This window comes from Lissotriton vulgaris, unplaced genomic scaffold (assembly GCF_964263255.1).
Source record: "Lissotriton vulgaris unplaced genomic scaffold, aLisVul1.2 SCAFFOLD_2723, whole genome shotgun sequence".
NCBI classification, from domain to species: Eukaryota; Metazoa; Chordata; class Amphibia; order Caudata; family Salamandridae; genus Lissotriton; species Lissotriton vulgaris.
The window spans coordinates 69,369-325,189 of NW_028245333.1; the positions used below are offsets into that span (position 1 = coordinate 69,369).

At 46.4% G+C, this 255,821-nt stretch overlaps 1 protein-coding gene across 1 annotated transcript; it reads right to left on the reverse strand.

Moving 5' to 3' along the window:
- Positions 1 to 97,332: 97,332 nt before the first annotated feature.
- Positions 97,333 to 237,019, reverse strand: LOC147666476 (uncharacterized). Its single transcript, XM_086949061.1, has 19 exons — positions 236,891 to 237,019; positions 232,429 to 232,518; positions 217,350 to 217,497; positions 217,174 to 217,239; positions 212,247 to 212,365; positions 210,684 to 211,030; positions 206,143 to 207,549; positions 194,583 to 194,687; positions 193,885 to 193,933; positions 193,270 to 193,554; positions 164,918 to 165,001; positions 163,229 to 163,312; positions 148,252 to 148,335; positions 145,368 to 145,481; positions 131,613 to 131,726; positions 123,864 to 123,977; positions 116,178 to 116,390; positions 114,078 to 114,191; positions 97,333 to 98,177 (listed from the first exon to the last, which is right to left on the reverse strand). The coding sequence occupies exons 1-19, from the start codon at positions 236,975 to 236,977 to the stop codon at positions 97,986 to 97,988; spliced, it is 3,816 nt and encodes a 1,271-aa protein (XP_086805187.1). The 5' UTR covers positions 236,978 to 237,019; the 3' UTR covers positions 97,333 to 97,985.
- Between the last annotated feature and the right edge of the window lie 18,802 nt (positions 237,020 to 255,821).

Genomic DNA, 255,821 nt, shown 5'->3' on the forward strand with positions numbered 1-255,821 from the left:
ACACCGGTTTCTCAAAACAACTCAAATATCCAGACGCAAATGTGTCCAGAATGATGAATAACATTGGTCATTCTCCTTTCATAGGTGGAACCACAGGGTCCATCCCGGAAGGAGCCAATTTTTGCAGCCCCCCAGAGACTCCTAACCATCCAGTAACAGTATCTCTCCATAGCGGAATTTCCAGACCCATTAAGGCCTCTTTTAATGAGGTCGTACTTGTGTCTCTCATTGGTCTCTGCAGCTCTCCTCACTGTGATACTCCACATACTAACGCCCGATGGGACACATTAGGCTGAACTCCTAACATACCATCCAACAGAACCTCCTTAGCAAGAAACAGACTCTAACACATCTTCACAAGCCTCATCAGTAACCGGTCTGCGAGGAAAACTCGATGATCATTTGGAAAGTCACCAGGCCTGCCAAGAATTACTATTTTGAAAGGACAAGGGAACCCGATAATTGGCTAGGGACCACGGGTAACAATTCTATTAAGAGGAACAATGGTCCTTAGTAGACTGAAGAATGAAAAACGAAAATACAATATAGGCCTCAATAGGTTACTATATGAATCCACAGTCCAGCCGGACGAGGAGTTTTATTCAACAATACTTAAGAATATAGTCAGATAATTCTGAAACAACGGTTTCTATAATAGGGCACAAGCCTGTACCCTATATAGGAAAAGTGTGTAGAACATTACAGATTAATCAAACAAAACATATAAACATAAATACAGGCAAAAACTTTGAGCTGTAGTTACTCTTATGTATTATATTATGCAGCGAGTTTAACCACAAATAGAAACCACACAGGTTAGGCACAATGGAAAACTGTGATGCTATTTACAAGAATCTGACTATATTCTTAAGTATTGTTGAATACAACTCCTCGTTTTTCATTCTTCAGTGTGCTAAGGACCATTGTTCCTCTTAATATAATATGCCAAGAATTACTAGGCCACACCAGTGGTAGACATGGTGGCATACAGAATCCTCAAACATTACAAGTAATTTTTTGTCCAAGTTGTCACACAACTGGATATTTTTTTAAATAAATAAGACTCTAGAAACAACCTCATGATAGTGAAACCCGGTTATGGTGCAATCATAATTGCTGTATAGTTTTTTTTGTTTAATTCACTTCTCACTGAATTTAATATTGATTACTGTTTCGAGGAATTTCTCTTGGGGTAAGAGAGAATATATTCTGTAATATGATGACAAATAGGTAATTTTTCAACAATTCATTAAGCTGTTAAGGTTGCCTAGATACGTTGCCAAGTCTGAAAGAGACTATTAGGTATGGATTCCTTTCCTTAGAATTCCTTACCTTCGAATTATCCCCAGGTGTCTGACTACTTCCGAAGAATTTTTCTTCAGCAGTACCCCTGTGCATTGGCAGGTGGCGTCGGTCGACACGTTCGTCGTTGGTGTTGTGATCGCCGGAATGACGTTGCGGTATCTACTTAGACGTCGCCCGGCGTGCTGACGTCAGTTCTTTCTTTTTCCGTGCCAGCCAGTGCAGATCCGGAGAGAGCGGTACCCTTAGTCTGTTTTGACTAGAGTTTTTTCAAGTCGTTCGACTCCTGGTGCAAGGGATGTCACATTGATGGACCGGCATCAAATCTTGTGACTCCGACTGCCGGGCCATGAACCTGAAGTCTTTGCAGGAGTGGTCCAGAGAGCTTCTCGAGGCCAGGCAGTCAGCTCCGAGCCGCTCGAGGTCCTGGTCGAGAGGGAGGTCGCAGGACTAGTTGCGGAGTCACCACCACCAACACTCCTCTTCAAAGTCTTTGTCTTCGGTGAGTGAAGCACAACACGATGGCGAATGGGAAAATGGGAACTTTGTACCCCTACAAATAGATGGCTGATTTTTATGCCAAATCTATTCTGCAAGCCCCTAACAGTACTAAAGCACTTTTTAATATTGCTAGGAACCTATGTAGTCCGGCACTTGCAAGTAATAAGGTAATAGCTTTACAGAAACTATGCGATGAGATCACTGACTTCTTTGAGGACAAAATAACTAAAATTGTTGGAAATTTTCAATCTGACGGTCCAGTTGGTCTAGCCGAGAAACCTGCTTTTGAACCCCAGTTAGCTATCTCGTTGGATACCTTCCATTCTCCTACAGAGGACTCTTTTAACCAGCTGGCTCAAAGTGTGTCCTCAGGTTCCCCGTTGGATCCTTTTCCTCATAAAATCTGGAAAACCCTGGGGGAAGAAACTTTACCATGGCTATGGAAGATCTGTTGCCAGTCGCTGGAGGAAGGTGTGGTACCAGAGGCTTGGAAGCAAGCTATTGTAACTCCACTACTTAAAAAATCATCTCTGGACCCTTCCGACCCAGCGAGTTTCAGACCAATCTCCTTACTGCCCTACCCAGTCAAAATCCTTAAAAAGGTAGTTAGTAAAAGTCTATCTTGTTATCTAGAGGATAATTTATTGCTGGATAGGGATCAGTTTGGTTTCCGCCCTGGACATGGGACTGAGACCGCACTGGTAACGGTAACAGTAATGGATAACCTGCGAATGCGTGCTGACAATGGGGTTTCATCTGTCCTGGTATTATTGGATATGTCAGCCGCATTTGACATGGTTAACCGTGTTGTGCTAGTTGAGAGACTGGAAGACATAGGGGTAAAAGGACAGGCTCTAAAATGGTTAAGATCCTACCTGTCAGGAAGACAACAGACGGTATCCTTATCGCCAGTTACCTCCGACATGTCTCCAGTACTCCATGGGGTACCACAGGGTTCGGCAATAAACCCGATCCTTTTTAACATCTATCTACGTCCTCTATTCCCCATTATTAAATCTTTTGGGGTAGATCTAATCAACTATGCAGATGACACTCAACTGGTGTTCTCATTGGAGGGGGAAAAGAGCGGTATCTATCAACACCTTCCAGGAGTGCATGTGTCAAACTGCAGATTGGTTTAAGAGACATCCCCTACAATTTAATGAGGGAACAACGGAGGTAATATACTGTCCTGCCACGAGAATGTCCTGACACCTACCTATAGAGTTTAGGCTCACTCCTGCGGGTGACTCTTTGGCCTCGGCTAAAGTGGTGCGTAATTTGGGAGTCATGGTAGATGAAAACCTCCAAATGGATGCGCAGGCCAACAAAACTGCCAGTATCTGCCTTTCCTTGCTCCGAATTTTACGGAAAATCCTTCCCCTACTCCTCGAGGACACCCGTCCTCTTGTAGTGAGGAGCATAATACTGAGTAGACTGGACTATTGCAACTCCCTGTACTTGGGAGCAGCACAATATATTGTACAGGGGTTGCAGTGAGTTCAATCGATAGCAGCAAAGCTGGCCTTAAATAGACAACGTAGATCCTCTACGAGACTGGCCTTAGGAGACCTCCATTGGCTGCCCATCGGGGAGAGAATTTGTTTCAAATCCCTCTGTATTGTATATAAGGCAGTACATGGCCAGGGCCCAGTTCCTTTACAAGAAACATTCACCTGGTACAATCCAAGTAGGCAGCTCCGTTCTTCAAACTCTAATCTTATTACTACCACCAGATTTAAGAGGTCTCGGAAAGGTGGTAGAACTTTTGGACTGATGGCCTCCCGTATCTGGAATGAACTGCCCCTAATTCTTAGAAAGGCTAGCTCGTTGATTGGCTTTAGGAAGAGCCTGAAAACTTGGCTCTTCCCAAGTAATGGGGTCCTAAGTCTGTCTTCATAGATAACTGACTCTGGTTTTTTTTCAGGGCTTCTCTTTGATCCAAGCACCAGGATACCCGTAGGGTGGCAGTTTTGCGCTATATAAGTTTACAATACAATACAAGAAGCACCGTCGCTCTTAGCCTTATCCCTGTCCGTTGGCCGATGCGGAAGGTTGTCGTCCGGCTCTGTCCGCAGAGCCTGTTGGGTCGGCTCTGTGCTTTCCTCCCTTCCCGGGAGCTGGTCGACCCCTGCCCAACTTCTTAGATTTTACGAATCCCTCCACTCCATCTTTGGGCAGCCTGACTCTGCTTGTGTGCCTTCGGGCCCCATGGACTCAGCTGGGGGTTCTTGGCCTTCGATGCCTGGCGGCTTCGGCTGCAGCGCCACTGGGATCCATGCCAGGATCCGGATCGGTGCCTGTCAATCTTACGACATCTCCGGCGTGAATCCATTTGCAACACCTCAGCCCCTTTCGACGCTGGTTGTGTCCCCGGCCTTCCCCTCGACATGGAAACGGAGCCGGACCGGCATCGATCAGTACTTTTGTACCTCTTTTCTATCCTGGCATTCCTTATGGCCAAGAGGTGTGGCGCAGCGGCTAGGGTGTCTGACTCCGGACTACGCGTTCACTGTTCGATCCCTGGTGCCGGCAGCAGGTTAGCCCAGCACCATGTGACTCTGGGCAATAGCTTGCTTAATCTTCCAGAGGGCCCCAGCACCGGTACACCACTTCGGAGGTAGCTATGCGCTTTACAAATACCAGTATTTCATTATTTCATGAGTGGCAGCTAGAGGAGGGTAGGAGGACTGGAAGGGGTCTATTGACCCTCTAGTAGGCCGACTAGAGAGAGGAACTGGGTGAGGCCAGTGGTCTGGAAACATCCCCAGACCTTGGTATGCTTTCTCCCCCTACCGTGGCTAAGGAGGAGGGACCCTCCTATGCTGTGGTGTTGCATAGGATGGCTGAGGCCTTGAGCCTAGAGATACCTACAGTGGCAGTCAGAACTAACCTCCTGACTGAGGGCCTTCAACCAGCAGCAGCCTCTTTGGAGCCCCTGCTGCCGTTCATTGAGGCCCTCACAGACATCCTTCTGGGCACCTGGTCCAAGCCCAGCACAGGGGCTCCTGTGAATAGAATGATTGCCCGACGCCGCCACCACCACCGGGCCCTGGGCGACCCTATTTTCCTCACCCAACACCCTACCCCTGAGAGCTTGGGGTCCAAGCCTCAACATCCATAGGCATGTTCCCTACTACTCCTCCAAATACGGAATCCAAGAAGCTGGATCATTTTGGGAAGATGTTTTCTTCCGCCAGCTTGGGACTATGATCGGTGAATACTGCATGTCTCTTGTGCTGTTACACCCACTCTGTTTGGGACATGGTTGCGCCGGTGCTGCTCAGTGCACGGAGAAGGCCCAGGAGGAACTCTCCTGTGCGGTCGCAGATGGGAGGGATGCAGCAAAGTTCGCCATTTGCTGTAGGAAGGACTATTTCAACGTCGGTGGCCCTAAGATGCTACGCCTGGCTGAGGTCCACTGGCTTCTCGGGCGATGTCCAATCGCCTCTTTTGGACATGCCCTTTGATAGCCGTCGCTTGTTTGGCGACAAGTTGGACAATGCGCTCGAGCGCTTCAAGAACTCTAGGGCTACGGCCAGAATCTTGGGCCTCGCTCCCACCTCTCGCCCCGCACAGTCTGCTTTTCACCCCTTTCTTGGCTATGGGAGGGGTGCCCCACCATGTTCTGCCCAGAGCCACAGGCCCGCACAGGCTGTCCAGCCTCTGCGGAGCCGGGGCGTGAGACCCACCGCCTTGGGTCTTGGGTCAGCGGGTGGGCCAGTCCACCAGTGCCCCCTCTGCAGCGGCAGTTGCCAGTGGGCGGCAGGATCCGCCATCGCCGCCCCCACTGACACAACATCACGTCAGACAGGTGTGTTTTGCAAATAGTCCAAAGGGGCTACTCCCTCCGCTTTGAGACTACCCCTCCATCCGTGCCACCTGCATTCCAACGCATATCGGAGGATCACCTGGCCCTTCTCTGCCAAGAAGTTGAGGCTCTCTTGGCCAAGGAAGCACTTGAGCGAGTCCATTGGGCCAGAAGTAGGTTGTGGGTGCTACTGCCTGGTGCTCAAGAATGACAAAGGCCTGCGTCCTATCTTGGCCCTCAGGGACATCAACCGCTTCCTCCATAAGGAGCAGTTCAAAATGTTGACATTTGCTCATGTCCTGTCTGCCCTCGACCCTGAAGACTGGACGGTAGAGTTGGACTTGTAGGACACTTATTTCTACATCCCTGTCCTGCCGGCCAACTGGTATCACCTACGGTTCCTGGTAGGCCACAAGCATTTTCAGTTTACCGTGCTCCCCATTGCCTTTACCAGCGCCCCTCGGTGTTCACAAAAGTGATGGCGGTGGTCGCAGCTCATCTGCGCAGATCAGGGGATCCAGTCTTTTCCCTATCTCGATGACTGCTTATTGAAGGCGAGCTTGCCCCAGGCTGTCGTCACCCACCTCCAGACTACGGCAGAACTCCTGAATTAGATGGGGTTCACAGTCAGTGTATCAAAGTCGCCCCTGAACACTTCTCAGAAACATCTTTTCATCTTAGAGGTTCTGGACACAGCGCAGTGCCGGGCCTATCCTCCCACACAGCGAGTCCGGGATATTCAGGCTATGATACCGATGTTCCAGACTCTATCCCGGATTTTGGTGTGTGAATGGCCCTGAGGATCTGGGCCTTACGCCCTCCTACATCCTGCAGGTGAATCGTGCCAGGTGGCATATGCAGGCTCTGCAGTGGGACCTGATGTTCCAGTGAGCGCAGCATCAGGAGACTTTGTCCAATGTCGTCCAGATCTCGGCAGGGACTGCACACCAGTTGCAGTGGTGGTTCATGAACCAGGATTGGATCAACAGCAGATCCCCCTCCCTTCCCCAACCAGATTTCACAGTGGTGACAGATGCGTCACTCATGGGATTGAGCGGCTACACGGGAAAGGCGGAGAACAGAGGCCTCTGGTCTCCGGCGGAGTCTGGGCTCCACATTAACCTTCGGCGATTCGTCTAGCACTGAATGCATTCCTTCCTTCTGTCAAAGGAAGAGTAGTGCAGGTGTTCACAGACAACACTTCCACCATGCACCGTATTGCAAGAAACAGGGCGGAGTGGGGTCGTGGACCCTCTGTCAGGAGGCCCTTCGTCTCTGAAAGTGGCTGGAACATCAGGGCATGTCCTTGGTTGTTCAACGCCTGCAGGTTCCCTGAACGCCAGGGTGGACAAACTCAGCCACTGGTGCTTGATGGATCAGGAATGGCGTCTTCACTCAGAGGTGGTGCAAGGTCTCTTTCCGCAGTGGGGAGAGCCTTGGGTAGATCTGTACGCCACCGAAGAGAATGCGTAATGTCAGTACTTCTGCTTGTTGGAATTTTCAAGGCGGCACTCGCTCGAGCTGCGGTCTTCTATACACCATTCCTCCTGTACCACTTCTGCCCAGAGTGCTGAAGAAGATCAAGCGCGACCGGGCCCAAGTAAATCTTGTGGCTCCAGACTGTGCACGAAGAGTCTAGTATCCCAAGTTCTTGAACATGGCCATCGATTCTCTCATCAGACTGGCCCCTTCGGGAGGATCTTCTGTGGCAGCAGCAGGGGACGGTTCTCCACCCGAACCTGTCCAGCCTCCACCTCCTTGCGTGGAGATTGAGCGGCGACAGTTGACCGCTTTCGACCTTCCTCCTGATGTCTGTAATGTTATCTTGGCAGCCAGGCGTCTCTCTACCAAAACAGTATATGCCTGTAGATGGAATACATTTGTGGCATGGTGCGCAGCCAAGGCTGAGGATTCCCTTTCTGCCCCCCTTTCTGAGGTTCTCCTCTTCCTGCTTTATTTGGCCCAGCAGGGCTGTGCTCTGGGCACCCTCAAGGGCTATCTTTTGGCCATATTAGCCTTTCTTCGCCTTCCTGAACAACCTTTTCTTTTAAAGTCCTCTTTTGTAAATCGCTTCCTTAAGGGAATTACTCAACTGTTTCTTCCTATTCCTTTCGTAATGCCCCAGTGGGACTTGAACCTTGTTCTGACTTACCTTATGTGCGTTCCCTTCGGGCCGCTACAATATTGTCCTCTCAGACTCTTGACCTTAAAGACTGCTTTTCTGGTCGCCATCACCTCTGCTCGCTGGGTGAGTGAGCTTCAGGCTCTTTCTTCTAAGCCTCCATTCCTTGCTGTTCATCCGGACAAGGTTGTCCTTCGAACTCAACCTTCTTTTCTTCCCAAAGTGGTTACCTCTTTCCACATAGGACAGACCATTGCTTTGCCCTCCTTCTTCCTGCCCGCATCCTTCTAAAGAGGAGGAGACTGTCTGGATCCAAAACGTGCGCTTTCATTTTATCTGGATCGCACAAAACAATTCTGGGTGGATGACCAGCTCAATGTTGGCTATGTGGGCGCCAAGAAAAGTTGAGCCGTGCAAAAACAAACCATCTCTCGATGGGTCATTCTTTGCATTAAAATGTGTTATTCTTTGGCGAAAAAAGGAACCTCCAGTAGGGTAGCGTGCCCATTATACCAGGGCGACTGCACCACAACTGCTTTGGGATGTGGAGTCCCCTTCATGATATCTGCCAGGCAGCCAAGAGGGCTTCATTGCACACATTCACTAAACATTACTGCCTGGACAGCCAAGTCCGGAGAGACGGCTTCTTTGGCCGCTCCGTTCTTCAGGACTTCCTGGTTTGAACTTGTTTGCAGACCCACCTCCGGGGTTGGTATTGCTGGGGTATCTATTTGAAGGTAAGGAATCCATAACTAATAGTCTCTTTCAGATGAACAAGTTACTTACCTTTGGTAACAATATATCTGTAAGAGACATATATTAGTTATGGATTCCTTACTGCCCCACCCATCCTCCCTGTTCTGCGACCTGATTTCTAGAGTAGGGACTCCCTTTCAGGGCCCTAGTTTTATGCACTAGTGGTCAGCGTAGTGCATGGCTTTGCGCTTTTGGCGTGGAATGGCGTGTAAAGAACTGACGTCCGTGTGCAGGGGCGGCGTCTAAGTAGATACCGCAACGTTATTCCAGCGATCACAACACCAACAAGGAACATGGAGTCGACCGACGCCACCTACTGACGTGCAGGGGTACTGCTGAAGAAAAAACAGCACATATTTATTAGGATTATAATGTTGAGTCAAAAGCAGCTAGGAGGACTAGGAGGTTGAGGGTATAGAAGAGACTGATGTGGTCACTACCATTAATGAAGTTGGAGACATTTTGTGGTATCCAAATTCTAGGTGAGATGCTGAGTGGTCTTTGGAAAGATTAGTCTCTCTAGATTGTTGGAAAAGAAGGGGAGGACAGAAAGAAAAGTCAACCCATTGGTAACTGATGTTTTGAAGTAAGGGAAATAAGTGCCAGTGAGAATGGACCAACTACAAGTATGGGAAAAGCAACTGTGCATGTGTTCAAAGAAGTGTTTTGTACTTTGGTCAAGTCCTGGAGACGTATAAGGGTGCGTAATATCAGTTCTACATGGCCATAAATAAGGAAATCTAGAAAAAAACAAGTCTTTCCAGTACCTTGCATGGAGGTGCCAGGGGTATCTGAAATTCTGGAGGGTAAAGACACCCAAGAGCCCAGGCAAGCTAAAAGACAAGATTTGGATAACTCATTGTTCCCCAAGGTCGCCTTGCGTCTCACAATATATTTTATTAATAGAGGCACAACAGGAGGCATTTCCCACTATTACAAAAGCGATGTTACTCCTTCCACTTTTTCCCAAAAAGTTCCCTATCATTTTTAATTTTTTGGTAAAGTTTGTGAACCCTTTACCTCATACAAACTCTATAGATAAACTTGTCATTGGGGTTCCTGGAGCCGGTCTCTCAACATTTATTTTTTGTAAGAATAATGTTTGCAAGATGGAGAATGAAAGGCTGCCTACAGAGTTCAAACCCCGAGTGCCAATTCTTACTGTGCTATCCCTTTGTTTCCTGGGATGTCTGAACTGAATAAACAAGGTTTCTGACCTTTTTGACTTAATAGTTACAAGGAACAAAATGAGTCACATTACCGTTTATATATCAAGAGAGTAATGGAAGCACGATGTAGAATATGCCTGTTTTATAAGCCTGCACAAACCTTTAAAACAGCGGTAACTTTGCAGCTAGCACGCGTTGAGAAAGGGATGTTCCACACGGGAAGATGAGTGTTGGGGGATGGTTACAGCTAAGGGTGAGAAAGGGATTGGGACCACCTGGGAATTGCCAAAAGCGATACAAAAACGGAGAGCCATAGCGGGTGTAAGATGTAATTGAAAGATGGGCACGCTATAGATGCACTATAAGGGGCGATGTGCTAAGTAAGATGCAATGTACGACTAACAAAGGATGCAAAAAAAAGCGCAGTATTGATGAAATCTTGTTGTAAAAATACATGTACTGAAGAATATTGGTGCTAATGTTGATTTTTTTATCATTAATTGTAGTGACCCCCGAAGAAGGGCCCTAAAAGGCCCGAAATGCATTGGGTTTTATGATTAAATAAAAACTGCCTGTGATGAACATTGCATTACTCATATTCCTACAAGAGGCCAGGATCGGCACAGTTGGAATAGTAGAAAATTGGAAATTGGCATGTCAATCGGTTTTGTGGATTTGGGAAAAAAAGCAAGATGAAAAAGATTCAAAATAAATTAAAAACAGGAGGATACATTTGGAATACTACTGATAAATGGTTACATAACCTTCGAAAAAACATGCACGCCAGGGGCGGCATGATGCTGTGCAAATGGCTTCATGGGGCTGGATGAAGCTCCATCTCAAACGAATTCATTTTTCTAAAGGCAATGGGGCAGGCCAAATAACCGTTTTGCACTCAAACTAAACAAAGGCACGAATAACTTTTAGAATACATGGTAAACGTAAAATAGGGTGTGCATCCCTTCACGAATTGGACACCTGAACACACCCCAGGCATGTTTACCTGGGTTTCTGCATTGATTTGAGTAGGAGACTTCAGAATTGCATTCTTAGCAGACCTTCCCAGGCTGCTCTCTCAGGAGAAAACTCTGCCCAGTCTATATTCCTAACTTGTGCTAGTGCACTGCCTGACATTGGCAGTATGATGCTGCCAAACATGGACATATAACCTACCTGAGTTTACCTCTAATTTGTTAAACACCATCTGATAGAGACATCAAGCCGCAGATTCCTTAACTGTGAAGTTCCAGGCATCAGGCTGGATCTGGAAGATGTTTTTTTTCCAGTACCCCCTGCGCGCCAGTTGGTGGTGTATCGACTTCGCGTGACGTTGAGTTAGTCGTTGTGACGTCTGCGTCATCTATATAGGCCCCACCTCGGCATGCTGGTGTCAGTTCTTTTCTTTCTGCGCCTATCCGCACAGATCTGTCGACGAGATCTACCCCCTTGAATTTTTTGGCAGACTTTGTTCGACTTTTTATCAATTTTTTTCCGGTTTGTAGGTTGTCAAAAAGACTTCCGGGGGGTGTGGCCAAGATGGCGGAGTGAGCGGTCGCACTCTCTGCGAGCTCCCGTGAAGCCGAGCCCCTTAACCGCCTTTATTTGCAGATCTCCCCCCAAAAGGCCGGGGATCTGCTAAGGGATTGCGAGATCTTCCTGCAAGGACATCAGCGGTGCTGGTAGCCCTCAGAACCGCTGCCTGAGCACCCGAGGAGTGAGCGTGGAGGTTGAGCCAGCTCCGCGTGAAGACTGCGGGACGAGGCCCGAATCGGCCCCGGGACGTCCTGCGGTGGAACGGCTGGCTGGAGTATTGAGGCAGGACTCGCCTCGGCGGACCCCAGTACCGCACGGAGAGGTGCATATATCCATGGCTTGGTGGCGATAGGCTGTTAACCGAAGCCCCCGGGTCGGATCTTCACGCAAGACCGGGGATGAGGCCCAACAGTAAACTCTCCTGACGCGAAGTTTCACTGGTGGCGGAGACGCGTCAGGGGTCCGGAGTTGGAGTCCCTGTGGCTGGCCACGGCTCTGAAAGGCTGAGTGCGGAAGCCCGATGCTCGGAGGTGTGCGAATGGGAACCGGAGTGCTGACGCAGGAAACTACGCGAGGCCGGGCTGAGGCCTAGCGGTACACGCCCTTGAAGCGCGCTTCTCCCAGAAACAGAGGTTGTCGCGGAGCCGGAGCGGAATCCCCTGCGGCAGAGTACAGCGCCCAGTGGTGAAGCGCAGAGGCCCAGCGCCCGGAGGAGGGAGACCAGAACCCGGAGTATCGACGTAGACCACCGTGTGAGACCGGGGCTGGGGCCTAGCGGCTGGCTCCTTTGAGGCAGACTCCTCCCGACGGCGGCAGCTGGCCGATAGGCTGGAGTCGGAACTTTCGCAGCTGACTGCCGCGCCGACTAGGGAAGTGCGACTAGCCAGGACCTGGGGGTAAGAGACTTGGCCCGAGAGTGTGGCGCAGATCGCTATGCGAGGTCGGCGGTGAAGCCTGGTGGAGATCGCCATTGCAGCGGCCCCTCCGGCGTCGACGGTCCATCAGAGGAACAGAGCAAGCTCCACAGTTGGTTAGGTTGGGGGTACGTGTGACACGACGGACTTTGGTTCGGAATGCCGGAACAGCCCACACGTGACATCGGGCCTAGTCCGGAGCTCCTCCGACGCGAGTGTTCTCCACCCAGCCACCGGTTTGATCAGCGGGACCTGCAGCGGGCCGGGTTTGAGACACCCGGTGCCAGGAGTAAGGCTACCTACGGAGCTTGGAAGGTGACAGCGTGCTCCCTCACCGGCGATATGGCCGGCAACAGAGGTAACAGGAAGGGGGACCGGACGCTGCCTGAAATGTTGAACAGAGGCCCAGTGCGTCAGGACAGGGGGCAACAATCACCGGGCCACTCGAGCAGCTCCCAAGGAGCAGCGGGGGGAGAACCTCCAGTGACTAGATCCTTCTTCGAATCCCTCTTCAGCTCACTTAGGGAAGATTTCCAAACGCTAAAGCAGGAAGTCGCGGGGGAGGTCCGTGAGGTGCGAAGAGAGGTCGATGGTCTTGGCGAGCGAGTGGCCACTATGGAAGAAGCGGGTCACTCCCGGGACGAGGAGATTGCACAGCTGCAGCAGCAGGTGCTGCGCCTACGGGATCAGCAACTCGACCTCCAATCGCATAACGAAGACCTCGAGAACCGGTCCCGTCGCAACAACATATGGGTCCGGGGAATTCCATCCGGAGACGAGGGCGAGGACGTTGCTGGGTATCTCAGGGAACTCTTCAGAGAGATACCGGGAGAGCCGGATGACTTCGTCATCAGAATAGACAGGGCTCACAGGGTAGGCCCGGCTCGCAGGGCCTCTGCGTCTCCCCCTGACATCTTGGCTTTTCTACCGGACTTTCCCCTGAAGGAGCGGATCATTCGTGAAGCACGTCAGCAGCAGTCTCTGCTCTTCCGGGGGCACCAGGTTGCTCTCTATCAGGATCTCTCCATAATAACTCTCCAGAAGCGTAAGGGGTTCAAAATCGCTACGGACTTCCTGAGGGATCACAATACGCAGTACTCGTGGGGCCACCCCTTCCGCTTGATTTTCCGATGGAATGGGACTCTGCATCAGCTTCGCTCCCTCCAGGACACCTGCGGGGTACTTGGCATTACCGCGACAGAGGATGCAACTCCCACTCCCCGTCGACGGCGTGCTACCAGAGACGGTTGGCAATCGATCCCAGCACGCAGGTCTTCTACTTCTTCTGCCCGTCCAGACTCACCCACTATCCAAGCGGACATGGCCAATGCAGATCAAGAAGTGGCTAGAGACACGGCGCCTACTGAAGTCGCTCTGACGGCCTGAATATTCTCCGGGGGGAGATCGACACAGCCTTTCAGACAATGCAGGTTTGGGGGTTCGGGGTAGGGGAGGTGGCGGGGGGGCGGGCAGTGGCTGGACGTCCACTTGAGTAACTTTCCGCAGACTTGTCCGCTGAGGACCGGACTGGGACAATGGACTCTTGGGAACAGTTGAGGGAGCAGGGGGGGAGGGGAGGGGGTTGTTGGGGTGGTTCCAGTTGCGGGTCGGGGTTGGGGACAGTTGGGGAGTTGGGATGGAGGGAGGAGGGGGGAAGGGATCCGGGAGTTGGGAAGGGGGGGGGGAGGGTCGTCCAGTGCACTGTGCGGCTACCAGATACTCTGGCGACTTTCATACACCTTGGTCTGCCTGGAAGGGGAAGCTGCGCAAACATTTACACTCTCTTCTTTGCCTTGCAGCTTCTGGTACCGTTAGGGGCGCATATACATTCCGCCTTATCCGAGCGGGGTTTTCATGTCTTCTTCCACATCTTTCCCGATGCCTCCTGACACTTTTAAGGTTGTGACCCTGAACGTCAGGGGTTTGAATAATCCCGTCAAGCGGCAGGCAGTGCTCTCTCTCCTGGAGAATACACGTGCGGACATATGTCTCCTTCAGGAGACGCACCTGCTGCCACAGGACACACACAGACTGCGCTCCCATAAGTTCCCGTCACAATTCTTCTCTTCCTGTGCCACTAAGACAGCGTGGGTGGCGATACTGGTGGCCAGACACTTTAAAGGGGAGATCCTCCACAAGTTCACCGAACAGAAAGGCAGGCTGTGGGCATACCGGTTTAGGATTGGGGGTCTTACTTTTACGATCGGGTCCTTGTACAGCCCTAATGAACGGCAGGAACGTTTCCTACAATCAGCGGTTGAAGATATTACTGCCTCGAAAGATAGACATATTATTCTCGGGGGAGATCTTAACATGGTTTTTGATTCCGCTACGGACAGGTCGGCGCAGCCATCCCCGCAGGTCGGGGAGTTCTCCGCCGGCTGTAGGGCGCGGCTGGCGGAGGTAGACCTCCTTGATCTTTGGCGACACATGCACCCCACGGACAGAGATTATTCATATTATTCCCACGCACACAAGACGTATGCGAGGCTAGACCACCTTTTGGTCACGTCACCGGTGCAAGTGCTGGTCTCGGGATCGGATATGGGCGTGTTGTCTCTATCGGATCACGCCCCGGTCGATGCTACGTTGTGTCTGCCTTTGACAGCTCGCCCTCCCAGAACATGGTGCCTCCGCGACTCCCTGTTGCACAGGAAGGTGGTGGTGGACCTCATTGAGGACGCGATCCGGGAATATCTAACTCATAATGACAACTCTGACACCGCCCGGGCCACACAGTGGGCAGCCTTGAAAGCAGTCCTCCGGGGGGATTTTTTGGCGATCTCCTCTGCCGAAAATAAAGAGCGACAGGCCAAGAGGGAAGAAGTCACCGATAGGGTCCGCGAGCTCGAACAGATACATCGAAGGACAGGGGCCCCCAGAATTTGGCGGCAGCTCAAGGAAGCGAGAAAGCTCCTGGCGGCCCTGGACCGAGCGGAGTACGCTGCACTCCGGTTGCGCCATACCTTTTACACAGGGGGAGATCGTTGTGGCAAACTGCTGGCCAACAGGCTTCGAGTAGTGCGCCAGAGTCAGCTGGTGAAGGAGATCTCTGACCCTACGGAGATGGTGAAGATGGAAGACGCTGACATTGCAGCCGTATTCCGCAGGTTTTACGCGGATCTCTACACTAGTGAGCCACCGGATGAGACGCCCATTTTGGATTCGGTCTCCTTGCCCTCCCTGGATCCCTTGCAGGCGGAGCACCTAAATCGGGATATCAGGATAGAGGAGGTGATTTCTGCCATCGCCAGGCTTAAACACGGCAAAGCGCCAGGACCGGATGGATACACCTTGCTCTTTTACAAAACGTTTTGTACGTCGCTGGCCCCTATCCTTACTCGTCTTTTCAACTCGTTTGCTGAACCGGGGGCCATCCCGCTTGATCTTCTACGGGCCTCCATTACAGTTATCCCCAAAGCTGGGAAGGACCCGAAGCACTGGGGATCTTATAGACCGAAATCTCTTCTGAATGTCGATTTAAAATTATACACGGGCATCCTGGCCCCGCCCGGCTAGCCCCTCACTTACCCGGTCTCATAGATCCTGATCAGGCTGGCTTTGTCCCGGGGAGGCAGACGGTTGACAACACGAAACGGATCGTCCACCTGCTAGAGAAAGCCTTCCGGATTCCGGGGGAAAGAATGATGCTGGCGGTGGACGCGGAGAAGGCGTTCGACCAGGTGCACTGGCCTTACCTGGAATGAGTTCTGGTGAAGGCGGGCATAGGGGATAAGTTCCGCTCCATGATCCTTAATTGCTACAGACAACTGACCGCTGTCGTTCGCGTGAATGGGTATAACTCTAGGGGCTTTAACATCAAAAGAGGCACTAGGCAGGGATGCCCGCTCTCGCCCTTATTCTTCGCGCTTTATATGGAGCCGTTCGCCCAACGGGTCCGCGACAATCCGGCGGTGACGGGGGTGCGGATGGGAGGGTTCACACACGCTATAAGCCTCTACGCTGACGATGTCATCTTGTCGCTTGACGAGCCCCAAACGGTCCTGCCGGCCTGAATCGGGGAGCTGGCCTCCTTTGGCACGGTCGCGGGGTTTAAAATGAACATGGGAAAGTCGGTTGCTCTGGATATCTCCCTTGAGCCGGCCACTAGGGCCGACCTACAGAACCAATTTCCCATGCTTTGGTCATCAGAGGCGGTACCCTATCTAGGGATCCAGAGAGCCCCCACTTTACCGGCCATGGTGTCAACCAACTACACGGCCCTGGGTGCAAAGATCAGGGAGGAATTGGGCCGATGGAACCGCGGCACCCTCTCCTGGTTGGGCAGGATAGCCGCCGTTAAAATGACGGTCCTGCCTCAGGTGCTTTATTTGTTCCGGGCCCTACCGCTCCAACCACCGGTCGGGTGGATCCCGCAACTCAAGACGGATGTCTCGCGCTTTATATGGCTGGGGGGAAAGCCCAGGATGCGCAGGGCCCTCTCACTGTTGGCCCCTGAAGCTGGGAGGTTTGGGAATACCTGATTTCCGTAAATATTTCCAAGCAGCGCAGTTGCGTTATCTCGTGGAATGGAGTAAGTGGGAGTCCGATAAGCACTGGCTCTTCCAGGACCAGGCGGTGGCGGGCAGACCCCTGCAGGAAATCCCATTTCGGCGCCGGACTCACCGACCCAAAAACTTGTACGCCTCTTTTGTTACAAGAGTGCCCCTCACGGGTCTGGGATGCCACTAGCATTGCGTATGGCCTCACCTCGTTCCTGTCGCCACTCACACCGTTGGTGGACAATCCGGACTTTACCCCATGAATGGAAAAGGGAGCATTCACACACTGGAGGCAGGCGGGGTGTAGAGCCCTGTGTCACATGTTTGGCCAAAGGGGGTTGTCCCCTTTCCCGCAGTTCCGCCAAGAGTTTTCCCTCCCTGAGACCGAGAGGCACTGCTATATGCAAGCTCGCCACTGGGCTCTTTAACCACAGGTGCGAGAGACGGCCGATAGGCTTCTACCGTATGAAAAATGGCTACTGTCGCGTACATCGGATTGGAAATTGATTACGGATCTCTATAGATTACTACAACCGCCTTCAACACACCTCTATAATCCGGGGAGAGAACGCTGGGAGCGGGAGCTGGGAAGGACATTGAGCCCTAAAGAATGGGAGCACATATCCTATAGAGCGAGGCATTCGGCATACCACATGGGTCTCACTGACACACTGACTAAGGTCTCCACCTATTGGTACTATACCCCGGAGCGGGTTCACGAATTTGACCGTAGCAAGGAGGACACGTGTTGGTGAGGGTTCGGGCACCGGGGAACACTTACGCACATTCTATGGGACTGCCCACTCCTGGAAACCTATTGGAAGGAAGTGCTGGATGAAGTTGATTCCAATTTTGGCATTGAACTACCACACTTTCCAGCATACACCCTGCTGGGGCTCCCGAATGGACTGATGTCCCCACTCAGATCCCGTAGGGGTAGGCAGATAGCCATCGCACTAGGTTCAGCAGTCCAAAACATCCTTATATATTGGCGCACTACCACAACACCCTCTATCACGGGCTGGCTCCATAGATTGTGGCACGTGTTGGGCATGGAGAAATTGTCGCTTACAGCGGCGGGAGATATAGCGCAGTTTAATGAGCTTTGGCAACCATTTCATTCCTTACTGCTTTCAGAATTTAAAGAACTTACCTGTCCCAAATACCTCCGCCTACTGCGGCTCACGAGCCCAGCAACGCCAGCCCCGTGAATTGATGAGAGACTCGCTTTCCCTGTAGGAGGTGGCTTTGGTGTACTTTTTGGATAGGGTCTGTGCACTGGACGAGGGGGGGGGGGTCAGGCCGGGGGGTTGGGTAGTTGGGGTTTTGGGGGGGTGTGTGCAATGGAAATGTCATCTCATAATGCGACAATACATACTATGTACTGCTGTAATGGACTAGCACACACGAACTGCACCTGATAGTTCTTCGCCGGGGATGGGGCTTTGCCCGCCCTAACTAGTCGCTCCATGATGATGTATGTTTGTCCTTGTATGTTGTGCTGAATAAAATACTTTAAACATTAAAAAAAAGAAGTCCTCCGGGTTCAAACCGGGTGGCCCCTGTCTCTGTGCAATGTTGGTTATGGACCCCCCACCTCGTGTGCCTTTGGTGCCAGGAGCATGGCCACGACCCAAAGTATTGCACCGATTGCTGATGCCATGGGCTACTTTGCCCCATTCGTCTCCGAATGAGATGGAGGAGTCTCGGCGTTCGTGGCCCGCTCCACGGAGCGGGTGCCTGGGTCGGCGCTGCGGTTCCCTTCCCTTCCGGGGCAGGGAATCACCCTAGACCAGTTAAAAAAAGTGTAGGACCCCATGTGCGGCATATTTGGCCAGCCTGACCCTGCCGGTGTACCTTCAGCCCCGCAGGCTCAGCTGGAGGAGCTCCTCTGGGTTTCCGCACTGGCGGCTCCCGCTTTGGCACCCAAGGCTCCTCATGGATCCGGACCGGCACCAGTTACACCCATTCAAACTTCCCCAGAAGCCACGTCTGATGCGGAGATCCTAATTGCTGGTGGCGCCAGCCCCATTCTTATCCCAGACGACAAGACCGGTCAGGCGTCCACTGATGTAGAGACCGGCGCCGACGGAGCCTATGGGCTCTTCGTGGTATCCATAGCCTTATTCCGAAGGGCTAGCATTGGAGGAAGATTGGGAGGGGAAGCAGGACTCCTTAGAAGTCCCGCCTCACAGATGAGAAATGTACTGGTATAGGAACTAGGGGATACCAGTGGTTTGGATACCTCTCCAGTGCCTGGCATGCTTTCCCCTCCTAACCTGGCTACAGAGAAGGAAGCTTCCCTCGCCATGGTGTTGCGTAGGCTGCAGAGATCTTCGACCTGCAGCTTCCTACTGTGGCAGTCAAGACCAAAGTCTTCACAAAGGTCCTGCAGACTGGAGTTACCACCACCGAACCATTGCTGCCATTTAATGAGGCCTTAACTGATGTTCTTTCTGGTACATGGTCCAAACCCAGCTCAGGGGCTCCTGTGAATAGAACAATCGCACACCATCACTGCCCTGCACCGGGTGACCCAGATTTCCTCACCTTTCACCCAACCCCGAGAGCTTGGTGGTCCAAGCCTCTACTTCCCGTGGGGCGTTACCTTCCGCACCGCCGGATAGGGAATCCGAGAGGCTGGATAGCTTTGAGAAGACATTTATTTCCTCCACCAGCCTAGCTTTGCGGCCAGTAAACACTGCAAGCCTATTGGGCCGTTACTCCCATTCCCTGTGGGAGACTGTTGCCCAAGTGCTGATGCAAGTCCCAGAGGAGGCCGTGGTAGTCCTCTCCCAAGCTGAAGGGAGGGATGCAGCAAAGTTTACCATCCGCTGTGGCCTTGACACTACAGACTCGCTGGGCAGAGCGATTTCCTCGACGGTGGTAGTGGGATGCCACACCTGGCTGAGAACGTCTGGATGCTCAGTGTATGTTCAAGCAAACCTGATGGACATGCCCTTTGACGTCTCACGTCTCTTCTGAGACAGGGCGGACGCAGCACTAGAGCACTTCAAGGAGTCGCGGGCTACGGCCAAGTCCTTGGGCCTCTCAGTCTCATCCAGTCCTGCATCTGCCTTTCGCTTTTGCTCCTTTCATGGAAAAGGAAGGGGCTTCCAACCACGCCAGCCCTACCCTTGGCAAATGACTGCATGTTCCACAACCTCTGCGCGGTTTACCCCGACCCCATGGATTGGGCGGCCAGAAGTCAGGTCAGGCCTCAATCTCCTATCCCCCCTCCGCCTCCAAACCTTACTAGTCCGAACCTCCCAGATCATGGGTGTCCAGTTGGTGGCAGGATACGCCATCACCTCCACCACTGGCGGGACATCACCTCAGACAGTTGGGTTTTGCAAATAGTCCAACAGGGTTACTCCCTCCCCTTCAAGACTACTCCTCACTCCATGCCTTTAACAAACGATCAGCTGGCAGAGGATCACCTTGCATTGCTTCGAGAGAAAGTCAAGACTCTCTTGGCCGAAAGAGCTGTAGCGAGGGTCCTTGGGCCAGAAATAGGCTGTGATTGGTGTTCCCGCTAATTTCTGGTCCCCAAGAAGCCCTCAAGTACTTCCTCAAAAAAGATGCTCACTCTTGCTCAGGTGCTGTCTGCCCTGGACCCAGGAAACTAGATGGTAGCGTTGGACTTGCAGGATGGCTATTTTCATATCCCCATCTACCTGCCTCTTACCGCAACCTGCAGTTTATGTTGGGCCACAAGAACTTTCAGTTTACCGTGCTCCCCTTTGGCCTCACCAGTGCCCCTCGGGTGTTCACCAAGGTGATGGCAGTGGTGGCAGCTCATCTGCACAGATCAGATGTTCAAGTCTTCCCCTGTCTTGACAACTGGTTGTTGACGACGCGCTCGCCCTAAGCAGTCGTCTCCCACCTCTAGACTACAGCGAACCTTCTGAATTTGCTGTGGGGTGGGCTGTCCACGATATTCAGGCTATTATACCGATGTTTCAGCCTCAATCCTGGATTTCTGTGAGACTAACTGGAGGCTGCTGGGCCTCATGGCCACCTGCATCCTGCTGGGTGAATCATGCCAGATGACACATGCAGGCTCTGCAGTGGGACCTGAAGTTCCAATGGGCGCAGCATCAGGAAAATCTCACCGACCTGGTCCAGATTTCAGAGGGAACTGCAAAAGATCTGCAGAGGTGGTTGACAAACTGCGATTGGGTCAGAGGCAGACTACTCTCCCTTCACCAACCAGATCTCACAGTAGTGACAGATGCGTCACTTCTGGGATGGGGCGGTCATCAGGGAGAGGTGAAGATCCGAAGACTTTGCTCTCTGACGGAATCCGGGCTCCACATCAACTTATTGTAGCTTCGAGCGATCTAATTGGCACTGAAAGCCTACTAAGGCAAGTAGGCTTTCAGTGCCAATTAGATCGCTCAAGGTAAGGCTGGTTCAGGTGTTCACGGACAACACCACTGCCATGTGGTAGTGCAACAAACAAAGCGGGGTGGGGTTGTGGACCCTCTGTCAGGGGTCCTTGCATCTCTGGACTTGACTGGAATAATCCCCTGTGGTTCTACACCTGGCCTTATCCCTAAATGCCAGCACAGATGAACTCAGCCATCAGTGCCTAGCGGATCACAAGTGGCGTCTCCATTCGGAGGTGGCGCAAGGTCTCTGTAAACGATGGGGAGAGTCTTGGTTAAATCTGTTTGCCTCTTTTGAGAATGCACAATGTCAGCAGTTTTGTGCGTCGGAGTTTCCAAGGCGGCCCTTGCTCAGTGACACTTTTCGTCTCAAATGGAGCTCCGGCCTCCTTTATGCCTTTCACCCTATCCACTCCTGTCCAGAGTGCTCGAGAAGATCAGGAGCGACCGGGCACAAGTTATTCTTGTGACTCTGAACTGGGCACGGTGAGTTTTGTATCCCATTCTCCTGCAAATAAGCATCAATTCTCCGATCAGGTTCCCCTTGGGTAGGATCTTCTGTGGCAGCAGCAGAGGAGGGTCCTCGGCCCGACCCTGTAAACCCTCCTTGCGTGGAGATGGAGCGCCGACAGTTGATAGCATTCGACCTTCCTCCCGAAGTTTGCAATGTTATTCAGGCAGCCAGGTCTCCCTCCACTAAGTCGATATACGCCTGCTGATGGCAAACAAATTGTAAATACTGTATAAAAAGGTCTATTGACCCTTTGTCGGACTTCCTTTCTGACAGTCTCCTTTTCCTCCTGTCTCTTGGCCAGCAGGGCTCTGCTCAGGGCACTCAGAAGAGAAGAAAGGGCTGAAAGATGGCCCTTCAATGGTTGCCAGATCAACTATCACTATCCAAGTCACCTATTGTACATAGATTTCTGAAGGACTTATTCATGTGTTCCCTCCTTCACCTTTCATCATGCCCCACTGGGACCTTAACTTGGTCCTCACTTATCTAATGTGTGCACCATTCGAGCTACTGTATAACTGCCCCCTCCGGTTGCTCACCATCAAGACAGCCTTTTGTTTTGGCAAGAACTTCTGCCTAGAGGGTAGCGAGCTGCATGCGCTCTCCTATCAGCCTTCTTACCTGACCATCTTTTCGCATTAGGGCTTCTTTTTTGCCTAGAGTTGTAAGACCTTTCCAACTAGGGCAATCTGTTACCTTGCCCACCATCTATGCTGCTCCTCTGCATCCTTTTAAGGAAGAAGAAAGTCTCCATCCTCTGGACTCAAAAAGAGTGTTCTCGTTCTACCTTGACCGCACTAGAGAGTTCCGGGTGGACGACCAACTCTTTGTGGGGTATGTTGGAGCAAAAAATGATACTTGAATAGCGCACTATTCACCCGCAAGGGTCTCAAGGCGCTTGTACGAATACCGCTGTGGAACCCATCCTGGCTTTCCCAGTGAGGCGTCAACTCCTGGGCACCCCCAAGGTGGAGGCCAGGCATCCTTAGCGTTGCGGGGGCCGTTGTGGAGATTAAGCAAGCTATTGCCCAGAGTTGCAGAGTGGGACTCCATGATTGGAATAGGCACCGAGGCGAGAATTATCAGGTCCGTGGAATTTTTGAGCCTAAGACCCGCTGAGGCGGGGAATTGAACCCTGGTCCCGGGCTAGACCTCTGCATCAGGGTCTGCCGCTCTAATCATTGAGCCACACTTCTCCACAAAGAAGCAAAGAATTGAAAGCGCTGTACAGAAGAGAACCATCTCACAATGAGTTCTCCTCTGCATTAAGATTGTTTACACTCCGGCAAAGAAACAGCCTCCTGAATGCCTCAGAGCTCATTCCACCAGGGCTAAGGCAGCCACCATGGCTCTTCAGCGTGTTGTCTGGGTTCTTGACATCTGCCAGACAGGTACATGGGCATCCCTGCACACGTTTGCAAAGAATTATTGCCTGGACAATTAAGTCCGTAGGGAAGGCCTTTTTGGCTGTTCAGTCCTACAGGACCTTCTAATATAAACTTTTCTGCAGTCCTTCCTAAAGCGAAAGGTATTACTTGGGTATCTGTTCACAGGCAAGGAATCTGCAGCTAGATCTCTCTAGCAGATGGCCAAGTTACTTACCTTCTGTAACGCCTTAACTGGTATATATATAAACTTCTTTATTCAGCTTTTCGCAAAAGAAAACCATAAAAGAAACATTAAAAGATACTATTTACATGTTTACAAGATAAAAAGTGAATTCAAAGAAGTTCATAAGAACGATATACATTTAAAACAAAATGTCATAACATTTCTTATCGTCAAGGTAAAATTTCGAGATGCTTTTTACAGGTTTTTCCTATGCTTCATAATACATTTTAAAAAATTGAGAATGATGTAACAAACATATTCAGATTTCAGCATTTGAAGTCGAAGGAAAGCAGGCCGGCATTGTCTGAGACCCCAACGCCTCAATATGGGAAGTAGCCATATTTTCCTATGGGGATGATGGAATTTACAAAACATGATCACATGTAAATTAGACTGGTTGGATTTCCCGTCACAGGGACATGAGGGAAGGCTTAAATCCCACCCGTTATTCAAATGGAAAGCAACCAATCTAAAAAAAGTATCCAATCTGAATCTTGTCATCAGCATTCTCTCGTATGTTGTCACCTGCAATGTTAAATATGGGTGAATGCCGTACGTCATTTGGACCATGTTCGCATGGATGACCGAAGGTTTTGACGACTCGGATGCCAATCTCAGTGTCTCTAAATGGCAGAGGGCTTGTTGCTTTAAGACTCTCTTCGGGAGGTCACCTATGGACTCTGGTTGGAGATAATATTTCTCAAGGCCAAGATCTTTAAAAAAAATTCTAATGTAGCAGAGCCACTTTACTTTTGAAGACTGGTCAAGAGCCATTGTATCTGCTACGATGGACTGGGTTAGCGCATTTTTGACAGATGTCCAAATGCACCGCCACAGCATCAATGGTTGAATCTTGAGCAAGTCCTCTAGGTAAGGAATTCCTAGTTCTAAGTGAGAGGCGTAGGTTGAGGTGCCTCTCGGAGTAGCTAAAAGGAATCTTAGGAAGGTGTTTTCTGCTACCTGTAGGGCACTGGTGTCCGTGTGTCCCCAAACTCCCGCTCCATACAAGGCAATGGCCTGACACTTGGCACTATAGATTTTCAATAACTCCACTGGTGCCCTCCTCCCCAACCGCTGAGAGAAGCTCATCAAGGCTGCTATGGATCTTTTAAATAGGTGGCATCTTGTCTCTACGGCTGGCTTCCATGTCAATCTTTCGTCAATCATGATACCAAGATATGGGTACTGGGCAGTAACCTCGAGTTTTTGATTGTCGAGATAGATCTCTTTTACTCCTTTTTTCCCAGTACCTGATATCATGACAAACGTTTTTTTGACATTCACTTGTAGGTCCAGACCCCCCATAAAAGTCGTGTATCTATTCAGGGAATTGTGAAGTTCGCGCGGTGTACGCGCGAGAATGACAGCATCATCCGCATAAAGCAGAGCGGGAATCAGGCCCTGTTTTATACGTGGTAGTTCCTGGGCCCCCTTCAACATCCCCGTTTCCAGGCCATTGGTGTAAAGTGAAAAAAGGAAGGGGGCCAGGACACACCCTTGCCTGACTCCACGCTCCACTCCAAATGGTGCTGCCAACTCGCCGTTCAGGCCAAAACGCACTCTGGCCGAGGCTCCTGAATAGAGCTCCCTCAGAAAGTCTAAAAGAGGGGGATCCACTCCCATCTGGCTTAAGACCGTCCACAGTTTTGAGTGCGAAACGCAATCAAAAGCTGCGGAGAGGTCTACGTAAACCATGTAGACCGTGTTCTCCTTTGCCTGTACATATTTACCCATTATCAGACTGAGGTTGAGGGCCTGCTCTACCGTTCCGAACCCTTCTCGAAAACCAAACTGAAGGTCGGAAATAATGCCTCTCTCCTCACCCCACTGCTGGAGTCTTTCAAGGATTACTCTCCCGACGACCTTGCCAAGTGAGTCCAGCAGTGAGATGGGGCGATAGCATTTCACGTCCTGGCGGTCCCCTTTTTTAAATATGGGGACCTTAATAGACTTAGTCCAAGAATTTAACACTCCCTCATTAGCAGCAGCTGTACATACTCTTGTAAGAATGGGGGCCCAGAGGTCCAAGTTGTGTTTAAAAAAGTCCACTGGGACCCCATCCGGGCCTGGGGCTTTCCCAGTTTTGCTTATTTCCAAGTCCACTATTAGGTCGGGTATATCAAAAAAGCAGCGGTATTGGGTATTGTACTTTAGGAAGCGTGTTAGCAGACCCATCTATAGTTGAATTATTTTTAAAAATATTAGTGAACTGGGCCACCCATGTTACTTCATCTATGGCCACTTCAATCTTAGTACTGTTGTTACCACTAAGATAGGGAGATTTTACAGTTCGTCAAAAGGCTTCACTGTTTTTAGAGACGGCACTCATATGCAAATCTTCCCAGATCTTCTGTTTCAGTTCTTGGGTTCTTAACTTACGTTCCCCAATGTATTGGCGCCTGAGGAGTTGGATCTGTCCCGTGCCTCTGGGTTTATTGTGTAGGGCGAGTTTTTATTTGGAGAGGGCTGTGGTACAACTGTGATTAAACCACCCTTTCTTAACCGGATGCTTGGACGATGGTTTAGCCATGAGTAGTCTCTTGATTTTTTCTAAAATTTGTCTAAAATTATTCAGGACTTCTTCATGATTTACCAAAAGATCCAAGTATTTGATTATGTTGGGGTAAGCCAACTCAACCAGTTTTTTTGTAATTTTATTGGGGTTAATTTTTCCCCATTTTATTGTATAACCATTCTGTTTTCCTAACTCTAGCTTGTTCTGGGCAAGAGATTTTGCTATTTCTGCATTTAGGGGCTTATACTCGGTTAAGTAAAGATCCATCCTCAGCGCAGAATGGTCACTCAGTGAGTTGTCAATAACCCGGAAAGCTTTAGCTATATCTAACAATCCAGGAGACAGGAAAATAAAATCGACTGTCGTGTGGTGACCTCTGCCCACATAGGTCGGATTGAGGGAGTGTTGATCCAGACTTGGACGGTTAGCAATTACAAGGTCCAGGTCGGAGAGCAGATTGTTCATAGCGTTCCCCGCCTTGGTGTGAACAAAGTGCACTAGTGGGGCCTCAAATTCATCCACAATCCCACAACAGGGTAATTTCGCCAGTGGGCATGGATGAAGGTTGAAGTCCCCTCCCCATAGCAGATGAGTTGCCCCATGTCGGCCCTTCCACTGATAAAGTTGAGTTAATTTCTTGTTCACGTTACGAAGAAGGATCAAAAATTGGTCTTCCTCTAAGTTGTTATAAGAGTTGACCAAAAGGATGGACTCCTTATTCGCAAAGGAAAGAGAGAGAATTTGACAGTTGGGATCAGAGTAAACAGTGGACACCTTTAGATGGTTCAAAGTGTTAGCTATATACGTTATTAGCCCTCCTTTAGGCCTACCTAGTGAGCTACGCACGGCTGGGATAAAATAAGTTTTATAATCCAAGAGGTGGAGCTCTATTATGGACCATGTCTCTTGAAGACAAATTATTTTGCATGGTTCCAAAAAATGTTGAGCCATCCCATCCTCAATCTTAGGACGTAGACCCGCCACGTTCCAAAAGAGTATGGGTATGGGCAATGTATCAGCTTTTAGTGCCTCTGCTTCAGTGGTTACCGGGGGAGTACTCATTTTAGGGATCGAGAGGGGTGAGCTCGAGTTGATAGATTCAGTTTCCGTTGGTGGTCAATCGACCATTTCAAGTCCACTGAATCTGTTGGTCAGTGGGATGTTATACCAAGGGTCCCAGCGGGGCAGTTCTCTATGTACCGTCCTCTGCGTGTGTGGACCCCATTCTTCCCAACCTCCTCCCTGGTAACGTGATCCCACTAGGTGCCAGGAATTATCATACTCACGATATCGGAGGCCCCCGTAATTTCTGGTGTTAGAGAAATCGACCTGACATGGGGCTGATACAGCCCATGGAGGCTCAGGATCCTGAAAAAAGCCATTGGGTTGTCTTAAAGGGTAGAAAAAGGAGAGTTGTTTAATACCAATACCTCCGTTTGCATTCGTGTGGTCCCAGGAGCAGATATACTCTACTACACGGGGGTCTTCAAAAGTAATCACAATGCAATCCCCAGGGATCGTTTTTCTGGCTTTCCCACCCATGGAGTCCTACGTACTGTCAGGATCCTTCCATGCCAAGTTGGAGGCATGGGACGATTAGTCGGTAACCAATGTTGTGCCTTGTTTTCCAAGGAACAACTAGGTTCCGCATTATAGTCCGCTAACTCTGGTACACCAGTCATGACCACTATGTACGGTGAAGCCTCTGGTGGCAAATGTTCAACAGGGAATCTAGCCTCCCCGGGACCTCTAGAAACATTTCTATTGCTTGTTGGAACCTGGGGATTAGGGGCCAAGGTTTGAATCATCGGAGTTTTAGATGTTGCTTTATTTGATGTCTTGTTTGTTGCCACTGTCTTTGGTGCAGGTGTTATTGGTGGCTGAGCGTTTCCCTGTGGCAGAGTCATGGTTACATTAGTAGTTGGAGTCGGTGTGCTCTTAGTGGTCGTTAATGTAGGTGTTACAGCCTGGGGTACATTCATTTGAGTGATTGCAGGTTTCAAAAGGGCATTTGCAGGCTTTAGGGAAGATTGCTTTTTGTGGTTATTTCCCCCTATTTTTTGGGCCCCTGCCAGTTGGTTATGTTGAGGGAGGTTAACAAACTTAGATATCTGAATCTCCAACTGTACTAACTTTTGTTCTACTGGTTGCAGAAATAGTTTAACAAGCATTTACAATGCAATGGTTTTGCCTTTGTTAAAGTTAGAGCGATTGGCATTGCTCTTGACATTATTTTTATTTATGGTTTTTTTTAACATAAATAAATGGCATTGTCATTTACAATGCCACTAGCTTTATCTCTCGCAAATGACACACACCAACACCCACAGGGAGCCCCCCCAACACACACAAACCCACCCACACAGAGCCCCCCCACACACAGCCACACAAAGCCCCCCACACACACCCACACAGAGCCCCCCCCACACACACACCTTCTGGCCCATTATCTTTTCTCCTCATCAAAATAACTGCCACACCCCTTTCTTTGTTCTGAAAATGGTAGGTAGCAAGCCATTTCAAATCTAGGGGGCTGTGGCCTAAAGAGAACTTTCTGAGGGCATGGAAAGAACAGCAGTCTCCTTTTTCATGGATGAGCATCCCCTAGCGCGGTTCTTATGCTCCACCTGTCTTTCTTTGATACTTCCTCCATTCTTTCCATAGTGTCAACAGTGGGTCAATATGCTTTGTCCTTTCTTTCCATAGCATCATGGCCGCTGTTGGATTCGATACCAAGTACAATGCAACGGTTTTGCCTTTGACAAAGTTAGAGCTATTGGCACTTTAAATGACAAATTGTTTATTTATGTGTTAGTTTTGAAAACAGATAAATAAATGGCATGGTCATTTACAATGCCAATAGCTTAATCTTTTGCAAATGCGAGACCTATTGCATTTGCACCCACCCTCCCACACACACACACAGCCACACGCACACAGAGCCACACACAGAGCCCACCCCCACACACACACAGCCCTACACACACACAGCCCTACACACAAACAGCATCACACACACACACAGCATCACACACACACACACAGCATCACACACACACACACACACAGCATCACACAGCATCACACACACACAGCATCACACAGCATCACACACACACACACACAGCATCACACACACACACACACAGCATCACACAGCATCACACACACACACACACACAGCATCACACACACACACAGCATCACACACACACACACCATCACACACACAGCATCACACACACACACAGCATCACACACACAGCATCACACACACACACAGCATCCCACACACACACAGCATCACACACACACACAGCATCACACACACAGCATCACACACACAGCATCACACACACAGCATCACACACACACAGCATCACACACACACAGCATCACACACACACACACAGCATCACAGGGGAGCAAAGAATTATGTGACAGTGGAGCAACGAATTATGTGACAGGGGATCACATACAACAACGTGAACCAGGTTAAGGAAGATGTCAGGAGCTAAGGCACATAACCCCAACTAGCCCTTCGGTTCTCAAAAACAGTATTCAGAGGCTCGGCACCTCTTCTCACAGAGTAAGCACTAACTGCACTCACTGTATCAGCTTCCTGCGTTTAGGGCATGACTCAAAGGCAACGGCGAGTTGTCAAACTCATGAAGGAGAGTCACATGGGGACAAATTCTGTAAGAGGGACAGATAAAAACAAACATGTGCCTCGAATCAGAACCGCACATTCGTCAAAGCCAGGATGGCAAACCCAGGTTCCCTAAAGGGGTAATCATTATTTCATTTTCCACGGGTATCCCTCAAGTCCTGAGCGCTACTTACCAAACAGTTCACCCAAACTCGCTGGTAATAGCTGGTTTCACCGTTCCACAATCACTAGTTATCAACTGGGAAATCTCAGAACTCAGCCCGCTGAGATCCGTGTACTTGTGTCGCATTCAGGAATCAAAATCTAAAACAACAAGCTTTAACTAATACAGAGACAGACTCGCATGCATACCACAGTCCACAACAGAGTCAGTTACACTCAGACAGAAAGACAACCTCACAAACACCTGGAAGCATGGTTTGTGCACACAGCATAAGGAACAATGCAGGCCCGCATGCTCGCAAGAATATATGAAGAAATTAAATGACACATGTAGCCAGACAAGAAGCGACAAACAAGATCAGTAGACCCGAGTACACCACAACTCGTTCACATGATAGACCCAAAATTGCCGCACACAATATATACATAAATTCTTGCGCACATTATAAGATAGGTAAAATAAGTATCCTGGTAAACGGACAACAGGCCAACCCGCACATCGCCAAGCACAACCTTGGGCTCAGGGAAATACTTCATGTCAGGTACCGTCAGAAAACGGCACAGAGACACGCGATCGGACAGGCACACAAAAACACAAAGAGGCAGACACACACTGGGGAAAGGCACAAAGTCAAGGAAAGACAGGCACAGAGAAACGCCAACAAACGGACACAGAAATATAAAATCAAGCAGGCACAATCCACGAACCTTCCATCTCCTACAGCCGGCCCGCTGCACACCAACGCGCCCCACCTAGGCCTAGCCCCACCTTCCCCCCACCAAACAACAAAAACGTTAGAACGGAGATGCGCCAACGGGGCACCGGCAGTGTGCCCCGACGCCTCCCCCTTCCTTCTCAGGCACTCACCGGGTCTCGTCGGCGGCTGGAGAGCTCCCTCTCCTCGGGACTCTCCTCGGTCTCCGGCGTAGGTTGCAGGCTGCTTCTTCCTCCACTTAGGTCCCGGGCCGGTAGCCAATCAGAGCGCGGCCTGGGGAATGACGAGTGTCCCGCAGTACCGCCCCCGGCCTGCCTGACTTCCTGGTCGCGGGCCGGGCGGCGATGGGGACAATTCCTGAAAAAAACGAAAACGGGTCCGCGTTGACGGACAGATTCACCTCCCATGCCCCTTCTGCGAACACGCATAAATAAAACACACGGAGAGCGTGAGGGGAGGGGAGGGGAGGGTGGGAACAAACACACGGAGAGCGGGAGGGGAGGGTGGGAACAAACACACGGAGAGCGGGAGGGGAGGGTGGGAACGAACACACGGAGAGCGGGAGGGGGGAGGGGGGATGGGGGCGGGGGGGGCAGGGGCGGGAACAAACACGCAGAGCAGGAAGGCAGTTGCGCGGAGAGCGGGAGGGGGGGGCGGGGGGGCAGGGGCGGGAACAAACACGCAGAGCAGGAAGGCAGGTGCCGGCAATGCCGGACCAGATTCGGGGGCGTTCCCGGCGTCGCGTGACGTCGGCAAAAGCCAAAGAATCTCGGGAACGCCCCCGAGTCTCTTCCGGCATTGACGGACAGGCCCCTCGTCCAATGGCTAGGCTCCATTTATGGAGCCAGCCAATGAATGACGTGGGCCGACCCAAACCCACACTACAGTTCTCATTAGGTTTTCGCCTGTCAGATAAGGGCATGGCGGTAGAAAAGAGAAGAGTGTGCTTCAAAGAGGAGAAGAAGGACAACGGTGGAGAGACCATGGAGTGACCTTGGACCAGGAGCCGTGAAGAGGAGAGCTCGCTCGCGCTTGGTGACGGTCTTCCAAACATACCTTTCATATTTATCAAAATACTTTTTTGTTGTGTGTTTCTGAGGCATTATAAATTCGCCCCAGGGAGAGAGAGAAGCAATTATACGATTACCTAAAGACTTGTGAAAGACAATTGAAAAGTCATCCAAAGCTATTTTATATTGTTGACGAAAGATGTAAAACAGGAAATACAAGTGGAAATCACTTAGGGTGCTTCAGAGCGACCTAAACCACGCCCACATCTGTGGCTGCCAATCGTATCCAGAATTTCTGTGGTCGTTGTTGGCACTTGGGAGTGGGCGATGTGAAACTGTCACTGTGGAGGGTGCTGATGGCAGGGGGGGGGGCAGTGACACGAGGAGAGAGGGGTGATGTGTTATCACAGTTCTGTTGTACAGAAGGGCGAGACACAGAGAAAACGAGGGCAAAGCGAAAGTGCTTTGGGACGAGGGGGCTATCACCTGGATTTTGATGTCATCACGAACGGGAGCGCTTTGGGATTTTACGTATTACGACAGAGAAAGATGGGACTTGGCAAGTCGAGCATAAGTGTGTGTCTAAAGCTGTTGAAAAGGACGGAGGGGGGATACGGGGGTCGGAGATCTGAATCGAGGTTACAGACCCAATAGCAGAGCTATTTTATATATATATATATACCTACATGTGTTTTGTTTAGGATTATTTTAATTCATGTGACGGCATTAACCAAGTTGAAGTTATGGAGAAGCAGTTGGAGCTGAGACTGCGAGGCGCACCAAAGGTGAATGGATGTCCATTGATAAGAGCGGCTGGCGGAGCGCGCCTGCGGAGGGTACACCGGGGCGGGGTGTGCCTTGCAGTCAGGGAAGAAAAACAGGAACCCCGGCGCAGAAGGAGTTAAACGGGCTGGGCCGCCTGCCTGCTCCACTTCCCCGAGGCCACCTGGCACACCCCCAGCCCCATCCCCGAAGGTAAACACTTTGGCGCAGGTGAGCTCAGGGAGCACAGTTCAGGCCTGCTCCCCGCCGCCCTCCAAGAGGCTGCGCCGGATCCATGGCGCCGAGGACCCCCAAAGCATGATCGTCCGGCTCAAGAGGGCCCTGCGAGAAGTCGCGCTCATGGGGAGCTGTGTGAGCGACCATCAGCGGTGAGTTCGTGCATAGCGCCTCTGGCGCTAGATTGAGGCGCTTGAGTATGAAGTTTGGAGGGCCACGCAGCTGCCCCCGATAGAGTCCTTTGACCTCTGCCCGGCCACGCAGTGCAGGGAGACCGACTGTTCAAGGCTGTGTGGAGGTTCATTTCTTAGTATATTGGCGGCCAAACCTTCAGTTTCCAGTGCGGTGGACAAGCATGCTTGGGCGGGTCGTGAGAGCCAGCCCCTCTATCCGTGGGTCTGAGACTCCCTCGTGAGAGCCAGCCCCTCTATCCGTGAGTCTGAGACTCCCTCGTGAGAGCCAGCCCCTCTATCCGAGGGTCTGAGACACCCTCGTGAGAGCCAGCCCCTCTAGCCGAGGGTCTGAGACTCCCTCGTGAGAGCCAGCCCCTCTATCCGAGGGTCCGAAACACCTGCCACTTCTTCATGTGTACATATCACGGCTGCGGCCCCCTTAAGGGAAGGCTGGCCGGCATGTTTGAACATATTTCTGCACAAGCCCCTCCCCCTGAAACCTCTGTATGGCTGGATTAAAGTCTCTGCAAGCCAAGTGCGAGTGGCAATCGACTGATTTAACCTCAGCCCTTCTGGCCTTTCAGAAGCTCAGGCCTGTCTGGAAATCTCCGATTTCCCTTTTGGCTAATCCGGCTCAGAGCAGACATCTGTTTGAGCCCAGGAAGGCTGGGCCCCTGGCCTGTCACAGCTGAAGTGGTCCATGCACGTGACTGTGTATGGAAGCCCCGCTTATGGATAGTAAACGCCTTGTAAATGCTGCGATAGCACGCGTGTGTGTTTTTGCGTACGTGCGGTCCTGCGAGAACCGGAGAAGTGCATCTAACTCCAGTCATCCAGCTCTGTGAATGCAGCGTGTGCTGCTGTTGGCATTTCTTCTTCACTCTCCACGCTCAAACTGTCTGGACTCGCGAAAGAAAGGCTCACACTGCAGCAGGTCTTTTTATGGGCCCCGAGGCTGGCCTTTGCCTGTCTCTGCCTGGTTTTCTGCAGCACCGTCGCACTCTCGTTATATATTAACAGCTTTTATAAGGTTCAACAATAGACTCAACTTAGTTTGGATCTTGACAAACAGTTGCGAGTACCAAGCCCATTCACACTCTTATCTGCCCTGGAAGGATGAAAGGTGCGGTCAGGGTGTCGGGATTCGAATCGCACGGATTTCTTGGATGGAGGGAGTTGCTGACAGAGAGACAATTCCAGTTTTAGACCAGCGCTGGCACAAGTCTCTCTTTTTACCTTCACATGGGTTACAGAAGGGGCCCGTTCTTGCAACTGAACCCGCACCTCGCACAGGCTGCGGTGCATTTTTCATGGAGCCTTTCACACGCTGAAGCTTGCTCGCTGGTTCTTCGGGGTATGTGTGCGCGCGCTAGAGTGAACTTTTGCATGGGTTCCTCTAACAGTTTCCGACCAGGGTGTGTCTGCTGCTGCAGGGGAAAGTACAAGCCGAGCCCTGAGCCTGCTCACCGCACGTTTAAATCCACTTTAAAGTGTGCAGCGAGAGCATTGAAAACTTTACCGGTCCATTAAAACTGGGCTCAAATGTATCTATACAGTCTACTGCGGAAAACCAATCTGAAACCATGATTAGGAGGGTTGTGGGCAAATAATCCCTGCGTTGTTACTGTAAAGTCGTTTGTGACAAACACGATTTAATTTCAATAGCTAGAACAGCGAATAACATAGCAGCGTAGTGTGTGTTTGTAAAGCACACCTTTGCCCTCAATCCTAAGTGTCTTGTAATTGATATGACCCGTGTTTATTGCTAACAGGAAGGCAGGTGCCGGCAATGCCGGACCAGACACGGGGGCGTTCCCGGCGTCGCGTGACGTCGGCAAAAGCCAAAGAATGTCGGGAACGCCCCCGTGTCTGGTCCGGCATTGACGGACAGGCCCCTCATCCAATGGCTAGGCTCCATTTACGGAGCCAGCCAATGAATGACGAGGGCCGACCCAAAGCCACACTACAGTTCTCATTAGGTTTTTGCTGCGCAAAAAAGATGCGCAGAGCGCATCTTTTTGGCGAGGCAAAACCTAAAAAGGTCAGCGATCTTATTTAGCAACTGTGAGTTGTCGCTGTCTGATGGTCCCTTACTACTAGATAAACAGATAGGCGAATCCAAATTAACGGGAGTAGGAATTTCGTGATCGATATGATGAATTAACGCAGAAACAACTAAGTGTTCTGCTCTAGGGGGTGGGCTCTGTAAATCACTAGAAATATGATCCGTCATGATAGGGGTAGGATTTTTCGGATCATTCTTTCTTTTGCTTATTGTGCCCTCCCTCCTTCCCCTTGCTTGCCTTCTTTCCAGAGAGGTCGTTTGTGGGGGAGTTTGAGGTAATAACTCGGGTGTTCTTTCAAGATCAGTGCTTAACTGTGAATCTGCAAGCTGGGACACCGACAAATCCACGTTGTTAGGCAAACTACGTCTCTCGCGAATCACCCTCAGCCCTTCAGTATTATTCCCAGGAATTGGTGTTCTGCCATCTGCCAGATTGCCCATAGAGGATCTTTTTGGCGAATGCTAAATCCAAGGATACCCTTTCCTCTATCAGTGATATGCTTTGGTCTATGAATGTATTGGCCTTTGTGATGAAATCATTCATGGGGCCAGCAATTTACCCACGCTACCCGGGGCTTTAGTTTTGTTACCTCTGGTCACCACCATGATGCCTAAAAGGTGACTAAAGGGAACAGGAGGAAAATGAAAAGTAAAACTTAAAAGGGGGTGGCCCAGTCCAGTCTCGCCAGTCCTCGAACGGCCTCTAACGGCCCGCCCTTTGCCCGGGCTGAGTCCCGTACGCGTCCCGTGTGCGCGGTAAGGGTGGGGTTAATGTAGCGAGGAGGAGTCCAGGAAAAGGGCACAGGTGCGCGTGATGAGGTGAGCGCTAAGCACTGTGGGCCACGCAGTCCCGGACTCGGTGTTCCAGCGGCGGTTGTCTCAACACCCCAGGAGTCACAGGCAGAGACGAAGTAAGATGAGCAAAGAGTCCTTGTCACAGGTCACAAAGCGGCATTAAGTGCAGGGTCAAAGTAACAACTACGAGCGGCTTCCGCGGTACGGGGGCCGCGAGTCGTAGATGTAGGCGCCCAAGACAGGTGGGAGGAGTCCGGGAAGAGGGCACAGGTGCGCGTGATGAGGTGAGCGCTAAGCACTGTGGGCCTTGCAGTCCCGGACTCTGTGTTCCAGCGGCGGTTGTCTCAACACCTCAGGAGTCACAGGCAGAGACGAAGTAAGATGAGCAAAGAGTCCTTCTCACAGGTCACAAAGCGGCATTAAGCGCAGGGTCAAAGTAACGACTACGAGCGGCTCCCGCGGAGCGGGGGCCGCGAGTCGTAGATGTAGGCACCCAAGACAGGTGGGAGGAGTCCGGGAAGAGGGCACAGGTGCGCGTGAAGAGGTGAGCGCTAAGCACTGTGGGCCTCGCAGTCCCGGACTCGGTGTTCCAGCGGCAGTTGTCTCAACACCCCAGGAGTCACAGGCAGAGACGAAGTAAGATGAGCAAAGAGTCCTTCTCACAGGTCACAAAGCGGCATTAAGCGCAGGGTCAAAGTAACGACTACGAGCGGCCTTAACTGGTAGAGACATGACCTAGCCACTGATTCCTTACTGACCCACCCATCATTCCCGCACTGCGGACCAGTTGTTCATGTCAGGCTGTTCCCCTTCAGGGCCATAGTTATTTAAACACACCACTGTCAGTTAACTTCATGACTCTGCGCTTCTGGCATGGAAAGTCGTGAAACGTACTGACGTCAGCGTGCCAAGGTGGTGCCTGTATAGATGACTCTGACATCACAATGATTAACTCAACGTCACGTGAAGTTGACCAACGCCACCTACCGGCACGCAGGTCTACTGCTAAGAAAAATCATCCAGATCCAGTCTGATGCCTGGACATTCACAGGTAAGGAATCTGCCGCTAGATCACGTCTCTACCAGATAAGGTGTTAACGAAGGAAAGTAACATGTCCTTTTGGACCCAGGCCTTTGTGGTCCCTTCTGCTTGTGGTGATTCCAAAGTGTGAAGATGAGTGCCGCAACTTCTCTTGGCTCGGAACAAGCCTAAAGACCATGTGCCTACGGTGCCTGAGTAGAAGCTTGACACCTTGTCCAAGGAGTCACTGTGCCAGCGCCAGGAAGCCCCGTCTACCTCTCATAACGGACAAGAATAGGACTGTTCACAACAGGTGCTTATGAGGGAATAAAACCGGCCAGGCGGCCCTCCAATCATTATTCAATATTACACAATAGGGTCTGGCCTTCTGTTGGACCCGGCCTCGTGGCGTGGTCCCGCTCCTCCCGCATGGCGGGCCTGGGACGACATCAACCCCTGTCCCCCGGCCGAGGACGACACCCTCCAACCTTCACGAGGGCCGCCCTCCGAGCGTCCACCGGCTCTCCCCCTCTCTAGAGCTCGGCAACCCCTACTCTCCCCACTCTGCGGGTCCGACCCCTATCCCGGACCACCATCTCAGACCCCGACTCCATCTTGGATCCTCCACGACCAGGCCCCGTGGCCTCGGCCCGACCTCGCCCGCGGACCCAGCGAAGCCCCGACATCGAGGCACCAAGATCCGACCAGGTGGTAAAGCGGCCACTTTGCGGATCAATGGGGAGAAGAGTTTCGATGGTCCTCCAGCCGACCCGTGACGCCTGGTTTCAATCGCCCTCCGGCCTACCTGGGCGCTGGCTCCACCCCCCTGCTGGATGTCTGGACACTCTCCTCCCGGCCCCTCTGACCCCCAGGTGCGAGGGTCCAGACATCAAAGAACACCAGACCTATATCTGGGGCAGCTCTGGAGCAGGTCGGCAGTTGTATCCTGGAGTCGAGAGACACCGAGACAAACTCATCTACGTGAAACCCGTAACCATCCTTGGGGCCCTGCTGGCGCTGCCGCGGCCCATCGTCGTTGAAACCCTCCTTGGAGCCCTGCTGGCGCTGCCGTGGCTCATCTTCTCTGAAACCATCCTTGGGGCCCTGCTGGCGCTGAGGCGGCCTATCTTCACTGAAACCATCTTTGGGGCCCTGTTGGTGCTGCTGTGGCCTATCTTCGCTGAAACCATCCTTGGAGCCCTGCTGGCGCTGCCGCGGCCTACCTTAGCTGAAACCATCTTTGGAGCCCTGCTGGCGCTGCCGCGGCCCGACCCTGAGGGACCCCCCTGCCCGAGGATTGAGAGCTGAGCGTCGGGCATCCCCGTACCAGGCTGGTACCAAGACTGTCCCGCTACCCCTTTCCCGCAGTGACTAAACCTGAAAGGATCCCTTGATCCAATTGAACCTGTACCGTTACGATTACCTGCCTTAATTGCTGATAAAAACCGTTAAGAATCTATCCTTGTGTGGTGTCCATTTGTAGTGAGGTGTTTGCTCGGTTGTACAATCCTACGGGAGGAACCTCGCCAGGAGGCCTCTCGACTTCGCTCGGCCTATCCTAAAACCCCCTTTCTAACACCTTCTGAGAGGTTGGACAACATTTATTTCTGAGGAAAGGCTTATAAAGTGAGGCTATCTACTTTCAACTAATCTCTCACAATATGTTTAGTCTAGGCCAGTCCTAGACCCCTCAGCCATTCAAATTTCCTAAAGAAGAGCTGCAATAAGTCAATCCGCCCACACCAACCCTTAACCCCAATATGTGAGTGAAGGACACATAAAAATAGGTGAAAGAGTGAGTAGGCACCTCACGTACGAAACACCAGGGAGGTTACCGGCAGGTTCTCACCAGCATGCCCACGTTTGTCATCATTGGTTGCTTGCTCACTTGAAAAAACGTCATCATGTCTAGCAAGAGAATAGAAAGAGTAGAAAAGAGAGTTTTAACTGACTCTAAAAACGAAAACCCCTTGATGTGTAAAGGACTGTGTGCTCCTTCAATTAAAATTGCAGTAAGACTCACAGTTAGCTTTGCCCTCTTTATTCATAATTGTGAGCTTACTCAAACTAAGAGCACTGCATGTTGTAAACCTTGTCAAAGTAGGCCAACATGTTTCATTGTCGTGGCAATTTCATCAGGGCGCGAGGTTTGTTATTCGCCTTACTGGACTGCTTTATGGACTTTAAGATTCAGATTGGCTAATAAAAACACAAACAGTCAGTTACGGGTTCTCCCGTTGGGACGATATTGGCATCTCCACGGTGGGGGACATGTGGGAGCGTGGGGGAGTTATTACCTTCGCCCGTTTGAAAGAGATCTATGACCTGGGGCCACACGAAACCTACCGGTATGTCCAAATTCGTCATGCACTACTGTCAGCTATCCCGGCGGGTTCGACTCTCCCCGAGTCCTCCCCGCTAGAAGATCGCCTCCTGACGGATTATATGATAGAAAAGGCCACCTCCCTCACTTACCGAAAGCTCCTTAACAATTCCCCAGACCCACTAGTGTCTCTCAAGGAGAAATGGGAGCAGGAGGTGGGCGCGCTTGATGAACATGAATGGAACGAGGCACTGGCTTCCCCTAAGGAAGCGGGCATATCGGCCAGAATGAGGCTCATTCAACTTAAAGTTCTACACAGAACGTATTACACCAGAACTCTGCTCCACCGCATACAACGGTCCCCTGACCCCTTCTGCTTGCGGGGCTGCGGGGAGGAGGGCACACTCTTTCACACATTCTGGGAATGTCCGAGCATACACATCTATTGGCGTCAGGTCATGCGCACAGTGTCACAGGTGCTGGAGGTCTCGGTGTTGCCGGAGCCGCGGCGATGCCTCCTCAATGTGTGGGAGCCAACTGATTTGTCCCGGCATGGTCGCCTCTGGGTAACATTGGGGATGATGGTGGCTAAGCGAGACATCGGGCAGCGCTGGGGGGTGGCAGACCCCCCGACGGCCTCACAGTGGTGCGTTAACATGGACAGGGCCATGGTTACGGAAAGGGCGGTATACTTGAACAGGGCCTGTCCGGCCAAGTGGAACAAGGTGTGGTCCCCATGGAACGCCTACCGGGGCGACATCTGCGATCCACTGCCTGAAGACGACCCATTAGACTCGGATGAGGACGACGGGTTGGAATGAGGGGGGCTGATTAGTGTGGGGGGTGTTTCAGGAGGGGGTGGGGGGGAGGAGATGGTTCATTCACACCCTAACTTGACTTGTGGGCGTGCATGAGGTTGGTTTCAACTCAGGTATAATCTCATGTCTATCTGGCAATATGCATAATCAATGATCGTACTGTGACTTCCCGAAGTTTGATTGTTCTTTTCTTTAGGTTTTAAAATAGAAAATGAAAACCTCATTCACCAAGCATGGACCATTTGCATTTAACCTTCATCACTCTCTTAGCGATCTTTACCTCAATGACTTTGGCAATAACCTGCACAGTGTGTATTGTAAAGAACGTTCTCATTTGACACCTTGATTAGCGGCCGGCCCATTCGGGTTGTAGGCGACAAGCTGTGTAAAACTGTGAAGGTACAATAAAGGTTTTCGAAAAAAAAAAAAAAACCACAAACAGAATAGCAGTTCTGTTAAAAACTGACCAACCAGACACAGTATCCATCAATAAAAACATGTAACACCCATCCTTATTCTAATTCATTACGTAATTACCATGTGGGAGCCAAGGGTGTTCATACCAGCTGCCACCAAGCCTCAGGGGGTTGTATTGATCAGAATTTCCCGAAAGCACGTCTGTTGCTTTATGTTGTGTCTGTGGAGACCTATATCTTGATTACATATAGGATTCCTACAATATCCTGACATCAGGAGAAATCTAATGCCTCAAGAACAGTTTTCAAACTAGGAGATCTATCACTCCTCATTCGCACCTCTTATTGTGCCAAACCTTTCAGTCAGTCATACATCTGCTGCTATAACCCCCCGTTTTATGTATATATCCAATATGGGCAATTATAATCTTTACACTTGCATACAATATACACCGGGCTGCCACAGATCAATCCAGTATCCCTTATTGCGATATCCAACACTGTACGGGATCCTGCCTGGGTTGTAGCTTCTTTAGCCGGGTAGAAGCTTTTCGTGCGAAACCTCAATTACCCCACAAAATAGTGCCCCATCTTCAAGTTACGAGCAGAAGTACGCGACTGCACGTCGACTAATGAGCTGCTATTTCAAAGTATCGTCACCATCAAGCAACCTTGGTCAATATTCTTACAGCGTATCCTGGCTTAGTGTGGGGTGTCTCGTCACTGCTTCGCCCTGCCAACATCCCGGGGAAACATTTAAACTGTCCGGAAAAGCTCTCTGCACGTATCACGTCCCCCATGTGATCGTGCACTCTAAACCAGTCGGTTCTCCACCCCACACCGGGCGCCATCTTTCAAGGAGGCTTTGTGCGGCCATCTTGTGACTAAAGGCCTGGAGGACTGGTTTGCAATGAAACCTGTCGTTTCTCTTTTAGAATGCATGGTGGACATTGACACCATTCTAGACCACCTACGCAGATAAGAAATTCCACGAAACATTTGACTGTAATTTCAGATTTTGTACAAAATTCACACAACATGCTTTGCATGAGCATTTCCATCTTGTGTCTTAGTTGTGGTAAGGGCGTGGATAACAAACATACTCCCACCTCCTCACTGTACGGATGCTTGCCTTTACCTAGTTCTGCAGAATTCCAAAGGACACTTCGCCTGAGACATAGCTACACTCCCAACCAAAGATGCTCCACAGACACCACTGTGGTGATCTGGGATCATGCATGGATGAGTGCCACAGGAAAACTGTAGAAAAATATATATTAGTATGGAATGTCATGTTTGTTGAAATTATTTTTTTTAATGAATTGTATCTTTTAGAAGTGTGAACTTTTATGGTTCTTTGAATCGATATAAAGTTACTACTTGAGTGCCACAGACATTCCTGACGGACATGTCATTTGGCTTAAATGAAAGCATTGGAATGCTTCAAGGACAACTCTGCTACAGCACACTCAGGTCTGACCTCTCTACCTCAATAGTTCCTCCAGGGATACTGGAAGCTCAGAGGGTACTCGTGAGGCTGCTTACTGCTAGAGAAACCCCTCACAATCTTTGCAGTAGTCAGCACAGCTCTTTCGCAGCTCAAGAGGACATGGTAGCAGAGGTTGTCCACACCACCAAGTCAGCAATGTTCCTCTTTTTACTTGCCTGTCACAACTACACTAAAGTTGCTTCGATTTCTCCTCCCATGGTCATATTCTGCCAACAGCGGGAAGAATTTGTTTTTTCCTTCCTAGCTGGTGTGCCATTACAGGAGTCAGGGGAAGTTACAGATTGTTAATAGCGGTTACGCCCTATCCGTCATACTCTCTCTTCCCCCCTCACATCCCAACAGTTTTTGCTGAAACGTCAGCAGATTATGCCACCATCCATTCACATAAAGTTAATTGTTTTTGGCCAGAGGGTATATAGAGAGGTCTCAGAGAATGGAGAGGGGTGTTACTCTTGCTATCTTTTTTGTCCAAAAATGAGTGAAGGCTCTGGCTGATCGTAGATCTTCAAACACTGAACGCCTTCCTGCTGTAGGCAAGATGCTGACTTAGGCCCAGTTCTTTTCTGCTCTAGATCCATGGGATTGGATGGTGTCCTTATGATGAGCAGATGCATACTTTCATATGCTCATCCTGCATTCGCACCAGCGTTACCTTTTGCTTGTGGGGAAATTGGAACATTTCCAATTTACTGTTTTGCCCAGGTGTATATGAAGGAGGTGGTTGTGCCTCAACCACCGGCTGCCGAAGGCAGGCTTGCTGCAGTCCCTGACCATCTCCAGATGACTGTAACTTCTGTAATCCTCTGGGTTTCCCATCAACAAGCTACAGTCCCAACTGATACCAGTGCAGAGGATTCCTTTTATAGGTGCCACCCACCCTAGACATGGTGACGTTCAAGGCTGTTCTACCCCTGCAGCAAGCCTGACATTCAGGTATGATCTTGATGTTTTAGGATCTGGCGTGGAAAGTTCTTAGGCTTCCTGTGCTCAGGCATTATATTGGTCTCACTGACACATGCGAGCCTTGAAGTGACATTTCCACCTCCAATAGGATCAGTATTTCCCACCATGGGGGCCTGCGGGCTTATTTCACTAAAACCATGGCTGCCATGATGGCGTTTGTGAGGGGTGTTTCAGTACTGGAATCTGTCAGGCTGCTATATGGGCATACATTCATCAGTCACTACTACTTGACAAATAAAACCTTCACATTGACAGTTTGCCAGCGTGGTTCTGCAAGGCTTCTTGGTGCGAGTCCACTGCTTGGAACCCTCTGCTTTTTGGGTGGTCAAAATAAAATACATGTTAGAAGACCTAAAAGGCTAACATGCATTTAGTATTACATCTTTTTTATTGAAAGCCAATAAACCGACCAATGCTTTGGAAGCAGGGGCCGAACTAAGACAGTACAGTTGCTGCCTACGGCAATGCAGGTGTTTCACGATGCAATTTAACACAGCAAGCTGCCTACAACCCAACTGGGCCGGCCGCGAATGAAAGACTGATAAACTGTTGGGAGCAACAACAATGCAGTCAGTATTTGCGAAAAGGAACCCCCCCAACTTCCCCCCCCCCCCACCCCTTCCCCCTCCCCTTTTCCCCCTTGTGCACTGAGGTAAAAGAAAGGAAACGCCAAAGGAAAACAGTGACCGTGGTCAGGACCCCATGAAATGAGCTTTACTTCCGGGGAGTCTTTTTGCTCTGCCGTGTCTTAGGCTCTGTGAGAGGTGTGTCTGCCAGATGCAACAGTCGCAGGTATCTGGGGCAGCTTAATTCCCTATATTCCCCAGTGAGAAGCACCAGAAAAGGCCACCAGAGTTCTGCAAATTCATCTCCTCTACCTGCCGCAGTCAGAGAAAGTTTCTCCATTCCCAGAATGGTCCATAGCCTATGCAGCCAACCCACCTGTACAGGCGGCTTAGGGTCTCTCCAGCGGGCCACAATGTTCTGTACTCCCGCCCCCAGTGCAAGCTCTATTAACCTCCCTCTCATAGACTTTAGGGGATACATCAAGGCATTGGGGAGCCCCAGTAACACATAGGCAGGGAATCGGGGGAGTTGAGTGTCTAAATGGAGGTCTATCAGGTAGAATAGGAGTCCAATATGTTCGCAGGTGCTCGCAACTCCACAGCAGGTGCTCCAACGTGCCCAACCCTCCACAACCCCTCCAGCAACGGTCACTGACGTGGGGGTCCCAGCGATGTATGCGTTCGGGGGTGTGATACCAATAGGAGGCCACTTTTGTGAGTGTCTCGGTGAGGCCTGTGTGGTAGGCCGAGTGCCGGGCTCTATGGTAAATCCCCTCCCATTCTTTTTTTTTTTTTTTTTTTTGAAAACCTTTATTTTGCACTTTCAGAAAACAAATACGGGCCTACAACCAACCGGCCGGCCTCGACACTTCGTAAGCTTTGTAGCAGAATTTACGTCAACTCGATAGCACGTCATTACATAAAAGCATACAACATGTGGTACACAAATTCCACGAGCACCGAGTGTCAGGAGAAGTTAAGGTTAATTTTTAAATGATTTTTTATATAAGGAGATACAAAAGCTAGAGCGGATCAGTGTACAGAACATCCATCTAAGTAATAAGCGAGCAACGTCTTTCAGTGAAATCCAACGAACAATAGACATACCCAAAATGGCGGCACAGAGCTAGCACAACAGGATGACGGAACACAAAGGGTGGTGCACGCCAGCCGCTACCCTCCTAGCACCAAACCAACCCACTGACCCAGGAAAAAGCAAAAGGAAAGGAGAAACAAAAGGAGAAAAATAAGGCCCATAGAAACAAAAAAGGAACCAAAGAAGACCCCCCACCCAACACGCATGCAGAGGCTATGGCCTACCCCCCCTAGCAGTGTGTCTGTCGCCCCAAAAAGAGAACCCGAAATGAAGAAACAAGTAAAGGGAGAAAAGAGAAAGAGTTCCATAGAAAAAGGGAAGAAAAGAAGTACAAGTGTTACACCGGGAATACGTGCACCACCGAAAAGAAGGAGAATTGAAGATTCAATATTATAATACATATAACACAATAAAATAATAAACGTGGAAGAGGATCTGAGTTCAAACAATCCGCTCGAATACGTTCATGGGTGACGTCCTATAGACAAAGGCAAGCAATAATGCAGAACCAGGATGGCGGCACCAGGACATCGAAAAAGGAGCGGTAATCACAGAGGATGATAAGTGCCGGACGCCACCCACACCACCACAGTCCTCCCCTCCCATTCTTTGCGTGTGAGCTGCCGTCCCAGGTCTTTTTCCCATCTAGCCTGTCCCGCGCTGTAGGTGTATTTGTTAGTGAGAAGCAGGTGTTGGTATATGTCCGATAGCAGTTTCTTTTCTGACGTGCGCGTAAGCAGCCATTTTTTGTAGGGAGTGAGAAAACGCTGCGCCCCTGTTTTGACCGACGGCTGATGGACCCAGTGCCGGACCTGCAAATAGGGCATGCGGTCCGTTTCCGGGATGCCATAGGTCTCCTTCACCTTCTGAAACGGGAGGATGCCCTGGGGATCAAACATGTGGCCTATCTCTCGGCACTGCGTGGTCCTCCACATCGCGAATGCCTGTGCATCCAGGCCAGGGGTGAACTCCGGGTTGTCAAATATCGGTGTTAACGGAGAGGGAAAGGAAGTGAGCTCTCTCCGGACAGCTACTCTGTCCCAGACTCCCATGACCGTGCCAGTGATATACGATGCATATATCAATCAATCAATCAATGACACTTATAGAGCGCGCTACATACCCGTAGGGTCTCAAGGCGCTGGGGGAGGGCGGGTGCCGCTACTGCTCGAACAGCCAGGTCTTCAGCTTCTTCCTGAAGGAGAGGTGGTCTTGGGTCAGGCGCAGGTCGGTCGGGAGGGAGTTCCAGGTCTTGGCGGCTAGGTAGGAGAAGGACCTTCCTCCTGTAGTCGCTCTTCGGATGCGGGGGACGGCGGCGAGGGCGTGGTTGGCTGATCGGAGGTGGCGTTTGGGAGCGTAGAAGTTGATCCGGCTGATGAGGTAGCTCGGGCCTTGGTCGTGTAGGGCTTTGTGTGCCTGGGTGAGGAGGCGGAAGGTGATTCTTTTGTTGACGGGGAGCCAGTGAAGGTCTCTCAGATGTCCGGAGATGTGGCTGGTTCGTGGGATGTCGAGGATGAGTCTGGCTGAGGCGTTCTGGATCCGCTGGAGTCTCTTCTGGAGCTTGGCGGTGGTACCGGCGTAGAGGGCGTTGCCGTAGTCCAGTCCGCTAGTGACGAGGGCCTGGGTGACGGTCTTCCTGGTCTCGGTGGGGATCCACCAGAAGATCTTCCGTAGCATGCGTAGGATGTTGAAGCAAGCCGAGGAGACGTTGTTGACTTGCCTGGTCATGGAGAGGGAGGAGTCCAGGATGAAGCCCAGGTTGCGTGCATGGTCTGTCGGTTTGGGTGCGTTGCCCAGGGCGGGAGGCCACCAGGAGTCGTCCCAGGCGGAGGGTGAAGAGCCCAGGATGAGGACCTCCGTCTTGGACCTCCGTCCAATATAGATTGGGCGGTCTATGGCGTCTCGGTAGGAAGGGCACACCCTGAAGCGTCCGACCGGCCACTGCCTGATCCTGAAAAAGCCAATGCTTGCTGGATTCCAGCTGGTACCACTCTACAAGCGTGCGTAATTGTGCCGCTTGAAAGTACAGGGCTAGGTCCGGTAGCCCCACTCCCCCGTGTGCAGGAGGAAGCGTGGCGATCAGGCGTTTAAATCTGGGGCGACGGCCATTCCAAACAAAGCGTGACAGATCAGCCTGCATTTTCTGGAGCCAGCCAGGCAGGGGGTGCAGCGGCAGCGTCTGGAAGACGTATAAGGCCTGTGGAAGTAGCGTCATTTTAATAGCCGCGATGCGGCCTAGCCAGGACAGAGTGAGGTGTTTCCACCGTCTAAGAGTCTCGGCGAGGCGTGCGCCAAGTCTGGCATAATTGGCCTCCGCTGTGGCCTGTATCGTAGGTGCTAGCAGCACCCCCAGGTAGGGGACAGTAGACGTAGACCACCGGAGGTCAAACTCGGCCTTGGCCTCCGCGAACACCTCTGGAGCCAGGGATATGTTCAATGCCTCCGATTTATCCATATTAATTTTAAAGCCCGAGGCCTGGGCAAATGTATGCAGCTCAATCATGAGTGCCCTCAAGGATTGCATTGGGTCCATAAGTGACAGCAGTATATCATCTGCGTACAGACTGATTTTATGGGTGTCTCCGCCAAAAGGAATGCCTCTAATAGATTGGTGTTGCCTAATTCGCTGCGCTAGTGGCTCCATGTAGAGCGCAAATAAAAGGGGGGAGAGCGGGCAGCCCTGTCTGGTCCCTCTGCCTATCGAAAATCGTGGAGAGGTATGGCCATTCACTCTGACCGTAGCGCTGGGCTGCCTATAGCAGTTGAAGATGCGGTTTCTGAGAGTAGCCCCGAAGCCAAATCGCTGTAACGCCAGGTCGAGATAGGGCCAGTGTACTCGTTCGAACGCTTTCTCAGCGTCAACCGTGAGAAGCATGCAGCCCGGCTTTGTCCGGGAACCGGCCTCGATCAGGTGAAGTACGCGTTTGGTGTTATCGCTTGTCTGCCTTTGGGGGATGAACCCGGCTTGGTCTGGGTCCACTAACTGTTGCGTGTATGGGCCTAGCCGGCTTGCTATGATACTTGTATAGAGTTTAAGATCGATATTTAGCAAGGATATTGGCCGGTAGGAGCCGCATCTGGTCGGGTCCTTACCTGGCTTGGGTATCACCGAAATTGCGGCCTCCAGCAGTTCCGGAGGGATGGCTCCGGGCTGATCGAAGGTATTGAATAGGTCCCGCAACAAGGGGGCCACTTGATGACAGTATTTTTTATAAAAGGCTGGTCCCGTTCCCCTTCAGCCTTTTATAAAAAACTGCTGGGGCCTTCCCTAACTTGAGGCGAGAGATTGCTGAGATGACCTCCTCTAGGTCAATGGGCCTATCCAAAAACTTCGCCTGCGCTTCGTTCAAAGACGGGAGAATCGCCCCATCCAGGTAATCGCTGCCCGCCTGTATGTCCAGGGTATCTGCATCGTACAGGTTGGCATAAAAGCTACCGAACTCCGCTGCTATAGCCGCATCCTCAGTGTTCGGGTCCCCTACTTTAGGTTAAATAGTTCGAATGTGTTGTCGCTGACGTTGCTCTCTCAGCTTACTCGTCAGCAGTTTCCCACAGCGATCCCCCCCGGTGTAGTAGGCATTCTTCAGGCGCAGGGCGGCGAACTCCGCCACATCCTGATCTAAGGCTGCCTTATATACCTCATCAACTCAAACTGCATTATTTCGCTGACGTGTAGGTGCAAGCATGTTGCATTGATCTTCGTGTATGCAAATTGATGGTGCCTCTTTGTGAGGGGCAGATTAATACCATGGATAATGTGCTGCATGGCTAAATATTTATGAGGTCCCAAAGGCAAGACCTTTTGGCTATGCCAATGTTTGTTTAAATTTGTTGTGCCCTTTTCTCATATTGTGCCATGTGTGTCTTTTTCTTGCCTGTTTCCCACCGCTGCTACTCCCGTGGCCCCTCCCCCCTGCTGGTTCCTGCTCCCACCTCCAGCTGCGCCCCCTCCCCCATCCCCTACTTAATGGCAGCCACTGACGCACAAAAAGCAAGCCAGTCTACGCCGTCTGCGACAAGCGTCTGGGACTCTGGTCCTCCGACCTCCCATTGCTACGACTCAACCACCCTCTAAGCACTGAACCCCAGAAGAAACAACAACTGCCAGAAATCGAGAAGTGTGGCTCACTGGTTAGAGGAGGCAGACATGGAAGCAGAGGTCAGCCCGGGACCAGGGTTCAATTCCCGGCTTGGCGGGGTCTTGAGTCCTAAAATGTCCATGGACTCGACAATTCTCGCTCCGGTGCCTACTCGATTCACTGGTTCACACTCTGCGACTCTGGGCAATAGCTTGCTTAATCTCCACAACGGCCCCTCACGGCGGGATGCCTGGCTTTCACCTTGCGGACACCCTGCCGGGGTTATCTCACAGGGGAATACCAGGACGGGTTCCCTAAGCAAGCGCTTAGAGACCGGTTGGTGATTTGCGCTATATAAATTCCTGTACATTTACATCGACATCGAACACCATCCATGGCCAGTTCCCCTGCCGACACTGCCACTGCACCTTTGGACCCCCACGGCCACCTCCCACCCACTGTATGCCAGTGCACCTAGACCCCTGAGCTACATCTTCCTCAACGTATGCTCCCTGCACAAACACGCAGTAGAAATCTGGGACCTCCTCGACTCCCTGTCTCCAAATGTCACCTTCCTCGCGGAAACCTGGACCAATGCCACCTCCGTCCCCGACATTGCTATCGTCATCCCCAACGGATACAAGATCCGGAGGAAGGACGGCCATAGCCACCCAAGAGGAGGACTCGCCATTGCGCACAAGAACTCCCTCCTACTCACCACTTCCAGCACAAACTACTCCTCGTCCCCCACGGAACACCTCCATTTCCAGATCCAGACCAACCCCAGAACGACCCTATGCTGCACCCTCGCCTACAGACCTCCCGGACCACATTCCGCATTCGCCACAACCATCACTGACCGCATCGCACCCCACGCCATCGTCTCCATGGACTACATACTGCTCAGAGACCTGAACTCCCACCTCGACAACCTCAGCAACCCGAAATCCACCGCTCTCCAGGACAGCCTCACTAACATTGGACTGAACCAGCTCGTCACCACACCCACCCACAAGGCAGGACACACACTCAGCCCCATCTTCGTAGGAGGGAACAACATCCACTTCAGCCACACCACTCAACCCCTCAGGACGGACCACAACTGCCTACACTTCTTCGATAAATCCACCACTCACGAAACTACACCACATCCTTCGCGAACGAATTGGAACAAGGTCACAGAGGAGCACCCCAACTCCTCCTTCAACCACGATGCCCCTCCCGTCAACTCTGAAGTCAATGAACTACACAGAAGGATCACCAACTGTGCAGACAAGCTCGCCCCCCTCCGAAACTCCCAACAGACCGCACCCCAGAAAAGCCACTTGGTTCACCACAGACCTCCGAGAATCCAGACGCACCTGCAGACGTCTCGAGAAAGTATGGCAAAACAGCTAAACCCTGGACGCTCTTAACACCCACCAGAACGCCGTGACAGAATACCACCAATGCATAAGATCCACCAAAAGGACCTTCATCCTGGGCAAAATCCACGCCAACTCCAACAGCTCGAAGGAACTCCTCAGCATCATACAGGAATTCACCAAACTCCCCAGCAAAGCCTCAGACGTCAAACCTTCCCAGGACCTCTGCAACAAACTTGGCTCCTACTTCCATCCCAAGATCAAGTCCCTCTACAATAAACTTCAACAAACAGACTCCAGACACCAAAACCACACCTACTTCGAGCAATACCAACCAGACTGCTATCTCAGCCTGGACCCTGGTCACCCCTGAAGACACCGCCACGACCATGAAGAGCATTCACTCAGGAGCCCCCACGGACCCCTGCCTGCCGCACATCTTCCACAGAGCCGCCGCCGCCCTAGCGCCAGAGCTACGACGCACCGTCAACACTACCTTAGAATCCAGCACATTCCTTGACAACTGAAAATACGCAGAAGTCAAGCCCCTCCTCAAGAAGCCCTCCGCAGACCCGACAGACCTAAAAAACTACAGACCCATATCTCTCCTCCCCTTCGCGGCTAAAGTCACCGAGAACATCATCCACATCCAGCTCACGAACTTCAACATCTACATGGCCCCCCTCGCAGCCATCGTCAGACAGCATAGTATCCTACGCCGACAACACCCAGCTCATCCTCTCCCTCACAAAGGAACCAGACACCACCAGATTCAGCTTCCAGGAAGGAATGAAGGACGTTGCATCCTGGATGAGCAACAGCTGTCTGACGCTTAACTCGGAGAAGACAGAATCCTCATCCTCGGATCCGCCCCCTCTGCTTGGGATAACACCCCGCAGCAACCTTCCCACACCCAGGGACCACGCCTGCAACCTCGATCATACTCGACTCCTCCCTCACCATGACCCAACAGATCACGCTGTCTCCTCCACGTGCTTTAACACCCTCCCCATTCTCCAGATGGATCCCCCCCCCGAAGCCAGAAAGACTTTCACACCCACATATTCATAACCAGCATACTGGAATACGGAAACGCCTTCTACGCCAAAATTAACAAATCCCTGCTTCGAAAACTCCAGACCATCCAGAACACCACCGCCAGACTCGTCCTCTGCATCTTACGACATTACCACACCACCCAGCACCTAAGAGATCTCCACTGGCTCCCTGTCGAAAAGAGAGTAACCTTCAAGCTACTCACACCTACAAATCCCTCCACAACACCGGACCCCAATACCTCAACGAAAGAGTCTCCTTCAACGTACCCAAGAGAAACAGCCGAACTCGACGAAACCCTGTGCCTCGCCAGAAGAGGTGGAAGAGCCTACTCCTACATCGCGGAAAAGACGTGAAATGAACTCCTCCTCAACATCAGATGTTCCCCCACTCTGCACACCTTCAGGAAGAGCCTCAAGACCTGGCTCTTTGGCTGAATCGGAGCTGCATGTCTGCCCCCCACACTTGCCACCTTTGAAAAGGAGGCTACGCTTTTCTATGAGATACAGGAAATGTATACATGTGGTACCTTAAAAAATGCGCCTTCTAGGCTTACAAGAATAATGAATCTCAGCAAGCATGTTTAGACTGATGAACACTCAGGTTAATATATAAACAGTATCCAAATTTCAGTACGTAATAGATCAATGCATGTTGTGATGTGCATCAATTTTTAACCCATTTGCCGCGGGGCGAATTCTCCCGCGGGGGGAGGGGGCCGTGCGCGGCGCCGCGAGGCTCATAACGAGCTGAGCTCGTCATGAGGCACAGTGGAGCTGTGCTCATGACGAGCTGAGCTGGTCATGACTCCCCCACTTAATGGAACGCCCCGCACAGGAGGGAAATTAGCCCCACGTGGGCGTTCCACGGCTGTTATGACGAGCTCAGCTCCACTGTGCCTCATGACGGGCTGAGCATCGTCATGAGCTTCGAAGAGGTTAAGGCAACAGGAGTACACGGTTATGTTTTCTATGTAGTATCTATCAGTAGAACAAGGTACTTACTTCAGTAATGCCTTTTCTGTTGTATACTCTATCTGCTGATTCCTCTCCATCCTTCCTGTTCTGTGGTGTAGACTTTTGATTCTAAAAAGGTCCCAAGTTAGATTCGGAACACTGTCATCTGTGTCTGGGTGCACAGAAAGAGTTCAAGATAAACTGACGCTGCATATAGTGCTAATGTGTTATTATTTGTACTGTATTAAACCACTCCCATGCCACACAGAGGGTGTACTAGTGCTAAATTCTACATGTTTACAGCAGAATAAAAATACTATTTATGCCTGTCCTTAATCGTTATGTGAATAGTTGATAGGTGCAAATGATTCCATTTTCAGCCACAAATGTACGATTTTGTTACTGGGGGCTGATATGGTAGCATCACGACTGCAAAACTGTCCTCCACCCTTCCAGCCTCCTAGGGAAACACCCGAATCCCACTGCGGCCAGTCCGTCCTTGATGTTTAATGACGAAAATGCCTTTGTAAATTAGGCCATATGTTTAATATGTGTGATTGAGTCTGAGGTCTAAAGAAACTGCTACCTCTTGGTGTAAACCTTGACTGCTCCACCTAGCTAGCTTTGGGGAGTAAATTGTATGACGTGTTATCCAACTGGAGTGCATAAGTACCTGGGACAAAGCTGTGTCTATCATGGACAATGCCCAATAGTCACTGACTTCCTTAGTGCTGAGCAAATGGCCTCACCCAGCGATGTGGAACATGGCAATGTCAGCTTAACTGGCCAATGTGACCCTGGTGTGATTATTTTCTGTGGACAGTGTAAACACTGGCCTTCCTATCTAGAAACGGCAATAAAGCTGGTCCTAACTTGGATTCAGTGACTATTCTGAAAGTTGTATCAAGTGTGGTGGCCATTTTTGGGGGCAGTGTAGAAGCCGATATTGTGTGCTGTTCTGGCATGGTTACCTAAAATGTATAAACTTGCACGCCAGTGTGTATGTGTATGAGACAATACAACACTACCATAAGATGGCAATTTCTGGCAGCAATGACAAGCATTGACAAAGCCAATAGGTCTGGTGTTGGCTGCCAAACGTTTGGCTTTGTCATTCGTTTTTTGTCTTGGGGTCTGCAACATTTTCGTGTTGAGGAAGCTGCAGGGCACTTGATCTAAGTTTCAGTGGTGGCTTCTACATTCTAGAAGTGGTGAGACACCAAAGAAATTACAAGGAACCTTTTAAAAATGAAACTTAACTTGAATGATGAACTCCAGCACACATTCAGCTGCAAACACTCCCGAAGTTCCTCCTGCCTCGTGCTGCTTCCTAGAGAGTACCATCTGCGCCAATCTGAGCACTGCTCTCCTGCTGCCTACAGCGCAGCACTCCGTAGGACACCTACGGGGCTGTGCCTCTGCTTCTCAGCTGCCTTTTAGCTGTTGATTGCAGAAGACTGAACTGCACATGTGAGTCTGGCCGCAGTGACAACACTGGGCAATCTGACATGCAGTTCAGTAGACACAGCCTCAGGTCGTCCCACTGAACTGTTGTGATGCAGTGTGGAGATCAGATGTTCCTATGGAAGAACCAACTCTGCAAACATTAGAACATTTTTTGCGTTTAGCCAATTTCTTTTTATCTCAAAAAGCACACATTGCCATAGTTTCTGGCACTTAAAGAAAAAACTTTGTGTGTGGATGTGTTCTTTGTGAAAGGGCAGAAAGTGGTCACGCACGTTGACGTTGGCCAATGGCTGAAGTGGGCGGAACCACTGCCCCAAGCTGTATGCTGTAGTGGGTGAAATAAAAAGGATACAATGACAGACCAATGGATGACAAGGGCTGACTGAAAGACCCTGTATGATACATATAATCTTAGAAAAAAATAAAAGGTCTTGTCTAACACCAAATCAAACAAGCATTTCCAATGCAATAGGTCTCGCATTAGGAAAGTTTGAGCTATTGGTATTGTAAATGACAAATTTTGTATTTATGTGTTGGTTTTAAAAATAGCGAAATTAATAGCTTTGTCATTTACAATGCCAATACTTTTAACTTTCGCAAATGTGACACCTGTAGCATTTGTAATGCAATATGTGTTGTATTTACGTGACTTACATGTATTGATATTACAAATAAGAATTGCTTTTAATTTTTTTTAATAATTAATACTTAAATAAAAAAGTTATTGTAATTTATAATTGCAATAGCTTAAACTTTTATAAATAATTTTTGTGAAGATTATGTTCAGTGTATTTTATTGTGACGAAAATCCAAGCACAGAAGTGAAATATTAACATCTTTTTGTGACATTTGTAATAAAGCTTGAAACATTGAGAGAACATATTAGAACCAGTTGTTGTTGAATGGTTACACAGATTGATGCTGTGGTGGCACTGAGTGATATTGTGGTGGCGACGAGTGATGCAGTGGCGTTCAGTGATGCTGTGGCAGCGCATAGTGATGTTGTGGTGCCTCTGAGTGATGCTGTGGTGGTGCTGAGTGATTCTGTGGTGATGCGATACATAGATAGAGTGTAATTATGTGGCGTGTAACTATGTTGCACTGAATGGTATTTGGAGTGAATGTTGCATTGAGTGCAGTGTAATTATGTGGCGTGTAATTATGTGGCACTGAGTGGTATTTGGAGTGTATGTCGCATTGAGTGCAGTGTAATTATGTGGCGTGTAATTATGTGGCACTGAGTGGTATTTAGAGTGTATGTTGAGTTGAGCGCAGTGTAAATCTGTAGCATATAATTATGTGGAACTGAGTGGTATTGTCTGGAGTGTAAGTAGTATTCAGTAGAGTGTAATTATGTGGCATGTAATTATGTGGCACTGAATGGTATTGTTTGGAGTCTATGTTGCAATGAGTGCATTGTAATTATGTAACATATAATTATGTGGCACTGAGTGGTATTGTGTGAAGTGTGTGTTGCATTCAGTAGAGTGTAATTATGTGGCGTGTAATTATGGGGCACTGAGTGCTTTTTGAAGTGTATGTTGCATTGAGTGCAGAGTAATTATGTGGCGTGTAATTATGTGGTACTGAGTGGTATTTGGAGTGTATGTTGCGTTTAGCGCAGTGTAAATCTGTAGCATATAATTATGTGGCACTTAGTGGTATTGTGTGGAGGGTATGTTGTATTCAGTAGAGTGTAACTGTGTGGCATGTAATTATGTGGCACTGAATGGTATTGTTTGGAGTCTATGTTGCAATGAGTGCATTGTAATTATGTAACATTTAATTATGTGGCACTGAGTGGTATTGTGTGAAGTGTGTGTTGCATTCAGTAGAGTGTAATTATGTGGCGTGTAATTATGTGGCTTTGAGTGGTTTTTGGAGTGTATGTTGCATTGAGTGCAGAGTAATTATGTGGCGTGTAATTATGTGGCACTGAGTGGTATTTGGAGTGTATGTCGCATTGAGTGCAGTGTAATTATGTGGCACTGAGTGGTATTTGGAGTGTATGTCGCATTGAGTGCAGAGTAATTATGTGGCACTGAGTGGTATTTGGAGTGCATGTCGCATTGAGTGCAGTGTAATTATGTGGCGTGTAATTATGTGGCACTGAGTGGTATTTAGAGTGTATGTTGGGTTGAGCGCAGTGTAAATCTGTAGCATATAATGTTGTGGAACTGAGTGGTATTGTCTGGAGTGTATGTAGTATTCAGTAGAGTGTAATTATGTGGCATGTAAATATGTGGCACTGAATGGTATTGTTTGGAGTCTATGTTGCAATGAGTGCATTGTAATTATGTAACATAATTATGTGGCACTGAGTGGTATTGTGTGAAGTGTGTGTTGCATTCAGTAGAGTGTAATTATGTGCGTGTAATTATGTGGCACTGAGTGCTTTTTGGAGTGTATGTTACATTGAATGCAGAGTAATTATGTGGCGTGTAATTATGTGGCATTGAGTGGTATTTGGAGTGTATGTCGCATTGAGTGCAGTGTAATTATGTGGCACTGAGTGGTATTTGGAGTGTTTGTCGCATTGAGTGCATGTAATTATGTGGCGTGTAATTATGTGGCACTGAGTGGTTTTTGGAGTGTATGTTGCGTTTAGCGCAGTGTAATTATGTGGCATGTAATTATGTAGCACTGAGTGGTATTTGGAGTGTATGTTGCATTGAGTGCAGTGTAATTATGTGGCATGTAATTATGTAGCACTGAGTGGTATTTGGAGTGTATGTTGCGTTTAGCGCAGTGTAATTATGTAGCATATAATTATGTGGCACTGAGTGGTATTGTGTGGAGGGTATGTTGTATTCAGTAGAGTGTAACTGTGTGGCATGTAATTATGTGGCACTGAATGGTATTGTTTGGAGTCTATGTTGCCATGAGTGCATTGTAATTATGTAACATATAATTATGTGGCACTGAGTGGTATTGTGTGAAGTGTGTGTTGCATTCAGTAGAGTAACTGTGTGGCATGTAATTATGTGGCACTGAATGGTATTGTTTGGAACAATTAATCAACAGGGAGGGATGAGGAATTAGTGTGTCCGTTTCTTTCCCCAGGGTAGTAGATGCTTTTAATCAACAAAAAATTGACACTTGTAACACTGCTCGACCTTTGGTTCAGTGTGAATAAGGAAACCCTCAAAAAAATCAATGTTTTTTTTTTTTATAATGTTTATTAAAGAGTAGCAAGACATCACATTTCGGCATATAAACAGAAGATAAAACAGAAAATATACAATACATAGTGCATTACATCTGTGTCATTGCTACCCATTTTTGTATTATACCCCAGAACCCCACCCTAACCCACCCACCCAGGGATCGCTACAAGGGGAGAGAATAAAGAAAAGAAAAGAAAAAGAAAATATGATAAACTCATATTATGAAACAGGTGAATCCCATTATGTTTCATTATATACAATGAAGAATTTTTTTTTTTTTTTCTTTTACTGGTTTAAATTATCCAGCCAATTAATTACCGGTTCCCAAACTGATTCGCCCTCTCTTCGAGCCCGTATGCCTCTCCTCTTGAAAACCAACAGCTCCCACTTCCCAACATTCAAAAACTTATTAAACCACTCATGTTCTGAGGGGGGAGAAGGATCTAACCACACTGTTGCTAGACATAATCTAAATGTAGCCATAGCTATATAAAATAGCTTCCGTTCTGGCAACGTCATACTTATATCTGCCACCCCCAATATAATGGCTTGCGAAGACAGTTGTATCTGATAACCGAACACTTGCTCCAACCGTTGTTCTATTTTAATTATCAGTGGAGTTAAACTAGAGCAAGAAGAGAACATATGGATACTGTCAGCTGCTATCTCCCCACACCTAGGACAATTAACTCCCGTGATCCCGCCCCATTGTTGTATACGGCGTGGAGTTATATACAAATTAAACCATGTTTTAAAACATTGTACCTGGAGGTTAGCAGATATAGTGGAAGTATAACTAAAACATAATGAATTTTCACAAACCTCCTGCCCAGCTTGTAAACCAATCTGCCATCGGTTAAAGTGTTTAGGTAGATCATCACTCCGCCTTTCATTCAACATTTTATAGATTATAGAGATATTAGAGTGCCCCCCTCTGATAGCCTCAACTAGTGGGATAGGGGTCCAACTAACATATTTCCGGGAGAGAAAGTCGCGAATCTGTAAGAACTTAAAGAAATGCTGGTTACTAATACCAAATTTATGTTTTATGTATTCAAATGTCCGCACCCCCTGAGCAGAGACCAAATCCCCCAACATTATAAGTCCATGTATAGTCCATTCTCTGAAATACCCGTCTGCAAATATTTCAGGCAGGAGGGTATTACCCATTACCGGAGTATACACATGTATCCTTCCTATATTAAATAGTTTCCGCACAGGGGTCCAGACTTTAAAGGCTGCCTGTAAGACTTTAAACCTCACACGTTTGAAATACGCAAAATCGATATGCCTGAATAGTAACCCCTTGACCTCTTTCCCATAAATTAAGCAATACGTAGAAAGCTCAGAGACCTCTAAGTCCACAGAGTCCATTAATACAGCAATGTGTCTTAATGTAATTGCCCAATAATAAAGCTGAAAGTTTGGTAAAGACCAACCCCCCCTCTCCCTGGGTAACGTCATATATTTATGGGCTCGTCTAGGTCTTTTACCTGCCCATACAAACCATGAGATTAGATGCTCTAGCTTCCTAAACCATACTTGCTCAAACAAAACAGGAATCGCCCTAAAAAGATACAATATTTTTGGTAGAAAAATCATTTTAACAACATTGCAGCGACCCATCAGTGTTAATTGAAGATTGTTAAACTTTCTAGTATCTTTTTCTATCTTTCCTAACAGTGGTTTAAGGTTGATCTCGACAATTTCCTCGGGATTAGGGCTTATTACAATTCCTAGGTATTTGGCCCTGCCAATAACCCGAGGATCAGCCAACATGGTTTTATCATTGCATATAATTTGAGTCTTGGAATTATTTAAATGGTATCCAGACAACTTGCCAAACTGTGAAGTTAAGATTGAGATCTCTGACAGTGCTGCCTGAGGAGTGTCTGTCGGAATGGCTAGATCGTCTGCATACCCCAGTATTTTCGTGTTACCACCCCTGGATCTCACTGGACAAATCAAATCATTCAAAAGAATTTTTTTAATAAGTGGGTCTATATAAATTGCAAATAATAAAGGGGAGCAGGGGCAACCCTGGCGTGTACCTCTTAAAATATTAATTGAACCCGTCTGGATCCCCATAACTGAAATATGGGCCGTCGGCTGTTTATACATGCTCTGGATAGCCCTTATGATTCCTTCTCCTAGGCCTAAATATCTCAATACGGCCCATAAAAAAGGCCAGGAGACCCTATCAAAGGCCTTCTCTGCATCTAACAGAATTAGGGCCATAGGGTCTCCTGAAACCTTAGTAAAATCAAACAGCGAAATAACACGGCGTATATGGTCTATAGTTTCTTGCCCGGGCACAAAACCATGTTGTTGGACAGAAACGAGTTTCTTAATTACCCCAGAAATTCTATTGGCAAATATCTTGGCATAAATTTTAATATCACTATTGATGAGCGTGATAGGGCGGTATGATCCTAATTCTGATGGATCTTTATCCTTTTTAAAAAAAGTTATAATTCGGGCACCTCGCCAGGACTCCGGAGGAGCCTCCCCACCCTGAACTCTACGAAATAGTTCTAACATGACCGGGGTGAGCTGAGGTCGAAATATCTTATAAAATTCTCCCGGCAGAAAGTCTGGGCCAACAGCTTTGCCCCTCGGGAGAGAATCTATAGCCTGCCAAAGCTCCTCAAAACTAATTTCTGCGTCTAGTGATTCTCGTTCTTCTGAGGTTAGCGGATCCACCCCGATCCCCTTTAGATATTCCTGAATTTCCACCTGAAGGGTATCGTTATCACAAATATCATCATAATATAATTTTTGATAAAACTTCTGAAATGCAAGAGCAATGGTTTTCTCCTCAGACACATACCCCAAATCCGGATCCTGAATCGTCTTGATACGTATAGTTGCTTCTCTGTCTTTAGTTCTTGCGGCTAACAAATGCCCTGCTCTCTCACTACTCTCAAACATTTAAGATCTCCAAGCAATAAATTTGCTAGCAGCTTTCGCCTGTGAACGTTCTGTAATTGCAGATTTTGCTATAGCAATCCGTGTTAGGGCTAAATCGCTATCCCCACCTGTCTGTATCGAGCGAGACAGATTCACTTCTGCTTTTTCCAATTCTTTATACAGCCTCTGTAAATTAGCCTTCTCTTTTTTTTGAGCATCCCAGCCATATCTTGTAGTTTCACCCCTGATCGCAGCCTTAAGAGTATCCCAAATATTCTGAATACCTGTGCTACCCTTATTTTCCTCTAAAAACTGTAAAATCCAGGGGGACATAGTATCCACGAATTCCTTTTCACTAAGCAGGCCACGATTAAACGTCCAGACATCACTTTTGCTCTTACATGCCTGTATATTCATCACCAGTACGAGCGGATTATGATCCGACATCACTCGAGGATATCTAATGATACTAGAGCCTTGACTAAGAGCTGGTGATATAAAAAAATAATCAAGCCTGGAACAGATTTTATGTGGTGCTGAAAAAAAAGTGAAACCCGGATCACCACGATTAAAAAACGCCCAAGCATCAATTAGCCCATGAATCTCTATCAGATAGCGTAGAGCCTTGTATACTTTAGGCTTTCTCCCAGTGTATGCGCTCTCTGGTTGATTCAATAATCCACAGTCCATATTGATATTTAGGTCTCCACAAATTATTAGAGGGGATGGCCATCCTATCAGCTCCAGGCTGAGCCATTTATACAATTCTGGGTCGTCCAAAACTGGGCCATATAAAACACAGAGAGTGATATTTTTGCCCTGAAAATCACCATATACAATTACCCAGCGACCCAAACTATCTGCCAGAGATCGAGTTATATTCACCTTCCCTCGTCTTACTAGGATTGCAACTCCTTTAGTCTTAGCCTCAAGTTTAGTCCAAGAGACTAATTGAAATCCCTCAAATTCCAGCAATTTATGACGACTAGCTTCTATATGCGTTTCCTGCAGGCAGAGAACATCTGCCTGCAAGAATCGCAGATCTTCCCTCACTCTTCGCCGTTTGATCGGATTATTAAGCCCACATATATTTATGGATACAATTCTAATATTAGCCATCTCTTAAAAAAGATATTCCAGAAAACATGTATAACCAGCACTTCATAATAATATTCAATACGGAGAGTTTATCGAAAGATAACGTTTCAAATCCTACCATTTGTGCCCCTCGTCGGAGTCTTCCAACTTCCACATTATATCTGTCAGTCTATCGTCATTGGCCGTTGTTTGAATCTCGGTCTTCTGTAGCCCTGTCTCTAGCTCCACAATCCTTTCCTCAAGTGCAGCCGTCCTAGCAATAACTTCGGAACATGCTTTGGTGTTTTTCCGGATAGCACCCTGAATCTTCATTGTAGCCAGCTGAGCCCTCTTGTGTTCCTGGCGTGCTTCGCTTTGTATCGATTTTAACATTGCATAGATCAGAGTATTGGATGGCGGGGAGTTAGTTTCATTACGATCTTTTTCTTTCTCATGGGCCTTAGACCCCCCTAATCCTGTAAGACTAGTGGTAGCCGGGGCGTAGTCCCATTGGAGGTTGTGGCTCATTTCGGACCCTTCACTATCTACCTCCTCTGAAACCTGGATGGGTGTGAGCTTTGTCTTACTGTGACGGGGTGTGGCCCTTTTGAGTGTGTCCGCTGTATTTGGTGGACTAGCACTGTCCTCGTCTGATGACAGATCCCCACTTACGGAACCCCCAGTGGACTCCCCCTCAGACTCCTCAGCCACTGAGAAGAAGCTATCCGCGTCCAGAGCCTCCGACAGGTTGCCATCATTTGGTTCCGCTTTCTCTCCTGCGGGGGTCTGGAGAATACCTGACACCCCCTCCTCCAGCAACTGACTCTCAGGGGGACTAAATAATACTGCTGTATTATCGTACCCCTCACCGCTTCTTATTTCGTTGCAAACAGCTGGTGCGGGTTCCGCAACTAGAGTGGCTTTTTCCTGGTCTCCCAAACTCTTGTTGCCCCCATTGCCGTTTTTTTGTAACTCAGGGGTAGTGCCTTGATCATCAGTACATCCAGTTCTTGTTTCAGTTACACTTATATCAGTGGGGGAGGTTATTGTTAGAAGGGGAACCTGTGTCCCATTTTTTACAGAAGTTGATCTTCCCATAAACATATCCGGGACCGTTACAGCTTTTCCCCTTACAGCGTTGTTAACTGCCCCCGCCTGTACCCCCAGCTGTACAGTGTCTTTAGTTCTGAAGGCGGCGCTGGGCGGCCCTTTCCCCACAGTTTTATCTGTTAATTTCTCTGAATGTTTCCCTTTCACCAGCTCGGGCTTTTTACCACTCACCGCATTTGCTGTTTTAATTGCAGCCTTCTCTGTCTTGTCAGATCTCCCCGCTTTCTCTACCTTCTCTAGTTTCTCGGTAGAGAGATTCTTTCTCGTGGAAACGCCAGCCGCAGGTGATTCTCCAGGGATTTTCCCAGCCGCCGGTAAAGCGTTTCCAGCCGCCGGTAAAGCGTTTCCGTTTCTGCGGGGAGGCATTGTGGTGTACTCAGCCGCCTTGCTGCAGGTGCTCCTCGTTCTCTGCGTTCTTGCTGCTCGCCACGCCCGCCACACTCCCAGGTGTACACGGCTCCGGAAGGCAGTGATCGCCAACCGTGCTGACCAGAGCCAGGGTTTCTCCGTGAAACAATCTGTCAGCATCAAGTCCTCTAGCTGGCTCGGGTTCCGCAATGCCAGTCACATTACCAAACTTGCAATCCAGTCGTAATCGCTCACATTCCTCACTTCACGCTACCTCGGACAGGGAGTGACCCTCACACGGATCAAGCGGCCGCCATCTTGCCCCCAGCCCAAAAACTGCCCCCCCAAAAAAATCAATGTTAGTTGGAATGCGGTATATATGTTTCATCCACCCCACATTGAGATTAAGGCAGTTATCATAGGGTGTTCCTATTTGTGTTGACTGCCAGCCTCATCCAGAGGCACCTCTAGTCTCGAGTGTAGTGTCCAGAGACAAAAAGGATTTCCCCACAAAAAAAGGAAATTAAACAACAAAGTGATGCATGTACAAAATCTAATAAAAAATGCCTTATGCTTTTATTTCGGGGCATGTTTCCATTTGTTAAAAATAATTGGTATACTATCTGAGAGCCAGGTTACTGGGCCATATAGTATTGCATGAAAAAAGTTGTCGACATGTTTCAGCTCCCTGGGCCAAAAGGTCTATGGAGCTTTCGTCAGGACTTACAAACACAATATTGACACAGATTTTTACACAAAATACTACTCACACAACTTGTGCGGTAATCCTTTTCACATAATGATTTGTTATGGAAAGTACACTCTTCACAATCTAGAAGAAATGTGAGATTAAACATTTAACTGGTTTATGCAAACATTAAATTTTAAGTTTTTGAGGGGGAGGGGGGGAGGGTGTGTTCAAAGTCACAGGTAATCTTTTTTATTACACTGGATACTTATAGTGCAAGGTTATTGGGAAGCTACAAAATGACCATGATATGGCGTGGTGAAGCAATAGGAATTAATTCTCATATGTTCTCTTATCCATATGTATAAGTATTGGATTGACTGAGTAGTCAGGGTCGCATGGAGTAGGCGTATCATAGAACGCAAGGTTCTAATAGTCTTAATCTAGCAAGTGTGGTTGGCTGTGCATATGCAGTGAAAATATACTGAGTAAGCATATATTGGAATTCTGATTTTAGGTCAGCAAATGTAGCATTTTGTGCGTTCGACTAGTTTCACAAAAAACAGACTCTTCGTTATTGGAGTGAGAATACTAGCAAGTTTGGTCTATATTTGTAAATTGCGAGGCAGCATGTTATTTGGCTACTCATACGGCTGCAGATACAATAGCAGTGTGATGAGACAAACGTATTACCCAAATGCGCATAGCGGTGTAATGGAGTTAAAACTATTGCCCAATTACGCATATCCTAAGAGACTCTGAGTCGGGTCATAAGAATGAGCCGAGGGCAGCACCACCGTGGTTGTGTAGAAATAAAGCAGGCATAAGCGCGTAAGCAAGTATATTTATAACAGTTTGAGAAACGCTCGTAAACATTTGCACCCAGATCTTACCTGCTGTGTATGCGTTCAGTATATCAACGGGGACCGCAAATTCAAAGCGCAGAGCTGGATTTAAAGAAAGATGCCTGTAAATATAGAGCGGCAATTCTGCATCTTACCGGTATCTTCAGGAGGAGTATATGCGGCGCCATTACCCGCGTGGAGGCTACACTTTGGCCTTGTGCTGACTCTGCCCCCGGTTTCCGGATGTTACGTTACTGTTACCTTTTTTAAGGGGTTGTGTTTCACAGGTTTAAAGGGACAGTAGGGCATTTGTTGGAAACCAGAAAGAGAAGATGTAAAGTGGTCTTTTTTCTTTTTGTCGTTTTCTGGTCATGGAGCCTAATTTCATTGCAAGGAAATTATTTTTCAGATTTAGCAGGGAAGCACAAATCTTGTCAATATGCACGCAGTACGTTCAAGGTTGTATTTAATGGAGGCAATGTCCAATGATCGTATTTTGTCATTGCATTGATTCATTTTGCAAAGTGGTGCCATGAAATATTGTCGTTCAGACCGTGCTCTAAGGTGCGTAATCGGTCCACCAATCTTTGCTCTTTTTCAAATAGTATTTTCTCCGCATTGCTGGATTTATTGGTCAGCATCTCAATGACTGTCCATTGTATGTCTTCATGTGAATGATTCATTTCCAAAAAGTGGGAGCACAGTTTTGTAGTGTTCTTTTTTAGTCTAATATTGCTTTTATGCTCGCCTATCCTAAGTTTGATTTTGCGACACATCATCCCGATGTATTTCTTTTGACAAGGGCAGTTAATCATGTAGATGACGTGAGTGTATGTTGCATTGAGTGCAGAGTAATTATGTGGCGTGTAATTATGTGGCACTGAGTGGTATTTGGAGTGTATGTCGCATTGAGTGCAGTGTAATTATGTGGCACTGAGTGGTATTTGGAGTGTATGTCGCATTGAGTGCAGAGTAATTATGTGGTGTGTAATTATGTGGCACTGAGTGGTATTTGGAGTGTATGTCGCATTGAGTGCATTGTAATTATGTGGCACTGAGTGGTATTTGGAGTGTATGTCGCATTGAGTGCAGTGTAATTATGTGGCGTGTAACTATGTGGCACTGAGTGGTATTTAGAGTATGTTGGGTTGAGCGCAGTGTAAATCTGTAGCATATAATTATGTGGAACTGAGTGGTATTGTCTGGAGTGTATGTAGTATTCAGTAGAGTGTAATTATGTGGCATGTAAATATGTGGCACTGAATGGTATTGTTTGGAGTCTATGTTGCAATGAGTGCATTGTAATTATGTAACATAATTATGTGGCACTGAGTGGTATTGTGTGAAGTGTGTGTTGCATTCAGTAGAGTGTAATTATGTGCGTGTAATTATGTGGCACTGAGTGCTTTTTGGAGTGTATGTTGCATTGAGTGCAGAGTAATTATGTGGCGTGTAATTATGTGGCACTGAGTGGTATTTGGAGTGTATGTCGCATTGAGTGCAGTGTAATTATGTGGCACTGAGTGGTATTTGGAGTGTTTGTCGCATTGAGTGCAGTGTAATTATGTGGCATGTAATTATGTAGCACTGAGTGGTATTTGGAGTGTATGTTGCATTGAGTGCAGTGTAATTATGTGGCATGTAATTATGTAGCACTGAGTGGTATTTGGAGTGTATGTTGCGTTTAGCGCAGTGTAATTATGTAGCATATAATTATGTGGCACTGAGTGGTATTGTGTGGAGGGTATGTTGTATTCAGTAGAGTGTAACTGTGTGGCATGTAATTATGTGGCACTGAATGGTATTGTTTGGAGTCTATGTTGCCATGAGTGCATTGTAATTATGTAACATATAATTATGTGGCACTGAGTGGTATTGTGTGAAGTGTGTGTTGCATTCAGTAGAGTGTAACTGTGTGGCATGTAATTATGTGGCACTGAATGGTATTGTTTGGAGTCTATGTTGCAATGAGTACATTGTAATTATGTAACATATAATTATGTGGCACTGAGTGGTATTGTGTGAAGTGTGTGTTGCATTCAGTAGAGTGCAATTATGTGGCATGTAATTATGTGGCACTGAGTGGTTTTTGGAGTGTATGTTGCATTGAGTGCAGAGTAATTATGTGGCATGTAACTATGTGGTACTGAGTGGTATTTGGAGTGTATGTTGCATTGAGGGCAGTGTAATTATGTGGCGTGTAATTATGTGGCACTGAGTGGTATTTGGAGTGTATGTCGCATTGAGTGCAGTGTAATTATGTGGCACTGAGTGGTATTTGGAGTGTATGTCACATTGAGTGCAGTGTAATTATGTGGCACTGAGTGGTATTTAGAGTGTATGTTGAGTTGAGCGCAGTGTAAAATGTAGCATATAATTATGTGGAACTGAGTGGTATTGTCTGGAGTGTATGTAGAATTCAGTAGAGTGTAATTATGTGGCGTGTAATTATGTGGCACTGAGTGGTATTGTTTGGAGTGTATGTTGCATTGTAATTATGTAGCATATAATTATGTGGCACTGAGTGGTATTGTGTGGAGTGTGTGTTGCCTTCAGTAGAGTGTAATTATGTGGTGTGTAATTATGTGGCACTGAGTGGTATTTGGAGTGTATGTTGCATTGAGCGCAGTGTAATTATGTGGCATATAATTATGTGGCACTGAGTGGTATTGTGTGGAGTGTATGTTGTATTCAGTAGAGTAATTGTGTGGCGTGTAATTATGTGGCACGGAGTGGTATTGTTTGGAGTGTATGTTGCATTGAGTGCAGTGTAATTATGTAGCATATAATTATGTGGCACTGAGTGGTATTGTGTGGAGTGTGTGTTGCATTCAGTAGAGTGTAATTATGTTGCACTAAGTGGTATTTGGAGTGTATATTGCATTGAGTGCAGTGTAATTATGTGGCGTGTAATTAAGTGGCACTGAGTGGTATTTGGAGCGTATGTTGCATTGAGCGCAGTGTAAATATGTAGCATACAATTATGTGGCATTGAGTAGTATTTGGAGTGTATATTGCATTGAGTGCAGTGTAATTATGTGGCATGTAATTATGTGGCACTGAGTGGTAGTTGGAGTGTATGTTGCCTTGAGCGCAGTTAATTTTGTAGCATATAATTATGTGGCACTGAGTGATATTATGATGAGTGTATGTTGTATTCAGTAGAGTGTAATTGTGTGACGTGCAATTATGTGGCACTGAGTGGTATTGTTTGGAGCGTATGTTGCATTGTAATTATGTAGCGTACAATTATGTGGCACTGAGTGGTATTGTGTGGAGCGTGTGTGTGCATTCAGTAGAGTGTATTTATGTGGTGTGTAATTATGTGGCACTGAGTGGTATTTGGAGTGTATGTTGCGTTGAGTGCAGTGTAATTATGTGGCATGTAATTATGTAGCACTGAGTGGTATTTGGAGTGTATGTTGCGTTTAGCGCAGTGTAATTATGTAGCATATAATTATGTGGCACTGAGTGGTATTGTGTGGAGGGTATGTTGTATTCAGTAGAGTGTAACTGTGTGGCATGTAATTATGTGGCACTGAATGGTATTGTTTGGAGTCTATGTTGCCATGAGTGCATTGTAATTATGTAACATATAATTATGTGGCACTGAGTGGTATTGTGTGAAGTGTGTGTTGCATTCAGTAGAGTGTAACTGTGTGGCATGTAATTATGTGGCACTGAATGGTATTGTTTGGAGTCTATGTTGCAATGAGTACATTGTAATTATGTAACATATAATTATGTGGCACTGAGTGGTATTGTGTGAAGTGTGTGTTGCATTCAGTAGAGTGCAATTATGTGGCATGTAATTATGTGGCACTGAGTGGTTTTTGGAGTGTATGTTGCATTGAGTGCAGAGTAATTATGTGGCATGTAACTATGTGGTACTGAGTGGTATTTGGAGTGTATGTTGCATTGAGGGCAGTGTAATTATGTGGCGTGTAATTATGTGGCACTGAGTGGTATTTGGAGTGTATGTCTCATTGAGTGCAGTGTAATTATGTGGCACTGAGTGGTATTTGGAGTGTATGTCACATTGAGTGCAGTGTAATTATGTGGCGTGTAATTATGTGGCACTGAGTGGTATTTAGAGTGTATGTTGAGTTGAGCGCAGTGTAAAATGTAGCATATAATTATGTGGAACTGAGTGGTGTTGTCTGGAGTGTATGTAGAATTCAGTAGAGTGTAATTATGTGGCGTGTAATTATGTGGCACTGAGTGGTATTGTTTGGAGTGTATGTTGCATTGTAATTATGTAGCATATAATTATGTGGCACTGAGTGGTATTGTGTGGAGTGTGTGTTGCCTTCAGTAGAGTGTAATTATGTGGTGTGTAATTATGTGGCACTGAGTGGTATTTGGAGTGTATGTTGCATTGAGCGCAGTGTAATTATGTGGCATATAATTATGTGGCACTGAGTGGTATTGTGTGGAGTGTGTGTTGCCTTCAGTAGAGTGTAATTATGTGGTGTGTAATTATGTGGCACTGAGTGGTATTTGGAGTGTATGTTGCATTGAGCGCAGTGTAATTATGTGGCATATAATTATGTGGTATTGTGTGGAGTGTATGTTGTATTCAGTAGAGTAATTGTGTGGCGTGTAATTATGTGGCACGGAGTGGTATTGTTTGGAGTGTATGTTGCATTGAGTGCAGTGTAATTATGTAGCATATAATTATGTGGCACTGAGTGGTATTGTGTGGAGTGTGTGTTGCATTCAGTAGAGTGCAATTATGTTGCACTAAGTGGTATTTGGAGTGTATATTGCATTGAGTGCAGTGTAATTATGTGGCGTGTAATTAAGTGGCACTGAGTGGTATTTGGAGCGTATGTTGCATTGAGCGCAGTGTAAATATGTAGCATACAATTATGTGGCATTGAGTGGTATTTGGAGTGTATGTTGCATTGAGTGCAGTGTAATTATGTGGCATGTAATTATGTGGCACTGAGTGGTAGTTGGAGTGTATGTTGCCTTGAGCGCAGTTAATTTTGTAGCATATAATTATGTGGCACTGAGTGATATTATGATGAGTGTATGTTGTATTCAGTAGAGTGTAATTGTGTGACGTGCAATTATGTGGCACTGAGTGGTATTGTTTGGAGCGTATGTTGCATTGTAATTATGTAGCGTACAATTATGTGGCACTGAGTGGTATTGTGTGGAGCGTGTGTGTGCATTCAGTAGAGTGTATTTATGTGGTGTGTAATTATGTGGCACTGAGTGGTATTTGGAGTGTATGTTGCGTTGAGTGCAGTGTAATTATGTGGCGTGTAATTATGTGGCACTGAGTGGTATTTGGAGTGTATGTTGCATTGAGGGCAGTGTAATTATGTGGGCTGTAACTATGTGGCACTGAGTTGTATTTGGAGTGTATGTTGCATTGAGTGCAGTGTAATTATGTGGCGTGTAATTATGTGGCACTGAGTGGTATTTGGAGTGTATGTTGCATTGAGGGCAGTGTAATTATGTGGAGTGTAACTATGTGGCACTGAGTTGTATTTGGAGTGTATGTTGCATTGAGTGCAGTGTAATTATGTGGGGTGTAACTATGTGGCACTGGTGGTATTTGGAGTGTATGTTGCATTGAGTGCAGTGTAATTATGTGGCGTGCCTTATTTGGCAGCTTCACTTCTATTGCAGTTGATACAGCCCTTTAAAGCTGCCAGGGTGCTTACTGCTGGATATAGGTCCATATTAAATAAAAAATAAATAAGTACAGACACTCACTGAGCCCATTGGCATGAGGAGTCAATCAATTGTCAAGTGGCTGAATGCACGCAGCATCCCATTAGCCAATTATGGCTGTCTGTGTTTGCACTGGACAAGCACATAATCAAAAAGTTGAACACGAAACTACAAATCCCATAATGCAGTGTTCCTGGCAAAACAAAAAAACCCAAAAAAAACAGAACTTGGTAAGTGGAAAACCAGTTTCTTTCATTTACCACTAAGCATATTTTCCTTACAAGGAAAGTACATGATAAGATTAGCAAGAAAGAGTTTCGAGCTGCCTGCAGCTGGAGATTCCACAGTTTACCTAGATATATGTATTTTCTAGTTTACCTTCAAGCCACTTCAGCATTGTTATCAAAAAACAGGAACCTCCGAAAGCAAATATACACCGTTCGACGCTATTTGTGCTTGAGGCTACAGTGTCTGGTTAATGGGAGTGGTCTTTTTACACTCCTCAGACATTCCTATCGGTGTGAGGAATGGAGCAGATCCGGGAACTCCCATGGTTACGCGGACACCTCACAACGAAAGAAACGTGCTGTGCTGTGTCTTATTTGCTCTAGAAAGAACATCAGTTGGGCATTACGGTTATTGGAAGAATAGTTAAACCGTGTTAAAAATGAATAGCACCTGAAATGTTAAAACTAAAATCTGAAGTTATTTTAATAAAGTTTGCATGCAGTCAACTAAAAGCGCAACACATGCAACAGTAATGTAAAGCTCCCAATGGACCTTAATCGGAGCGCGTTTCTGATTTAAAAGGCTGGCACAAAATAAGTTAAGCGCATGTAAATTAGAAAGGAAAAAAAAACCGAAAAAGCTATTAATATTGGGATAGAGTTTACGACCTGCAGAAACCACACAGATTAAAGATGCAATCTGGCTCGGGGACAAATGCCCACAGGCAAGACAGCAAACTAGAGAGCGCTAGAGTAAGAGTCTACAAGGAACAAGAGCGGACGCACCGTGTTCTCTTGGTGCTCACAGCTGCTTGGAAACTTTAATACGCCGAACACGGAGAAGCTCTCCGCATCCCTGCCTGTAATTCTCTCCCAGCCTTCCATTTTCCTATTAGCCTCTGATGAATCCTCGGCGGCGCTGGGCTTTGGTAACCTTTCACGGTCGTCTTATTAGAGGCTTCAAACAACACCAGATGCAGACACCCTGCTTGTGATTGGAGTCACTTAAGTTTGGAATCTGCATAATTCCGAGGAAGTAGGTGAGAACGTGACCTTTCCTGGCGAAGGCGACATCCTCATCAATCAAGGTTACCTTGTACCGTGGCAAATCTATCTCTGCACGCAGAAAGCGCCAGGGATCACACGGCGCCGTGGGTAGCTAGCCGGGAACACTTGTGGACTGAGGGTGCACAAGGATTCCGTGACTGAGAGGCTGGGGTGGGGGATGCTGCGGCATGGGCCGCGCTGCGAGGACTCAGGCTGTGGAACAAACAGCTATTTTCAAAAACAAGCGCATTGCTCTGATCGGAGTACCATTTTGAGTTCAAACAAAAGACAAGTCAAAACGAAACCTAAGAGCCGCGCGTGTGAGCTTCTACCGTAGACAGCTCACGTCGCGCGGCTCTTAGGTTTCGGTTTCCAAGGCGCATGGGAGAGTCGCGCTCGCACACATTCATAGCAAACAGCCAGCAGCAAAAGCGCGCTCACAAGGCCAAATCCGAGACGGAAAATGCGCGCCTCAGACTCGTGTCCCCATATTCAAGTCAGTAAATAGGTATACTAAAGTATACAAGAGGTCCATCGCTATGCTCAACCTAAAAATGACATGGCCGTGTCTGTATAACCAGGACAATGTGAAATGGCAATGCCAATATTTGCATTTGGAGGTAGAAAATGGCATCGCAAGGTGTGCTTAACCACACCAATTGAAACTAGCACAGAAGTCTGAAAAATGAGGTGATGTTTGGTGGTAATGTTGAAACTGGCAACATATGCAATTTGAAGCTGGCACAAGAATCTCCCATGGGAAAGTTTTAAACTGACATTAGAGGATGTTTTTAACCGAACAATATGATACAGTTATGTCAATGTTTCCTAAAGTGGAGCATTGTAAATCGTGACATGGCAAGCCCACATATCACTTCAGGTCGTCCTTCAGGGATATACCCTTTATAGGATGGCCCGGAATTATGGGGAGGAGGGCTTGAAATACTTTATCGTAACATGCTCCAATGCTCTACTTTTGAGATCTCAGACCTAAAAGGGGCGGAAAATGTGTTTTTTTTCCTTTCTTGTTGACGGGTTCACTTCCTTACCTGGAGCCCTGATCTATCATCCACCGGCCCCAAACTCCCAATATCTAGACAAGATGGGTGACTCCGTAGGCTGTTTAACTCTCAAATACTCCAAATTAACCCTTCTTGGACACTTTAATTACACTTAGAACGAACCAGGAGTTACAAAATATTTAGATACTGTCATATAGTTACTGCTTTTCTATATAATGTGTTAAGTTAGCATGAGTTTATTAAATGTTTAAACAACATTTTCCTTCGGCTTCAGTTTGCACACAACACATAATTGTTATTGTAGCTTTCAACCTAGACGAAAGATGTGATTTATTTGAGAATAATATGTTATTGCTCTAATATCAGTCGTGCTTGGTACACTTGGTACACTGTCTGCACACTGAGTGCTGAACCCTCTAAGAATAACCTAACACAAGGTTGCTGGGAGGCCTGATCCTCGCACCACATTAGACATAACACAAATACAGTTGCTTCCAACATTGGGCTCTAAGCGGGTTTAAGATAGAGTTACTGAGAATGCAAAAACACACTTGATGATGCTTCGGATGCAGAGAGCAGGCAGCAGATGATGTGATCCTCTCCTCCTGACATTTAGAGGTATGGGCCCGCCCTGCTAAAACCCAAATGAGACCTTCTTAGATATAATATAGTATGCTAATTAGGGAGTGCGAGAAATAGGTGTTATTAATTTCTATTGATTTTAGCATTATAATATGCTATCACCGTTTGCTTATTATGGACTAGTAACTATGCTGATAACTCTGATTCTTATAAAATGTCTTTTTGTATTATATAAGATACTGCGTTTGAGAACCTTGCATTGAATAATAAATATTTCAAAAGTGCACGTGTCCTCTTTTACTCCACGTTCTGGTTTGAAATGATTATAGAGCGAAAGAGTGTTCATGTGTTCCACGATACCCGAGGTAACCTAAGTTCATGTTCTGGTTTGTCTAAGTCATTGGGAGTTTGTTATGACCAATGAGACACTGTAGCTAGCTTGGTAAGGGGATTTTGGATACAGAGGTGAGTTTTGGGTCACCCTAATTCACTGAGGATCCTGATCTCTATGCACAGTTCTGTAAGAGAACGGAATCCCTGCTACAATACCCTGGAAAACTTTGGGTCTAGACCAGTTGGTATGATCCCCCACTCATAATGCGGGACACACCCTGGACGGCATAGGATCTAATCACCGCTCTTTAAAAGTTAATGCCCCAGTGCCCATTCCCTGGACATATCATTGGTTTGTCCCATTTGAGATCGAATGCAAGCATACCAGCACCATATCGGGTCTCACCTATGACGGTCTCGAAATGGAGCAAAATGATAGCCAATCCTGACCTTAATAATAAAGCAGTGAACCTTAGGCCCAACATATCAGGAGATCCTACTAGGGATTCACAACATTTTAACTCCTGGATGTCCATGCTTAGCAATTCTCTGGCCCCCCAGTCAACTTAAAAAAAAAAATCCCAGTTCTAAAATCTCATCCCCATGGTACAGGCAGAAGCTAATAGACCTGTCTCTTCAATGCAGACAGATTGAACATAGATAGCGAAGAGAATATAAACCAGAGGGACTTACCTAGCTTAAATAGGCCTTAAAAGTCTATCACCAGCAAATTAAACTGGAAAAGAAAGCATACTACACTAATCTACTTGCGTCAGCGGACTCGGACCTAAAAACGATTTTCAAAATAGTGAAATCGTTCACGCACTCTAAATCACTTGAACAAGATATCCCCTCTCACAGACTCTCTGTAATCAAATAGCCGACTTCTTTAAACAGAAAATTCAAAACATACCCATCGACTTTAAGGGGATGCCTCACGACCTGTAAGGTCTTCATCAGCAAACCTTCTAAAACCCACACTTTTTAAATGTAAAACAAAGGGAGGGAAATCAGTAGCTGTTCTTGAAGTATAAGCATGGAATACTCTTCCCTGCCACCTCCGTTTCATTCACTCAGAACCCTGTTTCTGGACATCACTGAAAACCTGGATCTTTGGAGCCATGGATTCCCTCGGATTCTCTCTTCTTTTTTTTTGAAAATCTGTTTATTAGCATAGTAATTGGAGCAGTTACATACATATTCGGGTATAGTAATAATCAGTACGTCACATTCATATGTCTGCTCAGTATTCACAGGCGTTTAGTACCCTTGATTTTCCCTTTTCGTCCGGAACCATAGCAACTGAACAATCCCCTAACATACCCACTCCCTCCCCCACCCGCTAAAATCCCTCCCGGCACTCTCCTCATATGCGAATAAATGTGATATTTACATCCTGGTCACCTGTTGCTCCGTGTAGTACAGTGTTTCTGTCTTTTTTCTTTTCTCCCCGTACACAGAGGCCGGCTGGCATAGAATTGTCAATGGTACGGGGTTCCCCGTACCCCAACACAGTGCACCATACATCATGAATGTCCTAAGGGGCCGGACCCCATCATCCCGCCTGTAGTGAGTCATCCGTGTCCCCCCCGTCCTCCTCCCCCCAGTCTCGAAGGTCCCCAGCACAGTGTACCAGTCTAAGGAGATCAGTGTTTTCCTGAGACCTCTGTGTTCTTCTCGTTGTAGTGCCTCGCCTTCTGCCTTGCCCCATCTAATCACCTCTGCTTTCCATAAATCCGGGTCAGGGGGTCTGGGGGACTTCCACCTCATCGTGATTGCTCGCTTCGCTAGTAGTAGGGCCAGGTCTGTGAAACGTGTCGCCACGGTCCTTGTGCGTGTTGACGGTCCCAACCCTAGTAGTGTGTGTTCTATGGTGAGCGATCGGGACAGGGTGCCAGCACTCTCAAGCGAGTCAGCGATGGTGGCCCAGTAATGACCCAACTTGGGGCATTGCCAGAGCATGTGTATTAGTGATGCGTCGTCAGCGTCGCACCGGGGGCAGTTGCTACTCGCGTCGGGGAACATCATATGCAGGCGATGTGGGGTCAGGTAGGCCCTATGCAGCAGCATCAGCTGAATAAACTTGTATTTGGGGTTTCTGGCTACCTTCTTGGGAAACTGGAGGATGCGTTCCCATTCTTTGTCCCTCAGTGGCCTACCAATGTCTCCTTCCCATGCTGTCCTGAGTGTTGTTAGAGGGACCGCCCTCCCCGCTTTTATGCTAGCAGTGAGCCATTTGGTTAGGTGGCCGCCCGTGCCCATGAGGTAGTGCATTGTTATCAGGGGGTTGGTAGCTGGCTCCTGTCCCTCAGGCGCCCAGGTGTGTGTTATATAGTGACGAAGGCCTGCGTGTAATAGGAATGAGCCTCTAGGGACGCTATGCACAGCCCTGAAGTCTGTAAAGGACAGTAGGCGCCCCTCCGCGAACAGGTCTCCCACATGGGTCACACCTGCGTCCTGCCACGGCGCCAGCCTGTTCGTGGTCAGTGTACCCGAGCCCAGTGGGATGCCCAGAAGCGGGATCGTGGGGGCATAAGATGTCGTGGGGGAAGTGTATTTCACTGCCTTCCGCCAGTATGACACCGCCAGCCGGAGGAGTGGTGGGGCATTTCTCGGCATGTCCGATTGGGGTAGGAGCAACTTGTGTATGTCCCCTCTTTCGTGTTCCCTCTCTGCCATGTTGAGCTTGTGAAGGTTGCGGCCCGCCACCCAGTAGGCCAGCCATTGTAGCTGGCACGCATAGTTGTACGCCCTAAAGTCTGGAAGGCCCATACCACCAGAACCTGAGGGGAGCTGCAGTTTAGCGAGGCCTATACGTCTGCGCCCGTGTCCCCACACAAGTTCCGTGAGTAGTGTGTCGAGATGCTGAAACGTCGCCGCTGGGATCAGGAATGGCAGGTTGGTGAAGTGGTAAACTGGGCGAGGGAGCATTACCATCTTGGAAATGGCCACTCTGCCAGCAACAGAGAGGGGCAGCGTCAGCCAGAATTGAATTTGTGATTTCAGTGCTCTCATGGTCCTTCCAAGGTTGCCGTCAATCATCATGTCAGCTTCCCTGTAGATGTGCATCCCTAGATATCGGAAGGTAGTTCCCGCTATCTGGAATTCGTGTGGAGCGAAGGGTAGGGGAGTGGAAGAGTCCGTATTCCTGAAAGTGAACCCATAAGACTTGGGTTCACTTATAGTAAGGCCTGAGATCTCCCTGAAGTCCTCAAACAATTGGGGTATAGGGCCCATGTCTCCCCGTAGGTCTCGAAGGTACAATATGATGTCGTCGGCATAAGCGGACACAATGTGTGCCGTCCCATGTCTCCGAATACCATAGCAGGGGGCTTTCGCCCTGAGACTGCAAAGCAATGGTTCGAGGGCAAGGATAAATAGGAGAGGGGAGAGCGGGCAGCCCTGCCGGGTGCCTCTTGCTATAGCTATAGGACCCGAAATATGCCTAGAAGTGCGCACTCTCGCTGTAGGGAGAGTGTACAGAAGCCTGACCCAGGCAACGAATTCGGGCGGTATCCCGAATTTCAAGAGTGTGGCAAACATGTAGTCCCATCTAAGGGAGTCGAACGCCTGTCTCAGGTCTAGTGATATGCAGCCCTCCGGGCCCGCGCCCTCCACGCTTCCTAACATCAGTTGGGCCAAGCGTCTGAGATTCATGGCCGTGCTCCGGCCCGGCACAAAACCACATTGGTCCGGATGGACCAACTGGGGGATATATTGAATTAGTCTTGTCGCCAGCACTTTACTCAAGATCTTTGAGTCAGTATTTAGGAGGGACAGGGGTCTGTAGTCGGCCAGCTGTAGCCCTTCTTTGCCTGGTTTTAAGAGGGATGTGATCAATGCTTGCATGGACGATTGCGGTAGGGAGGCCGATCGCAAGGCTTCCAGATAGAGAGTATGTAAACGTGGGGCCAATAGATCTATGAACGTTGTGTAGAATTCGGCCAGGAGGCCGTCGGTCCCAGGGACCTTGTTCCTAGGGAGGGCTCGTATCGCTTGTCTGATTTCCGCTAGTGAGATGTTGCGCTGTAGGTCTTTGCTTTGCCTGTCGGTAAGCTGGGGCAGGTCCAGGTCCCCCATAAAGACCTCATAGGCGATCTCTGACTGGGGCGGGGGGGCTATATAGTGTGGTGTAATAGTCCCTGAACGCCGTATTAATCCCTAATTGGGTGGTGGCCGGATTGCCTGCTTGGTCCACAATTTCTAAGATTGGGTGGCATGGTGGGGAATCACGTAGTATCCGGGCCAGAAGGGTACCAGCTCGGTCTGCCTGTGTATGCTGCCTATTCGTGTGTTCTCTGTAATCTAGGAGCCTCAAGTCTTCTAGTAGCTCTGCGTGTCTGATGTGGGCCTCCTGTAGTGGGGTGAAATGTGCATTGGTGCCCGCTGCCTCGCTCTCCAGGGACGCTAGGGAACCCTGTACTTCCTTCAATTGATTGATGACCTCTTTCTTTCTGCCCACTCGAGCGGCCATCGCCTCTCCCCTGAGACAGACTTTAAATGCGTCCCATTCGATCTGACGGGTGCTGGCTGTGTTCGCATTCGTGGTGAAGTATGTGTCTATAGAGTCGGAAAGGGACGATCTAAAAACTGTGTCTTCAAGCAGGTCAGGGGGTAGTCGCCAAGCCGGGATGGGGGGCGTCAACCTGCCCCAGTGCCAAGTGAGTTCAACGGGGTTGTGGTCGGACAGGGTTTTCCCCATGTGTTGGGCCTGTACAATTGAGGTCGTCAGGGAGCGGGAGCAGAAGACATGGTCAATTCTCGTGTGGAGCTGGTGGGGCGGGGAGAAAAAGGTATATTCCCTCTCCTGTGCGTGTGTGCTGCGCCATGCGTCTGCCAAGTCCCAGTCCTCAGCCCAAGGTGCTAGAGCGTCCGCCTGTTTTCTGCTCTCAGTGGCCAACAGGGGGGGTGTGACCTATCCAGTGTAAGATCGAGCACAGCATTGAAATCCCCCCCAATGATCCAATGGTGGTCAGCCCAGTCAGCCAGCATCCCATTCAGTGTGAGCAAGAATTCCGATTGGCCTGTGTTTGGTGAGTACACACATCCTAACACAATGGCATCCCCATCCAGTAAACCCCGCACAAATACATAACGCCCCTCCTTATCAATCTTTTGTTCTAATGCCTTGAAGGGGACAGAGTTGCGAAGCCAGATTGCCGCCCCCCTGGAGAACGCAGAATAGGAGGTAGCAAAGAGCTGTCCTCTCCATTTTTTGCATATCTTCGCAGTTTCAGCACTGTTCAAATGTGTCTCTTGCAGACAAGCTATCTGTGTCCCTCTACGGTTGAGTTGAGCCAGGATTCTGTGGCGTTTGTGTATCGAGCTCAGTCCCCGTACATTCCAGGTGCACAAATGATATGCATTAAGAGGTCCCATAGCCATCTGTGTGTGTTGGTAGAGCGGAGCTCATGAGTGACCATGTTAGATTCGTCGTGGTGCCAGGCGAGAGTGCCTTGTGAACATATAGCCCCTTAACTAAAAGGTTCCCAGGCCAACGGGCTCGGGAGCCAAACAAGGGTGCCCAACGTGGGCACAAGTCAGTGTGTTCCATGTTCAAAACGGGGGAAGCAGACCTCTGATGACTATCTCTTGATGGTCCGCTCTGGCATGGTAGCCCTTGATAGGGTGAGCCCTTCTGCAACCCACCATGTATGAGGGAGAGGGGCCGGTTATACGTTACCACCTGGAGAGGATCAATCGTGCCGACAGTCAGAACTCCTCTGCCATCTGGGCCGTGATCTTGGGGAACAGTTGTAGACTGTCCACTGACCCGGAAATCTCAGTGTGGGTGTCGGTGGTGACGGTGCCCCCGTCCCCGGTTGCTCCCGCGTTGTGGGCGGCCAGCGCCTCCTCTGTTAATCGCATCCGTGATGTTGAAGTTGAAGTAGGACCCGCTGTCTGGTCCCCGGGCGGTTGAGTGTTCATCGGTGCGCCTCGCGTGGGGTGTTGTCCGGAAGTGGAAGGATTGCCTCGTTGTCCCTGCGAGGTCCTGTGACCCCCACTGTGGTCGTCTGCGAATGGGTCTTGTGAGGCCGGAGGGGTGAGTGTGACTTCCATCCATTCCTCCGCCTCTTCCGGCGAGTCGAAGAAGTGGGATTTATTGCCATGTAGTATCTTGAGTCTTGCAGGGAATAACAGCGCATATTTCATGTCTCTGTCTGAGTTTGCGCTTCACCCCCAGAAAAGTGGACCGGGCTCTTTGTACCGTGGGCGTGAAGTCGGGGTGCACCAATATGTTTTTGTCTTCGAAGCGTATAGGTGCCTTCTCCCTTGCTGCTCTTAAGACAGTGTCCCGATCTTTGTAATGGAGTAGGCGCGCAATCAATGGTCGAGGGGGCGCTCCCGGTTGCGGGGGGCGCGATGGCATCCTGTGCGCCCGCTCCACACTGTATAGGGCCGTAAGGTCGTCCTGGCTCACCAGTTTCCGCAGCCAGTCTTCAACGAATCGGGTGGGGTCCCTCCCCTCGCTTCGCTCCGGAATACCCAGGATGCGGACGTTGTTGCGGCGGGCACGTCCCTCCGCATCGTCCACCCTGTCCCATAGCTGTTTAAGCTGCTTCTCCACGGTCTCCAGCTTCGTGGAATGCTCCGTCTGTTGGGGTATGAGGTCATTAAGCGCTATCTTCTGCTCCGAGACTCGCTCCGCCAGCTTGTTGTGGTCAGCCCGCAGTAGGGATAGGCCGGTCGCCATGCTGTCCATGCGTGATTCTAACGCTTCGCGTGTGGCGCGTATTTCGTTGAGGATAAGGTCCAACTTGGCGTCCTGGGATCCCTTTCCGGTCGGCGGGATGATGTCCGCGTTCGAGGAGGCCAGTCGGTCTTCGGAGCCCGTGGAATGCATGTCTGCCGGAGCGCCTAAGTCCTGGTTCCTGCCCCTGTGTCTACCCATTTACCTGGTAAGCAGGGCGACGCTGGAGCAGCCGCGGTCGCCGGTCTCCCCCACGCACGTGTACACGCAAGGGCGCCGGGCTGAGAAAGCAGTGTGCCCAGGTTCCGCTGGATGCAGGCGATTGCGGCGCAGTCCTCGGGTCAGCCAGGAGTGATCTAGGCCAGTTTGTGCAGGGGTGACGACGGCCGGCTGGTCGCGGTGTTGTCACAGGGCGGAGTGGGGTTCCGTTGGTGGTCTTGATAGCCGTTAATTACCTGGCTGTGCAAGGTGTAGGGGGGAGTCTACAGGCCAGGGAAGGCGACGAGGAGGGACAGCTTCAGTGGCCAGTATCGCGGTAGGCGCCAGGCTTGCAGTGTGGCGTCAGGGCTCCACGGCGCGCGTCTTCTTCCCCCCACGTGTGCCTGATGTCCCCAGCTCTAATCCGTGAGGTCACAGGTATAACCGCAATGCGAGCGGTCACTGACCGTGGGAGTGTACAGCCTCGCGTACTCCCGTTGTTGGATGTCTGCCGGCGCCGGTGCCTGGAGTGTGCAGATTGCCGAGATCGAGTCCCCGATGTCCTGGACCCCACTCCGGGGTGCAAACAAAATGACGCCTGCAGTACCTTCTTGATGCCGGGCCGCCCCACACCCCCCGGCGCGCTGTGCCGTGAGCGGACTTCGCGTTTGCAGTGCCGATGGCGGGTCCCGTATCTCACTAGCCCTGTTCTCTTCACCAACGGGGGGTCCGGGGCTCAGGCGCTGCAGCTGCGTGGCGATTGGCTGTGGCAGGTCTGGAGTCCCGGCAGCCCAGCGGGTCCCGCAGCGGGGGAGGCCAGCGGGTGACCAGCGGCCCGGTGCAGGAGGCAAGGAGGCCACAGGTGGCGCGGGGGGGGGGGGCCCCGCAGTATGTCCTGGTGTCGCGGTAGAGAGTCCGCCGTATCTCCGGACCGGGGCCCCTCCTGGAGCGAGTCAGTGACCTAGGGTGGGTCGGACAGTCCACAAATCGAGGCCGAGGCTTCACTCTGTGCTACAGGCCGCAGCAGTCACCATGGTCACAGCGCTCTACCGGTGCGAACCGTGGAGGAGCAGCGCCCGTCCGCTGCACGCCGGTCGCTCCCAGGGCTACTGTGCACCGTGTGCAGGTGGGTTGCAGGGCAGGATTGCAGGATAATCGGCTATTATTTCGGGCTAAGGACGGAGCTCCGGAGCTACACGTCCACCATGATCGGCACTTGGCCACGCCCCGACCCTCGGATTCTCTCTTCTTTGATGTATCCTTTGTTGGGATAGCATCACCCATCGGATTCCAGTGTTTGTTTCTGCATAGCGCCAAGATACTCCTTCGGGGTGATAGTCGACCTATATAAATAATATACATACATACATACAGAAGCTGATAAGCTGGCACACTATTGCCCCTTGCCCCAGACAATTGATGACACTCAAGAACCCACAGTACTGAGATTACTGAGTAACTGGAGACTTGGAGGTATGGGATGCAGGTGGAAGGGTGGAGCGAGAGCTCTGTGCAGGAGAGCACAGAGGAGGATAGCCGCTGCGTTCCAGGAGCAGGAGTGGCCATAGTGCTTTAGGAGCCCGAGTGTTCAGAGCACAGTGCCGCTTGGTGCCTTTTGAGCCATGGCTCTGCTAAGGACTACAGTCTGTGATGGTCTACCCACAGTGCACCGGCCATTTTAGCAAGTGGACTTTGGCAACTTCAATACTTGCTGCCTGATGCTGCCATTTGCTGTGTGCTGCCTGGTATCAGAGCTGGGCGGCAGATGCTGCAACGTTGCCTGTTGAGGACGGGAAGGCGCTGAGAGCGCGCTCGAATTTTTCAGCCATAATACACTAAGAGCCGCACTTGCCCCCCAATTTAGGAGTGCAACGTTTTTAGAGCGGCTTCAGGACCAAAGGATCACAGAACTATCTAAAGGTACCTTGGGGGTACTGGGGGGTACATTGGGAGAGTAAGTAAGGCTCAGAGCTGCGCGTTCCTCGATCCAGGCGCAGAAGCGGCTGGTATAAGGTCTGTGCGGCTTGCTCATGCTGGGGGCCTTCCACCATACTCCCCGCCCTCATGCTCACACGGTCCAGCCGTCTTATTCACAAGAGACAGCAGAGAAGAATTGAACTAGGAAGATGGATGCAACTTTTTTTTTTTTTACAGGTTAGCGAGTAGGTGGTTGAAGACATGAACCCAGTAGCAGGGTTTCTTGAAGGGGGTCCCTGTAAGGATCAGGGCGCTCCCCTCTTCCACCCCTCCACGAGATTGCGGCTCGCTAACTGTTACCTCAGACAGCCTGAAGAAAGTGAGGTAGCCAGTGTGCACGTTCCGAAGCTGCTGAAGTCCCCCGAGCTGGGTGAGGGATGATAGTCCAGGGGAACCAGCTTTAGCTTACGAGAGACACAGGAGAAGGCGGCACTGTAAAAAACATATCCATCACGGCCAGCAGCTTTGGATCTCTAGGGGCCACGATAGTGACCATAAAGATATTGGGATTGCTAGGCATAAAGAACTATTTGGAAAATTGAGGAAATATCTGGAATACCTAAGAATTACGTAACTGAAAATATAACTATGCGGTCAAGTCGTGAAAGGGCCCCATTCCTGCACATACGAAGAAAGAAGAAACTTCAATCACTGTCACCTGTAAAAAACACTAAAGGAAAATTAACTGGAGAGGATCAACCATTAATTTAGCCTGTGATACGAATGTTTGAAAAGGCAACTAAAATACTGCATAAGTTTGACTTCCTGGAGGACCCAGTGGGGACAATGTTGACTATGTAAGGAGATAGATGTACCCTCCCAGCACCAATTACACCAACTAGAAGTACAAAATCTACTTCTCCTGATCAAAGCAGTAGCATGATGGATCAGCCTGAAATCGAGCCATATTGCGAGCTGGTAAAAAATAAAAGGCCTCATTTTTGAGGTTTCACCACAGTGCAGCGCCGCAGGCCTCTCTGCGGCGCTGCCCTGTGGTAAAGGAAAAGGGCAGGAATATCCTTTTCACCTGCACCGGCGGTGCACAATGGGCTGCTGTACGCCAACGCAGGCACCTTTACACCATTGTGCAAGGGTGCCTATGTTGAGGAGATGATTGTTTTTGTACAGTAAGGTAAACCTTCCTGCACAAAAACAATCACAAGAGATCCAGAATGCAACACACATAGAAAAAGGAAAATCCAGGAGAAATAAAGATAGGTCTCCTTGTTGTGCCTTCCTTATTGCTCCCTTGGGGAGGCGTACGTTTTTGCTGCTGCCTCAGAGTCACGTTTTTTTGTAAACCTGGGGCAGTGTCAAAAAGCCATGGATGTTGCTGCGAACACCCCTAGCAAGACCCATGGAACGCCCCTTTAACGCAGAAAACTGTGCTAAAGGGAACCACATTTATGAGGCAGAATTAAGAAAAAAAAGTGACTTAGTGCTGCCTCATAAATATGGAGCAGGCTCCTGTCCACACTATGTCACAAAAAGTGAGATTCTGGTGGAGCAAGGGGTCTCATAAATGAGACCCAAAGATTCTCAATGGGGACCAATAACGGACATGCAGTTGCTTTCACTAGGTCCACTTTCACCACAGCCCTTAACTGGTTTATGATCACCTCATAAGCCCCCACAAAAGTATCAAAGACAGTTATTGAGATCAGGCACTCCACCGCACTTGAAGTGAATGTAAAAATGATTTAAGATCATAATAATGCTAGGAAATTAGAGAACCACATATCCCAAATAAGTTAATTGTGCCAAGTTGTAAGTGGAAATTTGAAGCAACAACAATCACACTCTGGCTTCATTAAGAGTTTATCGCAATTCCCTTCAGAAACACAAATTGCCACGTTAAAGGAAGTGTTGTGTAGCTGCAGCCCAACCCCAGTAAAGGTTGGATTATTGGAAAACTGATTACATCTTATAAAAAAAGAGAATATTTGCCTTTGGAGCACGCCATGTTTATAAAGCTATTCGATCAATAGCTTTTGGTATATACAAGATAAAATAGAAACTGAGGGACAACGAGGTTCACTATCAGTAAGTAAAAGCCAGATGTAAGGCATCCCTGATACTGTACACAACCAAGCCTTCCCAACAGAACCAATAACTGAATCAGGGGCTATTTGGAATATTATCTTTAGAACTTGGCAGTTGACATTAGAAGCCCTGACTTATCAATCAAATGAAATGGACGTCCAAGTGGACCTCCTCAATGTCATGGCAAAAGCAGTCTCGGTTATCAATCAGAAATTAGCCAATTTTATTAATCTAATAACCAGAGCACAAACGCAAGCAGCAACATCGTATATAGATTGCACTTGTGCACCACTGATTAATAAATTAGCAATAATTCCAGATGTTTTGACCACCCTAATTGAAGATATAAAAGTAAATCTGAAAGTTCCTGGTTGTATTCAGGATTCCATTTTGCCTGTTCAACTAGTGGAGAAAACCAGTGGATGTGATAATAGTAGAGTAAGCGACAGAACAGCGACTCGTAGTCAAACTACAGAGCCATTAGGGAAAAAGGATGAGGCGGCTAATACAGACACTATTGTGCTAGCTTACCGAGCTGACGATCCTCAGCCGTGTTCTCCACCATATATGATTAAAAACCGAGGAAAAACCAAAGCTCGAAACAAAATAAAAAACAGCCCATGTATAAATACTACTACGATGGTGAATTTGCGTAATTAAGCCTAATGGGGAGTCAGGGAATCGGGTCAGCAAGAGACCAACGGAAAGGAAAAAGCTCTACTCTCTCTTCGACAAAAAACAAGGGTAAAGTTATTGAAACACCAACACTGCTGAAGAGAGTGAAGTGTTAACACATCCTATAGCTCCAGTGGACTCCCTGGCTCTCCAGCGAGTTCATATAATCTTAAAATAACATCAAAGGGATGATGCCTGGTTCCATCAAGAGCCAGTGGTTAACAATACGGATAGCTTTACATCCATGGTAGTCACGGCTCATCCTCCACTCACACAAAGAAATTGAGAAGTTATGACTCATGAGAGGTTATAAAAACCAAGAACTTAATCCAATGGAACTAGGTCAAGTGATAGAACTAGCAGACCTGCTTTTGGCCAACAAACTACCTAAAAATGGTCTCACTCATTTTAGATCAGGCAAGGCAATCCCTTCCCATGCTTCTACTGAAGTAAGTAGTCAAACAATTTTTACACTAGAATATCACTCTAGAGGAAAACACTATATTCTGAATCATGGTATATATATATATATATATACACATATATATATATATATACATATATATATATATATATATATATATATATATATATATATATATACACACACACACGACAGCACAGCAAATACATTGGCATGGTCCAGACATTACATCTACGAACATGATCAACAGTACAGTATCACACATTATGTCAACTTAAGGGTCACAAGAGTATTACGCCCTCTTCTCAGTTGATATACAATTGGTCGCATCCTTAGGTCTATACACTGTGTAAACCTTCATCTGTTCATTCTGCAGTGGGTTGGTGGGACAAGCAGGAGCCTAGTGGGCGGAGCTTGCTGGCGTCCATGCAAGACGTGTGAGAGCTGAGCTCCTCGCCTGAGCCCCCTTAATATTCGTCAAATTGATCCTTTTTGGCGCCTCACTATCCCCAGCGAGGGCGGAATTCGCTTCTACGACCCCTAGAGCTGCTGGGGGCACCTTCCCTGATCGAAATCGGTGGTGGCATCGATCACCCTACCGGCGGAGTTTGGAGTTGCGGACCAGGCCGCAATCCGCGGACTATCCTTGGGGGCTATCCGCCCTACGTAACACTACGTGCGGCGTGAGGTTCCTGTGTGGCCCCGATCTGCCGGACTGCCTTCTGCCCGGTGCTGATTCTGGCCCGGTCCTCACCAGTGCGGGTTCATTCTGGCCCCTCTGCCCCGTGTGTGTTTGCTGCAACCCCCTTGGTGGAGACCTGGGGCTACCCGGAGTGACCTACGGACCGGACCGCGGGAAGCAGCGCCCTACGACTGCCGGTTGGCGGGCTCCGCCGATACTCTGTTCGGCCTGAGGACTAGAAGGACACTGGGATTGGGCCGTGTGCTTTGGTGTGTACTGGCACTTCTCGGCACCCGGTGCTGTGACCTGCACCGTAGCGTGAAGCCGGAGTTTGGATTTCTCCCCCTGGACTAGTCTGTGCCACGAGGCTCGCGGCCGCCATCTTTGGCTGCCATTCCTTGCTGTGCTCCGGACTGCTTCGCGTAGTTCGCTCCCCAGGCACTCCTCCTACGTCGAGCCGCCTCTTGCTCCTTGCTTGGCACATTTTCTGTGACCTCTGCCATGGGGAAAGGAGACAGAAATCAGCCGAAGCTCACGTTCGAGCAACGGAAGCCGAAGGGCGCGGAGAGCGCTCCTCCGGAAACATCAACGCAGGCGGCGGAAGGTTCGCTCTGTGCGGACATTCGTGAGATGCTCGGCGCCATGGAGAAAGGCCTGCAGGACAGTATGTCCGCGATCGGCTCGAAAATCGACGCCTTATCATTCCGTATGGACCGGATGTCCGAAAGGGTGGACAAACATGCGGAACGTTTGGACATGGCGGAGCGCAGGCTGACGGAGGCGGAGGAGGCCCAAACGGAGTGGGACAAAGATCGTAAGCAATTCAGCCGTCTTCTCCAGGTCATACAGGACAAAACGGAGGATTTGGAAGCGCGTTCACGGCGTTCCAACATCCGCATCACGGGGGTTGCGGAATCCACCAACACCGGAAAGATGGAACTGTTTGTCGAGAAGCTGCTTCACAAGCTCCTGGGGGAGGACGTCTTCTCCCCCATGTTTATTGTTGAGAGGGCCCATCGCACTCTCGGTCCCAAGCCGCAGCCTGGCCTCCCACCGAGACCAATCATTGCAAAACTTTTGAACTACAGGGACCGCGACCTGGCCCTCCGTCTGGCAAGGGAGAAGGGGGACTTGCAGTTTGAAGGAATGAACATCTCCCTCTATCCTGACTTCACAGCAAGGGTGCAAGAGGAGCGGAAGCGATTCGCCCCCTACAAGAAACAGATGAGGGACATGGGGCTCGACTATGCCATGCTATACCCGGCGAGACTCCGGATAAATAAACAAGGTCATTCGCATTTTTTCACCGACCCGGCTGATCTGAAAAAATCGCTTAAGGAATGGGCCAAAGAACAGCGCAACAGCCCGAGGGATCAGCGTGCGGAGGATGAGGAAGCTGTGTCTTTGGAGGGCCAAGGCTGAACTGTCTCACGCTGCGTAGCTTGGCCTGGCTACTTCACTGTGACTGTATGTATTGTATTCCAGTTTTCGATGTGACTCTCCTTTGCCTTTATAACATTTTGGTTTGTGACCCTTAAAGTGCCTGGTTTGTGGTGGTGCCGCGAAATGGAGCTCGAACTTTTGCTGCTCTTCTTTTGTTGACGAGGGGGGTGCTTCCGGTGGTACGTTGAGACTGATTGTTCACCACTCTGCTTGTTCTGCTGCTGGGGCTTAGGTGGGGTGCCGAACGCAATGGGGGTGGGGCTGGGAGCAACGACTGTATCTGGCCCTTGTTGGAGAGTATTGTAGTCTGGCCAGAACCTCTGCCCCTGCGCTTTCGGCTTTTCGACCCTCTAAGGGGTCCTGGGTTTGTAGTGGGGTGTTTCGGGTGGGTTCAGGGTGGGTAGTGCTATGCTCTGTCTGACCGGGTTGGGGTTGGTCGGCTGTGGGTGGGTGGTTGTTGGATGTGCTCGTGTATTGTTGCTGCTATGCTGTTTGGGGTTCAGGGTTTGCCGGGTGGGGGGTTTGTTTTTGCCGACTACTACACTGTGTCTGTCACTCCATCTGCTCTGCGACATCTTCCTTTCTAATCTGCCATGTCGACTGCTGAATCACTGAGTGCGGAGTGCTCCCTGGGCTCTCTGCGATTACTGTCCTGGAACGTAAGGGGGCTCAACGATTTTCGCAAGCTCAGGAAGGTCTTAGCCTATTTGCAACGCCACCACATTGACCTTGCTTTACTGCAGGAAACACATTTGCCGCTTTCCAGCCCTATGTTGCAGGTGCGGGGCCTTGGCTCCGCTTGTGTCGCTGCGGGGTTCACAACGCATGCTAGGGGGGTGCTCATATGGGCTAATCCCAAATCCCGATTGTCGCTGACCCGAGTGGCGGTAGACCCGGAAGGGAGGTTTGTGGTTGCGCGCTGTGTTGGAAAGGATCATGATCTTTTGCTGGTGAATGTGTATGGCCCCAATTACGACTCCCCGGAGTTCTATGCTTCGCTTGCTGACAGCTGCAGGCAGTTTGTGGGCTCTAGAATGCTGTGGGGGGGGGGGGATTTTAACTTGGTGCTGAACCCGGACCTTGACAGATCTGCGGGCCCCCCTAGGTCCCTCCTTTTGTCGGAATGTGTGAAACTTGATTTACTTGATGTGTGGCGGCATAGGCACTCGGGGCGGGGTGGGTTCACTCACTACTCGGCCTATCACAACATTCATACACGCAAAGATTATTGGTTTGTTTCCCGCTCTTTGCTAGAAATGGTTAAGGGTTGCACGGTTCTCCCGCGCACGCTGTCTGACCACTCGCCCTTGCTCTTGCTGCTGGTGGCTCCTCCCAGGAGGATCCCCCCCTTCACGTGGAGGTTCCCCCCGTACTCCCTCTTAGATGAGGTTTTCAGAGGGGAACTCGCCGAAGACATAGAGACCTATTTCGCAACCAATGTGGGCTCAGTGGACAGCGTTCAAGTTCTCTGGGACGCATTTAAGGTTTACATCAGAGGGATGACTATGGCGAAGCATTCTGGGGTGCTCAAAGCTATCAGGCGGCGCCTGCAATTGCTCGAGACTCAACTCGCTGCCCTGGATAGTCGGGCAGTGGACTCGGGGGACGCAGCTGATACGGTCACGCTTAAGTCCTTGCTAGATGAATTTCAGGAGGAGGCGGACAGGGAAATTAAGCATATGGGCAAATACGCGACGGCACGGGTGTATGGGGAGCGGGATCGGCCTGGTGCACTCCTCGCTAAACTTATGCGCAACAGTAGGCCCCCATTGGTTATCGAGGAGTTGGTGACAGCTGCTGGGGCGGTGGTTACGGAGGAGCAGGACATCTTGGCGGAATTTCATGCCTACTACACTGCCCTCTACTCCTCGAGGGACGCACATCTCGAGGACGAAATCGACGACTATTTGAGCTACATCCGAATGCCCTTCCTGGCTGACTGGCAGAGGGAGTTCCTTATGGCCCCCATTCAGAAAGAGGAGATAACGGAAGCGCTGGAAGGCATGAAATCTGGTAGCGCTCCTGGTGCGGATGGTCTCACGGTGTCCTTCTACAAGGCCTTCCAAGAGCAGCTGGTCCCGTACTTGATGCTCTTGTTCGATGACATTTGCCAGCAGGGCAGCATGTCGAAATCCATGAGAGAGGCGTTGCTTATTACCATCCCGAAACCTGACAAGCCCCTTAATCAGTGTGGCTCCTACCGGCTGCTATCGCTGATAAATGTGGATACGAAACTGTACGCTAAGGTTCTTGCGACTCGTTTGGCGTTGCTGGTTCCGGAACTGGTTGCCCCGGAGCAGGCTGGGTTTGTTCCCTCACGCAATCTCACTTACAATATTCGCACGGTCCTAGGCACGATCCAGCATGTCAAACACGAAAACAAAGCTGTGGCCATCTTCTTGGATATGGAGAAGGCCTTTGATTCTGTTGAGTGGTCGTTTATGCTGAGGGTCCTTCGTAAGTTTGGCCTAGGGGAGCCGTTTCTGCAAATGTTGGGAGCCCTATACTACAAACCTACTGCGAGGCTGACGATAGGTAACCTGGTCACTGCTCCCATCGAAATTGGGAGGGGCACGCGTCAGGGTTGCCCCCTCTCGCCATTGCTGTATGCCATGGTAGCGGAACCTCTCGCCTGCGCTATACGAGAGTATCACCGGTTTGAAGGGATCAACTTCCCGACGTACCAGATCGGTATCTCCACATATGCGGATGACACTCTGCTATATGTTCGGGACCCGGAGGCTAATCTCTCTGCGGTGCTACGGGAAGTGGTGAGGTTCGGGGCTCTTTCGGGCCTCCGTGTCAACTGGAATAAGTCAGTAGCGTTGCCCCTGACTCCGGTGACGCTCCCTTTCGACTCGGAGTACCCCTTGCAATGGACCACGGACTCTATCCGCTATTTGGGGATACGCATACATACGGACCCGGAGGTCCTGATACGCGAGAATTATGGTGTGGCCTACTCCAAACTGGTGGATGGTGTCGAAGTGTGGTCCAGGCTCCCGCTTTCGCTCATGGGCAGGATTGCGCTCATGAAGATGGTGGTGCTCCCCAGGTTCCTTTTCCTATTCGTGAATATACCAGTAGTCCTTTCCAAAGCCTTTTTCCGGCAACTTACCCAGACACTTGTCCGCCTGGCGTGGGGGGGCAAACAGCCACGGGTGCAGTGGCAAACGCTCACCCTTCCATACGACCAAGGTGGCCTTGGGGCTCCGGACCTGGAGCGATACTACAGGCTTGCTCAGGGCGCACACCTACATACGTGGATTCATGGGGATCCGGGTATCCCTCATGTGAAACTGGAGAGACTCTTTGCAGACCCCGTCCCGCTTCCGGCGACAGTGTGTTATCCGCCTGATAGGAGGGTCGGCAATCTGGACTCTATAGCTGCCACGAATCATGCTTGGCATGCGCTGATAGGCCCCCGTGAGTGCACGCTGCTGTATTCTCCTTTGCTCCGTGTAGAATGGGCGGCCTGGTTGGCTCCACTGACGGAGAAGGGTGTCCTGAAGGCGCTACGTGACCTAGGCATTCTTACCATGGGTGATCTCTTCTCAAAAGGCACTCTGAAAACGCTGCAGCAGGTCCTTCAATCCTGTCCCGGGGCAACGCTACTTCATAGTTTTCAATATCCCAGGGTTCGTAGAGCGGCCCTTTCCGTTTTAGGCCCGGACTTGGCTGAACCGCCGGAAGTGCCGGAACTCATCTATGTCATCAAGACCCCCTCGGCTCGCAAGCTGGTCACAGCTCTTCGGTCCCTGGGTGATAGACAACGGCAGTATCCCCCCTCCAAGGCCCGTTTGGCCTGGCAGGCTGACCTCCAATCTCCCATCTCAGACGACATGTGGCGTTATTGTGCGACTAATACCAGGAAAATCTCGCTCAACGGTAGGCACCGACTGGTACATTTTAAATTCCTACAGCGTGTCTACTACACGCCCGAGAGGTTGCATAGGTATGGCCTTAGAGAATCAGCGGAGTGTGAGCGTTGTCACTTTCACACAGCAGACTTTCTCCATATGGCCTGGACTTGTCCTGCCATACATAAGTACTGGGTAGAGGTCTTTGCGGACCTCAGCGCTATCCTTGGTGAAGTGATCGTACCTAACCCGGCGCTCGCCTTACTTGGTTTTTCAAAACCTCTTCCTGTGGCTATGCGGCGACTTGCGGACATGGCATTACTGACGGCAAAGCGGCTGATAGCACTGTGCTGGATGCGGGGACCAGTCCCTACTAGAAAACGGTGGGAAACAGACTTGCTTTACTGTTGCACGCAATCGGAAGTGTATAGTGAACTCCTGCCTCCAAAGAGTAGACCCAAAAACTTTTGGGGGTTGTTTCGAGCGTTTCAAAGTGCGAAAGAGGATGGTGAGTCGGACCCAGAGAGTGTGGAGCTGGATGTGCTGCAGGAGGAGGGGGCTGCGTCAGCAGTGGATGAGGAGTGTGTCGGTTGAAGGCCTTAACGTTGTGACAGTGTGGTGAGTCACGCCTGACTTTTGAGATGTTTTGAGTTGTGAGTTGCTTGTGACGGCTGTTCTGGTTCATGGCGACCGCAGTCCCCTTCCCAGAGCGTCATCCTGCCCTGGTGGGCATTTGCCTATCTCCCTTAGCCTAGCTGAGGGGCTCATGGTTGGGGTGCAGAGTGGGGAGTGGGTGGTGGGCACGGGTTTAGGTAGTCTGGCTTGTTCTTCTTTTGGGGTGGGTGGGTTTGCTATTGTCTGGGGGGTTTCCTCCCCTTTACACACCTTTCCCTGGGTCCCCGTTGGTCTTGCCCTCGACTCTGGGTTTCTACGCAGTTCTTCCCTAGTGGCTATTTCGATCCTGTCAATCTGGCACGCCACGCTGCCCCTGGGTCTGACATTGTCGGCGTTGTGGGGTGTGCATCCTGCTTATATGCTATGATCATCCGATGGTAGATACTACGAACTGTTGCTTCTGCACACTTGTCCCACACCTGCAGTTTCGCCGCCAGGCCCTAGGACTGTTGGTCTTTATGGCTGTGTAACTTACCTGTACCCAGGGATTGGAGGGTGTTTCCTTTTTTGATGCCGCCGGCCTCCGGGTTGTAGGCGATGTCGGCTGTGTATGTAACTTGTGAGTGCAATAAAGTTAAAATTTAATAAAAAAAAAAAAAAAAGCAGGAGCCTAGTGGACAGTGTCAGGGTATCGGAGATCCCTCCAGTTGTGTAGGTTGTGGGGTGCACTGGGGTGTTGTGATCAAGTGTAGGGGGGAGTCACTGTCAGGGTCAGGGGTTGGTGTTTCGGGCCTCCTGGACACGTAGAGGGATCAAAAGGTTTTGGGCCTGTTGCGGGGTGGTAGTAATTCGCTGTAATTTTTAGTTTGAGTGCAGCAGTAAAGCATGTCCCTGGACCATTGCGCTATTGTAGGGGTAGGACCGCGGAGCCAACACAGCGCGACACTTCTCCTCGCCACAAGGAGAGCCATGTCTACAAGCCTTCTATGCGACTTAGGGAGCGGTTTAGAATAACCCAGTAATGCCAAGAGTGGGTCGGGAGACAATGTCAGATCCGTGACGAGATTGATCTCTGTGAAGATCTTCCCCCAGAAGTTAGCAACTGCCGGACAAACCCATGCCAAGTGGAAGAAGTCCACCACAAGGTCCCTGCACCTTTCGCACCGTGGATCGTCACGCAGGCCGTAGCGGTGCAATCGTTCCGGGGTGTAGTAGACCCTATTAAGAAATTTAAAATGGATTAGCCTGTGGCGACCATTTAGCGAGATACGTTTGGTGCTTATGCAGCAGTAGAGCCATTTCTCATCCGTGAGTTCTATCTGCAAATCTCTTTGCCATACAAGGCGCGGTTTAGTATACCCTCCGTCTCTCGAGGTCATAATCGCCTGATTTATATTAGAGACCAACTTTGCGGGTGTTTTAGCCTTGATGATCATCGTCAGGGCAGGTACCTCTGGGGGTTCCTCCATATCATCTCCAATCAATTCTCTAGGGGCGTGTCGAAGTCTGTAAAATTAAAATTGGGCTAAGAACGGTTTCGTCTCTACCCCTTCCGCTACGTCCTCCCAGAGGTGGGCCGTGCCATCTACAAAGAGGTCTTCAATAGTACGAACGTTCAGTGCTCGCATTGCGTTCAGAACTCCCTTATCTGTGCACGGAGCAAGCCAGTGACACCAATCCAGCTGGGCTATTGGAGAGTATAATATATTACCAGCTTGAGCTTCCAGAAAATAATGCCATGCATGTGTAACTGAATTCAGAGAATCCAATATGCCGGTGTGTCTGTCCCGAGGTAAGAAAAACAAAGGTGGGAGAGGTTTAGGATCAGCTCCTATGGTCTCGATCCTTATATGAGGTATATCAGTAGGGCCGTGCATCCAATGATAGGCATGGGTGGACTGTGCCGCTCTGTAATAAAGCTCAAAATCGGGGGCGCCGAGCCCTCCCATTTTGTACGGTAGAGTCAAGATGCTCCAAGCCACGCGAGGCTGCTTGCCTGCCCAAGCTAGTCGAACCAGTATAGAGTGTAGGCGCTGTAAGAATATTTTGGATAGGACCATAGGAATGTTAATGAAGAGGAAGAGCAGCTGGGGTAGGACAATCATTTTCATTAGGGATATCCTGCCCAATAGAGACAGTGGAAGGGCGATCCATCGCTCCACGTCATCCTCCAGCTTGGAGACGGCTACTCCATAACTGTCCCTGAGGACCACTTCCAAATCAGTATGGAGTCGTATGCCTAAGTAGCGCACCGCCTCCGTGGCCCACACCAAGGGATAATCCGGCTCAAACTGGAATGTAGCTGGGGTGAGGGGGAACATGATGGACTTATAATAATAATAATGATCTTTATTTAGATATAAAACATATCTTTAAAAGAATTTACAGATTCACAGCCTGACCGAATATTAGAATAAAAACTTCTAGGAAATAACAACACGAGTGTATATATAACTGCACGATCCATTAACAATCATTATAAAAACAGGGATTTTATCTCATAGTATATTTTAAAATCACAAAAATTGAAACAAGGCGCCAACTTGCATTGGGTATAACCAAATTATGTCTAACCTTACTGAGAATAATGCCAGTTATTACTGTTTTCGGTGAGAGAAAAAGATTGAGCACTTTAGCATGGTCTCCTTAAGTTAAAGATGTAATATGCTCGCTGAATGAATTTTATAAATTTTATGTTTAGCACTGTATTTTCCGGGTTTAAAGCTGCCATGATGGCTTGCCTGCAGGACCGAACCCCCAGCCTATTACATTCTAATTTTAATCTGGACCTGCGTTCTGTATTAAGGGCTGGGCAGAGACAACTTACATGCAACATGGTTTCCGCTGTTTTCCCACACCCTCTACAAGAGAGATCGTCCGATGTACGTCGCCATGATGGTAAGTCCTGCAAGAAACGCCAGTCACCCAGTCTGATGGCAATAAAGCCGCGTTTCAAGTATAATGGATATGTGCTGGCCGGATAGCAGGCTGGGACCGGGTGTCTGTAGGAGTTTATCATGACCCACGCATGGCTACGTTTCAGAAAAAGTGCTTTATCAGTGAGACAAGAAGTCATTCTCACACATTTTTTTATAGCTTTTTTAAATGCTATCTGGCCTGGGTTTAGGGCCCACAGATCTCTTGCTGACATTTGCTTAAAGGCGTCTGTAAAAAGACGTCCGTACAAACCCCCCGGGTTAATCTGGCTGATTTCTTGCCAGCCTAGGGATTCTAAAGTGCCTGGCTCAGCTTGTCTTAACTTGTGACACAGGTTAAGGTATGCCCCAGTGGCTGAGGCCTCGTAATTTATTAGCCCCATCTCCAACCTAATCTGCGCTGCGGAGGTGGTCTTTGGCAACCGGAGCACCATAAATTTTAGTGGTCTGTTGGTTCATGGTTGTGTTCATTTTGCCACTGAAAATCTCAACGCCGTAGTATAAAGTGGGGCCAACCTTTGCTCTCATTACCTCCAAAAGGGGAGCTAAGGTTGGACCGGAAAGATCTTTCGCAAGTTTGCCTAGTGACACCATTAGGGTCACTGCTTTAGCTCCGATCTCTCCACGCTGTTTTTTTGTAGCTACATTTTGAGTCCAGGTAGACGCCTAGATATTTATAGGACTGGCCAATTTATAGACTAACATTGATGGACTTGTTCCAGTTAACTTTGATGCCTGAGAATGAACCAAAGAGGACTACCTCTCGTAGTACTGGCGATAAATTGACCTCAGGTTCTCTGACATATAGCAACGCATCGTCAGCGTAAGTGGAGACAATGAGGTGGTAGTTAGGAAAACGGATACCTTTCTGCCCATGCTATTCTCGGAGGGCGCAAGCCAGGGGTTCTGCTGTGAGGCCATACAGCAAGGGGGACAGGGGACAGCCCTGTCTCGTGCCTCACCTAATCGGTATAGGGTCAGTAACCAGGGAGCCAATCCTAACACGGGCCAAGGACGGAGTAAAGTGTTGCCAGTAGCTTCAAAAAACTGCATCAACTCCCATTCGGCTAAGAACCTGCCTCATGAAGGGCCATTCGACTGAACGGAAGGCCTTTTCCATGTCTAAAAATATAGCGACTGCAGGGATCTCAGACGGTTGTGTTGGAAGGCAGCAAAAACAGTGCGAAGGTTATAAGATAAATTGCAACTAGGAACAAAACCCGCCTGCTCGGGGGCCACCAGGGTGTTGACCAGCGGTCTCAGCCGGTTGGCCAATATTTTTGCAAAAATCTTCGTGTCTACGTTCATGAGCGATAAGGGTCTGTACGAGGCACACTCCTCCGGGGGCCTCCCTGGTTTAAGGATGGCGACTAGAATTGCCTCATGCATAGTGGGTGGCATTGTTCCTGAGGTGCAGATGTCCTCGAACAGCGTGAGCAAGTGTGGGAATAGGAGGTCTTGAAATGCTTTGTAGAAGGCGACAGTGAGTCCATCGCTCCCCGGCGCACTACCCGCCCTCATCCCCGAGAGGGCCAAAGTCAATTTCTCCCTTTCAATGGCTCGCATCAGGAATTTGCGGTGAACATCGTTTAACCACGGATAGGACAAGTAGTCTAGAATGGGCTCATCAGTGATGCAGGCCGGCGAGGAATATAGCTCTTCATAATACCTACGGAACTGCTCCGCCACCTGTGTCACAGTGAGTGGCGGCTCTCCTGGTGGTGGTGTTATAACCGGAATCGAAGTTCTATCTCTACGCGGTCTAAGGGTCCGTCCAAGGAGCGTCCCCGGCCATTCGCTCTCGCCATAGGCACGAGCAGTGGCATACTTCCCAAGGTGCTTCAGCTCAGCGTTTGCCTCTTTATGATACTCTCTGAGCGTCTGTGCGAGCTCCCGCGCTATGTTCCCGCTCTGGTTAGCCACACGCGTGGACTCAAGATTCTTCAGCTTACGCTCCAAAGCCGCCAACCTATCCCGTATCGATTTGAGGACCCCCGCGTGCTTAGAGATGGTTATCCCTCTGACAAATACCTTGAAGGTCTCCCAGACTGTTTGAAAGGAGTCTACCGAACCTATGTTCTGGTCGATAAAAGACTCCATAGATGCAGCAAGTTCCTCCTTAAACACAGGGTTAAGAAGGGAGTAGGGCGGGAAGCGCCATAAGAATGGAGGAATCCGTCTCCTAGGGGAAACTATTTTCAACAATATCGGGGTCAGAGTAGGTGCGGGGGAGGATCAAGCACACCTGTATGTGTGGAAGTAAGTGTTGGGACGCAAACCTGGTGTACGGATTTTGACGAGGGGAAGGCGTAGAGTGACGCAGTGAAATCTTGTAGATTTCACGGTGTCAGTTCTTCATGGCTTTTTGCGTGGGAACGCCCACCCTGCATACATTATACCTGACGCAGGGGCTTGTAATTCTGCCTCCCTGAGAGCTGTTGGTATTTTAGGAATGAAGAAAAAAAACTGGTTTTTAACTACAATTCTGAATTCTTATCTAATTACATAAAGTGAGGGCTGAGTATTTTATTATTCTTGATTGTATAAAATGCATGTTTAATGATTTTATATTGTAAGATTTGAATGAATGATCAATAAACCAGATTCGATTTCCTTGCCTGGTTTATCAACTTTCTGGAGAGTTATTCTTGGCAGGCTGGCCAGTAGAATATCAGATTGGAAGCAGCCTGGGATATTTGAGAACACCCGGCACTACTTGCAGCACATAGAAATTTTTTAAAAGTCAAGTGGAAGTAACCTGATATATTGGTGGCAGAATCCTGGCATGCAATGGAAGCATTTCTGATGGGATATTTGTGCACGTGAATTTTCATGATCTATTAGCCTGTATATGAACAGCTATGAGCACACAGTGTGTGGTAATCCCTGCTTCTACTGTACCCCAAATTGTTGTCCTCCGTGCATTTAAGTATTTTTAGACTACTCCATGGTTACATCCAAACTGGAATATGACAACAGCCTCCTACTGGCCCTCCATCTTTATATGATCATGGTGCTGCGGATGCATCAAAATGGGAAGCATGCTAGCTACTTCTCTTACTGTGACACTGCCATATGGCACTATCCATTTTCTAACTGCTTTCAAGGTTTCATCCACTGTCCAAGAGGCCTTGTTCACCCTTGCTAGTATGTAGATTAATCTCAACCTGCCTAGGCATTGCAATATCAGGAAGCCAAACTGATGCTTACATCACTTTTAAAGAACTCCATATGTACATCACAATTACTGCTGCAGATCATGGCTTGGGCCCTTCTGCTTTACATGGTTCGTTACCCCTCTAATGCCTCTTTATTTTGTGAGCAATGATTTTGTTTGCGCGGCCGGCCCGAAGTGGTTTTAGGCTTATTGTATGTATCTCCCGGCCTAATGCTTGGGTGTCCCTTTAAGTGTTTACGCTGCCGGCACGGCCAGGGTTGTAGGCACCACCTTCTGTTCACTGCTATTTGTTTTTAATAAAGGTTTTTAAAACTAAAAAAACCTATAAAATAAAAATGTAAGAATTCCAGTGTGCATGACGGAGCTTCCTCTTCCCAGCCTGCATGTGTGCTTCAGCCTCCAAGTGTCGCTTATAACAGGCTAAAAACATCTGAGCTCAGAAAAGCTCTGAGGGCGCGGCTCTTCAGATAGGAGCAATTTTACAGCATCAATTTCTCCATGATCCTTCACAGGTCCCAATAGCTTGTTTGTATCCTGACATCAGTGGCTACATCAGCACCACAAAGACGCATGAATGGTGCATGCATGTTTACTAATCCAATAATGATATTTTTGTGCTGGAGAAAAAAATGCGCTCGCTTCTCTGTGTTTCAGATGCAAACACAACATATACTGATCTGAAACCATACAAATACATTAGTAAAAATAAACATTTTCACATTTATTTTGTAAATTGTTCACATGTGAAGCAAAAGAAGTGCAGTTCATTACATCAGCCAGCTGTGCTTTCACACACCAAGGAATGTAGGCGATTTTTGGTGCTAACAATGTTTACATATGTACATATAAAACACACTGTATATAAAACTGTACATTTTTCACACGCGCTAACCAATCAACCAGCCACTGAAGAGTAACATCCTGCAATGTCATCCAAACTGGAGACAGAAGACATCAAGTTGGTGTTGCTCATTGTCCTTCTTCAGTCTCAACCCAGTTTTCTTTTCTATTTTCTCTCACTCATAAAAGTATATACTTTCCAAGCGTTTATCTCGCTGCCGTTAAGCCACACTTCTCCGTACCTCCATTCAGCTTTAATCCCTGAGCAACTTGGTTGAGAAGTGTCTACAACTGCAGAAAGTTCTGATATCACATTGCCATCTCGCATCTCTGTGTTCTCCACACCCAGCAGCAAAGTAGCTGGGGAGTTGAACATGTCTGACATGGCCGCCATGTTCAGAGTCACGATTCCACCCAAGAAGTTGATATTCATGACACAAAGAGACTCTTCTGGATTTTATTCTGTACTAGCGGAGGCTTCCTCCTGGCTGGGCCAAAGGGGGTGCAACAACTCTAGGCCGAGAGGGATGCTGGGGCAATGTTTCTGATTAATTTATTCAGGGCTGCAATTTTTTCATCCAGGATAAAGTTCTTTTTCTCTGCACTTTTCTGCCTCTGCTCTGTAACCTGCAGAGCCTTCATCAGCTGCGCATTTTCCACGTACAGGTCTTTCAGCAGCAGGTCTGATTTGGCATTCTTTTCAAGCTAAAAATGAGAAGAATATGACAATTTAGATTTATTTTAGTGTCTTTGTTTCTGGGTCGCTTAATATTTCCATAATAAGTAAACATCCAATCGGATTGGCTCTTTTTACATTATTATATATTATTGATAATTATGTGCTTCCCTTTAACCTTGGCAAAGAAAATGTTACTTACCCTGCAACTTTCTGCTTGTAGAGCGCAGTGTTTAGATTCATATGCTTTGCATACTCCTGTCATCTACATACCTGCCAACTTGAAGAATAATCTCACTGTGTGCCTTGAAGGGGGTGGGGCCGCGTGCCGAGAGGTACCTGTGAGGCACTCTTGAACCCCACCCCGCCCCAAGTGCCTTCCTCCCAAAAAAAAGCTTGCTGAGGCCTGTGCTATTGTCCTGCTGTGTTTTCACACCCCTTAATGGACTCCGCGAGTTCAGAGCCTCGGAAACCGACCTGGAAAACCACTATTTACTGTGGTTTTCAGCTTGTTTTCCCTGCCACCAGGTGATAATCGGCTCCTCACTGGGAGACCGGGTGATGGGAGCTCACATCCTCTGTCACACTGTAGCACCGCAGGAGTTGGCAGGTATGCATCTAGTGTTGGGCGCAGATGTTTACAAGTTGTTTTTTCTAAGGTGTTTTCAAGTTACAAGACCTGTTGTGACTCCTCCCTTAGCCTACAATGCACCAGGGCAAAGACTTCATCTGAGATTATCTTCTGCACTGCAGGTCAGTAGTGTAAGTGGAGAGTAGCATCGAAGATAGATTAGTAACTGTGGACGCAAAGGAGCTCACAGGAGCCAGAAGCCTACCGCACACTTGTGATGCCGAGGAGAGGGCAGAGTGCATAAACCCCTTTTCTCGGTAAGTGCTATATATCGGAAAGTGTCTATCTGCTGTGCGGGACGTGGGCAAGCTGACCAGGACTAGAAGCCCCATAACCCCCCTGGGAAGCCAAGGAGGGGGTCCAGGATGTAAGCCCTTTTACTTGGAGAGCACTATGTAGCTCAAAATGTCTACCCACTAAGTGGGCCTTTACCAGTGCAAAGCCAAAGCTAAACGCATGGCTGTCTTTGCCCGTCATCGACTGGAAGAGGCTGGGCTAGGCCACCCCACTTGGCCCTTGCATAAACCAGGTACTGACCACGCTCTCCCTTTTAGTTTTCTGTGCAGCAGCACATGGAAACTATGTAAGTTTATGTAAAGTTCTTAATAGTTGGTTGCTTAGACTGTGCGTCTGAATTGGCTGATAATCAGTCAGCGAACCCTGGAAGTACCAAGACACCCACTTGCTACTACATGTACATTATGCTGTGGGTGTCACCTAGAAGTAGACCTATGCTCTGAGTTTGCGTTAGTGGGTCTGTTGATTTTTGAACTAGTAATTGATTGACTCTCACTAAAACACTTAAGAGCACTACTATAGATGGATTTCTAGAGACTGTTAGGGGCATTAACAAATAAATGGAACTGGCAGAAAGCCAATTGTAATTTCCAGCCGGCAAAGTTGTTATTCTTCATACCTTATCACTGCAACAGTCAACAGCACCTGGGGCACAGTCACTATACTCTACCTTGGGCTCTAATGGTGGGGGGGTGTCACCTCAGCTGAGCTACCATATAGTACCAACAAAGAAGCTTGTCTATTGGCTGAGGGCCAAATTGATAACCAACCATCTCCCAAAAACCAGTCAGTGGGTGGGCAAATGCGGGATGGGGGAGAGGGGTTGGGGGGTATGCTATTGCTACAGATTTGTGCACCGACAGATTCGCACGTACGTGCCTCCTATACATTTGCAGCGGGCTACCTATCCATATATTATTGTTTTGTATAGCGTATCATACCTAGCCCCGGGCACCACAGAAATTTCAGAGCAATTAGGAAATAATGGGGCATATTACCAAGCAATAGCGATATTTATCGCTATTGCTTGGTTAGCGATAAAAAATTATCCCCGAGCTGCGGCGATTTTTATTGCAGATAAACCTTGGCATTACCAAAGTTTATCGCAAATGCGATAAAAATCGGCAATAAAGCATGAATATCGCTGAAAAATCTGCGATATTCAGGCATTACTGAGGTAATGCTTTTAGCCATGTTATCCACCTCCCATTGAATAACATGGCTAAGAACTGCTCCTGGGCAGGTGTTCGCTTTTGGAGATATTACCAACTCCAAAAGTTGGTAATAGGAGATAGCGATGTTAGCGACTGTTTCCAGTCGCTAACATCTTGGCACGCCCACTTTGCATGTCATTAGTGATAAATTTTTCTGACATGCAAAGCGGGGCCCAAGATGGTCGCTATCTCCTACTAGCTGTCGCTAACTGGTGTTAGCGACAGCTAGGTAATAGGGAGATAATTTTATCTCCACTTTCTTGGCTTTTAAAGCCAAAAAAGCGGAGATAAATCCCTTGATAATATGCCCCCATGTCCTTAACTGGTTGCATACAAACGTCAACTATAACTCCTTTTTTGGATGATATTTTGATGGTCTGAACGGTTGGATAGATCGGTTCGGCAGTCAAGAACTTCAGTGTTGACTACATAATCTTCAATTTTAGGCATATTAATATTGTATACGGTATTCTGTATCGCTCCCATCTGAAGCCTACTTACTTAGGTTGAGTGAAAGTTCGGTCATTGTGCTTCGTTTATAGACATCTGAATTGGGAGCCACGAGGTCATGCTCTAGACTCCCGTCCTACACCCTCTTCCTCATACATTTCTACCTTCAACCATTTTGTGTGCTTTTTGACTTGCCAGAAAATGAGGACTGTTTATCAATGATCCTGTTCCTACTATTAAAAGGGATTCCAAGCCAAATGATAGCTAATCTATTATCTCACCTATAAGCGATCCTACTTAGGAAGGGGCAGGAGAGATCTCTGATTGTAACAGCATCTCAAAGCTAACCTGGAAGATACTGAGTGGGGTTTACTTTTGGACTTGAGCTCTGAATTTTTAAAGAGACATGGGCCCTTGAAAATGTCCATAGACTTGGCTGTGTGAGTTTTTATTTTCCTGCAGTTCGCACGTGCTAGGAGAGCTTCTGGTGGTATAGTAGTTTGGCTGAAAATCTCCGTGTGCTCTGCTAAATAGTTAAACACAAGTTCTCCAGATATACAAGGCTCTCTTTCTAATCAACATAACAAAGAATCTACCATGCTCAAATCACCGAACAATTTAGTGTCCTCTTATACCAATAGCTATTGTGTTTTCATTTATGGTCACTTTAATGTGTAGCTAAAAATAGACATGCTCTACAAAGACTGTAAAGCATTTCCTCTCTTAAGCTGTGATTAGCGTGCAGATGTTTGAAATTAAGATTTTAATGCAGGCAGGCCAACTAAAGCGTCATAGTGAGCTTCAAGGTATACCCAGTAGTGTTTGGTGAACATGTGTGGTGTTGACCATAGCAGCTTTACAGATGTTTGCTAAAGCAATGTTTCTTAGTAAAGCCTTATTGACTTCTTGCTTAACTGTAGAATTACTTTAGGTGGTTCAAGCAGTTTACGTTTGGCCATAGCATATCAGGTTTTTGTGTACTTCACAATCTATCTACCAGTGTCTGCCTTGATATTGGACACTCAGTGTGGGGTGTTGCAGAGCCTTCAGTTGCTTTGTCTTATGGGTGGATTTGGTTCTGTTAGATCTTGGGTCTCTAGTTGGCAGAGGTAGGTAACAATGTCCAAATAGGGACTCTTGCTTTTAGTCAGGGTAAGGGGGATACACTCTTTAGATAACCCCTGCTCACCGCCTTGGTAGCTTGGCACGAGCAGACAGGCTTATCAAAGGCAATGTGTAAAGTATTTGTATTAACACTCACAGTAACACAGTGAAAACACCATAAATGGACTCCACACCAGTTTAGAAAAATAAAGTATCTTTATCTAAACTACGCAAGACCAAAACAACAAAAATCCAACATTCACAGTTCAAGAATATGACTTTAAAAGAGTTCTAGGGTTTGCATCAAAATAATCCACAGTTGCGTCAAGTTTAGCCCAAAGTACCTCTAGATGCGACAAAAGTTCCAAACTGAAGCGGTAGCGTTGAAAAAAAGCGATGCGTCACTCCTGAGACCCTGGTGAGGCGATGCGACAGCCCCGCTGGACGCAGCAGGCGTGTTGCGATGAATACGGTCTGTATGGGAAGGGATGCGATCCCTTGTATGGATTCGGTGCGCAGGTTCAGTAGGAAAGGTGTCGCACAGGCACAATGCGACGATCTTCGGGACGGTGACGATCTCCGGTGTGGCGGCGATGTGCAACGCAGCGTCGATCTTCCCCTATCGCGGCCCCTCGATGCGATGGCTCTGCGACAATGTTTGCAGAGATGTGATGCAGTCCGCAAGCAGGCGGTGCCGCGATCTCACCCAGCGACGACCGGCTCTGCAACGATACTCGCAACGACAGGACTCTTTCAACACCGTGGCGATGCATTCCGCAAGCGAACGATGCGTTGGTTTGCGCAGCGGCAACCAGCGATGCGACGATCTTGATCTTTGCAGCAGCTGGAATTTCCTTGCACTGTCGGGGATGTGCTACGCAAGCGAGCGATGCGTGAAAATTACAGATCTTCTTCTTTTCTTTTTGTCCTGCTCCCCAAACAGCAGGCACAACTTCCAGAGCCCACACAATTGGATCAAGCACTCTAGGAAGGGCAGAACCCATACCGCAGAGTTCAGGGGGAAGCTGGGGGTAAAGTCCTTTTGTTCCTGGGACTTCTTAACAGGAGGCCAGCTCTCCTCAGGCCCGTGGATATCTCTTCAAACAAGGGGACACAGCAACAGAAAAGTCCTTCCCCTCTCCTTGGCAGCAAAGCAACTGCAGGTCAACCCACAAACACACCTGGACAGTCTTTCCTCTTCAGTCTTCCAGCTTTCTCCTTGGCAATCAATCAGTCAATTGTTAAGCACACTACACAGTGTCAGAGCTCCGCAGGCAGACGCCGGGAGACACGCTCTTTTAAAACTTGTAAAAATTGCTTTTATCTGTGTGTACTTATCTAGAAGCTTGTTGCTTCACATTACCTGAACTTAGACCAAACAGCGTCCTTCGTGACGGCTGCAACGACCCCCAGCTCGCCTCCCCGGTGACGCACAGGCCACGCCCACTTTCGAGGCCACGCCCTCCTCTGCCCATATCATGTGTTGCCAGCGGAAGCGCAGCGGACGAGCGCAGCGGGAGCGCCGTTTGCGCGCCGAAGGCGCGCCTAGGCAAGCCCGTCTGCGCCCGTCCGCGGCAGACCGGGGCACGGGGCCAGACCCCCTGGTCCTCACCTCCCAGATAACCGATACGATAAAGAGGAGCTCCTCAGCCTTCGCAACAAATACCTAAAGGTATGTGAGCACAGTATTGATCTCAGTATGCGTAGTCCTACAAATCCCTGCGAACACTGTGGCTTCATCCTCAATAAACATCCCAAAGCAAGTACGCCCAACGGCAACGCCCAACCAGAGCACAGTAGGAAAATCAGTGGGGCTCTGCTTAACTGTCGCTCCCTCAAAAAGCATAAACTAGAAGTATTCGACCTTATAACAGACAACAAATGGGACATACTATGCCTCACTGAAACTTGGCTGGACGAAGACTCAGACCCTGAAGTCAGGGAGGCCCTGCCCCCTGGATATGCAATTTGCAGGCAGGATAGACCCAAGGGAAGGGGAGGTGGCATTGCCATAATCTATAGAATGAATATGACATGCTCCCTCGAACCAGCTAATATAACAGATAGCGAAACTGGAGCCTTCTCCATCGGTATCGACAAAAATACGGTCATTAAAGGCCTACTAATCTATAGACCCCCGGGAGGTAGCAGAAACTTCGCGGAAAGTCTCATCCAGAACGTCACCCCATCGGCTATGAGATACAGGAAGTTCCTTGTATTAGGGGATCTTAATCTCCACTTCGAAGACCTCAACAATTCAGCTGCTCAAGAATTGCGCCAAGAGCTGCAAACCTTACAATTAGAAACTGCCTCCCTCCTCCCGACTCATCGTCAGGGGCACCTACTTGACCCCATTTTTAATAATTTGGAGGATCTGAAGCAGGACACTCCCATTCCTTTGCTGTGGACCGATCACTTCCTAGTCCCTTTTCACTTCCTAGTCATGACTCACCATAAAAAAACTCACCATAGCGCCAATAAACAACAAAGGAAATGGGCCAGTTTCTCCATGGACTCTTTTGAACATCACTTCCTACTAAACGGTTCCCCCGCAGACTTAGGAGTGGACGTTGACAGGGCTTGCATGGCCCTGGACGGACACATCACTAAAGCCCTGGACATCACTGCCCCTTGGGCCAATAAGGGCCCGGAGCGACAAACTAAAACTGCACCTTGGTTCAGCACAGCTCTTAGAGAAACCAAGGCAGCCTGTAAGAGGCTCGAACGCGCCTGGAGAAAGAACTACTCACCAGAGGCAAGAGATGTATACAAAGCTAGCATAAAAGAATACCACTTCCAAATTAGGAAAACCAAAGCGACCTTCTACGCTGATCGAATAGATAGTGCTAACTGCTCATCCAAGGAACTCTTTAGGATCTATAAAGAGATTACTACACCTCCCCCCGCTTTAGAGCAGGCCGACACCTCAGCACAATCTTGTAACGCCATCGCGGAATTTTTCCACAAAAAAGTACGCGATATTTACAACAGTTTCCCTGATGATGCCAGAACTGGCTCTAACCTTCTTCCTCCTCAGGAAGAAGCAACTTGGGAGGCAAAGATCGAAGACTGCCTCACAGTATACCAGGTTCCGTCGGAGGACCTCCTGATAGCCACTGCTAAAGGAATCAAATCAGGATCCCCGCACGATCCTGCCCCTGCCAAATTCCTGGCCAGCGCCATGAGTCTTCTGGCACCTTATGTTGGCCACATATTGTCTACCTCTTTTAACACGGGCAAGGTCCCTCACGGGTGGAAACAGGCAGTCGTACTGCCTCTTAAGAAAAAACCCAACATCAGTGCGTCCCAGCTTAGCAACCTACGCCCCATTTCGCTTCTACCCTTCTTCTCTAAACTGGCGGAAAAGCTGGTTAACCAACAACTCTCAGCACACATAGAGTCCAGAGGCCTCCTGCATACCAACCAATCGGGCTTCCGGGCCCGCCACTCCACAGAATCAGCCCTCCTTTTTTCGACTGAGGCACTGAGGAAGCACGTGGACGCCGGACATGTGGCAGCACTAGTGCTCCTGGACCTCAGTGCAGCCTTCGACACTGTAGCACATCATACGCTGCTACAGTGTCTGAAGAAAGGAGGGGTGACAGGCATGGCCTGGTTATGGCTGGAATCTTTTCTCACCAACCGTAGCTTCTCGGTGGAGCAAGGAGGAGCACGTTCCGACACCTTTGACCTCGGTCAAGGAGTGCCGCAGGGCTCAAGCCTCAGTCCAACCCTTTTTAATTTATATGTCACCCCCGTGGCTACTACTGCGGAACGCTATGGGGTGGAAGTAGTGACATACGCAGACGACACACAGTTGGTGGTCGCTCTGACTCAACCTGCTGAACAAGCCGCCGCGAACTTCTCAGCATGCCTCCAGGAGCTGGCTGGATGGATGGCGAAGAACTGCCTCCGTCTTAACGGTGACAAGACTGAGGTGCTGATTGTTGGAAAACCCCCCTCAGTCTGGTCATCTGCCTGGTGGCCGCAGACCTTGGGGCCCCTCCCTACCCCTAAAGATCAGGTCAAGAATCTTGGAGTATGGGTGGACTCAAAGTTGGACTACGACTACCACACCAGACGGGTAGCTGGTACGTGCTTCTCGATTCTACGGAAACTCCGCAAAACCATCGACCTGCTCCCAGAATCATCTAGGAAGACCCTGGTCCACGCCCTTGTCACATCAAAACTGGACTACGGCAATGCCCTGTATCTAGGTGCCAAAGCCACTAGTCGGCGGCGACTGCAGACAATTCAGAATGCTGCAGCTCGCCTGGTCCTCCGGCTGCCCAGAAGAGCCGCCTCAAAAAAATCCCTACAAACACTACATTGGCTTCCGATCAATGAAAGAATCGACTTCAAAGTCCTTTGTATTGGTCACAGGATCGTACATGGCAAGGGCCCGGCCTTCCTTCGGAACCTTCTCTGCCCCTATACGCCCACCCGACAACTCCGCTCGCTAGGAGCAGGCCTTCTCGCTGTCCCCAGACACAAGAAAGCCAGAATGGGAGGAAGATCCTTTCGTACCTTGGCGGCACACAAATGGAACTCTCTCCCCCTGAGCTTAAGAGTGGAAACATCGGAGCTCATCTTCCGCAGGAAACTTAAAACATTCCTCTTTCCTAAAGATTAGCCCGTCTTGTTCTGACTGACGGAGTAGCTGGCTCTTCTGACAGCACGGGGACACACTGACAGTGTAACCAGGCGCTTTACAAATTCAGAAATAAATAAATAAATAAATAAATACCTGTGAAGGTCTGAAGGCGCTGGGAAAGGGGCGGGGGAAGATGGGTGCCGCTTCTGATCGAGCAGCCAGGTCTTAAGTGTCCTCCTGAAGGTCAGCAGGTCTTGGGTCTGTCGTAGGCTCAGTGGGAGGGTGTTCCATGTCTTGGCGACGAGGTGGGAGAAGGATCTCCCGCCGGTGGTTGTTCTTCGGATGCGCGGGACGGTGGCGAGTGAGAGGTCGGCAGAGCGTAGCTGGCGGTTGGGGGTGTAGAAGTAGAGCCGTCTGTTGAGGTATGCTAGGCCGGTCTTGTTGAGTGCCTTGTGTGCGTGGATGAGGAACTTGAAGGATATCCTCTTGTTGACTGGGAGACAGTGCAGGTTTCTCAGGTGGGGGTGATGTGGCCATGTCGTGGTACATCGAGGATCAGTCTTGCTGAGGCATTTTGGATGTGTTGTAGTCGATTGATGAGCTTGGTCGGGGCTCCCGCGTAGAGGGCGTTTCCGTAGTCGAGTCTGCTGCTGACGAGGGCCTGGGTGATTGTCTTTCTTGTGTCTGTCGTGATCCATCTGTAGATCTTGCGGAGCATGCGGAGGGTGTTGAAGCAGGAGGAGGAGCCGGCGTTGACTTGCTTGGTCATTGAGAGCATTGAGTCGAGGATGATTCCTAGGTTGCGTGCGTGGTCGGTGGGGCTCGGGGCTGCCCCCAGTGCTGTTGGCCACCAGGAGTCGTCCCAGGCTGACGGGTTGGAGCCGAGGATGAGGACCTCCGTCTTGTCCGAGTTCAGCTTCAGACGGCTGATCTTCATCCAGTCGGCGACAGCCTTCATTCCTTCATGGAGGTTGGCTTTGGCGGTGATGGGGTCCTTGGTGAGGGAGAGGATCAGTTGAGTGTCGTAGGCGTAGGAGATTATGTTGAGGTCATGCGGTAGGGCGACGTGTGCAAGCGGGGCTATGTAAATGTTGAACAGTGTTGGGCTGAGGGAGGATCCTTGGGGTACGCTGCAGATGATCTGGAAGGCTTCAGAACGGAACGGGGGGAGGCGGACGCTCTGGGTTCTGCCGGAGAGGAATGAGGTGGTCCATTCCAGAGCCTTGTCTCGGATCCCTGCGGCGTGGAGGCGTGTGCGTAGTGTGCGGTGGCAGACAGTTTTGAAGGCGGCGGAGAGGTCTAGGAGGATGAATGCTGCAGTCTCCCCATTGTCTAGCAGGGTCCTGATGTCGTCGGTGGCGGCGATGAGGGCAGTCTCGTGCTGTGGTTGCTGCGGAACCCTGACTGGGAAGGGTCCAGGATTCTGTTCTCTTCGAGGTATCAGGTTAGCTGTCTGTTAACGATTTTCTCGATGACCTTGGCCGGGAAGGGGAGCAGAGAGATGGGTCGGAAGTTCTTGAGGTCTTTTGGGTCTGTCTTGGGTTTTTGAATAGGGCGTTAATCTTGGCGTGTTTCCAGCTCTCTGGGAAGGTTGTGGTCTCAAGGGAGAGATAGATGACGTTGCGTAGGTGGGGTGCGATGGAGCTGCTTGCTTTGTTGAAGACGTGGTGCGGGAATGGGTCTGACGGAGAGCCGGAGTGGATTGTGCTCATGGTCTTGATGGTGTCATCAACGCTCACGCTGGTCCAGGCTAGCAAGGGGACGTGGTCGATGGTGTGCGGAGGGTCTGTTGTGTTGCTGTCTGTTGGGGCTGTCTGGCAGAGGTTCCTTTTTGATTCCAGGATGAGCTAATTTTCTGTAGTCTGGGTAGCCCTTTTTATACCAGTCTTTCCTTTGTTCTCTGGAGGCAGACAGGCCTTGGCTTAGTCAGAACCAGTTCTGGTCAGTCCTGGAGCACTTTGTTTTCCTGACTTCTTCTTTCCTTTCAGAGAGAGGGACAGGGTCGTCAACCGCCCACGGGAGGGGGAGCCAGCATTGTGGAAGGCAGGCACAACCCTATTCAGGCCCAGGTGCTATCCCCTCCCACCACTCAAGATGCAGATGCAGCTATTCAGCCTAGGGCTGACTCATCCATCCTCCTGGGGGCTCCCCAGCCCCTGTCACTCACAAACCAGACAGTCAATTCACAAACAGGCCAAGGCACACCGAAAGGTCAGACAAAAGAACAGCCGCTTTCTAAAAGTGCTGTTCTCAAACACAGGATTTCCTTTCTAAAAGATAGGTTATTAACTTCTGAGTTCAGGGATACCAGACTTTAATTTTCTATCTTGCTCCTATGGGAAGATATGCAGGTAACCATTATACACAGCAATCCCCATTATAGCCTATGGGCAAGATAGCCCTCTCAATAGTGAAAAACGAAAATGGCTGTAATTCACTACCAGAGCAAGTCACACACACTAGTACATGCTCTAACTTTCATAAAAATAAATATACACTGCACCCTGCCCAGGGGTTACCTTGGGCCTTCCATAGGGGTGACCAATGTGTACAGAAAGGGAAGGTTTAGGCCTGACCAGTGGGGACACTGGTCAGGTCAGCATGGTAGTTAGCAACTGCACACAGGCACTGCAGTGGCAGGCCTGAGACACCATTTTAGGGCTACTCATGTGGGTGGCACAAGCAGTGCTGCAGGCCCACTAGTGGAATTTGAATCACCAGCCCTGGCGCACTCAGCGCACTTTACTAGGGGCCTACTGATATAACAAATATGCCAATCATGGATAAACAATCATAATAACAATGTATTCAGAGAGCATATGCACTTTAGCACTGATCAGCAGTGGTAAAGTACCCAGAATCCTATTGCCAACAACCACAGGTCAGGAAAAATAAAGGAGGAAGAAGCAAACAGTTGGGGATAACCCTGCAAAAATGGTCATTTCCAACAGGTTCCATCTTAACATCTAAGTATGTAAAGTCCTTTCTGCTGCAGAGTCTGGATGCAGGAGGAATATGGGATACTCAATAGTTTGGTTAACATGAATGGGGGAACTACATCTGGTAGAAATTATAGGTTTGTGCTCAGAACCACCCTATTTATGTTAACCTGAATGTATGGTTCCTCTATAGTCAGTGCCTGTAACTCACTGATGATTCTTCTTTGAAACATTATGACCAGATTTAGTATGTTGCAGTCATGTTGTCCTTTATGAGCACTGTTCTGTCTCAAATTAACTTATAAAAAGCTGTGAATGCTAACGACAGACATATGAACCAGGAAGTTGATATTACAACTGTTTTTGTCGTGTCCAGGTACTCTATAGAGTCATGTGGTTAAAGTGCGAAGAATCCATGGTAATGATCACCTGCGGAAGTGGATCAAGTAACTGTCTGCCCAGCAACCAATTGATGCTGTTCCACTGGAGGAGAGTGCTCTGAATCTTGGCATTTACTAACACTAGATCATCCTAATGATCCTGCGCCTGTGACCACTGCCATGCAAGAGACACCTGATGCGATACCTTATTGCAGTATATGAAGGCATCATCCCCAACAATCTCATCCTCAATACAAAGTCTCGAAAAGAGGAAGCAGCTTTTGGAATGCCATCATTCTTCTCTGGTTGGGGTAGGTTTTTTCTGGGACAGCATATAGGTCCAAACCCAAAAAGGACTGGATTTCCTGGGAGTGAACATGGGACTTGTTGGCACTGATGGTAAACCCTAGCCTGTGGAGCACGACACTGCTGTCTGAGTGTGAGCTAGACATTTCTCTCTGGTGCTGCTTTTTATCAGTCAGTAGTCGAGATACAGAAAGATATGAATGTCATTTCTGCACAGATGCCACCACAGCTAAACACTTTCCAATCACCCATGGGCTGTAGTAACCCCGAATGGCAGCACTTTGTATTGGTAAGGTTATCCACTTATGACAAAGCCCGCGTACAGGTGGTGGGTTGGCTATTTGGAGATATGGAAGTATGCATCTGACTGTGGTGAGCTTGCCTTCAACAGCCTGTTGTCAAGCTAGAGAAGACGGGTACCTCAGACCTCTGCAGATATACAGCGTCCATCGCAATCACTTTTGTAAACACCCAAAGGGCACTGATGAGGCCTAAAGGAGACATAGCAAACCAGTGTTTGTGGTCCACCTGGAAGAGCGGATAGTGCCTGCAGGATTCAGATGTGAAAAAAAGTATTCTGCACGTCCAACACCACAGTCCAGTTTTCGAGATGAAGGGCAGATAGAACATGGGCCACGGGGAGCATCTTGAATTTGTCTTTGTGCAGGAATATGTTGAGAGGGTGAAGACCCAGTGTAAGGCGGAAGCACTTATCCTATTTAGGCACAAGGAAGTAGCGTAAATAACACCCAGTCCCCACTTCCAAGGCAGGGACACTCTCTATGGTTCTTTTGGCCAAAAGAGCCTGCATTTACTGGCAACATACAGGTGGTCTTCTGACAGGCGTTCCTATCAGGGTGGCAGGTGTGGTGGGTCTAAAAGGAATGGCAAAGCGTAGCCCTGTTGGACAAATCTGCAGGACTGATTTGTAAGATGTGATGTTATGCTATTCCTGCAGGAAGTGACTGATTCTGTCTTCCATTGGATAGCTTTGTACCGCTAAAGGTACACTAAAGATGTTTAACAGTTCTTGTCAGACGAGCAGAAAATTGTGAGGAAGGCTATCCATGAAGACTGAGTCATTGTCTGTCCAACCCATGACCCAACCTCAAAATGGCTGGGAAGGCCATTGGGCAGGTGGTAGGGGCTGGCATTGGCGATACGCCATTTGGCATTTCATCTAAAAAGATGAAATTGTTGTGGGGATTGCTGGACTGGAGCTTATAGGCGAACAGAACATACCATGGCAGTTTAGGAACAAGTGTGGCAGTGAAACTCTGCTTTCGTGTGGGGGCCACAAACAACTGATGGGGGGTTGCCACCTAGTGGTGGCTGCCAACCCCTTCCCTATGTGACTCTTTACAACAGCAGGAAACCATTCTGCTGCTTCAAAATGTGTGAAGTTTTTAAAACTTTTGTGAGTTGGAAGACTTTACATGCCCTATACTTTACCATGTTCGCACCCCATTTTCTTTCTTCCCACTCCGCACTTCTTCATATTCTGTAAAAACGCCAGATCTACTTGTTTTACCAATGGCAGTTAAGGAGTAGTCCTGTATAGCAAAGCATTTAATCTATATATCTGTTACAATTAAGGAAGGCACTCGTAGAGTGCTTTGGGTACAGCAGGTGCCCCAGCCTTGCACTGTGTCTATGATAAAGGGTAGAAATCCTCAAAACACAGGTCCCAGTGCCATATGTCATCAGGAGGTTAAAGGGCTGCAGAACATACATTTTCTATATGACAACAAAAAAAATAATCGGTCTGATATAAAAGAACCTCAATACTGAGTTGGTCTCTACTGCTGGGTTATTTCGCATTCCAGTTTAGATATGGTTGAAAATCATCCTGTGTAAATAAGTCTAGGTTTAGAAAAACAAGGGCCCAATTTTATTAATATTCGACGCAAAGCGGCACAGCAACCAAAGTTGCTGTGCTGCCTTTAGTGAAAGGGAGAGAGACGAAATGCACCATATCTACTAAGATATGGCACATTACCGCTGGGGTAATTTTGGCTCCACACACCCTTGCGCCATAGTGTTATACAGCTCACAGACGTTCTTACAAAACCATTGGATGAAATAAGAATCTGAAGATGGTGGATACCCACAAGGACATTGTCGGCTTATTGTCCAGCTCCACCAGCACTCAACACGAAAATAAAACTATTTAGAAGGTTATTTCAAGACTTAACCACTAGCCAGTGAATTAATGGACAGCGTGCAGATTTAGTACAGGTTCATGCTGCAAAAACGGGATATAGCCTATGAAACTACATTCCTTGACATCTTTATGCTAAAAAGCTTTAGCAAAGTGGGGTTATTCAAAAGTTCCAAAAATGGTCCTGATATGGCCCTAGTCGTGCAAATTGGCACTCTGTTTGCTATCCAAAGAACAAATGAAGCATGTGATGATAAGCAGAATAGAGATCATCTTGTAGAGTAACTGGAAGGCCAGTTGGTGGTCAGGGACAACTCTGGGGGGTTTAACTTAATCTGTTCAACAGTTTGGTCCGTCATCCTCATTCTTCAAGCTTTTGTCTTCCAAGCTTTTTGGCAGTAGCATAAGAGCACAGATGATACTTGGGTCTACTGGTCTTGGGTTGAAGTCAAAACATTGCCTTTAATAAACAGTTGAAATCTCCTAAAAGAACATCACTCGGTTTAGCAGTACCTCAATCTTGCTGCTCTTGGCGCACCCACCCATTGACCTTTTCTGACCCATGCTGTCAAAAAAGCCAGGGCCGTCCCAGTCCATGGCTAGACTGCTCAACTAGGTGGTCTAGTCAACCAACTACTGGTCGGATGATGAATTTTCTTGAGAGACAGTTTGAGACAAGAATCATGTCATGATACACGAGGGTAGCCCATCGATGCAGCCTCATCAGACACTTGCCCATTAAGGAATCAAACTTAAGGAGTCATGTGAAAGATCTTGGTAATGTATCAACGGGCTAAAAAAATGCCTGGTAACTGGGTGTGAGGATTCTTTCCTCTTACAAGCATTGCAAACATTTCCAGAGTTCACATTCAATGACTTTTCAGAAATCTCTGGCACCCAGTTTGATAACTCTAGCAATAGTGACCGGCGGAAAAATTATTTCCACCAGTTGTTTCCAAAAATCTTCAGACATGTTTAAAATATGGCAGAAAGGACTGGTAGCAACATTAATACTGACCATGTTATTTCCACCACACATTACAAAATACACAATACACTATACTGGGCTCATAGTGGATCCTATAGATCTAGTAGCCTCAGAATGACCACCACTAAAGCCCATTACTACATTCAGATCCAGAAGTTCTCTTATGTTTAGTCTCAGCTAGACTTTGACATGTTCCTGAGGGATGGTTTAACCTACCACCCACTCGTCCATCATGGGCGCTGGACGGGACCTGAGAGTAGCACATGCAATGCTGTTCTCTCAGATAAACAATGGGAGACAAGGTGGCTAACCCCTCTGTGCAAGACACACCTTCGGTCAACCTGATTATCTTCAACCAGAGGTGGCTTCATACACCACTGGAGAGCCTCGTCAACCTTTTCCCTATGTGGGCAGCCAACACCTCAATCGGAAGCTACCTTCGGTTAACACTGGTTTTACGAAGGATAGTCAGCATAAAACCGTCTGTTAGGCCTGGTCTGAACCATGCAAAGTACTCGCGCTAATTTGAATAATGGTGGCCCTCAGACCTGTAAGAGCTCCCATCACACCCCTAATCTCTAGGTATGCCCTGCTGTACTCTTTAACTGCCCCACTATAAACATGCATTGGAAATGCTCACCAGTGGATTGACCTGAAGCTTACAATATCTATAGAATTCACTCCAGACAATAAGCACTAAACATTACCAGTATAATGTCAATAGACATGCTTATCTTGGGGTATCTCTGGCTGATGGTCAAGCTAACAGGAAGGCTTTTTATACCTTCCCATGTAAACAATCTATACTTGATTATTTGAAAAAGGCAGCTGTCAATATCGTTGCATTACAGATTTAATTACTAACCTGCTCTTTTAGCTGTTTCACCTTTTCCTGGAGCATCAGTCGAACAGTTTTCAGATTCATTTCTACTTCCAACATCTTCTCCTCCATTCGCCTGAGAAGTTTTTCATGTTCTTCCTAAAATTCAATCACCCAGATTGCTATTAAAAATGACACGGATTGAATACATGGGGTGTAACATTCTGCTGAGTCGTAATTACTTTTAAGGGGCTTATAAATCCAAACAAAAACATATATTAAATATAATACATTATTTTAGGGAAAAATAGAAAGAGATACAATGGAAAAAATAAATTGAAGATAAAATTGATGAAAACCTAAGCCTTTTTTTCAAGACCAAATTAGTAGCAACAATTGTATTTTATTGTTATTAATACATATTTACCCCTCTGGAGTACACGTTTCTGTATTTTGGCTTTGACTAACTCTTCCACTAAGGAGATTGAGTGTCATGACAGATTCCTTTTTTTTTTTTTAGTTGCTTTCAAGAATTCCACTGGGGATTATGTGACAGAAGCAGGTTTCTGTGCCCCCTATTTACAGAACCGTCTGGTTAGAGAAGGCATACCACACTAATCATTGAATGGCAGCTTCATGTGGCACAGGGAGGCCTCATGCTTTCCCAATTTTACCTCTGGAAAGGGAGGCAAAGAGATGCTACGAGAAAAATATTTTTCACCTCCAGTTCTTTGGATCTGAGGTCTCATTGTGGTAGTTTGTGAAGAAGGTAGTGTATTTATTACTTGTGTGCTGAGCAGGCAAAAACCCTAAGACTGCTGTACAGTCATCTTTATATCTATAAAACTAAAAAGTGAGGAGCGGGAGAATATTTCACTGGTCCGATACACTTCCTTCTAGCTTCATAGGTATTCAGAGACTAGTGGGGTGTACTGAACGGTGTACTCAAGAAGAGTTGGCTACTTGCCCCAAAACCACTAAATGTCACAGATCCAGGAAATAATCTTTTTGGGATACAATGACCCTCATCCAGAAAGTGGCATCCTTCATCATCAGGTCACGCTCAACATTGAGCAGGGTGTGCAATAACTAACGGGCTCTAAAAGAAGCTCTTTGCAGAGATCTTTTTTTGTTCTGGGATCCTCAGTTGTTGAGGTGATCCTAAATTTCATGACTGAGAGATCCAATTATAATTTATTTAAACTTCTGTTTCTTTGCCAAGGTAAGATTAAAATAAAAAGTGGGACTTCAAAGCAAAGTCCAAATATATCTGTTGTCTCTATAGCCACGTGGAGTCAATCCTGGGTTAAACTGCCTGTTTTTTCTCTGACTTTGCATTCCAAAATTCAAACAGGCACCCGGATGGGGAAACGTTATATACGTCGATGTTGAGTGTACAAAAGAAAAATCTATACTTAACTATATATGTATATTCATGACATTGTATTAGTCAATGTTCTGGGTATGACTGCATCATTCCATATTGTGACATAGGTCTGGGTGGCCACTAGTTATCCTGGAAGGTGTGGCCACTACTGTGGTTGTCTATGATGGAGGTTACTACTGATATATTTGTCAGTCAGTGGTTCAGGACTATTTCCATCGATCAGAAGAAGCTCTTACTATTAAGAAGGTTATAGACCACTGTACTACGCAAGGACTGATTGAGAGATCCTTATAATAAATCTGCGACAAAATATCACAATTATCCTTACAGCACGTCGGTGCCTTTCACAGAAAGATAAGGGGAGTGTCCTTCACAAGCTGAGAAACACTATCTAGAACATGAAAGAGACTAGCAATTTGAGCAGTGGCAATACACTTCCTACTCAGGGGTACAGTTCCAGTGCCCATACTTACTAATGGAATATTTACCATAAGAGGTAGACATTGGCAGATGTACCCCCAGAGTTTTCTCTGACAATGAGCTCTTCTGGTGAACAATTCAGCCCCCTAAGCAGTCCTGACAAAAAACTCTAGATAAGTTAGATTTCCCTCCACAACCTTGACAGGTGCTGAAATTCTGCAATGGTAGATGGAAAAATCCACCAGCTAATCTATATAAGAGCCCACATGTAGACTGCTTACACATTACCTACAGATTTCGATAACCGTAGAAATAACTAGATCAGCAACCCTTCTTACCTGCTGAAGAGCAAGCTGCTTGTTTGTCTGCTCTGTCTGAAGCCTGAGTTTTTTCTGTAGATCTTGGTTCTTTTCCAGGGCCTCTAGGAGCTTTGCTTGCAGCTTGTCTAGTTGTTCCTTGGACACAGCATTGTAAAGCTTCTCCTTCAGATGCTGCACCTCGCGCATATGCTGAGACTCTGCAAGCGTCAATCTTGTGTTGGCTTCTAATAACTGCATTTCATAAAAGAAAAGGCGCAAATAGATTAGAAACATGACTAAATCACCAAAGGCGCAATGGAGTTGGTGTAACAATGGCAAGTAATTAAAGTCTATTAGAAAATTGTAATGTTTATACACCATTGAGGGCAATATGGTGTCAGAGGTCAATTAATGGCTGGTACAAGCCTCCCACTCCATTATTTCAAAGTTTGTCTTTCTGTTTCTGTTTAATTTAAAAGCATCTGATGTCAATGTGTCAAATGTATTCATAGCCTTAGAGCCCTTCTGCCTTGGGCCACACTTGTCATTAAAGACTCTGGCTTGGCCTATAATTCAGGTTCAGGGTTTTTTTACAAGTAAAACAGCCCAGTGTAGAGGCCTTCAATGTTATACTGCAGCTTCAAGGTGGATCCATTAACTTGTTGACACATCTGTGACGGAGGACAAGCATAGTGTCACCCAGAAGTCGGCACAAAGGCAGTTGACTGATGAATCAATCTGGATGCATTGAAGAATAACCAAGGCAACTAGGCTGAAAAATAATTATGCCACAAATAAACAACTGCAAATGAGGCCACCAATGCAGGTTAATGAAAATTGCAATCAGAAAAAAATTTACACCTACCACAGCCCTGTCACATCAAAATGTGCTGGAAGCATATTTACTCTTGTACTTTTACAAGAAAGTAGGTGTACATGATTATGAAAATCCAGTAGTAAAACTGCAAATTCATATAACTCAGAATTTGAAGGTAGCCAAAAGTACAAAAATGGTTCAAATGCTCAAAACTGAAGAAAGATGCACAAAAGAAAAATAGATCCAGACTTGGTATCAATCAAAATATAATTCAAACTGCAATACTCCAGGCAATCCCTATTTATATATTTATTGAGTTTTATGTAGCGCTGGCTAGACCCGACGCCTGCACATTTGTAAATATACATAATATTTCTAGCCTCATCAGAATCGGACCCTTGTTCTCCTTGGAAGTCTTTAGTAGGAAGGGGTTTTAGACCTAAGCCAGATAGGAAAGAGATTTTGCAGGTTAGTGGCGTGATCGCCCCAACAGGAAAAATGTTAACTTTTTAGTCATTCATTTCTATCATATTATTCCTCTAAGTGGAAATTGGGAGGAGGAGGTAACGCTACAAATGGCTATGCTCTCGAGCCTGCCCAGCTTTTGCTCCCAAGTAAGAGTGTAAGAGTTTTGAAGTTTAGCACAACCAGGACTTTAACTGGAGATGTCAAAGACACAACGTTTTCCCAAATTGCCCACATTTTGGCATCAAGATTTTTTTATGATTTCTTCTAAATGTGGTTAAGTCGTATGCCAGTTCACAGAGACTTCTGTGCATATGTAATTTACGCTAGCAAAATTGGATATACGGGCAGAAATACATGAACATAACTCACAGAATCATGATCACTGGACATTTCCACCTGCAGATCAAACTTTGGCTGTCGGGGAAGGGGGGGAGCGGGGGGGGGGCGGTGCACACTGCAAAAAGCTTGAAAGGTTTTGAGCACCCCAAACAAATATATATTTATATGCGAACACAACACCACGCTTGAGTGTTTTTATTGCACAAAAGGCAGGGGTAGAAAAACCCATATTACTCTTGGAGGCATGAAACATGGGAACTAGTTCACATCTCCCTGTGAAGTATGGGTTTCATCACCATAGTTACACCCCACAAAACAGTCACTGTAGAGATTTACCATTGTCAGGGCTATTACAATTATCCAGAATTAAAGACAAAATTATATGACAAAAAAAGGCACATCATGTAGCGCATATTCTGGTAGCATTATTTTCATCCATTTTTAGCTAGAAACTTTTATTTTCGGAAAAAATGCAAATTATGTGGCAAATGCAGTGAATTCATAATGATGTGGTAAATGCTGTAGCCACAGAATTTCATAAACACACTGGCAATTCCCATTGCTTTGATCAGCAATTTATTGACAAAAAGTAAACTAAACCTAAGCATTTTAATTCCAATCAGTGCTCCTTGTCTGCTGTAGTAAGTCGGAAAATAGCAGCAGAGTATGGAGGTGTCCTCTTACATTAAGCATGAAAACTGGTCAGGCGAGATGCTATTTTCCGACGATGCCGAGTAGAGCTTTTGAACACTAGCAACACTAGCATCAGCAATTTATATCCACCTGTCATCACTACATGGATAGAACAACACTTGCAGCATCGCATTTTCGAAATATAAACAACGTATTATCAGATTAATTGTGACACTGGTTCAACATTAGTACGTGATACAGTAGTTATTATATTTCTGTACAGTAAACCGTGGTTATCAAAAGCATGTGATCAAGGCTGGGTTGCAGCCGAAACAGTAATGATGGGAAAGATGGATTAAAACCTTTTAACTTCACTTCTTGACGTCCTGAGAGTGCATTTTTTTGCAAGCGATCTTGCGGTGTGTCAAAAAAACACAAATATATCCCAAGAAAGAAGTGACTCAAACAGATGCACTCACAAAGAACAAAAATATACTTCCACTACAACATTTCAGCTTCCGACTTCCACACGTAGTACAAGATGGTTTGCTCAGTGGCTGCACAGATGACAATGCTGAATCTTCAAAAATCATCATGAGTGAAGATTCCAAAGTGGAAATCTAAGCAGCCCGAGATCTCTTGAGATATGCAGTAATCAGGTGGTATTGACAGTGATCTTCAGTCCATCTAGATGCAGTGATTTTAAACAATACATCCAGACGTTTTCTCTGGAGTCCAGTAGTTCTTCCTTTAAAAGATGTTCCACAGGGAAAACCTTCAAATCTGATCGTAAATGATCCACAAGGTTAACCCCTTCGCTACGGCGGCAATTCCGCCGCAGCGCTAGGGGGGACAGGGGGGCCGAGCGGCGCTCGCATGTTCGTGACGGAGCCGCTCCGTCGCGAGCCGCGGTTGAGCTGTGCTCGTGACGGAGCGGTTCCGTCATGGCCCCGCCCGCTCAATAGAACGCGCCGCGCAGGCGCGAAATCAGGGCCATAACGGAACCGCTCCGTCATGAGCACAGCTCAGCCGATGCTCATGACGGAGTGGCTCCGTCATGAGCATGGGAGGGGTTAAAATGAGAGGCTACAGGCTGGCTACATTTCTTATTAATTATTGCTGATTGGTGGTTCCTGAATCCTGTAAGGAGGTCATTCATTGTTTGGTCTACATATTGTTTTTTACAGCTTTGGCACAAAATCACATAAATAATGCATGTGCATCGACATGTAAGATGCTGTCTTATTCTAGAGGTCCTTATCATAACAGAACTAGTTACTGGTGATGTTTTAAAAGGTGTTTCACATGTGATGCACCTTTTAGTCACCACACGCAATGTACCCCTGTATTTGTTACAGCTTGCCTTAGTTCAGCTCTCACTTAAGCAAGCCTTAACAAATGCAGGATATGGTCTCTCGAATAAGGACATGCAGTATAGAATCCAGGTGGTGCAGAATGCGTTGGCGAGACTTGTTCTGGACATTCCCAGGGGGCAGTCTGCTGAGAAGGGATTGGAGACCCTTCACTGGCTCATAATTAATAAGTGCATCAGCTTTAAATCTCTCTGCATGGTACATAAGGCTCTCTATCTTCCATAACCAACAAGAGTAAAAAACATGTTTGGATGGTATTCTGTAGGCAGACTCCTTTGTTCATCGCTTCAACTACAGCTCACGGTGCCGAGAACCAAAAGAAAGAAATGGGGCGACAGAGCATTTTCTACGGCCGCAAGCAAACTTTGGAATACCCTTCCACGAAACATAAGGACCATCCCTCAGCTATTGCACTATAGGAATGTTCTTAAGACCTGGTTACTCTCCTTTCAGTTATCTTCTGAATCTGGAGTACTAGTGGACTTCTTCCAGATGATGATCTATAGCGCCTTGATGCCTTTGGATTATTCCTGCGCTCTATCAATTTTAAATCAAATTGAATCAAATCAGGGAAGAGCACTCAGGAGCTTCACAGGGTAAGACTGAAGCTCAGTAAGTTTATCACCCACCACTGTTGTTACAGATACTGGCTGCACATTCCCATATATTGGATATGCATGCAAAGGCAGGATATGTGGAGCTCATGCCTATGCTGATGTTATATGAGTAATTTAAAGCAGAACCTCCAGAATTTTGCGATTCACAAAACAATCGCGAAATCAGCTGGCAAGTGCTTTGGCCACAATTTGGCTACTGTTTCACAAAAAGGTCCCTTTGAAAGCATAAAAAAAGTGTTGCTTTCTTATTCGCTGCATGCTAACACATCACTACCTGTCTCCGTACAGCCGTAAAATAGTTGCTTCCTCGGACCCCCCTGCAGAATAAGAATAGGGGTCCCCTTAGTCTCCCACCTCCAGTGAATATTCATTGGCCTTGGGAGGGCCACCCAACCATGCAATGTGGTAACAGGGGTGGTGGGTTGCCCTCCCAATAAGATAAAGGCCAAAAGCTGCAAGAAATGCCCTTTGCGCCCTGACTGGTTTAATTTATGGTAATGTTTGGACGACATGCCCTGCCTCTCCCCACAATCTCAAGACCTGGGGAGAAGAGAGAGACGCAGGCATGGAAACTTCATTTGTTTCTGTCAGGACGGTCTCAGACTAGAGGGTCAGCAGCTCCTAGAAGCGTTGCCTACCCTGGGGTCTGGCCTCAGCCCTTGCCACTGCGACTGGGAAGGGCGTACGTTCTCCCAGTGACTGCTTCTGGCTGTTTATTCAGTGGGGTGAGAGTCGCTGCGGGGGCCTCCTCCTGCGATCAGCACCACCCACACTCAGTCTGACTAGCATAGGGATTTTTACTTACAAGCTGTGCACCTTGTGATCTCTGCTTCCAAATTACTATATCTTTTCCCTTGGCACTTTTGCTATCAAAGAAGTGAAAACCTGCCATGATTTAGCCATCCTGTGGACCCTAATACAAATTCCTCTCTCCTGATCTCAGGTACTAACTAGTAGGTATTGTATTGACGGGGCATTGGTATAATGCTTCATATCCCCATTAAGGGGCATCGAAGTGCATCAATGATAAGCTCGAATGCTACAACATAGTGATGTTGTATTTCTTGTGATCCTACGTGGGGAGCGTTTTGGCACAGTGGTGCTGAAACAATTTTCGCAGTGGGAATGCTGCCTTCAATGTTACAACACTGACGTCTTAGAGATTCTGAAAAACCCAAGCCTCACACAAAGAACAGGTGTAGAAAATCCGGCTTCAGCAAATATTTTTGTTTGCCCACAGAGTCTTCCTTTGCTGGACCAGAGGCCTGGCCAGAAAGAAATTAGTTCCCTTCTCGCCTGAATAGGCAAGGATGTGGCGTAAGGGCCAGAGACTAGACAAAACACAGATGTCTATTTTTGCCCTCACCCTCAGTGTGAAACAAATCTGTCATTGGTAGCCATATCACCAATCCACAGCTTTAGATGCACGTTCGAAGAGACTTCTTTGTTATGTTTGTTGCCACGATCAGCAGCTATTCAGAAGGTATAATCACCTGATAGTGATCTGAAAATGCACGCCACAGGATCTACAGAGGGCAGGAGGGGTGGACGTGGTGAGCAGAGCCCAGGCTCTAAAAGTAATGTATCCAATGTTTAGCTGCTGAAGTCTGATAAAGCTGCTGCAGTGGAGTTAGGCTGTATCTGGCGATATGTGTCCACTCTTGCAGTGCATGTTTGCTATCTCAGCTTGTAGTCCATGCCCCTATGGGCTGTAACCTAACCCCTGGGTGGTGCTGAGCAATATTCTGGGGGCCACACCGAGCCTTCTGTCAGATTCTAGCTTGTTTCAAAGAGTTGAACAGAATGTAATACTATCTCCAGAGAACATGCAGGAAGAGGCTGCCGCAGTAACTTGTCGAGAGACAGAGGGTTGACGTTTGGAAAGAAGAGGGGTGTGGAGCTCGTGGTATTGTTCCAGGAGAACAATGTACATAACTACAAATAATGCAATACAACAGGTGTGTGGTGAGAGATGGGACAGTGAAGAAGCTGGTATAAATTCTTGTGTATGTGTGTGTGTGTACATTAACTGTAAAAAAAAAAAAAAAATCTTTACTAACTTGGCCTGTCAAACTCGATCAGTGGAGGGCTGATCTTGATTTTGTGTGTGAGAGGGAACCCTACTGCCTGGGCAGGGGGTTGCTTGTAGAGGAGTTGTGGTGTGTGTAATAAGTAGCTTCCACTAGTGACATTTGTTCTGTAGTCTGGCGTAGGTCCTTTGTTCAAATATTTTATATGATATGTATTTCAATTTGTGCAGCTCGATAACCGGCAGTGTATTTGTGCGTCAGGTTCAAGATTTGGAAAAAAAAGCCTTTTTGAATAAAGGACCTAAGCCAGACTACAGAACAAATGTCACTTGTGGAAGCTACTTATTACAGTGTGGAGCTCTGAAGAAGTCCCTTTAGGACGAAACGCGTCGGCTATGGCTATTGAATTTTAATGGAAAGTCTAATAAAGAACATTTTGGAACAAAAAGAAATAACCGTGAACTGGAAGTTTTTCAATATGCACACAAAGACTGCTTTGACTATCATGTTACATTGTTGAGTGGTGAACCTTATTGTGTTAATGTTTGATTAGGACATTTTTCCTGACTTAGGAGTAGAGAGGAGTGTACTCCATGGTTTCCTGCACTGCTATTTACAGCCCATGTATCATATTGTCAGGTGCAGATTGCTATTGCCTCAACCCTCAGTTTGTTGATATATATTATATATATATATATATATGTCACAAGTCATTTTCTACCCTGGAATGTTACTGCTGGAGGACACAGGAGTAAATGCCTTTCCACAATGGAAAAGTAAATGTACTGGCCCATATTTCAAGAGGAAAACTTTCTCTTTGTCTCCGGATTCCCATGATGACAAAAAAAAAAAATTGGGGGAGCTTACAAACATTTTTGCATTGTGTAGTATAGTGGAATGTTTGCTTTGTTGAGATTCCACTACATTGGAGAAGTGTGGCTCACTGGTTAGAGCGGCAGACTCTGAAGCAGAGATGAGGCCTGGGACCAGGGTTCAAGTCCCGACGCGGCAGGGTCTTGGGCTCTATGTCTGCGGACTCGATAATTCTCGCCTCGGTGCCTACTCTAATCATGGGTCCCACGCTGCAACTCTGGGCAATAGCTTGCTTAATCTCCACAACGGCCCCTACAACACTGGGATGCCTGGCTTCACCTTGGGGGTGCCCAGGAGGGGCATCTCTAAGGGAGAGCCAGGAAGGGTTCCACAGCGTTATACAGCGCTGGGACGCCCCGTTGGGGCAGCTGTGCGCTTTACAAAATACACTACAAAATACAAATTATCCACAGTGAATGAGGACTGCATCTGGAAATCTAGAGTTTGCACAGATATCTTAGAGACAGGAGGTAAAGAACAGCAGAGACCACAAGTTTTCATCGCTTTTCATTTCAGAAAAATATATTTCACTCCAAAACTTTTGTCACGGCGAAAACTATACAGTTATGTTGTACCTTGTCCTGAGATTCCACCAGCGCCTGTCTCAGTTGTTCCTCCTGCTGCCCGAGTGCCTCACATTCCTTGTTTACACGCTGCAGCTCAGATTCAAGCTTGTCCATCTGGGTGACCTGTTTTGTCATCAAAGAGACATTTTGAAGCTATTAACAAAAACATTGTGTTTGTTTCTGACATTTGAAAAATCTTGTCCCATGCTGTTCATTGAGCAAATGTCACATGTGGGTTTTGTTTACGCTAAGAACATAAAAGTCAATACACGCACAACCGAAAGGCACTTACACCAGACCCTTTTCATCCCATTCAAGCTCAAGTTATTTACTCCTCACTGGAGCAATCACCTAGCGATACACCCTCTTTATACCAACGCTCACCGGGGTAATATAAAGGAACTACTGCATTTTGCCAGTAAAGTGACAGCGTACCTGTTACAGGAATACTTTAATTCAGATTGGCAGCCATTCTGGTCCTTTTACATTTTAAACTCTGTTGGTGCGAAATTAGCAATCTACTGATTTACAGTTCATATCAATGGAATGCCTATTCCATTCTTGTTTTCCCTTATGCCTAATTCCTTACCCCACTCACCACAATGCAATTCTAAAACAGCAGGTAAGAAGCAACAGGGCTACAAAAAGTAACATGGGGTAACCTGCATCACAATACAAAACTCTGTAGTAAAAAACCTGGATCCCATGCTCCTTGCTCACTGTCTTTTCCAGCCTCAGCTTTTCATTCTCAAAAACCTGTTTTTGTGCGGTCTATCCTCACAAAACATATTGTACTCCATCCTTATAAATATTATTGTCATCAGTTCCAACTCTCTTCATGAGACCATATCTTTTTTTATTATCCCATCCATCACCTACACCAATGCACCTGGAATTTTTCTCTCCATCTTCTATACTGACCTATTTGGTCTGTTTACAATCATCCATATGTGTTTTCTCTGCGTGCTCCCGGACCTTAGAACACCAGCTAATGAATATGCTACTTACCAGTATGCATCTGTTCTTGGCATGTAGGGCTGCTAACATTCATATCTAGTGCATAGATCGCCGCCTAGTGTTGGGTCTGGATGATTGCACCTTGTTGTCCTGGAATAGTCTTCGAAGTATCACGAGATAGGTGGCTCCTCCCCTGGACTACAGTGCGCATGGGCATCGACTCCATTCCCAGATTGTTTTTAGCCATTGTGTCAGAGATGGAGTGAAATAGTGTAAATGATGTCCATGCTAATGATTGAATGCAAGAAATAATCTGCAGCCGCTACGGGCGCCGGGGAGGAGGGCGGGCGATATGAATGTTAGCAGCCCTACATGCCAAGAACAGATGCATACTGGTAAGTAGCATATTCAGTTTGAGGCATGTGGGCTGCTAAATTCATATCTAGTGCATAGAATACATAGCAGTCCCTCCATTAACAGCGGCCGCCCGTGCCAGCTGCAGAAGTCTGAAAAAGAGTTTTAAGAACAGCCTGACCAACAGCTGCCTGCTGTTTGGAATGCACATCTACACAATAATGTTTAGTAAACGTATGTGGTGCAATCCATGTGGCTGCTCTACAAATATCCTCCAAAGGAATATTACCTAGGAAAGCCATGGAGGCCCCTAACTTGCGTGTGGAGTGGGCCCTGGGGGGGACCGTTAAAGTGCGCTTAACTTTGTGGTAGCAAATCTGAATACACTTAACGATCCACCTGGCTATTCCTGCCTTGGAAATGGGGTTGCCTTTGTGCTGGGCTGAGAAGGCAACAAATAGCTGTTGTGTCTTCCTAAAGCTTTTGGTCCTGTCAATGTAGTACAGTAATGCTCGTTTGACATCAAGCGTGTGGAGCATTCTTTCTGCTACTGTCTCAGGGTTCTGAAAGAATGTGGGTAGTTCAATGGTTTGATTGACATGAAACTGCGACACCACCTTAGGAAGAAACTTAGGATTAGTGCGCAGCACTACCCTGTTAGGATGAATTTGAATAAATGGCTCTTGTACCGTGAGTGCTTGTAGCTCACTAACACGTCGTAGAGACGTGATGGCAATGAGAAAAGCCACTTTCCATGTCAAGAACTGAGGCTCAAACGGTGGTCCCATCAATCTGGTGAGGACCACATTGAGGTTCCACACAGGAGCCGGTGGGGTCCTGGGGGGGATGACTCGTTTCAGCCCCTCCAGGAATGCTTTGATGGCAGGCACCCTGAAAACCGAGAGGTGCTGTCTGTTTTGGAGATAAGCCGCTATGGCGGATAAGTGTATCCGAATGGAAGCATACGCCAGATTACATTTGTAAAGATGTAACAAATAGCAGATGATATTAGGAATGGATGCATCTAGCGGGTTGATATGATGTTCTGTACAGTAAATGACAAACCGCTTCCATTTTGCTGCATAGCAAGCTCTGGTAGTGGGCTTTCTTGCCTCCCGGATGATGTCCATGCATTCCGGGGGCAAATCAAGGTAGCCAAACTCTAAGACCTCAGGAGCCAGATCGCCAGGTTCAGCTGTTGCGGATCTGGGTGCTGAATGTCGCCATGGTTCTGCGTCAAGAGCCTGGGTGTGAGGCGCAGCCTTTGATGCGGTACCACGGAGAGTTCCAGAAACGTGGTGTACCATGGCTGGGGTGCCCACGTCGGAGCAACCAGGATGAGTGTCATCGAGTGTTGCAGCAGTTTTCGTGCCACCAGCGGTATGAGAGGTGCTGGGGGAAAAGCGTACGCAAATTTGCCTGACCAGTTCATCCATATCGCATTGCCCTGCGACTGTGGGTGTGGGAACCTGGCGGCGAAGCTTGGGCATTTTGCATTCTCCCTTGTGGCAAATAGGTCTATCTCTGGATGACCCCACTGCTGGAAGTACGGGTGGAGTACTGATGGATGTAACTCCCACTCGTGCATTTGGTGGCTGTACCTGCTGAGCAGATCCGCCATCTGATTGTCCACGCCCGGGAGGTGTTCTGCCATGAGGAAGATGTTCCTCTGAATGGCCCACTTCCACATGCCCTGAGCCAGATGAGACAACTGTAGAGAGTGTGTGCCCCCCTGCTTTTGGATATAGTACATTGCCGTCATGTTGTCCGTCCGGATCAACACGACCTTGTTGCACAGATGTACTTTGAAGGACTTCAGTGCCATGAAGATTGCCATCAGTTCTAAGTAGTTGATGTGCATCTTCTTCTGCTGTGTCGACCATAGGCCCTGCACTGTGTAGTGGAGGACATGCGCTCCCCAACCCTGAAGAGATGCGTCCGTCGTCAGGATAATTTGTGGCACAGGCTCCTGGAACGGTCGGCCCTTGCAAAGGTTGTGTGGAGTCCACCAATGCAGAGAGTTGTATGCCCGACCAGTCACCAACACTAGGTCTTTCAACTGCCCTTGAGCCTGAGGCCATCATGCCTATCAACTGCATAAACACTCTCGCAGGGAGGGAGTGTTGCGGTCTGAACCTCTGTATCAGCGACTGGATGTTGTTGATCCTCGCTGGGCTTGGCTGAGCTGTAGAAGCCAGAGTATTTATTGTTGCGCCCAAATACTGCCGCACGTGGGCTGGCTGAAGGTGCGACTTTGGATAGTTTAGCGAAAACCCCAGACTGTGAAGAAGGTGAATGGTGCGGGACATGTCTGCAGTGCCCTGCTGTGCCGACTTGGCTTGAACGAGCCAGTCGTCCAGATAAGGGTAGACATGTATGTTCTGTCTCCTGAGGTGCGCCGCTACCATCGCCAGACACTTTGTGAACACTCTGGGAGCAGTGGTCACTCCGAAGGGTAGGACCCTGAACTGGTAATGCTTGTTAGAATGGTGAACCGGAGGTATTTTCTATTTTTGGATGGAGTGGTACGTGAAAATAAGCATCCTTGAGGTCCAAGGTTGCAAGGAAGTCTCCCTGGTTTAACAGTGGAAGAACCTGCTGCAGAGTTAACATGTGGAAGTGTTCTGAAAGTATATACCGGTTGAGGGGGCGTAGGTCCAGAATGGGTCTGAGTGAGCCGTCCTTCTTTGGGATTAAGAAGTACAGGGAGTAAACCCCTGTGCCTTGTTCCTCCAGTGGCACGAGCTCTATTGCGCCTTTTTGCAGCATCACAAGAACCTCTTGCTGCAATAAGTGCAAGTGCTCTGCCGACATAGGACGTTGTCTTGGGGGTATGTTGGGTGGAGTGGACGTTAACTCCAAACAATAGCCGAACTGGATAAGTTTCCTTACCCACCTGTCTGTGGTGATGGACTTCCAGACTGGCAGGAACTGTTGGAGTCTACCTCCGACAGGTGTTGGATGGTCGGGGGGCAGTGACAGGAAGTCACTGTTTGCTGGCAGCAGAGGAACTGGAACTGTTGTTGCCTCTGCCCCTGCCCTTGGCGTTGTTTCCTCTGTAACCTCCTCTACCCTGTTTGGCGTACGAGGACTGCGCCCCACTTTTACTGAACTGCGCCTGTTGTGCCAAGTGTCCTCTGGTAACACCCGAGTGCCTGAGCGACGAAAAGTGCTCCCTCTGAATTGCTGAGACTGAAGTGCGCCCATGGATTTGGCCGTTTCAGTATCTTTTTTAATCTTTTCGAGGGTGGCGTCCACCTCAGGGCCAAATAGTCTGTCTGGATTAACGGGCTGGTTGAGGATAGTAGTCTGTATCTCTGGCTTGAACCCTGATATGCGTAGCCATGCTTGACGCCGTAACATTACACTAGTGTTTATCGCTCTTGCTGCCGTATCCGCAACGTCAAGCGCACATCTAATCGCAGCGTTGGAGATGAGCTTGCCTTCCTGGATAAGCATCTCAGCTCCTTCTTTAAACTCGTCTGGAAGGTGTTGTAAAAGCTGCTCTAAGGTGTCATAGTGTGCCCTGTCGTATCTGGCCAACAGAGCTTGTGTGTTGGATATGCGCCAGATGTTGGCTGCCTGCGCTGCCACCCTTTTCCCCGATGCCTCCAGCACTTTAGACTCTTTGTCTGGGGGAGGAGCTTCACCCGTCGTCTGTGAGTTCGCCCTTTTGCGGGCATTAGAGACCACCAAAGAGTCCAGAGGCAACTGGCCCCTTATATACGTTGGGTCCCCAGGTGCCGGCCTGTATTTTTTCTCTATTCTAGGGTTGACAACCCACGCCCTTGTAGTTTCCTTGAAAATGTCAGTGGCATGCTTAAGAACACCCTTAAGCATTGGAAGAGTTTTTACAGTTTTCTCGTCAGTAGAGAAAGTGTCAAATAAAAAGTCAACGTCCACAGGGTCAGCATGCATTTCCACCTTATGGTTTGCAGCCGCCCTTTCAATTAAGGCATTGAATGCCGCAAAATCTTCGGTTGGAGAAGTCTTTGCGCCAAAAGCTTGTGGGTCATGGACAGCTTGTTGATCCCCCTGATCACCTGAGGCTAACCACGAGTCCTGTTGCTCATCAGGGTCTGTGTTTTCGGGAAAAGTATACTCCTCGTCCTGTTCACCCTGATCTCCATCTGAGCAAGTGGGTGAAGGCGATGGGCTCCTTTCAGGATGCGGAGGAACGTGCTCAACAAGTTCTGGCATCTCTGGCGCCGGCCTTTTCTTTTTCTGAGGGATTACAAACGACTCCAAAGGCTGTGATGTAATCTTCCTTTTGTAGAGCGTTAATTTTCCTGTGTCGGCGTCGATATAATGTTCCGACTGCTCTTGTAATAAGGGTTGTCGACCCAAACTTCCACTCAGTTGAGTTTGCCTCACCCCTCCTGAGTCCTTGGGCACCGACCGAGGTGCAAAGGCCTTTGGCACCACCTTGGGTGGCAGAGTAAAGAGGAGCGGCATGGAGGTCTTCTTTGGTGGCGCTACCGGAGTAGGTACCGAGGGTGTCTTTGGCACCGACATCAACTCTTTCTCCCGAATCCGTTTGAGGGAGTCTGCCACTTGCTTGGTAAAAGAAGCGGACGGTCTCGTCGACCCGACCAAGGACCTTGATCCACCCCCGGGGGAAGACTGGAGCGTTGATGAATCCACGTTCCTTGCTGGAGGCGCAGACGTACTCTCGACAACTGCGCATCCGCCACCATCCACGGCCCCATGCGTCGACGCCGATGGCTTCGGATCGGCTGACTTTCCCTTTGGCGTTGTGGCTCCAGACTTTGGCTCGGTGCCCTTTGCCGATTTTGCCTTGACGGCCTGTTTGCCTGTAGATGCGGTAGGCTTGACAGTAGACGGCTCGACGGCCGACTTCGACTCGACCACCTTACTCGAGTGCTGGACGACTGCTTTCGAGCTTGTCTCTTTGACCACCTTAGGCACTTTGGCCTGTTCGACAGCCTTCTTCGGCTTCGAGGGCTCAGACAACGACGTCGTCAATGGCGTCTTCGGTTTCGGCGGTGTGTCGGCCATCTTTGATTTGGTCGATCCCGAAGGTTTCACTTTCGGTTTCGATTTAGGCAATGGCGGCTCCGTAGAGGTGTCCGTAGCCGGGCCAGAAGGCGGGGCCGAGGAGCGAGGTGTAGGGTCGTGTGTAAGGCCTTGTGGCGATCCCGTGACCTGAGCCTTTGTAATAGTTTGTACGGGGCATAGCTCATCCTCCGAGCTATCTTCCACGGCCCCAAAAGGTTCTTCGTCGTCCCCTATCTCCTCGACGTCTTCCTCGAGGTCTTGGTCCTCTCCGTAGTCGGCCTCGACCTCCGCCGATGGAGGTGAAATCTGCAGGTGAAGTTCTTGCTCGCCTGCGTCGGGCTGTCGAAGATGTCCACTGGTGCCGGGGCCGATCGCTGGGCCTCGAGGCTCGCCACGCGCCGAAGCTTGATCGTCTTCTTCGATCGAAATCTTGAACAGGCCATACAGTTGGCCTCGTCGTGGTCCGGCGATAGGCACTTGTTGCACACAGGGTGCACGTCGATGTGTGGGTACTTCGAACCACACACGGGGCAGTACTTGAACGGACTCCGTTCCATCGCAGAATCGTCAGGGTCTTGCTGCGTCGACAGGGCCTTGATGACCGAAGAGTCACCCGACTCCTCCGATATCCGACTCGACGAGCCGGAGTATACTCGAGACCAAACGCGAACAATACCGACGAAGTAATGAAAGCCTTTTGGCCTTTAAGAAGTTGTTTTATCGATTCCGAACAGGAGACGTCGAAATCACATCCGAACCCAATGGCGGAAAAAACCAATCGCACTGTAGTCCAGGGGAGGAGCTACCTATCTCGTGATACTTCGAAGACTCTTCCAGGACAACAAGGTGCAATCATCCGGACCCAACACTAGGCGGCGATCTATGCACTAGATATGAATTTAGCAGCCCACATGCCTCGAACACTTACATTAAGAGTCCTATACTCAAATAGTTGATTTTCTCCCTAGCGCCTCCTCCTCACCATTTCGAAAACATGAGCTGTTCAATCCCTATAGATTTATGGATGGTTTTCACAAAATTCCGCTTACTGTCATTACCTCATTAACTTATATAGTTGTTTTTCACGGTTTCCTTTACCCCGGCAAACACCTCTCCTTGCTTAAGAGACATTTTAAGAGCTTGTGAAGCATGCCAGTCCTTTAGAGGGTTTGAGCACTGCACTCATCCAACACATCTTTTTCCATTGGTGGTACTACTCTCCCGATCACATGTACAAACGCAGGCCCCTGTTCATTGCAGCAGCACTATAGACGGGCATCAGTGTACAAGAGAACTAAGAGATATGTGGTGTTCACTGGTCTATGCCAGTAGAGACATTCATTTGTACACTAAAATGAAAGTGATTTCCACCTCCATAAATGTAAGGCCTACTCTTAGTCAGAGGCAAACATTGCAGCTATGCTGTACCTTGCCATGAGATTCCACCAGTTCATCTCTCAGCTGTGCCTCCTTCTGCCTCAGTGTCTGGCTTTCCCAATTTATATGCTGCAGTTCTGATTCAAGCTTCTGCATCTGCATGACCTATTGCATAAAAAAAAGTAATTCAGAGATTAACACACTTGAAATGTCAAAAGGAAAACCACATTAAAGATACGTCATTCTTCATATATTATTAGGTAAAAGTAACCCATTTGTCTGGACAAGGGGAGGTGAGGCTTTGGCTTGTGGAAAAATGATTAGTGGCGACTGTTGCCATTTTATTCAAGTCGAGAGTTTTGTGAAGAGTGTGATCATGCAAATGTATTTGTCTGCATATGTGGTTTATGCATGCCCATTTCTATGCCCAGAGGGCATTTTACCGGCCTGTCTAGAATCTATTCATCCTCAATTATTTGTATTTTTGGTTTCCCAGGAAAAAGGATGAGATGCACGGCTTTCCGAGAGTCATTTGCAAATTACCTGGAAATAGTTCAAACTGCTGAAAAGACAACAAAAACTGCTCAGCAAGATGTTCTTCTCCACGTATAGAGGAGTAAATAAAGCAGACCTATGAGGTTGATGTAGGCTTCCCACCTGGGCCAACAAATATATGTATTGGTCCCCTTAGCCTGTATTGTGTGGATAATATTTTGAGAAATGATTGTGTAAAAATATCGTCAGTTACAAATGTCATGCCAAAAATATTGTGGGATAGAAGATAATAATATTGGGTTTTTAGTTACTTATGTTTAAAAAAATATATAGTTGAGTATAAAATAGTTTTATTTAATATAGTTGTAGAAAATATCGTTTTTAATAGGTTTGATAAATATTAGTTCATTTAGTATTATAAGTTATTGGTGTTGTAAACATGTGTTTAATTTGTTTTATTGTAGTTTTTATATAAACTTAAACTTTTTTTATTTTATTAGAAATTGTTAATTTAGTAGCAGGTTTTTGGTTTGTAGGAGATTACGGTTGGATGTTTTAAAATGTAACTTACTGTTTTTAATATATAGTTATATTATGTATATGTCAATGTTTAATTGATAGGTAGTTTCATTCTTTTCATTTTTGTTGAGTAATTTATTGGGCAATCAGTGTAATTATTACATTGTTTTATTTTTACAATTATTTTAATTTTTTTTTTTTTTTTTTAAAATTTTTGAAAACCTTTATTGTGCTTCAAGTCAGAACAAATACGGGCCTACAACCTTCCGGCCGGCCACGAAAACATTTGTGCATCATTGCAGCGTTACGGCGACACAGTAATATCTGTCGTTTCAAGCAAGCATTACATGGAGTGCACTGTACTTATCGCATTACCATGTCTCAGGATCGGTGAAGGTTAATTTTAAGGTTTTCATCGCGACAAGTAAGGTCAGGTCGTACTTCTCCGCACTGGTTTAAACAAGAAGAAAAAACTAGGGCCATGTAGGTGGGACTCAACAGTGAACACTCGGATCGATCAGTGCTGCTTGCAACAAGTGGGTCCCCACCAGAGGACGGTCACACAGTATGCACACCCCTAAGGAGGACGCAACATACCCAACCAACTCCGCGCCACCACCCATCCCCCAGTCTGCCTAACACGGGCCTAGGAAAAAAGATTACATAAGAACAAAAGGCACCATAGAAAATAACACCAACTAAAATGTACCCCCCCACCCTACACACATGCAGAGGCTACGGCCTGCCCCCCCCCCTAGCAGAGTGTTTTATCTCCCCAAAAAACCCGAAATGTAGCAAGAGAAGAGAAATTAAGAAGAAGAAAGAAAAGAGAAATGTAAGAGAAAGAGAGACATAATTCACATAAGTCCAGGGAGGGAAAGAAGAGTGTACTACCCAACTACTCCCAGAAAGGGGAAAGGGGAAAGCGGGGAGGAGCCCACCCAACAACCAAGCTCCCGGTCTCCCTCGCCGCCATTATATCCTGCGCCATGTACAACACAATGTCAAAAACTGTATGTCCGGCGGACCCGAATCAATAATACCCAGTACCTCAACACAGCCCAAGTCATCCCCCCCGCATACGAAGTGGACAACAGGAGAGATCATCAGCGACATATAGCAATCAACAGGACATTAGAGATTAATCAGCCAGTAGTGCAAAATGTGTCCCAGTCCAGATCTCCGCCAGCCGATCCAACCAAAGCGACAACAATCCTACCATCACCCCTGTCCGGACCGGCAGAAGTGTTCCAGGCCTGTCCATCGCTGCGAGTCACCTGCAACCGGGACAAAGAGGCAAGATGGCCGCTCACGAAGAAAGGGATCAATGAGAACGCCTCGTGCCGCAGGGTTCCAATACCAGATGTAGTGTGCCGCAGCAGTGCCAGTGAGAAATGCAGCTAGGGTAGCAGTCGGCAAGTAAAGTAAAAAACTGGGTTCCGATAGATAGCTCACGGGCAGAATCACAGTTTCCAAAGTGATGGGCGTCTCCGCAACTGTATCCTCGTTGAAGAGCAGACATGTTACATTGTAACTGTGAGGACGCCGCACCACCGTCCCTTCACTCGGCAACCTCGCTTCCCGTCCAGGAGGGAGCAGGGGCGGCGGAAAATACTCCAGCCGGGACTGCCCCGTGGTAGTCATCGCCTCATCAAGTCTCCGGGCCAGCATCCGGGCAGTGCTCCGCATATCCACCCTCAACGCCACTAGGGCAGCCAGGACATCACCACGGGTCGGGTCACTCAGTTGCAAGCACCGGACCTCACTATCCCGCTGCTCCCCCGGTACTTTCAATGGCACAGGAGCATATGGGCACTCAAGCACACTGTAGTCAGGGTCAGCCCGCTGCTCCGCAGGAAGAACAGGCGCCATGTTCACCACTACTGCAGGCAATTAGTAGCGAGACGGGGGTGTCCAAATAAGCCAGGATACAAAAATGCAGCCACCGGGGGGGCTCCGAGCACAAATCGGGAACAGCACAGGGAGAGGCCCTCCACGTTGCTTGTGAGAACCGGCCGTCCACTGCGGGAAGACGCATCAAAATGGAGTCTGCCCGTTCCTCATCAGAGTGGCAAAGGAGAGCAAGTCACGGGAGCCTTCAGCTTCTTCCACGACATAGTCAGCACAGAGGGGAGACCGACCCGGATGAAAGGGACCGACTCCGGTCGCGCGGCCAGTGCAGTACACCCCCGTGGGCATCAGCGGTACCCCAGCTCGTCTTCCCGTCCACGTCCCTCGGCGTCCAGCGGCAGCCAGCAACACAGGGACCCGGGGAAGAGCTGGATGTCGAAGAAAACACCGGATCTGCTGCCAAACCCGCCGGCAAAGGTATCGGGAGAACGCCAGTTTCTGCAGCGCCGGTATCCCTCGGTGTTAGTGCGGCGCAGGTCAGGAGAAGTGAGCAGGATTGTTGAAAGAAGCCAGGCGGCTCGCGGAGCCGGGAGCTCAAGCGTCCGTCCCGTCCGCCATCTTGGCTCCTCCCCTCAATTATTTTAATTTTAATTATGTTTTGGTGTAGTAGGAAGGGTAGTCTTTTAATTAGAAATGCTTTAACATCTTTTTTTTTAAATATTACTTTTATATTTGTAATATAAAATTTGAAATCCTTGGTACCTGGGTATAAGGATATCCAGGACAGACAGTGGATTTCTAGAGGACAATCTATTCCTGAAACTGGCCAAGCTGCGCATGGAAGTGATACACTGAAGACAACTGCCTCTGTCACTAATGAGAAGAGCTTCCCTGTTTAATATGATGGCACTGCCACGCTTAATATATGTGTAACAGAACAGGCCCTGTAAAGTACTGCCAGAGTTTTTTGAGAAAGTGGACAGTGAACTACGACATCTCTTATCGGATGGAGGCAGTTCTAGTCTAGCTCTGCACAAGCAGCAGAGGGGAATGTTCGGGGGAGGGGGGGGCTGGCGATACCTGATATTAGAAAATACTACTGGGCGGCACAGCTAGTCACAATTAACACCAGGGATTTTATGGGACGGGAGGAACCTGCATATAGGGTTGATCACCACTCGATGGGACAGAGGGGATATCCAGCAGTATTATATCATAGAAGGATGGAAAAATAACTACCGCCACATACACAAATAGTAGTACGCACATGGAGGAGAGCTACAACATTTCTGGGCTGGAAAGGTAGACCGACGGAAAAGACTCCACTGTGGAGCAGTGATCTATTGCGGGAGGTAGGTGGGTTAAAGTGCTTCCGTAAATGGGGACTCCTGGGGATTGATCACCTAGGAGACGCCTGGAAGGGACAAACATTTATTACTTTTGAAGACCTGCAGGCAGATGCCCAACACGGAACACTTCCAGCACTTGCAATTGGGACATGCGCTGAGAGCGCATGTCCTGGAGAGTGAGCAAACACCAGACTACACACTCCTAGAGAACAGGTACTGCTAGACCCAATGGCAAATAAAGCCACCTCCCTGATATACAGAAAGATTATGAACAACACACTCAACCCACTGGGTACCCTACAAGAGGCGTGGGAGGCTGAGGCAGGTATACTGGAGGATGACTGTTGGGCGTAGGCAATGCAGAGTCCCAGAGAGGTGGCTATTAAGGGCGCACTTTAGCCTTATACAACTTAAGGTTCTGCATAGATCATACACCTCCGGGCCCTTATGCATCGAATGGGCCTCAGCAACACTGATCACTGAGCCAGGGGCTACCAGGAGGTGGGCACCTTTTTTCACACACTATAGGTCTGCCCCAAAATTCAGCAATACTGAAGAGAGATAACACAGGTTATGTCAGAAGTGGTAGGTCAAGATATCACACTAGAAGCTAGATGGCACATCCTGGGTGTGACAGGGCAAGAACAATGGCCGAAATGCTCAAAGATCTGGCTAATGATCGCAGATATAGTTGCGAAAAGGAATATAGTCAGATTCTGGGGAACGGATCGACATCCTGGGGTAGCGGAGTGGAAGGTGGATCTCGACTGGTGCTGTGCAGCTGAAAAAGTGGTGTATATGAGTCGAGCATACCCGCAGAAATGGGAGAGGTGGGGTATAGGGGTAATTGAGGACTCAACAGTCAACACGATATGGTGGGAGGGGTATTACCAGGGGGATTAATAAAGCTACAGAATTACACTGATGTTGAATATAACTACACTGATTTGCAATTGGAATAACGGTACTGGGTGTGCTTGAGGGTACCGGCACCCTCATACTGAATGTCGGAAAATCTCCATGCAAGCAAAGTGTGTTGCTAAGCTTTTGTTTAATAAAAAGAATTCCCCCTCCCAACAAAATTTGTAATCCGTAAATGTATTATTTGTTTTACATTTACTGAATAAATGTATTCTTTTAAAAACTTTTTTTGTTCAATATTTAATTGCTTATTTGAAAAAAATTATGGGCGGGACTGTTGCTCAGACTAGAGTGGCAATAGTACATCTAACCCCGCCTAAGTCAAATGCTTTCCCTACTTTGCTTCCATGGGAGCACGAGCAGTGAATGTTACCCCTACAAGTATTATTTATTTAAAAATCAAATAACCACACCAACGGGGGACCTCTTAACCGCACTTAACACTTAGGGGCCGATTAGGATGGCGGACGGATCTGCGTCTGTCCGCCACCCCAGAGGAGGAGGGACCGTCTGCAGGGGCAGCGGCGGTCCCTCCTTGCTAATTAGGATGTGACCACCACCCTGGCGGTCACATCCTGTATTTTTAACATTGCGGCGGGTGCTGCTTGAAGCAGCACACGCCGCAATGTTAAAAAAATGCATGTTTACCTTTGCATGCATGAAGCTGCAGGCACCGCATGGTGCCTGCCGCTTCGTGCACGCAAAGGCAGGGGGGTACCATAGGTAGCCCCCATGTGCACCCCCACCCCCCTTCACCCCTGGGGGCCCGCAGCGGGCCCCTGAAGATAATACCGTATGCCTTTCCACGGCGGAAATGCCGCCATGGAAAGGCATATGACCGCAGCTATCCTAATATGGCTGGCGGTGTCTGATAGACACCGCCAGCCATGTTAGAACTTTTCCGCCGCGGTCGGAAGGCGACAGCGGCGGAAAAGCAGCGGATGGAAAATAGATCCCCCAGCCATCCTAATCTGGCGGGGGTCTTTTTCCAGTCCGCAGCGGATAATCCGCATCCTCTGGCCGGCGGTGGCTTCCGCCGGCCCGGAGGATGCGGATTATCCGCAATCATAATCGGCCCCTTAGTCCCAAAAAATCATGGGTTGGTGTACTTCCACTCCAATATCAGCTGGTGTGTGATATTACTGCATAGCAGAGTACGATTCAAAACTAGAAACAGTGCTCCATTTCTGGTTTTAGGTATAATGCATTTTATGTGATTTTTTTAAGTTGTTTTAATATACTTTTTTCAAGTTGAAGTTAGTTTAATATAAACTATGTTTTATTTTTTATTAATATTTTGGTTATTTCATTTTGTCGGTTGTATATATTTTTCATTTTTTTATATCTTGTTTGATATTCATTTTTATTACTATTTATTATGTGTTCAATTCAATATTAGTTTGCGATTATTTTAAAGTATATTTTTATTTTATGTTTGTAAGTTACGTTTTTAATATTTTTATATAAGTTTTTTTATGTAATGTTTTCAAAGTTAATATATGTTTGAAAGTGATTATAGTGTTTAATAGTTAGAATTCCATAAACTCACCCATTTTTTATTATACCGAGGTCTTCAACACTTTTGTTGTCAATATTTTTGACTTAATATAGTAAGTATATAAAGTCGATATTTGTGTTCTTGCTATTCTTTAGCAATGTTTTTATTGCTGATATTTATGTTGCTAATATTTCATCACCATTCTGGACACGAAAGAGGCCTGCACATCAGTGTAAAAAAAGATATCTGGCCAGGAGAGAAAAAATTCTCTGCCTCAAAGGAGAGCTTACCTGAATGAAAAGATAGACAGTGCCTGAAAGGAGAAACCACGTAGACCCCAGCAAGTCATACATATGACCTAGCGGAAAGGAAGATCTACATGGATGGCATTTCAACAAACTGATGTCACCAAGGAGCCACAAGATCTATGCAGCCCATCTGGACTGGAAAAGGAAGACCACATGAAGATTGCTGTTTTAACTTCAGGGCTGCATTGTTGCTCCTCGACCCAAGAGTTTGTAGGCCTGTATCATCTAGACCCACCATGCACATTTGAGATTCAACCCCTCCTCGAGCCCCAGTACAACCAGGAGGGAGTCCTCCTTCACATCCCAGCATGAAGTAGCTGTCCTGATTCCGAACTGAACTGTTGAACTATCCTCCAAGCGGATACGATTATAGGGATATAGACTTTTAAAGTTGCTCTCTTAGCCCTAATCTTAAATAATGGTTACCAGTAGGAACTAGTGAAGTCAATTAACTGCCCCCAGTCCTGCTGTTGCACTTACCACCATGAAGGTTTCAGAGCGACAGGTAGGTTCCAAGTGCCACGCCCAAAGTTTTAGGTATCCTTGGGATCTATTATATACACAACCTAACTACTCAGTATATCACATGTAACAACAACACATCCAGATGAGTGGTAAAGTTGCTTATGGGACATCAGGGAATTTGGACTGTGTCTCTAAGCAACTATTAGTGATCCAACCCCTGGAAACAACAACTTTATCACCAGATCTTAGGGGAGCACAAGTAACTGCCTTGAGGTGGGGTCCTTGTTATTTAGGGTGTGTATTTTTTGGAGGTGACATAAGGAATTTAAAACACCTTTTATTTCTCCCTTGTACTTCAGTACACAACACAGACACAGTACTGGATTTTGGGCCACAGTGCCTAGTATGTAGATAAGATAGGATCATCCATTATGCTACCTCCATAATGTGGCAGCTCCTTCTGATTTCACCTGCATGTCCTATTGTTAAGTGATCTCCATTCATCTACTGCTGAAGCATCCTTTTCCGAATGTATAACATAGTGTCTCACCAATGATGTTATTAAGTCTTATTTACCGTGTTATAATGTATTTGAGTTTCAAACCCACTTCTACCATCTCAAGTAAACCTTGAGTACTTGTTGTATCTACCCTGTCAGAGTCAAGTACCCTACGTGAGTAACTTTATATCCCAATCATAGTCCAATAATACTGGGGCCCTGGACACCAGTAGTAAACAGCAAATACAAGTGAAACGACCATGTAACTGCTGGCTTCCAGGACCACAAGAAATTACCATATACTTGGCTGCTGTGATCTCTCAGTGTATAGTTTCAAACTCTAAGCAATAGTTATCAAGCCTGTTTTCTTACATCCAGGGGACACTACACCTCTAAACTAACCCAGTTACAAGAAAGTTCCAAATGTTGGAAAAGCAACGTCTGTAGCAGAGATTAAACTTTCTGAACACTTTTCCTGTAGGCCAGAGTAAAAAATATCCATTATAACTAGGACGGAAGTACTAAATACTGGTTGTAAAAAATGGCAGCACTTTGTGACCAGCATAGAATATTACAAACTGACCTATGTAGTGAAAGGCTAATTCATAAAATTTCAATTTGGAGCGGGTTGTAATCCAACCTATCTTATCAATATTAAGGAGGTATGTCGCAAATTGTGACTCACTCCAATTGGTGAATAAAAAAAGTGACGTGGAATTCTTAATTTAACCTTGGCCACTGATAATGACTAGGGCTGAAACTCAATCCATCATTTATTTGCACCCCATTGCCATGTCGAATTGCAACCTTGGTCCTGCACCACTAAGACCAGTTTCACCCTATTTTGGGCTTTTCAGTAAAGTGCAGCTTCGTTCCAGAGGCACTGTCAACCACTTCTGAGCATATCTGTTGTACTCAGGAAAATTAAAATGTGGTGGGTAGAAAGTTTTAACTAATGTCAGCCAATATTAAATACTAAGAGCCACATCTCAGTACATTGTTTTTTTCTACTACCATGCTGTGTCAGACAGGCAGTAGCGGCTCCTTCGCTAAGGTGGATAAGCGTCACCCCACAGCTTCCGAGTAGTGCAACAGTGGAAAAATAAAATTACATTAACGGGATGTTATCATTTTATTTTTCTCTATGGAGCCAGGTTGGGAAGTGGGGGGGGTGGATGGTGGCAGGCCGGGCTTCTGTCATAGTGCAGGAGGAGGAGTGGTAAATGCACCTTAAGTGCGCATGACGGTTTGGCCAGCAGTCATGTGCACTTAGCATGTTCTCCATTGAGCTGTAATATACAACCTCGGTGGAGATCATGCACAAGCCCGTTCCCGTCTCTTAGCCGCACCAGGGTGCGGAGACCAATCACGATGCTGCAGTCATGGTGACAGCAGCGTCATGATTGACTTAGGGGAGCCTGGGTGCTTCCTGCAGATTGGTGGTCATCAAAGGGATGGTGGCCTGCAGGGTCAGGTGAGCAGACCTTCGGGTCTGAGATTGTCTTTATATGAAGTAAGCTGTTCCTTAACAGAAATGCGACTGCAGTTAAAAAAAAAGAGTTTTTTCTGTTTGAGAGTTGGAAGTGGTTTTACTGGACCACTGCCTACTCTCCAACAAACTTTTTTTTTTACTTTCTCAAAGAGGAAGGTTTCTCAAGGGGACGCAGGGTTACAACCCCATATTGGAACTCGCAATTTTTCAATGATTTGCATCTAGATTAAGATCACAAAACCCTTATGCATCATACACCAACTTGGTATTTAGAAGGGATGCCCACACACTCCCCTTTCAAGTACTGACATTGTATGGAGTCTTAGCACCATTTTAAAAGTCAATAAAAGTTTACACACTCCTAAAATGGGATTAGTACATTAGAAAAAAACATTGTTGCAGGCAAAAATTCCGAATCGGGTTGTGACAGTAAATATGCTTTGTACATCTGGCCCTTAGCTATTACGTGTTACAGCTACAGCAGACTGTAGCAATGCTAACGGTTTCTTCTTGTATGTGTTGATGGTCACTGTGTGCCTCAGCCCCAAAAATAATAAAGAAACTAAGGAGAATTTTTTGGTTATCCTATCTCTAGGGCAGGTGGTGATTACAGACAAAATTAAACAGAAAGAAACACGCTTGCACACATGGTTAACAACATGGGCATGTCAAATTTGTCCAAGTAGTGTACGTATGCTATGAAGGTTATGATTAAGTTGTTTCTAAGTGCATTAAGATCATTAAAAACAGAATATGGCCCTGATCACAAAAACAAATTGTAGGTCTACTTTGAAATGCAAAGTGTTTTCTTTCTTAACTGTTTCACAAGAGACATGTTTTCTGCTGATCTTCTTATTAATGAAAGTTGCATTATGCATCAATTTCAATTGGACTTTGTCTCATTGTGTACTGGCAGAAGGCGCAGAGAAAGGACCATGCCCTGAATCCATGAAGGAGTATAAGAGCTCCCTATATTAAAAGTATTACATATTGCAAATGAAAGAGCACTGCCGATGCTCAATATGGGAACCTGGCTCTTTATATGATATATCAAATTGAGATATACTGTGCAAAGACTTCAGGGGTTCCCTTATGAGTGGACAAGGGCTTGCTCTAGAAATCCCAAGGTGCTCTTCTAGGGAGTAGTGTGGTAGATCAGCCTTTGGCTGATCAGAGGGGAGTGTTAGACATCTGTAAATAGACACAATGGCCAGTAAATGATGCACATGACTCATATCTTTATACATATTTAAGCAGCTGGAACATTTCCATCAGGTAAATACATTTTTCACTAAAAATACCTTTGTATTTAAAGCAGTCGACGCTTAGGGGCCGATTGTGGGTGTTGGTGGAGTGGCGGGGGTAGCCACAACCACGCTCCTGCACCTCTGAGATTCACCGCCGCCCGCCCGCTAGATAACAACTTAAAAGTAGTCTGGCGAGCGGCGGAGCAGTCCCGCCGCGGTGCCTCTTTCAAAGGTACAGTGACTTTGAAAAATACATTGCAATAGGAATGCTAAACAGGTTCCTGCACAGCATGGACTTAAAATTCCATGCCGTGCAGGAACTTGTGGGCATGAACGTAGGAGGGCAATTGTTGTGCCCCCCTGAGTGCATCCACACACAGAGGAGGCACAGGGAGCCTTGTTGGGCCCACTTTGTTTCCTCTGTGCCACCGTTTTCATGTTGGTGGAACCGCCATAAAAAACGTATAGGAGAGGAAACCCATAATATGTTTGGCAGGACCACGGCAGTCCTGCCAAAAACATTTTATCCTCAGGTCCACCACACCACTTCCAGGGAACAGCGATTCTCTGGAGCCATCGGTGGTCCCATGGCGACCTCCTAAGTCGTATTGGGCTGGTTGGACAGCCATTGAGGCGGTGACTGGACCACCACCGCCCTGCCCTGACAAGCAGCCAGACTCGTAATTAGGCCCTTGGTGCAATTTTCAGAATCTGTAATGGTACCCTTTGGGAGGAAGAACAAGTACTGTATTTATGTACAGTACAGCGACTTACAGGACTACGGTTAGAGGTTGGCAAGGTCCAAGGCAACACCAGCACAACACCAGCAGCGAAACTAGGGCGGTCGGCTGCAGGGGTGCAAAACAGCGTTGGGTGCCCAATTTTTGTCTATGGGGTCGGTCTTCGCATAAAGAGGCTGCAGGCTTTGACTGGGAGGCCAGGCGGGCTAAAGGAACAGGGAGGCTCAGGCCTCACGATGCTCAGGGACGTAAGGACACATTTTGATCTTCTTCTGCACAGGCCAGAGGCAACGGCTGCAGAGGTGTTCTTAGGAATTAGGTTTCCTTACCGGAGCAATCGTGGTAGAGGGGACCTGCAAACAGAAGCTGCAGGTGACTCCAGGAAGTCCATGAGAGGTGAAACCACAGTAGACTCTGTCTCTGGAGGGCTGGGGGACCACGCTGGAACAGTTGGTGCAACTCAGGCTTGAAGCAACGGGTGCAGTGTTGTTCTTAGGTGTTGGGTTTTCATGGTCTTGGAGTTCTCTCAGGTCTCTTTCGGTGTCTGCACGATGCAGGAAAGAAGCGTTGCTGCTCCAATCGAGTTTTTGGTTCCTGGGTGAGGTGCTGGCAGGTCTCCAAGGCTCTGGAGACACAGCAGCTGCAGGACCAGTCGTCTTTTCGTGCAACTGTTGGAGTCAGCAGTCAGGCCGGTAGGGTTGGCTACAAGTCAGCTGCTGAGTCCTCAGTTCTTGCTCTTTCTGACTCTTCACAAACCTTGTCTTCTTTCAGGTCGGATGGATCTGATTTTCTGGTGTCAGGGGCTCCCCTAAATACTGAATTAAGAGTAAAGGGTAATAGCCTATGGGCTACTTATCCTTGGGGTCACCACACTCCTTATATGACCAGTTCCTGTGGGAAGTGGGCATAACCCTGTCCCAGAATTCTTAAGTTTGCCATCACCGAGATGGTGAACTCTGAAAGGTCGTGTTTTCTTCAGTTAGTCCACCTTAGCAGTGGTACTAGCCTGGGGGTGGGCATGCCTACCTGACTGACTAATTTTCCTGCCTATCCAGGTGCCAAAGGGCTTTGGGCAAAGGAGGTTGGCTTCCTCTCCTGTGAGGGAAGCCAGATTTGAATTTCTTTGAAGCTCCTGTGCCTTGGAATGCTAATCAGCAGGTTATCCTGAGCGAGGGTAGTGTGAAGACCCTCTTCCCATGCAAACCTTGTTATGACCTTCTAAGAGCAAAGGCCATGGGAAGTCAAAACCTTGTCTCGGGTGGTAGGCTGGCAGAGACCAGTCTGCCAATGCAGTTCAGCTTTAGCCTAACACCTAGACGCCGCTGCAGATGACGCACTCTTTAAGTTAAATTAGTTCACTTCCTGAACTGCACCTGCATGTCCACAGCCTGCTACAAAAAATAAAAAATCATACAGGGGATTGTCCTAATTGCCAACAACCTTTGCCCCCATTCATACACGTCAAACTGCACCAAGAACTACTAGATTTAGGATGAGATCACAGATACTTAAGAAACAAACACTTGGCTAAAAAGTCTCAGACTGTGAAAGTATGGTTATTGGATGGCTCACCACTACCCACAAAAAATAAAATGAGAAAGAAAGCAACAACGCTGCCAATGACACAACCAAAATTATCTATAGCTATATCATGGATAAATCCAAATACACCAAAAAGGAAATTTGGCTGAGGGATGGGGAGGAAGAGGCTGCAGCAGAGGGGTTAATTTTTTTTAATTAATAATAAGAGATGCAACGTTAAAAGTGGGATCCCTCTGATAGAAAACTGGGTATGCTGGTGTTACTATATCCACAGAGATACTACCCCCGACAAAAAGAGAAAATACCTTTTCTATAGCTTTAACACTTACATAGGTAGGCTTTTATAGGACAGGGAGGGGATAATGCAATGGAGTCGCATAACATAGTTGACTCCGATTATACCGAAATACATATTGTTGGGATACACAGTTCTACCCATCTATTAAAAGCCTTGTTTGTGTTCATCAGCATGATGTTACAACTTTAGGATTTCCCATACATTTGTGAATCTAACCTGCTTTTGGTTGTTCTAACTTGAGAACCATTAAAAGATATAAAAAAAGAAGTCCCTTTAGACAAGAAGTGTTATGAAATGGAGGACAACAGTATGTTATAGTGTCTCTGATATGAACCCTCATTTTGCCAAACAACAGCTGGAAAGAAAATCACTGCTTCGCTCCTCAAAATGAACTACCTAGAAGGCAATGCAGTATTGATGGAGCTGGAAGTTTCTGCTAAAAAGCTGCACTGCTTCTTTGATTGTGACATTCCTCCTTCTACCAACATCTGTCAACAGATTTCTAATGAAGAAAAGATTTATGCAGTCACATCTTTCTTAGCATGCACAGTCACTATGGAAATTACAAATTCTATTTAATACCTGGTCTGCATAGTCCTTCGCTTCTTTTGTTAAAGTCTGACACTTGTCTTCCAAGGACCGCTTCTCAAGCCTCAGTACATTAACTTCTTGTTGAAGAGAATCCATTCTTGAAAGCTATCAAATAAATAAATGAACAATTTAGCACATTTGTATGTACAGGCGGTAAATTAATTACGCAGACAAATCAAATTATATCACTTATAAAGAAGCAATTAAGACCACATTGGCATCTCTTGCACAAATGAGCATGATCTTTCAGCACAATAAAAAACAAGTTACAGACTAGTGATAAAGATTAATAAAACATCTATTGCATGTTTAAATGAGAACTTACCTTTCAATCCAATCTTTTGCCTTTAACTCCTATTTAAAAGCAAAGACCCACAGCATTTGCGGTTTCTAATTATGAAAATACCATTCAGTTGCTTGAATACCATTCTGTCGTTTCAAGCTGTAGAAATACATTGAATTTACCAATAATGTTGCATATAATTCCTACCTACCACTGCACCAGTTCTAAATTATGGCTCAGAAGAACAAGTAAAGGCAACGCTAAATCCAGGGGAAAATGCACCCTCTTACTAGAATTGAAAACATTTAGATCACTCTGGCAGCTATTGAGGTAGCTTTAGAGAAATCTTTTGCTAAATTAAGCATCAGAGAGAGGTGCAAGAAAGTCATACTTATCAATCCAAGTGAAAACACAAACCATTTCTGAGTTATTTGTTACAAAAAAAATAAAACTCTGAATGCTTTATGAGAGAGAGGGTTCTGTAGCAAAGTCCTTCGGCACACTTGTCTTTACCCATAACACACTAGAAAGCAATGTAGCAGGACTAAACTAATTTCACTTTAACCTTAACAACACGAACATTCCCAAGCTAGACACTTTACGCATCTTACGAAATGGATAATATTGAGGCATTTCAGGCAATTTCAGGCATTTTGTCCAACAGAAACCTTGAAAACACTTTTCTCTGTACCACTGGCATTCCTGAATGCACTGGTTGCCTAATAACAAATAATATAAAGAACAAACTCATAACAATATCAAGTGGTACAGAAAGGTTGATGAATCAAACCGCAGCATATGAGCTATCGCAAAGGGAGGGTGGTAAATGTCATATTTTCCATAAAGAAAAAAATGCAAGGACCACCAGGATTCTTTATAGACACAGCATCAGAGGCAAGTGACTCTCTAATGCCCCGTTCGGGTGCAAAAATGGCATCCACTGTAATTGTTTGATTTATCAGTGGTTTGAGAAAAGATACAATCCAGTATGGAGAACATACAATTCCCAAAATGTGCACCATGAAGACCCTTAGCCAACAAAACAAAGACCTTACTGTCAATAGGAAACTTGGAAAAATGGGAGGCGCGGTATTACCGTCTGACTCAACCAACATGGAGCATCCTCGCAACCACTTAGCAAGAGAGAGTTTAGGCTACAATGAATGAAACATTCCGTTCTTCCCAAGCATGGTGCCAAAATTGGCGAACAGAAGATGATTCTTATCGTTATCAATAAACCATTGATTGTTTGAGCAGTAAAGGCAGTACTGTTCAAAATACCTACGTTAAGAATCTCTAAACTTAAAAATCAGAGTATTGTTGGAACATAAAGGGAGAGATGAAATCACCAAAGGGTAAGGGGGAGATGAAGGGAAAATAGTTGAGCTGTATAAGTGAACAGCTGAGCACAATAGAATGTGCCCGGCCACATCAGGAAAATTGCAATCTAAAGTTCCGTACAGAGGACAATGTACGTTGGCCTAGTACTTGTAACAGTTTATTATCTCGTATATACTAAAAAGTGGCATAAAATCTTTTCATTGCATATGTGAAGAGACACCTGGTAGTAGGCCACTTGTGAACGTATGATGTTATCATCTGTCTCTTTTGTCATTTCAACTGTGAAGATCTTTGTATTCTAGCTGGGGTTCCTCATTTGCACGGACAGTGATATTGGGTGCCTCCTCTTTCGATCTCTTGAGTGCCACCGTCAGCCTAGATATGTTGATTACTTTGATGTCTTGAGCAGCATTGGTGCGGAGCAATTTTGTCTTCAACGATTACAAGATCCCTTTTCTCATTCCCTCTCCTTCCCGAAAAGTCAGGGAAGTCTTGGACATGCATAATAAAGACCCTAATGAAATCTTCTCACTTCTAAATTTGGCTAATGGAGTTGTAAAACTCTTGGAAATTGTTGTCCTCTTCCAAGTATAGAAAGTTTGGACGTGGTTTCAAGTACCTTCTTAATTGCTTGGAGTATGAGAGAGATGTCCTGAGGCAACTGTCCTTCTAAAACCTATGTCATTGTGATGTTCGGCACTCATCATAGGGGGCATAGGACTGAAACATGTAATGCGATTGCACCTAAGCATGTCATGCTTGTTATCTTGCTTATTGGTCACCTAGGTATCCAGTTCAGTTTAGGTCAAACACCTGCAAGTTACTCTGAATATGCTTGAAGTACTTCTGAATTTCAAAATAAACAGTCCGAAGACTCGCTTCAAGAAGACATTGGTCATTCTACTTTTTCGAAAAACTTTTCTGAAACTAATTCTCCACCATCTAGCTCTGCAAACAGAAGAGCACCAGTGTCTTCCCTCTCTGTGGTTTAGCATTTCTGAGTACCCCACCCACTTCTTTAAGCTTCCAGCAGGCTGCACAGGGAGCTGGAGCTCCAGTAAGTGATGACCGTCTCGGAGCATGGGACCAACTCTGCCTCTGCAGCTTTTCATCTTTTAGGTTACACATCAACATATGCGATTCACAATACTGTCACACAACAAAGGGCGCTTTTTCAGTTGTCTTCATGTGGCCATATTGTTACAATATGCAAAAAACACCACTCTGAAAAGTCATGCTGAAGGTTCTTACATTTTTCTTACTTTCCTCAGCCTCTTTGAGAAGGCTCTCTTTCTCCTGCTGCAATCGCTGATGCTGCAAAGTCAAAACAGCTACCTGTTTACAGAAGAGAAAAAGCATTAGAATGGTGCATTGCCATGTTTAAAAATAGCCACTGGAAAAAGCCAATAGACCTCTCATTTGCCACAAGTTGCGGACCTATTGGCTTGGGCAATATTATTTTTCCCTCCATAGATCCTGCCTTGCTTACATAATCGTGAACATCCGCTATCTTGTAATGTAGTTCTTTTAAAAGCAAAAGAAACTCAATTAAAATAGGAGTACACTGAATACATGTTTTTAGTTTTTGTAATGTATGTGGGATAAAGCCCACCTGCCATACGTGATAAAGATATTCCAAGTCACCAAGGAGATATTTTTAAGGTGAGATGCCTCGAAGGAAACTTGTAGTAACCTTTTTTATGTCCATAAGGCAGACATTGTATTCCTTATAATACATGGCCACACCATAATCTTCCCTTTCTAAACCCCCCATTTGTTCCTTGCTGCCTATACTTGTGGAATCTGTACTGTGCCATTTTTGTGCATCAAAGGCTTGATTTTCAGTGTCACAGCTTTGCACCAGGGTGTCTGGTTGGGCACCATAGGCGGTACCTTGGGTGTCTCATGTTTGGACCCCTCTGAGGATTTACGGGCATGGTTCACTGTAGGTTTCGGGTCACTTTCAATGACCTCCACTCTGTCTTCTAGGACCCAATCTTTATGTTCCCCTTGAGCTTCCTTTGCCAGGACGTCTCCTTCAGAGAAACCCACTTCCTCCATCGACGAGCACACCTCTGCTACTTTTCTGATTCTAACAGCCCCACCATGTCTGCTGTGGCCCAATGTGCTCGAATTTTGCACAAGGGTCTTCGGCTTAGAAAGTGTGCATGGGAAGCAGTACTCTGAATTATGGTTGCTAGGGAGACAGAACATACAGACTGGATGTTCGCTATTCACAGTAAACTTTTGGTGGCAATTCGGGCAGAATTTGAAAGATCGTGCTCATGTTTTAACAAGACATTGAGGAACCCCTGAGATTCCATGCTGACTAGTTATGGTTCTTGTAGGAAGCTGGCTCTGTAAATACTATACCAAAGTGGGGTATAGTGTGCACAGAGTCCAGTGGATCCCCAAAGGCTTACAGAGGTAAAATTAGATAATACCTTACTCTCTATTTGTGGTAGTGTGGGCGAGCAGTAAGGCTTTATCAGGTGGGTAGTGTTAAGCATTTATTGTACGCACTCACACAAAAACGATTTCACAAACTCAAAGACTGAACTGTGACCAATTGTTTTGTAGAAACATATTTCATTTTTAGAACCAAGCCAGATTTGGTGCAGGTAAGTAAAAATAATACTTTTCTGATAATACAGTTGAATGCAGTTGAATGTAGATACAGGTAGGTCAAATGTTCAGAAACAGTTTAAATTACTTTTTAGTTACTTTGGCTATTACTTTGTGATTACTTTTTAAGTTATTAATCAGATAACTTTTTAAGTTACTTATCAGATTACTTTTTCTACTCTGTGTGATATGCCTAGATATCACACTGGGACATTTCTTGGATAAAAGGGGAGTATAACAGTTTTTCAATCAAAACACAGTTTCTTAGGTTTTCATACAAAACACCCTCAACGCTTTTCAGAGGAAAACAGTCAATAAAATCCTATGGAGAAAAATGGGGTTATTGTTTTGCAGGTAAGTAAATGGTCTTGAGGGTTGAGTTTCTGGGGTTATAACAAGGGTTACCTCCAGGTCAAGGATGCACTCCAAGAGCACCCTTAGCGGCACTAGGGGGGCTGGGTGCAAAGTGCTGAGTTCCAATGTTATCCAAAGGGGGATAGGAGGCCTCCGTTTGGTGGCTGCTAGCGAGCAGGCCACAAGGTTGAGGAAGCAAAGCTCCAGGATTTAAACTCAGGGCCAAGTGGGGTTCAAGTTAGCACACAAAGTGCACCCACAGTGACACAGGGGCGGCCGGGTGCAGGGTGCTGTTTTGGCATCAGGTGCACTGTTGTTTTCAATGGGGATTCTCCGGTTTCAACAAACACTGCAAGCCAAGCTTAGGAATGAAGACCTTCTGGAGGCTACCACCAGTTGGAGAGGTAAGTTGGGATGTCAAGGGATGCCGGGACACTGTCAGTTGGGCCACCCAAGGACGTGGGGTGTCGGGTGCAGGGGTGTCTTTTGGCGTCAGGTTGTCCTTACCCGCGCCGGTCGCAGTCGGGGGGATCCTCTAGAAAGTTGCTGCAAGCGTCATCGGGAGACTTGAGGTAGGTCAGTTATCACTAAATCCCAGGTCAGGATTGCCGGGGAGACCTCCTTGTGGTGCTCGGTCGCTCGAACTCGGGCCAGAGGGGTCTGGTGCAGAGTGGTGCAGACTCGCTGATATGGCTGGAGCCAGCATCTGTTGGTGAGCAAATATGGTGCTCACGGGAGACAACGTATTTTCAGTGAAGGTAGGGCAGGTCCTCCAGGTTCTGGGGGCTTCTGTCAACAGGACATGCCAGGATTCCACTGGAGCAGGTCGAGGTCAGACCAGGCCGGTAGGGCAGGGCCCTAGTCAGTTGGTGTCCTCCTCTTCTACCTTCAGCGCGGCTCTTTGGTCATTCTTCTTTTCCTCTCTTGTTGTCTGAGGAGGCAAGGTTTGGGGTTGCCCCTAAATATTAGATTTAGGGGGTTTTCAGGTAGGCACAGGTTGGGACCAATGGGTCCCTTCCTTGGGGTGGGTACACCCCCTATTATGCCACCATCCAGTGTGAGCGGGCATAAGCCTCACTCTGGTTGGCTGGCAGGGACTGAGTTGTGCTTCACCTCGCCTCCACCACCTGAGGGGTGGGGTTGGCAAAGGTGAGCACACCTCTCCTCCTGTCTTGGTTTTCCTGCCTATTCTCACCACCCAAAGTGGGGGCCAGAACCAGTGGGGGCCAGTTGCTGGGTGCAGCAAATGGCTGGGTAAGCTCACAAAGGCAGCAAGCCTTCGAAGTTTCCCCTTCGTGGACCCTGCTCATCCTGGGGGAGGAGGCTTGGCAGCTCTGCCCAGGATGCGCTTTATTTTCAGACCTCAGGAGCAGGAGGCTCTCGACCCAGGGGTCCAGAAACATGTCTGGGGGTGGCAGCTGGCGACCTAGAGTTAGGTCATTTCTTAGGGGGCATCTCTAAGATGCCCTCTGAGTTATTTTTTCCTTAAATCCTACACTGGCATCAGTGTGGGTTTAATGTGCTGAGACGTTTGATACCACACTTCCCACATTTAAGTAAAGCCATTATGGTGCTGTGGAGTTTGTAATGACAAGCTCGCACACCATATATTCTTTATGGCTTTACTTCACTTACAATGTTTAAGAATAGACTTAGGCACTGTAGGGGCACAAGGCTCATGCACCTCACCCTCAACAGTGGCATAGTGCACCCAGCTAGAGGGGTTGCTGACCTATGCAATAGGCAGTGGGTTGTAGGTATGGCACGCAGGGATGTGCGCCATGTCGATTCTTCACTTTTCTCTGTACCAAAACACTCAGCCTGCAATGACAGGGTGTGTATGTTAAGGTACAGGACCTCTAAAGGTGCACAATAAGTGCGGCAGCCCTTAGAGGCCTTTTCTGGTCACAGGGCCTTGGTACCTACGGTACCTTTTACAAGGGACTTACATGTGGCCAGAGAGGTGCCGATTTGGAAGTACACAGTACAGTTTTAGGTAAAGAACATAGGCTCTGGGTACATGGTTTCAGGAACCCAGAACACACTTAGTCAAATAGCATCAACATCAGGCAAAAATTAGAGGACAACCATGCACAAAGAGGCACTTTCCAACAGTTCTCAGACTACGTCAAAACTATTTCTAACAAACCCTGAGGAAACCTAACTCTATCATGAAGCATAGATCCATATGATCTTTTTTAAGCACCTTCTATCTCTTCTATGAGATATCTTCGACGATCGTCAGTGAATACCCGGGAGCGCGATTGATGCATTACCCCATCCAACAGCTAAAAAAAAGAATCTATCTTGGTGCGCACACACAGGGGCATTGTGGAATTATGGTCGACACTATACAAGGGCCGCCACTATGTCGAAATCCACTCACTAACCTATGAAGCATTGTGTTACTTAACTTGTAAGCATCTGTGGGTATCATGTAGTGCTTAGATTCACATACTCTGCATACTTCTGCCATCTAGTGTTGAGCTTGGACGTCTGCAAGTTGTTTTTCTTCGAAGAAGCTCTTTCGGGCCATGAGGTATTGGGACTCCTCCTTTGGCTGGCAATGGGCATACGCACTGGACCCATTCTTGGATTGTTTTCTGCACAGTGAGTGAGCAGAAAGATTGAGCCTAAAATATAAAAGTATAGTAACCATGCAAACGGTAAGAAATTTAGGAGTGAGATAACTTTATGTTTTTGGAACAACCAAAGGCTTCCGGAGTGGTGGGTGGGAGCGTGTGATCCCACAGCACAACATGATACAACCTAATGATTACAAGGTAAGTAACATGTTTTGTTCATAGTATGTGTGACTTTGTCTGCACATGCTCTGCATAGACTGTAAATTAGTTGTCAGATAAGCTGTGGCTAGAAGATTGAAAAGGAGTTCTAAAGACAGCCTGGCCAACTTTGACTCGTTGGCATGCTAAGACAACCACACAGTAGGGGTTAGTGAACAAGTGTAAAAGGGACCAGGTAGCTGCTTTACTGATGTCCACTATCAGTATGTTACCCAAGCAAGCCATAGAGGCTCCTTTCTTTTCGTGTAGAATGTGGACTGGGCAGAACAGGTGGATGTATTGTAGCTTTGATATAGCAAGTCTGTATGTATTTGACAAGCCATTGAGCTATGCTGCCTTGGAGAGGGCAGGACCGTTTGTGCGATTTGGAAAAGGCGACAAGTAGCTGCTGAATTTAATGGAAGGGCTTTGTTCTATGATGTAGTATATGTGGGCATGCTTAACATCAAGAGTGTGAAGTGCCCTCTTTGCTTTAGAGTCTAGTTAAGTTAAGATCTCTGGAAGCTGAATGGTTTGATTGAGATGGAAAGGAGATATCACCTTTGGAAGGAATTTTGGATTGGCTCTGAGGACAATCTTGTCCTTGTGAACCTGAAAGAAAGGTTCCTCCAGAACGAGGGCCTACAGCTCATTACCAGGCTGTAGGGATGTGATAGCAACAAGAATTACCACCTTCCAGGGAAGGACCTGTAAGGGACATGAACTTAAAGGTTCAGAAGAGGGACTCATGAGTCTGGTTAGGAGGATATTGAGGTTCCATATGGGGTGGAGTGTACTCTAGGAGGTTCAATAAGTTTGACACCGCCCATGAAGAACTTGGCTGCAGGTATTCTGAACAAGGAAGTGTGTTCCCTGCTCTGCATGTAAGGCAGCATTAGCAGCCAGGTGCAGACATATAGAAGTACAGGCGAGGCCTGATTTTTGTAAGTAAAGAAGGTAACAGACTATGTCTTGGATTAGAGACTTAAGAGGGCATATATGATTGGAAATTCAGTAGTGGACCAACCTTTTCTACCTAGTGGCATAGCGGGCCCGCACAGTGGGTCGCTGTGCTTCTTTGAGGCTGGACATTCATTGTTGAGGGAGGTTAAGACAGCTAAGTCTAGGACCTCAGGACTGGAGCTATATTGAGGTGTCAGATTTGTCAGTGGTTCTCAGATACCCCCAACTGCAGATGTACGGGAGTAAGAATTGTGTATGGAGTTCCCAATTGTAGACTTGTTACACTTCCTGCTGAGCAGGTATGCAAAATCGTTGTCCATTCCTGAAAGGTACTCCATCAGGAGGTGTATCTGATGGTGAATGGCCCAATGCCAAATGATATGCGCTAGCACTGATAGTTTTTGTGGTCAGTGAGCAACGCCTTGTTTTTTAAGACAATACATGGCAGACATGTTGTTAGTTTTTATAAGGACTACTTTGCGTTGAATCTGCTGATAGAATGCCTTGAGCGCTATCTGGATGGCCAGCAGCTTGACGTAACTGATGTGGAGAGTCAGATCCCGAAGATGCTCTACCCACCCTAATGGGGATTTATTTTTGCTGATAACCACTGCGGAATTGGGACTATGAAGTGCTGGCACTGAAACAGTTTGTTGCTGTTTCACCACTGTACAGAGCGATGGGTTCTGGCCTATGATGATACTTGATCCTCCCAGTGACCTTTTGCTTGTGGCCACTGCATTGAGAGTCAGTACTGAAAAGGGCGTTTGTGTAGGTGGGCATGGGGAGAAATGGCTATACATGGTGCCATAATTCCTAGAAGGGGCATAACTGTTCTGACTGTCAGTTGACAATTTGGCTGAAAAAGAAGCAGTAGTTGCTGGAAGGCCTGAACTCTTGCTTGACTGAGATATGCTTTGCTGGTAACTGTGTTTAGTACAGCTCCTAGAAAGGGTTGAATCTGCGAAGGCTGCAGGTGGGACTTCACAGTGTTTACTGTGAAGCCCAGTTTTTGAAGGAGGGAAATAGTTGTCTGGGTATGGGTGAGGTAGAGCTGCTTGTTTGCACTCTTGATCAGTCGCTCGTCTAAGTACTGGAATACTTGAATGCCGCCCCATCGGAGGTGGGCGACTACAACTGTGAGACATTTTGTGAACACTCTGGACATTAGTGACCCCAAATTGCAACACTTTGAATTGATAATGCTTACCATGAATTCTAGGTAGGGCCGATGTGCTGGGAGGATGGGGTATGTGAAAGTAGGTGTTAATTCAATGTAAAGCTGTCTAAAGGTCACCTTGCTGGAGAAGAGGGAAGACATGCTGCAGAGTGACCATTTGGAAGTGTTTTCAGGGGAAGTACATGATGAAAGGCCTGAGATCTAGAATTGGCGTTAGAGATCCGTCCCGCTATGGGATGAGAAAATAAAAAAAGTATTCTCCCCTGCCTTGATGTTGTAATGGCACTGGTTATATTGTGCTCTTGAGGATAACTGTCTGGATCTATTCTTGAAGAAGGTGCTGGTGCCTGGACCGCGCCCAGCGCCAGGACCCCAAGACACCACGAATGCCACGACCCCCAACACCGCTACGATGCCAGACCGCTCCAGGCACTCAACACAGGACGATCACACACCTGCTTCCTGGCCGCCCCGTAGCGCACCCACTGAGCTTTCACCTGCCGGAACTGCAGCTTCACAAGCATCCGCCCCACCATGCTGCTGACCAGGAAAGAACCCAACCACCTCAGATGCATCCTTCTCAACACCCGCTCCGCCCAAAAACATGCCGTTGAACTCTGGGACCTACTCGACTCAACCTCTCCAGACGTCGCCCTCCTGACGGAGACCTGGCTGAACCCCGCCTCGGCACCCGACATAGCCATAGCCGTCCCGGAAGGCTACAAGATCACCCGCAAGGACCGCACCAACAGAGCGGGATGAGGAATTGCCATTGTCCACAGGAACACTCTCAGAGTCTCGACCAACACCGACGACACCCTCAGCACCGCCGAACACCTGCACTTCCAGATCCACACCGACCCCAACACCACCCTCAGAGGAACCCTCATCTACAGACCGCCCGGACCCCGACCACAGTTCAGCGACTCCATCGCCGACTTCGTGCAAAACGACAGTTGATGGACAGAATGCAGAACAATGTATGAAAAGAAGGGGCCCCTAAATAACAGGATGAACCCTGGTAAGGAAAATATACTTTTTTGGAAAAAAGGGGGGGAAAAAGCACCGGGTTACGTGCAGAGATTATAACCACACAAGTTAGACGCTGAACAAATATTCAAGTACTAATCAATATTTGTATGATTCTTCTGTTTAATTTTAATCATTATATCAAAAAAGATTTTGTTCACATTTTATGTCTGTTTTTTTTTTAAATTTACATATTTTTTAACTTGGCAAAATACATTATATTTCATCTAACCCTATACACTTCTAATAAATTACAATCACAAATAAATCACATAAAAACGATCAATCATCTCTTGGAATACAGAACCAATTCCTCTTCAACGCGTTTCGGCGGTTAGCCTTCCTCAGGAATTCTGTATTTTCTATGTGTCAATTGATACTGTTGAATAGAGAGACTGGGGTGAACGTCTTGTAATGTTCCAAGATTCGACTTCAGAGAGACATGTCCAATTGATTACTGGGGATCGTGCTGGTTAGCTGTAGTAGTCTGTTTATAATACAGAGCTAGCGTATTGTTCAACAATTTCGCTCATGGAGTCGGGAGAGAGACATCGCTACCAGGCGCATTTCATCTAAAACAAACAAACGATACCAGCTCACAGTCATAGAAGAAGAAAGCGTCTCCATGGTCCACAGTAAACAAGACGTTCTCTTGCTTACCTACTTTCGCTAGATCTGTATTATAAACAGACTACTACAGCTAACCAGCACGATCCCCAGTAATCAATTGGACATGTCTCTCTGAAGTTGTATCTTGGAACATTACAAGACGTTCACCCCAGTCTCTCTATTCAACAGTATCAATTGTCACATAGAAAATACAGAATTCCTGAGGAAGGCTAACCGCCGAAACGCGTTGAAGAGGAATTGGTTCTGTATTCCAAGAGATGACTGATCGTTTTTGTGTGATTTATTTGTGATTGTAATTTATTAGAAGTGTATAGGGTTAGATGAAATATAATGTATTTTGCCAAGTTAAAAAATATGTATTTTTTTTTAGAAAACAGACATAAAATGTGAACAAAATCTTTTTTGATATAATGATTAAAATTAAACAGAAGAATCATACAAATATTGATTAGAATTTGAATATTTGTTCAGCGTCTAACTTGTGTGGTTATAATCTCTGCACGTAACCTGGTGCTTTCTCCCCCCCCCTTTTTTCCAAAACAGAATGCAGAACAATGTCATACATTCACTTCGTCATCACACACGCCCTCGCCTCCACGGACTACATCCTCCTTGGGGACCTGAACTTCCACCTCGAAAACAATGACGACACCAACTCCACCACCCTGATCGCCAACCTAGCCAACCTCGGACTCAAACAACTCGTCACAACACCCACCCACTCCACCGGTCACACGCTTGACCCCATCTTCTCCGCAAGCCCCGTCTCCTTCAACCATACCACCAAACTCCACTGGACCGACCACTGCTGCATCTGCTTCACCTTCAAGAAACCCATCACGCACCACTGCACCCAACAGATGGCTCACCGCTGCTGGAGCAAAGTCACCGAAGACCAGCTAACCACCACCACCACCCTCGCCCAGAACCCACCCGCCGACCATACCGACCCCGACACCGCCACCCGCAACCTCAGACAGTGGATCAACGACTGCGCCAACACCCTTGCCCGATCAAGAAACCCTCCAACAATCATACCAACAAGAAAGCCAGCTGGTTCACTGAAGACCTCCGGGCCTCCAAGCAAACCTGCCGAAAGCTGGAGAAGATCTGGCTCCGTGAACGAATACCGGACAGCCACGCCGCCCACAAGAATGCCACCCGCAGACACAATCACCTCATCAGATCCGCCAAAAGGTCTTCCTTCAAAGACCGCTTAGACAACAACGCGCACAACAGCAAAGAGCTCTTCAACATCGTGAAGGAACTCTCCAACCCCAGCTCCAACACCAACGACGTCCCACCCTCGCAAGACCTTTGCGACTCGCTGGCCACCTTCTTCCACCGCAAGATCACAGACATCCACGACAGTTTCAACGCAACAACCGCCCCGACAACCACTGAGACCTCCGCTCCCACGACCACCATCTGCACCAACCGCCTGCTCTACTGGACCAACATCAACGGCGATGACACCATCAAAATCATGAACACCATCCACTCCGGATCTCCGTCAGATCCATGCCCACACCACATCTTTAACAAAGCCAGCATATCCATCGCACCCCACCTCCGGAAAGTCATCAACACCTCCATCGAGACAGCAACCTTCCCGGAGAGCTGGAAGCACGCCGAGATCAAGGCCTTACTCAAGAAATCCAAGGCGGACCCCAAGGACCTCAAGAACTTCTGGCCCATCTCCCTGCTCCCGTTCCCGGCAAAGGTCATCGAGAAGACCGTCAACGAACAACTGACATGCTACCTCGAGGAGAACAACATCCTGGACCCTTCCCAGTCCGGGTTCCGCAGCAACCACAGCACAGAGACTGCCCACATCGCCGCCACCGATGACATCAAGTCCCTGCTGGACAACGGAGAAATGGTGGCCCGCATCCTCCTGGACCGGTCAGCCGCCTTCGACACGGTCTGTCACCACACACTACGAACACGCCTCCACAACGCTGGGATCCAAGAGAAGGCCCTGGACTGGACCACCTCCTTCCTCTCCGGCAGAACACAGAGCATCAGCCTTCCCCCTTTCTGCTCCGAAGCCACCGAGATCATCTGCCGTGTACCCCAGGGCTCATCCCTTAGCCCAACTCTGTTTAACATCTACATGGCACCGCTCGCCCACGTCGCCCATCGGCACAACCTCAACATCCTCTCCTACGCCGATGACACCCAGCTGATACTCTCCCTCACCAAGGACCCCCACACCGCCCAAACCAACCTTCACGAAGGAATGAAGGCCGTTGCTGAATGGATGAGGAACAGCCGACTGAAGCTGAACTCAGACAAGACGGAGGTCCTCATCCTTGGATCCCACCCTTCGGTCTTGGAAGACTCCTGGTGGCCGACCGCACTGGGAACCGCTCCAGCACCCACCGACCATGCACGCAACCTAGGGGTCATCCTCGACTCCACCCTCTCCATGACTAAACAGGTCAACAGTGTTTCCTCCTCCTGCTTCAACGCCCTCGGCATGCTCCGTAGAATCTACAAGTGGATATCCACTGAAACGAGAAGAACAGTCACCCAGGCCCTTGTCAGTAGTAGGTTGGACTATGGAAACGCCCTTTACGAAGGAGCCTCGGCCAAACTCATGAGACGGCTCCAACGCATCCAGAACGCATCTGCACGCCTGATCCTCGACATCCCTCGCCACAGCCACATCACACCCCACCTGAGAGATCTGCACTGGCTCCCGGTCAACAAGAGGATAACCTTCAAGCTCCTCACCCACGCACACAAGGCACTCCACAACACCGAAACAACGTACCTCAACAGACCAATCAATCAAGCACATTTGTAAAGTGCGCTACTCACCCGCAAGGGTCTCAAGGCGCTGGGAGGAGGGGGGTGGGGGGGGGGGGGTGCTGCTACTGCTCGAAGAGCCAGGTCTTGAGTTGCTTCCTGAAGGAGAGATGGTCCTGGGTTAGCCGTAGGTGGGTGGGGAGGGAGTTCCATGTCTTGGCTGCCAGGTAGGATAAAGATCGTCCTCCGGTGGTGGTTCTGCGAATCCGTGGGACGAGAGCGAGGCTGGCCGTTGGGGGTGTAGAACGTGAGGTGGTTGTTGAGGTATTTGGGGCCCATGTCGTGGAGAGCTTTGTGTGTGTGGGTGAGGAACCTGAATGTGATCCTCTTGCTGATGGGAAGCCAGTGCAGGACTCTCAGGTGGGCAGAGATGTGGCTGTGACGGGGAATGTCCAGGATGAGTCATGCAGAGGCGTTCTGTATGCGCTGGAGTCTTTTCTGTAGTTTGGCTGTGGTTCCCGTAGTCCAATCGGCTGGTGACGAGGGCCTGGGTGACCGTCTTTCTGGTTACGGTGGGGATCCACCAAAAGATCTTTCGGGGCATGCATGGGTGTTGAAACAGGATGACGAGACGGAGTTGACTTGCTTGGTCATCGTGAGGGAGGAGTCCAGGATGAAGCCCAGGTTGCGTGCGTGGTCCATGGGCTTGGGGGCGGTGCCCAGTGCAGGGGGCCACCAGGAGTCGTCCCAGGCGGAGGGGGACGGTCCGAGGATGAGGACTTCCGTCTTGTCCGAGTTCAGTTTCAGACGGCTGAGCTTCATCCATTCCGCGACGTCTTTTATTCCTTCCTGGAGGCTGGCTCTGGCGGTGGCGGGGTCGTTGGTGAGGGAGAGGATCAGCTGGGTTTCGTCAGTGTAGGAGATGATGTTTAGGTTGTGTTGGCATGCGATGGCTGCGAGGGGGCTCATGTAGATGTTGAAGAGGGTGGGGCTGAGCGAGGATCCTTGAGGAACGCCGCAGATGATTTTGGTGGCCGCTGAGCGGAAGATGTCTCAGCTTCTACACCCCCACCCGCCAGCTCTGCTCCGCCGACCTCGCCCTCGCTACAGTCCCCCGCTTCCAAAGAGCGACCTCAGGCTGCAGATCGTTCTCCCACCTCGCCGCAAAGACCTGGAACACCCTCCCCATCCACCTACGGCAGACCCAGGACCTGCCGACCTTCAGAAAACTCCTCAAGACCTGGCTTTTCGAGCAGTGGCAGCATTCCCCACCCCAGCGCCTTAAGACCCTCACGGTGAGTAGTGCGCTTTACAAATGATATGATTGATTGATTGATTGGTGTTCTACACGGAGGGAAAAAGTGTGTGTTCAAGATGGCATGTTTGATGGGGTTGCAGTAAGTTCCAGGCAGTAACTGTGTTGTGTTATGGAAAGTACCCACTGGTCGGAGATGATCTCTTCCCACTGTGGTAAAACCATTGATGTGGGAAAAACCTTGTAGAACTTCCCACAAAAGAAAGTAATGCTTGGTAGAGGAGGCTCCCTTAGCTTAGCTATTTGAGTTCTGGCTTGAAACCAGAGACACTGAGCAAAACATTACGCAGACGAGGATACTGGTGTTAACACTTCTGGCCGCATTGTTGGCTAAGTCGAGAGCGAAGAGGATTGTGGTGATGCCTTCAGACACAAGCTCCATACAAGCGCTGTTCACATTGTTTAGGGAGGGGCTGGAGGAGTTCCTCTAATTCGTTCCAATGTGATCTGTTGTAGCTGGCGGGCAGGCCCACCGTGTTTGCAATTTGCCAATGTGCGGCTGATGGCACTGCCACTCTTTTCCTGCTCATTTATCTTTTTGCTCTTCTTATATTAACAGTGGAAATTCATTAACCTTAAGTATTAGCGTGCTTGTGCACCAGGAAAATCAGGTGGGCCATGCCCACACATGTAAGGCGGGTCACTAGGCGAGGGTTTATACTTATTGTCTACTCTCAGTATGACCAATTCAAAAAGAACAATTGATGGACAGAATGCAGAACAATGTCATACATTCACCTCAGTACAGAGATCTGGGCCTAAATCCATCGTTTTTTTGCTCACCATGCCATTCCAGTTTAGACCCAGCCATATGCAAATCAGTCTTGAACCTGTGCCTATGACCACCTGGGCTTTGACTGGCACCTGGAATGTCTTGGTGCAGTCTTCACCATTCCCTTTAGCATAGGAAGAAACTAGAGGGTAGAGTGGTAGACTGTATTTTGGAGAGAGTTTCAACAAGGAAGTCATCGTATTCCTGGATGACATGCATGTCTACTTTATGGTATGTACCTGCTCTGTGGATGTCCTTGTGATAGGAGGTGGCATCATCCAGCAGGGTTAGTTTAGCTGTATAGAGGCAGGGTCTGGGTCACCAAGGGCATTAATGTTGTAGTCGTCCCACAAGTCATCACTGAGTTCAGACTGCAGACCTGGCGGTGGTCAGTTCACCTGAACTGGAATGACACTGGGGGCAGTTCTTGGGAGGCAGTCCCTTCCATCACTAACCCAGCATTGTCGACCACAAGGTAGCAGTGAAGAGGAGAGGGAGGCCCCGAAAAGGGTCCTAGGCTGCAATTGAATGCGCTGACGTTTTTGGAGGGGTTGGATTAACGTCGGCAGTGAGGACGCAGGATTGCATGAAGATTGTCTCAAAGAAACCGGAGATGAGCATAGTGCACGATTAGGCGCTGAACAGGGAGCCAGACTGGTACACATCCGAACACAATGGCAGAAAAAACTATCTAATAATGGAGCCGAATGCCCATGTACATTCCCAACTAAAGCAGGCGTTAGTATATCTTTAGACTCGAAAGACTACTTTGAGGGAAAACAACTTGCAAATGTCCAAGCCCAAAACTAGATGGTAGGAGTATGCAGAGTATGTATATATATATATATAGACACAAATACTACAAGCATGCTTATTCTAAATAACAATTAGATGGCGGAATTGTGCAAAGCTTGTGAATCTAGAAGAGATTTTATGCTGTAAAATTTCTGTTACTATAAGGACTCATCTCGAAGGCTGATAGCTGTAGATCGCTCGAAGTGGTAACAGGAATCAGTGTGGGTGGCTTAGTATTTAGGCAACCTTTGACTATTCGAAGCCAGTGGTGGAGTGCTAAGAGTGGTGGTCAGGGAGTGTAGAGATTCCTAGGTCTGTCTTGCCATCTGCGTTAATGTGGGGAAGAATTAATTGCAGATTACTTGTTGCGCACACCATAATCAACCCAAAGTGGTGTTCACCAGTTCCATTTACATTGCCACCTCATAGGTTCCGCGACTATCTTGGACAATCTAGAATGAGCAGTATATGATGCTGCTATTCCGTCTAGTCCTCGCCTGGGAACCTTACATGCCTGGGAGGCTTCTTTGTGCATGTACAATCCGTACCTCGCCTTTCCCCTTCACATGTGCATCTTTGGTACTTTCTATGCTCCTTTCTCTAAAAGCTTTGCATCTTTTTACTTTGTGATTCACCTTAATTGTGATATTCTACAGCTATATCTAGCCTATCACCTTTCTGTCTTTTCCGCAAGTCGTCTTTATCTATTCTTGACCGTATTGATATTGCTGTTGAACTAATCTTTGGTTGCCTCTGACACATTTTGGGGCACACTGTCCATTAACTTCCAACCTCATGATTCCCCATCAGCACTGCAGAAAACTGCGGTTATTACAGATCCTTTGTTACTCAAGCATACTGGGAGCCATTAGTGCTAGCCATGGTCTGAGCCACTATGATTTCAGCTTCCAATCAGCAACTTGACAGTAATGTACATAGTTTGACACAATCAACACATTTGCTGTTACAGTCCTTTAATCTTATTTATAGACATTTGCACTCCCACCAACCACTTCTCATTTGCTAACCTGCTTTTTATTTTCATCAACTTCTTGAAGTACATCCTTTTTGTCTTCTTGTAGCTGCAGCAGCTGAAATGCTAAAGTTGCAACCTATTTTGAATGAAAACACAACATTCATATACAGCGCTAGTCTCCACTTGAAGAAATAAATTAGCAGCAAAAATGCTCAGCATACAAAAAAATGTTTCACAGATTTTTCTCACATGTACTTATTTTGCCATAATATCAACACAAACAAAGATAGCTAATATTACTGCTCAAAAGATTGATACTGCATGTTATACTATTCCTCCAATGCATTTTGAGTTCACACTCTAACGTGGAACACGCATATAGAATTAGTTAAGGTTACCAGATGACTCACTGTTATTATGGGCACCATATTCTATCTAGAATGTCTTTTCCCCAACAACAGTAATTTAGAACTTTCCTTGTAGGTGGAAGTGTCTAGTTGCAAAGTGGATTTTCTCCTAAACAAAGCATTGGCATCATATTCTGTTCATAAATGTTGGGATGGATTTACACGACTAAGGAGACCATTCCAATTCAAAGAGGCAGGATGCATTATATACAGAAAACGTTTGCGAAGAAAACCTAATCATGCAAGTCCTTTTGTTTTTCCACACTAGTATCTACACAACATGTAGTATCATGGAAACAAAATTGAGGTCAAAGATGAAAACCCTTGAAAAAAGATTGATCTCAATGGTTCGTCCACCACCTCACATAAGATCGTCTGGATCTAATGTCACACAACAATGCTCTAGCCCAGGGAACAGAAGCTGAGGATGAGGCTGACGTTATGAAAGCGAGAAGAAAACCAGTAGGGATGCTGCCAATAACACACAAATGTATAAGTACAGAAGCAGTATGCAGCATCTTGGTGTCCCTGTTCTCAACAAATGTCAAATGCTGGTTAGCAGTAGCCCAGTGCCAAACCTATATGTGGGTATTACTTCAAGGTCAGACTACCAGGACACAGGAGAAAGCAACACTATTGTCAGCAGATGGGAAACAACAAAGCACCCCCATTTTCAAGTTTTGTAACATACTGAACTACCTTTTACGGTGCAAAAATAGCTTTGTTTCGCTTTGTTCGCCCTGACGTGAGTCCCTTACTCACTTTGCCACTGGATTCAAGATAGCCTGGCTGATGAGGATTATGAATCCGAAACCGTTCCCAGGATGCATGTTTCCGGTCCAGGGAAGACATGGCTTGGCAGTTCGGGCTGGACCGTTCCCATGAGGCACAGGGTCAGACTGATTTGCATATGGCCATGTCTGAACTGGGGTGGCTGAGTGGGCTAAAGAATGGTGATGGATTAAACCCAGATCAGTTGACTGGGGGTGAGTGTTTGATTTGCTCAAACGCTCCGTCCATCATCCTCTTTTGTTTCGCTAAAATGGTTGTACCGGCATCTCGTCAGACAAACAAGGTGCTGTTCTCTCCATTGTAGTTGTAGGCTTTTTCTTCAATGCGAAATGCACATCCAATATCAATGTCTCCGGTAACCAAGTCATACAAAATGGCTGTACAATTCAAGATTCTAATGCAATACATTTTGTGAGGTATTTGAAAGATGAGTGGCCTCCAAATGCTGTCACTTGCATTAAGACGATGTTAAAGGGTCAGCTACCACCAGTCTTTACACTACACATATATTTCTGAACAAAGCAAGAATGCCATTTTCTCACCTGCTCCCTATTTTCTTCTGCTTCTTTTAGTGTTTTTTCTTTCTCCTGTTCAAGCAGCTGATGCTGAAATGTCAAGTTTGCGACCTGTTTTAGATAAAATGATAATTTCTTATTGCCGGTCTCAATTTGAAAGAAGAAATCAAAATACAATTGCAGAACTCGAATTTTTTCCAGATGTTCTTTTCTTTTGCAATAAAATTATGATTATTTAAATCAGGGACGTCAAGGGACCGATCCATGCCAGATTTTTTGTTTTGTTGTTAAGATAAATGTACATCTAACAAATGTCAATGGAAATTATTTACATAGACTTTGGTTATTTTGAATACCTAGTAAGGCTCTGCACTGAATGTCTATGGTGGACATCACTGTACATAGATAGCTTAGCTCCGACCATAATAAGAAAAGAAGGGTTTTGTTTCCCTTAAAGAATGTAAATTGATATTATCATTATTTTCATACAAATGTACCAAACTGTGGAACAAGGGCTTGGTCTATCCTGGAACAGTGAAAAGATAACAACTGATGAGCAGAATGCTAAACAATGTCAAACACTCACCCCCAGTAAGAGATCTGTGCCTAAATCCCTCGGTTTGTTGATCACCTCGCAAATCGAGTTTGGACCTAGCCATAGGCAAATCATTCTTGGCCTTGCTCCCCATGGGAACAGTCCAGCCCGAACTGCCAGTCTGCCATCTAGTACAATCACTGTGTAAACAGATATTTTCTTCTCTGCCCTTACATTTACTCATTTTTAGAAAACAGTGTCAAGTCTACATAATCAATCTTCAACCACTGGAGTTCTTCTTGATATCCAAATGTTTAGGCTCTGGTTATTCCCTCAGTTCCATGATCCACCGCTACATCAAGCTGGTAAGCATATCATTCAAAATTGCCACGATTGGCGAGGAATGGACAGATTTTTCAACCACCTAATTAACCGGGTCAATAACCTCTTTTCATAAACAGCCAACCCTGATACATTTCCACAATACAGGGAAAGGTTAGTCATGTCTTTAACACACATCACAAACATACAACAAAGCCATTCACAACCAATTTACTTTTCGTGCTGATGTTCATGATATATGAAACAGTGCTTATTGTTGGTTGAAACTAAGGTTAAGATATATACCTCCACTAACTGGGCTATACATAGGATTACATTTTTTCCATTAATATGCTCATTGATGTCGGCCTTCCAATTGTCCTTAGGTATCTTCTTTCTAAACAATGTAAACAACAGGTTACCTGACCTGGGAAGGATGAAAGGCTGAGCTCGCCTTGAACTAGTGCCCTGCAAATCACAGTAGATGTCAGATGCGAGCATAATGTCCAAGACATATTATGCGCACTCTACAGATATGAGGAGATACGGTTGCACCTCCAAACATCTTCAATTCCAAAGGTCTTGGATTAAGAAAACAAGCAGAGAAGAGTTCTCTTGGCTTCTATCATAAGTTTTTCTGAATAATGTTAGGAGGAATACAATGTAATACTAGCAACAGAATTATAAGGGAAGGCATGGTAGAAGTGAAGCACACTGGTGTTTACTGGAAAGTGTGAAACCTTGGAACGCATAGAAAAAAAGGGCAAGAACCTAAAGGTATACGGTGGCCGCAGAAATCATACACACACACAAGTAGTGTCTGGGCAGCGTGACAGGACAGAATGAAGAGAAGGATGTTATTAAGGGACACTTGTAAGAGGACACATGGCTTCACAGATCGCCAGAAGCTGTATATGAATGCTCAAATTAACAATAATTACCACACTCACTGAGCACACTTCAACAAATGTCTTGCCTAAAAAAGGATGTTAGTTATTACACAGCTCAATAGTAATCTCAGCAATCTGTTTAGGATTTCAGGAGAGAGTGAGAGTTTAGGTGAGACTGCCAAGGGGAGACACCTTCTTTTTAAAGTACCCTACAATGAAATTAACATTTTTGAAAATGGCAGGGAATTATCACCCATGGGCATTTTGGTTGGTCATGTACAGGAGTTCTAGGCAAATACTACATTGCCCACAAGACCACTGTGTTCCCATGACTCCGGTCACTAAGAATGGCAGCAAAGGTGACCAAAGAAACAACAGAATCTTTCACAGTTTCTGGTTTCTTCCAATGTAGCAGCTGATGTGGATAGACATGTTTGCAACCTATAGTGAAGAAAAACGGAAAATATACAGGTATCATTGGTTTTACTTTAAAACGAGGGAGAAAATAATAACTGCCTCACGGAGATATTTTTCTACTGGGATTAAAAACATAACTGTTAAAACACAAACATAATTATTCCAAACATGTCAAAACAGGTAACTATTGTGTTAAGAAAAGAAACTGTTTCTCTTTAAACATCTTAATGTACAGCACATTTTCTTTTTTTAGTCCTTAATAATTTTGTACTATACTTAACAATGAAAATATTTAATTTGTGGGAAGATTGTAACTTACATTGCTAAGCATGCATACTCAAATCATAAAGCACCTGGAACCTCGGTAGCACACTTAAACCTACCTCACAACGTGGGCAGATCCAAGACCCCAGAATTTGAAATGTAATACAGCAAAACAAATTATACAATGGTCTGTGTCAGGGATGCAAGGCAAAACTATGCTTATGATCAAAAATGCCTAGGTCCAAAGCCATTATTACATGCTTCAGTTTAGGGCACGCAATACAACATTGCAAAAAAAAACCTATTAAAATCATGCAAAAGTGTGTGTGAAAGGCAACGGATAGCATAGTCACTGTACTTTGCAGAGAGGCATTGGTGAAGTTTGAAATTACTATTAACTGTTTACATTCCTTTACAGCACTGATTTGGCTGGAAATCTTCAATGCATGAGATGAAATTCAGAATGTGGATATTGTCAAGGCGCTTATGAATCAGGTGACTGTGTTAAAAAAGGATTCTTGGGGCAATGTACGCTATTTCATCAGTTTAGGTATCTAACTATCCTTAATCTGTTTTGTGGTGGTGGCGGCAGACTATTTATGGGTCTGATCAATTGCAGTTCAGTTTTAATTCACATTCTGCCCCTACAGCCTTGATGTAAATAAAAAATATATTACTTATCACCAAGGAAGTTGCTAAATACCTGGAAACTGTACTGATGGCTTATATTTATTTGCTTTACTGTGCCCATTTCTTTTAGCCATCTTGTGTAGGTAAACCTGCATTTTACAGCACCTGAATGTTTGGCACAGGTGCTAGCAAAATGTCAAGCAGTGTAGTAATGACTATGACAAATATTACATGGCTCAAAAATATTTTCACAGGCTCTAACTACAAGAAGTAGAGAGCTAAATGTCATCATGTCTTGAAATTCTCAAAACCACAATTTAGAAGGTTTTGCTAACATACTTTGAGGGAGGGGTGCAAATACACAGAGATCAGTAATACCACATTCTAAAAAGCAAACCGATGGAAAAGACTGTGAGGTTTTAGAATAACACATCACTTATCTTCAGAAATACTTTTTTCTGATGATTCTACATATTCCCACTTATTTATCATCTTTTAGATATCACTAGTAGTCAGTTGGATCTACAAATAATTTCAACTCTAGAAATGGTGCTAAGTGGTACTGAGTGGCTTTAGTTGAGAAAGTGTGCACGTCTCACTGAATATGAAGTATCGGCTATAAACAAGCGCCTGAGACATCAGGTCTAGCCACTTTTCAAGCCTCACAAAAGTGAGGACAAAATAGTGGGAAGAAACAACAGAATACATTTAGAACCAGATGACTTAAAGACTTGTTGAATCTCTAAAGCAACTAGGCCTATACCATGAGAGCCTTCCCAAAAGAATGCCTAGCATACAGCATGATATTTATTGTGTAATGTGACCTGCTCCAACTCCTAACCTGAAGGCATACTGTTAGGACATCTGGATAAAACACTCACCCATTATGCTGGGAAAGCATGCTCTCCATGGAAGGCCCTATAGAGGGAACAGTGTGAGCTCAAGGAGATACCTCCTCATCCTTAAACAATCTGGATCAATTGGAATCCCACATTCCAAAGTGAGGACTGCTTTCTGATCAGTTGATGAATGGAGCATTTAGCTCCATTGTTGGTTAAGACTCACACCAATCAGTTTTTGTAACATCTGTAGGAAGGCAGCCAGAGTCAAATACCTACCAACATTCTAAAGGAATTTCATGGCCTTACCCCTGAAGCAAGAATCATATTTAAAATGGATTATATAATGTACAAAGCACAGCACATCACTTACTTTCCTACATGGAGGAAATGTACAGAAGCAAATCTCATCTCTAAAGATTTCCAAGACCAGAAAAAAAACTCTTAACCAAGCTTTTTCATGTCAAGAACTATGAATTTGGAGCCACAGCACTAAATCCTGGCATGCCTCTCCTCCAAAAGGCCCCAAAGGCTCACCTCTTTGAATCTAATCTAGAGCATGTTCTACCCCACATTACACTTTTCTATAAATCCCTTTGCAATGGCTAATTCCTACCAAATCATGTCAACATGTCATCTATCACTAGCCACCTTTGAACTGTTAGTCTTTCCTTGTTAATTGCACAGTGCTCCACAGCACATGCTGCCAGGTGCTCTCTATATGAGTTTCTTCAACAAATAAAAACAGTAAATAAATAGCTATCAGCTTCAGGAGGCTTTGCAGGTTTCTACCTCTAGACTATAGTGATTTCCAAAAACAACCAAAACCAATGTTCCCGATACATATTCCCAAGTTCAATATGGAAGCATCAATGACAATAGTTACCCGAGGCCATATATGCCTAAAATGCTCTCCTATTAGAAGGTTCTTCTCTCTTGTTAGCACAGCAAGTCTGCATACATCTCGTTGGAGATGTGTGCTATGCAGCTCTGCACCCCACCATCCAAGATTACAGTGCTCCTTAGGATCACATTGTAGATATCTCACCTCAGGCCATCCTGGAGGGGAAAATGGATGGTCATTACTCTGAGCAGCTACAGGACAATCTTTAGCCCTGTTCTAGGAATGGAGTGAAGGATGGTCAACAGCCATTCCACGGGACTAATGAGATAACGTACAGCAATTGCTGATGAATAGACTGTGACTTTGCTACAGAAAGGGACAATCTTAACAAGTAGAATGCTATGGTTAGAAAGGTAGGCATCAAAGAGACAGAATGCACTGCTAGCTAGTCATGGTGACTTCCATTTGCATTCATTTTGTTTAACACCCCTGCAATGATATACTGCTGAATATGCGCTTTGCTAACCTCAACATTACCAACATGAACTTGTCTTCCTACAGAAAATTGTTTGTGAAACTTAAAAATAAGACATTATGGCTAACCTGACCCTTGTGCTTCTCTGAATCGAGAAGGTATCTGCTTTAATGGAAAACACATCCACGAGGAGGTACCTGTAGTGTCTGCCTCCTCATTCAGGGGTTTGAGAAGGAAAAGGAAGGAGATAGATTATGGCACAGTTTACACAGGGGTGGATTACACAACTAAACAGTCTGTATAACACATTGGTGCAAGACCCTGCACCACATTCCTCTAAACAAAATTCACTCCCTGCCTCCTCCCACAAAGGTGATGCGATCTCTGAAGAAAGCCACATTAATGTTGTTTTGCTGCAACACTGGCCATTGATGGCTGTTGAGGCACTGCAACTGCGAATGGCTCTATGTCTCCTCCTTGGTTACCTTCCTGTTCTTTGCATTTTTTATCATGTCAACCTGAATTCTCCAGACTATTGTGGCCCTGGTGCTTCAGTAGATATCATAGAAGGCCCCATGGTGGCATTTGAATATGGTTGACACCAGAGGGAGCCAAATCGTGACCATGAGTGGAGGCGGGGCGAAGGCCAACAGAATCAAGGTCAAGTCATGCTTGATGTCTTAGGAACTTTAACTGCAAAGGGGTGCAAGGGGGCAAAACAACAGCTGGAAAAAAATATTATCGTCTTTTGAATAGAGCCAATAATTTACGGTTAGTTGTGGAAAGATATAGCACCCGTAAAGTAGCTTTGGTTCCTCTTTAGACGATCATGACAACTTCAGCGGTGAATAAACATAATAGCCAGTAAGTGGAGAGTATACCTGGGAGTGATAAGAAGTTAAATTGGGGGGAGGGGGTGTAAATGGTCCACTAAGAATGAAAACATTTGACATTTTTGTTTTTATTTGTAGATGTAAGTTTGGCTCTCGAATTAGCAGTGGTTAGCAACACAGACCCACCGTTGCAAATTAAATTGGCTACACAGCGGAGGAAACGCTATCAGTGGACCTTAAACTGGAAAGCTAGATTACCAGAAGTATGAGTGCTAAAGATATAATGGATTCATGGATCTTATGGAATGTAAAATAGTGTAATCCGTTGTTCACTTGTAGGGTTGTGTTTTGGCTTTGATGTAAGGAGCAATTGACTATAAATAGAGAGTAGTTTGTAACCTCACACTAAAGTTTCCTGGTAAAGAAGACAGAGGATAATTTCACAGATAGTGTATTGGTATTAGGGAATGGTAATAAGCTGCTTGCTGGATATTAACAGGGTTTTTGTAGGTTTATTGACCTTTATAAGGACCTTGTACGAGGGGGAGTACTAAAGTATTATCTTGTTTATCTAGCATGAGAGACCACAGGCAATGGTTTGGAGCAATTACAAATGCTTATAATAAGGAGACCCATTTTTAAATTTGGCGGATGAAAGAATATTTGAAAAATAATCTTTTGGATTGAGTGTTGGAATAAGCAAGGGGCTTACTTAGACATTTACAAAATTATTAAACCTAATCAACCCACGAAAAAGGGAATACGATAGTCATAAAAAATCAATAATGGTGTCATTATATTTTGCGTACTGTAGGATAGATTTCAAACTCTCAATCCATCCCCTTATGAATTAGAGAAAATGCATTAAGAGCAATTTTAAAATGTATTCAAATGAATGAGTCTGAATGATGAATTTGATAGGGAAGATATAGTAAAAGTTTAACCTATTGTAGGCTCGTCAGTATAGGAGATTAGAAGCCCATCTGGCGAGGGGACAACGTGGCTGGTCCGCAGAACAGTAAAGGCTAGGATAGATGTGGCTGATACATTTTGAGTATAAAGGGCATTACTTTTATTCCCCTTGTTGTAATATATAAAGAAAAAGGGAGGAATGAATTAGATGACAAAAGTATGATTAATTATGTTTTATAATGCGATTGGTAACAATAAATTTCATATTTTCAAAATATATGAGTTGTTTGTAATACAACTCAATGATGTTTTTCAGAAATGATTCTTTCATATTTATATTTTGTTGTTTTTGGTCTATCATCATCTCATAGGGAAGTATTACATGTTCGCTTATCAAATTGGTGGTGGTTTGATTCTGTGCCCTGATACCATGTGGACAGTGAGGACTTGGGGTTTGGCTTATTTTGTATCTTGCACGAAAATGCTCCACTGCTTGAGAAGTAGCCCTACTACACTTGTCTCTACTCACCCTGCACGTCAATATGTAAAGCAGGACCAAGAACTCCAACTTTGAAGAAATTCAAGGTGAATTCTCCTGCTAAAATGACAAGCTACTAAATTGCGTCTCACCTCTGAGTACCACACCTAGTTTTTATGGGACTGGCATGTCAGTGTTTAGAGTAGGGATTGAACACCAATGTAAAAAGTGACAATTTCTGAAGAAAAATAGTCGTGAAAACTCTAAAACGCCTTAAAGAAATGTCACAAAAATAGGAAAGCTCTAGCTTCGAGGATCTGTAGCACACAGAAAAAAAGGTAAGACTCGTGATGTGGCTCAGTAGCTGAAGCCCTTCCGCTCCAACTAGGGCCCATTGCTGCGATTGAATACTCTTCCAGATCCTGTCTGATGCCTGGGAATACGGCAAAGGAAGTTAGACATCTAAAACACAAGATGTCTGTAGTAATTATGCAACTTTACTGCCACTGAGTCTATCATTGAAAAAACAATCCTGTGATAGAAAGGCCATTTATGTTTTGTCATTTTCCACTCAAATCCTGCCATATCATGCAAGATACTGCAGTGACCTTGCCCCATATACCTCGATACCTCCTCCACATCACCCTTTTGCACAATGCATCCCCTTGGATTGTATGCTGCTTCAGTGCCGCACTGGGGAACCAATGGCTGAAAAACTCATCCAACATCCTATCTTTCATCTACCGCAACCACAATCACTCATGCAGCGCATTTCTATTTGGTAGTGCCATCCAAGACTCCTTCATGAAACAAACTTAGCACCTTTCATTGGGCCGCTAGCTAAAAAATATCTGATATGAATGTATGACGGAAGTCCGCATGCGTTTTTCATACGCCTTAGGAACTCTGTCATTTGAACAAATTAGTGTTTTGCATGCATTTGTTCTGCAAGCAAGTTGTTTTAACAACTTGCCTTAGGGGGGTGCTGGATATTGGAATAGTTTAATTTACTATTTCAATCTAGGGTGCACAATTGTAGGGAAGGTATTGGACTTTAATTCCAACATCACTCCACCATTACGCCCCCCCCCCCCCCCAAAGCAAGTCATTGTAGCGACTAGCGTGCAGAACGAATGCGTGCTAAAGAAGCATCTGTTCTGTTGCTAGCACTGTGAAGGTACACCCTGATTCTGCTTCGTCCTAAAGGACGTTTGCTGTCTGATAGCAGTGGCAGCTCTGTCAGCTACAGAAGGTTACTAGCAGATTACATCTATTAATATGAGGGCAGTCTCAGGCTACCGGGGAAGGGCATCTTTGGCAACACACAATATTTTATAACACATTTGGATTCACAAGAAAGTTTGGTGATTTGTTCAAATACCTAAATTATTTATTTTGTGTAACACTATATTTGTATTTTTGTTTTGAAGGTTCACTAATCATGTCAAGGTAGATAAAAAATAAGAGTACACATCCCAGTAGCCAGACCCAGAAAGGGGACTAAAAATCACTCATGCCTCCATGTCTTTAACCAACAACTTAACACTAGAGAGACCTGGAAGTAACATTAGTCAAAAGGCAATAGGCTCACTATTCCAATAGGGAAGAGTCTTAAACGACCTTTAACCTTATCTTAATCTGGAGAAAACAGCATTGGCCTCAGTTTCAAAACAGCCAATTAATGAATAAGCTAAGACATAGAAGGTGTCCTCCAAGGTGCTCCACTTTACATCGATTTGTGGTAGATCTCTGGCCTGCCACTTAATGAGTGTATTGTATGTAGCTCACTTGTGTGCTCACGAACAGTAGCAATGTTGCCTCCTCAACAACATGCACAGTATGGACTCTTTCCAGCTTTTTGAGATGAAACTCAGCAACAGTTAAATCTTGTTCACATACACATACATGTCCTCTAATTCTAAAGTACTGGATGAGAACAGCTGGAGACACAGCCCACAGCTACACACAGTCACCAAGAGTGGCTTGGCATGAGGGTTCTTTAAAGAAGTATTGTTCCCTTATGAGGCTATTCTTCCAAGAAAATAAGGATAACGTTACTTACCCAGTAAGAATCTGTTCTTGGCATGTAGAGTTGTAGATTCACATGCTTTGCATACTCTGGATGTTTGTAAGTTGTTTTTCTTCGAAGAAGTCTTTCCAGTCACAAGGTAAGGCGACTCCTCCTTTGGGTGATAGCGCACATGGGCATCAACTCCATTGTTAGACTGTTTTCCCACAGAGGGTGAGAATGGAGTTGGTAAGTGTAAAATAGAGCTGTCCATGCGTATGTATATAAAGTGGGAACAGCAACAACTACAGGTACCCGGGGAGGCCGGTGAGCGCATGTAAATCTACAGCTCTACATGCCAAGAACAGATGCTTACTGGTTAAGTAACATTATCCGTTCGAGGCATGTGAGCTGTAGATCAAATGCTGTGCAGAGACTATACAGCAGTATACTCCCAAAGCGGTGGATAACCTGTATTTGTTGCAGATGTCTGAAACAGTGTCTTAAGTACTGCTTAGCCTACATTAGCTTCTTACCTCACTAACACATCTACACAATAGTGCTTGGTGAATGTGTGCGGTGTAGACCATGTTGCTGTCTTACAGATGCCAGCTAGGGGAATATTCCCTAAGTAGCCCATAGTAACTCTTATCTTGCGAGTGGAATGCGCTCTGGGGGTATTATTATTATTATTTGTTTTTTGAAAACCTTTATTCGAAAAAGTGAGGAGATACATGCGCAGGCCCACAACCATCATGGCCGGCCGCAAAGACAGTCCTTAAAAACAGGAGAAATACAGGCCAATCAGCAATCAGGACATGTTAAGGTACACCAGACGCGGTTGTGGGGCTCGCAACAGAATATATGAGGTTTTCATTTTTAAATTTTGAAGAAGAGTAGGGGCTGCAATAACAAGGACATAACACCTTACATGAGAAATACACAGAAGAGACAAGGGGGACATACCCCAATTGCAGTCTGAGATAGGCTACGACTATAGCAACTATATAATCTAGGCAGCCGCGGCGGTAATACTAAACAATAGACAATATTACAGTAAACAACGTTCCTAAATATCACCCCAGAGAGCCCATCCCCAAGAGCAAGAAACAGAGGATTGTGGAGATGCCGGAAAAGGAAATAAGGTGCAAGACCCAGAGACAGCCAACCCTACGAAAGAGGAAAGAACCCTCCTAGGGCCGGAAAAGAGCGATAGGGACCATAGAACAAAACAAACTAAAATAACAAACCCCCCCCCCCGCACCCGCCACCCTGCACCCCTGTAATGGCTACGGCCTAACCTACTAACAGCGTGCCTGTCGCCCCGAAACTGCCCCACAGAAGGGAAAAGGTACAAGAAGTGGAGGAGGAGAGAAACAAACCCACCCCCGGACACCCGGTACCCCCCGCCGGCAGTGACCCCCCCCAAGGCCTATTCATCATCAATCAAAGCAACAGTCAATATTATCACGGGGAGGGCAGTCACCAATAATAACCCCCCCCATCCCACCCCTGGCCCAGTGAGATACTCGGTGTAGTCCCGGCAAAAATGAACTAAGCAAGCGCAGGAAAGTAGTAGTCAACCCTGCAAGCCTCACGAGGAGATCCATCGCCAAAGTCATGATACTTGCAATCCAAGGGAGCGTCTCAGGTGGTCCGAAGCAGTGGCGAGGAGCATGAACAAACCAAAGTCAAAGTCAGCCCTGACCAGTGCGAATCCGTACTGGAGCACATTCCGACAAAGCCACATCCGTCCAGAAGAAGTCAAAGCGTCCATGGCAATCCAAGGCATTGAAGGTGGAACCGAGTCCGGACACAAAATGGCGGCCTCCGTTAAACAGACGGGCCGGAACAAAGAAAAATGGCAGACCCCATCCACAGGACCCCGAGGCTCGGCATTGACGAACAGGACCTCCAGCGACGATACACCATCGGATGGGAAACTTGAAGGGAAGACCAGGCACTGTAGCAGATGAAGGAGGAGCGAGGCCTACTCCCCAAGGAGCGACGTCGGGCTGACGCTCGGGCACCCTAAGATGGCGGGTCAGATCGTTCGACTGGACCACAAACTGTTGTTCGGGTGTTGCAGCGTCGGTGGCCGGTCGCGAGCAGACATCATCCAACTTTGCCGCCAGGGAGACACAAGCGATGGTGAATTGCGAGTGGAGCGCCCCAATCGCTGCCATGACGGAACTCAATGAATGTGCGCTATCCATCCCCTCCATCCCGGGGCCCAAGGGACGGAGGGAGACATAATTTCCAGCCCACATCACCGGGCTCCGGGCATACATTTAGCGATCTCAACAACGGGGGCGCCCCGATCTGGCACACTCAACACAGTCACCGGCCGTGGGTGCAGCCCGCCAGCCCCCGGACTGGGGAACGGGGGGTCAGGCACACCGCCCACCAGCCACAGTGCAGGAGGATCGCAGCACGTCACAATGATTCTACTCCGGCACCATCCATCAACAAGGTCACACATCGAAGGCGGAAAGAATTATTCCAATCTGGAAGACCGGCCACAGTCGCGGTCCCACAGCCGATGTTGATCAGTTCCCGCTCGGACCGTTCAAAAATCAAGGTCCCGGCGTCAGCCCAGGAGCAGGCCAAAAATGGATCACGACATAACTTCATCGCTGAATAAGGTAGGAAGTCCGGGACAGCACCGTTAGCATCAGGTAACCTTCACACACCCGGGCACAGGGCGTGGGTAGAGGATAAACAACAGGATAGACGAGCCGCCGGCGGAGGTCGGCGGAGCCGGGAGCTTATGCGGCCATCTTGGTTCGCGGCGTAGCTCCTCCTCTCTCTGGGGGTATTATTAAAGTTCTTTTCGCTTTCACATAACAGATCTGGATATATTTCACAATCCATCTTGCAATGCCTGATTTAGATATGGGATTTCCTCTGAGTGGTGGCAAAAAAGCTGCTTTGTTTTGCGAAATTCTTTGTTCTTTCCACATAATACAGTAGAGCTCTTCTAACATCAAGTGTGTGGAGAGCTTGTTCTGCTACAGAATAAGGTTAGGAAGAACACAGGTAACTCAACTGATTGAAAAGCAGAACCTACTTTGGAAAGAAATTTAGGATTGGTTCTAAGAACCACTCTGTCTTTGTGAAGCTGAAAGAAAGGCTCTTGTATAATTAATGCCTGGAGTTCACCAACTCTCCTTAGTGAGGTGACTGCGATGAGAAAAGCAACCTTCCATGAGAGGAATTGTAATTGACACCTGTGCATTGGTTCAAACGGTGGACACATTAGCCTTGTAAGGACTATGTTTAGGTTCCATACTGGTGCAGGTGGAACTCTTGGTGGTATCACCCTTTTTAATCCTTCCATAAATGCTTTAATCACTGGTACTCTGAATGGAGATAAGTGTTGTCTGTTTTGTAAGTATGCAGCTACTGCTGCTAGATGTAAGCGAATTGGTGTATAAGGTAGTCCAGAATGCTGTCAATTTAACAGACAACAGATGATGTTCTGCACAGAAGCATCACGAGGGTTGATATTGTTATTGTTACAATAGATAACAAACAGTTTCCATTTTGCTGCATAACATGCCCTAGTAGTAGGCTTTCTAGACTCTTTTAGGATATTCATACAGTCTGGTGGCAATTGTAAATAACCAAACTCTATGACTTCAGGAGCCAGATCACTAGGTTGAGTTCTTTGGGATTTGGATGCCAGATTTCTCCATCGCTCTGAGTGAGGAGACTGGAGGCGAGATGCAGCTTTTGGTGTGGAACTACTGACAACTCCAAAAGGGTGGTGAACCAGGGTTGACGTGCCCATTTGGGAGCTATGAGAATCAGTGTGAGGGATGTTTGGCTGAGCTTCCGAACTACCAGCGGAATGAGTGGGAGAGGTGCAAAGCATAAGCAAATGTCCCTGACCAGTTTATCCATAGGGCATTGTCTTTGGAGAGCGGGTGTGGGAACCTGGATGCAAAGCTTGGGCATTTTAAGTTTTGTGCTGTGGCAAACAGGTCTATATGAGGAAATCCCCATTCCTCAAAACAGAGGAGTAAAACTGGGGCATGAAGTTCCCACTCGTGGATTTGCTGCCTCAGTCTGCTGAGAAGGTCTGCAATCTGATTATTTACTCCTAGAAAATTCTCTGCCAGGAAATCAATCTTGTGGTGTATAGCCCATTTCCAAATGGCATGTGCTAGTTGTGACAGTTGGAGTGTGTGTCCCCCCCTGTTTTTGTATATAGGACATAGCTCTCATGTTGTCCGTGCGGACTAGGACAGCTTTGCCTATGAGGTTAATTTGAAAGCTCTGAGCACTAGAAACTAGAAACACTGCTAGTAGCTCTAGGTGATTTATATGGAGACCTTTGAGCTTTAGACTCCACAAACCTTGGATTGTGTGATCATGTAAGTGAGAACCCCAACCAGTGAGCGATGCGTCTGCTGTTAGCACTGTCTGTGGAACAGGATCAATGAAGGGCCGCCCTTTGGATACATTTTTTGGGTTCCAGCACTGCAGAGAGCAATGGGTGCGGCCATCTACTAACACTAGATCAGTGAATTGAGTCTGCGACTGGTTCCACTGACTTGCTTAGCATTCTTGAAGGGGACACATGTGAAGTCTTGCATGGGGGACGATCATGATGCAAGACATCATCATTCCTAGCAGTTACATGAAGACTCTTGCAGGTAATGATTGGTTGGGCTGAAACTCTGTGAGAAGAGACTGAATACTGAGACTTCTGGCTGCATTGGGAAAGGCTAGAGCTAATTGAATGTTTATGGTGGCTCCCAGATAGGGTTGTGTGTTGGAAGGCTGCAGTTGAGACTTCAGCGCATTCACTGTAAACCCTAGTTGGTGTAGTAAGTGAATTATGGCTTTAGTGTGCTGGAGACACTTCTGGTAAGTGCTGGCTTTGACAAGCCAGTAGTCTAGGTATGGGAAGACATAGATGAGCTGTCTTCTCAGATGAGCTCCGACTACTGTCAGGCATTTGGTAAATACTCTGGGACTCCAAACGGTAGTACTTTGAATTGGTAATGTTGACCCGCTATCCAAATTTGAGATATTTGCGATGGGCGGGATGAATTGGAATGTGGAAATATGAGTCTTTTAAGTCTAGAGTAGGCATAAAGTCACCCTGCTGAAGAAGTGGGAGCACCTGTTGAAGTGTCACCATGTGGGAATGTTCTGACAGTATGTAGTTGTTTAGTTCTCGGAGGCCAGAATAGGTCTCAAGGAGCCGTCCTTTTTGGGAATTAGAAAATACAGGGAGTACACGCCTTACCCTTGATATTGTAACAGTACATGCTTTATGGCTCCTTTTAGCAAGAGAGACTCTGCTTCCTGTTTGAGCAGGTGTAAATGTTCTGGTGACATTTTGTGAGAACGAGATGGAGTGTTTGGAGGATTGGTGGTAAGCTCCAGGCAATAACCATGTTGGATAATTCCTAACACCCATTTGTCTGTAGTTATGGATTGCCAAATGGGGAGGAATTGTAGAAGAGGTCCCCCGACAGGTGTTAAATGATCGGGGGGAAGGGTAGGCAAGTCACGGCTTGTTAGGGGAAGGGGAATTACGTGGTGTGGAACCCTTGCCCCTACCTTTGCCATTGTTACCTCCGTATCTTCCTCTAAAGAAGCCTCTTAAGGATGAAGATTGATTGTTGCCTTTGTACAAGGCAGCAGTATTGTCGGAGAATGGTTTCTTGGACCCCCCACGGTAGAAGGATCGATGAAAGGAGCCACGATTTGAAGGACTCTGTAGGGCTCCAATTGATTTAGCTACCTCAGTGTCTTTTTTCCATTTTCTCCAATGCCTGATCTACTTCGGGCCCAGAGAGATGCTTTTTATCAAATGGAGTATTCAAAATGGTTGGTGGACTTAAGGTTTAAACCCGGAAATCCTTAACCAGGCATGCCTCCTAAGTAACACACTAGTGTTAATCTCTCAGCAGCATCTAAAGCACATCTAACAGAGGAATTGGAGATGAGCTTTCCTTCCTGTACTAAATCCTGAGCTTTAGCTTTTATGCTGATCTGGGAGATAATAGAGCAATTGCTCCATTTTGTCCCAGTTCGCTCTATCATACCGGGCTAATAGGTCCTGGGTGTTGGCTATACGCCAATGATTTGCTGCCTTGGCAGCTACTCGCTTAGCAGAAGCGTCTAATAATTTTGACTCTTTGTGCGGAAGGGGGCATCCCCCGAGGTTTGTGAATTGGCCCTTTTATGGGTTTTAGAGACAACCAATGAGTCTAGTGGTGGTTGCCCCTTAATAAAGACTGGACCTGACAGAGCAGGCTTCTATTTTTTGTCTATTCTAGGAGTGGGAATACAAGGACAAACAGGGTCTTTAAATAGATTGCAGGCATGTCTCATCATACCTTTGGAGAGAGAACAACCACCACTGGGTCTGGGCTCCCAACGGCACAGCTTGCCACAAGCTATAATGAACAAAAAGAGGTGCACGTGCCGCTACTCACTTAACCTAGAGTTTTTTCAAAACATCCGAATAGAACGCTATGTTTTGTGTTTTTATTTTCAATTATTTTATTTACTTCAATGTTTTATTTGGTACTCATCAATTTGGTATTTCAATTTTCCAAGTTTTCATTTGTTAAGACCTTATGTACACAACAAAAAAGAAACAACAACATTCCTATTTACAGATACATTTCAAATATACATGTCAAAAATCGTCATTCAAGCCATCATTCATCCCTCTCTCTAATGCTGGAGAAGGTGGTGAATGCGTAGGGGAACGTGATGGAGGAGGAGGGGGGCTAGTACCTACATTCTTCCTCTCTAAAGTAAACGTATAATGTATGTCCTCTGACTCAGGTTTCAGCTTCTGAGGCAGTTTAGTAAGAAGATGTCCTGTATCAGGATTAATGTATAGTTCCTTTGGTTTTGGGTCCGTTTTGGGAGGTGGGACGTTGAAAATTGGATCCTGCAGCTGCAGAGGAGTATTTTTCGGTTTCTGAGTGGAATGACTTTTCGGCGCAGAAGATTTGGGTTCCTGACACCGTTTTTCAAATTGGGCGTTATGGGTTTTGGCTCGGGAGCAGCCTTCATCTTCGAGCCCGAAGGTTTCGGCTCAGGGCCTAACTTTGGTCGACTCGATCCTGAGCCGGAAGGCTTACCGATGTGTTTTGGTGCAGAGACAGGACGTGGGGCATTAGAAACATCTTCTCGGTGCCCACCGTGGCCCAAAGGCAGAGGTGGAACCGAAGGCTTTTGTTTGGTCTGATTTGAATTTCGGGTGAAGGGGTTTTCGGTACTCACGGTACATTGACCTTGCGATATTCGTCTTCCATCTTGGAGTCCGATTCCGGAATAGATACAGGTTCTTCCTGCTCCTCTATGACCTCTTGTGCATCATATTCTTCCTGCTCTGAACCTTTACCGAAGATGTCCAGCGTGTATTAGATGGTCTGGTTTTGCATTTCATGACGTAGAGCCTGACAATTGCGTAGAGTTTTCTTACATCGAAACGATATGAACGCGTAGCAGTCCAGTTAATTGTGCTCTGGAGATAAACAAAAAGTTGCCCACTTCATGCGAGACGGTGTGGGGATACTTTGTGTGGCACCGAGGACAAAATTTGAATAGGGTCCGTTTCATCGACTGTGAGGTGAACCAGGGTGGTTAGGCCCAACGGCCTTCCACGAGACTTCTGATCGAAATAGAAATTTTCCTCAACCAATACGATACGCGGATAAGTGGGATACACGTACGAAGCAATAACGACATAGGTAGAGTGGATTGCGCACGAGGGGTACCCAAAGAGCAGTTTAGAACCGGAGAGCAGCAATACACGTCCGAACCTAATGTCGGAAAAAGTACAATCTAATAATGGACTCGATGCCCATGTGCACTATCACTGAAAGAAGGAGTCACCTTACCTCATGACTGGAAAGACTTCTTCGACGAAAAACAACTTGCAAAAATCCGGACCCAACACTAGATGGCAGGAGTATGCAAAGCATGTGATCAACAGCTCACATGCCTCAAATACTTAATTCTTTTGGCTGAGGCAAAACAACCTTCTTAGTTTATCTTGGTAATAAAGGAACTACAACTGAATGGTGCCACCTGTCTGGCATTACCAATTTTTGCTTGGAAGAATACTTTGGTTTTGGCTCACAACTAGTCTGAAAGTGAGTCTTTAAATGGCTTTTGCGCTGTTGCCTTTTACAGGCAGCTATCCTTATCAGAGAAAGACAGTGAGACACCCCTTTCACAGATACAATATGCTCACCTTTCAATGTCTGCTTGTTGCCAGAGTGGGAATGCTGTCTACATTAAAACATAGCAGACTGGAAAAACTCCAGTAGTTTTTACTCAATCACCAGACATAAGCCAAAAAGTTATGGTCAGTTATGGTTCTTGAGGTGGCAGCTTGTGGGCAATGATAGAAAACCCAAACCCCCAAACTTGCAATATAGGTCACTTCAACTACTAAGGGCATCCTATCTATACAGTAGAAGAAAAGACCCAAAATGAGGTCAACTTATAAAGATCATGTAAAAATGACCAGACAGGACAAGCTTTTCTAACATTCAAACCTTTTATTTAAAAAAATTGTATAGAGCTTTCCAGAGGTCCATTGTTGTATTATTGTCTAACACTCACAAATTCCAAAAGGCAATGATGGGTGCAAATTACTGTAGCAAGCACCTATCTATCAACCGTGGCCTTCTCACCCTGCAGTCTGGAACATGACATTGGCTCAAACAGTATTCTGGTCTTGCGCTTGAGATATCATCCCATAAATGATTCAATGGGCCTTGGGTCCCCAGACCCTTTTTTGATGTTGTTTCAGCATCAGTTCTCTGCAGGAGTAGTCAAAACAGAAGAGATTGGTTAGATCCACTTCTATAGAGAACCAACAATGTCTGCCCCAGCTTTTCAGGAGCATCAATCTGTTTTCTTTTGCAGCTACGGTCACCTCTCCTTGCATCCCTACCACCCTTTAATCTGATCTTCTCTTACCCCATAAGAGGCAGTTTACCACTACCATAGAAATTAATTAATCTCACCCAGATCCTGCTGGTCCTCAGACAGTGTCTGCGCTTCCCTTTTTTATGGTACAGATGAAGAGTCAATCCTATTTGCTCCCCCCTTACAGTTTCATTCCAATATTCTTAATTCAACTTCCATAGCATTATATGCTATTTGTAAATGCTTTGGGCATCACCACACCTCCCTACCAGAAACTCAATATCCGGTATTTTCTTGTGTACCCATGCTAACCTTTCAGTGGTCTGAACATGCTCAATGAGTTCTTCCCATCTCTTTGTGTTGAAAGGACAGTGGACACCTGATTTCCAGTGTGACTTACACTCTAACCACATTTTCATTCTGTTGAGCATCAATCAGTGGACTCTGGATTATAAATGCCACCCGTTAACCCAGTGAAAATAATCAGGAAGTCAACAACTCCTATGTGATGCGCCATGTCAACCTTTTCAGATGCCAAGTGTGCATTTAAGTAAAGCATCAACGTGCACACTTAAACAGTTCTCATTTGCTTTCTTTTGCTATTCATAGCATTACAAACTTTGTGGAGAGCTGAAGCATTTGTCTGTAATTTTGAGGAAATAAAAAATTGTGATAAGTTAAAACACTCACTGAGTCTAAATCATTTTTGTCTTGAAGTACTGCATTCAAACTGAGAAAGCAACGCACCATGAGGACACTAATAATATTGGTTTTGTCGAAGTTGGGGTCTCACAAGAGCTAGGGCACTTTTATAGCCTAGAGGTCTATTCAGATACTTTATACAGCTCAAATTCATAAATTACAAATACATTTCTCTAAATACAAATCACCTGGCCTTAAGTGCATTACTTCGTAATGCTTAGATTAGTTCACAAATCAAGAAAAAAAATATCAAAAGTAAACATATAGAAAATTCAAATAACTGCTAAATGTTCTCTGGTGGTGGGAATAGAGACACCAGAGAAGTGTTCATTAATTTATGTACACAAAATGAATACTTTGGTCTGGTGAGATTTTGTATAGCAGGAGTTCCAGGGACAAAACCCAACCTACTCAATAGTGCCGGCGTCATCTGCTAAGCAAAAAATTCCCTTTCTTTGGGGGGAGGGGCTCAACTTTTGGGGCTTGTCGTTCAGGTAAATAAACGTGTGCATCCTTGTAAGTGCAGATAGATTACTGCCACCACAAGAAGATTGTGAAGATCAAAGGTGGCGACATAAGGCCAAAAGGCAAATTCGGAAATTTAAACCTTTGTGTTACCCCACAAACAAAAGTATTTTCTGTGGGCTGTAAGAAAGGGAATTTGGAGTTTTGTGTCCTACATGTGGAACATCGCCATGTAGTCGTGTTCCCCTAACACCACTACAATTGGCAACTGAAAGACTATCTTGCAACTTCATTTTTAGGTCTCGTCTAGGCAGCGCTTGCGCGGTCTCTTCGAGACATGCTGTATTCAGGTCGGTCAGCACTACTCGCCTAGTTCTATTCACCACACTTTCCTAGCAGCACTGCATGCTATAATGCCCCATGTCTGGATCACTCCCCTAAACTTTAATATAATTAGTAGCTAAATCATAAGCATTGGTTTCTGCTCCATTACAAGATGTCTGCCATACAGCAGCTACTAACCCTAACTTTTAAACCACTTCAAGATGGCCGCCATTGCCACTTTCCCGGAAAAGTCTCTTTTCTATTTCAACCACTAACCCCATAAGCCTGGCCAACGTGGGTTCCATACACAGCGGACCCGCGCTGCAACTAAGAAAGGGGGCAGAAGCAGATCGAGCTTCGCCCAACCCGACGCTGCTTTCATTTGGAAGCAAGGTAAGCCCTTGGTTAAGAAGCCGGTAATCCTAACACTCCGCTAACTACGGAGTCCGACCCCTGATCCAGTTATTAACTTTTATTTCCCAGCCACTGGACGGTGATCGAATCTCAGCCATCCCCACAAGCCTGACCCTAGAGGGTCCACACACAGCGGACTTGCGCTGTTACCAAGAAGGGGACGGAAGCCAATCGAGCTCCTCCCAACCCGCCGCTGCTTTCAATCGGGAAGCAAGGTAAGCTCAAAACACCGATGGCTGTAATAACCCTCCACCCACGAAGTCAGACCCCTTATTACGGTAATTTTTATCCCCAGCACAAAGACGGTCTGAATCGAACACGGAGATCGCCAAACCCCTTGACGCCCAGCTACAACACATGTAGCTAGGTAAGCCAGCCCAAATGAAAACCAAAATCAGTTTTTCTCTTTAAACTGTAGCCGCGCTACTTATTCTTTACATTTAACCCCCAGCAACCACGAGGATCCATCGGAGAGAACCTCGTCACCACGGCCCATTACAGGCTTATATCTCCAGGCTTTTAAAGTCCACACCATATGGTAGGTAAGCCTCCTGCTTGCTGCCAATGCTTTCCCAATCTAAAATGACCAATGGCCTACTGGCTTTAATATTTACTTACAATTGACACTGCCAACCGTTTATACGAAGGCGGTTAATTAACTCTAGCCAAACATTTCCCGTGGGTGCGTAACACGACCTTGATTGCGCAACCCTGAAAGCATGCCTAAACTTTTAATTGGCAGCTCCCAGCAACTTTGAAATCCAGTACGCTGCACAGGGAAGAAAACCCTGGCCCCCTAAAGAGCTGATCCTACTCTGAAATGTGATTGCTGCTAGGCACTATTTCACTCACTATGTCACTTTATTCACAAAGCACGACAATGTAACAAAAACGACCCCAATGTCACTGTCGATACAGCACAAGTCTTGATGTATGACACCGATGTCACTGCGCCGATTTTTCCGCACTTTTTCACCGATACAAAATGGATTATCCTAATTCACAAACACACTAGCAAAGAACCGGCGAGCTCAAATAATGGCCGTTTTTAACTTTTAATTGTGCCCTGTCAAGCACTGTCTGGTCTTTCTTTGTTATGGGCCTAGGCCTAAAAATTGTCTTTTATCTCCCCCCTTTTTCTTCTACAGGCTTTATGTATTGCAGGCAATAACTGTAAAAATAGTCCTGATGATGATCCCATTGTACTATGAGCCCTTAGGGATCGAAACGTCGACGCAATAAGCAGTGCAGCATATTATTTAATATGGCTATTTGAAATTGTTGGCACTGTTGGGTGAATTTGTTGTAACTGTATTTACTTTAACTACAAGTCACCTACTGGCTCAAAAAACTTCTTGTTTTGCCTGAAAAGTGTTTTCCTTTTTCTATCTCCCTCTTCCTGGTTTATCTTCTCTGAAACCGCTCGGGATAGGTACAGGACTGTACCCTATCTTGCCAAACATTTTTTGGCCTTCTCTTGGGTCAACAACTTCATGTTATCTTATGAATAAACTTACGCCCGGCTGGACGTGTTTCAAAATATAGTACTCATTGTGGTCTATATTGCAATCTTTTGTTATATCTTGATCCCTTAGGACCCCTGTTCTTCGAAATAAGTTAAGTAACCCACGGTCCGAAGGTCCCCTACAGGGTTCCCTTGTGTCCTAAAAACGTATTCAGGATTTAGGCCCAGATCTCTGTACTGGGGTGAATGTATGACATTGTTCTGCATTCTGTCCATCAACTGTTGTTTTTGCATTTGTCACCCCGAGTGGGACGGGTATGCTCAGACGTGAGTCCCGTGCTCTCCACGCCACTGGAGTCAAGCTATCCTGGCTGAAGACGGCTGATAGCCAGAAACCGGTCCTATGATGCTTGATTCGGGTCCAGGGAAGACATGGCTTGGCATTTCGGGCTGGACTGTTCCCATGAGGCACAGGGTCAAGGCAGATTTGCATATGGCCATGTCTGAAATGGGGTTTGTGGTGAGCAAAAAAAAATATGGATTTAGGCCCAGATCTCTGTACTGGGGTGAATGTATGACATTGTTCAGCATTCTGTCCATGAACTGTTGTTTTTGTATTCAGGATATGGGCATAAATCTCCGCCCACTTTCCACCCATCTTTTTTATTGGCTCCTGTCCTTTGTAAATGGTGGCTTTTCATTGGTCAATAGGTTTAATAGTCCCTCCTTAGCACCGCCTTCTCTCTTCTTGTAACATCCCATGAGGACATCCACTGGGTATGTTGTTACTCCTTGCCCGAAACCAGTCCCAGGGTGACTGTTTCCAGTCCAGGGAGGACTTGGCCTTGCCGTTCGGGCTGGACTGTACCCATGGGGAGCAGGGTCAAGACAGATTTTCATATGGCTGGTTCCAAACTTGGGTGGCGTGGTGAGCAAAGATACAATGGATTAAACCCAGATCTGTGACTGGGATGTGAATGTTTGATTTGTTCAGCATTCTGCCCATCACCTGTTCTTTTTTCTGGAATGAAAGATAAACCTCAGTCACAAACTAATAAAGGACATTTATGAAGAGGAAGCAATGAGCCAAGTAGGTATCCCGGCAATAGTTGATAGAGCTGAATGATAAAAGCAGTGATTATACTAAAACAGAGAATATAAGAGTTTTCAGTTTTTGATGGAAAGTGAGGAGATTGGTTTGGGACCTAAGAGTATGAGGAAGAATACTCCATAGATCAGGGGACAGGTTTGAGAAGACAAGTCCTCAGCATCATGCTTGGCAGACAGCTGGATCCTTCAGCAATTTGGCTCTATGTCTGGTAAACCGGGAGCCTGGAGAGCCTCCGAGGGAGACAATCCGCCTCTATAGGGGCTATTATAAGAATTGTTGACTTCAACTCCAGCGTAGCCATAGAAGGTGGTACAATGGATTTCAGTGACAGCTTTGAAAGCAACACAATATCTTGTCTTAAAACAGTTAGTCTGGCACACCTTTTCTGTGATGCCATCTCCAATCTTGAAACCTGGTGGTATTCCTCACCCGATGTCAGAGGAACAAGCAATACATTCATAAGCAAATCTATCCTACTCGGCAATTATGAACTTTAACTGCGCCCCATGGTGGAGTCAAAGACGCAAATTGCTCTCTCATTTGTGTAATAATTGATCTAATTCCAATTTGAAAGTCTCAAAGAGTATCACTGTGGATGCCACAGGCACCAAGATGTAAAAACCTTCACGAAAATCCTATGGCCTACTTTAAGCAAGGAGATGCCATCAATTACACAGAATATGAGCACTTTTTCTTTGAATTAATTTTTTATTCTTGGATAGTGTTTACAGAAACAAATTCTGCCATAATTAAACATGTGTGTTCCTTAACAGGATTGTTATAGAGAATTAAGATCTAACACTAAACAACTGACAGCTTTAGTTTGGAAATTTGTATGGCAATGGTAACTTTAATTTTCAAAATTATTAAGAAATGTATTAGAGTTCGCAGTTTAACCTTTGAAACATAACACAAGCCATGTATAATGGTTCATCTATCTTTTAAAGAGGTAGAGTGTTACATGTGCAGAAAATACGTGTATTGCACCAGAGGAGCTGTATTGCATTGCAGCACAGAGCTTAACTAACCTTTTGCATGCTCATGACGAGCTGAGCTCATCATGAGGTAAGGTGCTCCGGTGCTCATGACGAGCTCAGCTCGTCATGGGCCGTGGATTGCTCAGGTGCGGGGAGAATTCCCCTGTAGTGCTGAGCATTCCACGGGAGCCAATGCACCTGTGATGAGCTGAGCTCGTCATGAGCACAGGAGCGCCGTAGTTCATGACGAGCTCAGCTCGTCATGAGCATGCGGGCGCTGTGCGCGCCCCCCTCCCCCCAGCACTGCGGGGGAATTACCCCCGCAGAGAAAGGGCTAAAGAACTAAAAGACCCGGCACAAATAATCCTATTCTTTGAACATGCACTAATGGGATGCCAAATATGATGTTACTTGTAGATTTTCATGTCTAGCAGGCTTAAACTGACATTGGATCATTGTCTCTTTTTTAGAAAATCATGAGAATGTAGTCTATCCATGGTGGGTTTGGCATGTAGCTTAGAAATGTACCAAGACATGCTGCAAAGGTATGCAAATGTACGATTGCACGATGCTCCAAGGATAGGCTCTGCAAAAAGGCTGCTGTTTGCAGAGACCAGCATAATATTAATGTTACTCTCAACTTCTTTCCCTGAGTGTGTGACCATATCGTCAAGGAGTGAGGTTTAAAATTGCTTTCACAGAGTACATATGTTTCCGGGGTTTACCAAAATCCCTGATTTAAACAGGAAAGAGTGGCAGCAGGCAGAGGATATGCCGCATCTTTTCGGCAAACCTCTAAATATGCTGTTAATGCCTCATATTAATAGCCTCACCTCTGCCATGCTTCACCAATGTTTTTAAGTGCAGCTTTTAAAGAGAATATTATTTGTGATGTACAGTGAAAAACACAAAAATGCTTACAAAGATGTCTTGTTTTGCATAAGAATAACTTCTCCCAAAGTAAACATTTTGTACGAGGAGTTAGGAAGAAGTCTCATCTTTGCATCTTAAAAGACTTGGAAGGAGATTATATCTCCAGCCACATATCTTAATAATAAAACAGAGATCCTCCCCATTGGAAAGAATGCCTCTTTCTGTCCTGCCCTTTGGTGGCCTGACAACTCTGCTGCCCCCCCCCAGACCGTCACCACTGCAAGAAACCTCGGGGTTCTTTTTGACTCCGATCTCTCATTTGACCATCATACCACGACCGTAGCCGGCAAATGCTTCGGCATAATCAAATCCCTGAGAAAGTTCTTCGACTTTCTCCCCCTAGACTCTAGAAAAACGGTAACGGTAGCCCTCATTCTCTCGTGCGTGGACTACTGTAACGGCCTCCTGGCAGGTACCAAGAAGTCCACCCTCTCCAAACTCCAAAGTGTTTTACACACTGCCGCCCGCCTTGTCCTAAAATTACCTCGTAAATCCTCAATCTCCGCAGCCCTAAAGACCTTACATTGGCTTCCCCTGCACAAGAGAATACTCTTCAAGATTCTCACCGTTGCCTTTCGAGCCTTTAACAAAACAGGTCCCATCTATCTTACCAGACGCTTCCCTCACTACAACCCCAGTCGTTCCCTTCGATCGTCCCAAGAAAATTTCATGACCTCCACCAAGTTCAACCTGAAGTCTAAAGGCGGAAAAACCCTTAGCACCCTGGCTATCAAAGCCTGGAACAGCATGCCCAGACACCTAAGACTTCAGACACTTGAGAAGCCTTTTAGAAAACTTCTCAAAACATGGATTTTCAATCTTCCCGACGATTGGACCAAAGCTTCCATCTAGCCTCCCCCCTACCACTCTGCGACCTGGATTCAAGGACTTTCAGCGCCATGATGCTCCTTCCGGAGCGAACGCTGCGCTCTATAAATACCCCTCCAAATATCCAAATATCTTGCAGTAAATGTATTTTAAAGCCCCTTCCCTTCTACATCTTTTCGTTCATGCAGTTTTACCTCTGAGTGATACTGCAGCTGTTTGAGATCTTCATCTATTCCTTTCATTTATAGAAGCCATGATCAGTTCATGAATTGAAAATGGAAGAAAGTTTTCCAGTTTCTGAGAGGCTTGAACTTACCACTTTAGAGCCAATATCTACTTCTAAAGGTCTTGTGTTCCTGGTTTCCTGAAGACCTACTTGCAAAGTCCTCTAAAGTCTTGCCCACTGATTGCTTAGGATGCACCTCTCTCCACAGCCTGTTTCATCTAGACACCAGCAAAGCTGGGCTCGCTCTTGATCTAAGGTTATATTCTGATTTGTATGACGATAATCATAAGTATGCAGGGCCTCTTGTGTGAATTACTGTACACACCTTAGTGTGAATCTCACATTTAACCGCATCCAATACGGGCAACTCGTAGAGGCCCACCTTATCGGAGCTTCCAATCAGCAGATCACCCTTATGAGGGCAGCCCATATATAATGAGCTGCAAAATTTGATCATCCTTATAAGTGCCAATCTTGCTTGAGATATCAGGATCAATAGGCATTTTTTTCAATTAATTCACACAATCCCTAAAAGAAAAAAGAGGATTCAGGGACAGATAAAATTATCACTAAAATATTTAGGAATGATGTGGTATTCTAGATCGGCCAGCTTTATTTGGACATCTGAATTTGTGCCGAGGGGAGCAAAAAGCAATGAGACGAATCCAGTGTTTTTACAAATAAGGATGAAGGAATTTATTTGAGACAGCATTAGACGCAGAGAAGTTGGCAATGATTTGGTGGACGTTTTTTCAAAGTGATCATTAGAGACAAAGAACGGAAATTAAATATTCATGTGTGAAACATGTGTCGGCACTTAGGAGGCGGTTGGAGACCCACAATGAATGAAAATGTTTGACCAGGAGAACCAGTGTAATTGAATTGGAATGTTCTATTAATTGATGATTTGCACTTTTCGTTGCTCTTTTTCCTCTCACCACATTTAAAAGGATATGCATCAATATGCAGCAACGTATGTAGCTGTAGATGCAAGATTCACAAGTTCTGTATGTTGTAGTAATACATTGCATGAAAAAACAGATTTAAACAAAAACATGAACAAGACTACTTCTTAGCTTAAGTTATTCTTCTTAGGTTCTAGTCTCTCCAGGCTTTCACTTACAACAAATGTATTAGTACTTAGGTTTTGAGATCTGGCATTTAATCCGAGTTATGATTTGAAAACATCTGTTTATGCAACTTGGAGGCTTTTATGTTATTATGATATTCACAGCACACCTTGGAAACTAGAACTAAATCACTGATACTACTTTTATGCAGGTAAGTCAGGGTCGGACTGGCCGTAGCGGGCATCAGGAAAAAGCAGCTGGGGGGCAGGTCCGTCAAAATTTCCAGTGCTACTTAGGGTTCCCAGTTCGGCACGTGTTAGTGTTGGGGAGTAGCTTCACTCGCACGACCAATGAATCTACATATTTTGCTCAGGAACACAGGTAAAGGTTAGAAACTACAACCGCTGATACAGATATCAATAATCTATTTAGGAATTGGAAATAATTTTTGATCGGATGGCTACTCCAACACTAGATTATTCATGCAAGTACAAATGACCAACTCTCAGCTCATCAGCTCCTGAGTCTGGGACAAAACCACCTATTAACCTATGCTAAAGCAGAGACAAACCTGTAAACCTTAAAACCACTTGTTCACAAAGTGGCTATTTTAATAAGGACTAAAAAGGCATAAAAATAATTGCTGTTGCGTTTTTAATGCAGTACAATGGAAAGAGAAGTTGTGTAACATCAGTGCTAAGAGAAAACCCTAATGACTGCACCACTATTGCACAACAAATCAATTTGTTTAGAATTGCTCTTTGTCATGCACACGTCCCTACTGGCATTTTATCGGAGATTGACTCTTGTTACAAACAGAGCCTACCACGAACGGAGTTGTTTAAAAGGCATGTGCAAAGTGGGCTCTGGTCCAGGCCCCTGCCTCTTATGGGGGACCCTGATAGAGCCAGCTCTGTTCTGCAGGGTTTCTTGCCCCGATGACCTTGAATAATTCTTAAACAGATTGTTTTAATAACTTTTTCCTTTAATTTATTTTTAATGTTGATAATGTATGGGAGTCTATTACAGACATTGGCCAGGGAAATATTTGTTTCAACACTGCAACATCCATAAAAGAGGTTCCTTTTAGCTCAAAACTGGACCCAACATATTAGAAATGGGAGCGTGTCACAGAATTACTTGCAGTAATATTAGTGAGCTACTGCTGTGTTACAATATTAAAAATACATGTCACTATCCTTAAAAATTAGATGTAAATACATTTAAAATTTGTACCAGTGTGCCTGTGCACTCAGTGAACTGGCCAGAGAGGGAATGAAAGAGCTGAAACTGGATCATTCATTCAAAGCTGTTCAGAACAGGGGTCCCCAAAATGTATTTGGCCCAGGGCCCCTGAAATGCTTATGATGTCCCTGACTACGAATGTTCCAAAATGGACGCCTTTAAGCTTGTGCACCGACAAAGAAAAAGAAGGAAGGGCATCCATACAAATAATAAAGGATAACACTAGAATCTAGTTTAGCAGAAGAGTGGCTTACCGTTTCCTTTGACCTGTGCAACTCTTGTGCAGCCTGTCCTCTCTCCCGCAGCCATGCTGATTCCTGCTGATGCTGCTGCTTTTCAAGGCTTGTTACAGTCACCTGCAGTTGCCTGGCAACAGCTGCTTCATCTTCCTTTTGATCTGCAACCTCTGCCAATCTCTGGTTCAGCAGCTGGATGGTATTTTGGCTCTCTTCAGCCTTGGCACACAGATCAGAAATGGCGTCACTCAGTTGGAGGTTTCTAGTACTTAGCAGGGACATCTCATCCTTGAATGCCTTGTTCTAGAAATAGATCAAATGAGTTGGCATGGTAAAGGCTAAAAATGCCCTCCAACATGAAACATGAATGCCTCTTCTGATCTCAGTGTACAACAGACATGCACCAAGTGAATAAAATGTTAAAATGAAAAAAAATCTTATTTAGTACAAGCAGCTCACCAAGCATATATAATTTTAATGTGAAGGCAAAAAAGTGCTGAATCCTTGCATGATACTGGAAGGTATGATACAAAAAGGAGCAAATGCTGAAGATAATTTATCAGAAATAAATGAGTAATTTCCATGAACCACTAATATTTTGAAGCAATGTGTTAATGCATTGTTCCCACTTACCTCACTGCTCAGCGCTACAATGTCATTTTCTAACTTCTCTGTGGTTTTCCTAGAGGAAAAGTAGGGAAATAACTTTGTAATCAAACACGACTCATATAAAGCACAAGATAAACAAAAAGAAACAACATACGTTTCTTAAAATTTTACCTTGTTCATTACCCGTAAAATTCAACAAATTTACAAAAGTCAAATTCTAAATAAATTACACAAAGCAATAAAAACAATGTCTCCAATATATTTATGAAGACAACAAAAATAAAAAGTATAGCTATCGGCCTACCACAAATCCTCTGATCCCTCCCCTACATCCCAGAGTAATGCCTGAGAAAGTCAAAGACATAATAAAAGATGGGACCAATCACTACTACGTCCACCATCTTCTTCCCTCATCCTACATTTCTGTCTATATGAACAATGGCATGAGGAAGACCGCAGGGTTGAGGACACACTTCTGTATAGGACTGCAAACGACTTCCCATTCAACTGTGTAAAATATTTTATAATCTAAGAATTAAGATAACCATACCCTTTTATGACCACAATATTATTAACTGTGTAAAGGGGACAATAATTCAAGAAAACAACAAGCACAGTCATTATCAATCTGTATTGAATTGTCCACACGCAGCCTTTCACTTTTTTTTCACATGCACTCATCAGATGTTTTCATGAGTTGAATTCCTTGCACCATCGCTTACCTTTGCCTACTGTTTTCAGCTGCTGAAGCATCCAGGTTTTGCTGTAATCTTTCGATATTATTTCTCAGCACACAGTTGTCTTCAGAAAGTCGATTTATCTCAATTCTAAAAAGGAAAAGATGTTGAATGATTTAGGAAACAAAATATTTTGTGTACATTCCATGAAACTATTTGAACTGTATGCATGTTGTTTATTTCAAGCCTTGTCATACGTAAGCAAAGTATATATATTCCTTCTTAAAATACGCCAAGTTCTTTGCATTTACAGTTATTAGAACAGCCCATAATAACCATTTCAGAGTCCAATACAAAAAAGTGTTTAAAAATAGTTCTCCTGATCAATATCCACTTTCAATCACAGCGCTTGATGGATTATTACAGAATTAAAAAGAGACAAATGAAACAGGTAGTGTAAATTGCATAACTATCTACCTCATAAGGTGTCAGCCATTTTGTTTGGGCTCAAATGAAAATGAAAATGTCCCATAAATACTCCCCTAATGCAATAAGACAGAGCTATTGGAAGAAGTAACTAACTTACATTTCCGGATAACCTCTTCTTAACATTTGTGACTTTTAGAACACACCAATAACTGATGAAATCCAAAGAATGAGATTGCTAAGCAATAAACATGCTGCTGAAGTGATTTTTGAAACACTATGACAAAACTGAACATCACACCTTCAGCCTTGCGTCAAGATGGAATTTACTAAACAAATGGGGCTTTCACCTAAGTACTTTACAAATCTCATGGAACAGGATATTTACCTTCAGTTGCAAATATCCCCTGGTAGAAGAAAGGCCAGCACAGCACAGGAACAAAGGAGGATGTGGGTGTTATAAGCAAGTTTGTTAGCTATTGTCTTGCCCATTGGTCACATTCTACCACCACTTTTTACTTTCAGGCACATATGTGTAGGAATGCCCATTTAGCAGGGAATCCTGTAATTTCCCTCTCTGATCAAATTTGGACAGAAGCAGACAATTCATGGCTGAGAAGCTCAAAATAGACCTGCCTCATCATGCAAACGGCTCTATTTTTTTAACAGTGCCCCTGTGCTTTGGATGAATGCTCCACTCCAAAAATATATATGTAACTTTGTGTGTAGTCTTTGATCTGGCAGCTTAAATGTGTAGTTTCATGTTATGATGATGAGTGACATTGTAGGGGAATATGCAAATACAATAAAGGAGAAGGAGCAGTTTCTTACCTGTATCTCCAGTTCTGTAGTAGGGGTATCTCTGTGATAGTCATAATGTGTGAGAAGTCCCGCCCATATGCGGGGACCTCGGAGCAATCAAATTAGTCTCGTAAGTTGTCTTCTTCTGCAGTCTTGCACAGACACTTAAGAGAAAATGAAAGACAAATAATGCAGCCTGACATTAACAAGGCTACATTGGCCAGCACTTCATCCTGAAGGGAAAAAGGATAGCCAAATAGTATTATTAAATGTACACATTTTACAGAGTTTCACACATTGAGAAAATCCCCTTCACAAAAATCCTTTATCATGATAGAGAGGAAGGGTTGGACAGACAAGCCTCATAGGCTGCCATTATGTGTCTGGAAAAGGGATACTGTGCCTTTAAGGAACCCTCCAGAGACCCTCAGTATCCCATGATGCACAGCCAAAGGCAAGTTACTTTCAGTTCTTTTTGAAGGTCTCTTAAAGCCATGCCTGTGGCATCCAGGAAGAAAAAAGAAAAAAAATCCACCGGGGAGAAGGGTGGGTCGCTTATGACTATCACAGAGATACCCCTACTACAGAACTGGAGATACAGGTAAGAAACTACTACTTCTGTAGTTGGGGAACCCTGTGTATAGTCATTATCTGTGAATAGAATGGCAAGCTCATCCCAACAACCAAATCCAGCGGTGGAAGAAAACTAGAAGAAAAATCCTTACTGAGCAAATAACTTCCTCAGCGAAGCCTGCCCAACTTGCGCATCTGTCCTGGCATCAGAATCCAGGCAGTAATGTTTAGCAAATGTGTGGACAGACTTCCACGTAGCCGCCCTACAGATGTCTGCAATGGGAACATTACATAGCAAAGCCACTGTAGCCGCTTTGCCTCTAGTCGAATGAGCCTTAGGCTTACCACTTAGAGTCTTGTTAGCCTTCTGGTAACGTAGTTGTATACAGGACACAATCCACCTAGATATGGACTGTTTGGGGGTCGCAAGGCCAGTCCTGACTGAATCGTAATTCACAAACAACTGATCTGACTTACGAATGTCTTTGGTCTTATCTAAGTAGAATTTCAACACCCGTCTCACATCAAGTGAATGAAGGGACCTCTCCACCGGAGAGGAAGGATGTTGAAAAAACGTAGGTAACGTGATCGTCTGGTTGACATGGAAATCAGATATCATTTTAGAGAGAAACTTAGGGTGAGTCTCATGACCACCTTGGAAGCTTGAAATACAGTATAGGGCTCCTGACAACACAGAGCCTGAATCTCACTCACCCTGCGAGCCGATGTTATAGCCACAAGGAATGCCACTTTCCAGGACAAATACTGCAAATAGGCTCAAAAGGCTCCTTCATCAACCTTGACAGCACCACATTCATTTCCCACGAAGGCGAAGGACGCCTAACGGGGGGAATACCTTCTTCAAACCCTCAAAAAAATCTTTAATTACAGGTATCTGGAAAAAGGATGTTTGTGAAGGGCATTTCCTATACGCAGTTAATGCTGCGAGGTGCACCTTAATACAATGGAAATTAAGGCCAGATTTAGCTAAATGCAACAGGTATGGAAGGATGACATCTTCCTTGCAGGAGGTAGGGTCAGCATTCTTGGACGTGCACCAAATGCAGAACCTTTTCCACTTGTAGGCATAGGAGGACCCGGTATATGGTCTCTTAGTCTCCTTGAGTATTTCCATGCAGTTGTCAGGAAAGTTCAAGTGTCCATACTGTACTATCTCAGGAGCCATGCCGCCAAACTCAACAACAAAAGGTTGGGGTGCAACATCTACCCCCGAACTTCGTTAGAAGGTCCGGCCGACATGGAAGCCGCAGATGGGGTTGGAGAAACCGGTGGAGCAGGTCTGTGAACCACCACTGTCGAGGCCACCCCGGAGCAATGAGGATCGTTCTCATTCTGGATTGAGACAGCTTGATGAGCACTGCTGGAATCAAGGAAATGGGTGGAAAAGCGTACAGAAAGCTGTTCGACCAGCTCATCCATAGTGCATTCCCCAGAGTCCCTGGTTGGTAAAACCTGGAGGCGAAGTCTCGGCATTTGCTGTTTTCGGCGGTGGCAAACAGATCTATTTCTGGAGTGCCCCATCTTGCGAAGATGTTTCCCATTACTTCGTCGTTTAACACCCACTTGTGGTTTTCCTGAACGAGCCTGCCTAGTGCATCCACCTGAGCATTCTGCACACCTGGTAGATGGGTAGCCATTATCAGTCCTCTGGGTAGCAGCCAGTGCCAGATCGATTGCGCTTCCTGAGAAAGTGCGCGCGATCTCGAGCCTCCCTGCTTGTTGAGGTAATACATTGTGGTCGTATTGTCTGTCTGTACAAGCAGGGAGCTGGTCCGGAAGGATGGATGAAAGGCTTTCAGTGCCAAATGAACAGCTCTCAGTTCCAGAAAATTGATATGATACCTGGACTCCACCTGGGACCACGTTCCTTGGATCTGTAGATGGCCCGAATGTGCTCCCCAGCCCTGGAGAGAAGCATCCATCACAATGGTCTGTATTGGAATGTCCTTGTGGAAAGGAACCCCCCTGAGGAGATTCTCTGCTGAACACCACCACTTCAGGGACTGCTGAGAGTGCTGTGACGTCTGATCCTGTCCTCCCAGCTCCCTCGTTTGTGGTCCCATTGATCCTCCAGACATTCCTGCAGCGGTATCATGTGGAGGCGTGCATGTGGTGTGAGGAAGATGCAAGAAGCCATCGACCCCAGGAGAGACAACACTGTCCTCACCGTCATTGATGGAACGGACATGAGAGTCTGAGCCTTCTGAAGGAACGATAAACGTCGCACCTTCGAAGGACACACGCTTGCTCTGAGAGTATCGATGGAGGCTCCCAAGTACTGCAGACACTGAACAGGAGTCGGAACAGCCTTGGTCTTGTTGATGTGCAGACCCAGTTGTTTCAACAGAACAGCCGTCCTGTTGAAATGCAAATGCGCTTCCTGGAAGGTGGAGGCTTTGATCAAGCAGTCGTCCAGGTACGGGTAGACAAACACCTTGTTCTTCCTCAGGTGCGCTGCCACCACTGCCATGCATTTCGCAAACGTCCTGGGTGCGGACTTCAGACCAAACGGAGGTACAGTGTACTGATAGTGGTTGGTGCCGACTAGGAAGCGCAGGAACTTCTAATGTTTCTGAGCAATGGGCACATGGAAGTACGCATCCAGCAGATCTATTGCGTTAAGCCAGTCTCCTCGATGCAGCTGAGGATAAATCTGGTGCAAGGACAGCATGCTAAATTTCTCCCTGCGAATCCATTTGTTTGCTTTTCGCAAATCCAGAATGGGCCTGAACTCGTTTTTGTCCTTTTTGCGCACAAGAAAGAACCTTGAGTATAGACCCTTTCCCCTTTGAGACAGAGGGACGCCCTCTACCACCCTTTTTCATAACAGGGTACCGGCCTCCGCTTGAAGTTCGCGCAGAAGGTACTTTGAGCTAGCCGGTGGAATAGCTGGAGGAGGGCTTAGAAAACATAGACTGTATCCATTGCAAACAATATTCAGCACCCACTTGTCCTGAGTAATTTTTCTCCACTCTGCCAGGTAATTCTGAATGCTTCCCTCCACCGGAGTGGGTAACAGAAGAGGGGGAAGTAATCCCTCAGGGCTTAGACCCAGCCGGGCCCTTATTCCCCGAAGCGGACTGCTGGTTGCTTCTGCCCCTCTGTCGCTTCTGGAAGGGCTGCCTCTGATATTGTTGTTGTTGCTGCTGCTGTTGCCAAGCTTGGCAACCCTGCCTGCGCTGGAACCGCTGGGAGGAGTAGCGCCTTTGGTAGGTACGGAAAGATTTCCGCTGTTCCTTCGGCTTCTCCAAGCCCACAGCCTTCAGCGTTTCAACTTCCGCCTTCATGTGGGCCATTTCCTTGTCCGCTTGGGTCCCGAAGAGGGTGAAACCCCAAAAGGGCGACTCCGGTTTCAGGGAAGTAAGTCGCAACCAGGAATGGTGTCTCAAATTCACCCCGTGGCAGTACCCATGAGCAGCCAGGAGAGAGGTGTCTGCAGCCGCGCTGATGATTTGATTGGAAACCATCATGCCTTCATTCAAGATTTCTGGAAAATCTTCCCTTCTGTCCCTGGGGAGGAGTTCAATGAATTGTTGGAGAGACTCCCATAACGAACGGTCATAACAACCCAAAAGCACAGTTGAACTTGCTGCTTTCATGGAAGTGGCTGCTGTACTGCAGACCTTCCTGCCCGCCAAATCCATTTTACGACTCTCCTTGTCGGGAGGGACCGTAGACGAAGGAGCAGTAGAATGTTGCTTCTTGGCCGTTGTCACAATGACCGAATCCGGGGCAGGATCCGTTCTCAGGAATGCAGGATCCGAATCTGTGGGCCTGTACTTCTTCTGAAGTTGGGATGGAGCAGACTTCACCGAGACTAGCGTCAGGAACAGCTCCATGGCTGGTTCCTCCAACCCTGGCACAACAGGTAGTAACGGACGAGAGAGGTGCTTAAGCTGTGGCGTTTCGAAGATGACAGAGGTGGACGGGGTAGGCACTGTCAGTGCTATACCCAGTTTCAATGCTCCTCTCAACAGCACGTCCTGAAACGTAACAATGTCATCCACTAGCGAAACTCTCGTAGGCAGAGAGTCCGACAATGTAGGTGAATACCTCCTGTCACTGAAAGAGTCTGTGTCCCTTGTATACCTGGACCGCGACCTTTCTCTACGATGGCGATGTCGTGATCTGGTCGAAGATCCTCGCCCACTGCGAGAGCGGTGTCTCCCCCCGGATCGGGACCTTGGTCTCCTGGGCCCCGCCGGAACGACCGGCACAGGCGGTTGCGAAAGAGGCGGCGGCTGAGCCGGAATCAAAGGCCTCGGTTGTGGAGGCTGAGGAGGAGGTGGAGGTTGTTGAGCAAGAGGAGGAGGAGGAGGCATAGGTGTCCTAGGCCGTGAGGGTGAGTAGGTTCTGGAGTATTCAGAGTCCGGAGACTGAATTACTCTCCTCTTCTTACGAGCAGGCCTTGGGGAGGGTGCTCTGGAGGGCGACTTCCCTGATGAAGAGCGCCGGCGCCGCCGCGACCGGGGACTCTCTGATGTGGAAACGCTAACCACAGAGTATGAACTTCCACTAGACACTGTTCTGGGCGTCTACTTTCTCTTCGACGTCGACTTTCGCTGCGACGTCAACTCCTTCCTCGACGTCGACCTTCTCACTGACGTCGACCTTCTCCTTAACGTCGACCTTCTCCTCGACGTCGACCTTCTCCTCGACGTCGACCTTCTCCTCGACGTCGACCTTCTCCTCGACGTCGACCTCCTCCTTGACATCGACCTCCTCCTTGATATCGACTTTCTCCTTGACGTCGACCTTATACGCCGACCTTCTCCTCGACACCGACCTTCGTGTCGACGTTGACGGCTAATGGCGGTGTCACCTCGACGGCGAGCACCGATTTCTTCGGGACTCAGCACGACGACGATGGTGTGTTGACGTTGTCTGTGAAGTCCTTGACGTCGACCTCGTCCGAGGTTTTGACGTCCTTCCCCCCTCGATTACCGAACATCGACGTCGCTTCAACCCAGAGCCCTGGGTCGACGCGGAGCATATCGTCGTCATACCTCTCGACGCCCACGTCGTAGCCATCGACGGCGACAGGTGCCGGGGCTTTCTCTTGACTGGGGAGCCCCCCAGAGGCCGATGCACGGGCAGAGGACGAAGAAAGAGTCCCTCCATGCCCAGAGGTCTCACCTGCTTCCTGATGTCTTCTCTGCTCCAGGCCTTGAAGACGGATCTTCTCCCTGTCACGCAGGGTCCTCCTGGAGAAAGAATAGCAAATATCACAGGAGTCATGCACATGTATAGGTGGAAGACAGAGTACGCATACTCTGTGGGGGTCTGATTTGGCCTTCTTCCTACCACACTCAGGGCACTTGTCAAATAAAGCTGACATTTTGAAGAGAAAGAGGTGGCCAGGCTGCTAAAAAGAAGACAGCAAATGGAAGACAAAGACCCCAGAAGTCGAGTGAAACACTAAATATCACAAAAAAAGCTCCAAAAATGTAAATTATACCAATAAAGATAGAGCTCAATGCTCCAGGGTCATGCTAGCAGGAGCCGGAGAAAAGAAGTGAAAGTAACTTGCCTTTGGCTATGCATCATGGGATACCGAGGGTCTCTGCAGGGTTCCTTAAAGGCACGGTATACCTTTTCCAGACTCATAATGGCAGCCTATGAGACTTGTCTGTCCAACCCTTCCTCTCTATCATGATAAAGGATTTTTGTGAAGGGGAGTTTCTCTATGTGTGAAACTCTGTAAAATGTGTAAATTTAATAATATTATTTGGCTATCCATTTTTCTCTTCAGGATGAAGTGCTGGCCAATGTAGCCTTGTTAATGCCAGGCTGCATTATATGTCTTTCATTTTCTCTTAAGTGTCTATGTAGGACTGCAGAAGAAGACAACTTAAGAGACTAATGTGATTGCTCCGGGGTCCCCGCACATGGGCGGGACTATTCACAGATTAGGACTATACACAGAGATCCCCTACTACAGAACAGATGCTAGTTCCACTGAAAATCTGGTGGACTGGAAACAGACGATTGAGGACCTGAAAGGATTAAGGATTAAGGACCCTGAGACTGCTGTCCACTTTGCAAAGGGTGGACCTACCCACAGAAGCAGTGGAGAACTTTACAGGTAGCGTATTTGTTGATAACACAGAACATACTGAAGGGACGTGAAGAATGAAGAGGTGAACAGAAGGTCAAATTAATATTTGATGTATAGTTTGAAGAAGGGTGTTTTAAGTTCCTGAAGGAAAGACAGCAGATCTGGATTAAATCTCATGGTGTCAGAGATAGAGTTTTATAGTCTTGGTGAAAATCATGGCCGACGGCAGCAATACCTCGCTGATGATGCCGTTGGCCAATGTCCGACGCGACCGCGCCCATTTTTTAAAACGTCCGCACTGCCGCAAAAAAGCGGAAGCAGCCAACGAGTTAAGGATGGTAGTGATTTTCTGACTTTTTGTTGACTCCGGTAACATGTCTTGCAACACCATGGAGCACAGCTATTGGAGCGGAATGGAGATTTTGGAGCGGTCTCCTGAGACTGCCTTTTTCTCCACTGAGCTGTACCTGTACTGTTTTCTAAGGTCTTGAGTGTGGGATGCAAGTTGGATTTAGTTGCCAGAGTAAACGTAATTAGTAGAGACCAGATTTCGTAGGAGGGGGTGTAAACTCTTATGAACCTAAATTTGTACCTTTCCTGACATCGCAAATGTGATGTTGATGAATTTCTCCTGAACCAAAAAAAGAAATGCTTTCAATCATGTGTCATGACAGATGGCTTGACCAGTGATATTAACTGCCTTTGTGTTCCGCTGCTATTTGTAAGCCACGAAGGGCTATGAAATGCCGCTATTTGATATTCTGGTTGTATGTTTTGTACATTTCTGGAAAATGGTGATGAAGTTTTTAATTTAAAAAAGTTGTACACAAATGTAAGGCAATCCATCTGCCCACTGTGTGCCCTCTAGATTTTTGCCTTATTCGCTTTTCTATTTGGCCTCTGCAAGACCCAGTAGCCTGTCTAAAAAGCATCAGACTCTACCTACTTATTTGAAAACGGTTTAATAGCAGTCCCAGCACTACTTGCTGATATGAGGGAAGATTGAAACTTGAAAGGTCAGTTTCTAATTTTATTTCTGACCAGTACATTTTAAATTCACTGCTCTTGGGCAGAAAAATCCCTTTCTGCACTTGTGTACACTTTCGTTATTATGTCTTGCGGAACATATAACTTAATGTGTTTTCTGCCAACCACAATGTGATCAGGGCTATTGTCCCATGGATAATACTATCCGACAAAAATATTGTTTGTTAAATTGTAACTTCCGAAAGCTGGCAGATAGAGACTTTGTACTGGGAAGCAATATGAAAAATAGCTGTGATACCATAATTAAAATATCTAAAATTGGAAATATAGTTTTAGTACACCAACACATGTATATATGAATCAGTGACTTCTTGAAATACACCAAAACAAGCCACTCTCTTAAATGAAATCTAATTACAAGATGCAGATTTACTACCTAGATGAAGACCTGCCTTTCAGATCATAATAGCTTTCAATCACAGGTGCAGACAAGGAGAGTCTAGCTCAGACATTGACCAGCTGACATAGTAAGGAAGTATTAATACAGCAACTTCTATCGAGTATCTGTGCTCTGTTTGACTTACTAGCACCTAGGCCTGTGGGGAGTGGTTTAGTAACACAGAGATCTGTGGGGGTTTACATCACTCCTTAGAGGAAAAAAAGCTAGGGTTTTGTTAGAAATTCCATCCTGTAGAACTTTTTTTTCTTTCTCCTTTGCTACACACTCTTCTTGGGTGAAGCCACTGCTGAAGAAAATCAGGAGAATTGTCTTTGCTTTTTACCTGAATGTCTGTTAGACGAAGATTTTGATACTTCGGCTAGAAACGCTAGTCTCAATACTTGATTCCCAGGCCCTGTGGAAGTCCATGGTTTGCTGTACAATATGCACTTTGCTATTTAGAATCTAAGCACTTCATGCTTGTAAATGCTTTACTGCAGCTGTGTGTTACCAGACACAGAAGAGTTTGAACCCATATGGCCGAAAAAACACTGAAGGAGGTATTTAAAGACATTTGGGCCTATTGTGCAGTTTGTAGGGATGCTTCAGAGAGGACTGGGTTTCTAAGACCCAGCTCTGAAGAGTCCTTTTGTAAACAGCCTTTCCCTTCATTTTCCTGCTGTACCCCACAAAAAGTTGGCCATCCAGTCTGAATCCATGTGTCCTGTTCATGTAGAAACTGACAGCTCTTTTGCGGTCCAATCGATTAAGTCTTTCCTGCTCTTTCATTGGATAGGGAGAAGGATAGAATGTGGAAAGGGTGCTGCACTGACCCAAAGGGAAGGGAACCCTGGTTCTCAGTAACAATTTATTAGGGAAGAAAGTTGTGAAGGGAGGTTTTACCCTCAAGACTTGTAACTCACTAATTTGCCTTGCAGATGTTATGGCAATAAGAGTAATCATCTTAAATGTTAAAATTCTCAAAGGACAACTATGAAGGGGTAAAACGGAAACACATTAGATAAGTTAAGACCAAATTAAGGTCTCAGAATTTGATCTGCCATGAGTCTCATGTCATTTCACAGTCTGTGAATGATTTACCAATTGTTTCAAGATAATTGATTAATTTTCAGCTTCTTTGTATGCTCCATTTTCACATTTCGCTAAACACTGAGTGAACCCTTTAGATGAAAGTGAACATCTGTACGGAATAAACATCAAGTGTGCTGTAGGTGAGGCAAAGAATTAAAAGGCACATGGTTCAATATGTGAGGACACCTGTAAGAGATATGAAAACATATACAAATTGGTAAAATGCTAGGATCAGCAACATCACTAGTTCTTTTTTTGAAAACAAGTAAAGAACTTATATGTTCCTAAAGCTTCAGGAAAATGTACCGAAGCTTGTTATGGTGCACATGGACTTTTCTACTCTGTACCAATTGTTTTTTACACTTAATTGACAGTGTCCTATGGACCTCACATTATGACATGAATCTATTGAGAGCCCCATGCGAGGAAAACACAATTTAATGAGAACTTCTGAAGCACTGTTTAGTAGAAAGCTCTTCAGTTTGCAATTTGTCAATTAAATAAAAACAAATCTGCAATTGTTTAACTACACTGTAATGGGTGGCCAAACACCTGTCAGTTGAGAAAGAAAAAAAAGAGCATGCCCTCCCCAGTAAATCCATGCAGCAGCCTCAGAGTAAGTTGTAGAGGCAGAAAAGTAAAAGGAAGCAGTAATCAGTGCTTGTGTCGAGGATGTCAAAACTAACCACAATGGTGGATTCCACCTGTGATCATTGCCACTGCTACCAATAATAAACACTGTGTAATGTTCTGGGCTGCCTGAGATGGGTGGGTGATCTAGAGCATTAACAGGAATCTCATTATCAGCAATGAGGGCTTCATTTATTAAATAAAGTCCATTTCACTGCACTACTGATTACAGGCCACCTCAAAAAGAAGCACATGCTTTCCAGGTTTTTCAGCTTAAGAGAATGGATGGGAGAGAGAAATAGGCAAAGCAATGTAGAAGAGTAACACTGGCGATCAATGGGAAGCATTCGTGTTCACACAGAACATAAACAGTGGAAGGAACGAAAAGATGGAAATAGGCTGCATAACATGATTTTTGTAAGAGCAAAATCATACAACAGTGAAAACTGATCTTCAAATGTATTTAATGGCAGGTTTATTAGTAGAAAGCGCATGCTTTGATTGGATAAGGAGCAGTTATGGGGTTACAGAATCCAGCCACAATGGTTAGTTTTCTTAAGGATATTAGGAAGTCAAACCTGTCATCCAGTCTTGGTCCTGTTTCAGCCTCCATTCGGCGTACCAAATCTTCCAGATGAAGCAACTTGTCTTTCAGCTCATTTTTCTCTACTTCAAAGTCTGTTTGGACTCGATATACACAGTCGGCCACCTCCTCCTCTTTCTGTTTCAACTGCTCTAGTGCGCCTTCCCCTCTCTTCCGCAGGTTAGACAGCTCTTCTTCCACACTCCTAAGCTGTCTAGCTAGCTCCTGGTTTGCCTCAGTGATGGACTCGACCAGCTCGGTTTTCTGTGCAACAAGGAATTCTCTTTTCTCCAGTTCTGCTTCAAACACTGATTGTCGCTCAAGTAGCTCCTCATTGGCCACCCTTAAAAGTTTAAGCTCTTCTTGAAAATGGTGTGCTTGTTCTAAAAGACTCTCTTTTTCTTTGGCAAGCTCCTGGAGTTTTGACTCCTGAACATTAATCGATTTGGACTTCTCTTCAAGTCGGGCAGCAAGATCACCTTCATTCTTTGTTAACATTTGCAGTTGTACTTCTTTGGCCTGAAGTTGGTCACAGAGCTGCTTGTTCAACAAACTTTCGTCAATTTCTAGAAGCTGGTCGTTCTCCGGCAGCTCTTGGGTAATACTGACCTGTGAAGTGATGGAACACTCGAGCTGATGCAGCTCATCTTGCTTTACATTTTCCAGTAAAGACACAGTCTCTTCATTGGCCTTTATGCACAGTAAATCCTCAGGATAGAGTTCACTCTGCTTGTCCATTTGCTTTTCTTGCTCTTGAAGATGATTTTCCTTTTCCTCTAGATTGCGCGGAAACATAGACTCCAGCTTCCTTGCATCTCTTTCCCACTTTTGCTCTTTGGCCCCAGGCTGATCGTCATTGCACGAGGAAAGCGGGCTGTTGTCTTCGAAATGTGCCTGATGGGACAGTTGTGGACTCAGGGAGCCCAGCTCCTCAAATGATTTTGGAGAACCCTTACCATGTTTTTGCTTCTTTGGAGGGGTTTTGGGCTTGGCCACTGACACACTCAAAATCTTTTTGGTAGTTTCCCTACTTTCTTCACTCAAACACGTCTTCAGATGCTCGACTTCACAGAGAAGGCTGTTGATTTGTTTTTTGTAGCTGGTTTCCACTGCTTCCTTCTCAATGGCAAATGTTTTACAGATCCTAGCTTGCTCTTCATTCATCTTTTCTTGATACTTGAGTCTATCCTTCCTACTGTCCATGACAATTTTTGCTTCTTTCTCTCCCCATTTCTTCTTCTCCTGTGCATGTGCGGCTCTCATACGTTCTACGGCAGCTTCATGTGTCTGCACTAGATCTTCCATTTCACACCGATGTTGATGCCACAAACTCTTAATGTTTTCAGCGTACTGAGATTCAGCCTGTGACAGCTTTTGATTGAATTCGACCTCAGCCTCATTCCTAGAGATAAACAGTTTAATGGTGACCGATGTTAAACATATGATGCATATAGTCACAATGCGTTCTAAGATTTAAGTGAATCCTAAGCTAAACAGGTCTATAAGTCAGAAAGGTACTTGCTATATGTTCACTGTATTTTTAGCACAAAAAGCAATAGGATCAAGAATTGATCTGGAGGATAAACTATAATCAGCGCTGTCCTCAACAGCTGGAAGCCAGTCTCTAACAATGTGCATGGAGGCTCAAGAAGATGGCACTGCAATGACATACACGGGGGCTTGATAATGCCCTTACTCCCAACTTGCACAGCGATTGCCCATTCAAGAGTAACCTGCCACACCTTATGTTAGCAGATTCACAAGTCAGCTGAGTAAAAAGATAGCGGAGGGTAATATACATCTTCATTTTATTATTACATTTCAAGCAAAAAGTAACCTATTGCACCTTGCAAGTCACGCTATCAATAATAATCAATTTGAATGGTTCAAAAAATGGAAACAAAGGCAAAAAAGGTATGTTTACAAGGGTCCAAAATATTTGTTATTAAAACACATGGGACAAATCACTTTAATGAATGTTCCAAGATGACGTCAAAGGATAATCCAAACCTTAAAAGGTAAATCAGTAACACGTAATTCTCTGCTCATGGACCTTTTATTTTACAGAGCTTCTCTCCTCACTGTCAGGCCTGTGAGCTGGAATCCAATTGAAGATGGTGGTTCTAATACAATATCAGTGCTGTTTTTGCTTTCCTGAATAGCTTTGGATTTAACAGCTTCTACTTAAACATACATAGCCACTGGTACCTCCATGTCCACCTGTGTGTGTTGAGGGCTACAGGGTATGGAGCAGTAGCCTGTCCAAATTTTCAAAGAACTCATTTGTAGCACAACTTTTGATGACAAAACAGGAGTAATTATATGAAATACAGTGACCCCCATGTACAGTAACCCTCTCAAGCAACGAAGCTGAAAAAATGCAAATCCGGGACCCTAGTAACAACAGGTCAATCTACTCAAAAGACAACAGAATCAGTGTGCTAACACTTATATATTCTGGAAGGGGAGGGGTGATACATAAGCTAGGTGAGAGATGCACTCACCTCTCAGGTCAAACATAATGTGATATACACCGGAGAGGAGCGCATAAACACAGATCATAAACCATTCACATAGGAAGGAAATTCCTTTACACCTGCATCTGCCATACTACCCTAAGGCTCCAAAATACTATGGATGGTGGGGGTTTGGCAGGATTTACTTCCATTTCTGTGATTGCTACTCTCATCCGCTCCTTGGGCTAGCCATCTCAAAGTGGCTCTAGTCGCACTAACCAAGTTGGGGAAACAGTGAGCACTGTCATGAAAGAGGCCATTGAATCATGATGAGTTTACACTCTCCTACCTCCCCATAAATGGAAAAGACTTAAGTAATGGGCTACTCATGACCTGTACCTGGCAGAAGGTCAAACGTCATGACAGCAACCACCCAGGACAAAAAGGAGGTGACTGTCCCATTGCCTGCACCCCACCACAAGCCAAAAACAAGAATCTAAAATTTAATGTTATTTGGAAGGATAGAGGTTTTCAGAATGTGGGCTTCCCCTTGTAGCGTCAGAGCATGCTAGTGCTTGAATTGAGACCACAAATTGTCTATACTGTTCTTTGTTGTGTTTGCGCTTTTCCCATGAATTAACCTTATGATGCCAACCTACTTTTTAGCCTCCAGTTTACAGTCCCTTCCCATTTACACAGCATAGTAACATTTTCAATTAATTTTAAAGTGGGGGATATTATGTTTATATATTATATCTATCAACTATTATTTATTTTTGAGACAGTCGCAAACTCTCTGAGTAGGTGTCAAGGACCCCCTCGGGTCTGTGGACTACAAGTTAAGAATCACTGCTGTAGAGAAAGTTCTCTCCTAAAAACAGTGGCAGATGAAGATGATAATGGTGTGTTTGTATCACTAACTTGTCCCAAAAAAGGCTGGTGGGAGGTAAGGTGGCAAGAATAGAGCCAGACCACAAATACCAACCACTCAGTCGATACCCGGAGAAATCATATATGTAATCCTTAGCCAGTCACCGTCACCAGCAATTCTTTTTCAGTGTCTCAAAATCTTCTTTGCGCAAATGGTATTCACAGGGAATATATTTTCCCAGCTCATTTTAGTAAAAGTGCATTAACACCTAAATCAACCAATGCACTTTACCTCTTTTTTGCTCGGTTACCAAACACAGCCAAGGTATTTTTGCTCTGCGACAAAGTTATATTTACGATGACCTTTCTTTCTAGACCTCAATCACCAAGGGTAACTTTAAAAACTCAAACAAGAGTAGACATTCCTATAATTTTGACTTATACCAATTTAATGATATCTATTAAGACAACTCCGGGTAAATAAGTCCCCCACATTGTCCCTGGTCAGGATGCGCATTAGGTAACCTGCTAAAGGGAACACTAGACTGCATTCTGGTCTGTGATTTCAAGAGATATTTATTAAGGCCTTTGAAGGCCAAGATAGTATAAAAAGCTCTTTCAAAGTGCCTCTAATCTGACCTGTAACTCATAAAAACACTGTTGTAAATATAAAGCTGTATGGTCCATGAAATCTGTGATTACCTCATCTTCGCTCTTAAAAAGGTGGCAAAGGAGGCTGCTGTAGGAATTACAAAACACTGCCATTTTCAGGAAGTGTGATCATGAGCAAAGCACCTATAAAAGTATGTTCTAAACCTAACCTAGGCTTAAGAAAATAGAACAGACTATTTAATAGCAAAAAACAAAACTTTCCAGCGAGACAAAGTAAATTTATATTCAATAGAAAAAAAACACAGGGTGAAACAATACTCAGAATTGGCTGATCTTCACGTGTTGGTCTCTTGTAAAATGCTGGGTATTTATCTCTCTATGTCCCCTTATGAAGAGGTTCCATTCACTTTTGCAACCTAACTTTTTGTTCACCTTCCTGTGTCATGCTATTCTTAGACCTCCACTACCAATTGAACAAGCTGCACGTTAAGCTCTTCTTCGAAAACCAATGAATTAAGGGAGGTTAGGTTTTGTTAACTTTTCTTTAAATCTATTTCTTATTATACAAAATACACACAGTAATAAAGCTATATCAAACCTCATCGACTGTAGCTCAAGCTGATGGATTCGCTTCAGATCTTCTTCCACTTGCTCTCTTTCTCGTGTCAGACTTTGGGCCAGGTTGGAGATCTCCTTGGCATAGCTTTGTTCCATTTCTGCACGTTCCTTCTCAAACCGCTTTTCAATTTCTTGACTTTGGGGTGATTTTTGGAGTTGGTCCTTCAAGCCGACAATGACCTCTTCAAGTTTTGCATTGAGCTCTTCAAGGTCGCTCTTCTGCTCTTCCAGCTCACTGACCTCGATTTTAAAAGCTTGCTCTGTATCCTTCCTCTCCTGTTCAAAGTTCTTCTTCATCAGCTCAATTTCCCGCTCATAATAGTTGACCTGCAAGAGTGTCAGGATTAAACTATTAGCTACAGGTTCACAAAACCGCTTTCTTCCGAACCTTACTAAGAAATAGGAAAACAACACCAGCATCACAAATGCTGTAAGTAAAACAAGCACCTAGTGATTACACTGTTATGGCAGGCACCCAAGCATGCTTCACTATATTGCATAATTAACATTTAATATCATTAACTATTAAGTGACAAAGATTAAAAGGGCTTAAAATTATATGCAGAGATTGCTCATTTCTTTAACTTGAAAACATAAAGGGACCAAATGGAGTCTGACATTAAAAAATAATTCAGATAGATTTGTTGTGCTCAGTTTACGGATCAGTTAGAAATGTCTGGCTATGCCACTGAATATGGTCTCATATTCCTAACATTCACTCCCTTCACCAATGTTTGGCCTCCATTATCTACACTCCCAGTAGCCACAATGCTTTCTTTTCAGGTGCGCTCTGTATCTTCAGGCCTCTTATTAACAATCTATTGTGCATTTATTAGAGTGATGGTTCCATATTTCACTTGTTTGCCGTTAACTTCTTTCAGTGTATAGTGAAATAAATGACGTAACATAATAAAATTCTTATTTGTCAACTTGGCACTAACAGCAGATGCCTTTTGTTGCTCAGCTCAATAATACTTACTTAATTGAACTCTGAAAGGGGAAAGGCTGAATGGACCCAATGGGATTGGAGCCTGTGACTGTGAGGTCCTGCAGGTGAAGCATTAACACTATGAGCTATCAGACCCAGTGACCTACTTTGAACATTGTCTATTGGTCACAGCAAAGTGGACTAGTTGATAAAACGGGTGAAGATCAGCCATATTCAAAACTGACACAATACCATGTCTTTTATATTTCATGGTATATTTCATATGAAGTTATGCAACATAAAGCACACTTCAGCTCCTTGAAGTTTGCCTCTGCCAGCATACTCTATGCGAAAAATAAATAAAGGAAGTAAATTAACTGCTAGCGATTTAGTAGATAAAAAGCAATCTTGTATGTTAATTGCCACAATGTTAATAGGATTAAAATTTAGAACATAAATCACCTCTCATTGTGTGATATCCAGTAAACCAGCAGCACATAAAGTGGCCTGCGTGATATGCAGGCAACTAGCAGAAACGAAAAAAAAACAGCCTACCACTCTCCCCACAATCAAATCATTCAAAAGAATAGTAGCATTGGCTATCCCTGCCCAAACCTTAGTATCCAGTTGTATTCGCAGATCCTGCAGCTGCTGCTGATGTTCCTTCAGTTGCTCTTTCGTCATCTCTGCCTCTATACTGAGGGGGGATGGGTCGATTTCTTTTGCAATAACCCCTGCAAAGAAACGCGCTAAGTTATGAGCGCTGGGTCCAATTTATTTTAAAGATTACATTTTCAAAATATTGTGCTAGGAATCATTTACCCGCATACAGCAGCAAATGTTGGTGATGAGCTGCTAGGTCATTTTATCCAGTGTGCAAAAAGGAAAAGGTACAACAAATACATAGGTAACAACAATCATGAATGTCGATTTACAAAAGTGACAGAGGTAGGATAAGTGACGTCATCGGAGACCATCACCACCCACCCCTCAACTGTCATCACAGGATTGACCCTTTGTCCTACCCTTAGACCCCCTGCAGCATCATATCTGATACCCAAGGGCTAGGAAAACGACAAGGACTACTTGCTTACATTCTGTTACTCTCCTCGTGACCACTTAGACTGAGGGTAGCATGGCCAGTGCCAAGCATATCAAATGGCACACCAGGTGTAGCAGTTACTACCTCTGGCAACCCCTAAATGACCCCCGTGCAACATTCACTAACTTACCAAAATGCTCATTATGTTACATTTTGTTGATAATTTGCTTATTGAAATCTTTTTGGGGGAGTGTTACATAGTGAAAACTCGGCCCGAAGGTGCCTGAGCGATTTACATGAGCCCCACTTGCGTTAGACAGATACATTCATTATATTAGGCACGGGGAGATTAGGTGATTTGCCCAGAATCACAGGATGTTAAGCGTCCCTTCTGAGACTCGAACCTGGTTACCTAGCTTCGAGGTCAGCTGTTCTAGCCATTGGGCCACACCCTGTGTTGATTTCAACTGTGTGTGGGGGATTTTTTTAAAGGGGGGGCGTTGCTTGTAGGGGGAAACTAGCTTACAGTGTACTGTTTATTGAATTTGGAACTGCACTTGCATTCATACTTTATTTTTACCTCAGTGAGACACCGGGAGACGCGATCTTGGTGGGCTACTTCTGTAAATGAATGCCGGGGCGCAGGTGCCTTGCTGGCGTGTCAAAGGCAAGCCCCTTCTGCGCCCGTCCAGTTCCAGCTCTGGTGGGGGTCAGGAACCCTGGTCTTTTTACTCAAACTGTGGTGTCCTATTCCTCTCAACAACTATGTGTTCTTAAAGTAAGTACTAATGGTTGCTGCTTACATTCAAGTGAGCTTAGTGCTGATACATTGTTTTGCGATGCCTGTGATTTTAACTTGAGGAAAAGCCCCTTAGTAATGAGACTACTCCCAAGGAGTAGGGCCCTTGCCCCTCAGTGAAAGCATCTAATTTTCTATTGAATTTACCCCCCCCCCCCCCCACACTTTTCCTCTCTCTGGGGCTGTGGTTTAACGTCCTCCAGCCCAGTTTCTACATGCCCTCCCTGATGTGGTCGCCAGTTTGGCATTAAACTAAGCTAATGCTACTCTTTTGGGGACCGGAATATTAATTTAAAATATCCTAGCTGGACAATGGTAATCAATCTATTACAGGATCGTGCCTGTTTACAAATGACGCAGCACGTTGATGGACTAACGCACAAGAAATGACATCTTCTTGACCTAAATTTTAATAATCTTTCTAATATGCTACTAATGAAATCACTTCCAGTTACATTACTTGATACCAATCATCCTACCAAGTCAGATTATCAGAGGTCCTCCATCATTCGAGGATACATCGGTGCTAGTTATAGTTAGTTAGATGCCATAGAATGGGAGAACATTCTTTGTAATTCTAGACCAGACGTAGGATCTCTCCGAAGCAATATTAAAATTCACTAAGTGGATTAAGATTTCTTAGATCAGATCATCCCGTTTAGCAATCATAAATCGGTGCCACATGTCAGACCATTTCCCTGGCTTAATTCTCATCCAATGGAGCTAAAAATGGTTTGTAAAAGACTAAAAAGGAATTGGAGAAAGTTTTATGACTCTAGGGGTAAACTGGATTATAAGAAGGTTATAAAAGATATCACATCATTACAAGGACCACATCTGAGTAACTTGCCCGCTGGGGACGCAGACCATCAGCGATACAGGTTACGACTTTGCAACCCAGAGTGCCTACTTTATATCACTGACACTTGTGATTTCACTACCTGCCTTGAGAAAGCTCCCGGTCTGCGCCCGGGAAGTGGTGAAACACGTGCTGGCTGATGTGTTTTCTTTGAAACCTGGGTGGACCTTAGAACCAGCAATTTTTTTTAATTTAAATATTTGTATTGACTTTTTCATTGTGCAACCACATAACAAGCATGTCATTATTGATCATCATACCCCTCCCCTCGTCCCCCCGCCCTCCCCCCTCCGCCTTTAAAACCATGACCGTTCTAATACATTTCTGTGTTCCCTAACCCACTCCCGTCCATTGGAGACCGGGGACCTGCACATTCCGCCCAGATCAGACTCCTCCATCCAGGCCATGGTAGCAGCGCCATTTGCCCCACACCTTACCAAACTTTTTAGGGCAATATACGTAGTATTATCTGGCCAAATGTTTTTAGGGAATGGCGTAACAGAGAACCCCGCAACCCCCACAGTGTGTGGGTGGGCCCCTGAGCTGCAGGGGGCCCCCTTAGCACAGTAACTTTGGCCTGATAGATCGGGATTAAATCCGGAGCGGGCCCCTCCATGCCCATTGCAATGGGACCCCCTCAAGTTTAGTTACGCCACTGTTTTTAGGATGTGCCTGGCTTTATCAAGGGGGGAGCACAGCCCCTACTTCTTGTCTGAGGGATTCTTTAGGTAATGAACAGGCCCGCTGGTATGACATTAACTGTGTATAGTTTACAAGTCTGTAGGCGGAACGCCTTCCAGCTGCCATGAGCACAATCCCAATAACAAAATTAATTGTTATCAAAGAATTCAGATGAATTTGTATTCCAATAAATCCACTTCAATTGAAATTGTTTGCATATTTCCAAGGAATGTTTATTCTCGATTATTCATTCAAGCGTTCACGCTTATGGCCGACAGCAATTTGAACCTCGAATGATGACACCTGAAGAAGGGTCGTGTTATTGACCCGAAATGCCTTGGGTTGTTGATCATATGAAAAATGAGTACCGAATGGAAATGTCATCGTTTATGAATGAATAATCGAGAATAAATATTCCTTGGAAATATGCAAACAATTTCAATTGGATTGGATTTATTGAAATACAACTTGATCTGAATTCCTTGATAACAATTGATTTTGTTATTGGGGTTGTCCTCCCGTCAGTGGGGAGGCGTTACTCCTACAGACTTGAATACAATTTAGTTTCGGTTGCCTTTGGACTAGGCACCAGGCGTGAAGGCACACAACATTCTGTTTATCTTCTTGAACTTGAGTTGAACACTTGAGAAGCACGTGTGCACATTATATTAAATGTGTATACCCACATTGTTTTAAAATTGTATGACATACAGTAGTATAAGATAGGCTGCCGCAAAATATACTGCAAAGTATTGTTCATTGTAAAAGAAGTGTTAACCTTCCATTTCAGGGATTTTGCAGCAGTTTCAAAATACTATACAGCTTTTTGTGCTCAAAAGGATACAATTCAATCCAGCAGTGGCTGGGGACTCCGGTGCATACATCAAAATATGCAATATGCCAAAGTTAATAGTATTTGAATGTTCTCAAGTGTACGGTGCTCTAGGAGGAGGAAAAGCCACCAGGTCTTCCCCTGCAGGAAAAATCCAAAAATTAAAAATAGTCTCAGAGCCATCAATGACTCAATGTTTAATTTGTGGCATTAACAGTTTTGTTCTTTATTTTCACATGTTTTCAAGGTTAACCCTCGCCGACACATTTCGTGTGGGCTGCCAGTATTATTTACTATTGCAGCCTTGAAAAATTCTGCTGCAACACTATGAGCACAGAAAAAAACATGTGTCGGCCAGGGTGCAGCTTGAAAACATATGTGAAAATAAAGAACATATCTGTTGATACCACAAACCCAACCTTGATTCATTGAGTGCTAGGAGACTATTTTTCATAATTGCTCAAAAGGGTGTTGCTTGTGATATTTATCTCTATCCATGTTCTTCATTGCTTAGATTTACTCGCGACAAAGTGTCACCCTAAGTGTCACACATGTGGCAGGTGAATGTCACTCATAAGTGCATGAAGACACAGAATTGTCCCACATAAGCAATGTGAAATGTTTCTTAAACGAGACCCCTAGCAAAAACACATACGAACATACATCTTTTAAATGAAGGTGGTCACTTCGAATAAAGAAGGTGGTACATGTGTCGAAAAGAGGGATGAAAATACCCAGTGGAATGGCAAGTTACGGGGAAGAGTGCAATAGAGATGTGATCATTTGAGAATGAACTTTGGCCTAATATTTTCTCTGTTTTCTATTGAGAGCTCTCCTCTCACACTTGCAAACCCAATAGCGGGGAAAAAATCCCAAACGAGGTTACGGTTGATGCAACAGTAAATCATACAAACTCCCAAAAGGAAATATGTAAGAAATTGGTAAACCTTCCAGAGTCATCTACTATATTGCAGCAGATAATGCAGATCATGAGAACATAGAAGAGGTTTAACACTTACAAAACTAAAATTTTCTGCAGAGAGTCAAGTGATGCAATAAGAACGAGGGAATAGGAGCCAGCAGTTTCACAACTGCATCATTCGTTTTGAGTAAGTAAAAAGACTTCCGCGAAGTTAAAATAAATAAATTCAGCTGAGACAAGAAAAGCAGTAAATATCAAAACCCGATATCGAAATACATCGATGAGGTAAGTGGAGTGAAGGAAAGACAAGCAGCAAAGAAATACTATTACTTAGGCATTTGACGTCAATTGGCGTTGCTGCCCACTCACTTGAATGGCAAAGAAGCATAGTGGCTCTTATCCCTTACCATTAATGCCTAAAGTCGATGAGCTTCTCCCCAATTTAAGGGTCAGTTTGTTCTTTCCCAGGTTTTCTGGAATGAAAACAAGATTAGATATTAAACTGTAGTAATTTTACTAAAAGTACAGAAGAGATAATAATGACAACCCCTCTACTATATGCGAAATACAGTATTTCCTTTACCTGCATTAAGGTTTGTGGTTATTTTACTCTTGAGCAGTTGCTTTAGATCTTTCCGTCGCCCCAGTAGGTGATGTTGCTTGCTTTCATTCAGCTGCGAGCGAAGTTTCTCTAGCTCTAATTGAAGTTCGTCGTTTCGGTCCCTTAGCTCCTGTGAGGTGTATGAGAGGTATATTGTTAAGGGACACTGTTAGTAGAAGCATTGGCTCTCTTTATTGACAATTGGCACTCTAAAAAATGGCTACACCAAAAAGCATTGTCAAAGCTAATAGGTCTTGTCTTTGTGACCGTTAGGCTTTGCCAATGATTTTTAGCTAAGCTGTGCAGTGTGGCTAAAGTTAAAAAAGAAGAAACCCCCCAAAAGCCTTTAATGTAACTACTCAGTTATTTTGCAGCACACGTGCGTTTGCCTACTAAATGACAAGTGTTTTTTTATCGTTTTAGTTACTAACTAGAGTTGGAACAGTAACTAGACATGAAATAAAATGTGCATACATGTTTTTCTTTAAAGTAGGTGCAGTGGAAACACGGGAAGGGTGGAGAAAACAGTGAAACAACATGAGGAGGGGAGGGAGAGTGGAAGTAACACAGGGAAAGGTGGTGGTGGTCAAAAGCAAAGAAACACAGAGGAGTGTGGGTGGGGTAGTGAAGCAACACTCAGGAGGGAATATGAAAGCAACAGGCGCTGGAGAGGATAGAACGCAACAGGGTGGAGGGCGGGACTGAAAGCAACATGGAGTTGGGAAAAAGGAATACCGAGGGTGTGGGTGGGGGGAAGCAATGGGGAGAAGCATATAGGCGAGCACAAAAAGGAGATAGCTTGAAAGCAAACATATTCTAACAGAGTGCTTCACACAAAAGAAACAAATAGTGCTTCAAAAGCAGGCAGTGGAAACTTTAAATAGGCAATGCTCCATGGGAAGGGCAACCGCAAGATTGACAAGCTGGGACACGAATAAGAACCATGCAAATGAGAGTGACATGGAAATCCAACCAATGGTAAGCAATGGGTGGGCTCCAAACCTCTCTATGTTCTTGGCACACCAAAATATGCCTTGCAACAGACAGTGCATGCACTGTGGAGTAGGTTTGACCTAAATATTCATGGTGAACACAATGTGATTACCACAATATAATGCACAACAACATAATAAACATTAAGCCAACAACTAACATTCATTTCAGGAACCAGCAAAGTACACAAATGAGCTGTGTAATGTAATCTTTCCCATGTGCTTAAATGTATGTAGGGGAACTCAGTTACCCAAAGTGAAAGCGGACATGTTGCATCTCTCCTGTATAACCAAAACATATACTTTAGCTTTAAACTAAAACAAGTAACTAGAGCTACAAAGTTAATCTCAGAGGTGTTTAAGAAAGAGAATCAAAATGAAAACATAAAATCAATTATCTTACCTTTTATTTGCGAAAGAGACAAATGTTGTGTACTTTTTCAAGCTTTCCCAACAACTAGGCTATGTTAAAATCAATTATACGACATGCAGGGCACATGAGAGGGGCTTAAGGGGCAGCAGAAAGGGAGAAGAATGCGGATTGGTAGGGGTACTAAGTGAAGGAAAGCAGATTATTTTGTGAAATAACCAACATTTTTGAAGTCTTTCCAAATAGAGAGAGGGAGAGTGGGTGCACGCGTTTTTATCAGTGCTTATATAAAAATTCTGCTGGTGAAATATGGCAGACACCTCACCATACAGGACTGAATGCACCTGCACCCACCTAGTTATCACAAACTGCATTTATTATGGGGGTGTAACACCCCAAAAAAACCACCCCAAACAAAAAAAAGATGGCTGCCACAGAGGGATAGCGTTCAAAGGAAAGCTGCAGCTCTTTGCCAGGGTTCTTCCATAACGACAGAAGCCTGTGGACACAGTTTTCTGGAGCAAAGTTTCTAATACAGCTGAAAAAGCCGAGAGCCGAGAGGGGGCGAGGAAGAGAGGTGGGCTACAGGAGAGTGTTTGTGACAAGGATAGTTTGCCTTCATAGAGAGGAAATTCGTATCCTATACGTGGTACCTGTTAGGAGTGAAATGTAACCACTCGTAGTATGCATTCACACATTATTCAGTGTTATTTGTGAAACTAGATGTTAGAGTTAATGTGAATCAATTATCATATTCTTGTGGTATTAACACAATCCAATGTAGACCTAAAAAAAATTGAATTGAGTACATATAACCAATGTAACACAATTATATAAAGCATTAGTGATGTGACGCATTGGTACATTAAAGGTATTTTGAATATTATTAGACGAGTAATGTAGTGGAAAAAGACATATTAATGTAGTTTAATTAACATTTCTAGAAAATGCAATGGCTTTATGAAAATACTATACATGAATAACCTGATGCATTTATTATTTTAGCCTAAGTTGAAGGCTGAATCCACAGCCTGTTTAAATGTTCTCGTTTCTGAAATTAATCCTTAGATTCCCATGCGAGTTTTGTAGAATGTTATTTGTTTCACGCTTTGCAATGGAGTTGGACAAAAAATGCCCTGTTAGTGGAGAGTAGGGGTATTCTTACTATAGATAGTTGCGGAATGAAGGAGTTACAGTTAGTTCAGCCTAGCAAAGATAAGGTGAAAGAAGGTGTGTTCACTTGGGAGAAAGAGAAGAGACCAAGGACGAACTGTTGTAGAGGGGCGTACATGGAGAAGCCGTGAAAGGAATCAACATCATTGAAAACTTTGTGGGTGAGCCTACTTTAGAATATGTGAGAGAAGCATTGTGGGATATTTGCTGAATACAATTTTTAGTACATGGTGCATTGAAGAGAGGGACAGATGCCCATTTCCATCTTGTCTTCCTGACAGAGAGCACCTGAGTGCTAGCTTGCAATTTGCTTGCTTTAGGCTTTTTGCTGCATCGCCCATCTAAAAGTGGAGTGACTTCTCAGGAAGACTCCAACTACTGACACCTTTTCTCCTTTGAACCTTTTGCCGAAAGGCTAAATTAGGTGTGCCACTTTTAGAGTAAGGATAGATAGAATTAAAAGCCTTTCGCCGATGTAGGGGAACCTTAACTTGTGCTTCCTAATTTCTTGCATAATAATCTTAGAACTTGTTGGCCTTTTCTTTCTGCACGGAGTAAAACTTTTCGGAACATTTGGATTTCTTCTGTTTCCTCTGTATTTTTATACTCTTATGGCTAGATTCGTATATGTCTAACTACTTTTGAATCGGTTATAAATCTGACTAACTTTCATTTGGTTGTCGGCCTCTGTTATTGTGTAGCCATTTTGGGTTGCACTGTATCCAAATCTGATTTCCGAAATTTGCTCTCCTTTACAATTTCATGCCTCTAAAATGAACCATTGGAGAATAAACGTTAGAAGAGTACTGAACAATTGGGCCAGGGCCTGTCACCTTGTTGGGTAAGAGCAATCAGTTATATAAAACATTACCACTCAGTTACAGGGATAGTAAGGTCATAACACCATAACACATGGTTCATTTTAAGGACATGTGGTCGGGTCATGAGACTTTTCAGAAACTTAAAAGTTACTGAAGGAAACCAGTGCTGGTGCCGTGTCATAGCACTTATTTTCAGTCCAGACGGGCAAGCAAGGATGGGGGAAGCGTTTGGAGATACAGGCAGCACCAATGTCAGTGAGGGGAGGGTTGACGGAGGTAGTAACATGGAGAACAGGTGGTTCGGATGAGGAAGAAGCAACATGGAGAATGAGAGGGTGGGAGGAAGAAGTAGCAGAATGAAGAATGAGGGTGGGAGGCAGAGGAAGCAACATGGAGAATGAGCGAGTGGGAGTAGAAATAAGCAACATGGAGGATGTGAGGGTGGGATGGGGAAGAAGCAACACCGAGACGAGAGGGTGGGATGGGGAATAAACACCACTGACCAGGGGGGCTGGGAGGGGAAGAATAAATAGCACCACAATCAAGTGCAGACAATCAAGAGGAAGCAATCTGTGCTTGGTCCATGCTCCGCAAGAAATAAAGGAAGTGACATCTGGCAGATGCTGGCCAAATAAATGAAAATGAAACCAGTAAATGGTAAGCAATGGGTGGGCTCCAAGTCCTTTATTGTCAACAACAACCCTCACAGCGACAGAGCAAACGCTGTCAGCAGCGAGACCTGAAAATGTGTCTCTTCAAAAAAAAGTATTATATATAGCTCATTTAAAAATGAGCTGAACTGTTCAAGACCAGGTTCTGCACCCTTTATATCCTAGTTTTTGTGTAGAAGATCATTACTAGGTTTTTAGTGAACATCCAAAGTATTTTTCTGGGAAGAACAGAAAATTTAGGAAAAGTTAATCAACTCTTTTGAACAAGGATATATTAGCATGCTTCATAGCCTCTTCTATTTTTCGACTGACCTTCACAATAAGTTCGCTTCTTTGTGTCACCTTCGATGAAGTGAAATGTCCATCAGTACTTTGTTCCTTGAACAGTACTGTCTTTTCTGTAGGGAAGACCTTTTAACAGATTTAGGGCCATATGTATCAACACATTTCCCCATAGACACAGAATGGGCAAAACCCTTTGATTCATCTGGCCCCAAGATCCAACATCTAGTCCTGTAGAATTGGGCCCACTCGTCACAAAGTTTCTATACTATCCCAATGTCCTGTATTATTGAGTCAGTGTTCATTGGTTGTCCACCAATTTCTGCAATAGTTTCAGCCTCAGTTGGCATTGTGTTTGGGGGAGAGTTTGAAATGTAAGGAGAATTTGAACCATTTCACTCTTGTGAAAGTTTGTCTCTTTAATCTTCTTTATCCTTCGGGTTTGTGTGGTTTAATGTAAGCTAATATCGAAGTCTGCACTTCAAAGGATCATCTATAAAAATGCACCTGTCTCCTTTGACTGAGGAACCCACATTGCACGGTCTGGGCTCCTGCCTTACGTGGATATTGGCATAAATATCCTTGCGTTGTAGGGGAAGAAAGTCATCTCATCTAATGATTTGGCCTAGCACCCAGAGTCACCCATTCAAAGTTTGCTTTTCTGATGTATTTACCAGTAATCTGCTATAGGACACAAGTTCCAGCTCTCTAATTTACCTCTACAAATTATTTTTAAGTAAAATCTTTGATCACCATGCTGAGGAATAACTTTTGCAATTTCAGCATAAGGATTACTTTTAAGTTAAAGTCTAGGTGTTATTCAAGAGACAGATTGAATTCAGACACAATTTTTAAAAATATTCTATCCAAATTAACTTAAGGACAAATGTGCGACTGTTATCACCTAAAATTGAACATACTCTTTTCCACTTCTAAGCAATGCAATCGGGAGCTCCATAAAGCTCAATTCTGTCTCCAATATTTCAATCTGTACTTTGTGTTTCTTGGCTCTCCTCAAACACGTCAACATCTCCTGACTTCTCTACATTGATAAAACCCGAGCTTATTTTAAGGGTCCACCCAGGACGATATTTCTCATATCAAAATTTTCCAAGATATCCAATCTTGGAGGGTTCTTTTCATCTCCTCAACCTGACCCCTCACAACTGAAATCCAAATTGCTCTTATTCGAGCTCTATCCTGTTTTAATCCTGGCTTGATTAGCTCAACGTCTTGGAATGCAAGCCATTTATATTTTTGGCTCATTTTTGACAAAAATTTGAATTTATATGCTCATATAAATGTTTTAGGACACACACAATCACCACACGCTTCTATTTAGGTTTTAAACATGTAATGTAAAAATGTATCATATGAATAGTTGTAAGACAATGTTTTGTCATGCACGTAGCCTATTTTGTAATGTTAAAAAATAAAGGTCAGTGTTTTTTTTCAAGATGAAATTATAAAATTAATTGCTGAAATTATGGATAAGCTTAGTTGCTCAGGAAATTAAATCTTTGTCCACCCAATTGTTAGCTTGTCCAGCAATGTACATATTGAGAGAGATTATATTTACTCTTGGCTGCAATACATGTTAGCAGAAAATGTATTGGTTGAAAGATTGACCATTTTGGACTCTTTTTCAAAACATTGTTTTTGGGAGAAACTAATGTTAAACATTGAAGGTCGAACTCTGGATTCGGGGGTAAATGAATGTGGGTCGTTTGTAAAGGTGATTCACATCATTTTAGCTTTAAAAGCCATTTGAATGAAGAAGATAATATAAATTAGCATGCTTATTATGAAAAAGATGATGTTCTATGGTCAAACTAACCCAGGTAATGGTAATCTGATTACACGTGTGATGGCAAATAATATGGTTATAACACAAACTGTTTGAAAATGTTTGCTTTTAAGATGCCCCTGAGGAAGAGAATTCTCTCGAAATGCATTGGGCAATTTTAATAAAGAAGTGACATGAGGCAACCACTTCCCCTGTATTTTGTGAATACCTAAGCATCACTTGTGGATTAATCAAATGAATTGAAGAACAAGAAAAATGGTGAAAAAAAAATTGAGTTTAAAAGGGATGAAATTAAACATAAAAGCATCAAGTATTTGATTGATTGGATTCATTCAGCCATACAGCTGTGCAGCCTGTATGGGAACTAGCATATGGTTCCCTTGTATTTGGTCATACCGTAGTAGCGCAGTCGGGCAGAGTGCAACACAGGCGAGCACGCAATTACAGTTGAAAGATTTGAACTGCTGTTGAAAGTGGATTACATGAGGTGTGCATCTTACAATCCTTTGATATTTATAACTTTTCTCCCAGCTAGGTTCAAATAAACATATCTGATCTGTATTACACAACAAAATAACGCCCAATTCCAGTGAAATATGTCTCTTGTTGACAGTTCAATATGACACATGATCATGCAGTGCAGTCAAATAACAAACACTGTACCAAATACAGGCCAACCAAACCACCAATTCACACGTTAGTGTTTCCAGCACAAACAAGAAAGGAAGAACTTTAAATATAAACACTAACGCAACAAAAATGTTAGGCAGCAGTTTGTATAATCAGCCAGAACGGGGCGACAACAGTATTACAACATGCCAAATTAAAAGAAATGGTCTGAACCATGCACAGTGACGATAGATAGGTGCTCACCTTTACCCGCTAGCATTTCCGAAAAGGGAAGTGCCGCATTTCCCCAACAGTAGATAAAGTGGAAAACAGGAGAGTTCAAGTGAAAATAAATAATTTTTAAATAAATTAGACAAATATGTCACAACACTGATAGCAGTCTGTCTATTTGGTCATTCCAGAAACCACTAGTGCGTTTCAGAAGAAGAGGTTCAACATCTGAAACATACAAAGTGCCCCATGGCTTGCAGTAGGAAAAAAGTAGATTTTCTTTATGGAAAATATCCAAATCATGTTATCCTAAAGTAACTTTAACTGGAAAAATAATTACATCCTTTCAGCAGTTAGGGCAGTCAGAAGAGAGATAATGTATATGCAACTGTTGGCTCTACCGATTGCGGACTTTGACCGGGCCTGGGTCAAATATACACCTGGAGGAGCTTGTAGACTCTGTAATTAGTCCAGGTGACCTGACCTGACCTTGTCAGAGACGGTCGCTCCACCCGCCGCGTGGCTCCTCCTGAGTTCACCCGGTCTCCCTGCTCCCACCGCTCGCCGCCGCTCCTGAGGTCGTGACCCCTGTGCCTTTCTATTGTTTCTCTGGGCCAGTTGTGCTGTTCTCCCCCCATGTGGTGACCATGACTGTTGTTTTTTCTCCCCCCCCCCCCGTGTGGTGACCCTGTTTGAGTGAGTCCTGTTTTTCTGCCGTTTTTCCTGCCTTTTCCGCCATTGCACCCGGCTCCCCGCTCCCTTCCGCGGCTCCCCTGCGGCCCCGCCCCCTTCTCTCTTAGGACCTCTCCCCTTCCCATTCGCAAACCTGCTCCCGCCTCCTAGCTGCTCCTCCCTCCCACTGGACACTTAAGGCGCTTCCACGCGACGGGGAGCGGTGACCTGAACTGACCTCGTCAGAAACGGTCGCTCCACCCGCCGCGTGGCTCCTCCTGAGTTCACCCGGTCTCCCTGCTCCCACCGCTCGCCGCCGCTCCTGAGGTCGTGACCCCGTGCCTTTTTTTTGTTTCTCTGTGCCAGTTGTGCTGTTCTCCCCCCATGTGGTGACCCTGACTGTTGTTTTTTCTTCCCCTCTGTGGTGACCCTGTTTGAGTGAGTCCTGTTTTCCTGCCGTTTTTCCCGCCTTTTCCGCCATTGCACCCCGCTCCCCGCCGCTGCTCCCCTGCAGCCCCGCCCCCTTCTCTCTTAGGACCTCTCCCCTTCCCATTCGCCACCCTGCTCCCGCCTCCCAGCTGCTCCTCCCTCCCTACCCCCCACCACTCTCCATTTATGGCAGAGTCCGCACGTACGCGCAGCGTTTACGCGTAGTGGGCACGCCGATTGCACGCCAAAGGCAAGCCCGTCTAAGCCCGTCCGCGCCTGGACCGTGCCCAGCGCCAGGACCCCTGGCCCCCGAAGATGCTAGCCCACGCGACGGACCTACGACGCCGCCACCCTCAACGCAATCAAACCTGGCCGGAACCCCGCCTGCTGCCGAGCCACCCCGAAACGCACCCACGGACCCTTCACCTGCCAAGCCTGCAAGTTCACCTGCATCCAGACCTGCACCGCACCCGACAAGCCGAGCACCAGCAGCAACCACCTCAAGTGCATCCTGCTCAACACCCGCTCCGTTCACAGACACGCCGTCGAATTCTGGAACCGGCTCGACACAACATCACCAGACGTCGCCTTCCTTACTAAAACCTGGATGAACGCCTCCTCAGCGCCTGACATCGCTATAGCCATCCCGGACGGATACAAGATCACCCGGAAGGACCGCATCAACCAGACTGGAGGAGGCATCGCCATCGTACACAAGAACACCATCCACATCACGACCAACCCCGACGATACCTTCACCGCCGCCGAACACCTCCACTTCCAGATACACACCGATCTCAACACCACCCTCAGAGGCACCCTCATCTACAGACCGCCGAGACCACGCACACAATTCAGCGAAGACATCGCAGACTTCATCAGGCCGTACGCTCTCCCCTCCGCCGACTACATCCACCTAGGGGACCTCAACTTCCACCTGGAGAACAACAAGGACAGCAACATTACCACCCTACTGGACAACCTCGCAAACCTCGGACTCAAGCAACTGGTGAACACCCCCACCCACTACGCCGGCAACACGCTTGACCCCGTCTTCTCCTCCAGCAAGCACATCTCCTTCAGCCACTCCACCAGACTCCACTGGACTGACCACAGCTGCATCCACTTCAGCTTCAGAAGAACAACGACCCACCACCACCCACAACAGATTCCTCGCAGAAACTGGAGCAAGATCACCACCGAGCAGCTCACCACCTCCCTCCGCCAGAACCCTCCTGCCAGCACAACGGACCCCAACGAAGCAGCCAGCAACCTCACACAGTGGCTCACCAACTGCGCGAATGACCTCGCACCACTAAAGAACCCTCCCAGCAGACCCGGCAGCAAGAAAGCCTCCTGGTTCACCGACGAACTCAAGAACTCCAAGAAGAACTGCCGCACCCTCGAGAAAGCCTGGCGCCACGACCAGACCACAGACAATATGACTGCCCTCAAGCATGCCACCCGCAAACACCACCAGCTGATCCGCACCACCAAGAAGACAGCATTCGCAGAACGACTGGAAAACAACGCCCACAACAGCAAGGAACTCTTCAGCATTGTCAAAGAGTTCTCCAACCCTAGCGCCGGAAACAACGACATCACCCCCTCGCAAGACCTCTGCGACTCACTCGCCTCGTTCTTCCACCGCAAGATCACCGATATACACAACAGCTTTGGCGCATCTACCACGCACCCAACCACCGAACCAACGCCCCCCACCACCACCCTCGGCGCCTGGACCCCGATCAGCACCGAAGACACCACCCGCACGATGAACACCATCCTCGCCGGATCACCAACCGACCCCTGCCCCCACCACATCTTCAACAAGGCGACTCCATCATCGCACCCCAACTCCGGGACGTCATCAACACCTCCTTCAACACCGCCACTTTGCCGGAGACCTGGAAGCACGCCGAGCTCAGCGCCCTCCTGAAGAAACCTACTGCAGACCCTACCGACCTCAAGAACTACCGCCCCATCTCGCTCCTCCCTTTTCCTGCCAAAGTCATCGAGAAGACCGTCAACAGACAGCTTGCCGCCTTCCTCGAGACGAACGGATCCCTCGACCCCTCGCAGTCCGGTTTTCAAACCAACCACAGCACTGAGACCGTCCTCAACGCAGCCACTGACGACATCAGATCCCTGCTCGAGAACGGGGAAACAGCGGCCCTCATCCTCCTAGACCTCTCTGCAGCATTCAACACTGTCTGCCACCGCACCCTAGTGCAGCGCCTCAGGAACATCGGAGTCCAAGAGAAAGCACTAGAGTGGATCATCTCGTTCCTCGCCGGAAGAACCCAGAGAGTCCGCCTCCCCCCGTTCAGATCCAAGGCCACCAAAGTCATCTGCGGCGTACCACAAGGATCATCACTCAGCCCAACCCTCTTCAACGTCTACATGAGCCCTCTCACAACCATCGCACGCAAACACAACCTCAACATCATCTCCTACGCTGACGACACCTAGCTGATCCTATCCCTCACCAATGACCCCGCCACCGACAGAACCAGCCTACACGAAGGGATGAAAGACGTCACCGAGTGGATGAAGAACAGCCGCCTGAAACTGAACTCAGACAATACGGAAGTCCTCATCCTGGGATCATCACCCTCCGTCTGGGACGACTCCTGGTGGCCCCCTGCCCTGGGCACCACTCCCAAGCCAACGGACCATGCACGCAACCTGGGCTTCATCTTGGACTCCTCCCTCTCGATGACCAGACAAGTCAACGCTGTTTCATCATCATGCTTCAACACCCTGCGCATGCTCCGTAAGATCTTCCGATGGATCCCCACCGAAACCAGGAAGACGGTTACCCAGGCACTCATCACCAGCCGACTGGACTACGGAAACACCCTCTATGCCGGAACCACAGCCAAACTTCAGAAAAGACTCCAGCGCATCCAGAACGCCTCCGCACGACACTTCCTGGACGTCCCCCGACACAGCCACATCTCCGGCCACCTAAGAGACCTGCACTGGCTCCCCGTCAGCAAGAGGATCACGTTTAGGCTCCTCACCCACGCACACAAGGCCCTCCACGACCTGGGCCCCAAGTACCTCAACAACCGCCTGACCTTCTACGCACCCACCCGCCAGCTACGATCGACCAGCCTCGCCCTCGCCGCCATACCACGCATCCACAAAGCCACCGCCGGGGGAAGATCCTTCTCCTACCTGGCAGCCAAGACATGGAACTCCCTCCCCATCCACCTTCGACTGACCCAGGATCACCTTTCATTCAGGAAGCTCCTCTAGACCTGGCTCTTCGAGCAGTAGCGGACCCCTCCCCCCAGCGCCTTGAGACCCTTACGGGTGAGTAGAGCGCTATATAAATGTCCATGATTGATTGATTAAATACCATCATGACTCTTGGCTGGATCTCTTATGCTGCTGTCCTGCCATAACCCATGCAAGGAGAATTCTCCTTAAGAAAGTATACTTAAGAGAAGGAGTGAGTACCTGCTTAGAGGCCTCAGCCTTATGCCTAACTCAAAAGGCCCCCTCAACCCTGGCCCACTGTGCTAGATTCGTACAAACCCTCTGAGATGCTTTTCAGCCTTGTCTTGATACTCCTCAATGACCACACAAAGTGCAAAAACAGATACTGATCAAATGTAAACTTGGCCCAGGTCCTTTTGCCGATCTAAAAACGAAATTATGAGACAACATCCTTATTCCAGCTTGGCCATGCCATGATGGAGCTTACTGTAAGCCAGCAAGATTTATTTATAGGGCCTTACCTACTGGAAAATGGACGTCACTAACATGAACTATAAGCATTAGGCTACTGCACACAGTGCATGCACCTTACTGGAGAATCGGCCCTTCGGCTAATCACATGCTGATGAAAGGTGAGGGCTACAGAGCCGGAGAACTAAAGGGATAGAACTCTGGGGATATTGTTCGCATGGGTCGGCCTGGGAAACGTGTGTCTTCTGGGGCATTATCTGAAATTACCCTACCACTCTTGAACTTTGACTGAAGGGTCTGCCGTAACGGTTTATCAAAAAACCCTTTAATTGGACATGAAAGCAACTGAAGTTGTTGTGGTTTAGTAGCATGGTTTTTTAATTACCTTATTTGTTATGCAATGGTTTTAATTAATGTATGCAAATACATAAATACATTGAGTTAGGGAAAAGGGAGGTTAATTGGAAGTAAAGTATTTTTTTTAAAGTCACTAAAACAACTGGTATCTAGCCTTGCTCCTGGATGAATTCAGAAAAGCTTAACATATGAAAATCAGTAAACTCAAATTGCAAGGACTAATATCTAGAAGAATCTATAGTATTCAGAAAAGTGCAGATTAGGAGACTCAGTATTTTATGGGATGACAAGCTAGTCCTGTTTTGTTTATGTATTTGAGGTTTTATCCTAACTACTGTTAGTATAAAAAGTTCACAAAGAACAACTAAAACCTACACTTTCCAAGAATCTTGGAAAATAAATATAAAATGCATAGACTATCACATGTCCCCAATGCACAATTCAGTCCCTTAGTCTCCCTTAATGCTTAATGGGAATGGTCTCCAAGCATTTCCAATACAAGAGTTTTCACTCTGATTGTTGGTGTATTTGATTTTGTTTGTATGGCTTGGTGGCTCATAGGTACACTGTTCTGCCCTCACACACGGTAGATCTCTATGCTCAAACTAAAAGGCAGGGTTGTGACCCATGAGGGGCACACCCACGTCTTGATACAAGTCTGAATTTGAACCCCTACTTGCAGGCACCCCTGAAGGGAGGAATCAAAAAGCATGATGTTTTACCCACAGGAGTGGGTGCAAAACAAACCATTTATTTGGCTTCCTTTATTGAAGGCATTTGACTACTTCCAGTTGACGGTGAGTAACGTGGCGCTATGACTGAAAAAACCCCAGAGAGAAAGAACCCAAAGTAAAATATATATATATATATATATGGATCATAAAATAGACAAAATGATACTTGATAGCCTTATGGAAGATAGAATGGTTACCAATCTGTGGAAGAGTGAAAGGTAAGGTGATACCATGGCTACAAAGTAAGGCTTGAGAAAGGCCCTGTCTCTCATCCTTGCCTCTCGGCCTGAAGCGGGGCACAATAAACAGAAGCAGCACACCTGGTTTGAGGATATGTAGAGGGTCAACATGGTGGAATCAGATGCCAACAAACCTAGGCCCCTGACTATATAAAGCCCTGAGCGCAACACAGAGAGCCTTGATCTGGATTTGTTAAGACACAAATTGACAATGCAGCTTTTGGCAGGATTTATACCCATGATTAAACATTATCAAGTTGAGAACTAGTGTGACTGCCATACACTGGATTATTTGCAAGATGTGGAACAAATCAAAGGGGAGTCCCAAGAAACGGATGAAGTAGTGGTCAATTCTTGGGAGGATTCCTGCTGATACTGGGCTACAAATTGCTGCTGCACAACTAGAAGGATTTTTTGTAGCCTCGCCAAGTTGAGGACACCACAGAATAACCTTTCCCCAGCTGCACATCCTTGTTAAGATAGGTTCAAATACATTGATGAAGCTCACTCAAGAGGGTGAACTCCCATTTATTGGTGAGCCATGTGTAGTTTTGCAAGTGGGGAGTGTGTCACAATGACAGCTATCATTTGAGTAAGGGATCGTACTGAAAGTGTCATTTTTTTGTGACAATGAGGTTAAACACTACACCAAGTGAGCGTATGTCACCTTTTTGAATTGTTTGTTTTCTCTTGTTTTGTTTTTTCTGTATATCATATGTTGCTTAACTTAAATGGCAATTAAAAAATATTTGAAAAAGATGGAATCTTTTGATGTTTAAGAGACTTGTGACACAAGTAAAACGAATAACCGACTTTTATAAACTTTCATTAGAAGGATTCACTTAAGGAGAAGCCACTTCTGAAAGGCCCATCACATGTGAATAGACAGTTCTATAAGTTGAACAAAATTAACTTGCCATAGGAAAATGCAATGGTGAGGGTTAATAATGTAGCATTGAATGAATGAATGAATGAAAGTATTTATAGAGCGCACGATGGCCAAACGGCTTCCTGGCGCTGAGGGCTCTAGAGAACAGAACATACAGGGCCGAGGAGGTTAGCGGGGGTAGGCCTGGGAAAACAGGAATGTTTTGAGCGCTTTACGGAAGTGTGAAAAGATAGGGATAGAACGCATAGAAAGAGGAAGGGAGTTCCAAAACCGGGGCGCAAGGACAGGGAATCTGGTTCCACCAGTGCGAGTTTTGCGGAAACGGGGAACAGTGAGGAAGGCAGAGGAAGATGATCGGAGAGTACGAACAGGCGTGTGGGTAGATTGGCATTGGTGTACCACAGCTGCACTGCTTTGCACATCCCAACAAACTCTCAATTTGTAGTTATTTTTTGGTGTAACTCTTGTACTTCTGTTTAAGTCCACCGTCCTGCATTTGAAAATTTTTTAGTTCAATTTATTCAACCGTCCTTATATTCTTCAGACAGTTGTATTGCATTTTTCACATCTCTCTCCTTATCTGTCTCATTTCTACCGGATCCCCACTTTTTACAAGTTCAAATACAATTTCAGCTGTACTGTGTTCAAATGCATACACTTTTCAACTTTGCCTATTCTGTCATTCCTCCATTTTTTATATGACATCCTTTTTCTCTTTACTTTGCTTCTAAAGGCAAAAAATCCACACCTCCTTGGGCACACTATGTAAAGTTTTCACACAATTTTTCATCTTTTTTGGCTATTTTTAAAGGTTATCTTTAAACTCCCCTTGTTACTTAGATTTTCCCACGGTTTCCTTCATGTGACTTTCAACCTATTTTATAAACGTATGACTATTGTTCTCCTTAGTGTGTACCATTTACAGCACTTTATAGAGCTTCAGATAAATACACTTGACAGATACAACATAGGAATACATTTCTTGCAGTTTGGCCTATTACTTGGGCACTGTAACGTCTATATGTACTGGAAAAAACACAAAATAGAAATCAATCAGACATAACTGTGATACAAGTAAGTACCTACCCTACATTGGATCTCGTATTCTCTAATAATCTCTGCAAATCTTTCTTCCTGATCAAAGTGCTCTGTGCTTTGAGGGTCCATCAATCTAAACTGCAAAGAGGAAAAATGGGAAACATTACTTATTGTGCCGCTCTTCTTTTATACTTCTTCAATTTATCAGTCTTTCCATCTCCAATGATATTGTACTAGGATCCATCAACACAGTCAAAATCAGGGTCAAATTGACGAATAGGCAAAAAAGGTTACAACATCCACTGGCCTGACATTTTAACTTGATAAAGGTGCACTATTCATTTTTATCTTGTAGAAAGAATGTTTTGTGATTGGCATGGCAGTATTATCCCGTGAGAGGGCACAGTGACTTATCAATCTTAAAAGCTAAAGGGGTTTCCGAATGACCACTCACATTACAGAGGCAGGAACATATTTCTGATGCCTGCTAGAGAAAAGTATGTAATTGAAGTTGCCTAGAACCAGCTGAATACTTGAAAGAGAAAGTTAGGGAGCATGTGGCTTTGATGAGGTGTAGGAAGCCAACTCTTTATATAGTGGAATAAAAAGAGGTACAATGTGTAAAGAGACCAGGAAAATCCCAAAGAATTACAGAGGCACACTTTAGTGGCAGTGTGGGCGAGCAGAGGGTAGTGCTAAGCATTTATTGCACACACAAAGGCAGTACTGAGAAACAACCTCAATAAAGAAATCCGACACCAATTTATAAAAAGAACACATACTTTTATATACATTTAGATACAAAGGTCATCGGAATCAGGTAAGTACTTTTCGAGGTATGAATTTGTACTGTTTTAAAAGGTAGAAAGTGCAATTTCTGAAGCAGTAATGTTATCCTATGGAGGGAAAACATACACTGCATACAGCTACTTCGTCGCGACTTACGGGATCAAGCTCTTGGACAAAACGTAAGTATGGGGCAAGGTCCAAGGCAGTACCAACAGGTCACCTCGGATGGCACTGGGGCATCACAGTGTAAAGGTACTTTTCAGCATCTGGTGCTATTGTTATGCTATGGAGGAAAAACATGTACTACATTCGAGCACTTCACGGCGACTTACAGGACCAATTTTCTGGATTTACGGTAAGTATGGGACAAGGCCCAAGGCCATACCAACAGATCAACTTATGAGGTTCTGAGGCTTCGGTGTCCCATTCACTTTTATCGGGAATGGTCCGGTTGCAAAGAGGCTGCAAGCTGGAACTGAGAGACCAATCAGGCTGAACCAACAATGGGGTGCAGGTCTCACGATGCTCAGGGACGTGAGGACACTTTTGGTCATCTTCTCCCCGGGCCAGGGCGGCTGTGTGCAGAGGTGTTCTAAGGCAGGGGGTTTTCGGCACCGGAGACACTCGCGATAGAGGGGGTATGCTCAAAGAGGCTGCAGGCGGCGTCGGCGAGTCCACTGTGGGCAAACACATTGTGGTCTTTGTCTCTGGAGATTACCCTAGCACTGTTGGCCCACTTCAACTCAGATTAGGGGGCCCAGGTGCAGAGTTGCTTTTCGGTCTTAGGTTTGCCACGGTCCGTCGTCCTTACAGTTCTTTTGGAGTGGATGCAGGGAAGCAGCTGTGCTACTCCACAGGAGTTCCTGTGTCTTTGTTGAAGGAAGGCTGTCCTCCCAGGCTTTTGGGGGCAGAGGTGCTGCAGGACGAAACAATTTATACACAATCTGGTGGGAACAGCAGACAGACAGGTAGGGCTGACGCCAAGTCAGTTGCTTCTTTACAGTCCTTGAAGCCCTCCAAGCCAGGTCTGGTGGCTTAGCGGACTAATGTGTACCCTGTAGGGGCCTGTGTTTGACCTAATGGTCACAGGTCCAAATCCTGGTGGGTTCACACAGCCTTTCATCCTCCCTAGGTTGATAAAAGGAGTATCATTGAGTTGGGCAACAATAAACATCTGTTATTCAGCGCCAAGATTCCCATGGGTTTACAAATACACAACTCCTTACTTCTCGCAGCTCTTTGGTGTCCTTTTTTGGTCGGCAGGAATCTGATTTGCTGGTGCCAGGAGCCGCCCTAAATACAAGATTTAGGGGTGTTAAGGAAGTTTGGGTAGCAGCCAATGGGCTACTTACCCAGGCGGTCACTACACCTCCTATATGACCAATTACTGTGGGAAGTGGGCATTACCCTGTCCAAGAATTCCTAATTCTGCCATCACCAAGATGACAGACTTTTACATTTTGTATTCCACTCAGGTGGTCCACCTTAGAAGTGGAACTAGCCTGAGGGTGGACACACCTCTCTGCCTACTAATTTTCCAGCCTGTCCTGGTGCCAAATGGGCCCAGGTGAGGAGGGTTGGCATCCCCTCATCTGTGAAGGAAGCCAGATTTGCATACAAAAAGCAGAAGATCCCTGCTTTGTAATGGAAATGTTCCAGCCTTCCTGGAGGAGGTGACTTTGGCATGGCACACAGGAGTGTGCCATGTCATGTTTTCACTCATGGTTTGTACCACATTAAGCACATTACGCAGCCTGCAATGGCAGTCTAGATGAAATTTGTGTGTGGGTCTTTATGGTGGCATAAGATATGCTTCTGCCCTTTGGGACACTCTTTAGCACTCATGTCCTTGGTTCCTGGGCTACCATTTACTAAGGACTTACAGGGGTGCTAAAGTCCTTATCCAATTGTATCACAATTAGACAACACCTTGTTTGGGGGAAGGGCACCGGCACCGAGTGCACTGTCAGAGTCGAAAATCAGCATCTAGTAGCTAAAACGGGGGCAAAAGGTGGGGGGATAAATGCATCAAAAGTCCAGTTTCGTACATTAGATAACTCTAAATGAGTACAAAAACGAATGCAGTAAAGAAAGTGGCTCTTGCCACCATCAATACACATGTGAAAGTTGCAGGTCATATTAAAGCTGAAAGAAAAAAAAATTATATGAATTTGCTACGAATCAAAAACCCTTAATTACTCTAACTATTGTACGACATAAAAGTATGCATCTTTACAGGCATACATTATAAAGTCAACCAATACCTTTGCTGCACCACCCCAAATCTAAAACACTATTCTTTAGTGGATCCAACTTGCAAAAGAATTCATTTGCTTTATACATGAACTACACTTAATTTCAAACCCAAATATGCATGTGTTTCCATCGACTCAATCAGCAGTTTGAAGGGTGCAATTAAATAAGCTCATCTCCAATATAAGGACTCGCAAAGAGAATGGCCTCTTAGACCAGGTCTCCGATAGCTCACTTTTTCAATGGAATTCTGACTGCCAAATTCTCTAGCGCTGGTAAGAGCCCTCCCTCTGTTTAATGGGAAGAGTGAAAGGGCTCATATCTACTAATTGATATCTGAACCAGAAGAAACCCTTTAAATGTACTAGTAAGTTTAAAGTGTGTGTTTGAAGAGCAATGTGAGGAACATTTTGCTAAAATAACTGGAGGATTTTCAACATGCTTACTATTCTTCTAACAATGATTTCTGAGAAAGTCACTCAGGACGTCACAAAATGGTTGCACGGACTCCTCAATCAGGGAGTGGCACATGGGCTTGGAAACATCCAATATGGAATGTTCCTCTGTGAGAAAGATGGCAGGCAGAAGTGGCCTAAGAAAGGTCAAGATTTGTTGAAAATGTCTCAGGTGGCAGACAAAAAATCTTGGATTTGTGTCTTTTACCTCCCCTTTTCTTGACTGTAATGTTAAACTGGTGACACCCAAATAGGAACAGGGCTGCGCTCTGGTATCAGTAAATTCTCACAGAAAATTGTCAATAGACTGGATTGCACTAGTTGCAGTGTAATAAAAGAGTGGTCAAACCACGGCTAGTACTCATTTCTCTGCACTCTACTTATGTTTCTTGCTTGTGCTGTGAAAATTAAAAGCAGCATTTTGGCAAAGGATATAGTTAGTACTGTAGCAGATATCAGAATAAAGTCAACTGATGACATAAAGTGCATCCTGCCCTTTCAGAGGCTCTATCAGCAGGACTATTTCCAAGGAGATCGGATTTAGTACTTGTCCAACTCAGTTTGGCACTTAAAGCAGCCCCTTAAAAGAGTAATATTCAAGCTCTCAAACAACCAGGACTGAATTATTGCTGGGAATGGGATAAAAGGACTTACACATGGCCTATCATTCTTCACAATGGATCGGACAGAATGATAGAAGTATGCAATTGCTCGGTGTTCACAGAACCTATAACTTACATATTGCTTTTTTCGTAAAAGGTATTGCACTCTTAATTGAAAATAGTTTATGGCACTTTTTAAGATCTCAAGGCTATGCCATTACCTGGTTACTCTTTAAAATCATTATAAACAGTATAGCAGTGGTTTCAAAGTATAAAGTGTTATTTTAGGATACTTGGGAGAGTTTTGCGGGGTGGTTTTATGATTATGAGGACAATTTAATCAACAAGCTTTCCTCAGATTAAAAGAATGCATTAAAACATTACACTTATAACAAAATCACATCAAATTACCCTCTCGTTCAACATCATGTCAAAATCCTTCTGGAGCTTCATGACCAATTTCTCAGACTCCGATGCCTTTTCAACCACTTCAATCATCTCCTTCTGCAACCGACTATTCTCCTATGCACAAAAAATACATTGGATGTAAACCTCTTGAGCAAAGACTTCATGTAACTTGATCTTGAATAGGACAACACAAATTAGAATAGAAATTAGGCAATTCTACACTATGATGCATGTAATGTGTAGGGAACAGCTTAACTGTCTGCTACAAACACTTCTAAAAAATAATTTAAAAAAAAGGTTAGTTACCTCCAAGTATAGTTCTCATGCCTGCATGTCCTCACCGATTTTTGTATTGAGTATTCCAATCCACAAATATCAGAACCCTTGATAAAACATATGCTCGAATTGTGCTTTGTTTTTTACTACGATAAAAGCAGTGGCTGAATTTTGAAAAAAATGTAGTGTGGTGGTTGAGCAGCATGGCTGGCAAGCGGTAGTTGTACCACACTCTGCAGCCTGTTCAGAATTATGCTACATCCTGATCCAGAATGGGGGTGCCTTGAAATAGAGGATGCAAGTTATACTCCCCCTCTCCCACATAACCTGCTAGGCCTGGCTGCTGACTTGCAGTGCTGGAAAATGTGAAGGAAAGATACACAACAGAGACATTGCCAGTGGCAAAATGGTGTATCCATTACTATGGGGTCCCCTGGTGAAGGTAATGAATATCCGGCACTGCCTAAAGACAGCTGGGGTGGAGGGTGTATTAGCTCTCCACACCAGTGCTGCCTGGACGGTGGTATGCATCTGTGGGACTCCAGGGGAAGAATGGCAGGCCATGAATAAAGTTAGCCTGTGGATGGCCAGCGACAAGCTCCCCGCACCAGTATTGCAGGTAGAAGAGCTTGAGGATCACATGATCAGGGACCATGCCTCAGTCACTGAGTCTGCCCCATGAAGCAAGAAGTTGCAGTGAACAGGTAATTGACCCGACAGATATCCTAGGCCCTCGGGGTTCTGATCAGGCATGGGTGTGAGCAGTTGAGGAGACCGTGGTCGCCTGGGGCAGGATTCTTCTGCATTGAGATCATCTGAGCTGTTGTGGAGCAGTATCTTTTGCATGATTACACTGGTGCGTGCAACAGTGGTATGACTGGTAGTATGGGAGATACTTTTGGGGTGCTTCCATTGGTTTTCTCCCTTATTACCTCTGAGGGCTGTGCAGTTTCACATAACGTGCTGGTTAAAATCAGCAGCAGCAAGGAGCCCCCAAAATGCTACCCAACAAGACGGCTGTCAATAATCCAGCACAAATCAAAGCTGTGAAGCGACAGAAAGAGCAGTCAAGAAATGTCCAGTCAAGGTAGTGAAATAAGAGGTAGCCAGGCGGGTGGGGTCTGATGGCACAGCAACAAAAAAGAAGTAAGGGCTCATACCGAAACATTTCAAATAAATAAATGTATGTATTTTGGGATTGAGGGGAAAGAAAATGTTACTTACCCTGAAGGCATCTGTTCATGGCATGTAGTGCTGCAGATTCACATACTGTTCATACTCCTGCCGTCTGGTATTGGGCCCGAATGTGTGCAAGTAATTTTTCTTCTAAGATGTTTTTCGAGTCTCGAGGTACTGCAACTTCTCCTCTTGACAATAATGTGCATGGTCAACAACTCCATTGTTTTACCGCATGGTGGGTGAGGATGGAAAGTGAAGCAAAGCGATATATAAAGAGATGTCCATGCATAAGAGGGAAAAGAGAAAATAAAGACACTGCAACGGCCACAGGTGTCCGGGGAAGAAGGTGGGCACATGTGAATCTACAGCACTACATGCCACAAACAGATGCTTACAGGGTAAGTAACATTTTCCATTTGCAGCATGTGTGGCTGCAGATATACAAGCTGTGCATAGGCTGTAAAGCAGTCCTACCAAAAAGTGTTGCAGTAGATTGAAAAAGTATACTAAGAACTGCCTGGCCAACATTAGTTTCTTGGTGGACTATGACATCCACATAGTAATGTTTTGTGAAGGTTTGTGGTATGGGCCAGGTAGCTGCTTTGCATATATCACATACTGCGATGTTCCCCAGGAATGCCACTGAGGCTCCTTTCTTATGAGTAAAGTGTGCCCTAGGAGGAGTGGGTAGAGTACTCTTCACTTTAACGTAGCATGTCAGGATGCATTTAACTATCAACGCTTGTCTTGGATAGAGCCTTTCCTTTGTGGGGTTTGGAGGAAGCAACAAAACGTTGTTGTGTTTTTCTAAATGGTTTGGTTCTATCAATGTTGTACATGAGAGCTTTTTTTACGTCCAAAGTATGGACATCCCGTTTCACAACTGAAATCAGGTTGTGGGGAAAAACGGGAAGGTCAATGGACTGATTACGGTGGAAGTGAGACACCACCTTAGGGAGGAATTTGGGGTTGGTGCTGAGGACAACCCAATCCCTATGTACGTGGAAAAAAGGTTCTTCTATGTCTAATGCCTGAAGCTCACTGACACTTCAGAGTGGGGTGATAGCTACTAGAAATACTACCGAGATAGGAACTGAAGGGGGCAGGTCTGGAGGGGCTAAAGGGAGGACCCATGAGTCGTCTGAGTACAATGTTAACATTCCATGTTTGTGCCGGTGGGACCGGGAAGGAACACTACTTTGAGACCCTCCATAAAGGCTTTAATGACGGGTATACGGAAGAGAAAGATGTGTTGTATATTCTGAAGGTAAGCAGCCATGGCCGCTAGATGTTACCGTATGGAGGTAAAGGCAAGCCCAGAAACCTGTAAGTGAGTTAAGTAGCAGACAATATCTTGTACTGTGACTTTGAACTGATCAATTCTATTAGAGTGACAGTAGCAGACAAATCTCTTCCACTTGGCCGCGTAGCAGGCATGGGTGGAAGATCTACCCACTTCCTTCAGAATGCTCATGCCTTTAACAGGAAGGTGAAGGTATCCAAATTCTATGACCTCAGGAGCTAGATCGCAGGTTTGGGGGATCTGGGTGCCTGTTTTCACTATGGTTCCATGTGAGAAGGCCTGGCTTGTTAGGGAGCCTCTCATGTGGAACCATTGAGAGTTCGAGCAGGGTCGTGAACCAGGGCTGGTGGGCCCATGTGGGTGCCACCCGGATGAGTGTGAGGGACGTCTACCGAAGCCTCCTCGCCACAACTGGAAGAAGAGGGAGAGATGGAAAAGTCTAGGCAAAAAATCCTGACCAGTTTATCCATAGTTCATTGCCACTGGAGTGTGGGGGTGGGAACACGGAGGTGAAGAATAGGCATTTGGCATTTTCTGCTATAGCGAACAGGTCCATCTGTGGGAACCCCCATCTGTGAAAGTAATGGAGGAAGTGAGGGTGGAGTTCCCACTTGTGGGACTTTTTGCTGTATCCTGCTAAGGAGGTTGGCAAAATTGTGTCCATCCCAGAAAGGTAGTCCACTAACAAATGAATTGTGTGGCAGAGCGCCCAACGCCAAATGATCTGAGATAGCTGAGACAGCTGGGGAGAGTGTGTCCCCCTTGTTTCTGAAGGTAATACATGGCTTTCATGTTGTCTGTCCAGACAAGAACAACCGGTAGGTAAGCCTTCAAAGCTTGGTGAACGACTAGATGATCCAGGTACTTGATGTGGATGCCCTGGTACTTGGTCTCCCACTGACCCTGTACCATCAGATCATGTAAATGTGCGACCTCCTCTGCAAGAGAGGGGTCCGATGTAACAATCCTCTGTGGAAATGATCCAAAAAAGGCCACCCCTGCAACAGGTTGCGGTCTTCCACCACTGCAGAGAGCGACGACAATCAACACTAGATTGTCCCATTGACCCGCCACCTGAGACCACTGTTGCGCTGAACATCCTTGCAACGGACAATTTTGTAGCCTGGCATGAGGTAATATGGCAATGAAGGGGGCCATCATGCCTAGGAGGTGTGCAACTGTTTTGACTGCGAGTTGTTTTTTTGGTTTCAACAAGGGAAGCAGTGCCTGAAAGGACTGGATCCTAGCAGGTTCTGGATAGGCTATGCCTGCCTTTGAGATCAGAATAGCTCCTAGGTAGAGCTGGATCTCTAGAGGTTGGAGGTGGGATTTTGTGGTGGAGATGGTAAACCGTAAGCGATGAAGCAGGTCTATTGTGATCTGTGTGTGTTCGCAGCACTGCTGGCGGGTGGCACTCTTGATAACCCAATCGTCCAGATATGGGAAAAGGAGTATGCCCTATCTGCGCAGTTGTGCAGCCACCACCCGAAGGCACTTGGTGGACACCTGAGGTGCAGTAGTGACCCCAAAGAGGAGCACTTTTAACTGGCAATGCCTACAGCTGAACAACAAAGGAGGTACCTTCAGTCTGTGTAAGAATAAGGACCCAAGTGGTGCCCAACAAAAAGAAATGTATGCAGACCACACTGTTGATCTTACATGGAGACAATATTATGTCGTGTCAAAAGGAGAAGATACAGAGTCTCTGAGACTAGAAAACAGTACCCATCAGCCCACTCAGAAGCGGAGTATCGTCATCTGGGTAGTGGGAGAAAAGGTGTCCTCTAGGCTCATCCTCAGCCAAAGTCTAAGGTTGCCTGATCATGGACCCTTAAGATCGAAACATCCAACCCACAGAAGGCAAGACGTGAGCAGACAGGCCAGAAAGAAAAAAAGAAAAAGTTGCAGTGCAGAAAATAGAGGAAAAAGTGCTCCTAATGTTTAAAAATGCCTAATTTGATGACATAAGGTAACTTTATTGGGTTTGACCATCAAATTGGCATGATTAAAAGCAGTATGCTGATAGCATGGAAAAAATGGTTTGCTATCTATCTTGAGTGTTACTAGGTCGACATGTTTCAGCCGTTAACGGCTTTCTTCAGGACCAAAATGAGCTACCGCAACACATACTTATCGTGAACAATCAACCAATGTCCCATGGATTCAAAGGAAAAAGGTGTATCTCCTCCTGTATATATAGTGTGGGAAACAAAAAAACACAAAACATCATGTTAAGATATATACATAATGTAGACATATCATGATTAAGCTGTCAAATAGGCTTATATATTCAGCACTCACCCTAAATGCAGGGAGAGAAAACCTCACCTCGCCTGGCGACTGCTCAGGTAGGAAGGAGGCCACGCACTGTAAAGAAGTGCATGAAAAAGGAAAGTTAACTGTGCTTATAAAAACTAATTCCAAAAAGCAATACCAATAAGGCGGAAAAATAGGACCAGATCTATAAGAGAGACCTGTAACAGCCATCTCAAAGAGAGATTAAAAACAACCTTATCTAAACAGAAAAGTTGTTGAAAACCAACAGGGTTATTTAGAAAAAACCTTGGCAAAAACGGCATATTAGCGCTGGATACCTGCCAAGGAGAACGCTGAGCTAGCTAAAGCCCTACGAGTCTGCAAAGGCCGAGCTCCAAAAAACCTACCTCTCCGTCGTTGCCTCGGGTCTGTAGACTGAGCCGAGGGGGAGGTAGCGAACTCACGTAATGTGAGTGAATTTAGAGAGAAGCTGCGGACCTGGGAGAAGCCTCCCATCTGCATCCCTGCTATTGGTGGAATGTTCAAGCCAATCGTACGCGATGTCAGCTGTGCACAATTGACGCCTTTTAGTTGGCTCGAATACACTAGCGGACCTTGGAGAAAACTGTCTATCAAATCCTGGCTATTGGCTGACTGGCGTAGGCCAATCAAAAGAGGTGTCGGCAAAATAAACAGGAAACGCGCGAATGACGCGTTCCACACGGAGTATGCTGTGCAGCTGACCAGCAAAACGGCCACGCCGTGTAGCGCACATTAAAGGGGACGGTACTTAGATGAAAGACATTGGTTGAACAAATCAGCCAATGGTAATGTGTCATAAAGTCAACATCGCCCGTGGTATAGTGTGGGGACGCGTGTACATATCTGTACCCAAACGATGTAGCAGAGGTTGTTGCAAACATCCGTGTGTGTCGAAAAAAGTCCCACAAATACCGGGACGGGTGTCAAAGATTTAAAGTCATAGCAAGCCCAGAATAGTTAGATGTAACCACCCGCGGGCTGAAGCTAGGTCGGAGACCCATGCTCATGATTGAAATGCTTGCCCCTGGAAAGTATGGTATATAAGTAATATTACTAATAGTCATGAGTAACTGAAAGAGTCATGCAGATGTGTCCCAAAAGCGGACATCACCCTTAGATCATGGGCGGAGTGTCTACATACAATAAGTGCACAGAAGGTTATGAAACTCCAACATCTACGCCAGTGTCCAGACACTTACAATTGTAGCCAAGGGATATCATCATTCAGGCCTTCGCTGTCAGTGCGAAGTTTGAAAACCCACTTTTGCTCTTTCCTAAGGAGGAACAAAGAAATGTCAGTGATGTGGCTGGGTATATGTGGTTGCTCTAAGATTAACCACCTGAGTTCATCCGGATGATGTTTTTGCTCAACAAAATGTGTTGTGAGGCGGGTGGCCTGTTTACTGCGTCTGATTGTGCTTTTATGCTCTTGGATGCGCACCTTGATTTTCCTTGTCGTCATGCCTATATACTTGAGGCCACATGGACAAGTGATTTGGTAAATGACTCTGTCACTGTTACAGTTCGTGTGGTGCCTTAGTACCCAGGGACGGTCGGTGCCAATGTCAACCTCGAGGGTTTTCTTAGTTTGAGCACAAACTGAGCAATTTCCACAGGGATGATGTCCCCGTACTGGAGGGAGATTCCACAGATTGGAAGTGGATTCAGATGGGATATCCTGAGGTCTTGTATGTACAAGAGCGTCTCTTAGGTTTGCTCCTCTCTTGAAGGAAAACATGGGTACAGGGATATGCTCTCCTGAGCTGTTGAGAATCCGCCATCTTTGTTTGATGATTTTCTGGATGGTGGATGAGGAGGTGTTAAATGTGGTGACACATACCATGCGATTAGTGGGGGGTTTTTCCACTGGAGGTTCTAATAGAGCCTCACGATGGTTGTTGGCGGCACGCTTAAGGCTTCTGCGTACCAATGATTTTGGGTAGTGTCGCGCTCTTAATTTACTGGAGAGATCACCAGCCTTGGAGCGGAAATCAGCCGTGTCGGAACAATTCCTCCGGACCCTGAGGAACTGACCAAAGGGGAGGTTCTCCCTCAGGGAACGGGGATGGTGGCTATCAAACCTAAGCAGGGAGTTACGTGCCATAGGTTTGCGGTATAACGAACTAGCCAGATGTCCTTCTTGTGGAAAAATTGTTAAATCCAGAAAGGGGAGTTCGGTTCTGCTGAACTCTAAGGTGAACCTAAGGTAAGGGTTCTGTGCATTCAGCCATTCCTGAAAAAACTGTAATGATTGTATGTCTCCTTTCCAGACTACAATGATGTCATCTATGTACCGTTTCCACAATTTCAATTGATGAAAATGTGGATTGGTGTCATTCAGTACATGCTGAGTCTCAAAACTGTGGACATAAAGATTCGCTAGGCTCGGTGCGAATTTGCTGCCCATAGACGTCCCCGAGATCTGTAAATACAGTGATTCCTCGAAGGCGAAAAAGTTTTCAGTCATGGCAATCCTAGCCAATTCCATGACAAATTGGACGGGAGTAGCACTGTCCCTTGGAAAATCTTCTAGGAGGGTTTTGACCGTCTCTAGTGTCTCCAATTGCGGTATGCAGGTATACAATGATTCGACATCAAAACTGGCTAGGATGTCTGTGTTAGTGTCGAAAGCAACATCAGGTAGTTTGCGTAAAATATCTTTTGTATCCTGCAGATATGTAGGCATGGTTTTAACAATTGGACTCAGAAAAACATCAACAAAAGTTGATAACGGTTCCAACAAGGATCCAATGCCTGAAATAATGGGGCGGCCAGGAGGTGGTCTGGCCGGTTTGTGAACCTTGGGAAGAGTGTAAAAGTATGGAACCGTCGGACATTTGGTGACTAGAAAGTTGGCCTCTTGTGGGGTAATCCAACCCTCCGCACTGGCTTCTTCCACTAAAGACTTGATCTCACTCGTGAGTCTTGTAGTGGGATTGATAGTAAGGGGGGTGTAAAACTGTGTGTTGGCTAATTGTCTCAAACACTCAGTGCGGTATGTGATGGTATCTTGCACGACAATGGCTCCCCCCTTATCCGCCGGTTTGATCACTATAGTGGCATCCTTGGAGAGAGTCTGTAGAGCAGTTCTGTCTCGTCTCGAGAGATTCTGAAAATTCCCTTCTTTAGAGAGATTGAGAGATTTAAGATCTTGCAGCACTGCTGCCTCAAAAGTGCCAACCTTGGGTGGTACTTGTTGTAGTAGAGGCAAAAAGGTGGATTTAACTTTAAGCCCTGTGTTCACATCACCAATTGGTAAAATAGGTTCTTTGTCCTTGAAGAAGTAGTGTAACCTGATGGTCCTAAAGAAGCGCTCAATTTCGCTCCTTAACAGAAAAGGTTCAACAAAATTTGTTGGAACAAATCCAAGGCCCTTGTTGAGGACTTCCTGTTCGCTGGGGGCAATGACCCGGCTACTCAAATTCACAACCAGATCTTCACTGGGCTGTGTGGTCGAGTCTACTGGCCTCGCTTGTTGTGGGTCGTCGGGGGTTCTTGATCGGATGCCCATTGTACGTGGCCTTGTCCCTGGCCTCTCCGCTTGCCTCGATTCCAACCTCGGCCCTGTCCTAAAAAAGCCTGGTTCTCAAAGTACTGAGGCTGCATGGGATAATGAGACATGGGTGGGGGAAATTGAGGGTAACCCCATGGGGCGGGTGGCCACCATGGTCCTGTCTGGTACATGTTACCCCGTCCATTGTACCTCCTGTTGGACCGATTATTCCGTCCTCTACCCCTTGGTAGGTTTGTTTCCTCATTGTCAGAGCTAGAGGTGTCGGTGTCTGAGGAAGTGGCGTAGGAGGAACCCTGAGTGTTCTTCTGTTTGTGAGAATCAGTGGGGGTGTAGTTATCACTGATGTATGGATATATTTTCTCATGGGAAAATTTAGCCAAATCCTTTTTGAACTTTTCCATTTTGGCCCAGAAAATTGGTTCCTTATACTCCTTGTTGGCCTTATTAGAGTCCTCTTGTTGCTTTTCAAATTTCTTAGCTGTTAATGTGGTCTGAATCTGTCCTTCAAGGACCTGGATCTCGACCAGAATGGCATCCGCAATTCTTTTGGCTGTGGTGATAATTAAAATGAGCCAGTCTCTGGTGCAGCGCCAGGCTATTAGAGACCAATCCTTGACAAAGGCCTTGTCAGTGAGAAAGAGCCTTGGCGCATTGGTCACTATAAGACCTGTCGGGGTACACTTGCCGTGTAGATACTCCGCCATGATCTGACCATGTATAATGGTGCGGGAATGACTTTTTTTAAGGTTAAGTACCGTCTCCCAGTCGGCCACCACAGTGGGCGTGGGCGTTGGAAGTTGATCTAGCATACTTGGATTCTCTGATAGGATGGATGACAAGGTCTCATCGTCAAAACCCAATCCACCAAAATCCGCCATGGTATCGCTGATTGGAAATACCCACAGGTAATCGCACAATAGTGCGAATGATAACAGAACACAAATAGAAAGGACCCGCAGCCTTAGCTGCACAGATAAACCAATATTATACTGAGTGTTTGGAGGGTCCGAGGGGAAATGATTTATAGACACAGTAGGCACCTAGTCCCCCAACTCATATAGCGAAACAACAAAGGAGGTACCTTCAGTCTGTGTAAGAATAAGGACCCAAGTGGTGCCCAACAAAAAGAAATGTATGCAGACCACACTGTTGATCTTACATGGAGACAATATTATGTCGTGTCAAAAGGAGAAGATACAGAGTCTCTGAGACTAGAAAACAGTACCCATCAGCCCACTCAGAAGCGGAGTATCGTCATCTGGGTAGTGGGAGAAAAGGTGTCCTCTAGGCTCATCCTCAGCCAAAGTCTAAGGTTGCCTGATCATGGACCCTTAAGATCGAAACATCCAACCCACAGAAGGCAAGACGTGAGCAGACAGGCCAGAAAGAAAAAAAGAAAAAGTTGCAGTGCAGAAAATAGAGGAAAAAGTGCTCCTAATGTTTAAAAATGCCTAATTTGATGACATAAGGTAACTTTATTGGGTTTGACCATCAAATTGGCATGATTAAAAGCAGTATGCTGATAGCATGGAAAAAATGGTTTGCTATCTATCTTGAGTGTTACTAGGTCGACATGTTTCAGCCGTTAACGGCTTTCTTCAGGACCAAAATGAGCTACCGCAACACATACTTATCGTGAACAATCAACCAATGTCCCATGGATTCAAAGGAAAAAGGTGTATCTCCTCCTGTATATATAGTGTGGGAAACAAAAAAACACAAAACATCATGTTAAGATATATACATAATGTAGACATATCATGATTAAGCTGTCAAATAGGCTTATATATTCAGCACTCACCCTAAATGCAGGGAGAGAAAACCTCACCTCGCCTGGCGACTGCTCAGGTAGGAAGGAGGCCACGCACTGTAAAGAAGTGCATGAAAAAGGAAAGTTAACTGTGCTTATAAAAACTAATTCCAAAAAGCAATACCAATAAGGCGGAAAAATAGGACCAGATCTATAAGAGAGACCTGTAACAGCCATCTCAAAGAGAGATTAAAAACAACCTTATCTAAACAGAAAAGTTGTTGAAAACCAACAGGGTTATTTAGAAAAAACCTTGGCAAAAACGGCATATTAGCGCTGGATACCTGCCAAGGAGAACGCTGAGCTAGCTAAAGCCCTACGAGTCTGCAAAGGCCGAGCTCCAAAAAACCTACCTCTCCGTCGTTGCCTCGGGTCTGTAGACTGAGCCGAGGGGGAGGTAGCGAACTCACGTAATGTGAGTGAATTTAGAGAGAAGCTGCGGACCTGGGAGAAGCCTCCCATCTGCATCCCTGCTATTGGTGGAATGTTCAAGCCAATCGTACGCGATGTCAGCTGTGCACAATTGACGCCTTTTAGTTGGCTCGAATACACTAGCGGACCTTGGAGAAAACTGTCTATCAAATCCTGGCTATTGGCTGACTGGCGTAGGCCAATCAAAAGAGGTGTCGGCAAAATAAACAGGAAACGCGCGAATGACGCGTTCCACACGGAGTATGCTGTGCAGCTGACCAGCAAAACGGCCACGCCGTGTAGCGCACATTAAAGGGGACGGTACTTAGATGAAAGACATTGGTTGAACAAATCAGCCAATGGTAATGTGTCATAAAGTCAACATCGCCCGTGGTATAGTGTGGGGACGCGTGTACATATCTGTACCCAAACGATGTAGCAGAGGTTGTTGCAAACATCCGTGTGTGTCGAAAAAAGTCCCACAAATACCGGGACGGGTGTCAAAGATTTAAAGTCATAGCAAGCCCAGAATAGTTAGATGTAACCACCCGCGGGCTGAAGCTAGGTCGGAGACCCATGCTCATGATTGAAATGCTTGCCCCTGGAAAGTATGGTATATAAGTAATATTACTAATAGTCATGAGTAACTGAAAGAGTCATGCAGATGTGTCCCAAAAGCGGACATCACCCTTAGATCATGGGCGGAGTGTCTACATACAATAAGTGCACAGAAGGTTATGAAACTCCAACATCTACGCCAGTGTCCAGACACTTACAATTGTAGCCAAGGGATATCATCATTCAGGCCTTCGCTGTCAGTGCGAAGTTTGAAAACCCACTTTTGCTCTTTCCTAAGGAGGAACAAAGAAATGTCAGTGATGTGGCTGGGTATATGTGGTTGCTCTAAGATTAACCACCTGAGTTCATCCGGATGATGTTTTTGCTCAACAAAATGTGTTGTGAGGCGGGTGGCCTGTTTACTGCGTCTGATTGTGCTTTTATGCTCTTGGATGCGCACCTTGATTTTCCTTGTCGTCATGCCTATATACTTGAGGCCACATGGACAAGTGATTTGGTAAATGACTCTGTCACTGTTACAGTTCGTGTGGTGCCTTAGTACCCAGGGACGGTCGGTGCCAATGTCAACCTCGAGGGTTTTCTTAGTTTGAGCACAAACTGAGCAATTTCCACAGGGATGATGTCCCCGTACTGGAGGGAGATTCCACAGATTGGAAGTGGATTCAGATGGGATATCCCGAGGTCTTGTATGTACAAGAGCGTCTCTTAGGTTTGCTCCTCTCTTGAAGGAAAACATGGGTACAGGGATATGCTCTCCTGAGCTGTTGAGAATCCGCCATCTTTGTTTGATGATTTTCTGGATGGTGGATGAGGAGGTGTTAAATGTGGTCACCACATTTAACACCTCCTCATCCACCATCCAGAAAATCATCAAACAAAGATGGCGGATTCTCAACAGCTCAGGAGAGCATATCCCTGTACCCATGTTTTCCTTCAAGAGAGGAGCAAACCTAAGAGACGCTCTTGTACATACAAGACCTCGGGATATCCCATCTGAATCCACTTCCAATCTGTGGAATCTCCCTCCAGTACGGGGACATCATCCCTGTGGAAATTGCTCAGTTTGTGCTCAAACTAAGAAAACCCTCGAGGTTGACATTGGCACCGACCGTCCCTGGGTACTAAGGCACCACACGAACTGTAACAGTGACAGAGTCATTTACCAAATCACTTGTCCATGTGGCCTCAAGTATATAGGCATGACGACAAGGAAAATCAAGGTGCGCATCCAAGAGCATAAAAGCACAATCAGACGCAGTAAACAGGCCACCCGCCTCACAACACATTTTGTTGAGCAAAAACATCATCCGGATGAACTCAGGTGGTTAATCTTAGAGCAACCACATATACCCAGCCACATCACTGACATTTCTTTGTTCCTCCTTAGGAAAGAGCAAAAGTGGGTTTTCAAACTTCGCACTGACAGCGAAGGCCTGAATGATGATATCCCTTGGCTACAATTGTAAGTGTCTGGACACTGGCGTAGATGTTGGAGTTTCATAACCTTCTGTGCACTTATTGTATGTAGACACTCCGCCCATGATCTAAGGGTGATGTCCGCTTTTGGGACACATCTGCATGACTCTTTCAGTTACTCATGACTATTAGTAATATTACTTATATACCATACTTTCCAGGGGCAAGCATTTCAATCATGAGCATGGGTCTCCGACCTAGCTTCAGCCCGCGGGTGGTTACATCTAACTATTCTGGGCTTGCTATGACTTTAAATCTTTGACACCCGTCCCGGTATTTGTGGGACTTTTTTCGACACACACGGATGTTTGCAACAACCTCTGCTACATCGTTTGGGTACAGATATGTACACGCGTCCCCACACTATACCACGGGCGATGTTGACTTTATGACACATTACCATTGGCTGATTTGTTCAACCAATGTCTTTCATCTAAGTACCGTCCCCTTTAATGTGCGCTACACGGCGTGGCCGTTTTGCTGGTCAGCTGCACAGCATACTCCGTGTGGAACGCGTCATTCGCGCGTTTCCTGTTTATTTTGCCGACACCTCTTTTGATTGGCCTACGCCAGTCAGCCAATAGCCAGGATTTGATACAGTTTTCTCCAAGGTCCGCTAGTGTATTCGAGCCAACTAAAAGGCGTCAATTGTGCACAGCTGACATCGCGTACGATTGGCTTGAACATTCCACCAATAGCAGGGATGCAGATGGGAGGCTTCTCCCAGGTCCGCAGCTTCTCTCTAAATTCACTCACATTACGTGAGTTCGCTACCTCCCCCTCGGCTCAGTCTACAGACCCGAGGCAACGACGGAGAGGTAGGTTTTTTGGAGCTCGGCCTTTGCAGACTCGTAGGGCTTTAGCTAGCTCAGCGTTCTCCTTGGCAGGTATCCAGCGCTAATATGCCGTTTTTGCCAAGGTTTTTTCTAAATAACCCTGTTGGTTTTCAACAACTTTTCTGTTTAGATAAGGTTGTTTTTAATCTCTCTTTGAGATGGCTGTTACAGGTCTCTCTTATAGATCTGGTCCTATTTTTCCGCCTTATTGGTATTGCTTTTTGGAATTAGTTTTTATAAGCACAGTTAACTTTCCTTTTTCATGCACTTCTTTACAGTGCGTGGCCTCCTTCCTACCTGAGCAGTCGCCAGGCGAGGTGAGGTTTTCTCTCCCTGCATTTAGGGTGAGTGCTGAATATATAAGCCTATTTGACAGCTTAATCATGATATGTCTACATTATGTATATATCTTAACATGATGTTTTGTGTTTTTTTGTTTCCCACACTATATATACAGGAGGAGATACACCTTTTTCCTTTGAATCCATGGGACATTGGTTGATTGTTCACGATAAGTATGTGTTGCGGTAGCTCATTTTGGTCCTGAAGAAAGCCGTTAACGGCTGAAACATGTCGACCTAGTAACACTCAAGATAGATAGCAAACCATTTTTTCCATGCTATCAGCATACTGCTTTTAATCATGCCAATTTGATGGTCAAACCCAATAAAGTTACCTTATGTCATCAAATTAGGCATTTTTAAACATTAGGAGCACTTTTTCCTCTATTTTCTGCACTGCAACTTTTTCTTTTTTTCTTTCTGGCCTGTCTGCTCACGTCTTGCCTTCTGTGGGTTGGATGTTTCGATCTTAAGGGTCCATGATCAGGCAACCTTAGACTTTGGCTGAGGATGAGCCTAGAGGACACCTTTTCTCCCACTACCCAGATGACGATACTCCGCTTCTGAGTGGGCTGATGGGTACTGTTTTCTAGTCTCAGAGACTCTGTATCTTCTCCTTTTGACACGACATAATATTGTCTCCATGTAAGATCAACAGTGTGGTCTGCATACATTTCTTTTTGTTGGGCACCACTTGGGTCCTTATTCTTACACAGACTGAAGGTACCTCCTTTGTTGTTTCGCTATATGAGTTGGGGGACTAGGTGCCTACTGTGTCTATAAATCATTTCCCCTCGGACCCTCCAAACACTCAGTATAATATTGGTTTATCTGTGCAGCTAAGGCTGCGGGTCCTTTCTATTTGTGTTCTGTTATCATTCGCACTATTGTGCGATTACCTGTGGGTATTTCCAATCAGCGATACCATGGCGGATTTTGGTGGATTGGGTTTTGACGATGAGACCTTGTCATCCATCCTATCAGAGAATCCAAGTATGCTAGATCAACTTCCAACGCCCACGCCCACTGTGGTGGCCGACTGGGAGACGGTACTTAACCTTAAAAAAAGTCATTCCCGCACCATTATACATGGTCAGATCATGGCGGAGTATCTACACGGCAAGTGTACCCCGACAGGTCTTATAGTGACCAATGCGCCAAGGCTCTTTCTCACTGACAAGGCCTTTGTCAAGGATTGGTCTCTAATAGCCTGGCGCTGCACCAGAGACTGGCTCATTTTAATTATCACCACAGCCAAAAGAATTGCGGATGCCATTCTGGTCGAGATCCAGGTCCTTGAAGGACAGATTCAGACCACATTAACAGCTAAGAAATTTGAAAAGCAACAAGAGGACTCTAATAAGGCCAACAAGGAGTATAAGGAACCAATTTTCTGGGCCAAAATGGAAAAGTTCAAAAAGGATTTGGCTAAATTTTCCCATGAGAAAATATATCCATACATCAGTGATAACTACACCCCCACTGATTCTCACAAACAGAAGAACACTCAGGGTTCCTCCTACGCCACTTCCTCAGACACCGACACCTCTAGCTCTGACAATGAGGAAACAAACCTACCAAGGGGTAGAGGACGGAATAATCGGTCCAACAGGAGGTACAATGGACGGGGTAACATGTACCAGACAGGACCATGGTGGCCACCCGCCCCATGGGGTTACCCTCAATTTCCCCCACCCATGTCTCATTATCCCATGCAGCCTCAGTACTTTGAGAACCAGGCTTTTTTAGGACAGGGCCGAGGTTGGAATCGAGGCAAGCGGAGAGGCCAGGGACAAGGCCACGTACAATGGGCATCCGATCAAGAACCCCCGACGACCCACAACAAGCGAGGCCAGTAGACTCGACCACACAGCCCAGTGAAGATCTGGTTGTGAATTTGAGTAGCCGGGTCATTGCCCCCAGCGAACAGGAAGTCCTCAACAAGGGCCTTGGATTTGTTCCAACAAATTTTGTTGAACCTTTTCTGTTAAGGAGCGAAATTGAGCGCTTCTTTAGGACCATCAGGTTACACTACTTCTTCAAGGACAAAGAACCTATTTTACCAATTGGTGATGTGAACACAGGGCTTAAAGTTAAATCCACCTTTTTGCCTCTACTACAACAAGTACCACCCAAGGTTGGCACTTTTGAGGCAGCAGTGCTGCAAGATCTTAAATCTCTCAATCTCTCTAAAGAAGGGAATTTTCAGAATCTCTCGAGACGAGACAGAACTGCTCTACAGACTCTCTCCAAGGATGCCACTATAGTGATCAAACCGGCGGATAAGGGGGGAGCCATTGTCGTGCAAGATACCATCACATACCGCACTGAGTGTTTGAGACAATTAGCCAACACACAGTTTTACACCCCCCTTACTATCAATCCCACTACAAGACTCACGAGTGAGATCAAGTCTTTAGTGGAAGAAGCCAGTGCGGAGGGTTGGATTACCCCACAAGAGGCCAACTTTCTAGTCACCAAATGTCCGACGGTTCCATACTTTTACACTCTTCCCAAGGTTCACAAACCGGCCAGACCACCTCCTGGCCGCCCCATTATTTCAGGCATTGGATCCTTGTTGGAACCGTTATCAACTTTTGTTGATGTTTTTCTGAGTCCAATTGTTAAAACCATGCCTACATATCTGCAGGATACAAAAGATATTTTACGCAAACTACCTGATGTTGCTTTCGACACTAACACAGACATCCTAGCCAGTTTTGATGTCGAATCATTGTATACCTGCATACCGCAATTGGAGACACTAGAGACGGTCAAAACCCTCCTAGAAGATTTTCCAAGGGACAGTGCTACTCCCGTCCAATTTGTCATGGAATTGGCTAGGATTGCCATGACTGAAAACTTTTTCGCCTTCGAGGAATCACTGTATTTACAGATCTCGGGGACGTCTATGGGCAGCAAATTCGCACCGAGCCTAGCGAATCTTTATGTCCACAGTTTGAGACTCAGCATGTACTGAATGACACCAATCCACATTTTCATCAATTGAAATTGTGGAAACGGTACATAGATGACATCATTGTAGTCTGGAAAGGAGACATACAATCATTACAGTTTTTTCAGGAATGGCTGAATGCACAGAACCCTTACCTTAGGTTCACCTTAGAGTTCAGCAGAACCGAACTCCCCTTTCTGGATTTAACAATTTTTCCACAAGAAGGACATCTGGCTAGTTCGTTATACCGCAAACCTATGGCACGTAACTCCCTGCTTAGGTTTGATAGCCACCATCCCCGTTCCCTGAGGGAGAACCTCCCTTTGGTCAGTTCCTCAGGGTCCGGAGGAATTGTTCCGACACGGCTGATTTCCGCTCCAAGGCTGGTGATCTCTCCAGTAAATTAAGAGCGCGACACTACCCAAAATCATTGGTACGCAGAAGCCTTAAGCGTGCCGCCAACAACCATCGTGAGGCTCTATTAGAACCTCCAGTGGAAAAACCCCCCACTAATCGCATGGTATGTGTCACCACATTTAACACCTCCTCATCCACCATCCAGAAAATCATCAAACAAAGATGGCGGATTCTCAACAGCTCAGGAGAGCATATCCCTGTACCCATGTTTTCCTTCAAGAGAGGAGCAAACCTAAGAGACGCTCTTGTACATACAAGACCTCGGGGATATCCCATCTGAATCCACTTCCAATCTGTGGAATCTCCCTCCAGTACGGGGACATCATCCCTGTGGAATTGCTCAGTTTGTGCTCAAACTAAGAAAACCCTCGAGGTTGACATTGGCACCGACCGTCCCTGGGTACTAAGGCACCACACGAACTGTAACAGTGACAGAGTCATTTACCAAATCACTTGTCCATGTGGCCTCAAGTATATAGGCATGACGACAAGGAAAATCAAGGTGCGCATCCAAGAGCATAAAAGCACAATCAGACGCAGTAAACAGGCCACCCGCCTCACAACACATTTTGTTGAGCAAAAACATCATCCGGATGAACTCAGGTGGTTAATCTTTAGAGCAACCACATATACCCAGCCACATCACTGACATTTCTTTGTTCCTCCTTAGGAAAGAGCAAAAGTGGGTTTTCAAACTTCGCACTGACAGCGAAGGCCTGAATGATGATATCCCTTGGCTACAATTGTAAGTGTCTGGACACTGGCGTAGATGTTGGAGTTTCATAACCTTCTGTGCACTTATTGTATGTAGACACTCCGCCCATGATCTAAGGGTGATGTCCGCTTTTGGGACACATCTGCATGACTCTTTCAGTTACTCATGACTATTAGTAATATTACTTATATACCATACTTTCCAGGGGCAAGCATTTCAATCATGAGCATGGGTCTCCGACCTAGCTTCAGCCGCGGGTGGTTACATCTAACTATTCTGGGCTTGCTATGACTTTAAATCTTTGACACCCGTCCCGGTATTTGTGGGACTTTTTCGACACACACGGATGTTTGCAACAACCTCTGCTACATCGTTTGGGTACAGATATGTACACGCGTCCCCACACTATACCACGGGCGATGTTGACTTTATGACACATTACCATTGGCTGATTTGTTCAACCAATGTCTTTCATCTAAGTACCGTCCCCTTTAATGTGCGCTACACGGCGTGGCCGTTTTGCTGGTCAGCTGCACAGCATACTCCGTGTGGAACGCGTCATTCGCGCGTTTCCTGTTTATTTTGCCGACACCTCTTTTGATTGGCCTACGCCAGTCAGCCAATAGCCAGGATTTGATAGACAGTTTTCTCCAAGGTCCGCTAGTGTATTCGAGCCAACTAAAAGGCGTCAATTGTGCACAGCTGACATCGCGTACGATTGGCTTGAACATTCCACCAATAGCAGGGATGCAGATGGGAGGCTTCTCCCAGGTCCGCAGCTTCTCCTCTAAATTCACTCACATTACGTGAGTTCGCTACCTCC

What these genes read in the sequence shown, in the direction of transcription:
- LOC147666476 (XM_086949061.1), bottom strand. Translation starts at nt 236,977, where the DNA reads ATGATTGAAGTGGTTGAAAAGGCATCGGAGTCTGAGAAATTGGTCATG. An exon ending in ATCGACTTTAGGCATTAATG is followed by an intron (nt 212,366 to 217,173) that starts GTAAGGGATAAG and finishes GTTTCTTTGCAG; the next exon opens with GGGTTATTGCAAAAGAAATC. An exon ending in CAGAAGAAAATAGGGAGCAG is followed by an intron (nt 163,313 to 164,917) that starts GTGAGAAAATGG and finishes CATTCAAAATAG; the next exon opens with GTTGCAACTTTAGCATTTCA.